The sequence below is a fragment of the Girardinichthys multiradiatus genome, chromosome 4 (genome assembly GCF_021462225.1).
Source record: "Girardinichthys multiradiatus isolate DD_20200921_A chromosome 4, DD_fGirMul_XY1, whole genome shotgun sequence".
Classification (NCBI taxonomy): Eukaryota; Metazoa; Chordata; class Actinopteri; order Cyprinodontiformes; family Goodeidae; genus Girardinichthys; species Girardinichthys multiradiatus.
The window spans coordinates 26,304,949-26,557,751 of record NC_061797.1 but is presented as its reverse complement, the minus strand read 5'-3'; the positions used below and the strand labels follow the sequence as shown (position 1 = coordinate 26,557,751).

Sequence of the window (252,803 nt, the reverse complement as noted above, 5' to 3'; positions counted from 1 at the left end):
AACAAAATATTAAGTTAAGGGTATCTTTGTCCAGGCCTGTTTCATGAGTTTATTTTTTTAAATAATTCTGTTGAAGCATGTTTGAAAAGCAATGTCAGATTCAAGTTATTTCTGTGACCATTGTGGGTTTTTCTTTCATTAACCAAGGGCTGCCAACAATTTTGTCCACGTGTGTATGCTGTTCTACCCACAAAAACAATCAGGGATTTTCTTAACCGGAAACCATGGGTAGACAGCACAGCGTTGATCCTGCTAAGAGCTGGGGATGCAGCTTACAGATCAGGTGACTACCTGAGAAGTGAGAAGGGGCATCCACAGACTAAGCACAGGTGCAAGCAGGACATCGAGGAGCACTTCAACAATGACAACCCACGCAGTATGTGGAGCGGCATGAGATCTATCACAGATTGTAACCATAACGGCCAGCACATCAAGCAGCAGAAGGACTGAACACCTACCTCAGCTGGAGGTGCGGCATTGGCTTCTCGTCCTGCAGTTGCACCAAGTGACCTTCATTATTAGGAAGATCAACATCAACAAGGGTGCAGGTCCAGACATGGTGTCAGGTCGGATGCTAAAATCATGTGCTGACCAACTTGCAGGTTTTCTTTGGACATCTTTAAACTCTCCAAGTTCTTCACTATTGTGCCTGTGCCCAAAAAAATCAACCATCACCAGCCTTAATGATTACCGTCCTGTTGCTCTGACCCCAGTCATCATGAAGTGCTTTGAAAGGATCCTCCTGAAGTACATCAAGGATGCTATCCCTGCTGGCCTGGACAGCCTGCAGTTCGCTTACAGGGAGAATCACTCCACAGAGGATGATGTCTCGTTAGCACTTCACACGGCTCTGACTCATCTGCAGCATCCTAATACCTATGTTAGGATGCTATTTGTGGACTTCAGCTCAGCCGTCAACACTGTCAGTCCTGACATGCTGGCCCTGAAGCTCCACAACCATGGTTTATCTGTCCCACTTTGCTCCTCGATCAGTGACTTCCTCACCAACAGGCCCCAGGTGGTGAGGATAGGGAAACACATCTGCCCCACTGATGCTCAACACTGGCATGCCGCGGGGTTGCGTTCTCAGCCATGCCCTCTTCACCCTATTCACACACAACTGCTACAGACCACACCCATCCGACCATGTACTGTTTGTCTCACTTCTATCAGGAAAACGATTCAGGAACATTATATCAAAAACAAATAGACTCAGGAACAGTTTCTTTTCCAAAGCAGTGAAGGCATTTGTCCCCCTGCAGGCAGACACTGAACATTCCTGCTGAAAATCGAACAAACCTCCAGCCCATCTCATAGACTGTTTCAGCACAAGCTGCACTATATGTAAATACCAAATACTACATGCCACATTCCATGTAGATATGTTCTCTTTTTCTGTAAGTGTTTTTAATCTGTCACCAAGACTTGCTGTCTTGGTGACAGATGCGCCAGCAAGACGTGCACCAACAATTTGTCCTCTTTTGAACTCTGGCATGTCACCCATAATGTTGTGTGCATTTCAATATTTTGAGCAAAACTGTGCTCTTACCCTGCTAATTGAACCTTCACACTCTGCTCTTACTGGTGTAATGTGCAATCAATGAAGACTGGCTACCAGGCTGGTCCAATTTAGCCATGAAACCTCCCACACTAAAATGACAGGTGTTTCAGTTTCATTGTCCAACCCCTGTATATTGTAGTGCTGAGACAGATTCATTTTAATGCATAAAAAACTATCATCAGGCACCAATGTTTCATTATATATTTATTTCAATTGGAATTTATTTAAATTACACTTTTAAGGCACAATTGCAACCCAATGTGCTTAACGAAGGGCTAAGCTAAGGCAAAAATGAAAAAAAAAAAAAATACCGGAAGAAAAATTTACAAACAGGGTTGGGCCAAAGATGTATAGGGCCTTAAGCAAAAAATAATTTGGAGCTCTTCTTCCAGTGAAGATCATCTTCACCAACAGCGTTCCAATACAGATTTGGTGGAACCTGGGAGAGTGGGCAAAGTTTAATTGGCTGAGTTTAAAACAGTCACGGATAATTGGCTATTTTTTGATGGGCTGTTTTTATGTGCAAATTGTGCTCAAACCCAAAGAAAAGGTTAAATTCGTAGCCTCAAATTGTTATTATGTTAACACAACCATCTAACAATGAAAATTACATTTTTTTACAGAGTAAATTTACCAGTTCTTTTAAATAGTAAATGTACATTTTTAACAACTTGAAATCCTTTAATTTATCTATGCTGAAACTGTCAAATAATATTTAACAGTATTCACATTCTCAATGGTCAGTTTTAAAAAATCAAGCATTTATGGGCTTAGTTCACCTTTGCCTAGGGCCTGCTCTATTTACAAACACATAAAACAGATGTATATAAGTTCAAGACAACATAAAATAGTTAGTAGCTAACAGTTGGTAAGACAGATCTTGTGTAAAATGCTAGATGTAAACCCTCTTCAAACAGGTTTTTAACTTAAGGGCATAGAGATAATTAGCTTCCTGTACCTGGGCAGGTAGCTGGTTCAACAGCATATAGGGAATCTACTCGTGCTCGTAGTTGTCGTCTTCCGCTTCATCCGGGACCGGGTCGCGGCGGTAGCAGACTCAATAGAGACACCCAGACGTCCCTCTCCCCAGACACCTCCTCCAGCTCCTCCGGACCCCAAGGCGAGACAAAGTCCCTCCAGCGTGTCCTGGGCTGTCTACTGGGCATCCTCACGGGGGGATTGCCTGGAACACCTCCAGAGAAAGGCGTCTCGGAGGCATCTGGTATGGATGTCTGAGCCACCTCAATGGCTCCTCTCGATGTGGAGGAGCAGCGGCTCTACTCCAAGCACCTCCCGGATGGCCGAGCTCCTCACCCTATCTCTAAGGGAGTGCCCGGCCACCCTACGGAGGAAGCTCATTTCTGCCGCTTGTATCCGGGATCTCGTTCTTTCGGTCATGACCCAAAGTTCATGGCCATAGGTGAGGGTAGGAACGTAGACCGACCGGTAAATTGAGAGCTTTGCTTTTCAGCTCAGCTCTCTCTTCACCACAACGGACCGGCACAGCGCCCCCATTACTGTGGCAGCCGCACCGATCCGTCTGTCGATCTCCCGCTCCATTCTTCCCTCACTCGTGAACAAGACCCCGAGATACTTAAACTCCTCCACTTGAGGCAGGAACTCCCCTCCAACCTGAAGAGGACAAGCCACCCTTTTCCGGTCGAGTACCATGGCCTCGGACTTGGAGGAGCTGATCCTCATCCCAGCCGCTTCACACTCGGCTGCGAACCGCCACAGCGCATGCTGTAGGTCTTGGCTAGAGGGGACCAGCAGGACCACGTCATCCGCAAAAAGAAGAGACGAAATCCACTGGTCCTCAAACCCGACCCCCTCCGGCCCTTGGCTGCGTCTAGAAATCCTGTCCATAAAAGTTATGAACAGGACCGGCAACAAAGGGCAGCCCTGCCGGAGTCCAACATGCACCGGGAACAGGTCCAACTTAGTGCCGGCAATGTTGACCAAACTCCTGCTCTGCTTGTACAGAGACCGGATGGCCCCTAGTAAAGGGCCCCCGATTCCATACTCCTGGAGCACCCCCCACAGGGCATCACGAGGGACACAGTCGAATGCTTTCTCCAGGTCCACAAAACACATGTGAACCGGTTGGGCAAACTCCCATGAACCCTCGAGTACCCTGTAGAGGGTATAGAGCTGGTACAGTGTTCCACGGCCGGGACGAAAACCACACTGCTCCTCCTGAAGCCGAGGTTTGACTATTGGTCGGACTCTCCTCTCCAATACCCTGGCGTAGGCCTTACCAGGGAGACTGAGGAGTGTGATCCCCCTGTAGTTGGAACACACCCTCCGGTCCCCCTTCTTATGAAGGGGGACCACCACCCCAGTCTGCCAGTCCAGAGGCACTGTCCCCGACCACCACGCAATGTTGAAGAGGCGTGTCAACCATGACAGCCCTACAACATCCAGAGACTTGAGGTACTCAGGGCGGATCTCATCCACCCCCGAAGCCTTGCCACCGTGGAGCTTTTTAACCACCTCGGTGACTTCAGCCTGAGTGATGAAAGAGTCCAACCCCGAGTCCCCAGCCTCTGTTTCCACCACGGAATGCGTGATGGCAGGATTGAGGAGATCCTCGAAGTACTCCTTCCACCGCCCGATAATGTCCTCAGTCGAGGTCAGCAGTCTCCCGCCCCCACTATAAACAGTGTTGGCGAAGCACTGCTTCCCCCTCCTGAGGCGACGGACGGTTTGCCAGAATCGCTTCGAGGCCAACCGGTAGTCCTTCTCCATGGCCTCACCGAACTCCTCCCAGGCCCGAGTTTTTGCCTCTGCCACAGCCCGGGCTGCAGCACGCTTGGCCTCACGGTACCCGTCAGCCGCCTCAGGAGTCCCGCAAGCCAACCACAGCCAATAGGACTCCTTCTTCAGCTTAACAGCATCCCTTACTACCGGTGTCCACCACCGGGTTCTGGGATTGCCGCCACGACAGGCACCGCAGACCTTACGGTCACAGCTACGGGCAGCAGCATCGACAATAGATGCAGAGAACATGGTCCACTCGGACTCTATGTCTCCAACCTCCCCCGGAATCTGGTCAAAGCTCTCCCGGAGGTGGGAGTTGAATACCTCCCTGGCCAAGGGCCCCGCCAGACGTTCCCAGTAGACCCTCACAATGCGCTTTGGCCTGCCGAGTCTGTCCGGCTTTCTCCTCTTCCAGTGGATCCAACTCACTACCAGGTGGTGATCAGTGGACAACCGAAGGATCACCAATGTTTTCTGATGCAGAATGTCCTATTGGTCAGATAAGCTTAGAACCAATCCTCAGAACCAATCTTCTTAGAACCAATCTTCAGTCAGAAGCTTCTTCAGATGTGCTGTAAGACGGAGTGCTACAGGAGATCCTTCCTGCCCACAGCCATCATAATGAGCTACAACAACATTTAATTTCTCTTTGGGATTAATAAAGTATTTTTCAATTGAATTGAATGTAGAACTAGACTGTAACACTGGCTGCAGCAATGAGAAGCAATGTGTTGATCTGAAGGACCTTTTAATGTGTTTAGCTACGTTAGGCTTAAATGCTTTTATTTTGACTGAAGTAAAAGACCAGATATTTTCACATTATGATGCAAATCCGGCTAGAAATTCACAGAGAAGGTATCTACTGTTTTCTATCACAGACAGATTATTTACCTTCACCTGTAGCTCAGGTGAAAGTCCCTCATCATGACCCTGAAGATGCTCATTAGAGTGAACCTCCACCTCATGTCTTGCTGAGTGAATCAGTGATTAGCTGTAACTTACAATTAGCCCATTTCAAGTCAGCATTCAAGTTTTACCGCTATCTTCTCCTGGGTTATACCGCTCTGCTTCCACCTGTTCCTGAACACACACACACACCAGGCTCTCTCTCTTCGGTTGGCTCCGCGGCTGCTCTGAAATGAGGCGTTCAGTGTAACTTTCAGGTATTGAAGGAGGCAGGTCCACCTGGAGTAAACTGGTGTTCTGGACTTCTCCAGAATGGAGTCCGTCTCTGGCTGTGCGCGTAGTTGCGCATTCGTGCTGCTGCGAGTGCGCAAATAGCAATTTTTTGTCTTCTCCTTTTAACTCATTGTCAGGTTAGGTGGAGCGGGACGTGATTATATGTCACACAATTGAAATCTTATTGTTTTTAAATAAAAATGTGAAGTCCAATACCATTTTGTGGCTGCATCTTTTTAATACTTCTAAATTTCTTCTATTAAGAAGTCCGGGGCTATACAGAAAACATCCGGGGCTTCCGCTCCTGCTTTGACCCCTCATCGAAAACTGCATAAAAGTTTCAAAGTTATAAAAAAACATTAAAAGAGATAACCTTATGGTCACTTAAAACATCTTTTATGTCCAAATTATTGAGAGTGAGACCATAAATGAAGACAAGATCCAAAGCGTGGCCTGCAGTATGACCAGGTTCAGACACAAGCTGGGAGAAGTTAAAAGAGTCTATATTATTAGAGAAGTCCTTAGTGGAATGGTCTGTAGGATCATCAATATGAGTATTAAAGTCCCCAGTAATGATTTTGACTGTTGATGATAAAAAATCCTGTAAGTCAGAGAGAACGATAAAGGAGACCCAGGTGGTTGATAAATCAAAATGTCATATATAGGCTCAACTCTGCTGATTTTTTATCAGCTTTAAGTACTTGAAGAGATAATTTAGCATGAAAAAGACTTTTTATAAATAACAGCTGTACTGCCTCCTTGTCCTGTCATTTGTGGCACAGCAATAAAAGAAAACCATTCAGGACAAAGTTCCAGAAGATATAAAATCTAATTTTTTCCATACTCACCCCATTTTCAGGATCTTTGGGTCCTACGTGGGTGATATTTTCAGCAGGACTCTAGTCTTCCTCTGATTATGAGCTACTGTATGAGGCAGTGCTGTTGGTCCACTTGCTCAAACAGTAAGTCCTACTGCTGCTGGAGTACAGTCAGGACCATCTAAGTTCAGCCTACTCACCCTCAAACTGTTGGCACCTGTGACACAGCCATTTTGTTCAATTTTTCATTGAATATATAAGTAAAATATGTAAAAATCAGATTTTTGTTCATATTTATTAAATTCATCAAAGCTAAGATCTCTCTCAGTATTCTGTACATTGATGCAAAAAATGCAATCTCTCTGATTCAAAACTATAACCTCTGTTAAAGAACATGTATCATATTTGTTTCTGTTTTGTGCCATAAAATCAGTCATTTTCTACCGCTTATTCCATAGTGGGTTGCAGGGAAGCTGGTGCCTATCTCCAGCAGTCTATGGGCAAGAGGCAGAGTACACCCTGGATAGGTCACCTGTCCATCACAGGGCAACACACAAACAACCATGCACACACTCATTCATACACCTAAGGGCAATTTAGAGAGACCAATTAACCTAACAGGCATGTCTTTGGACATGGGGGAGGAAGTTGGAGTACCTGGTGAGAACCCACACACAAGGAGAACATGCAAACTCCATGCAGAAAGAGCCCTGGCCAGGAATCGAACCCAGGACCTTCTTGCTGCAAGGCAACAGTGCTACATACTGCACCACCGTGCAGCCTGCCATGAAGTCCTTAGAATACATTTTACATTTTTTATTTTTTATTCTCTGCCATGAAGTCCTTAGAATAAAACAAAGAACAAGACGAAAAAACAGGAATTTGCAGGTCAGAGCTCAGAGAAGAATCTGGTATCAGCCAGAAAAGGCCTGATCAGTGCAGCTTTAACCATACTAGCTCATTGGTAAAAGTGAATCACAGACTTAGAGATGTTCTGCTTTTTGTTTTCCTGCTGTCATGACGTCCCTCATCTTGAGCTGCTTAGTTTCTGCTCCACAGCAGAGAGCGTTGAATACACTCACTCTCTTAAAGAAACCATCTCCTCTTCCATTTTCTTTGTACTGGTTTGTAGCTGCTGCTTCTCTTCAGACACATGGTTAATCTCTGACTGCAATTTGATGTTTTCCTGAGACTTGGCCATAGTTAGACTCCAGCTGAAGCTTCTCTTTTTCCACCTGTTCTACATTGTTGATCAAGTCCCCTCTCTCAGAGATTAATGGCTAAAAGCTTCTCCTGAAGTTTAAGTTTTTGCTCCTCGATTAAACTCAGAGTAACATCTAGCTAGGCTTTCTCTTCAGTGTCCCAAATAAGCGAAGACTCAGTATCCCGTATTTCTGCAGTCATACGATCAATCTCTGTCTCCTGTTTTTGCTCAAAAACCTCTTTAACATTAGTGTGGAGTTGTCGGATCTTCTCTGACAGGTTGTTCATTCTCTCTTCCAGCTCCTCCTTCTATGATTTGACTTGAAGGATTTCAGTGTCAGCTTGCTTCCTGGTCATCCAGCTTATCTCCTCATTTAGCTGATTCAGACAGTTGTCTTTTTCCTGAATGATCTACCTGAGAGTTGTCTCTACCTTTGACTTATAATCTGTCTCAGTTTGGACTGTAAGGTAGAGATGTTCTTCTCTAGCTGCTGCCGTTTGACAGCATCCTTCTCCAGATGGGTTATCTCACAGCTACTCTCCAGCAGCTCCTCCTTGGATGTCTCCAGCAGAGAGTTTTGGGATTGGACCTCATCCAGATGGGTTTCCAAGATGGAAACCTGTAAATACAGCAAGTATGGATAGGAAAGCAATCGGGAAATGTACTGGTGAATCTAAAAAAAGAGATCATTATCAAAAAGTTATTTGATTCTGTATTGTTAAAGTGAAACTCATTTTATATGAATCCATTACAAACAGGGAGATATATTTCAAGTGTTCATGTGGAAAGTAATCTTGTGTTTGTTTATGTGTAAGTAGTTTTGTCTGTAATCCAATTAACCAATTATCTGTATGAGTAAAACAAAGCAAACAGCCTTGTGTTTCTATGGTGAAGGTAGACATGTTGCCTTAAGGATACAGCACTTCCTCATTGAAGTCTACTTGTGATCTTTAACGTCCTTATCACCTTCCTAAGCTTGAGGAAGCTAAATATTCTCCAGGGAGTTTTTTATATGTGGCAGTCTTTTTACAAGCACTTATAGTTTCACAAATGTCTTAAGCTTTTAGGATTCCTCTGCACATTTAGAACATGAGATATCCACCTAAATCTCGACAGGCAACTTGTAAAGCTATATAAATATGTGGCATTTGGTGGAAAGATGTCAAACATTTACAGATTTGCATGCAGCTTATTCTCTACATGCTGCCTGCAAATGTAAAAGTAATATATTACAATATCATATCTCGTGAGTCAAATAAAACGTTACAGGGACACCTTGTGGTCAGATTGTAGAATTGCATTTCCATCCTTGGCTGTTTGTGAAGTTATTTCAGCTCAGCTTTTGTGTAATGTTGGTGGAAAAACGATGAGGCAAGGCAAGTTTATTTTTAGAACACATTTTAGCAACAAGACAATTCAAAGTGCTTGTCATACTGGGAAGTGATTTTTTTCTCCGTGGTTCAACCTTATCTCCACAGGCTGCAGTTGTCCTTCTGATCTATCACCTGTTTTGTATTTGCTTGCCTGTGGTTTGTGGCCGAGGTAGCTGGTGTCTGTTTCACAGAATAAGAAATGTTGAAGGTGAAGAGTTGTACTCCAGACCTATCAAGACTAAACCCACCTTTCTTGAAAAGATGCCTTGTTTTCATGAAAATATGATTCAAAGCCATTTATTAAGCATCAGCAGCCTACTGAATCTCTCATCTAAAACCTGAGCTGTCGGTAGAGGTCCGCTGGAAAATACATTAAGACCTTGAACTTAATCAATTAAACAAAATCCTCTTTCAAGATTTCCGAATTTTGCTTCACAACATCAAGTGCTCCTGTGTGTATGATGTGGTTTTTCACTGTAGGTGCTCTTCCATATTCATCAGTATTTTCTCTGAGATATCAGACACTATGCTATTGACAAAACTAAGTACTTGGTGTTTTTCTTGCTGCAAAAGTGTTTAATCTTATTCAAAGCTCCATAACCCACTATTTGGGAATGGTGGCTGGCTCTTTCTAAAGCCGTTTAGGAGGAAACCGTTTAGAGGGCAATCAGCTCTCATAACTAGCCGGTGAAAGAGCTTTGTTTGGGGAGTCTGAGTCTTGCAGAAGTGGAGCAAACCTGTTTTCTTGTGTCATTCCTGTGTTTTCAGTTGGTTTACTAATATAATTTGTTTTGAGAACAGATTCTCCTTTTTGCTGGGGCTGAAGAGACATTTCTCTGTAATGGCAGCCAAGCTGTTTCACCTAGGTGCAGGGTTCTTCCAGTTAGCTGTCTTCCCAGATCCCAGATTCTTCCCAGATTCTTGGATGACCAGACCTGGACATGTTTTATATGTCTTCCCCTTATAGATGGTTTCCCATACACTGCAATGACTGGTTTTAAAATTCTTTTGAGACCTTTTTAACCCGCTTACCAAACTTGAAAGCTGCTACAGTCTTTTTTCTGAAGGTCAATGACAGCTCTTTCTTTCTCACCATGGTTTTCACTGTCCCTTCAACATTCAGGAGCACACTAAACTGAATATCTGAGGTTTAAACAAGGCAAACCTTCATAATCCCTAGTAATGATTTTGACAGGCCTGCAAGTGATTGTAGCCATTTTAAGTGGGAATAAATTTAGTGGTTTCTTAATTTATCCTGCACCATAATCAGAAATTTTATAATATTCAATAAAAACTTAAAAAAGGTCTCTTTAGTTTTGTTTTTATGTATATATATTTTAACTACTAATTTTAAATATACACGTTTTCGATATGATAAAAAAAACACACATGTCCTGTATTTATGTGTTGTTGAATGTTACTGCCCTCTTGTGCACAGATCTATCAATATAAATATGTCATAAATCACGTCTTCTTTGATTTGTAACCGAATTTCCAACAATAAAGGCGAATTAAAAGAAAACCTTGATGACACTAACTGATATGAAATAAAAGGATTTATTTAAGATCGGCTAGATAACCTTAACAGTGAATAAATGTTTCAGCATCAAAGCTCAGGTTTGGATAATGCAGAAGAACCTTCTGTGAACTAAAAACATTTCCGGTCGGAGCTTTCAAAAATAAAAGCCTCCTCTGAGCGCAGAGTGCTGGTGAGGTTTATTCATGGGCTGCCTCTGGACGCTTCAACGCGCACCCCCTCCTCCTCACAATTTCACTCTGGCGTGCACGCACACGCACGCCCTCATTCTCTCTCTCTCCCCCCTACTTTCAGACAGTCACTCTCTCCTTTTTCTTTTCTAAAGCCCGTTGTGAAGCCGATTGACAGGCAAGAATGAAAATGAGGCGGACGCTCCGTCACGACTTCAGTGCGCCCGCGTCCTTTTGAGAAGATCTTGAAAACTTGGACCCTATCACCATGGGAGCTGTTTGGGCTGCGAGAGACATTTGTTTGTTTTTGCTCTTGTTAAATAGTCGCCAAAGCATAGCGCTTCCAGAGACTCGAGGTGGGACTGTAATGAGTGTTTGCATGTGTTATGGGTTTTTGTTTTTCCAGCCGCGGGTATTGCTGCGTTTTACGCACGCCCTAAAACCCCGTTGTAATAATAGAGATAAAAAAAAACAAAAAACGTTTTGTATAGTTTGTGACTTGAACGCAGTTATATGTCTGCAAAAAAAATTTAGATTTCTAGTTTTTCCCTTCAGATTTCCGGTAATAATGTAAACATAAATGAGCCTTTAGGCTGTTAACGACATACTGACATTTTTTCCACGTGTTTTGGTAAACCTGGACAGATCCCTGCGCAGAGGGAAGTGATGGCTGTCATATTGATGCTATTTGTCAGACTACCCAAGGCTCATACAAGTGCACATGTAAAGGAGGCTTTAAAGGAGATGGAAAACACTGCGAAGGTAAGTATTTAATTTGTTTTTGAGATTTGTATTAATGTACTCCTTTCTTTTTATTGCAGTTTATGGATGCCTCATTGCTGTTGTTCACTGATTCAAATCTTCTGCATCTTACCTCTGTTAACCAGAACATAAACATGTATTCATGTGGTGTTTACTCCTCAGATATTGATGAATGTGACCTGGAGTACAATGGCGGTTGTGTACATGAGTGCAACAACATACCGGGCAACTATCGCTGCACTTGTTATGATGGATTCAACCTGGCCAACGATGGACACAACTGTCTGGGTAAGATCCTTTCTAGCTTTAGGGGGATTTCTGTGACAGAGAGTGCTGACTCATCTAATCTGATCTTTAAGGAATGCATGTTTGTGTGGGTCTTGTTTGAAGTTTCTCACAGTCATTTAAAAAACATTAGCCTCATCTGCAGTGTTTATAACACAAAAACGTGATTTATATAAAGGGGGGAAATATGTGTTTGTATTGAAGACAAATATTCTCCAGGAAGACTGTAAAGTGTTTTTGACCCTGTCCCGTAGATGTGGATGAATGCATGTTCAACAATGGTGGATGCCAACATACTTGTGTCAACACGGTGGGCAGCTACGAGTGCCGGTGCAAAGAGGGATTCTTCCTGAGCGACAACCAGCACATGTGCATCCACCGTTCCATTGGTGAGTTTACATATCGAACAATGTCTCACATCCTACCTCATTTACAGATTTTCAGTTTGAAAGTAGGTTTGAGGACCCTTTTAGGTTTTACCAGGTAAAACAATAACTAATCAGCTTCTTTAATAGTAGGATGATATAAGGAAGAGGTACAGTCAACATGCCTCTTCATAGCTAAACATTTTATGTGCAGCAGCAACATGCTCTGGGAAAATATTCTCTGTGTGTCCCAGAGGACAAAATAAGTAAATAACTGCAACACTCTGGCCTATGTGGTGTGTGTCACAGATTAGTCTGAAGTGCCTTTGTTTTGTCTTCTTGACTGGAGTCAACTTAAATGCACGTACTTTCCACTCCATTGGGTCTTGACAGGCTTTGTAAATCCTGCAGACCTGACCACTCAGCTGTGACCCATCTATATAAATGGTGCCGCACCTCCTCTCAGCTTCAGGCTCAAAGCAGCGTCAAGTGTGTTGTATGCAGAAGAACAGCCTGCTGTGTTGCCTTTTATGCTAAAGGATTTGCAGAATATTTCTTCTTCCTTCATAAAGGCGATAAAAATATCCCACAGTTGGATGTTTTTGGATTGTGCAAGGCGTGTGAACAATCAGTGTCTTTGAGAATGCTGGATTAATGTCTCAATATGTATTTCTTTGAGTTTAACTGGTTGGTCACTGCAGGAGAGTTTCATTGTGTACCTCTCTCTCCAATTTTCTATCCCAGAGGGCCTCAACTGTATGAATAAGGAGCATGGCTGCGCCCACATCTGCAAGGAGAGTTACCGAGGAGGCGTGGCCTGCGAGTGTCGTCCAGGCTTTGAGCTGGCCAGGAACCAGAGAGACTGCATTTGTGAGTGCAACTACAGTGGCACTACTCACAAACTAATAAATGCAGACACCCTGATGATTTGCCTTGCCTCCAACTGTCATTTACGCTGCAGTAACATGTAACCACGGCAATGGAGGCTGCCAGCACACCTGTGAGGACACGGAGGATGGTCCCACCTGCAGGTGCCACGTCAGGTACACCTTACAGCCTGACAAGAAGACCTGTGTGGGTAAGCAGCCTTTTAAAACAGGAAATGTTAACTTAATGGATATAAACTGCTCCATTAAACGAACTGAAAGATAAATATTTATACACATTTGATATTGTATCACTTTTTAAAACTTACATTTACATTCCATTACATTACATTTACATTACGAACTTTAAAAGTAAAGCAGGCCAAATATTTTCAACTAATATGAAATAAATAACATTTAAAGGTGTGTTTTGATTGACAGCATACCATCAGATGCACAGTAAGCAGGTCTGCAAAAAATATTGCCAAAAAATTATCTCAATATTATTTTGTGAAGTAGTGTTGTTGACTGAAATATCTCACTGTAGTAGATGCCCACACCTGACACAGATAATAGTGCCCAATATGTTTAAGGGCATGGAGAGAGTTGGAAACATGGAATATACAGATAAGAAAGAAACAAGTCAGGAAAAACATTTGGATTTTTCACACAATAATATGCCAGTCGTATGATTTATTAATAATGTGCAGCCCTGACAGAAAGCACTGAATGGGACAAAAATATTGAAATCGGACCAAGGTAGGATCAGTCTTAATATGTTTTATGTCAGTTACATTCTACAGCAAAGTAAACTCACGCCAAACTTTGTAAAAATGTGTAACTGAGAGATGGTAAAAGAATTAATCAAGTTTTGCATCTAACCCCATGTGTGGCTGTGAAAAGATAAAAGGAAGCTTCTGACTTTTGATTCTTTCACAGTGCTTACGCTCTAAAACGTAAGTAAAATCAGTTCAAATTTTGTGGAAATCTGTTACTAATATAAACTGAAACACCAACGTCCGCATTCATTTGTGTCTTTGGCCATGGAGAGAGAAAGGAAAGCATCTCACTTCTGATTAGTTCACACCTGTTGTGCTCTAAAACATTTGTAAATCCATTCCAAACTTTGTGGAAATGTATGAATGGAAGCTCCCCCTTCCAGATGTATTTGTTTTATGGCTGTGGAGAGAGGAAAGGTGAGCATCTTACTTTGGATTATTGGTTACACTCTTATAAACATAAGTAAAATCACTCCAAAAGAAATGTATAGGATATTTCTAACTAAACAAATCACCCCACGGTTTAAGTTTAAAGGAGAATATGGGTTTTAACTAATAAAGTTAAAACATAAATGTAAAACCATTTAAAAACAGAACATCCTAAATGTTTTTACCAGTAGCATTCCAGCAAGTTTCACAATCAGAAAAATATTTTCTGTTATGAATATAACAAAATTGTTTGTTTTGTTTCTTTTTCTACATTGAGTCTATCTTAAAGGATTTTTTGAAAACCTTGTGAGTTTTGCTCTTTTTCTTTCTTCTGCACAATTGTTCTGATGGATAAGAATCATCTGTGAGATAGAGGGTTATCTCTTCCAGCAGTAGTTTGTGTGAGGTCCAGGCGTGTAAAAATCGTCTTTTCTGCAGATCCTAATCTGCTGCAATATTTGACACACACCAAGCCACTACAAGCAGAGTATGTCAAACTGTTTCTGGTTTCTCAGAGGCAACAGAGACTCCCAGAATTGAAGTTACCGGTCAGGTTGCAGTGCTGTGTGAAAATATAAATCTAAGGGATTTTTTTCAAACATACCTGCTCTACTAATAATTGGTTTTGTGTGTGTCATAGAGCGAGATGAAGCCACCACTGAGTCCTCAGACCACAACGCCACGTCCTCTACCGAGGCCGACAAACGTGTCAAGAGAAGATTGTCAATGGGTAACAGTTACACCCCTCACAGGCTGACAGCTTGAACTGGCATGGGCGCGAAGACGAGTAATGTCTATTACACCGATACATTCTTCAGTCTTTTGAGCAAACTGTGAAATGACTGCATGCTCGCTGTCCCACGTCAATTCTCCCTCCTGTAATATATGCGCCTGTGACAGTGTGGTAAATTTCACGTTTTCACGTTGGAATATTTTCTGGCTGAGCACATTATCATAAAAAAACGTTGAGCGGAGGAGGTCTGAGAGCTGCACTCTGTGTTGCAACTAAACTTTTTTGTCAGTTTGTTAAAAGGCACAAAACTGCTTTGCACTAACCAGGTTTTAAAAACTAATTTATTTAGACAAAAGTTCAAAATAGGTAATAAATGTAAAAGTTCCATTTGTTTTATGGTCACACTAGTCAGAAAATCAAGCTTCTGTGCTGCTATTGACGTGTTGTCTGTCAATGAGAAACAAGGCAGCACCTTCTGAAACAGCTGACAGTCACACATTTGGGTTGTAATTTTTAGAAACCTGCGCACTGAACAACGGGGGCTGCGACTCCACTTGTAAGGACACATCCACTGGCGTGCGCTGCAGCTGTCCCGATGGCTTCACACTTCAGCCGGATGGAAAATCGTGTAAAGGTCAGACTGACCATAACTGTCCACAACAACACCTTTCACAAAGTGTAGCAGCACACTGATTTGGTATGATTGTGAAAGATTTCCTTTGGTTTTTTTTTGGCTGAAATTTGATCAGAAACTCATTCCTCACAGATATCGATGAGTGTGAGATTCACAATGGTGGCTGCGAACACTTCTGCAAGAACACTGTTGGCAGCTTCCAATGCAACTGCAGGAAAGGATTTAAATTGCTGTCAGATGAACGCTCTTGTCAGGGTAAAAACTATTTTAAACTTAGGTAATAAGTAGGGCAAAAACAATGATGCGGACATGATATAATTGTATATTCCTATGAAGCTCCTTTTGAAATCCATTATTTCACCTGATGCAGCATTTTGCAATTGTCACATTTTACTGCTATGGATAATGGGGAAAAACCTTGTGGGCTGATTGCCTGGCTATTATGTGATCTGTGTGATTTTGATTACAGATATAGATGAGTGTTATTTTGAGCGCACATGCGATCACACATGTGTGAACTCCCCCGGTGGTTTTCAGTGTCTGTGCAACAAAGGCTACACCTTGTATGGGCTGGCCCACTGTGGAGGTGAGACAAACGTTGCTGAAGAAGCATTGAAATATGCTTGGCAGAGTGATCATGTTTTGACCATTTCGTCGCAGATGTAAATGAATGCAGTGTAAACAACGGTGGCTGTGAGCATGGATGTGAGAACACTGTGGGTGGATTTGAGTGTTTTTGTCGTCCCGGCTATAAGCTACACTGGAACAAAAAGGACTGCATCAGTAAGTTAACACCTCTTTATTTTTTTGCTACTTCGCTGTGTCTGTGTTGTCAAACAGTTTGGAAGGAAATGTGGGGACAAAAACAGGAGATACTTTGAAATGTTTCCCTTTTTTTCTCTTTAGTTTTCTGTCACTTGTTTTTTTCTCCTGTCTGAGTAAAAAAAATATCAGAATTGCAAACATGCTCGCAAAAGTTTGTATTGTTTTTTTTTTTTTTTGTTTTGCAATGAAACACGTTCTTTTTTACCTTTGAGTTTTGTTGTGGTCTTTATTCAGAGGCTGAGGGTTTAACACCTGCAAACCTCCCCTCTAAGCCTACCTTGAACTGTAGTAAGCAGCATGGAGGGGATCTCTGCTTCCTGAACTGCAAGTCTCAAGTTCACATCAGCAGTGGTGAGTCGAGCCCAGATCTCTTTTTACGTATCTGCTGTTATTATCACTTACTTCCACTTGCAGACCTATATTCTCACTGTTCTCATTTAATTAAATACGAAATTACAGTACGTGCATCATTTTTAGGTTTGCTCCACATCTGCTGAGATGCATGGTCCCACTGCATTCATTCTATCAGAGCCACACTAGACATTTTGGATAAACTAAATTCCTGAGATACGCCCAGAGGTTTTAAGTTTATAATTTTATAAAAGAAAGCATTTGGTTTATTATTTTCGCTCTGTTTTCTTTAAAAAAATATATAATGGAGATCAAAAGATTTAACCGGGTTAATATGAACTTGTTATTATTTGTTTGTGGATATTGAAATGTCAAAGTTCATTCAGTCACTAATTAAAACAGGCAGTGGAAAATCTGCTGGCTTCCGACTCCCCAGTAAACAAGCTGTCTCCTGAGATTCTGGAAGCTATTCTGGTGGGGAACGTCATGCTGTGGGTTGGCCCTCTCCCACGTGGGGCTGAGTGCGACTTAAATGCGCAAAATACCACCAAATCATAGGATCCTAATGTCACATTTACTCACTAGGTGCAATATTTCAGAACATTATTATTATTTTAAAAAATTAGACGCATTAGATTTAATTATCTCTAGTAAGTTTGTCCTATATTACTTGTATGGCTTCAATATAAAATGTGTCTTCTTATTTTCCCAATGTCATTGTATTTCTAAATTCTGGGAATTTTGTCCTTTTCCTCTTGTCTATTTAATCTCCATAAACTTATTTTGCTCTGTTCATTGTTCATTGTATTTGTTAAAAAAAAAACTTAAAACCGTAGTTTTGATATCAAACAAAGATTACTTGGGTAAATGAAAAAAAAAAACTATCCTAACCAACTTGACTCTATGTGAAATAGTAATTTACAAACAACACCCAGGTTTTATTACTGCTAGAATAAAGACATCACTTTAATAGGACCTGTCTGACAACATGTAGTAGGCAAAGATATCTCAAAAAGCAACACATCATGGCTTGATCTAAAGACATTCAAGAACATATGAGAGATAAAGTCACTGACTGTCAGAGCCATTATCCACAAATGGAGAAAACAGAAAACAATAGAGAAACTTCCCAGGACTGGCCCACCTACATGAAATTAAGAGTGCATTGACACCTTATCCAGGAGGTCACAAAAGAACCCACAAAAACATCTAAAGCCCCTTGCCTCTGTTAAGGTCAGCATTCTTGATTCAATTATTCTGAAGAGACTGGGAAAAACTGGCATCCCTGGGAGAGTTCCAAGGTGAAAACCAAAAAAATAACAAAAGGCTGTCTGACAATTTCTTAAAAACATCTTGATAGTCTCCAAGATTTCTAGGAAAGAAACAAACTTTTTGGACAGTGTGTGTCCCATTACATCTGGTGTAAAATACAGCATTTTAGAAAAGAACCATAAGTCAAAAATGCTGATGGCAGTGTGATGGTCTGGCGCTAATTTGAGTTAGATTTCTGTTAATAAAATTGTTGTTTGAAACTACATTTTGTAACTGCTTAGGCTGAATTTATCTAATAATACAATTAGTTTGATGGTCTGAAACATTTATGTGATTAAAAGAAGCAAAAATCGAAGAATACTGTAAGAGACAAATACTGTTTCACAGCACTGTACCGGACGCTGTGTTTTGGAATAGTCGGATATACATAATTTACACATTGTTTATATATTTATAGAAACCTTAAATTTAACTTCTTATTTACAGTATTTACAGATATAAACTGGATTTCTGTGGAACCACATTCTCACATGAAGTCCTTTTGAATCCTTTATTAAACCAGGTGTTCAGTAGACTTAAATTTGTAGGAAAAAAAAAAAAAACTCATTCTCATCCGCTGCCATCCACCATCAGGATGTTTGACAAACCTCCACCGCTTGGTAGGATCATATGAACTGTTATGGCAACATAAAATTCTGTTGTATGCAAACTCTGTCTTTGTCAGACTTTTGGCAAATGCTTTGCGACCAAAATCACGTCCGTACTGCTGCTCTCTCCATCACTGTCGTAAATAAGCTCCAATGAAGCCATAGGAAACATTAACATAAAAGTGATTGAATGCTGTAGCTTTAACTGATTGATGAAGCTATCAGTTTTGGGAATCTCTTGTCTGAAAAGGGGCTTAAGTCGAGCTGTTTTAGATCTAGCTGTGTGAACAGTTGTCAGCTTTAGTCTACGGAGCGGACTCGTCGTGTTCCTACATGCTTTCTCTTTGCTCTCCGGCTTGGCTTTTGTGGCCCTGACTTTTGTCAGCATCGGCCTGTGTGTCATGCTCTCTTGTGTGTTTTCAGGGACGGAGGATTCCTACACGGTGACCTGTGGAATGCCGCTGCCCTGCTTGGCTGGCGCACAAAAGAGCAACAGCGACTCTCATTGCTTAGGCAAGTACAAAACCTCCCAGATCTCTCTGGTCCGTCAAACAAAACAATAACCTGAGAACATCTTGGACTTACATCTGTTGTTTTTGTTGCTGTATAAATACATCAGAATGAAAACGTTTCTTGTTGCCTTGTCCTTCAGGTACAGAAAAGGCCGGTGTGCAGCGAATTAAAACCACAGCCACTTTCAAGTCTGGCACTGCCAAATGCAACCTTAAACGAAGTCAGGCGAAACTCTGGGAAAGCTTCAACTCAGCACACTCAGGTACAGAGGTTGGCCCAGCAACCTCTCCAAACACAAGATGACAGATAGACATGACTGGAATTACAGCTCATTTATATGCTGCTGCTTAAAAGCATTTAGAGTTTACTGTGAGTTGCCAGCATCTAAAGAAGATAAAGCAGACCTGAAAACTGCTTCAAAGAAACCAGAAACCGAGGGCAAATGTGAAGACGTTTGTGGTGAAAGTGATGTGGTTTGAGGTGTTTTCGAATGTCTCGGAGCCGCACTTTGTCTGGCAGTGACAGGGGAGGATGTAATTAGCCATTGCATGCCTTTTAGTTGGGTTTGACCCAGACATCAATCAAATACCTCCTTGATTGTAGGATTATTTTTGTCTCTCCGGCGGAGGGTTTGGTCTTTTACGTTGTTCGTCTTTACTAAAAGGAAGCTCTGTTGTTTCAGATGCATATTTCTGTGACATCTCAGTTTTTGCTTAAGATTTAACCATCTACTACCCCGTTAATTTTTACGTGTTGCCCTGTTCACAGATTGCAGCTTTCTCTTCACCGAAAACGTGCAGTTCAGCTATGTGAGCCTTCATTGCACCTCGTTGGGCCTGCGAACGCGCAGCCGCCACAGCAGGAAAGCCGGCGAGGACGATGGCTTCGCCATTACAGCTGAGTTTGAGCTGGATGTTAACCTTGAGGAGGTAACAGGTTGGTCTCTCTGTGCTTCCCGCCTGCTTGCCTGTTTGCCTGCCTGCGTGCAACCTTTGCTTCTTATTCTGTATCTCACTCCCTTCCGCTGCTGTCTGTCACTAGTCAGACCCAAAGCTCTTAAAGTATCTCCTGTTTTGGCTTGGCTCTGGGCGCAAGGGATGTAAGTTAGGGGCATTCTGTTTGGTTTCCTTCAATACTTTTTAATATGTAAGGATGTTGTTTTTTTTTTTTTTTTTTGGTGAGGGAAGCATGACGTAAAAATCCAGGTACTGTAGGTGTTCAGGATGACCTTTTTTTCTGCAAACAGTTGTGGTATCGAATACTTCTCTCAGCAGAGAGCTGCGACCTGAACTGCGTGCGTCGACGCTCTGAGAAGAGACTCAGGAAGACCATCAGGACCCTGAGGAAATCCATCAACCGGGAACAGTTCCACCTTCACTTTGAAGGGACCGACTATGACCTGTCCAAGACTCTGGGCCAACCGGCAGGACTGCCAGGACACTGTCTGGCCGGTCAAGTGTTGGTGGGCAGAAAATGTGGTGAGCTGGATTTTTTATTCATAACAGAAACGATTTAAAACATCAGATTGACAGTACTGACTCGAAAGTACCCACTATGCATGCACACAGTAGAGCTGCAGTGGCTCATACTGGAGGCGATATATTTAGAAAGTCGGTTTAATGATTGGATTTGGTACAGGTGTTTGCCAGATGAACGCAATATTTGGTTTGCAGACGTGTTGTAATGAGCAAGCTGGAGTGGTGCAAGCGGGTTTGTGTGGAAGAACAGAGAAGTAGTTGTAGTTGGGGCTCCAAAGCCTGTGACATCTTCCAGCATCTCTCCCTGGGATAAAAAGTGCAAAGTGATGGCTCTCCTGGTAGCTGTTGAGCTTCCCGTTTGGGTATTATATACAACCAGCAATGCAGAAAAAGTTGGTCAAACGCCACCGCAAGCTGTCAGGAGGACAGCCAGGAGCTGGATTGTGTTTTTCCTGGCTGGCCCCTGTTTTCAGGCCTCACAGTGAGTTAATTTTCTGCTGAAACATCTTCTGGGGAAACTAGTGCCTCTCTTCTAAATATTTATTCAGACAGATCTTGCTTTGTGAGGTCTGCCCATGATGTAGTCCGAGATCTTGATGTATCTAAACCTTTTAAAAAAAGTCTATAAAGGTGTTTGCTTTATTACGACCTTCTTGTACTTTTAGATTCATTAGTGACACTTGATCTGAGTCTAAACTGCTCCTGTTCAATATGCATTAAACATTTTGATGTCTAAAGCACCCCTGCCAACCCTTACAGGTCGACATTAAACAGTCCATTGGTCATGGCAGGGGAGTAGACATGTAATTTGGGAGAGGGAAAAAGGAGGGGTTCAGAGGCATTCTTCTTAACCTCCAGCTCTTTAAAGGAGCTATATTTTTCCCTCCTTCCCCCACCTCCCACACTGGCTTAGCGCAGAGTGCAGTTTCAACTCTTTTCAGTTTGGCTGCTCCATTGAGGAGAAAAAAAAAAAAACATTTGGGGCTCCTTTAGAGAAAAAGCAACACTGGCTTCTGTGAACTTGGTCAGAAAATTGTGTTGATCCTTTTGGTTTCACTTTGGCCTATATACCAGAAGACTGTGTCTTTAAAAGAGCTACAAGCATTTAGCGAGTTATGTCCCGTAAGTGTGCATTATTAATGAATTTCAGTAAATTACGACAGGTTTTTTTCTACAATCTTAACATGACAGGATCATTAGATAAGACGACTGTTTGAGATGTTTAGGAGGTGCTGGTGATCCAAACTGGCAGTTTGAGTCTTGGGCAGCCCCTCACCAACAACCACCACCTCCCTCCTTCCCTCCATCCCTCCCAGCTGGGGCCACTTTGCATGACCCCCAGCCAGTAAACTGCTAAAAAGAACTGACTTCAGCCGCACCATGGGAATCAATTAGCATCAGCTGTTTGGGCCTCCGCTCGATGGGCGCGAGCAGCGATTGGGCCGAGTCGAATGGGGAGGATTCAGAAAACCTGACCCCTTTTATTGGGTTCAACTCTTCACTGCTGTGATACCGCGTGGTTTTCCTATGTCATCAAATGGGCAAGAAGCGGAGCCTTGAATAGAGGTGAAAGGTCTTTTAAACCTCTTTGAGGGCCATCAATTCGAGGACTCTATAGAGGTGTTTTTTGCATTTGAAAGGCTTCAAGGTTTTTTTTTCTCTCTCTCTCTTTCACCCCAACTCTCTCCGCTTCCCTCACTGTTTCCCTCTGTCAAATAAAAGCTGTTAGAGGACAATGCAGTGATGGGCTCCTCATGGTCTTTCAGAGTAAACAATGGCCCTCAAAAATGAACTGCTCTTGATAGAATTACATTTTCCCCTTTTAGAGGAAAATCTAACACTTTGTTGAGTATAATGGAGCTCCACTCAAGCTGCTGTGTGCTGACCCTTCCTGCAGCTTTGAAGGCTGCATCCTTAGGACACGTTTATCACCTCAGAGTGGGGGATTTAGTTGATTTATTCTTGTTTGAGATCACCTCCTGCTTTTTTTTAAGTCAAGTTCTTTAAACTATCAGACAGAGACAGTAATTCCCAGATTAATTAAAGGCATTGCTCTGAGGGGGAGGAACTGGAGCAAAAAAGGTGTTTTGGTCCCTGTAATCAAGCCTTTGCACTTTGGTGAAGAAAGAGGGAAATACCCCCTCCCTTTGATTTTCCGCTGGGTTGGCTTTTAAAAGAGGTGAGGGTGCTTATGCTGGCATTAAACGTTTCTCCTTAATGCACAGCAAAATCTTCATTGTATCAAGCATTAGGAAGGTGGTGTTCCCCTTTCATGGCTGCTTTAAACTGGTCTTTTTAAAGGCCTGTGTGCAAATAAAGTTAGACTCTTTGTACACAGTCTGTGTTCAATGTCTGTATTAAATTTCAAATAAACCCATTAAAAAAAGGAAAAACCTTTATTTCTGGCCAACCTTTTGGTTTGAATTGCAAAAAAATACATTATGTGTTTTTCTACTTTATTTATAAGCTTATTATGCATAAATTATTTAGTAAATGAACACAAAAGTCTTTTTATAGAACATATCTTAGCAAAAAATATTTAGTTGTCTCTCTCTGAATGCATTAGCAACTTTTTAATTTCAATGTGAGACTAAAACATGAGTCTGTGGTTCAGTAAAGTAGTTAAAGACCTAATCTTGTCAGTATGCAGAGTTAGGTTGTATATGCAAAAGATATGTTCCCAAACTCCCACAAAAGCTAAAATTTTTGGGTATTTTCACCTTGTGCTCCAGTTCAAAACAGAAACCAGCTAACTAAAACAAAAAGCAAACGGATCTAATACAGTAAATGATAGTATAAAAAGGGAAGCTGCTAACAGATTGGAGGAATTAAAACGCTGTTGAGAGGTCGGACATCGAGCGTCTGCCGGCCGAGTTTGCCATTGCTAAATGCTTTTTGGTAGGGAAAAGCCATGCTGATTCGAGCTATGCAGGCTAATCTTAACCAGCTAATAGGCAGAGGTTGATGCCTGAAGACAGCCCTTCTTCATTTGCATAATGAGGCAGAAATGCATACGGAAATGTAAAAACCACAGGCATTAATAAATAGCATTGAACAAATAAATAGAGTAAAAAAATCCAAAGGAAGAATACAACAGACAGAAAATATTAAAACATACACATAAATAAATAAAAATAATTCATTAATAAATAAAGTTGAAAACTGTAATGGATAATAAATAAATAAGGTAATTAAATTAGATATATACATTTATGTCTCGTTGAATAATTTAATTACTGCCTACATTTATTTATTTACTGTATTTTTTGTGTATTTAATCGTATGCTTATTTATTTATTGATTGAGCATTTTATTTTTTTTTAAGAGATATGTACATTTATGTTTTATTGAATAATTTCATTACTGCCTACATTTATGTAATTACTGCATTTTTTATGCATTTAACCGATGCTTGTTTATTAAGCATTTATTTATTTCTGTATATATTCATAATTATGGCAGGATTGGTCCTCCATACCCACCTGGCACTCTTTTCTTCAACCTCAGAGATGGTTGAGGTCGGGGGCATTTTATTAGTCTTTTTATTCAGCTTTATAGTTGTATTTGTTGTCTTTATGTTGTGTTAAAAACTGTTTTACAATGTGGAGCCGGGGGGCAAAGTGTGATATGTGTTGATTCACGCCTGCACATCACATTGTATTTCTGTCTTTTTTTCCTTGTGCGAGTTTGCTAATTTACGTGAAGTACAAGTTCAGACACAACAGTCTATTTTGCGTGTCTTATCTTAAGTGTTTTCAGTTGTTTTATTCATCTTGTTTATAGAGATTTGCTTCAGCTTTTGTTTTACTTTCTTTTTGTGTGAAACAAAATCTACCTATTAAAGAACTGATGTGTTTCTGATCTATTGTGTCAGTGAGTTGCAGTGTTGGGACATACTATGATGGTGAACAGGGGCACTGTGTGACCTGCCCTGCTGGGACATATCAGGACGAGGAGGGACAGATGTCCTGTGAAGCCTGTCCTACGCCTGAAGGGAGAGAGGTTGCCAAGGTGGTCGGAGCTCGAAACATGTCAGAGTGTGGAGGTGAGATGCATTTCTCGAACAAACAACAGCAACGAACACATGAAGACATAAACATTACAGTGATCATTTTTGTCTATATTATCTTTTTTTAAAACATGTTGATTTTTAAGTGAAAAAAGGTCAAAAAACTTTCTGCAGCAAGCACACAATAAAATAAACTCCTCAAAATACTGGTCTTTTTCATTGATTTATGTTCATGAAGTTGATATTATTGATATTAGCCAGGACTGAGTCTGTACGTCAGACGACTTAGCAGGAAAGAATAGTTTTAGTTAGTTGAATGGGTCGGTTAACATTTCAAGGTATATTGAGGTTTTAAAAAGTTTTCAAAACCACAAAATTGTTTTGACATACTACCCCTATGACTCAAGGTCTTTTTAATAAGATGCCAAAAGAAGTGCAGCCCACTATGCAGATGCTGTTTGTGCTGATGAAAATTCACTCACCTCATCATGCGGAATGCTTAAAACTGAAAGTGAAACTGACGGCATTACCTAATTTCCTGATAATCTGGCTCATAATTTAACCACTTGAAGGCACTCATAATGCTTTGAAATTTAATTTGCAGAGGGTAAGTTAAACTTCAAATATTAAAAATCAATATATAAAATAGGAGGTTGACATCAAAGCAAGAGTAATGGTCCCCATCCAAACACAGCTAAACACTGGGAACATCCTTGATTTCAGTACTCATACTGCATTCAAAGCAGAAGTTCATCGAAAGTGGTGCCCAAACTCGACATGACTTGATCCACAAAAAATATTTAATTTCTTAAGATTCAGACCCCCACTATACACTTTTTTTTTCCATAGGCCAGCATGCATGGCAAGACGGTGTGAGAGCAGCTTATAGGAGTACCATCCATCACCCTTATAAAAGGAACAAATAAGAGCTACAATTATATAACTGCAAAGGGCCTGTCTGTTGAGCAGTTGAATGTGGGCTCTACCAGAGCTGATAGCCTGATTAATTCACCAGCAAATATAGGCCCGATATACTTGTGTTACTCTGTAATGAGCAGAAGGGCAGAAAGATATAATATTCTGCACCGTACCTGAAAACTGCCACTACATTACATGGTTTATTCTTTATTTCTGCTTAACAATAAATAATAAATAACATTGTTATACCTGTAATAACCAGTATGCCATATTTTGGTATAGCAGTAGTTGGATTAGAAACGTAATCAGATCATGTTATGAATGTAACAAAGTTGTGGTATTTTTTCTGAAGGTTTTCATACTGTGTGAATCCAACACAAAAATACAAAAGATAACACTGTTTGGTATATACAGTGTTATTTTACACACTACCGAAGTGAGAACTTTGCGATGCTGTTCAGCTGCTGTGGATTGCATTCTAGACCTGGCTTGTCTGCTTTTGACCTCCATTTTTCTTCTTCTCAGTTTTTTTATCTAAACAACAGAGCGGGGTGTCATGTTCAGGTAAAAGAACTTGAAATTAGCAAAAAGGCACCCAAGAAAGTCCAAACAAAACCGTTACAAAGTCTGGGGAACCACTGATTAAGACCAATTTAAAAAGATTGCAAGATGATCTGGCTCCAACATACGAAATAAATAGGACTTTGCACTGTGTGAGATGTTCAAGAGTTATTGGTATTAAGTGATTAAATAAACTGATACATTTTGTTAGAGAAAGAAACAGTTTCGATTTATCTGTATGCCCTGCATGAATCGTGAGTTGACAAATAAAGACTGATTAATTGATTGATTAATTGATTATGTTTTGTATTGTAGGTCGAGATATTAAAACAGCAATACACCGCCGTTTGGGTTGTACAATATGTGCACAATTCTTCTGTATGAAAAAATAAATATTTTTGTGACATTGGCAAACGCAAATTTATCACATTCGAGGCAAATGATCACTAATTTGTGAAGTTTTTATTCAGTTATGCCAGGCTAATTTCCTGTTGCCCTTACTTTTATTTTTACTGATCAGTTATGGCCCCTTTAGCAGATCTAAACTACAGTAGCACACAGTAACAGTGCATTTAAATAGAATAAAAAAGGAACTGCTTAAGGTAAATGGAAACTATTAGATAAGTCTGAAAAGTTCCAGTGTGTTGGTATTTACATTCATTAGAAGAGTGATTTATTACCTTGACATTTAACAAATAAACAAATTGCAGAAAAGGCTGATAAAGACCCAGATAGTCACTAAGGGATTAAAATAAGTGTTTTGTGCATCAGAGGAACTCACAGGAAGCATAGGTGCCTTGATAAAGATCTGGGTCCTCTGCAGATGTTCTTCTTTGTGTAAACCCAAAGAAGCTTGAACTCAGTTGATGAAGATGTGTTTGAATTTCAACATCTTTGAGTCCAGAACAAAAGCTGAAGGAGCCACTATGATCGTTCTTATCAACAGTGACTTTGTGGCTGAATCCCAGATCGCATCTCCTCGGACAGACTAAACAAGGGGAGCAATCAGGGGATTACTGCTGACGCCCACTTTGTATTAGTCATTTAGGATTTACAGTAAAGGAGAGGTGCAGAGAGGTGTCATTCTCCTAAACTGTACCATTCAGGCGTATCTTATCCAAAAGATTATTATCTAAGACTACACTAGAAGAGCTTAAACTCTTGGGGGAACACTGACCATATTGCATCTTCCACAATAGTTTTTTTTGTTTTAGCAGTCTAAAGTCTGATGTAACCAGATATTTCTTTGTATGTGCGCCCAGGTCAGTGTCCACCCGGTCAGTACTCTCATGACGGTTTTGTCCCCTGCATCCCCTGTCCGCTGGGAACCTACCAACCAGAAGTGGGACGAACCACCTGCTTCCTGTGCGGAGGGAACCTGGTGACTAAACACAACAGCGCTGTCTCATTTCAGGATTGCGAGACCAAAGGTGCAACAGTTCTCGGTGTCATTCTTGCCTATTAACTCATGTTTGGTGTAGTTTAGTTCTAACGTAAATTCATGGCTTAAAGGGTTTAGTTTGAGCAGAAAAGTTTATAAAAACCTGTCAAACCTATTAAATAAAGTAAAACATCTGTGGTTCTTGGGATTTGAAACTTTTTTCTTCTATAACTCAATCTTGGAGATACAGTCTACAGAGCTTCCTTTTTGTCGATAAGAGCTCTGCTGCCCTCTACAGCTGCTGGGTGGGCATCACCACATTAAACTCATTTTATGTTGAATCATTTGCTTTTTATTCCTACTGTAAATATGTTAAAGTGCATGATTTATCCATCTGCTTCATTTCACTTAAATAGTTAAAAACACTCATATAAAGATGCCGAGTATCAGATCCTCTGAATATTTATAGGAAGTTACAACCTTGTGTTTTTTTCCTTGGCTCCTGCAGTCCAATGCTCTCCAGGCCATTACTATAACACCAGCACACACCGCTGCATCCGCTGTCCGACGGGGACTTACCAGGGCGAGTTTGGCCAGAACTACTGTGTCGCCTGTCCTGGTAACACCTCCACCGACTTTGATGGCTCCACCACCATCATGCAGTGCAAAAGTATGTCTGTTTAGGCATAGCTGTACACACTGCAACACCACCCCAGTCAACCTAAGGTTATATGAGCAGAATATCCTTTGGGGCCCCATTCATTTATGCTATCATGTTCATTTCTGCCCTCTGCATTTCTGACAACTTGTTTTATAGTGAATTAGTGACCCAATGATGAATTGAATCAACTGTGACCAAGAATGTGTTTTTTTTCACAATCATAGTCCCTTCACAATTTTCATTAAGTAGATAGAACCTGGGATATATAAAATTTTTTATCTATATTTATTTCTGTATTACTTCTATAAAGCTTTTCAGAGTAAATATACTTGTAAGTGTACTTGTTCCACCCTAACTTGATCTTTAAGTCAATTATTAACTCAAGGAATCTGGGGGTTTGGTAATGTGTTTATTAGTTTTTGACATAGCTTTGAGCTGTTTGTTATTCTTCTTTCTGGTTCAGTTAAAGAGAAAACAGCAAAGAAGTGAAAAGAGGCAACATTGGATACTATTCCAAGAATGTGATGCATAATCAGCAACATCATATTAACCTGAAAAAAATGCAATAAAGATAGAAAAATATAAAAGATATTTTCATTTTTAAAGTCAATTTATATATGACAATGGCATGCCTTTAGGGTGATAACCAGAGGTTAAAATGGGTCTTTTTCTTATGGAAGGAATCACAGATTTAAAAGGCTGGATTTCTTTCTGCGCACAGACAATAAAACCTTACAACATTACAAATATTATGTTATTTTCTATAGATCTATTTATTAAGTCACTGTGTGGATGACATGTTTTCCCAGCTCACACACTGGGAACAGAAATTATTAAATTAACTTGTAACTAGATAACGTCTCTTAACATAAATGTTAAACTTTGAAGGTTTTACATTGGTTATGCACAACTGCTACATTTGTAAATCTGTCCTGTGTGAATCTAAGTCCCTAAGCAGTTGCAAAATCCACTTAGAACAACAGTCCGGCTCTGTCAGCAGTCAAATCTCTATGAATATTTAACATGTTTGCGTGCGTTACTTAACAGACCGGCAGTGCGGTGGAGAGCTGGGGGAGTTCTCCGGCTACATCGAGTCTCCAAACTACCCGGGGAACTATCCCGCCAACATTGAGTGCACCTGGACCATCAACCCACCGCCCAAACGCCGGGTCCTCATTGTGGTGCCGGAAATCTACCTGCCCATTGAGGACGAATGTGGAGACTACTTGGTGATGAGAAAAAGCTGTAAGCCAAAATTGTAGATTTGTTCTAGTTAACTTTAGGCATCTTTAAGACTAAGCAAAACCAAGGGTGTGTTGACAGTTTGCATAAAATAACATTTATTCATTTGACATAAAAGTGGCCAGAACTGCACACAAATAGTTTTGCTGGTTGAGAGGTAAAGCTAGCAAATACACTTTTTGATTTCAGGACGTTTTGCAGTATTAATGTCGTGCGTTACTTGTGTATCATCGCCTTTAATTCACAGCTCTGCCCAATTCTGTGACAACTTACGAGACGTGTCAAACATACGAGCGGCCCATCGCGTTCACATCCCGCTCCAAAAGACTGTGGATACAGTTCAGGTCTAACGAGGGAAACAGCGCAAAGGGCTTCCAGGTGTTATATGTCACATATGATGGTAAGACCCAACTGTTTATGTTGTCCTTTAAAGTGATCAATGTTGGAAAGGTTAGTTTAAATCAGGGGCGTCCAAAGTGCCATTGGCAGCCCTCAGACATTTTGTGCGGCCAATGACTACAATACTACAATGCCTTTTTCTCTTGCTCTCGGTGGAAGACACACGCGTTTTCTCTCCCTCCCTCCCTGCTGATCCCTGCGTCTGCTTTTTGTCTGTATTTTTCTCAGATCCTCGCTTTACATATCCTCCAAACTTTTAAATTATGGATTTGGTCAGCTGGACTCTCAACGTAATTGATCAAATTTTTTTCTTTTCAATGGGAAGACAGGGTAAAGGAGACCCTCTTGTCCAGACGGGACGTTCTTCTCTGGATACACAATGGATTCTTGGCAGCAGTGGAAGATTGTGCGCCTGACTACAATGTTGGTCGAGGACATAGAAAATGTGTACATATTTGGACTTTTGATAACAGGATTTCTGCTTTTTGGAGTTGGTGGTTACCTGGCTTATCGAGTGATTCGCAAAACGTGGGCAGCTGTTCAAAGCATCCCAAAGCTTCCTGCGATGTTAGATGGAGTCTGTAGAGCGATCAACACTTAGACTGAAATGTTAAGAGAGCAGAATCGCAAGCTGGACACGATTCTTGAACAGAATCGCAGCCTGGCAGCGGTTGGACTCAGAGGTTAAAGGATATAATCTTGGAGAAGTTGTATGCCCGAGATCTGCGGAAAGTACCAGAAATTTGGCAATTTGGATTCGCAATTGAGATATACCAGTAAATCTCTTAAGGTAGTTGGAAATTCACAACTGCCTGAACCGCAACATTTATTGTTTTTCTAAATCCCCAATGTGGCCTTGGCGACTTCTGCTAACTGGTTATCGACAAAATATCTCCTGGATGTTATATAAACACGACGCTCTTCCCCAGCACTCCCCTACCAGCTGTGTGCCGATAGGACTATGCAGCCAATTGATAAAACTTCCACCTCTCTTCTCAAGGACAATGCCCCTTCTATCAGTGTTGACCATCTAATTCTTTCAAACAGACTCAGACTTATATATATTCGCACCCTCAAGATTGCACCGTACCCTTGATAAATCTTTACTTATGTGTGTTGCTTACCCCTGCTGAGGTTTTTTGTACTATTTCAGACTATTCTGCTTAGAATAGAGTCTGAAATATGATTTTTTTTCCTCCTATTTTACTTTACCTAAATGTGGGATTTCATTACTTTTCATAGATTTTCAGATTTCTCAGAAGGATTACCAGCAAAAGCCAATTATTATTAGTATTTCATTACTTTTTCATTGATTGTTAGTTTTATCAGAAGGATTACCAGTGAAAACCAAATATTATTAGTAATTTGGACTTTAGCTGCTCTTACACCAATGACCCAGCTTTCTCAATTAGACTACAATGGACTGTTATTACTTAGTTCAACTTCAGTACCAGTAAAAACAATATATCATTAGAACCTGAAAATGTGGATTAAAGCTGTTTTGTACCAGTGACTCAGCTTCCCTAGTTAGAATTCAGTGGAATGATGAGACTATTAGATTTCTCAGAAGGATTAATAGATTTTTAGATTTCTTAGAAGGATTGTAGTATCATTTGATTGGTTTTTCTGTGTCTGTGTTTATTTTCTTTGTGATTGTATTGTAATTGTATGTACAGCGCTTTGAGTGTCTCGTTACTGAAAAGCGCTATATAAATAAACTTACCTTACCTTACATTACATTACAATTCAGGAATGCAACAAATTTTGCCTGCCAGCACAGGAGGCTGATGCAGATAGAAAGTTTATTTTTATTTTTATTTGTACACCAAGATTTTCACTGACAAGTTAAAAGTAAAAAAAAAAAAAGAAAAAAGAAAATGTCCTGTCAAGTGTTGATCTTTTATTAACCATATTTCTTCCTTTTTATAATTTCACAATAAAGGCCACAAACAACCAACTTTTTTACTCAGAAGCACCTTTTTATTAACCTTGGCAAGCATTTTTGAAGGTAGAAGGGCCTATATCCTGTTCTTGTTGCTGAAGACAGAGAAAAAAATTCTCTGGGCCAACAAAACAGAAAATAAATCATTTTGGGAAATTTATTAAGACAACCCTGTGAGACCCTTTTTTATGTTTTGCATCAATAATGTTTTACAAATCCCTTTTATGTAAAAGTCCGGCTGGTTTGGTTTAACACGATATTCTGCTTAGTTTATTGTTGAGCAGTAAAAATACAAATATTTCCCCTGGCTTCTTAATTTGGTGCTTTATTGTTTTGTCAGTGAGCGAGTTTCCACCTAAATAAAACTAATTAGCAACAACTATCATTTCTTATTTTGAATTGTTTTTTTTAGAGGATTACCAGGAACTGATTGAAGACATAGTGAGAGATGGAAGATTATATGCATCAGTGAATCACCAGGAAATCCTTAAGGTATCTGTGGTTTCCACTTGTCCTGATTATATTTATATGTCTGTACAAGTTAGCAGCATATTGATTTAAAATTAACATCAAATTGTCCATATTATTTTTTTAAGCATAGGATTATTTGACTAGTTGAAATTCTTCTAAATGGTATCCAGTAAGGATGTGGCGCTGTCTACTGGACACATACAAAACACAGACTGTGTCTCACATTTAGTTGTTATAACATTGTCTCCTTGTATTTTCCCATCAGGACAAGAAGCTCATGAAAGCATTGTTTGACGTACTGGCTCATCCGCAGAACTACTTCAACTACACGTCACAGGAATCAAAAGAAATGTTTCCCAAATCCTTCATCCGCTTCGTGAGGTCCAAAGTCATGAGATTCTTTCGCCCTTAAAAAGCATTCAAACAGAGGATCTGGATTTTTCACAACAAACTGAAGTCAGACACTTGTGACAGTATTCGCGGCCCCTTTGAGAGCCTTCTGTCATTTCTTTTATTCACTCGGAGCCAAAAAAGAGCGGACTGATGGGAATGCGAACAACTGAAGCAACGGGATATTAGACATAAGTTTCTAACTGAGTTGTGAAGATGTATGGATTATTCATCTGCTATGACATCACTGAAAATGATCTGAATACCTTCCATTGGTTTGGGAATGTGTTTGTAAGGACTTTATGACTTCCTATAGACTTTAAAACCAGGACTGATATCCAAAGTGCAGATCTTTGCACTGGAATTATTTTTATAAAAGTGACATGGTGACTTTATGGGGCTTCTCCTGATCTGGTCATAAAGGAGTAGAAGAATAGTAACTGAACAGATAAATACTGCATGTCAGTGAGACTGTATATAGAGTGTGTAACTAGTTTTAACATAGGTTGCTTTCACAGGCAAAGAGTACAAAAAAATATCCAGAACGATAAAAAAGAACAAACAACTTTTTGGGACCACTAGCACTAGTACAGAGGTAGTCCCACCACAGAAGCAATTACTCTGATTGATATTTTGTATATGGTGTAAAAAGTTTTTGGTGAAATGCTAAAGTATAACAGTATAGCTGCAAAGGCTGGTGGTATTTGTTTTGTTTTTCAGGGTGTCTGAATAACTATTGCGTTTTTATGCATCCGTAATATATGAACCTCAACACAACACCCAAACATGATGCATTGTGATCTAACAGCTGAAGATACACCAAGAGAGACTGAAAAATATGATTCTGATAGGAGAAACTAAACATTTTGTAATATACAGCTGAGCAGTTCACCTGTCCTGGATGATACATGTTTGTATATTCTTATGGTTTTGTACATCTAACTTGCTGTAAATAAAGACTGATAATTTCATGGTTCACTGTCTAGGTCGACTTTTATTTATTTATTTATTAATAAACTTTGAAAACACTTCTTGGCACACTTATCGAAGCAACTTGACAAAATACGGTTTTTGATTCTGGAGCAGCCCTTATTTCTTTAGACATAACCCAATTCATTAGTCTTTAGACTAGGTGACAATTCAGAGTCCAGATCAAGAAACAGAGTTGCAGTTTAACACACCTCTGCATCTTCCATCTTTATCTCATTGTGACAGTGATAAAATTGTGAAAAAATGCTTTAGATAAACAAAATAATATGCGTTTTAGTGAATATAAGATTTTTCTCTGACTTGTTTTTAAAGAACTTGACTTTTATGATATTTCAACCTTAAAATACCTCTTCCTAGTTCTGCTCACTGCCACGTCACGTGACTGGATGCGGAAGTGGAGTCAGCTGACTGAGAAGCTGTTTAATCCTCGGTTTAGCTCCATGGCTAACGTCGTCGCTTTTTAGGTTGTATTCCTCGTTGCTGGACGGACTCTGGAAACAGATTTTTGGCTGATAGTTTCAGAAGACGGCTCCTGTGACTGAACCGAAAAGATGAAGCTCCTGTTCTGTGTCGAGGCTCTCTGTTTGGTGTGTTTTGTGCTGCTCAGTCGCGTTTCAGCGAAGGTAAGGCTGCTGTTAGCCTGGTTAGCTAACTGTAAACAGAAAATGCCGATGGTTGCTCATTGAAACTAAAATCTGCTTCCTGAAACTTTCCTCTCCTCTGTTTTTAAAATAGTAATCACGGATTGGATTATTGTGGCTTTAATAGGTAGTTACGCTTTTATATTTTTCAATGCAGGTCTGTTGAACAGAATTGAGTGGAAATTGCGACAGAAACAAAAATCACAACAGTAATTTAATTAAAGCTTCCCAACTAATTTAATTAAAAATATGTTAAACGTTTTAATCATCGAAGAAACAACAGCAACGCAAATACCACAATAGGTTTCTTAAGCTTTTCTGCTTTTAAGTTTCACATTTCTATTTTTTTAATCAAATTTACTTCGTTTTTATTTTTTGCTACTTTTGGCTACTGTAAATTTGACTTTACTGAATCAGGGAATTGATATTTAATTAATTTAATGATCTAGTTTGTATTGTTAACAATTTTATGAACATACTGATTCACTTAAATAATGTGAAGCAAATGATGTTTTTTTTATTTTTATACAAGAGAAAAGTTGGCAGGAAAGGAGGTGGAAAAAGTAAAAACCCCAACTTATGAGAAATCACAAAGGTGGACCAAAACCTTTCTTGTGTTACAGAATTCAGAAGACATCCGCTGTAAATGCATCTGTCCGCCATACAGAGAAGTGGAAGGACATATCTACAAACAAAATGTTTCGCTCAAAGACTGGTGTGTTTAGAAACCTCTCTACATCTTTTTAATACTATTTTAATGTTAATAACAGTCTAATAATGCTGTCCTCACATCAGTAACTGTCTTCATGTGGTGGAACCGATGCCAGTGGCAGGCAAAGATGTCGAGGCCTACTGTTTACGCTGTGAGTGTAAATTTGAAGAAAGAAGCTCGGAGATTATTAAGGTAAGTTCATGTTCAAAAACATGGATAGAAAATAATATTTGTATGTTTATGTTCATGCAACATCTGTGTCCTGCTTTTCTTTGGGACTTTATCTGCTCCGATTATACATCCAATGTATAGGTTTGCTGATTTGCATAAATCATTTAACACAGTGGCTTTCAGTACAGCCACCCCCCACCTCTCCCTTCAGTGGAAGTACATTTCTCGAGCTTGTCTGCATCAACATGACTGGATAAATTGTTTCTATGATTTTTGTAAAAAAAAAAAAAAAAGTCTACATTTTCAAATTTGTTAAATTTATTTTCATATTGCTGCTTGTGCTGTTGCTTTGCTGCAAGAAGGGCTTAGGTTCAATTCCCAGCGGTGGAATTTCTATGTGAAGTTTGCCTGTTCTCTTCGTGCATGTGTGGATTTTCTCCAGGTACTTCGACTGTTTCACACAGCCAAAAAAAAACTATTTTAGGTTAATTGGTCACTCTAAATTGCCCTTAGGTTTGAGTGTGTGTTTGCATGCCTATTATGTCCTGTGTGTTTTTGTTGGGCCTGTGATGGACTGGCAACCTGTCCCCATCTCTCTCCCATTGATGCCTGGAGATAGGCACTGGCTCCCTCATGACCTTGCAAATACCAAACAGATGTAAAAAATAAAAATAAAAAACTTATTCATGAATATAAAAAATATCAGACAAAAAATAACACAATAGACTCTAAAGAACAAAGTTCAAACTTGCTCTTTCACAGAACCGTTCAAGTTATTAGTTATCCTGACTTTCTTTTATCAGAGTTTGGGTGCTGTTGCTGTTCTTCACTGAGATTTGTTTATAAAGTAATTTTTTAGTTATCATTTTGCAGCAACAGGAGGCCAATGGGTCTCTGTTTATATTATACTCTTCTTCACCAGCTTGGTATTCATCATTATATGCACCCTCTGTGATTGCTCTCTTTCTTCAGGTTACCATCATAATGTACCTCTCCATTTTGGGCCTGCTGCTGCTCTACATGGTCTACCTGACTCTTCTGGAGCCCATGCTGAAGAGGCGGCTGTTTGGTCACTCCCAGCTTATCCAAAGTGAAGATGATGTTGTCGGGGTATGTGTTGCTCTTAAAGTTTACTGATTTTCAGCTGAGACAGATTGCCTGCTTTATATTGCTCAGACTCTGAGCTCTATCTGTCATCAGACTTTTTATGTGTTAGTGAAGGGTCATTCATTGCAAATAACATCACGTTGTAGCCCTCCATTGTGGGTAAATATTAACAATGCGTCTAGTCTGCTGTAGTTCTTCCGGTGCATGTGTTTTTTGTTGTCTTTCATGGTATAGCTGACTCCTTCAGCGTAACATCCGTTAGTTGGGGGAAAAAAAACTCACTGAAATATGACACTGGGTACTCAGCGAATCCAAAACAATCTCAACAGATGCTTCAAGCTGCAACTTAACAATACATTAGCAACCACAATCACAAGCAGAAACAGTGCAAAAAGGAAGCTCTCAAAAATGGATTAGCTGTATTCTGTTCACTACAAACCAAGTGTATTTGGCTTTAATATTCTACAATAGGGAATATTAAACAGAAATCAGCTTAAATTTACAAAATGTTCCTGTGATGCCAACGATCTAGGATCTGGAACAGTATAGTTGTGGTGCTGTTGGATTCAATAATTTAACTAAACCTTCACAGACCCCTGTGTCAGCCCACAAAGTATTATGCGGTCTGTGGTGGGTTTTTTTCCCCCTAATACAGCTAATTTTCTATTCATTATATAAAACTCATACTTTTCAAGTAATTAAACACCATCATCAATTTTTTTTAGTCATCCTAGATTTCTTTATATGTTGCTTTCAAGGATGCAGGCCTTTGTATAATCATTTATATATTTTGTAATCAATGGTTTTCAGGCTTTTCTGAAATTTCTCTTTGGACTTTTGCTGCTTTTTCTACCCATTTTGTATCAAGTACCAAATCATTTCTAGAGGATTTTATTCTGCTCTTGAAGCTATTTAACTCTGTTCCTGTTTTGTTGGCAGAATCTATAAAAAATGTTGAAAACAACACTTTTACACACAGCAACTAGTATTTTAGGACATTCCTTACTGTTCATCTACTCTAGATGTTTTTAGTCCTGATACTTCTTTAGTTTGTCACTTGACCACTGATGGTAAAGTAGAAGGACTGGATTGCAGGAGTGCTGCAAGATCTCACTGATATACAAGTCCTTCTAAACAAATTAGCATATTGTGATAAAGTTAATTATTTTCCATAATGTCATGATGAAAATTTAACATTCATATATTTTAGATTCATTGCACACTAACTGAAATATTTCAGGTCTTTTATTGTCTTAATACGGATGATTTTGGCATACAGCTCATGAAAACCCAAAATTCCTATCTCACAAAATTAGCATATCATTAAAAGGGTCTCTAAACGAGCTATGAACCTAATCATCTGAATCAACGAGTTAACTCTAAACACCTGCAAAAGATTCCTGGGGCCTTTAAAACTCCCAGCCTGGTTCATCACTCAAAACCCCAATCATGGGTAAGACTGCCGACCTGACTGCTGTCCAGAAGGCCACTATTGACACCCTCAAGCAAGAGGGTAAGACACAGAAAGAAATTTCTGAACGAATAGGCTGTTCCCAGAGTGCTGTATCAAGGCACCTCAGTGGGAAGTCTGTGGGAAGGAAAAAGTGTGGCAGAAAACGCTGCACAACGAGAAGAGGTGACCGGACCCTGAGGAAGATTGTGGAGAAGGGCCGATTCCAGACCTTGGGGGACCTGCGGAAGCAGTGGACTGAGTCTGGAGTAGAAACATCCAGAGCCACCGTGCACAGGCGTGTGCAGGAAATGGGCTACAGGTGCCGCATTCCCCAGGTCAAGCCACTTTTGAACCAGAAACAGCGGCAGAAGCGCCTGACCTGGGCTACAGAGAAGCAGCACTGGACTGTTGCTCAGTGGTCCAAAGTACTTTTTTCGGATGAAAGCAAATTCTGCATGTCATTCGGAAATCAAGGTGCCAGAGTCTGGAGGAAGACTGGGGAGAAGGAAATGCCAAAATGCCAGAAGTCCAGTGTCAAGTACCCACAGTCAGTGATGGTCTGGGGTGCCGTGTCAGCTGCTAGTGTTGGTCCACTGTGTTTTATCAAGGGCAGGGTCAATGCAGCTAGCTATCAGGAGATTTTGGAGCACTTCATGCTTCCATCTGCTGAAAAGCTTTATGGAGATGAAGATTTAATTTTTCAGCACGACCTGGCACCTGCTCACAGTGCCAAAACCACTGGTAAATGGTTTACTGACCATGGTATCACTGTGCTCAATTGGCCTGCCAACTCTCCTGACCTGAACCCCATAGAGAATCTGTGGGATATTGTGAAGAGAACGTTGAGAGACTCAAGACCCAACACTCTGGATGAGCTAAAGGCCGCTATCGAAGCATCCTGGGCCTCCATAAGACCTCAGCAGTGCCACAGGCTGATTGCCTCCATGCCACGCCGCATTGAAGCAGTCATTTCTGCAAAAGGATTCCCGACCAAGTATTGAGTGCATAATTGTACATGATTATTTGAAGGTTGACGTTTTTTGTATTAAAAACACTTTTCTTTTATTGGTCGGATGAAATATGCTAATTTTGTGAGATAGGAATTTTGGGTTTTCATGAGCTGTATGCCAAAATCATCCGTATTAAGACAATAAAAGACCTGAAATATTTCAGTTAGTGTGCAATGAATCTAAAATATATGAATGTTAAATTTTCATCATGACATTATGGAAAATAATGAACTTTATCACAATATGCTAATATTTTGAGAAGGTCCTGTATTAGAGGTATGGTTTCTGCATTTTAGCTGCAAAGATGGTGAAGGCACTCCTCCAAATGGATCCCCTATACCTTCCAAAGAAAGTCAGGCGAGCTGATTGTGTATCCTAACGCAACATGACTAATGCTTCAAGAGACAGAAATTAAATTAAAATTGATTCTGTTTTTTATTGTAGCATTCTAGCTTGCTTTTGTGTAACTGGATCATGACTACGGGAAAAAGGAGGAACAATACATGGTTTGATCAGCCTCCAGGAAAGCTGGCTTTTACAGCATCTTAAAAAGAACCCAGCGAACATAAAACAAACAGTAATGTTGTTTTATGACATTCCTACTACTCCATGTGAAAAAGCCCAATTTAGGTGCTCAAACGGAGCATAAAACTAATCAGTTTGGCTTCCTTTGGCGTGGCTGAATGTTTAGGTTTTAACAGGTAAAATGTTGCTGCTTTTCCCTAAAGGGTGGAGGTGGAGCTACAGCTGCTTTTTGATGACGCTGTGATTGGAGTTCACACAAGAAGCATTTATATGTCAGATGGCCAACAACAAAATGTTAATATTTACATGAAACATGGGTCTGTAACAAAACTTTGTCACTTCAAAGTGCTGAGCAAACTAAAGTCTTGTTAACCTGTTTATCTAGATGTAACATTTGTTGCACAGCACGCTTTTCACTGCAACAAGCAAGAAGTAAAAAAACAACTAAGTAACTGTAATAAACTGGGCTAAAGTAGGACTGTTGCGACATTCACCATACAGGAAAGTAGGAGACTTGTGATGTTTACTAAACCTTTGGTACAAAGATGCTGCCAGACTCCTATCCACTCTCCCTGACAGTAATCTTCTTAAATTGCTTTTCTCCTGTGATTATTGTAATTTTGACAAATTAACAGCTTATTTTGAGTCACTTTTAGTCCATGCAAGTTTAAACACAAAACATGGAGGACAGCTCCAGGTCAGCATAAGGACTAAGGCTCAGTACACCTTGGAGAATGTGTGTCTGCCACAGGCAGCTGTTGTACATGAGCTCATTTGGGTTAATACGTATTTTTCTCACCTTGTAAGAATTTTTGTTTTTTTAAAGAACATTCTTGTGTTTTCTTCTTATCTGACCCCCAATTGCCCTTTTGGATTTTCAGGACCAGCAGCCTTTTGCCAATGCTCACAATGTCCTGTCCCGTTCACACTCCCGACCCAACATGCTAAACAAAGTGGAGCACGCCCAGCAGCGCTGGAGGAGGCAAGTCCAGGAACAGAGGAAGTCTGTGTTCGACCGCCATGTTGTTCTTAGTTGAACAGCTATCCGAGCTGTTGGTGGAGGGGAAACAAGAAAACGATATTTAAGAAAATAATTAAACACTGTGAAAGAGACCCCAGTTTAATTTGGTTGTACTCTTATTTCTGGTTTTGGTTTTGAGGTGATCATGGTACAGAAATGTGGATCTGTGAAGCAGAAGTTACTGGAAACTGTTGTTTAGTCCACAGAAATGATTATAATAGCTTTAATTTTGCACATACTCACGTGAACGAGAACAAATAAATTGCTCAGCAACGTAAAAATTTCAAGTTGGATTTTCATCCATCTAAAACACTCCAATTGTTCTGGTTTACAAGCTTAATGTCAATAACTGGATCAATCAGTGGTAAGTATTTTGCACTGTAAAACATGAACATGGCATAAAAACAGCTCATCTCATTGCAGAGGAAGCTACTGAGTGTGAAATATTTGAGTTTTCAGTCTTCTTTGGAAAAGCATGTTTTGTAGTAGCTACTTTATAGAAATTTTTGTCTATCCATTTGTCCTACCACTTGTTAAATGTCTTACAAATGGTCAGAGGTTTCTTACATACATAACATTTGATATTTGGACATAGTTTAATTGAACTCTACAGGAATCATTAGTGATGTTATTGTTAACGTAGCTGTGTTACTGATTCTCACCCTCATGATCTCAGTGCCCTCTTTGAATGTGTAACAAATTTCCTGGATAATCTTTGATATATTTTGTGATTGGTTTAGCATCCGTTCCTTAATGAAGTCCTTGTTGTCTAATGGACAGTGTGGATGTGGCAGAGTGCACTTACTCTCAGCTCAATGAGGTTTATTTTGTATGACATGTACATTCCCAAAAGTGGATAAAAGACCACTGAAGGGAGACCCATGAAAGTGTTCTTAACTATTCTTCATTGGTAACCTTTGACTTTAAAATACATTTGTCAAAAATCTGACTCGTCTTCTGTTTTTTCCCAGTCTACTGTGCTAATTTTGTTTTCAAGACTGAGCAGCGTGCTGCAGGAGCATTTCACACAGTTTTTGATGTCTTATTAATGCTGTTGCTGCCAAAGGACTTAACGTGCAGATATTCCATGGATACCTGGAAATCCCAGGACAACAATGATCTCTAATGCCTTTAAGCTGATACAAACCATTATTTTCATCCCTAAGATTACTGTAGTCTATGTATAATCACATTATCGTCACCATTTGGTTATACAAAGTGAATACAATGGATTAATTAGGAGCAAGATTCTTAGTTTAATATAGCTTAGTTCAATAGGCTCCCTTTGGGGTCTCAACAAGTTTATGTTCTGCTTCTATTCAACATTTTAACATTAGTTAAGGAATATAGATGTGAAGTAGCTCAAATAAACTAAACACCTATTTAAAGAAAATATTTTTTCTCATGGAGATCTCAGATACTTGTGATTTAGCTGGTGAGGTTAAATAAATTACAGCTGATGTTATATTTGGTTTTCTAAATATATTTTATTTACACTTCAGAAAATTTGCAAACTACAAATTTTATTTTAAATAATTTAAAAGGTTAAATTATAGTAAACAAACATTTAAAAAAATAACTTTGGTATAATGTAAATACAATTAATCACTCAGTCTGACCTCTGATTCAAAGGGAATCGGAACTGAGAAAGGGCTTGCTGTAATTAACTCCCATCAGTTCTTTTCCTCCTCTAAACATCATTTCAAAGTGTTATCTACATAAGTCAATTTCAGTGTATTTAAAATTTCAAGTAAGTTTTTCTTTACCACTATAAATATATGTAAATATATATAATATATATGTGTGGGAAGGTTCAGTTATGTTTCCCAGCATTTAAAAATAGAGGTTTTCCAGCTGTAACAAATCAAGGTGAGGTAAGGTAAGGTTTCAGGAAAACATTTATTATGTAGGTCAATCAAAACTGGGTTTTAGCAAGTCTAGATTTAACTCTATATGAACTACAGGATTTTGCCACATCTCAGCAATATCGGGGCCAAATTTCTTTTTCTGTTCACATCTTTAACAAAACTGGAGAGTGGGTTTCAACAGCAATTTGTGGGGACAATTATTCATAATTTATAAGAGATTAGAAAACATTGGTGATCCTTCGGTTGTCCACTGATCACCACCTGGTAGTGAGTTGGATCCACTGGAAGAGGAGAAAGCCGGACAGACTCGGCAGGCCAAAGCGCATTGTGAGGGTCTGCTGGGAACGTCTGGCGGGGCCCTTGGCCAGGGAGGTATTCAACTCCCACCTCCGGGAGAGCTTTGACCAGATTCCGGGGGAGGTTGGAGACATAGAGTCCGAGTGGACCGTGTTCTCCACATCTATTGTCGATGCTGCTGCCCGTAGCTGTGGCCGTGAGGTCTGCGGTGCCTTTCGCAGTGGCAATCCCTGAACCCGGTGGTGGACTCCGGCAGTAAGGGATACTGTCAAGCTGAAGTAGAAGTCCTATCTGCTCTGGTTGGCTTGTGGGACTCCTGAGGCGGCTGACGGATACTGTGAGGCCAAGCGTGCCGTGGCCCGTGCCGTGGTAGAGACAAAAACCATGCTGAGGCCATGGAAAAGGATCGGTTGGCCTCGAAGCGATTCTGGCAAACCGTCTGGCGCCTCAGGAGAGAGAAGCAGTGCTTCGCCAACACTGTTTACAGTGGAGGTGGGGGGCTGCTGATCTCAACTGGGGACATTATCGGGCGGTGGAAGGAGTACTTCGAGGATATCCTCAATCCTGCTGTCACGCATTCCCTGGTGGAAGCAGAGGCTGGGGACTCGAAGTTGGACTCCATCATCACCCAGGCTGAACTCACCGAGGTGGTTAAAAAGCTCCATGGTGGCAGGGCTTCGGGGGTGGATGAGATCCGCCCTGAGCACCTCAAGTCTCTGGATGTTGCGGGGCTGCCACGCCTCTTCAACTTTGCGTGGCGGTTGGGGGCAATGCCTCTGGACTGACAGACTGGGGTGGTGGTCCCCCTTAAAAGAAGGGTGACCCAGAGGGTGTGTTCCAACTACAGGGGGATCACACTCCTCAGCCACCCTGGTGAGGCCTATGCCAGGGTATTGGAGAGGAGACTCCGGCCGATAGTCGAACCTTGGCTTCAGGAGGAGCAGTGTGGTTTTCATCCTGGCCGTGGAACACTGGACCAGCTCTACACTCTCTACAGGGTACTCGAGGGTTCATGGGAGTTTGCCCAAACAGTCCACATGTGTTTTGTGGACCTGGAGAAGGCATTTATCTGTGTCCCTTGTGGTGCCCTGTGGGGGGTGCTCCAGGAGTACGGAGTTGGGGGCCCTTTATTAGGGGCCAGCCAGTCTCTGTACAAGCAGAGCAGGAGTTTGGTCAACATTGCCGGCACTAAGTTGGACCTGTTCCCGGTGCATGTTGGACTCCAGCAGGGCTGTCCTTTGTTGCCGGTCCTGTTCATAATTTCTATGGACAGGATTTCTAGACGCAGCCAAGGGTCGGAGGGGGTCTGGTTTGGAGCCCAGTGGATTTCATCTCTTCTTTTTGCAGATGAAGTGGTCCTGGTGGCCCCTCTGGCCAAGATCTACAGCATGCACTGGGGCTGTTCCCAGCCGAGTGTGAAGCGGCTGGGATGAAGATCAGCTGCTCCAAGTCCGAGGCCATGGTTCTCAACCGGAAAAGGGTGGCTTGTCCTCTTCAGGTTGGAGGGGAGTTCCTGCCTCAAGTGGAGGAATTCAAGTATCTTGGGGTCTTGTTCACAAGTGAGGGGAGAATGGACGGTTGACAGACGGATCGGTGCGGCTGCCGCAGTAATGGGGACGCTGTCCTCTCGATTTACCGTTGGGTCTACGTTCCTACCCTCACCTATGGCTATGAACTTTGGGTCATGACTGAAAGAACGAGATCCCGGATACAAGCGGCTGAAATGAGCTGCCTCCATAGGGTGGCTGGGCACTCCCTTAGAGATAGGGTGAGGAGCTCGGCCATCCGGGAGGTGCTTGGAGTAGAGCCGCTGCTCCTCCACATCGAGAGGAGCCATTGAGGTGGCTCAGACATCCATACCAGATGCCTCCGAGACGCCTTTCTCTGGAGGTGTTCCAGGCAATCCCCCCGTGAGGATGCCCAGTAGACAGCCCAGGACACGATGGAGGGACTTTGTCTCGCCTTGGGGTCCGGAGGAGCTGGAGGAGGTGTCTGGGGAGAGGGACGTCTGGGTGTCTCTATTGAGTCTGCTACCCCCGCGACCCGGTCCCGGATGAAGCGGAAGACGACAACTACGAGCACGAGTAGATTCCCTATATGCTGTTGAACCAGCCACCTGCCCAGGTACAGGAAGCTAATTATCTCTATGCCCTTAAGTTAAAAACCTGTTTGAAGAGGGTTTACATCTAGCATTTTACACAAGATCTGTCTTACCAACTGTTAGCTACTAACTATTTTATGTTGTCTTTAACTTATATACATCTGTTTTATGTGTTTGTAAATAGAGCAGGCCCTAGGCAAAGGTGAACAAAGCCCATAAATGCTTGATTTTTTAAAACTGACCATTGAGAATGTGAATACTGTTAAATATTATTTGACAGTTTCAGCATAGATAAATTAAAGGATTTCAAGTTGTTAAAAATGTACATTTACTATTTAAAAGAACTGGTAAATTTACTCTGTAAAAAAATGTAATTTTCATTGTTAGATGGTTGTGTTAACATAATAACAATTTGAGGCTACGAATTTAACCTTTTCTTTGGGTTTGAGCACAATTTGCACATAAAAACAGCCCATCAAAAAATAGCCAATTATCCGTGACTGTTTTAAACTCAGCCAATTAAACTTTGCCCACTCTCCCAGGTTCCACCAAATCTGTATTGGAACGCTGTTGGTGAAGATGATCTTCACTGGAAGAAGAGCTCCAAATTATTTTTTGCTTAAGGCCCTATACATCTTTGGCCCAACCCTGTTTGTAAATTTTCCTTCCGGTATATATATATTTTTTTTCATTTTTGCCTTAGCTTAGCCCTTCGTTAAGCACATTGGGTTGCAATTGTGCCTTAAAAGTGTAATTTAAATAAATTCCAATTGAAATAAATATATAATGAAACATTGGTGCCTGATGATAGTTTTTTATGCATTAAAATGAATCTGTCTCAGCACTACAATATACAGGGGTTGGACAATGAAACTGAAACACCTGTCATTTTAGTGTGGGAGGTTTCATGGCTAAATTGGACCAGCCTGGTAGCCAGTCTTCATTGATTGCACATTACACCAGTAAGAGCAGAGTGTGAAGGTTCAATTAGCAGGGTAAGAGCACAGTTTTGCTCAAAATATTGAAATGCACACAACATTATGGGTGACATACCAGAGTTCAAAAGAGGACAAATTGTTGGTGCACGTCTTGCTGGCGCATCTGTGACCAAGACAGCAAGTCTTTGTGATGTATCAAGAGCCACGGTATCCAGGGTAATGTCAGCATACCACCAAGAAGGACGAACCACATCCAACAGGATTCACTGTGGACGCAAGAGGAAGCTGTGTGAAAGGGATGTTTGGGTTCTAACCCGGATTGTATCCAAAAAATATAAAACCACGGCTGCCCAAATCACGGCAGAATTAAATGTGCACCTCAACTCTCCTGTTTCCACCAGAACTGTCCGTTGGGAGCTCCACAGGGTCAATATACACGGCCGGGCTGCTATAGCCAAACCTTTGGTCACTCATGCCAATGCCAAACGTTGGTTTCAATGGTGCAAGGAGCGCAAATCTTGGGCTGTGGACAATATGAAACATGTATTGTTCTCTGATGAGTCCACCTTTAATGTTTTCCCCACATCCAGGAGAGATACGGTGTGGAGAAGCCCCAAAGAAGCGTCCCACCCAGACTGTTGCATGCCCAGAGTGAAGCATGGGGGTGGATCAGTGATGGTTTGGGCTGCCATATCATGGCATTCCCTTGGCCCAATACTTGTGCTAGATGGGCGCATCACTGCCAAGGACTACTGAACCATTCTTGAGGACCATGTGCATCCAATGGTTCAAACATTGTATCCTGAAGGCGGTGCCGTGTATCAGGATGACAATGCACCAATACACACAGCAAGACTGGTGAAAGATTGGTTTGATGAACATGAAAGTGAAGTTGAACATCTCCCATGGCCTGCACAGTCACCAGATCTAAATATTATTGAGCCACTTTGGGGTGTTTTGGAGGAGCGAGTCAGGAAACGTTTTCCTCCACCAGTGTCACGTAGTGACCTGGCCACTATCCTGCAAGAAGAATGGCTTAAAATCCCTCTGACCACTGTGCAGGACTTGTATATGTCATTCCCAAGACGAATTGACGCTGTATTGGCCGCAAAAGGAGGCCCTACACCATACTAATAAATTATTGTGGTCTAAAACCAGGTGTTTCAGTTTCATTGTCCAACCCCTGTAGTTTAGACTTGCTTGGTCGACACTGTTACCAATGATAAATATAAAAATGAGTGTCTAGGATTCAGTTGCTCCAGATGGTTATTAGCATGTAAGGTTCTGGCATATGTAAACCAAAAATCTTTTTATGGACTCAAACTCTTCCAGAAACGTCTGCAAAACTGCAATGTGAAGACTTTAGATCTCTGAAAAAAACTACAGCCATCTTCTTTTCATTTTAAAAAGTGATTTCCATCAAGCTGCGTCATCGTTTCCTGTGCAGTCCGCTTTCCCCTTTTTTCCTCCCCTCACTCACTGGATGCAGTTATAAACGGAGAAGGTCGTTTTCCCGCAGACAAATAACGTAAATTAGTTTTCAGGCTGCACACAGGCAGGAGGCCAAGCATCTTTATAGAATAATGGATTATTAAGCAACACAGGGTAAGTAGCTTTTTTTGCTTCATAAAGGCTGTTCAGAGAAATCTAACGGAATCATCTTTTTTTTTTTTAGAAAGTTTCAACAAGTTTGTACTTATTTCTTTTATGTGTAAAAAACAGAAACAAAAGTATCCTTGCATTTGTTGAAAGGCATTATTATCATTAACACAAGTGATTTTAATGTCGCCCACGGTTACTGACTTTGGTCAATGTTGGCTGTCCTCTCGTCTCTTGATTGTTTGTTGGAAAATAGTTCGTTCTTTATTAGTTTTAGTGCTGCATTTGCATTGTTCTTCCTGCAGGGGGCACCCGAGGGCTTTGAGTGCGAACCACGCCGTAATCAATGGCCTCTGCTCTCATTTGTGTTTAGTTTGACTTCATGCCACAACAAACCTCAGATCGATTTTTTTTCCTTTCTGAGTCAGTTTGGAAACTGTAACTAATACAGACCCACAGACACAACATAGATTTTCATCACAGTCCATTTTCCTCACAGTAAGTTCAAACCATGTGTTCACTTAAATATTTTAAAAACACATTTTGTACCTCAAAGCAGGGCATGTCTAAAAAAAAAAAATGATTTATTCATGATCTGCATTCATCTTTAAGGTTTTTTAATAATTTCTGGATTAGTGTCGTGGCTCCTGGGAGATGCTGCGATAAAAAGATGCCCTTGTGTTAAATTCAGCTAATTCTATTTTGCAAGAGGAGCTCCAGCTGTTCAGATATTTTTTTTCTGAAACAGTAAGACATTATGATTTGTTACACAGACTAATGCATGCCTCATTAATCAAAGACCAAGTTCTTCATGTTCTATTACCAAGATCTTAGTACATTATTTACTTGAAAGTGTTTGTGTCAAACTCTGATTTAATGACTAGTGCTGAAGCTGAACATTTTGCAACAAAATAAATAAATACAAATCCAGCATCTAACGCAGAAATTTATTCCTGTCTGTGCTTGCACCAGGATAAATGTATGGGTAAGTTTTATTTTAAATTATTCCCTGTGCCAACTGGTGACAGATATATAGATGGATACCCTGATGGCAGTTTCCACAGTGGGCCATTGCGTGCCAAGTAGGGTCTGTTAATAATCAAAACAGGCCACATTATTGTCTCAGAACAAACACACTGCAGCTATAGCATCACTTTTTCTGTGACGCATTCAGTCAGAATGTAATAAGAAAACAGGTGGCAGTCTTCTTATTGACCCAGTTGCTCTGTACAAGATACTTCCAGCTGTAGTTTAAAGAGGAGGAGATGTCTTCACTCCAAAAGTTGTGTCTTCGCCCTCTCAGCATTGACAAAACATGTCAACTTAATCTTGAAGTCAAAGAGCTGCCTTGGGTCTGTTTCTGAGTTGTGGTATTAAGTTTATGATGGAAAAAATGCTTTCTCTAATACGTGGGCGAGATAATTTGGCAATAAAACTGACTTTGGCTTCTTTGATCTTACCAGCAGGTAAACGATTATAGATGAATTTTATAGTGTAAGTGGAAAAAGACTCAAGGATACATGAATAAATTCTGAAGATATTTTCTTTACCTTTTTTTCTTTTATTTGATGCATCACTTTGCGTGTCACCTTCGGTTTAACATGTGCATCATAGAGTAAGCAAGATAAAATAAAGTAACAATAATTTAAAAAAGCTATAAGAAAAATCATATAAAAAACAAATTTGGGGAGTCACTTGTTACCTAAACACATGAGCCTTCTGCCACTTCTTGAACAAGTCTGTAAAGTCCACAAAACACAGGTCTACATAGGGCTATAGCTGCAAGTCTCGGCCACCTTTAATTTTTAGATTGGATTTGGGGACAGGTACCTTGTACAGTTGACCAGGATCCCAGTGGTGACATATGTCAGCAGAAGATCGGAAATTCATGAAAATGTGCTTTCAAGTTTCAAACTAGTTCCCTAAATCTTATTTTGCATTAACCGGGAAGCCAGTGCAGAGTGATCAGTGAAGGTGTGACATGAGAGCCCTTAAAGGATCTAGTCAGAAACCTAGTAGCTGCAATTTGGAAAGGCAATCCAGGCAATTAAAAATAGAATAACAACAATCTAAGTGAGAGAAAAACATAGCACAGTAACAAAATCCCTAACTAATAAAATTAGGAACATAAATCACTTTGGCCATATGGTTCAAATGATAAATTAACATTAAACGTCTACTCAGTTCTTTAGCACCGACACATTAACATCAACACTCTGGAGTTAAACAAATAATGAGAAGCTGAATGTCATCAGCATAGCAGTAATAGGAGATATCACAGAACAATCCTCAAAGATGATGTAAGGGAAAAAATGAAGTAAACAAAAAAGACCAGGACCAGAAACTTGTGGGACTTCATGTTAAAGTGTAACCATAGAAAATTTAAAGTTTGATTTCGCAACAGAATACTACTAAATGATAAACATGAAGCAAACCAATCCAGAGTTGTTCGAGATATGTCTGGGTAATAAACAATGAATACCATAACAACTTTAAGAGCACCGTGAGGAATCCAGTAAGGTAAAAAAAAACAAAAAAAACATCCATGTGACATTTTTTGATGCTGGGTGAAAGAATTTCTCTTATGAGTGTAAGTTCAGACTTTGATGCTCCAATATAATGGAAGCCAAGGATGTGGGTTTTAATGAGAAGTCCAGATGGCTTAGCGATCAATGTAACAATGAAGCTGAATCCTGGTAAAACATACCCACAAATAGAAACCAGTTGCTCAGCCTTTTGTGCTCAGATGGTGAGGTTTGGAGTGTTTTCAGGAAAGGAGGTCTTTACGAGACCCTGAAAGGTTTTGATGGGGTCTCTGAGAAAAGCTTCCTGCTGACTCGATGTTACAAATCGTCATGACGGATGTCTGTGTTTTTGTGACTTCCTCCATCTTTGCAGGTCTGTGGGACGATAAGACAACTCCTGCTTTTACCCAAGAGACTGAATGAGGCTGGGTTTATGGGTGAGTTACATTTGTTTTACAACGCCTCACATGCTTTGCTTTTTGATAATATAAAGTTGACATGCTCCCTCAGCATTTCCCTGTGGTGGAAACAAAAGTGAAAAGGCCTCAACTAAATAACAAATCTGATTCAAAATGAGAACGGAATCTCACTAATTAAAAGGATCTGAGTGCATGTTTGTCCTTGCAGACACATTATGTTTCTGTGTAAATATTTTAAGAGATTCTGACCATTTAATCACTGAGTAGCATACTAGGGATGTTTGAAATTCATGCGGCTCTTTTATGTGGTCGCCTTATATGATTTGATTTAAAGATTTGAGGAAATATATGAGCTTTTCATTATTTGATTTAAATGGTTTTGCTTAGTGGGTAGAATCACACCACAGAGAGGGTTCGATGGATTACAGTTACATTCCTTGTATAAATGTATATTATTCAAGTTGATACATATATACAGACCTCAAAGCCAGTGCAAATTCGCAGCAAATAATAGTCCAAATAGCAGCTAACTGCACTGATTTATTTAAGAAATTAAATGTTGACTTTAAAAGGAAATGTTTCACTGCTGCATCTGACTATAAGTATTAAAACTCAATGTTCATTCTTGCACGATGACTGGTAGGTTTGAGCCATTGTTCCCACATGTGCACACACTCTGGGGGTCCTACAGGGGTCCCACAGTGCAGCTGCACATCGCTGCGGTAAATGTAAACCGCAAGTGCTCAGTCACACCTGTTTCTATCATTGATAATCTGTGTATGAGACAGAGAAAAGTCCTACTCCATGGATTTTTTTTTGAAAGGATGTAAACCAGAAAAACTGTATTTCTTATTTTGTTTTCACATTTCACATTTGTGTTTTTTACACAAATATTTCTATTAAAATTTTGCCTTTACTTAAGGTTTAAAACAGAGCTATACATTACTAAAAATCAGACAGGTACAGATGAAAAACTGTTATCGTGTATTATTTTGTACGTGTGACATTTTGCCATATTTTAGGAAATAATAATAGGATTTGTCCTTATCTATAAACAATATTTAGATTGGTAATACTCTATGGTAAATCTGGTGGACTGAAAATAAAAAAGCTGTAAACTAAGATGAAATACGTCCCGTAATATGTAGGATATAAAGTCAATACCAAAGGTAATTATCAAAGATGACCGAAAGCCCTTTGCAATTTATTTAAAGAAGTCAATAGATGCAACAATAAAAGGCCAAAATGATAGGTTGACCAGAGTCATCTTACTGGAGTGTGCAGGCTCTGTAAATAAGATGGGCATAGACCAATTTAAACTTTAAGACAGCAATAAAATGTTTAATGTGAACCTCTTAAATGTACAGGAAGCCAGTGAAGAGAAGTCACGACTAGAATTATATGTTTAGGTTTTGTTTCATATCAGTTTAAAGACAAGACAGTTTGTAAATGATGCAGAGAGAGCTGTTGTAGAGCAACTCACAAAGTGTGACAGAAACAAGGTGATTAAAGAATGAATAACTTTTCCAAGGTTTCACAGGGAGATAACTTTATCTTGTAAGGAACACTTTAATGTTATGGTTAAACATGCAATTGTCTATATTTCATACAACAATAATATTTATAGTGTTTATTTTATTTGTCTGGGAGCTCAGACCGATTGACTGTGTTTGTGACATTTGTCTCAGATTCAGCCTATTGTGCAGAAAGCATCATGGTCTGTGATTATCAATAACACACAATCACGAACACTGGACTTAAGTCTGTTTTTTGATTGCATTGATGCATAAACAGAATCTGATTGTTGTTGCAGATAAGGTGGATACTTCAACAATTTTGTTGCACACTGATCAGATGTTCTGTTCCTCCCCATTTTAAGTGTCAAATCTTATCAACGCATTCTTAAATATTTGATATGGGAGTCATTCACTGCACTCGACTCATCATCTTTGTTCATGGCCTACTGTGTTTGGTTTTACGTCAGTCACACCATAATGCAAGCACTAATGTGATTTGACAGCATATCTCTGTCACTAAACAACAAAAATGGAAAATGGGAACACTTCAGTAGACACTTCCAACATTTCTAGTCCAGGCATTTCTTGATGCTGTTGTGAATAAATCATGCTCAGTGCCACAAATTTATTTGATGATTTAATTTCAAATTAAGCCTGCACAATATATCGTCAACATATCGCCATCGCAATATGAGTGTGTGCAATAGTCATATTGCAAAGGACAATTTGGAGTGTAATTATTGTTGTGTAGTATATTCCAAGTTTATTGAACATGAATTTTACATGCCAATGTAATATTTTGACATTCTGACAACGTCTCACAGCAGCACATGCTCAAACCATACACCACTGACATTGCCTAAAATGTTAAAGGTCACAGAGTTATGGAAGCATAGATGAAGAAGAGAGGAAAGCAGAAAAAGCAACCTTGAGTTTTAAATCCCATTTGGCTGATGCGCATATTACATATTTAAAGGAGCTCTCATAAACTGTTGGTTTGTTTCTCAATGAATTAGTGACAGACATCATAATGCATAACCTTTGTTATTGCCAATATGGCTAGTTCACTGTTGTGTATCTTCCCCTAAATTTCTATGGCATAGTAGGCCATGCTGCTTTTAGTGAAGAACAGCTATGTCTTTCTACACATCTGATATTGTAGCAAACACAATTCCTTATTCATGTAAGCCATACTGCCACCGATTCCCTGGGCAAGTCAGAAAATTCTATACCTTGAGCCTGGCAACTTAGAGACAGCATTTATATTGCAGACAGGCATCACTGCTTCAGAATTTACACGGATTTTATCTCATGCCAGGCTATGCAGATGCTCTGTCTGTACCAATTCAGATTTACTCACCTCAACATGCTGAATGCTTGAAGTGGCTCCAACAGTGGAGAAGTCCAACCCATTTTCAGATTATTTTAACTAATTCTCGTTTGAACATTTGGGGCAGGTAGAGACACTATAGAGCAACTTTCAAGGTAATCCTTGTATATGCAATTAAAAGGTGAAATAATAGTGAATGTAACTTACTCTGTCCTGATGCATGCATTTTACTACCAGTACAACCCAAAACAGGGGTACATCAAGGCAATACCAGTGGCAGTTCTTGCACGAAGGATACAACTTAACACACAAGTGCAACAACTCCCCCATTTACTCCACCCTTCAAAAAAAAAAAAAAAATAGTTTGGGGTTCAACTGAACTATAAGTTACATCTTAATCTGGTGCTTGTGCTTGCCCCTTTCTAATGCTACCCTGGGCAACTGCCCATACTGCGTTTATACTGTTTAATTTGTATTGTATTGCACCGACTACGCCAAAACAAAATCCTTGTATGTCCAAAAATGTACTTGGCAATAAAGCTTTTCTGATTCTGATTCTGATATGATATTCTGCCACTGAACAACGCAATTACTAAATAGGTTTGACAAAATATGCTAAATGTTTTGTAGTTTTTTTTGGGGTAGTTGTGAAGTTCGGCTGGTACTAACATTGACTAAGTAAAACAATGAACAAATTCAACTGGTTTTCAGACCTCTAACTGGAACACAGGTGTAATGTCATTCTGAGACATGAGGGAAATGGAACCCAGCCCATGTCATTTCATAGACTGGAAAGACATCTCAGGGACATTAATAAAGCTCATTCTTGCATGTGAATTTTAAGTGATTAGCTTTTCATTTTGGTCAGGTTTGCATTTATATACAGTTAACTTTATTTATATTATGCCATAGCTCAACAAATGTCCTATCAAAGCACTTTACATGCAAATTCAAATTCAGGACAGTCGGTATAAATTGTATTTGCAGCAGTTTCTCATCCCAGGCATGCACAGGGCGACAGTGGACAGAAATCTTTGTGCGCTGATGACTGCGGAATGTCACCCCGGTTTCATCCCATCGTCAGCCCTGAATATTCATCCCCGCAGCACAGCAGGACAATAAACAAGGCGCAGAGGGACTGAATGCCTGTCTGAAGGAGGAGGGCAGGGAAGGGCCGAGGGGACAGAGGGGGGAAGGAGGGTTTGGAGGGGGTAAATCCCAGGAAAACTCGGGGGCAAACAACCCGTTCCCGTAGCAACAAGTCCTGCCTCTCCTTTCTGCAGCAGGCTGTAGGAGCAGAGAGGGGAGGCTGGAATGTTTTTTTTTTCTTCCTTTTCTCCCTTTTCTTTTTTTTTTTTTGCGTTTTTCGGTTTGTGTTGGAAAGCCATGAGACGGAGTTTACTGAGGAGGCAGGTATCCGGAGCAGCCAGCCAAACGTTTCTAGTAGACGAACGGGATTTAAGCGTCGCAACGGGATTATAATCTGAAAATGTCACCAGCAGTCATGGATGCAAGGAGAAACACGGAGGTAAAAATAATAAAAAATAAGGTTTTTGAACCGTTACTGACGAGCTTCAGCGGGAAGTTTAACACAGCGGATAAGAATGTAAAACAAGAGCGTTTTAACTAACTTCAGAGTTACAGAAAAGATGTTTCAAAGAGCATTGTAAGGGCCGTTAAAGTTGTTCCCTTGTGACCATATTTGGTCATCGAGGTGTAAACTATCTGAGCAGAAAGCTTCTTTCTACTTTCAGCTGACCCTTTGAATGAAGAAAAACGTCCCAGCGGATACAAGCTGCTACTTTGTGGGCTGTAATTAGACCGAGCTATTATCGCATAAACACCCCAAACGTCAAAGCAGCAGATAAGGAGAAAAAGGAGCAGAACTCAAACTTTGGAGGAAACAAACAGAAAGTGGACAAAAGATTGAAATCTTGTCCTTTCAATTTGCTTTGTGTGATATAATTATTTAGTTTTAAATGATATTTTCTGTGAGATTTCAAGGTAGGCATGGGGCTGATGAAAGATTCCCACGGTTTTACGGTATCGCCGTATATCACAAAACAAATGTAATAAAAATGTATTTAACATGATCTGACTTCATTATTTTAAAGAAAGGAGAAACAATCGTTTCTTCTACTGCATTATTAACATGTTCAGTTTTACACCTATAATGTTAGTAAAATATAAACTAAACATGTTGACCTTTGTTGACCACTTTTAAAACAATTGATGGAGCCCTTCTATAGTTTCCATACCAAATGTATCTGTTTTAACTAAAACATTTCCAAACAGCCAATTTAGTCTTTCTTGTATTCAAAGGAATAGTGTCATAACGTTCTTTAGGTCAGCTGACCAGCAGTGTGCAGCAACACTTGGGGGAGGGGCTACACTAAAACTCTGGTATACCTTGGTACTTGTAACTAGCCCCAGCCTAGTTTAATGCAGTATTCAAGTTACTCCAGTTTCACTTAAAATCTGTTTGTTTCTATAGCACCAAAATGCAACATAAGTCATTTCAAGGCTCTTAATGAGACAATCAGATCTTTTTTTTTTTTTTTTCAGAAACATAACAAGTTGAAGTAGCTAAAATGTGTATATGGTGGATGGATATTTGTGTATTTACAGTATTTGTTAGAAATTCACTTATATGACAATAGGCTAAGTTAGCTTTGTGTTACATAAGCAGATACAACAAGTATACCAATTATATTTACTCAAAATCGAAGAAATTTGCGGCTGTGGTTAAGAGGGAAGAGATGTCGTCTTGCAATTGGAAAGTTGTGGGTTTGATTTTAACTTCCGATGTGCTTCTGGGCAAAGCACCTAACCCAATTTGCCTACCGATCTTTGCATCAGTGCATGAATACTTGCATGTTTGTGAGTGAAACTGGGTGACTATGACTAATGTACAGTCACGAGTATTTACTATGATGCTGCTTGTTATTTTCTTTAACAAATATTTTTGTTCTCATGTTATGTTTATCTTTAAATTTCCAAAATATCTACCATTAAGCTTATTTAAATTATTTATACCCATGGCAGGTTTAGATTAAAATTGTTTTCACTAAATCAGGAAGTTTTTCTTTCATTGACAATGAGACAAGCATCTGTCAAAAGTCAATAAAACAATGTTTAAATTTTGATTATTTGATTATATATATATATATATATATATATACTTCGGCTGGGCCAGTCCAAAGCCTTAATATTTTTTTCTAATAATAAGAAACATGTCGGTAAAATTTAAAGCATTCGCTAAACTTAAATCTGCTGATTATATGAATACTTTTTCATTTAACTGTATTTGTATGTCATAATGCATTAATATTTGCAGAATAAAACTAGATAGGGCATGATTTTTCTGAAATCTTTGTGTCTTTCCTGTATAGACATGGGTTGGTCATTGGTATCAAGGTATGTCAAGGTTTTAATAAGTTACTGTTTCAAAACTGCTAAAACTTTCCATCATACCGTTCCTTTGGTGTTGGGTTAATTTAACGAAAGGCCAGAGAAAGTCCTGGAGTGGCCCAAGGTTTCTCTGATTATCTGGCACATAGAGTGATGCAGCACACTACCTCCCCCACATATTGTTGCACACTGCTAGTCAGCTGGATGAAAGAAGGCCCCTTCACTTTTTCCTCTTTTTCCTTACGAGGAAGACAAATTCGGCTGTCTGGAATGTAGACAGTGATGGTGTAGAAACAATAAGCACAATAAGAGAACTGACACTAAACTTAGGGGATGTCTATTCTTTTGTTTTGTCTATTAAAAATAAAAATACCAATACATAAATGTGATGAATAAGATATTTATCAACTTCTTATATTATTTTAGCAGCAGTCGCTCAGCTGTTTTAAATAAAATCAATTATATCGTGTTACACCGTTTCATTTTAAACTTTTCTCTAAATATTTGTGATATCGTAGTATTTTACTGAAAGTTATATTGGCCCATGTCTACATATGACACTTTGTTAAAGTTCTAGTTAATGAATTAGGATTTTATTTGTTTATTTTCCCTACATATCTACATATATATCATAGTGTGTTAACATTTAAAGGAGAACAACGTTTCCTTCTGAGATCCTTGTGTCTGTCTGAGCATCCTGTCTCTTGAGCTTGAGTCTTCCTAGCAGATAACAGCCTTAACCCTTATGATCTTATCTTCTAATGCAAACCGTATGGCTGGGACTGCTTGTCCTCCTCCTAAAACCCCCTCTCCATTGTGCAGGTCAAACAATGACCTTTCCCTGTCACAGGACTGTCAATACAAAACTATTGAGGAACTTCCTTTCCATACCCTCATTCAGTCTGGGAGGAGTAAGTCTGCATCATCAACAGATATTTTAATGTAAAAGCTTTCTTCACCACTGCTAGGTAGTGTTGATATCATTCACAAAAGCTCTGAGCTAACACCATTATTGCTTGAAGGCTCTTCAGCCACATAACCATTTAGAAGGATGGATGCTTCTAGTACAAAAGTGGTCCTGTAAGATTTTGCTGCGCCTTTTTTGCAAATCACAAGACTTTCTCTTTAAACTTTAACCACAGAGAGAAAGCTTCCTCTCCAAGTAAGAAAGAAATGTATTTTCACATTAGATAAGTGCTCATGGAAGCACTCACATGGCTTAAAGTCACACAGCCAGTTTCTGATCTGGAATTCTGTCTCTCAGCATTTCTTCTCACGCAGACATAAATGACAGAACGGTGCAGTCCGATTATCTGTGTACTGCTGTAGGTCAGTTTTAAGTGCTGGAATGGATGGAGCAGAGTTTGGGTCAAGCAGGTCAGCCAGTGTGGGTTACAACTCTGAAATGACAAGAGACTAAATGTCAACTCCCACTGTTCTCTTGTCATTTCAGTCCTTTTTGCTTCTGAATATGTGGATGTTAACAGCATCTGAATAATGTTTCTGCTTCTACATTTCAGAAACTGTAGGTTTGCTGTGAGAAGAACAAAGCAGTGCCGCTACAGCAACATAATCTGCCCTTTCTCTGTATATTGTTCGGATTATTGCTGTAATATGAAATTTTTGACTGTGTCTTAAAATATAACACCACACCATTAATAGTAACATTACTTTACAAGAGGCTATCTCCCTTAAATATTTAATACAAGCAGTCAGCTGTGGGTTTGTTGTCTCTTGTCAGAACCTGTTGATGCTCAGAAGAAATGGTGCAGGCCCTGCATTGACACAAGCGTCATCAATCATTCACCTATGCTGCTGCTCAGGGTTTATGACTATAAGATGGAAATAAGGATGGCCGATATTGGCTTAAAATCTCGTCACAATATGGGGCTTTATTTTATTTAATGATGAAAGTGATGTTAAAAAGTATTTAAAAATTCATCAGTCGTCTTTTTCTCCACACAGTTAGAGCCTCACAAACACAATAGGATTGTAGTAAAGATACAGTTTACTCATGATCGGTTAAGGTGCACAGTTGTTCAGCTAAAGAGCACACAACATTTGCATTAAATAATATATGTATTTAATACATTGATTTATATTAACGCTGTAATGGGAGTGGAAAAATAGTTTAAGCAGCAAAAGTAACAATCCCAACCATGCTGTTAGTTTTGGGGGTTTGCAAACTGCATACTTAGAGTTGATCAATTTCACTGTAAATCACAGTTCTTATCATTGCTGATAATGATAAACGATACAATAGTTGCCCATCCCTAGTTGGAAATAACTCCACCCCTGTTTTTTCTTTTGCATGTTCTGAATATTCCCGTACTAGCGATCATGTCCAGATTAATATATTTTTTACATTAATGTTCATGCAACACAGCATCTGCTTGTTAGTCACATTTCAAAGATTGAATGTGCTCACGGAGAATTTGTCATTATTATAACTTATTTCTTTCAAATTTTTACTTGGTATTTTCTCACTTCCTCAATAAAACCTATATAGTGTAAGCATATTGTGCAACCCTAATAATTGTCCTGCTGAATTATGAAGGTCACTAAGCGGTGTGCCGACACATGAATAAATGTTTTTGGAGTCATTTAGGAAATATTTTCGGGTTTGCTGAAAACGCTTTTCCAGGCAGTGGTGGATCTAGGACTTTTACAATCAGGGCCTACATTTAAACAAGAGGAAATGTTCAGTGAAACGGAGCAAGCTGGTTGATGGATAGTTACCCCATCTTTGCTCTGCCACACATTTCAAGCGGTTTGTTGATACTAAGTCTTTGCTTATGAATACGCTCTAATATGCACGATGGTAAAGGTTTTCCCTTCAGATATAAACGCATCATTAGTATGTTTGTTTAGTAAAGAAGTCTTCAGAGGGCCAGAGTTTGTAACTTTTAGATATCGGTAAAGTCAAGCCATGAGCGACAGAGGGACACTTAAAAGGGAGGCTGTTCTGTTTTTAGCAGGGACAGGCGCTTTTTGGCCCAGTGTATGTATCAGCTCATGGGCTTTGGAGAAGAGAAAACCTCTTTGGTGGTCCACACTTTGCTGTAGTTTACCATTTTTAAACTCCTACTTTAGGGTAGTGGTAAACAAAAGCACAAAGTCCAGACTCCTGTGTCAGAGGTCGGCTCTGTGACAGATTTTTTTAGCCCTCCTGCTGCAGCTCAGAGGGACATAACTGTGTTTTCCGCATGCCTGCCTCTGCAGCTGTGCATGCTCATATCTGGGTTACAATGAAAGCCTACGTCTCCTTTCCATAGAGAAAATATGCAGTAATTAACCTGAAAAAAGGGAGATGAATTGAGCTACTTTGTGGGACCATGACAGACCATGAGGTGGTGTAAATATGGGTGCAACAGCTGTTGGTAGCAGTGACCTTGGCTGTTTTCTTTCACGCAGAGACCTAGGGATGAGTTCAGAGCTTGAAACTGCTCTCTGTCAGGACAGTTCTCCAATCTTTTCTGTTTGGTTGAACACCAAAAGCTAAAGCTTGTGTAACCCACTAGAAGGGTTACTTTATTTAAACCTGATAATAGTAGATGGCAGGTAAATCAATTTACTTTGATGACTAATACCAACACTACACAAGCATAGAGAAAACTGGGCCTGATCAGAAGATTTCTAAATTCACGGGAGCCTAGGCGTGAGTAACAACAAAGGAGAACACACAATGTCTATGAAAAAGAGTAGAGTTTAATATAGTGAACATTTGTGGATCCACATTTTCAAATAAACAAAAATTGCGCACTTTGTTTAAAAAAAAACCCAACAAAATAAAATAACATAAATAACCCAGTCTTTTCGATACATCTGTCAAATATTCATTCAATGTCTCACAGCCAGTGACCAGTCGGGTCACAATCTACCAGTTCACTCGGTCCTCTGGGCTGGGGCTCGCCATCCAAGTTCAGGAGAGGATGATCTGGTGGTTTCGAGGCACCACAGGCCAAAAGTGCACTATAACCAAAAAACCTGACCTGGAACAAGGCCAAAGTAAAGCATCTTAAGTTATCAGAGTTCAATATTACCAACATATCAGTAAACTAAAGAAATTAGCTTATATGTGGTAAAATATATATATATATATTTCAATCTAAAAGTGCCAATGAGGTACATCTATAACACTATATTTAACTTCAGAATGTGAATTTGAAGCTCATATTAGCTCTGACTTACTCAGAACAGAAAGTTCCCAAGCAATGCCAACAGAAAAGCACATTACAGCACCATGAACCATAAATTAGCACCATTGAAATATTAGAACATGTGATAATAGAAAAATAAGTGTAACTGCATAGAAAAAATACAACATACACAATAATAATAATAATACAAAAACTTACAATACAATTATATTTTTTACTAAATTTGATCAGTTACTAGGTATTTTAGCCAATTTTCAGCAATTTTACCGAGCCAACTGCCGAGCCCGTGCGATCACTCACCGATGCTTTGATGCTACACGACTACACGGGGATTTTTCCGGGCTTCAGCCGTTCACAAGGGAAGCTTTCTGAGATTTAATAAAACGGATTTACTATTTTGAATTATATATTTTGCGAAACTATTTTAACATTGTTTTTCTTACCTATTTCCAAGATTCTTCATCGAATTTGACAAGATTTCCAGGCTATTAGCGGAAACAACCGTCAGCTCTGAGCTCTCAAGCGTGTCTAACACGATCTGAGCAAAATCTCAGCACAGCCGTAAAAGGGGCGGGACAATCAACCTTATTGGCTGATGTGAAATCAGACTGTGCCAGCTATTGCTTGTTTAATCTGTCACTAAAAGCAATCACTAAAGGCATATTTCACAGTTTTTAAAGATTTTTAGCATTTCTTATCTATACTTATGAACATATTTATTAACTTATTTTTAACTTTATTACTTTTCAACTCTTATTGTAGAATAAGACATGAAATCCATTTATACTTTTTAATCTTGTAGAAGAAAACATTAAATCAACATCATTCATTTTTTCTTGTGTTTTTAACACTGGGTTACACTGTCCCCCCTTGGAACATGCAAGTCCCTTTGCATGGGATGGGTTGTTTTGAAATGACAGGAAAGCTGGAACCCTTAAAAGGGTGTTCAAGTTCAGGCTCCATCAAGGCACTGGTAAACGCAAGGCTCAAGCCATGGAATAGGGACTGGGCAATGGATACGAGTGGGTTCCCTAACTGGCTATACTGGAGCCGGTTTGGTTGAGTGGTTTGTCTCTCTGAACGTCTCACAGGATTGTGGTTTCATGACTTGGGTAGAAGAAGGTCACGGTGGCCTGTGCCCAGAGACCTTAAACAACTCCGTTCATTCTTAGGTTTCTCGGGGTACTATAGGCGCTTTATCAAGAACTATTCGAGCCTTGTTAAGCCTCTCACTGACCTAACGTCAGGCTATCCACCGTTGCGTAAGAGCACAAAACCCAAAACAGCCTGCTGAGTACCATGATCCGAGAAAACCATTTGGTGAGCGGTGGACTCCCTTTTGTGAGCGAGCTTTCAAAGACATCATTGAGAAGCTCGCTTCCGCTCCTATCTTGGCATTTGCAGACCCTAAGCTGCCATACCCACTTCACACCGACGCCAGCACCACAGGGCTTGGCGCCGCCCTTTATCAGGAACAGGACGGCCAAACAAGGGTCATTGCTTATGCGAGCAGGGGGCTGTCCAGGAGCGAAGCTCGGTACCCCGCCCACAAATTAGAGTTTTTGGCCCTAAAATGGGCCGTAACAAAAAAGTTTGCAGACTACCTTTATGGGAATCAGTTTACTGTCATGACTGACAGTAACCCCCTGACCTATATTCTGACAACGGCTAAGATGGATGCAATGAACTACCATTGGTTAGCTTCTCTGTCTACCTTTAACTTCAAGCTCCAATATAGAGCAGGCAGACTCAATTCTGATGCAGATGGTCTTTCAAGGTGACCGCATGGTGAGTTATTAAATGATGTTGTGTCACAAAAAGAGCTTGACAGGATACAGCAGTTCACCCAAACTCATTTGGCACCTCAAGATACCACTTTAAGCCAAGAGGTGGTGTCATCCATCTGTGAGAGACCCTTGTGTTGTAGTTTCTCCAATGAACCTACCCTGCTGGTGCACTCATTAGCCATCTCGGTAAACACCTTACCAGATAACTTTGTCAATGAAGATGATTGTGGTGGTCTTCCAGCCGTGCCCCATTTGTCAGCTGAACAACTCAAACAAGAACAAAGAGCTGACCCCTGCTTGCGCAAGGTCATTGTTCAAATTGAGACTGGTGAAAAGGTTCCACCTACTGTCAGAACCGAACTTCGTGATATAAGTCTGTTGCTTCGAGAACTCAATCGTCTCAAGCTGCACAACCAAATATTGTACCGAACACGCCAAGATGATGGCAATGTCACATATCAACTCGTCTTACCTGAACAGCTCCGTGAGGCAGTTTTTAACAGTCTCCATAATGATATGGGCCATTTAGGTACTGAGCGTACCCTTGATCTCGCCAGAGCAAGGTTTTATTGGCCTCGTATGGCAGTTGACATTGAGAACAGAATCAAAACATGCAACTGTTGTGTGCCGCGAAAGATCCCTCCGGAAAAAGCTGCAGCGCTTGTGAACATACGGTCTACCAGACCGCTTGAACTGGTCTGTATGGATTTCTTATCCATTGAGCCAGATCAAAGCAACACAAAGGATGTGCTTGTACTAACTGATCACTTTACTAAGTACGCCATAGCCATTCCAACTCCTAACCAAAAAGCCCAATCTGTGGCAAAATGTCTTTGGGATCACTTTATAGTTCATTATGGTATCCCTGAACAATTACATAGTGATCAAGGGCCAGATTTTGAGTCACACATAATAAAAGAACTTTGCAAGATCATGGGCATTCACAAGATTCGAATCACTCCTTATCATCCTAGGGGAAATCTTGTGGAACGCTTTAACCGCACCTTGTTAAGTATGCTTGGGACCCTGGAACAAAAAGACAAAACACAGTGGCGCAACTTTGTAAAGCCATTGGTTCATGCGTACAATTGTACGAAAAATGACACAACCGGATTTGCACCTTATGAATTAATGTTTGGTCGTCAACCTAGATTACCTGTTGACCTTGCATTCAACCTACCGCTCCAAAACAAAAGTTTTAAGTCCCACTCAAAATATGTGGAAAAACTGAGAAAAACTCTCCAAGAAAGCTATAAACTAGCGACCCAAAATGCTAACAAAATGGCCGACAGAAATAAAGCCAGATTTGACATGCGTGTAAAACCATCCAAACTAGAACCCGGAGACCGAGTTTTGGTGCGAGCCGTTCATCTCAGGGGTAAGCATAAACTAGCTGATAGGTGGGAAACAGGCATTTATGTAGTGGTGGGGAAAAAAAACAACAAAATAAAATAACATAAATAACCCAGTCTTTTCGATACATCTGTCAAATATTAATTCAATGTCTCACAGCCAGTGACCAGTCGGGTCATATTAACTTATTTTTAACTTTATTACTTTTCAACTCTTATTGTAGAATAAGACATGAAATCCATTTATACTTTTTAATCTTGTTGTAGAAGAAAACATTAAATCAACATCATTAATTTGTTCTTGTATTTTTAACACTGGGTTACACTTGGTTAAAAAAAAAAACAATAAAATGAAATAAGGCAATATGCCATAACTCTGCTAATGACATTCAATTCAGTCAGTGAATGTTTTAATAACTGGGCACAAACCGGGTCTTTCTACAGTTACAGAAGCAATCGTGTGGATCATCGTGGTGGCCTGTGTGCTGTTCTCTGCCAGTGACTTCTGACATCTGGAGAGAGTTGAGAATTTGCAGAGATTCTCACTTTTCCTTTCCTCCGTTGCCTTTTTGGCTGCCTGTGAGCTCTGCGGTGGTTTTAAAAAGCCTTGAAGCCAGGTTGCTAAACAGCAGAAATAGACGAGCAGGTCAACCAGAAAAGCTGAATATAGGGGAAGAAAAATGAATTCAATATAAGGAAGTTATTGTGTCTAATTCTGCTCCATGTTTTGGGTTAAAAACATTCCAGACTGTAGAGCTCAGATGAGTGAGGTTAATGAGACTTTGCAAAATGTAAAGATGACTTTAATTTGTTAAATAGGCTCAACAGTTATTATGGAGCCAGATACTAGTTATGTGCATAACTGTGCATTGTCTGAATGAAAGCTCTTGGCATCAACTCCAGGTGTCTCTGCCCCTCTCCCGCCTTCTGAAAACATTCTTTAATATTACAGTGCAGCAGGGCTCTGATGGATGGGGCAAATATTAGCACATTCCTGAGTGAGGTGGGCGAAGAGGACTGTGTATCGGATGATCTGTCAAATGTGACAGGGCCAAGGACATGTGGACTGTCTTTAGAAGATATTTAACCAAAGTCTCTCTCTGACACACATGCTGATAAAAAAAAAAAAACTTTTTAACCGTCACTGCCTCTCAAGGACGATCCAACACAAAGAATTTATTGATTTCAGGCAGCAGTCTTATAAAGCTACTGTCAGTTCCATGTTTCATCGATTTGTTTCTTTTTTAGTACAAAATGACTCAGTTTAGCAGTAGGTGTTTTTTTTTTTTTGCTAACTATTATGAAGGAAATTAAGGAAAGGTGGGTGGCTCTCAAAGTTTACAGCAAATTTATTTCTGGACCTAAAAATAAAATTTTTAGAAAAGTCAATGACAAGTTAAGACTACATTTTCAGAGGCACTAGTGGCCTGTAGTTGACATCATGAGGAGTTAGAGAGAGAAAAAAGTGAGATATGGAGTAAATGGACAGTCTCAGGAGATGAACGTCGACCAGCTACTTTGTGGACTGACTGCTTCCGTAAATGGTATGACCAACCTACCCACTATGTGAGGGGACACTGCTGATTGGTGTGCTTTTAAAGGTACAAATGAGGAGATGTACTATTGGTATTTTACTGGCCGATAGAGATTTTCTCTTCTAAGGACCAAACTATGGGGAAGTGAATCTGTGGAAACTTAATGCTATAATTAAACGTACAAAACGCTGTCTTTGATCAGCAGCTTAAACAGACACATTTTTTTCCTATACATTAAATACATCAAAATTAAAAGCCTCCACTATTTTCATGTTAATCAACTGTGTGTTCTTTGTTACTTCGTTTAATTTAAGTCAGATAAAAGTTAGGGACAGATGCTTTTATGCATAGGTGATGAAAATATTGTAATTTTTTCATTTTTGTAGGATTCAAATCTTCTAAGTGTATCAAGGAACATGCATCACATGTTTATGCCTTTATGTGTCGTACTTGATAGAATCAAAGAAATCGCAGTGGGTCAAAATCAGAGCTAGGATTTCAGACCTCAAAGAAGACAGAAAATCAGTATTGGGCAAAAAAAGCCTGATTGCTGCATCTCTGTTTTTACTAAAGGCACAGCATTGTTCTTTCATAGCTGCAGAGTATGAAGTGTACCAGTTCATAGTAAATCAGCCCTGCCACATACAGCTGCACCTTCCCATTTATGAGTTTTGGTTTGTCATTTGGTAAATGAAGAAGGGAATAAAGACTTATCTAAAGCAAATTATCAAATGATCCTGATAAAATCACAGAAATCACTTCTTTTAAACTTTTTATCTGCTTTATGGTTAGGATTTTGTTGCCAGTTGCATTTCTGTTATCAGAGCAGTAAAAAACACTCTGTCAGTCTTGATGTTAGCTGCTTGGCAGATTATCAGTGACAGTTTTGGCTGCCTATAAGCCTGTTTTTTTCACTACCCCATAGCAAATTAGTGAGAAAATGTCTGACCAAACCGGTTTTCCCACTGAAACTTTGTACATGTTGCTTTATGATGTATTTGATTGCTCAAATGTCAGCGTTTCCAGAAAAAGCAAATAGTAACCTGGCATTGCATCATGATGTGCGACTCAGCCAGTGAGGGAGTAGATCAAGTTATTGGAAAATGAAAAACTCCCAGATCATTTGAGGGTAGGATGCTGGTATCAGCAACAAACTAACCTTTGCCATGTAGCTGCTGAATAGCTCAGATGTCTCAGGAGAAACTTTCTCTTAAATCTGGTTGAATGCATTTTAAAGGTACTCTGAAGGTTTCTCAGAAGTGCTTGTTTACAGCCGGTGATTTTGTATAGGAAGATGGTATCGGCCCTCAGGAAGTCACTTGGTTAACGCCTTGGTGTTTATACTGCAGGGTCCATCTTGGGCCTGTGTGACCCAATTCTCTTCTTACCCCTTTTTCAGTTAAAGTAAACCAAACTGGGAATTTACACAAATAAAGGTTACTTTCAAATCAGTCCATATGATTAAATGAGTAAATGTTGGCTCTGATTACCAGCTTAATGTTTCATCAAGCTGTTGTTCAATGTTTCAAATGTTTATTTCAAATGCATTATTTTTGTATACTAATGTTTTTAAGACAGAAGTTAGATTTCTATTTAAAGTTCGGACACGGCATTTGCATTAAAAGTATGATTTATAGGATCATACCTAATACAACCCATAATCCTCTGCTTACAGGTATGACGAAACTATGATTGTGTTAACTGGTGATGACATCTGCACATTTTCTAAAGACAAGAATATTTTACACAAATTATTTTCAAGCTTTTAGTGTTAAATTCTATAATACCAACTACATGTTTATCCATACTGTTTCTGCCCTATCCTGGTTTTGTATATTTTATTTATATTCGCTCAGTTCAAATTTTCTGTGGTTCCTGGAGAAGACGAAGAGCTGGAGGTTTGTGTGCCACACAGAACAACACCAGTCTTTGTGTTCTAATGAAAAAATGATGCATGTTGTGCCCTTCCGGCTCAGTCCACAGTCACAGGAAATAGGAGACAGCAGGAATGCTCATTCTGTCTCCTCATCTGTCTCTTTAGGAATCAGCTTCAGCCCTGGTTGACTTGCTCCTTCATACAACAACTTCCTGTAAACAAGTCCTGCTGCCAAGCAGCCTCCTATCCTCCACCTCTGAACTCTGGGGCTCTCCGTTTGACCCCCTTTTGCATCAGAACAATTGCTTTGAGCCCACTTATAAAAGGGTCTGAGTTGTGTTTTCAGGAGCAATGGCCTTCAGTTTGAGGGGAGGCTTTAAGTAACTTTTGGTCTGATGTGAGATAAGGTCCAGGAAATGGTTCTTGTAAGAAACACGTCTTTGCATTGTTTGTGGTTTATTTTTTCTAAGGACCTCAGTTGGTATGAAAAAGAGGATGCTGGGTTGCAGGGAAACAATTGCTTCACCGTTGACAAGAAAAGACACAACATTAGCAAAGTCCTTCTCTTCTGTGATTTACTTGCTAGAGTGCCACTCCTAAACAAACATTGTACTGATGATGTATTAATAGTTATCTTATTGCAGATAATGTATGTCTGTGTTGTAAAGGTCTTTTTAAATCCAACAAGTTGTTAAGCTGAAGAACAAATGTGTCAGTTTTAGTTCTTTCAGTGAGAACTGATTACAAGTCTAACATGAATGAGGCTTTATATGACCAACTGTACATGACCTATCACCAATGTTGGCTGACACACTTTTAAGCTTCTGACCCAAAAAAACAACATTAGCGGCAACCTCTGACCCTGACTGGAACCGGCTGAAGAATAAAATCTAATCGAATAATGCCATAATGGCAACACCAACAGCTTCAACAATCACATAAGTCTGTTTTAGAGAAATCTTTTTGTTTCTTGCCATTTGTGGTGCCTGAGATTTTGCTATTTTTTATATAAATGTAAGTTGATCATAAACTAGTCTGAATTCCCTGATTAATTTTTACTTCCAAATATATTTTTTCAAGTGGTAGGTTTATTAATTTATGAATTAATTTATTGATTCATTTTGCCCCGATAATCAGTGTATTCCTGATTCATCTTCACAAGCTATTTGTCTTCTCAACATGTAAAATGTTTAACTTGTTTTCTCTATCTGTTTGGCTGAGGAGATCCCTTCACTCATTTCCTTTAGATCAGTTTGTTTTGCCTAATCTGTTGCTTAGCTTTTCTTTTATAGTGTGGAAGGAGGCATTGTCCTGCTGGGTCGCAGCCAGTGCCATGCATACCCAATTTTTAACATTGTTTATCTGAGTATAGATGTCAAACGGACATTTACATGAATGCCAGGACAGAGGGTTCAAAACTGAACTTGTATACAGTTAAGATGACCTTAGTCATGTTGTGTCTGATACCTAAACTGAAAAATAGAGTCACATTAAATAAATAATTATGGTAACATGTTGTCCTATGTTTTTGCAATACTGACACTTTAGTATTTCTACCAACTACAGTATGTGCAGATGTTGATTCAAAGTTTTATTAAAAGACTGGTTGATGAGCTTTTGATTGTAAAGAAAATATTTTGTTACCTTTTCGGTATGTTTATGGTTGTCTGCAGGTGTTGTCGTCTGTATGTATTACATCAGATGTTGGGCAATGGCATAGGACTTTTTCCCAACTGATTCATTTCTGAAATCCAACAGCCTATGCTGGATCTCAACATTAACATTAATCTGTGATTTATAGATGTAAACTTTGATTTGGAGCACTATTTTCAAGTAAAGCTAAAATTAGCTTCCATAAATTGTTTAGTCATCTCCCACTGTCACAGAAACCTGAAGTTTTTAGTGTTCAGTGGAGGGATGATGAGTGTACCTGTTCAGACACCTGAAACTCTGTGTTTTGTCCTGAGTCCTGGCTGTGGTTCAGAGGAATCTCGATCACCTGGTTTTCTATGGGAACATGGATTAAAGCCTGTGTTTATCAAACTATCAGGTCTTGTTCTTTTCCTTTTAGCTATACCTCTATGTTAAATTTACTCTTTAACAAATATGATAAAAAACCAAAAGAGTTTCTACAAGTCTGATTTCGCTGACATGCCCTGAAAAATGTCTCACCTTCTTGTGTTTGCATGGCAGGTGAGCGGACGGTTTGCAGACAAACATGACTGCCAACAAGAGCTCGAAGGCTGTGGCCCGTGCAGGAGGGGGTAGAGCTGCGCAGGACGTCCCCGACAGGTCAGTGACATCTGGTACAGTTAGGCCTAATCAACCTGCACTTCCAGTCACCTCGGTCTGCCTGCCAACTCATTCATTTTCAAACATGTCTTTCTACCAGGGATCAGTTTGGGGTGGATTTTCTTTGTTTTATTTTTTTAACTCCTGGGAAAAATAACCAAAGATTGTCAATCAAACCACCTGCATGTGTGATCCTGTTTTGTGGGCCCATCTATCTCTAAACTGTGAGTGCTGAGCTTGTGTTAGCATGTTGATAGCTGACAATGTCCTGCTGTAAAGGCAATTATTTTTTACGTGCTATTCATTTAAACCAACCCAGAACATCTGCAGTGGGTTTGTGAGAAAGCTTTTTTGTGGCCTGTGGGGTAGTTTTGATCAAGAAGATTGCTGGTAATGGTGCTGTTGTTGGTGAACTTACATAAGAAGAGGATTGCAGCTTACTTTCATCCAGTTTGGTAAAACGTTGGATCTAAAACGGTGGTTTTGATCAGTATTTCTTCTGCTCTGAAAGTTTTTTGGGACTTTTGCTGCTTGTGAGATTATTTTCTTTTCAGTCATTGTGGCTATCCTCCTGACCATGGCAATCTTGTGCATAAAAGTGTGTGCGTAACAATGAGAAAAGTGGACCAGTAATGGACGAGAGCGTGGATCTTCAAAAACTTTACACAGGTGGTTGAACAGTATTTGAAAGTCATGAAAAAACAGGAAAAAAAGCAGCAAAGACCTCACATAGGATCTCAGACATGCATCATCCTCCAGTGGATCGAGGATTGTTTACCAACTTTTCAGGGTCTCCTAGTCCAGTGTTTCTCAACCCCTGGTCCGGAAGTCCCACTGTCCTGCATGTTTTAGACAGGACAGTGGGACTAATGGGTGTTTAACATGGTTCTGGAGCACTTCAGAGCATGCTAAGGAGGTAATGTTATCATTTGAACCAGGTGTGCTGGAACAGAGACACATTTAATCAGGGTCAGTGTTTCTTACATGTAAGCAAACCATTTTATAACCATATTCTTAATCTTTCCCTGTCAATTTATTTCTCCTGGCAGTTAAGTATTTTTGATAAATTGTGGGAAAGAATAAATGATCAAATCTCACCTATAGTTTGATTTAATGCATACTACACCATATTTTATATTGATTGTGGTTCTGATCCCTGTTTGGGCAAGTTGATTCTCATGAAAAATAGGAGTATGATCTATTATAAAACCAAAATAACTCCGAGCAACATCCTGGTGGTATATGTTGTTTACTGGAGTCACAAAACCACATTTCCTTACAGCAGACTGTGACCATATTGTAGGAGATTACTTTAAATCAAAGGAAGTAAGGAGTCTCCGTAAGCAGGTACGAATTAAAGAACAGTGGGTAACATCCTGCGGCAGGGTAAAAGGGCAAAGATCACCTTGTTAGTGCTGAAATATAATTTTATGTGTATAAAACTGATATCTTTAAACTTTTTTAAATAATAAAAAGGTTTGCTGTAATAAACATCTAATTTACATTCCTTTGCTATGGCTTCTTTTATTTATAGACTTAAAACGCGTTCATCCATTCAGTTTAGGAACTCTTTTATGCCTGACTGATTTATAGGACAGAAAAGGTTTACTTAACAGCCCCCCAAAAATCTTTCCTATTACAATGATCATGAAGTGCACAGAAATGAATTCTGAATGAATGAAAAAGCAGCAAATGAACAAAGAACATTTGAGAACTTTAGAAAACTCAAAAAACTTATATTAAGACTTTTAAAAAATATTATGATAAAGTCTGGCTTAATAGAAGCGAGCTTTAAATAACTGAAGGATCTCTCAGTGCTATTTTTGCACAACTCAACAGTGCTTTAAAATGCATATGTTCAACATTAAATATATAGCATCTTCTTATGAGTATTCTTGATGTCCACAATGTCACAGTGGCTCTAAGCTCACCCTCTAACACCATCAAAATGTGTTCAAACTGTGTCCTATTATAATAAATGGTCATATTAGCAGAGCCTTACAGGTCCTTATGGGATCATGTTACACACATAATTATAAGATTTAATGTGAACGAGACATAACAGCGACCTTCCTTGCAGCTGAATGTTTTAACAGATGGAGAACACATGCTTGTCTTGGAGGATGCTGCATAATATGTTTCTCTGGAATATGAAATTAACTCAGGATAATTTTTAGACACAAATTACACAGATGCTGCTGCAGCTTTTTGTGGACTCATGCATCCCGTGCAGGTTCTTCTAATTGTGTGGTTTAAAGTAAAGGGTTTCAGTTAACCTTAAAAAGTAATTGGGAAAATTGTTTTTGACACCAATCAACATGCTAAAAACATGTTAAAGCACTTGTCATAAGGTGTAAGAGACACACATTCCCCTTTCTGATTGAACCTTGCAAAGCCCTCAGACAGGAGCTGGATCCCAGATGTAAACAAATGAAGAAGTGACAAGCAGCTGGTGGATTCTGAACTCCAGCAGTAGCATTGCTGGCTCTGTGAGCAGGCCGCTCTCTGCCTTCTGGTTAGCAACGGGATGTGGCTTGTGGTTTAGCATGCCCTGGAAGCCTGAGTTAAAGCCAGAGGCCGGGCTGTGACTGACGTTCAGCTCTTTGTACATTATTGCACGTGTGGCCGCCCTAGCTGAAACTGACAAAACTGGGATTATTATTTCTACAAAGGCTGATCCACATCACTAGGAACCCCTAGGAAAATATGAAAAAGGGAAAGAAATCAGCACATTTTTTATAAATGTGTCTAATTGTGAGGTCTTCATGTGGCAACCCACATTTTGTTTTACAGCACTAGACTAAATCTTACTAAACGAAGCTATGTTACGACTGAATAAATAAAGGTTTGAAAAGAAATCAAGTGGAAATGTATCAGTAGGTTTTTGTCAAATCAGCATTTTAGACTGAGGGCACTCCAGTAGAGACTAGTGTATGTAGAATACTGCCCAAAACGGTATAACTCATCAGTAATTTTGACAAAGTAGACAAACATTACTGTTTTAAAGTGGCTTTAATTATTATTTCTTTAGGGTTATTGAATTTCTTTCTCCTTTTTACATATTTTTAGTAGAGATGCACTAATCAGACTTTACCTGGCAGATATCAATTTTTCTATTTTGAAGTCAGATTTTCATTTCATTTCAGTCATTTTAGTTGCTTAAAATGTAAAAATGCGCTGGAGTTTCTTTGATAAAATTTATAATTTGAATACATCAGAAAATTATGGAATTCCAAGGGTATCCTCAAATATCCCTAACCTTAAAACACAAAGCAAAGCACATCAAATAACAAGCTGCTGGTTCTGATTGGCCGATTTCAATTTCTGACTGATTAATTAGTAGATGTGTAATTTTTAGCCCAGTTATTTTCAGTCCAGTACCACACCTTTTTTAGATATTGTTCTTTGTTTTGACAGACACCATTAGTTCCCATTTCTTTAATTGAATTTATAAAAAAATACCAAAACAGTTTTAAACAGTGACATAAAGATACTTGGTATAGTTTGGATTATTAAATGAAGGACGATGTGTCTTTTAGGTCTCGAGACAGGTTGCTGCTGGATTAATTTATATTTCTTAAAGACATACTTTTCAGATAGTGTTCATCTGCTGCAGATAGATTTGTAGGCCACTGGGTACAAAGATGGGACCAGAAGTCAGTTACAAAGCAGACAAAGTCTAAAAAAAAAAACTTCAGAAAGCCTACAGAACAGACCACTTTGACCATTTTAGAGGACCAGAACAAAGTCTGGTTTCTTGGAAGAAAAGTATTTAAATATAGTGAGACAGTTGAAGTTATTGGTGTTCCCCAATGCTGCAACATTAAAACTACCGCCATATCTGTGTACATTTCTAATATCTTGTTTAATAAAGTATTTATGCATTGTGGGACTTGCAAACTGGGTTTTTCAGATGAATATGAATGTGAAGCAGAAATTACAAACAAAAAAGTTAACTTGTTTCATTGCTATAGTGGATTACATAGAATCCACAAAGTTATTGCAAAAATGGTATTGTAGGTATTAAATATTAGGGACTGGGAGTTCAGTTCATATACCAGCTTAATTACAACATCACCTAGGCATTGTGTGATGATATCTATTGTCAGTTTACTTTTGCAAGGTGGAAACTAACTCAGGCCTCCCGGAAGGGATGTAAGATAAGTTTCATCCATCATGCTTGAAGCTTGCAGGCACAGAGCTGCTGTAAGCTTCTCTCCACCCTAAAGCAGAGAAAGTGAAATCGGGGAAGGGCATATAGGTGTGAAGCCAGATCTGTTCCAACCTGCACTGTTGAATCACAGTCTGCAGCCTTTAGCTTCCTCCTCACAAGAGTCGTTATTCTAACTGAGACAGTGACATCAGATCTGCTGCTTCACTTTCACAACGATTAGTCAGCTTCCTGATAATCAATGTTTCTGGGAGACTATGAGTGTTAAGGTGTCCTATAACTATATGGATATAGTTGGGTAGCGTGAGAAAACGTTTGTGAGACATTGGTAGAGTCCACAATCACTTGCTGCAGGGATCAGAAAAGGCTGTGAGAACCTGAGAGGAGCAGTCAGGCTTTGCAGGTAAGAGCGCTTTCATAAATCTTCCTCGTGCATAATGCCTTCTCTGTGAGGTCTGCTCTGAATCTCTTCGAGTAATTTTTCAAGTAAAAATCCACAGTGCCATTTAAATGAAGTGTGTATTTCCCTTGGCTTTTATTTCAATCTTATGTTGCCAAGGACAAAATACTTTCCTGTGGTTTTTATCAATACATGGCTTCAGGTTTTCATTCCGGCTTTGATCCTGGAAAGGTTTTCCCATCTGTTCCACAGTCAGTTTCTGACTAAGGGATTCAATAGACAAGTTCTCAGTTCTTACAGGTTGCTACTATAGGTTTACTAAAAAACTCTCATTTAATGAAATAGTTAACTGTAATAAACACTGACTTTCAAAGAAAAATCTTTGCCATGTTCCTCATTTGAGAAAAGTGAAGGGTTTACAAGATCACTGGGGATGGGAAAACATTTTCCCATCCCTTAGAGAAAAGACACAGGAATTTCACATGTGCAAAATCATGTAAGAAAACAAGTGATCAGATCTGAATGTGATTAGGCACATGTAAAATTTCATATCTTCAAAACACATGTGAGATATGTGAAATAGATATAAAACACGTTTTGCACATGGAAAGGATGGTTTTGGAACACATTGGTGGTATAATGTGTAAAACACATGTAGATTCCCATGTGAAGCCTAAGGGCTGACATGTGAAACTTTAGCTTACCATGTGTTTCAACATGGGAAAATCTTATTGTGTAGTAACATGTGAAACACAAGTGTTTCACATGTAAAAGTTATATTGTATAGTAACGTTTGGAATACATGAGAAAACCATCCAAATGTAAAATGTTTTTCTACATGTATTTTCAGTTTTGATGCCTTTAAGGATAGGAAACAAAATAGGGAAAAAATAAACATATTTTTCTGTGTTTGACCCAGCAATCACTGGTCAGAGGATATCATGAGAAAAAAAAATTGCGTTTACTTTCTATGAATGCTTACAGTTTTCTCTGTCGTGTTTCAGGAGCCAGTCCACATCCCCAATTCCAGCACTTTCTGCCAGCCAGGGGCAGAACCAGCAGCCCGTCCTTAGTGACGGTGAGAGCAAACAGGCTAAGTACGTTAGGACTGACGGCAGGTTCCTGCTGCGAGCAGGATGGAGCAGCAAGACAGCTAGCCTGTACAGCGGCGCCTCTCTCACAGGCGACACCGATCCCCAGGGCCGGCTCTCCAAATCTAAAAGCATCAGCTGCTTGGACAACAGGCTCTCAATCTACAAGCCCCCGTCACAAACCACGTCCTGTCAGGAGAATCAGGGGGTTCAGGAGCAGAAGGAGAATCAAGGGGAAGTCCCAGCAGGAGAAGGACTCAATGGTAGGCCTCTGAGTTGGAGCACTTTCTCTCTGGGACCTTTCTCAAATCAAGGCCACAAACGCGCCCTTTCTCTCACCCACTCGGGAGCTGGTGTCCCCCCTACCACAATCCGTAAAAAGATCTCAGAATGGGAGTGCCGGAGGGTGTCTTTGCCTAGGATGAGCCTGTGTCTGGATAAACGAGGAGGGGACCTTGTTGGTGGTAGCGAGGGCTGCCCAAGTCTGCTCTCTTCTCCTTGTAGCGAGAAGACCTTTGATTTTAAAGGAGTCCGCAGGATGAGCACAGCTTTCTCTGAATGCTCCTACATGGGGACAGAGGACGATGAAGGAGTTTCAGACAAAGATGGCCTGGGTCGTTTCCAAAAAAGGAAAGGCAAGACAGAGTCCTCTGGGGGGTTTGTGCGTACCCTGTCGGCTCGTAAAGAGACGTCAGCAGTCCTCAACAGGATACAAAAGATAGAGCAAGCCCTGAAGGAGAATCCCAGTCCTCCTCCTCCACGTTATCTCAGTAACAGCTATGCTTCAGACAAGACAAGACAAAGGTCTTTTATGATAGGTGATGACTTGGACAGTACCTGTGCTAGTAAGCGCAGCAGCATTTGCTCTGTGGCCACAGAACCAGATACAGTTTTACTGCCTGATAAGCTCTCTAAAGTCAGACAAAGATTTAGTGTGAGCTCAGCCAGGTCTGAGAGCCCAGACCCGACGAGTCAACAGACCTCTGTTGGCACACAAGTGAACCCTTTACCCAAACCTAAACGCACTTTTGAATACGATGCCAAACGGGAACAGAAGGATGTTTTGTCAGCCAATGGATTACCTCTAGACAGACCCTTGGAGTCTCCCCCACCTCTGCCCTCCACTCCTGCACCCAGCACCACACGGACCACAAAGCGTGAAGGGAGCAAGCCAGTGAGAATCCAGGACAGGTGAGGCCATCTTGTGTGCCTACTTATGTTTCTCTAATCGCCCAGTTTTGTTCCCCACTGTCTCAATGGTAAATGTTTATGGCTCTTGAGCGTATCTAATGGAAACTGCTCATGCTGGAGACATCTGATTTGTTTTGGTTTACAGATCATTTAAAATGTCAGACCCATTCCAGAACATTTTGATGGCATATAAAATAAATTTGGAAATTTCTCAAAACTATGTTCTCTCCTAAAGCAGTGAATAGTTTCTCACACCTACCAGATGCAGTCAAATCCTGCAGCTGACCTTTGTCTCTTTTTTTTTTTAAATTCACTCTTTCGCTCATGTCTCAGCCATTTTTTTGAGCGAGGGTGTTGCCTCACCAGCTCGTTCCGATGTGATATCCTCAAATGTTCATCCCATGGACTCTGTTTAACATTCCTGTGGTTGCAGCAGTTTCAGAGCGGGCCTTAAAACCACATGCTGTCGATGGTCTGTTGTGAGGATACCGTAGATTATCTCAGAAATGTAGCGCAGCTATCATTCTCTACAGCGACTTGACATGTGATGTGTGCTTTACTGGGTACAGAGAGCCCTCAGAGATAGTAAGATATCTGCATGTTTACTTTTCTGGAACCTTCCTTGTGATTGTAGCACATGTTGATCGTAAGATTTCTTGTTTTGTAATTAGTTTTAAGGTTCTTGGGGAATGAAACCACCTGTTGATGGGATTAAACAACCCAACATGGACTGTTTTATAGTCCAGATGTGTGGGTTTCTTCTTCTTATACTTTTCATTTGCTTAAATCATTTTAGAACACTGTGACTCATTCTTACTTGTACATTAGCTTATGGGTCTCATTGTTTTTATTTATCTAACTCCTGCTAGAGAGTCGTGTGAGTCGGAGGATGCTGCCAGCCTGCTGTCTTCGTATCCTTCCTCCCCCACAGAGAACGGAGCGCTGACCGCAGACCCCAAGAGCCAAACCAGTTCCAAAAGCACTTCAGAGGAGAATGCCTATGAGGACATAGTAGGTAAGTGCAGGCCACCTTCTGATGGTATGAGATGAAGGACAATGATTTCTATGCAACTGGATTCATGGAAGACTTATAGGAAAATGAAAGATGATAAGTTGCTGCTTTTATGTAAATAGGTGTAGTTTAAAGAAAATCATATATTTTTGCAGTCCTTGGTTTTATCTAATAATTCTGGGAATCTAATGAACTAATTTAAGCTGGTTAACTAGTTGGGTTTCTACCCACTTGTGAGGAGCCTACAGTAAGCGGACAAGCCGCTCTTAGCTTGTCAACTGTTCTTTTAAACAGTATTTTTTTGGAAGTGTGTAGCAACATGTTGGGAGGGGCAGCGCAGCAGTACTCCAGGCTCTGTACAGCTGGCTGTCATGATCTGTTGGTGTTTGTACTTTTGGTTCTTCTCCCTCCATGTTCATTCTGTTTTATTGTCACCTTTCCTCAGCTCTCTGCTTCGTACTCTCTCTCAGCTGTTTAGCATTCTCCTGACTTTGCTCACCTGGTTTCCAGGTCTATTCACACCTCCTCAGTGTTTAAGCTTCTTGCTTCTCTTTGTTCTTTGGTGGTTTCTTCCATTGTGCTCAACCCAGTTTCATGTCCATGTAACAATATGATGAAGATTTAACTGGTTTATTTCTGGTATGTTACTAGTTTCAAGCAATTTTTTATATGTTTATACATATCAAATGCTAGCCTCTCTTTGTGGGTTTAGTTTGTCAACACTCTTTAGAGTAAGATTAATGGGTAATACACAGAGTTATAGTCTAATAATTACATTCCTAACAATTAGCTTTCCAATAACAACATGATCATTTTGTATCACACATGCTAACTGCTTTGTTGATTACGGTGCAGTAATCATTAACAGAGACACTAGATTAAAGTCATTGGGGTGGCTTTAGAGCTTTAAAGAATGCAGTAGTTTGTTCTCAGAGATGATGTGCATATGAAATACCGGACATGTTGAAAAGCCAAATTCCTTTCCACTAGCAAATGACCCCAGGCCTTCTACCTAGTTCAGCTGCCGACTCCCCCGGTGCATTTTCAATGCGGTCAGAAGGTGTGTCAGTGCGAGCACACAGGCTCATGATGTAGCTTGGATTTCACATGCAGAAAAAAAGTTTTCTTTCTCGGAAATATTGTTAATGTTATAAGGTTTAATGGTTACCAAATAAGGGATGGATTTGTGTATCATTACTTCATGGTCCATGACTTGCTCATGAGTGTCTGTTTTTTTTTTTTTTCCTCCCTGGCCGAGGATGTGCAGCGCTAGAGTGAGTGTCGGGGCATGACAGATTTTCTTGTGAATCTTAACAAAGCTCCCATTGTTCATCCAAAGCTGTGAGGGTTAGACTTTGCAGTTTGGAGACGTTTCTTGGCACTCTTTGTGCTTGACCAAAACGGTGTCCCAGAGACTGAATCTAGTAGTGGCTTTGAACTACACAATACAATGAGACAAGACAAAAATGCAAAAAACAAAACAACAAAGAACGTATGGAATGGGATTCTGGGAAATTCTTGGGATTCTTGGAAACCATGAATACTTGATTTGAAGGGTATCTCAGTTTGTGCAGCTTTGATGTAAATATTTTTGTCGCTATATATGACAGTAACAAAAAAAAAAGTGTGGTTTAAGCTAAGAAACGTTTGAGGAACCAAACATGTAAACCCAACATTATAGAGGTCAGTGTGGCATTTGGGAAAATTACAACATTGCAGGCAACCCAACAATAATACTGAAAGCACAACGAAGCTGGAGACCAATATGAGAAAGCAAGAAACAGAATACAGAATAACATAATTTACTGCGTGATGGCTCCAGTAGTTAGTACTGTTGTGTCACAGTTTAAAGATCTCTGGTTAAAGTCTAAGCTGGGTTCTTTCTACGTGGATTTTGCATGTTAGGGGTTTCTTCTGTTTGGTTCTGAGCTTTCCTCCTGGAGTCCAAGGAACATTACTTCTGCTAAATTTGATTTTATTTGCATTTGGGTGTTAGTCTTGGTGTGTGGTTTTGTATCTCTGTTCTGGTCTTGTGAAGCACTGGCGACCTGCCCGGTTTTTACCCGACCTCTTGCCACTTGACTGCTGGGAAAAACCCATACCTTCCAAGGCAGGTTTAAGTGGGTACAGAAAATGTGTTTGAGTCCATATGTGGTGTTTTTGAGTTGAACTGTTTTTGTCAATCCACCACCATAGGTACTGTTCAGACCATGGAAACCTTTCCATGCCCCTTTGTGTGTCTATTCTAAAATCTCACGGTTGACCCAAATATGCTCTGAACTCCACCAGGACAGCTCAGCTTGCTTTCATCATTTCCAGTCAATCCTGGTTCTTGCACCTGTGTTTGATGCTAGATGTTTACCTATGGAGTGTCAGCCTTTTGTGTTAATACAAGCAGATGCCAGATTGTTATCTTAAAGGACTTTTTAAGCACCTTTAACCGGTGTGGTTGATGAATAGTGTGCCGGTGAATGATGTGTGCTTAGGCGGGTCATGAATCATGATTCTGTGCTGCAGTGACTCGATACAAATGTCTGGTCTTATGCTTGTAAACAAATGTGAGAGACTGCGTCAGGGATAATTTAACCGCAACACCTTAACATGCATTGACAACCCTATAATTATGCAACTCTTCGATGCGAGATATACAGTACATTGTGAAAGTTCATACCCTTAGAACTAACCGTGTCAACTTTTGTAGCATTACACCCACCAGTTTCAATATGTTTTCATGTATTTTGTTGGGAATGTATGTGACAGACCAACACAAAGTTTGTTACACTTGAAAAGTATTTTTATTTGTATTCAGCCGCCTTTACTCCGATACCCCTAAAATAAAACTTGTGCAACCAACTGCGTTTAGAAGTAATCTAATTAGGTAACAGCCCATCTGTCTTTTCCATTCCACTTCACAATACTTTGTCTAGCACCTAATACCCCGATAAAACACAGTGAAGTTTTTGGTTGTAGCATGATAAAATGCAGACACTTCCAGGGGTTTGAGTGCTTTTGCATGGCACTACCTAACTGAAATGCTCATTCTCTGAAACTTTTTCACATGTTTTTCTAAATGTTTTCATGTGTTCCTCCAACCCCATAATTTTGTCTTTACAACAGAGCAACTGTAACATAGCTCTTCTCTTTTTGTCCCTCATGCCGTCTGCTGATACTGACATTTTTGGTATAGTTTGTTCTGTGCCTCACCCTGCCCACAGTGTCCATTGTGTACACAGAAATGTACAGTCACAGCATGCAGCAGCACTGCCTATGTAATACTGTGTGTCTGGGAGTGTATCAGAGACATGTTTGTAATCAGAGGAGTAGATTAGTACCCTACTGCACATAAGTAGCTATACAGACATGTCATTTTCCCAGCAGGCTCTCATTACAGTATTTCTCTAGTTTAATGGAGCTGCAGCCCAATGTGGGGCCAAACTAAGCCCTCTTTTTCTCCTCCTCAGTGTTAACGATGCACAGAAAATTACTCCACTCATCTAATTTACTGTGAGACCTGACATGACGCTTGCAGGAGCCTTTGGCACTCATACACACTGTCTGTGTATGAGTGCCAAAAGCTCAATTATTCACCTAAGAATAGACAAGTGAACGAAACTCTGGCTATCTTTTCAATCCCAAATGTTGTACAACACTCCCTCGTTGTAGGAGTTCATGGAGTTTTCCACTAATATGCTCAGGAAGTTGGGCCACAGCTACCACACAGATACTTGTTTTTTCAAGCTCCACTGACGGATAGCGCTGATTGTCTTTCCTGTAAAACCTCCCTTTATGCGTTTTTTACTCCATCTGGCTCTGTTTGTGTTCTTCGCTGGGGTTTCATCTCATTCTTACAACTTTTTTTTCAGGCCCTGCCAAAAAAACTATTCTCAGAGCACATCTGAATAGAAACGGACTGCAGCTTTACGCAACCTCTCTCTTTACTAATGTTGGTCCTCTGCCACTTGACATCAGTGAGAGCTGCTTGGCACTATGTAATGCTTTTTTATTTCCTTCTTCCAACATAATTTATTGTCTGAGGAACAGTAGCCACATCTGTGCTAGTTCCATCATTAAAATCAGTGTGACAAAACAGCCTTACTGGTCAACCCTAGTACCTATTTTGAAATGAGTATTAGAAATAACCAAATACACTTCTGTTCATATTTAAATAGAAATGAGACATTTCTAATTACATTTATTTGATCCTTTCTCAAATTATACTGCAGTGTATAGTAAAAACCTTCAAAAGTTTCAGACAAAACTTCACCGACTCCCAAGGGCAGGATCTGGTGAGACGAAGAGTCCAGCAGCACTTGAAATACTAGAAAGAACGTCATTATAAAACCCTAATAACCCTGATGAAGGTCACAAGCAGAAGCACGTTGGTCTGCTAATAAATCTGTGTCCTGCTAAGAAAAGTTTGCATTGTTGTCTTACTAGCCCATGGAATTTAAACATGGGTTTTTTAGTACATGGTTTTATTTTTTAAACTTTTTTTTCTTATTGTATTTATACCCGACAATAGTATGACAGACAAGTTCCCTGTGCTGTCTGGAAAAGTATTGGATTTTTTTGTATAAATTTCAAAGTCTGGATAAAGAGTGAAAATAGTATGGAAAAGCTGAGTTTCCAGATTTTATACCTTAGTCCATTATCTAAAAGATCAAAATCTTAGTTTCAGTCCTGTTGTTTCATGATTTGTGCAAAAAAAAAAAAAACTGACAATAAACCTAAACTAGGCAAATGTTTTGTACTCAAATGTCAATAAAAACAACAAATGGAAAAATGAACAAAAATGGAGTCTGTAAAAGTATGAAATTTAGAAATAGAAATATCAGGAACTCTGTATATAATATTTCCTAAATGTATGTGCTGTTGGACTGGGAAGAAAGTGAAATTTATTGAATTAAAATGGACAAAGTACTTCAAAGAGAACATAAGCAGGAACGGAACAAACATGGTTACATTTCACATTTAGAGTAAAACTGTTCAGTAATCTGCCGTCTATGAGTCCTTTGGTGTGTTATCTGTCATATCATAAATTGTCTAGTTTTTCATTTGCTTATAAAAGCCTTGTGAATACATTTTTTGTTCTGTTAGTTGTCTTTTTTACATTATCTATCCCACCATTGCTATGCAGTAGGAGTCTCACTTTTGTCCCATTTTGTGCCATCATGAAACAAGCAATTTAACATTACAATAACATGTGATGTCTTAACATGTTTGGTTGTTTGTTTGTTTTATTAGAACTAGTTCTACCAGCATAACAACATTACCAACCTTCTGAGCTGGGGAACCAACATGCTGCAAACCTTCCAAAGGTTAACCCATTTCAAAGTGGTGTTCTCAGAAGCTCAGGACCGGACCATTTCTGTCTGCTGGCCTGCCCTTGTCCCCTTGTATTTGGCCCTCTGGGGCCATGTGAGAGTGGCCATCTGCACTGAGCCCTGCTTGCTTAGATGGAGCTACTGTTGGTCCCATCAGGCAGCATCCAGGAAAGAAGCTTTTTCTTGATTATTGGACAACTAAGGATGAAATTAAATGGAGCCGATGTAATTTCTCTACCTAGGTTAAAAACTGCAACCTCATAGTACAATTTTGTGGAAATAATTAATTCACATTTTTACAGACAGAAAAGAGGAAGAAACATGCAGCACATGTCCTGAGGACAGGAGTCAAACCCTGTTCGGGTTTGTTGAGGACAAATTGCCCCCCTGTATACGGGGTGGTCGCTCTAATACTACTTCACAATCCACCGCTTCACCTTACACTCACAAACACATACACACACACACACACACACCAATAGTGTCATAAAATGCTGAGGTTGTGCTGGACTAATGTGCATAATGGAGCGAGGGAGGCGCATGGTGAGTAGCATAGTTTAGATTAAGAAGCAGGAACTTACAGGAATGACTGGTTATGGAACACAGACAGGTAACAAAAACTCCGGCAGGTAGACATCAGGGTAGCTAACAGGTAGCAAACAGGAGGAACCAGTGGAGAACATTAGAAATTAGAGTATAAATGCTGATGTAGGGTGGAGAATGGGCCAATGAACCCTGGGAGCTAATCAGGGAGAAATCAGGAGCAGCTGGTGCGAGAAAGAAAGCAAACAACTGTAGGAGGGAGGCTAATTAACACAGATGATGATGAATATTAACTAAAAATAACAGCAACAGAAGAACTTAAACAGGGAAGTGCAACAAGAAATTTAAACTCAACACCTAAAACAGACAGATAATGATAAATAGAGCAGTAAGAAGCCAGAATCGAACGCTAAACTTTTTGATTGCAAACTCAATCCACTGAGGCATAGTCGCTGTACCATTATGAAAGGTTTTATTAGGCTTTTAATTGAACAAATTTAATTCAAGTCTTTTAATGTTGATTATGGTGGGATTGAATAAAGATAGCTTTGGTAGTTCAGAGTTGCTGTTTACACATGTCCTGGAAATGCACTGAATTTGCTGTAGTGCCCTTTCTAAACAGAAGAAAAAGCTGCACCAATTTCATGTCACTTCCTTCTCCTCCAAACGGTCGTGCCTCCTTTTCCGTGGAAAATACGGTTTCAGTGGGAGTCAATGCAACTTCGTGGGGCAACTGTGGCGTTGGTGTAGGGGTTCGTCCTGTAAACGGTGGGATGCCGGTTCGAACCTCCGCGCCGTCCGTCTCAGTCGCTGTGACCTTGAGCAATACACCTGGTCCACCTTCCCTGCTGATGCTGGTCAGAGGGCTTGGTGGCCCAAATTGTATGGCATTCGGAGGTTATAGACAGAATTATTTAGTCACTTAGTTGTAATATGTTGATTCAAAATATGTAAGTAAGAAGTGCTTTATAAAAATCTGATAAGCAGTAATATGATACTAAAAAATAGATGGATAAGCTACTGGCCAATGCTTAGTTTGTGTTTTTTTGAGTGTTTCTTAAGTATGTATTGAACAGGTTATAAAATACATATACTTGTGCTTTAAAATATCTCCCAACCGGCACTTTTACTCCTCAAATCTGTATGGAGAAGACCTTCCTCTTCCTCTGCAGACATGTTGCATGCCTGGACTGTGACTCACAAGCAGCAATACGTCCTCAAGTTTCAACGCCGTCATAGGGGTTCACTGCTGCCAACAGTAACTGTTTTAAAAAAGGGAGTTCATGTGAACCAGTTTGGAATGACCTTTGACTTACCTTCCATGACTCATGTCTTTTTCAAAATATCCAAAGGGAGGGCCCTATTACGCTGTGGACATCTTTACTGTCCACTCTGACCCCTCTGTCTAATCTGTTCTTCGTTGAATATTACCTTCTTCTCACAATGAGTTACTACCTTTTGGTACTGACACAGAATTTGTTCTTTGTCTCCTCAGAAAAGGAGAATCCATACGAGGATGTTGACCTAAAGCGGAGGAGTTTGAGTAGGAAGTCTGGTCTGTCTGACAGCAGTCGATCCTGGGCTGCAATGGACAGGAAGTTTAACTCCCCACCTCAGGTTAGTTCTAAGGTTGTCAGGATCAGCTCCTGTAAATACTAGTACTAGTAATTGACATTAAACTTCAGTTTTAAAAGTCAGTGGAGAGTAGTGGAAAGGACCTTTTAAAGAATGCCATAATCCATTAGTAATGTTACATATCTGATGGCATTAGATGCGGTTTAATATAGTACATCAAAAACAGAAGAGCTGAGTCTCATGAACTTTTTTATTCGTTATACAATAACAGAACACAGTCTGATCAAGTGCTGTGCAGAACATAAATAAATGTTTTAATATCCTCATTTACAGGTTCATTGTTTTGCATTTTCTGTGGAAACATACAGGTCCTTCTCAAAATATTAGCATAATGTGATAAAGTTCATTATTTTCCATAATGTCATGATGAAAATTTAACATTCATATATTTTAGATTCATTGAACACTAACTGAAATATTTCAGGTCTTTTATTGTCTTAATACGGATGATTTTGGCATACAGCTCATGAAAACCCAAAATTCCTATCTCACAAAATTAGCATATTTCATCCGACCAATAAAAGAAAAGTGTTTTTAATACAAAAAACGTCGACCTTCAAATAATCATGTACAGTTATGCACTCAATACTTGGTCGGGAATCCTTTGGCAGAAATGACTGCTTCAATGCGGCGTGGCATGGAGGCAATCAGCCTGTGGCACTGCTGAGGTCTTATGGAGGCCCAGGATGCTTCGATAGCGGCCTTTAGCTCATCCAGAGTGTTGGGTCTTGAGTCTCTCAACGTTCTCTTCACAATATCCCACAGATTCTCTATGGGGTTCAGGTCAGGAGAGTTGGCAGGCCAATTGAGCACAATGATACCATGGTCAGTAAACCATTTACCAGTGGTTTTGGCACTGTGAGCAGGCGCCAGGCCGTGCTGAAAAATGAAATCTTCATCTCCATAAAGCTTTTCAGCAGATGGAAGCATGAAGTGCTCCAAAATCTCCTGATAGCTAGCTGCATTGACCCTGCCCTTGATAAAACACAGTGGACCAACACCAGCAGCTGACACGGCACCCCAGACCATCACTGACTGTGGGTACTTGACACTGGACTTCTGGCATTTTGGCATTTCCTTCTCCCCAGTCTTCCTCCAGACTCTGGCACCTTGATTTCTGAACGACATGCAGAATTTGCTTTCATCCGAAAAAAGTACTTTGGACCACTGAGCAACAGTCCAGTGCTGCTTCTCTGTAGCCCAGGTCAGGCGCTTCTGCCGCTGTTTCTGGTTCAAAAGTGGCTTGACCTGGGGAATGCGGCACGTGTAGCCCATTTCCTGCACACGCCTGTGCACGGTGGCTCTGGATGTTTCTACTCCAGACTCAGTCCACTGCTTCCGCAGGTCCCCCAAGGTCTGGAATCGGCCCTTCTCCACAATCTTCCTCAGGGTCCGGTCACCTCTTCTCGTTGTGCAGCGTTTTCTGCCTCACTTTTTCCTTCCCACAGACTTCCCACTGAGGTGCCTTGATACAGCACTCTGGGAACAGCCTATTCATTCAGAAATGTCTTTCTGTGTCTTACCCTCTTGCTTGAGGGTGTCAATAGTGGCCTTCTGGACAGCAGTCAGGTCGGCAGTCTTACCCATGATTGGGGTTTTGAGTGATGAACCAGGCTGGGAGTTTTAAAGGCCTCAGGAATCTTTTGCAGGTGTTTAGAGTTAACTTGTTGATTCAGATGATTAGGTTCATAGCTCGTTTAGAGACCCTTTTAATGATATGCTAATTTTGTGAGATAGGAATTTTGGGTTTTCATGAGCTGTAGGCCAAAATCTTCCGTATTAAGACAATAAAAGACCTGAAATATTTCAGTTAGTGTGCAATGAATGTAAAATATATGAATGTTAAATTTTCATCATGACATTATGGAAAATAATGAACTTTATCACAATATGCTAATATTTTGAGAAGGACCTGTATTTCTGCAGAACCTCTTTATTTTAGCTGACGTCTTTTTAACTCTCGGGTCCTTAAAGGTCCAGTCAGGATGACTCTTTGTGGTGAGGACTTGGCAACTGTAACTTTGCAAAATTTTTGCATATGAAACTACACCTGAATTCCTTTTTGAGGGTAATGAAAAGGGACAAAAAAAAAAATCATTTTGGATAAATTTGTTCATATAAATTTACATTTTTTCTTTCTGTATTCTAACACCTGGAACTTTATAGTAGGTTTAATCTAATACTAAACCTGGTTCTGCCGTAGGTTTCTTCCTGTTAAAGGGAGTTGTTTCTCTCGCTTGGTAATGATGAGGGATCGCTGTAAAGTCAATACCCCAATTCAAACAGCTGGGTTTTTACCAGTCTGCCTTTTACAATTGGACAAAATTATTTTAGAATTAAAATTTAATCCTGCCATTCACCTGAAATAAAAGTGGCACTGACAAGCATAGACTGGTTTGTGACCAAAGATAAACAGAGAAACTCATCAAATCTCAACAAGATCCACCACAGATCCTACAGATCCACAGACTTTGGTACGTGTGCGAAGATGTTACAGAGTTTGTGAAAAATCTCTGCTTGTTTTTGTAAGGATGGACTATTATGTGGGAGCCACATGTTATAAATTGCTATAGTGTGATCTCTTTATTCCAACTGGAGTTCAAATATATGTAGTTTAATCAGTTCAAAGAGAACAATACAGATGTTGGAGGCAAAGAGAAACGCTGCTGCCTGAGGAGAAGTCCTTTTGTATCAAAGAGGTAAACGATGGTTATCTACTACATGCTTATATAATGTGGTAAACATTTTGTAAGTTAATAATGGATATTAAGCTTATGATATGAAGTAATATATAACTAATGTTTCATAAAAATAAATTTAATGTGTCTTGAAGGAAGGTAAAATCTAAAACTTTAATTTGTTATAGAATATTAAATTCATTGTCTTGTTTGCAATGCATAGAACAAAGTCCAAGCACTGATTCACATCTAAAATATGTCTTTTTATGCTTTTGCATTGTTTTTATTAATCCAGTTTGAATCAAAAGGCAAAACTGTACTCATGCTGCTCTGTCACCCTGAACAGGCTACAGTATTTTAATTTTATCTTCCAAACTTGAACCTTTGATGCATTTATTTTGCACTGGAAATTAAATCTGTCAAATCCTATCAACAGTCCTATTACTAATAAACAACAGCTATGTAGTTGATTATCTGCCTGCTTGGGGAAAGATGTGAAAATACAAGTTGACAAATGTTGTCCTAGTTTCCAGGAAATCCAGTCGCATTTTTCCTCAGTTGTATGTCAGAAATTCCTAGTTAGCTGTGGTAAGTTTATTGCCAAAACTCTATGATTGGTGGTGAGATTGAGGTGTAAATACATTCAGTTTAGCCAAGTTAGAGTTTTTAGAAAGTGTTCTTTAGGTGCTTTAATTTAAACAAATGGAAATGGTGTTCCATCTCCTCAGAAGTAAGTGGAATGAAGAAAACACCATAACCATCTCACCTCACCTTTATGAAAAAGCACAAAAAGAGAAACATGTTGGGAATTTAGTCCATCAGGATGTAACCTGGGAAGTGACTTATAGTAGAAAACACCCATGTTTAGGTGACTCATTTATATGATTCCCCTGTATAACATCCAAGTCTGAGCAGGTTAGTAGAACAAAAAGCTCATTTATCTTTACATCGTTGCATCTCTTGTCTTATCTTACATCGCTACATAACATACTTCCAGCTGTTTACAAGGTTTCTGCAAAGTCTGGAAAAGTGAAAAAAGTTTTTAAAAATACCATGAAATTTGTTTGAAGTGTTTTTTAAGGTCTGGACAAATTTGGAGAAACACAATAGACTACGGAACAATATTAGTTTTTCCACAATTTATCCCGACAAGGATTAACTGGGTATTGACAGTGGAAGGGGGTAGGTTCTGAAGGAACCCCGTGATTAACTGCTGTTGGCTATTATGACCTTGTACCTACTATATCATTTTAAAATATTTTTAAGTCCAATATTAATTCACAAACCAAATGATGTGAAAAGGACACTGGTTTTATTTTAGTAGCTCTTTCTGATTTGATTTGATTTTTTCCAGTGTCTGAGAAAAGAGAGAAAGATGGAAGCCGATGTTGGTTTATTTGTTGAAATCCTTTTATAGAAACAGAATCCGGCAGCCATTAGATCAGCGGTAAATCTTCATCTGTTTGAATTGTTTCAGACTTTATCTGTTCTCTCCTCTGTGCCCAGTTGCCTTCCAAACCCAGCAGCCAATCTCTCCATCTCCCTGGTCCAAGCGACAGGAAGAGCCACCGCATTTCCCAGTTGTCCAAACGCTACAGCCACGATGAAATGCTGCTCATCCCCCAGATCGGCATGTCATCGTCCCCCTGCGGCCTGCTGGACGATAGCCTCTGTGGCACCAGTGATTCCCTGCCTTCAAACAGGCACTGGAGAATCCCGAAGGTAAACACTGCTAGATCCCACAGAGCTCCAGCGGAGCTCTCACAGACCGGATCAGGTTTCTGTCAGGACCAAGTCAGAGTCTGAACAGTTCTGGATCATTTATAATTCCTCAGCTTGGAACGGAGGTTTAATGACACCAGGCTTTGATCCATTTAGTTCTTTTGCATGGAAATCAGCCCTTAAGGTACATTTTAAAGAGCTCTCCCTGAGGCATTTCCTATTAATAATCTGCAATGTCTGAAATACATGCAGTGCACTTTAGACTGTTACTTTTGGCCTGGAACATGCCTGCTTCCTCTATACTTAGGATCAAAAGACAAACAGACTGAACTACAAGTTCCTCACAAAGAATTTCCTCTCGTCTCTGTTTACAGCTGGTCCAGAGGATCAACTCCATTTACTGCACTAAACGAGGGAAGAAGAGGCTAAAGAAACTGTCCATGTCCAATCTTGAGACAGCATCTCTCAGAGGTAAGGCTGCTCCTTATTCCCTTTTATCCCAAGGCCAGATAAGTAAGTAAATATTTATGTCTCCTCCACCCACACAGAGCCCCATCTCTCTCCCTCCTCTCTCTCTGTGTCTTTCTCATGACATAAACACATATCAGAAAATACCCCTCTGACCCGTAGAAAACATTGCATTTTGTCTCTAATGTTTGTTTTCAGATGACAACAGTGAGAGTGAGAGTGACTCGGATGACCGGTTCAAAGGTGAGCACTGCTTTTACCTGCAGAGGTGAGGTGTAACACTTCTGTTCGCTCTCAGTTTACCCCAGAGCTTTAAAGATATATTTTGAATATAAGATTGGTAAGAGGCTTCAAAAATGTGGTTTTGTTACACAATTAGGCCGAGTATTGTTTAATTTCCTGACAAACTTCAGGTGCTGTTTAAGGTCTGATTTTTACGTAAAATATCTTCCCTGCTCAGCTCACACCCAGAGGTTATTAAAGCTGCAGTCCATCCTCCGACGAGCCCCGAGCTACCGTACACTGGAGCTGCAGCTCATCGAGTGGCAAGAGAGAGAGCTCTTTGAGTACTTTGTTGTTGTTTCTCTGAAAAAGAAACCCGGCAAAAACTCCTACACCCCGGAGGTCACCTATCAGTTCCCCAAGGTAAAAGCATGTGCTTTATCTAAAACCTGCAGCTGGTCCTTTGAGGCAAACTACACCTGGCATAACAAGCTTGACTTGCTTATTTTGTGTCATTTACAATGTCAGCTTTTGTCTGTAAGATGAGCATTTAAATAGCTGGCATTGTTTAAGAAGTATTAGAGTCAGTGATTATGTTTTTTAAGTCTTAAGTATTTTTGGTTCCTAAATGTCAGCCAACAGTAAAAAATGTGAAATTTATTTTCCAGTGAAAGTACTTGACCTCAGGTTTCTTATTTGAAAGTCTTATCATGTTGTCTCTTGTCCCAAAAAGATGCAGATACAAAGCACTAATTTGTTCTTTGATATTTGACTGTAAAGGAATAGCCACTTAATTCAAAATGTTTCTAGCCAGGAAATGTTTGTGATTGTGTTTTGATCACGGAATCAATATTTGGCAAATTAACCAAAAACCTGAAGAGTCGTTTCATTCATGTCTAGTATAGTAGTTTTAAACACAGCCCACACATTTCCAACAAGGTTGAGGTAGGAACCATTCCAGAGACTTATTGTTTATCCATTACAAAACCATCTGTGATGTGTGTTTGAGATCCTTGTCCTCTTAGAACTCCTAATTGTGTCCAATGTCTGGGACATTTCAGGTGTCACCCTGAAAGGAAAAAAAAAAGACTTATTAGGATGTTTCAGGACCAGTCCAAAGAAAGAGGCTCCTGCTCCAAGGTTGACACTGTCAAGCATGACTGAAATGTGCGACTGCAGTGCCTTGCAAAAGTATTCACCCCCCCCTTGGCCTTTTTTGTTGCCTCACAGCTTAGAATTAAAATGGATTGTTTGAGAGTCTGCACCATTTGATTTACAGAATGTGGTTACAACTTGACGAACTATATATTTTTTTTATTGTGAAGCAAACAACAAATAGGAAAAAATAAAAGAAAACTGCAGCATGCATAACTGTTGACCCTCTACAGTCAACATTTTGTAGAGGCACCGTTTGTTGCAATAACAGTTGCAGGTCGCTGTGGATCAGTCTCTATGAGCTCGCCACATCTTGCCACTGGGATTTTTGCCCATTCCTGAAGACAAAATTGCTCCAGCTCCTTCATGTTGGATGTTTTTCACTTGTGAACAGCAATCTTCAAGTCTAACCACACGTTCTCAACTGGATTAAGGTCTGGTCTTTGACCAGGCCATTCCAACAAATGTTAATGTTAAGTGTTGCTTTAGCAGTACGCTTCGGGTCATTGTACTGCTGGAAGGTGAACCTCCGCCCCAGTTTCAAATCACACGCAGACTGACACGGGTTTTGGTTAAGAAAATCTCTGTATTTAGCACCATCCATCTTTCCCTTGACTCTAATCAGTTTCCCAGTCCCTGCTGCTTAAAAACGTCCCCACAGCATAATGCTGCCACCACCATGTTTCACTGTGGGGATCGTGTTCCTAGGGTAATGGGATTTGTTGGGTTTGTACCAGACATAGCGTTTACCTTGGTGGCAGAAAAGTTCAGTTTTAGTCTCATCTGACCAGAGCATCTTCCTCCATACATTCAGGCAGTCGCCAACCTGCCTTTTTATTATTTACATTAAATAATGTTTTTTTTCTGGCCACTCTTCCATAAAGCCCAGCTCTATGGAGTGTACGGCTTATTGTGGTCCTATGGAGAGATACTCCGTCTCCGCTGTAGAACTCTGCAACTCCTTCAGGGTTACCTTTGGTCTCTGTACTGCCTCCAGGGGAACATCAAAGATTTGAATATTTATTTATAACCCCACCCCGAAAGTTGTTTGGAGAGCTTCTTGGTCTTTATGGTGTGATGTCTCTTGCTTAGTGGTGTTGCAGCCTCTGGGGCCTTTCAGAAAAGTTGTGTTTATACTGACAGATCATGTTACACTTATATTGCGGACAGGTGGACTTATTCCACTAATTATGTGACTTTTGGGAGTAATTGGTTGCAGCAAAACGTTTTAGGGGCTTCATAGGAAAGGGGTGTATACATATGCACATGCCAATTTTCAGCGTTTTCCTTTTTTAATTTCTTTTTAATTTACTTTTTTTTTTATTGCACTTCAGCAACTTAGACTGTTTTGTGTTGATACATCACATAAAATACAATTAAAAAGCATTTAAATTACAGGTTGGAATGTAACAAAATAGTTAAAAAGCCAAAAAGGGTGAATACTTCTGCAAGGCACTGTAGTTTCATGGACAAGCAGAAATATTTTAGCTTAGGTGAAAGAAAAATGTGAATTTATTAGGCAAGATTTACTTATGCCGTGATAGATTCATAGTCGAAAAAGGCCTTGATTCCTTTTTAAATACTTTTCGTTGTCATTATCACAATAAACACTACAAGTTCACTATGCCTATCCATACGTTTTGCAGCCTAGACACCGGTTTGAGACATGCATATTAAGTACAGTGATATTATGAGAACAATACATTTGAAATATATTATGCAGCACTTGTCTGTGTTGAATAGTGGTCATATGTCCATTCAAAAAATATGCCAGAAACTTGTTACTGGGAACAAAAGGGTTTTGGTTTATCTGCGTCATAAGATACATTTAAACCAACATTAGTGGGGATGTATTTATTTATTTAAGCCTGGATGTTTAATTTTTGATCCTGTGTGGATATGTGAAAATCCAAAATGAATTAAAATATGTTCACCCGATTCTTGTCTTTCAAATGTAGTGAAGTTGTTTGTTGTATAATTATTTTACTCTGGAAAAGCTATGGTTCCAACACATCATTAGCAGCCCAAAATAATATGAGATTCATGCTGATAACGAATGGATATAAACTTCTAACTAGAACTGTATATCTTCTAGTGTTATCATTGTTATAATCACTACTAGCTCTGGGCGTATATAAAGGTTTTCTAGTTTCTCTGCCTTTCATCGGCATATTAATAGCTGTAAACAGAAATGTTCTGTTGGTTTTTCACGTGACGGTCCTGTTTGTTGGTCATTTAAATCTCTGTTGGTAACTGCAGTTTATAAGTCCCAGACTACTTCGAGCTAAAATGAACTAGAATTAATTCATGCGACAGACAAATGTTTTTAGTTGTTAGAAAATAAACTTTAAAGTTGTTTGGTTCAGCAGAAATGTCCCCGGGGGGACATAGACTTTGTGGTGGAGAGACCGAGGCCTTGAGGGTCCAGAGGTTTAAACTTCTACAAGACATTTTATTCTGGTCTTTTGTAGAAATTGACTGGTAATTTCAACAGTAACGTATAGTCCACTTGTCGTGTCTTCTTGCAGTTGGAGAGACCGACCAAGCAGATGAGGGAGGCAGAGCACAGACTCAAAGCTATTCCTCAGTTCTGTTTCCCGGATGCAAAAGACTGGAGTCCTGTCTCTGAGTTCACCAGGTATCCTCCACACATCTTTAGGATTTCCACTACTCTTTTGGGTTATCACAAAAGCCTCTATTTAGATAACTATTGTGTATAAAAACTGAGATGTTTTGTTGTTCAAACATGTAATAATATTAATGATAATAAGTTATAATTTAAAGGAAATTATGTTATAACAAAGAAAGAAAAAGTGTCCTGAAAGTGAGAAATTATTTCTACACAATTAATATTATTACTAATAATAATTCCTTCTTTATTACTTATGTATCTTTATCTATGTATTTACATCTATCTTTCTGTCAACATATTCTTATATTTATCTATCTGTTTCTCTCTGTTTTCTCATCTTTCTATCTTTATAATGAGATTCCGAATTTTCATATTCTTGTATGTGTTGTCAGTCTGTATAAGGGTGATTCAAAACTTGCTAGCACAGAGCAGGTGGTGCAGGAGAGTTGAGGCAGAAATGACACGATGTTGTAAAAATAAATATGATATACTTATTAACTTGAACATCTAGGTGAGGCGGAGGTGAGGTGTCCCTCCAATATAATGACAGGAGATGTTATACTGAATAGTTTGTTTTTTTGGTCAGGCTGAAAGTTTGTCACCCCATAAACCCTTCTCTCAAACCAGACATTAACTAGATTGAAACTGATGAGCAATGTCTGCAGAGAAACATTCAGAAATTCTGACAAAATGTTTTGTAAGACAGTTTTAAAATATTGCAAGCAAGCCTGGCTCTTTATAACGAGATTAACGACTCTCCGTTTTGATGTCAATGTCTTTGTGCTTATTCTCTTTGGCTTTGTGCTGCAGTGAGACGTTCTCCTTTATGCTGACCGGGGAGGACGGCAGCAGGCGGTTCGGGTACTGCAGACGCCTCCTGGTAAGAAGTTCCTGTCCGGTTCCCCATCGCCCTGTTTACCACCCAGCCCACACCTCGTTGAGCCATGTTTGTTGTGACAGGCCTCTCTCTTTGAACATGTGATGATGTTTTCCTGCAGGGATGTTCATGTGCTGCCTGATTGTCCACTATGGCAACAGGAAGTAAATCATGAAAACATTCAAAGCTGAACAGATTAAAAATACTGAGTTCAGTGGGAAACAAATTTATTTATGAAGAGACTATCTGTTGTAGTGGCTAATCAGGATTTGTTTTGGCGCATAAAATGGCTCTACAGAGTTACCAGGAGAAAGACAAACATCTGGACCACATTTTTAAAAGAACAGCTATTTCAGCTCATCACAAACGGTGATAAAAAACACAATTACAGCCATAAATTCTTATCCATACATGTATTTTGACAAAAAAATTACATATCATTTGAAAGGCTCATGGTAAAAACTGCATGAAATATGTAATAAAATCATAATAACCAAAGATGAAAACCCAAGTTAGGACTGACCCACTTATTTTAACAAGACTTTCTCAGGAGAGGGCAAGACAAAGAGAAACCAGGAAAAATCCAAACTTTGTCATTCTGGAGCATTTCCTCCCCGTAATGAGGCTGCTGAGCACTTTGAAGTGTTTTGTTGATCCTTCCATTTGGCTTGCGGACAGAGAGCAGGACTGTGTGGGATTGCTGTGACTGTGCAGATAATTTTGTTTGCCATTTCTTGTTTTTTTTGTGTCTCTTTACATCTCCAACATGTTTGTTTGTGAGTTTTTACCCTTGATATGCGACATTTTAATATTTCTTTGTGAAAATAACACTAACAGTTGCGCTCGATGCACTCAGTTGGTCTAAGACTCACCCACACAGAAGCAGATTTAATGAAGGCAGCGAGCGAGGAACTGGTCTCCTTTAGTAATTTTGCTTCCTCCCCGCCATTCGTCCAGCAGTTGGCAGAAACCAAGCATTCCTAAGGTCTTGAATCAAGCCCCACACAGTTGAGTTAATCATCCGTTTGGAAAAGTGCAGCAGAAACAAGAGAGGCAAATTGTATACCTAATATGGACAAGTGGATTGGCGCTTGTTGAGTGCCTGTATTCATTTGTCTCTTTCTGACTGAGAGTCTCTGTTGTTTTGAGCCACATAATGGTTTGGGAGAATACAGGGGACAGCAGATATGATCAGCAGGAGATGATAAACCTGTGTTTAGGAGGGAGGTTACCACATAAAAGAGTCTCGCATCACAGGGAAGATGAAATTAAAGACGTCCCTGTGTTATGTTATCACTGTTCACTGTCTTGGCTGTTCCGATGACCCGCTAAAAAATGCTTTTCTGTTTTATATAAGCAGATTACGCTCATAAAGTTTAATTTGCTCATTGTGGTTGTTTCGGCCTGTGAACAGAGAGGTTTACTGTGGCTCTGAAGGAGCCTGAAGAATCATGTTAATGATCTCATTATCTCAGTTAAGAGACAACAAATCTTCAGCAGAGAGGCCATGGTGTTTTAAGGCATACTGGTCACCACCAGATAAGGAGACGCTAAATGAAGGCAGCGGCAGTATCTGGAATCCACTCTATAAAGAATTCATTTAAAGTCAGCTGAATCGTTGCCATATTTTTCTGACAATTTCCTGCCCGAAATATATCATTCCTCTTGGAGGATGTTTAGCCACTAGTTCATTTTGTAGCAGTGAAGGACAAATCACAGAGGAGAGGTCAAACATTCTGGCTTTCAAAAACATGACAGTGTTAAAATTAACAGCTCCTCTTTGTTTTTCTTTAGATCAGGTGAAGCTACAAACACTTCAGGTGCATTTCAGCAAATTAAAATCTAATTGAAAAGTTTATTTATTTGAGTAACTCAGTTTAATTGGTGAAATTCCTTTGGTATATGAAATCATACACAAACTGATATATAAATGTATTTCCTGTTCATTATGATGATTATGGCTAATGAAAACCCTATAATCAGTTTCTCAGAAAATTCTAATGTTACAAAAGAAGCTGTCTGAGTGCTGTTTCCAAGCATACTAAAGAAAAGTTAAGTGAAGGGAAAAAGTGTGGTAGGAAAGGTGCACAAGGAATAGAGAAATTGCAGCCTTGAGGAGGATATTCTAAAGCCTATCCAATAGTTTGGTGGAAATTCACAAGATGGTAACGAGAGCTGGAGTGAGTGCTTTAAGAGCCATCACACACAGATGTATCCATGGGTTACAGCTGTGGCATTCATTGTGTTAAGCCACTCATGAACCAGAGACAACATGAGAAGAGTCTTACGTGGGCTAAAAGTAAAAAGAACTGGACTGTTGCTCAGCGGTTCAAAGTCTTCTTTTCAGATTAGACTAAAGTTTGCCTATAATTTGGAAATCAAGGTCCCTGAGTCTGGAGGAAGAGCGTTGAGACATACAGTAGAATCCGTGTTGCTTTAAGTCCAGGGTTAAGTTTTCAGTCAGTGATGATTTGAAGTCACTTGCTGTTGCTAGTCCACTGTGTTTTATCAACTTCAAAATGAATGCAGCCATCTATCAGGAGATTTTAGAGCACCTTAAGCTTCCCTCTGCTGACAAACTTTATGGAGGCTGATTTCATTTTCCAGCAAGAAATTTTTTTTTTTTTGATACATTGATGTTACAACCACAACACTGAAAACTGAAACAAGGGTTCAAACAGTTCTTAGACATTCAGACCATTCAAGTCTCCTCCTCAGTCAATGTTTAGGTAGTAATTGGTGATTTTTTGGCACTTTTTAAAAATAACTGCTATACTTGACTTTAGTGTATTAAAAATGTTAAATTGTTTCTGTATTATATGCAAGTTAATAAGAGTGCCTGAAGTAAAACATTTAGTTTGTACTGTAAATAAAATAATATTATTTTTACAGTACAAATAAAACTCAGTACCAATGCTACAAATTTATTGTTTTAACTGTAGAGATAGCTCAAGCCGCTGCTTGTACAATACTGTGAATTTGCGAAATTCTTACTGTGTACGATCCAGTTATTTCCTGATATTTTTGACGTCAGCTGTTTTTTATTACAATGAATCTCTTATAAATCCTCCACTTTGATGAATGTATAATGTTATACTGCTAGACGGCCTCGGTGAGTGTATTTATAGCCGATTTTAGGAACATCTGCAGATGTATCTCCTTACATCTGATCCATGTTCTCTCGTTATTCCAGCCAACTGGGAAAGGACCTCGTCTTCCAGAGGTGTACTGTGTCATCAGCCGGCTGGGCTGTTTTGACTTGTTCTCCACAGTGAGTTCAGTCTTGCATGTACACACCCCCACACACAATTAGATCCACATCCGCCTGGTCAGTGTGGTGCTGCAACTAATGGAAATGACTGTCAGTCGTATCTCTGCAGACTTCTGTTCAGTTTTCTAATTTCCCACAATCATTTCCCTCACTCATGTCCCACAGCAGTCATTCTTTGCTTTTCCAGCCTTCCTGATTACTTTTATAATTCAAAGTGAGCAATTGCTGACTGTTAAATAAATATATATATATATATATATATATATATATATATATATGTTGTCATTATGAATTTTAAAGTTTAAAAAAGGCTTGGGTAACTTGGTTTCCGATGCTGTTTAAGGAAACATGTTGCCAAACAGAAAGCTGTTTTTTAGTTTTGGCATTCAGCTTTCGAGGGAGTTTTTGTAACAGATGAGAGCAGTGAATGATTTTTCCAATCAACTTTCCAGAAAGGAGACACCTCTGATCCAAACGGCTCTATGTGTGGAAATGTCCTTTACAGTAGGCATGGAAACATATTTAATTGTTTTACAAAAGACAAAATGATTACAATGTTCCAAGCAGTTTAAATTGATGGAAACCTGTTTTTTTTTTCTTTCTATTAATGACCTCCCTTGGCCATAACATTAATGCCTGTAAATGGTCCAGTTTTGTGAAGGAAGCTCTCCTCTTTTCTGCTACTTTCAGATCCTGGATGAGGTGGAAAGACGCAGAGGAGTCTCAGCAGCACTGGTTTATCCCTTCATGAGGAGTCTGATGGAGTCTCCCTTTCCTGCACCAGGGAAGATTATCAAAGTAAAGACCTTTCTGCCCGGTGCGGGAAATGAGGTGAGTACTGCTGACAAAGCAGGAAATCACAGCTTTATTTAAATTGAATTTAGTTTATTTATATAGCGCCACTTATCATATCCAGAAATACTGTATATAATCAGATCAGATGCTTAACATCATAAATGGTTCAGACAGCATAAGAGGAAAAATGTTTAGAAAAATTCGGCTTTAATGTGTGTGTTTCTTCTTGTGATTCAGGTCATAGAGCTGAGGCGACCCAATGACTCTAGATTGGAGCATGTTGACTTTGACAGCCTGTTCAGATGCCTCAGTGTACGCCAGGTGTTACGCGTCTTTGCCTCACTGCTCCTGGAGCGCAGAGTCATCTTTGTGGCTGATAAACTTAGGTGAGTTTCTTTCATAACTGCACTGCAAGCCACATGTCTCTCACTGATGTGAAATCTAGTGCTGAGAGAAGAATACACAGGATTATGCAATATCAAAGTTTTCAGCAGTGACTGCTGTAATAAGGGATTTGCTCTCCTTATATTTGTTCACCCTTTTGTTCTTAAGTCAAAGTTGGTTAACATTCTGGAATCATTTTAAAACCAGGGGTTGGAAACTTTAGCAGCAACATTTTTTTTCTCTATTTGTTACAAAAGAATTTACATGTAAACAGTTTGGTGCCTTCTTTGTCATATTTTCAGCTGGTGATAGATCATGTCTGCAGGGGGGATCTTTTAATGTTTTATTTAAAACAGAGCTAAGATGCTCTAAGAGTAGAGGCCCGAAAGTAACTAACATGCTCATCTGGGATCTTCTGTATGTGGTTTTGGTTCATTTTCTACCCACGTCATGCCATTTTGTCCCTCTCAACTTCTATTTCGTACATGTAAACAAACCATTTTATAACAGTTTGCAATCCGTTTATTACTCTTGTATTTTTAAGTATTTTAGATGAATTGTGAAGATGATTAATTAGAAAGTGCCTAGTTATTACAGAGAAAAGAAATGCAATTGTATATTATTCTCTGAAAACTTTGTATAACACCTATTTTGTATTCTTTTTGGTTCTGATCCCAGTTCAGGCCAGGTGTCTTACAAATTATAAGAGATTGTACACCCTGAATAAACTGAAATAGGTTTGAGAGATCTGCTAATAAATTTCATTTATACGAGTCACATAACTACATTATTGTGAGTAAATTATAAAACCATTGCCTTAAATAATCAGCTGGTTTGTATAAATTGACGGATGCTATAAAATGTTGTGTGGCAGGTGCTGCTATGTTGTAGCAGAAAATGTTGGACATGAAAAATATCAAAAACTAGAAAAGAATGAAATTGTGAAAGGATAGAAATGACCACCACCCACTCTGTTTCTTTTGTTCAATGGTTCCCAAGTTAGGTTCTTGAGATCCTGTTTAGATATCACACTAAATCACAGACAAATATAAAAATGAAAGAATATTTATGCTGTGATGTTACAACAGAAAAAAACAACAACATATAAATAGATAAAACAATATATTAGTTATTTTTTTCCTCCATTTTAGACCTGTGTTGCATGTATTTTTCAATACCCGAGGACAGGAAGCATTTTGAGAGCAGCTTTAACAAACCATTGTCTTCTGGTCTTATGCTGACCTGTCCAAATATTTTGATAAATGTTGCTGGCATCAAATTTAGAACCGACACATTTCTGGCCATTAACCAGCATTTGCAACATTTAAGTTGTTATTTTTTATTTAATCTGACTTAAATATTTTCTTTGAATTACAGTGTCAAGGCCTGATTCAAACAATGTATTATTACATAATGTACCGATAGCTGATAGCTACCGATATGACAAAAATATACATAATATAATCTTGATTTGTCTGTCACAGTTACATAATCAGGGTTCAAGTGACACAAATAAATGTAATTTCTTGACTAAGAATGAAACCGAAAAAAATGCCTTATCAACTTTGGATTAGATGCACAGATTTGATTGTGATGTCTGATACTGTGTCCGGTTTTTCAGTTAGCTCTGATACCAGCAGGAAAGTGGGACACCATCACCGGAGTACATCCAGGGTGGGGTCTGATAAGATGTGAAGAGTCCCCAAGGACTCTGTGTCCCACTCTGTCTTGTTGTTACAGAAAAGAACGGGATACTTTTAGAGCAATGGAGGCGAGGGTGGAGATTTTAGCGAAGAAATAATCTCTCCACATATCAGAACCCAGTTTAAACAAACATCAGTGGGGGCAGTGACTGTGAGGGGAAGGAATGCACTTCCTGTGTGCACGACTCTGCCCTCTGTGATCTGTGGCTCAGCTGTCGCCATTTGACTTATAATGCCCCGTTCACTCCCAGCGTACAAGCGACCTCTCTGTCTGTGTCCCTGGAGAAAATTCATCTTTGTTGCTCATTACCAGAGGTGATAGGATCTAAGAGTCACTGGGAGGGAATCATGAATTTCACTCATGAAACATTATCATGATTCGTGGTTCAGAGTCAACCCTTTCTATAGTGTTGTGAGATCTTTGGTGACCTTCATTTATGACCTTTTGTAAGTCTTTATGAATTTGACCTCAAACGTTCTAAGCCTATATTGTAAGTAAGTAATAATATAGCTCATTTTATTTTGGACTTAGGTTTTCGTACTGGTGTTATATTGTAGAAAATATCTGTTTCATCTTAAGAAATAAACACATTTCTCAAGCTTTGAAGACCATATCTACAGGTCACTACATACTTTTGTAGGAAAAAGATAGCACACACTCTTTCAGTTTAAGTGTTTCATGTATTATGTATGGATGTAATAAAAATTATCCCATCGGTATCTTGGCTATCAAATTATTCATTATTCATTTAATGATTATAAAACCAAAAGAGAAAAATATAGAAAAAATAAGTACACCCTTGCTGCTTCTATAGGATTTTATTTTTATTTTACTAAAGTGTTTGTCAGTAAGTGTGACCATCGCTGGAAAGCAGGAGTGTGGGCATTTTTTGCTAGTTTGGAGCATAAATGCCAAGAGGAAAAAACATCAGCAATAACCTTCACAATGCATTTGCTGCTGCCCACTAATGTGGCAAGGGTTATTAGGCTATTTAAAATAGTCCATCTTTCTACAGTGATAAAGATTACTCACAAAGTTAAAGGGCTTTTTTGGACTCTAAGCTAAATTTGATAATCTCTTGTTCAGAATATAAAAAGCAGGTCAAACTGAACCTGAATAATGTACATAAAACAGAGATTCTTTAGAACACAGTTTGAGATATATGAAAGACCCTAATTGCCGTTTTACCCTGCACTTAGGGTAAAATGGCACCAACGGAGATTGAGAGAATAATAGAAATTGAGAAAAGCGTTTGCCCAGAGCACTGTTCATGCAAGGACTTCCACTTTCTGGGCACCTTGCAATCATCAAGTCAACCATGAACTCCTCTGAATGCCAAAATAATCTAGAAACCAATTTAAAGTTTGAAGCGAATCTTTTCCAGCAAGGCTGAAAAAGAAAACACTAAAGGTGTCATAATTGCTCCTGACAAAAACTAGACCTCGGCCTGATTTAAATGTTGTGGTCGGACTTTAAGAGAACTGTGCATAAGCAAATTCCCCAATGAGTTGAAGCAATGTTGGATAAAGAAGAGTGGCAGAAAATGTCTCAACAAAGATCTGAGAGACTAATAGAGACTGATATTTGGTGTCACAGAAAACAGCCACTTCAACAAATAAGTGCCAAGAGTGGTTTTACATGCTACTTAATCATAAGGTGTACATAGTTTTCACACACACCGATTGTTGAATTTTGTGTTCATTATTTAACAAAAAATAACAGTGTGATGTGTTTTTGGAAACCTGAGGTTAGATTATGTAAAACCCTAGAATTGAAAAAAAGAGTACCTTATTCCCTAATACTGTAACACTGTAAAATAAATCTGCTATTATCTATTATAAACCAATTTTCAAAATGTATAAATTAATACTTAAAATGTCATGCAACAGAACTGTCTTTTTGCTCATCCTTTATGATGACCTACAGACATCTTGGTCTCATTTCCATCTTGTAATGCGATGTTTCTACAGCACAGTAAATTAAATCAGGTAATATTTCACTTTAATCTACCACTAAAAACTAAATATATGAATAGAGATAAGTAAAATAGACAATCAACACCTATAATCAACACCTGGGTCAAAATGAGATTTATCTTTGTGTTTTGGTATATTATTATTTGTGCAGGATGTCTCTGTGTATATAAGGGCAGGGTAAAGATACATGCATACATGCATACTGCTGTGTTTGGAGATCATTTGAGAACTGCCACAGGGCCTCATTGCACTATTAATGACATTGGTGACAACAGAGCTTCTCCCTCTGGAGCTCTGGTACCTTATATATCCTCGAATTACCTCAGCTGCAGAGTTGGATGCATGCTGCTTTCCAGCTGAAATGTAGGTACATCTATATGCATGCACAAACAGGATAAGCTATTTTAGGCAATAGCTGCATTCAGTCAACTCTTGTATTATTACTCTGTCAGAAAGGTTTTGCTGCTTCCACATGAAGGCCTGTGAATACAATTTCTCTTAAAGTGTAGATTCACTATTAGTTGCCTGTAATAACAAGTTTGAAGCCTAATCAGATAAACACATCATCAACTCTGTCACTCTGTAATTGCTCAACTTGACTGACCCCAAGGTGCCTGGTGTGTTTTTATCCTCTGTCTGTGGCAAACAGCCTTATCTGTCCTCAGGCTGTAGCTGCGAACAGTTAGCAGCTTGTATGTGTGTGTCCGCATTGATCTCAGGGCTTGAAGCAGGAAACTGCTCTGACGTGTAGCAGTGGATTCGTCTTTGTTGTATTATCTTGTTACAGTAAGTCATGGAAGCCCTCTGCTAAGATAGGAACAGAGAGAAGAATTAGATGAAATCTGAGAGGTTAAGGAAAGTAGTGAAAAGGGAGCACAAATAGGTGCTTGGGTCTCTACAGGAAAACAATCTTGTCTCCTTTTGTGGCGGTGGTATGTTAAAAATGACAAACTAAATGTGTACTGCAGATGTGGTGTCAGCATATATTTTTGTTATAAACTTTTTTTTTTTTAAACTGTTGCATTTTTGTGATGGAGGATTAAACATGCTGTTAGATTTGTCTGTGCAGATTCATGTTTTTGTCTTTCTCCCCCTCTGTTACTGACAAACACCGTTCCAAGCGTGCTTTACAGAGCCGGTACAAAACCAAAACCATGTTGAACAACTTAACCAGATTCCCAGTGAAGTTGAGTGGTTCTGACACACTGTAAACATTAGACATGTTTATGCTTTTCAAAGAGTTGAGAAAGACATGATATCACCAGAGGGTGGAGGCTCATTCAGTACAGAGAGCATTAGAGGATTACTTAATTTTATTTTAAAAGTTTCAGTTGTTAATTGATTGATTTAATGAATGTGTCAGAAAAAAAAGTATTTAAATACTTTATGAACAAGATGTTCCCTAATGAAATATCACTCCAGTCAATGTATAAAAATGTAATTCTATAAAATAAATTTGAATCATCCACATTGTTATGCTGTACCACACAATATCAGTGCGATTGCTGTCCATGAGCTGCATTTGTTCAAACCAGCTTGGTTGAGAGTTTTTTGTTTTACTCCTGTTTGGTTTTGTTTTTCTGCAACCTAGTTTGTTTCAGTTTGACTTGTCTCCTTCTTCCTATACGCAACAGGTCCAAGTTGATCATCACACCCGGTCAGTGTCAGTAATCGATTCTGCTGAGTAAATCTATTCTTTCAGGTTTTCTGCTGTCAGATCATTGTTATCATTTTAGTTCATGGTTTATGGAGTTCATGGAGTTATCGCCCATTTTATAACAGAGTGTCATGGACTGCACATACCAGACAAAGAGCCACAAGATGTTTTCAAAAATGAATTCTTAATTTATTTACAAAAAATGGCAGAACATTTTCAAAATGATCAGCTGGGCCCAAAATAGTCAACATAACAGACTTCAACTCAGGTGTTAAGACAAACTGACCTCCCAAACAAGAGATGAGAGAAACTTAAATAATGGCTGATGAGACTACTGTTGACACAAAAGGGGGAATACCAACTAACAAAGACACACACACTGGCCAGAATAATACAAATCAATAACCTTTGAACAATAAACAATATTAGGTCCAGATGTTCTACCCAAAACAGAAGAAAACTAAACAAATAATACACACCAAATTTCCCCTCCCCTTATAATCTAAAGTAGTATGACCCACTTAAGTGGTTATGCTATTTAAGAAGAGCTGATGCAGCCGGGACTCTGTTCTTTGATGTGGCACTTCTACAGCAACTCCAAGGCAACTGGAAACTAAAACAAAAGACATGTTACATTTTAGATAAAAAGTTTTATTGTAAGTGCAAAGCCATTCTTTTTAGTTATTTTGACCAAAGTATGAAGTTGTTTTAAGAATGAAAAATAGGCAGTAAATAAAACATAAGCATTACCATTACCACTTGTCTGATGTGTGGCAGCAGGGACGACTGCCACACAGAGGACAAGCTGTTACAGGGCTGCAAGATATTAGGAAAACACATAACTGGGATGTTAGTGTTGAATTATTGTTGAAAATTGTTACAATTAACCCAAGCTTTCCTCTCTCTTCTCTTATTTTCACATCATCACAACATCTTTCCAACTCTCTCACTACAGATTTTATTCTGTATTTGCTTTTTTCTCACATCTAAATGTTTCAGATAATCAAACTAGTTATATTATCTTACAACAATAACCTGAGTTATGGAGTTTTCAAATGATAAAATCATCTATTTTGGGTGGAAAGTTTCAAACCAGTCTGGCCCTACGTGTGAAAAGTAATTACTCCCTTCACATAATAACTTGTGCACCCTAGACAGCAACAGCTGGCATAAAGTGTTTGTGTTAACGGGCCAGTCTTTTACATTGCTGTGGAGGAACTTAAGGCCGCTTGTCTTTGCAGGAATATTATTATGGTTAACCTTTATTTCACCAGGAAAATCCCATTGAGATTATGAATCTTTTTTACAGGAGAATCCTGGCCAAGGCTGGCACCAAAACAGAATAAAAGCAAATAAGAAATTTAACACCATAAAACAGAATAATAAAACATCTCTCAAAACATTTACAGACAAATGATTCCCTATCAAAATCATTAGGACCAACCATAAAAACATTTATTGACCACAACACTTTTAAATTAAGGTTTTTCTGTAACTGGTTCCATGCAGATTAAGCAGAAAAGGAAGATTTCATTCCGAGTTCAGTTCAGACTATAAGTACAGAAAGTAGAGGATTGTTTTCATTTAACCATCACCTAAGTTCATGCAACAGCTTCCCAGTCAGATTTAATGCAACACTCCCAGTTTCTTCAGCTTTTTGGGTTTTTTCATAGCCTTTCAGACATGCACTTTCAAATAAAAGTCTTTCAGAATGTTTTACTCCTGTCTTGTCAGTCCACAAGATGCTTTCCCAATCACAATTGATGTAAGAGGAGCACAATGTTTAATTTAACTTATTTTACTTTAATTGTTAATTCCCTGGACTTACATTTTCTCTTTTTATAACACCCTAACTTGTTTAAAAACACATCACTTAAAGCCAGACTGTTACTCCATCAGTCAGCCTCATGGCATGCAGCTGCAGCTGACAGATAGTTTAACCTACATCTGCTATTCATTTCAGCCAAAAAGCAGCTTCATATTGTAGGCCCTCTGTTCAGATCGGGTCCCAGAGCCTTCTCACCCTCTTCACCCGCAGGTGCGCTACTTTACCAGCTGATATTCACATCAGTCTGATTCGCTGTGCGTGTTAAAACATAGCACAAACAGACGCTGAGATACACCTGCACACTCTCCAGACACGCTTGACTGAATCCCGCTATTACTGGGGTCTTTACCGGAAGAGGTATATTAATGGGAAAATTTGCAGTTTTCCTTCGGGAGGGAATTTCTTTTTGCTGAAAGGCTTCTGCTGTCAGAATGAGAGAGCTGGTGGATGTAGGTCCTCACAGACAGGAAGTAAGGGAAAACTATTCATGAGACGCAGGGAGCAAAGAGAGAACATATGCTAAAGGATAAAAATACATCATGTGCAGCTCTATCTGCATGAACTTCACCAGATGTTATTTTGAGCTTGGAAAGAGGTGAAACACAGATAAATGATTTTTGTGGAACTTTTTGGTGCAGCTGTCGTCTGACAGAAGTTCAGTCCTCTACCCTACACCCTGCATGATCAGTTCACTGTCGGGTAACAATAGATTCTGGCTGCACTGCAAGATGGGATCATTCAGGCCACATTCAGTGGTGATCTAGGAAACATCTCTCACATTTTTGTGAACTCAAATATGACTAGAAGTCATATTGAAGCATCACATAGCCTAAAGAAGCAGGGCTGAAGGTGTGTTGCTCATAGAAGATCTCTTACTTTGTTTTACTGGTTATTTTTGCATCAAAGCTAAGTGAAGTTGTTGCGCTGGCCGCTCTAGAGCCATGATCTGCTCTTTTCATTCTGATTGTTAAACCCATCTTGGCCTGAATGTTTAACAAGCTTTGTGTATTTCTTCTTCTCAGAGCTTGTGTTTTAATGCAACATATAACTAACTGTGTCAGAGTGTCAGAGTGTCAGAGGCAGCAGGCCACATTTTGCTGCACATAACAAAGCAGATAGAACACATAGCTCTATTATAGACAGTAAACCTGTCATTTATTATCATGATACATGTGGTTGGAAAATGGGGAGAAAAAGCTGAGCGTTAAAAAGTACTCTCTTTTTAAACATCACAAATCAGTTCTTTACTGCACGTTTTAAGTCTCATGTCACGTTTGTTACATAGCAAATGTTAAACTCACTTAATGTTATTATGTTCATGTCCTGTAAACCCTCCATATGTTTCCACTGATGATCAGATCACTTAAGACAGATGTTAATCCAAGCTCTGAAGAGCCAATTTATTCCTTACTCTGGACTAAGAGAGGCTGGTCTGCGCAGTGCGAACACAATGCATTAATCCAAGTCCCTCTTCCTAAAACACTGAAATGTTCTTTCCTCCTTCTTTGGGATTCACTAATTAACTTTCCTGGAGTACAGCCTCACAAACATTAAGCCTGTCCTGACACAACTATGACAGATAGTAAGTCAGGATTCTTTAATACAAAACAGACCTGCACTGATGTCAAACTACACTTCTTTTTTGTCCTTCAACTGGTCTCATCTATGTGCTTTCTTCATTTGATGATAACCAGTTAAATTTCAGAATCTGCTTTAAATTTAGTGACAACATGCTGCAAAAACTTATTTAGTGATTTCTTGGTAGCATTTCTTAAACAACCAGCACAATATATGAATAGCCTATGGAAGTATGGAGGGTTTTAGTAAAGTGGGGGGACCAGAGGTTTTAGATGATTTTTTAAAATTTGGAACAAGTTTGAATTTGGAAACACATTTCTAGTATGAATGGAAAGCACCACAAGTCTCAAAGGCTGTAAAACATTTTAGCAAATTATTAACCTAACAGTAATAAAGCCTTCAAACTCATTCATGTTTATACATATATTTATAAACAACAAATTGTAAATCATCTACAATCAAAGAAAATCTGCTCTTGCTGACACTGCTGAAACAAACTGTATCTCAGGATGTTTGCAGTTATTTATATGGCTATTACCGTACCTGGTTGCAGACGTGGAGCTCAGTTAATAATTCTTTTTTACGACCTTTGTTAGTCTGATGTTTTTCCCTGGGTATAACCCTCTTTCTTTCCAAAGTTGAGTGGCAACCTCTGGTGGAGCAGAGTGTTTTCATTGTAAGTTCATTTTCTCCCAGGAGTTCGCGGTCGGGGGATGAGTGTAATAGATCCTTTTGGTATTGGTGAAGCGTTGGGCCATGCGTAGCCTGTGGCGAAGGGTTTTCTCAGATCTCTGCCCCATCGCTCCCTGTTGGAACTTGTCAAACCCTGGAGAGGGGATCTGTTTGGAATTATCAAGCCCTCCTTGGGCAAAAGGAAATCAGGCTGGCCAAAGCAGGGCTGCAAGTGGCCCATGCGTTGAGTGAACTGAGAGACCAGAAAAGTCCCTGATCTCTGTGGTTATTGTAGACTTTGGAGTTTGCTTTGTAACTCTTTTTTTAGCCTATCAAGAAAACACGTTTTTATCCTGGCAATTTGACTCATGGGAAGCGGAGACGAAAAGCCACCATGGCAAACATTTAGTCTGAGTAAACACAGTGCGAAAGGCTAAGGGAGGTATTTTTCTCATCTTGGGAATCATGCTGCTGCTCCTAGTTTTCTGCATGTTCTCTAAGGACAGCTGCTTCTCTGGAATTAAACGTTAATGAGCTTAAATAAAAACAGTAACCACTGTGAATGTAAGTGTTCTCTGTGCTGCTATGAGGTGCTAACTGTGGAAAATATTCCTCATAAATAATCCCTCAAATAGGGTGCAATCACATACCATGTTTGATCCTTGGTCTTGTTCTTGATCCATACAGATTTAGTGCTTGTGTGTCTGTGTGTGTGTGTGTGTCTGATTGGACCCACAGTTTATTTTCACAGTTTTAGTACACATGGTATGAACAATGTGTGGAAGACAGCGAGGAGGAGGAGGGGTCAGCTACTGTCAACAAGCGACGGATCGTGAGAAAGATGAGCTGCTATTTGCGCTCTTCGTGTTGTACCGCAGCTGTCGACGTTAAAACCAAACTTTCTTAATGCATCAACGAGCCTTTGGCTTAACTATAACATGCCGGGACCATGCCACCCTTCAGACGGAGCTCAATAAGATCACAAAGATCCATTTTACTGGAGCCGGCTTTCGTCATTGTGGTTTGAAGTGTAAACTAAACTACTAGTGGGAGAACACAATAACAGAAGGACTTATTTTCCAGAAGCTTCTGCAGCTTTAAGTCTTGTAAAAAATCCTTCAAGCTGCAGCAGCTTGAAGTCTTATAAAAAATCCTTCTTCTATGTTGGACTCCAAAGATGAGCTGCCGGAAGAAGAAACAATCTGTCTACCTGAACTGAAAGCCTTATATTACATAAATTACTTTGTGTTTTTGAGGGAAACAATGAACAAAATAAGCATTTAAACAAAGCGATGATCAGTGATGAAAATACTTGTAGTTCCATCCATTTTTAGACAGTCAGCTTCCAAGGAAGCTGTAATTATTAAACTATTCTGAGAAAATGTATTGTTTTCTACCTTTTGCTAAAGGTACCACATACTTTAGCTTGTATTGTTTAGAAAAATCAAACCAATAAATTGCATAAAGTACCTCATTCCTAGATGTAAAGAGAAATAAAATATTGTGTTTTCTGTTAGAACCATGCAAATTCAGCATAACTTTGAAATTTATTTGACTTTTTCTAAAACATTTTATAAACATAAGGAATTGTAGTAAGTGGTTGTCAACCAATTTCTGTAAAAAAGTTTAATGTTATATATTTTAAGTAATGAAAAACTATTTAATTAAAAAAAATAACAAGAAAACATAATTGTTTATATCTCCCATGCCTAGATGTGTAAATAAACTTGTTTAAGACCAGTTAACCTAATTTTACCTGCAACTCTGCTGACTGTAAAAGTTGTAACACAACACTTTGCCTTTGTGTTTGTCTCCTATCATTAGTACCTTGTCCAGCTGCATGCATGCAGTGGTGGCGCTGCTCTACCCTTTCTCCTGGCAACACACCTTCATCCCTGTGCTGCCGGCGTCCATGTTGGACATCGTGTGCTGTCCCACCCCTTTCCTGGTGGGTCTGCTGTCCACCTCATTGCCTAAACTTAAAGAGCTGCCTGTCGAAGAAGTGAGTACAACATCTTAACTTTTCCTCTGTCTGTGGTTATTTTATGAAAAGGTTATATTTTAGACTGAGGAGTGCAACATTCTTCATCTACATGTCTATTCTTTTTCTGGTCCAGTGTCTTTGCTCTGGCTGTTTTGTTTTCTGGAACATTGGACCTGTATGTCTTGACTGATAAATTAACCCAGATTCTAGGTAATCCTGTTATCAGATAGAGATACAGGGACTGTCTGTGCCTGTTTGACCTCCTTTACCTTTAATCTTTTTATTTTATTAACTTATGGAACTGATTGGGCGATGTGTGGACAAAGAAATACATTGTTCAAACACTAATGTCTTCTGACTTTTTTGAGATAGAGTGATATTTTGATGTAGTTTCATATTTTCTTCTTTTGAAAGGGTTAGGGTTAACTTTCAAAACTATAAACTATTCATATTTTGGCATTGAGGTTTTGAATTAGACAATTCGGCCAAAGTCTGCATGTCGGCAATAATATCAAGGACATTTTTAGTAATTTGATGACATCTCACAAACCAACAGGACGGACCCACTAATTGAGAAAATTACTGATTAAATGGTGCATAAGGGGAACATCAGCTTAGAGCATTTAGATGAAATTCCTCATACAAACACCCGTCTCTTCTGTGAACCTTACAATTACTAACCCAGAAGTTCCTATTTGGTACAAAACTAGTATGCACAGCCACAGATATGCAGTAGGAGTTGCTAACTTGTGTTGGGAACTAGAGCCAGTAAAGCGCTGGTGTCTAGATTGGGAAGCCCTCCTTCAGTTTCTGGTTTTAGCTCCAATAAATATTTTGAAGAAAAGCAGAAGCCCAGTTTGAGATAAGCATGAAATTTGCATCAGTTTTGTTTTCAAAAAGAGAACTTATTCTCAGCTCCTTTTGTTTACTGACTCATGAAAAGATATATGAGGATGTGTTATGCCTTGTCTGATGGCTCCTTTTATGGAAATTGTTCTTAAGGAGAATGCAGTCAATTCTGGTTATTTAATCTGAAGAATAATATGCTCTTCTTTCCTTCACCCAGGCTTTAATGGTTGACCTGGGAACTGATCGCTTCATCCGACAGGTTTGTACACATAAACCTGAACTTCAACCAGTAGTGCCTTGCAAAAGTAGTAAATCCCATGGAATTGAAATATTTTTTCACAATATAACCACAGATTCTACTGTATTTTATTGGAATTTTATGTGATAGACCAAAACAAAGCAGTGTCTAACATAATTAGACAAATTAGACAGGGTTTTCAACATGTTTTACAAATTAAAATTGCAATATTGCTGCCCTTTCCTCTGACACCCCTAAATTAAATGCAATGCAACCAATTCCATCAGAGGTCACCTAATTTATAAAAAAGAATAAACCTTTGTGCAACAAAATCTTAGGATAGATACAGATGTTCTGTGAAGGCCTCTAAGGTTTGATAGAGAACATTAGAGAACAAACAGCCTCAGGAAGACCAAGGAAAAGCTGGGTTAGGTTATAAAGTTATCCCAGGCTTTTAGTGTCCGACGGGGCACTTTTTAGCAGCCAAGACACTCATGATAACTCTGGGGTAGCTACAGACATCCACTAATCAGGTGGGATAATCTATGGAAATGGCAACTGTGGACTCTAAAAATAATTTTTATAGCAGAGTGGCAAAAAGAAAGTCATTGTTCAAAGAAAGCAGTTCCTTTTGTTGCTTGTCACAAGCCATGTACGAGATACAGCAAAGATGTGGAGAAAGGTGCTCGACCCAAAGCTGACCTTTTTGGCCTGCATGCCAAATTCTATGTTTTGTGGAAAACTAACATTGGCACAACACCCTTAAATACTCTGTACCCTCGGCATCATGCTATGGGAATGGTTTTCTTACGCAGGGATAGGAAGCTGATTAATAATAATAATAATAGTACATTTTATTTAATAGGCGTCTTTCTGGCACTCAAAGTCACCTTACAATGTACACAAATCAACATTAAAACAAGAACAAATAAATTAAAATAAAAACACAGCAATCAAGCAGTTAAAATGTAACAGTGCGAAATAATCAAGTGCAGAAGGCAGTCCTAAACAAGTGAGTCTTTAGTAAAGATTTGAATTATGAAAGTGAATTTATGTTCCTTAAATCAGGCGGTAGAGAGTTCCAGAGCCGAGGAGCAGAGCGGCTGAAAGCTCTACCCCCCATGGTGGTGAGAGGGAACAATCAGGTGAATAGACGAGGACGATCTGAGAGTGCAAGAGGGAGTAGCAACGTTGAGAAGATGGGATAGATGAGGTGGAGCGAGATTATGGACAACCTTGAAAGTGAGAAGAATGATTTTAAAGTCTATACAGAACTTGATGGGCAGCCAGTGGAGTTCTGGCAGAACAGGAGTGATATGATGGAAGGAAGGGGTTCTAGAGATGATACGGGCAGCTGAGTTTTGAACTAGTTGAAGCTTATGAAGAGATTGGTGTGGAATACCGAAAAGGAGGGAATTGCAGTAATCAAGATGAGAAGTGACGAGGCTATGAACGAGGATGGCAGTAGTATGTGAAGTGAGGGAGGGGCGAAGACCACTGACATTTCGCAGATGAAAATAGGCGGACTGGGTCATGCTATTGATGTGAGATTGGAAAGAGAGAGTACTGTCGAGGATGACACCCAAACTCTACCTGAGGCGAAGGGGAAACAGAGCAGTTGTCAATATCAATGGCGAAACTGTTTGTTTTGGATAATGTGGTTTTTGTGCCAATTAGGAGAACCTCAGTTTTTTCACTGTTTAATTTGAGTAGATTAGTGGAAAACCAACTTGAGATGAGTGGAGATTAACGTTATGACAGGATTATGACCCTAAACAATAGCCAGAGCAACAATGAAGTGGTTTAAATAAGAGCATATTCATTTGTTAGAACGGTCCAGTCAAAGTCCAAACCTAAATCAAATTTTTATTCTGTGGCAAGGCTTGAGAATTTACAGACATTCTCAAGCCATTCTGAGTTAACATGAGCTATTTTGCAAAGACGAATGGGAAAAAAACGTCTGTAGATCTTAAACGCTGGTAGAGACACACCCTAAAAGATGTGCAGCTGTAATGACAGTGAAAGTTGCTCTTATATATATATATCTATATATATATAGATATATATATATATATCTATATATATATTTAAAAAAAAAAAATATATATATATATATATATGTATTTATGCTGGGGGGGCTCAATAAACTTACATTCCACACTTTTCAGATTTTGAGCAGTGAAAATGTTGAAAACCATGTCTAATTTTCCTTCCACCTTACAATTATGCACTACTTTGTGTTGGTTTATAACATTAAAACTGAAATGCAATACAGGTTGTGGTTTGTAACAAGATAAAATGTGAAAAAATCCAATGGGTGTGAATGGAAGGCACTGCTCCAGGGAATAACAGTGCAGTTAAATCACAGCCATTTCTTCTGTCACATTTTTTATATTTCGGAATAACTTTGTTGGTTTTTGGCGTTAATTGTTTTAAGTAGTGTTTGTTACACAAAAATATCCAAATGAAACTAGAAAAATTTTAGTCATACATTACAGGTCATACGGAACTGAGTAAAGAAGAAACAACAGGCCTAGAGCTGAAGATTGTGTTATTTATTTTGTCTTTTTGAAACACGCAGTTCGCAGTGAGACCGTGCCTTTTAAACTTATTTTCCAATCGTTTCTGTTTATCACTGCTGACTTCAACTGTTTATAGATGGATGACGAGGCTTCGCTGCTGCCACGAAAACTTCAAACAGCTCTGGAGCAGGCGCTTGAGCAACGGAATGAGATCATCAACCAGGACTCTGACAGCGAGTCAGATGATGGTGAGAAAGTGACAGATCATCCTCCTGCTAACACAAGTAGATGTTCTCCTGGTTAACTGGAGCAACAGGCTGTGCAGCACTCTGTTTGAGTGTCTGGGAATCTCGCTGGGAGATGACATGTTTTGTACAGACTTCTCATACCGTGTGTCACAGAAACTCGACGAGGAGATGAGATCATGAAGTTAGTGGTGGTGAAGTGTAAAGTATGAGCTGCCAAGTTGGGATTATGTCACACATTGATGGTGAAACTTATGTTGAGTTCTCCGGCCTTGGCAAAATCTCAAACTACGTACATTTATTTTGTCATGAAATGTGCAAATTTTAAAGCCTGAGATCCACCAGTACTTTACATAGAGGTATAAAGTCCTCCTCAGAAATCAACTATGTCTGCATTAAAAGCCCAATTCAACCAGTTAAGAATCTAAAGTGAAGCTTCTCAATAAATAGGAACAACTGTATCAAGTTAATCTCTCAAGAATCTAACTGTCCCGGAAGATTGTACTGGTGGTACACAGTTGCTGCTGAACATTTTACAGTAACTGTTTCTTATGAATATCACTGATTATGCATTATTGGCTTTTGCAGACGAATCTTCACTGCACATATTGAGGCAATGCAGCTCTATTATATCCAGAAACTCTTGGTGATGTTGCAAAAACTATCCACCATAGATTCAAAATATAGCTTTGGAGCTCAAACACTCTGTTTCTAAGATGTTTTAATTGCATATTTTCTCAAGAAGGAATATTTTAAATTCTCTGAAAGGTCAGCCAATATTTTATAACATTTTCAGCCAAGATGCAGTATGCATTTCCCTACTTGCACATGTAGGGAGCCTGAGGAATATGTAATATTAGGATTGAAAATAGGAAGAAAACAGAGAAGGACAGATGAATTACAAATATTAAGTTAAGTTATATAAAACATTACTATACCTATAAAATACTGGCTCCACTTGTACAATCACAAGAATTACTTATAGTGGATCTTTAAGTTGAACTGAAGATAAGATGATGAATAGAGTCCAATATCTAATAGTGTTATATTTCAGGAGTCTCAAAGGATTTGTGATATGAAAGACTTTTCTTTGGTAATATTAGAAAAATGTTTTTCTTTTTTTTTTATAAAACAGAACTGATTTCTCTTATTTTGTGAATGCTGAATTAGTACAGCGTATTTCTTGGTTCATATCTTAAATTTAGAGGTGAGTAATATAGCCAAAGCATCGTATCAAAAAGATTATTGAACCCCTATGGACAATGTGTCTCACTTCTGTCAAGTGAAATTGGCACTTGAAGTACACTCTGTCTTAAACCCAACATAAATAAAGCATTTAACGGGAAATGTAAAAAACACTACCACTCTGGTAAAGTGACATTTTGCTACATAAAGTTAGTTTATGATGCTAAAGGAAAAGGAGGGAAAAAAATGCTACATCTGTGGACAAGCATAGAACAGCAATGGACATAATGTGCCTTATAGATAATACTACATTCTCTCTGCTGTGGCAGAGCATCACATTCCCCTCCCCTATGTTAGTATTTTAATATTCTGCAGAAAAGCTAAGAGCTATCAGTGTGAAGGTGTGATACATGTTTCACAACTTTACAAGCTTCGGATTGTCTTTCTGTGCGGTTATGTAACATCTGCTCTATGTCAGTCACAGACTGTTGGCTTTTCTGTTCAACCCAAAGACACCTACTTGCTTATTTTACTCATTAGGGTTAAAGGGAAAGATCAAACTTTAACCCTTATAGTCAGATTTAAGAGGCTCTGTCAAATAATAATTGGTTTCATATGAAAATGTAATGGGTGTAACAGTTTAGGGTTACTAGGGTTTGGGGACTTTAGTTTCTTCCTAATTAAACTCTAGTTGTTTTAGAGTCCACTGACCTCCAATTTTAGTTGCCACTTTTACATTTGTTGTCTTTCTTCCAGCTTAGACACTCTATTCAGATTCTTTAGTTGCTTTATATCTTCACTTTTCCCTTGCCTCGTGGAGTCAAGCAGAATATTTACCAGGTTTCTTTGTGCTTTCTTGATCTGTAGAGTATAACTCATTGAACAGCCTAGTGTCAGAGGCCTTCATCCGCTTCTTCCTGGAGACAATGGGACATTACTCCCTGTTCATCACTCAAAACGAGCGTGGCGAGCGTGTTTTACAAAGAGAGGCTTTTCGCAAGTCAGTGGCATCCAAGAGCATCCGTCGCTTCCTGGGAGTCTTCATGGAGTCTCAGATGTTTGCAGGGTTCATTCAGGACAGGGAGCTAAGGAAAACAAGGGCTAAAGGTGGGTTGCTGTTCAGTTATTGGAGCTAAGCACTTTTCTCTGTGGATTTCCCCTCCAGAACTTGTAGCAGTTATTGGGCTGTAGAAAGTATTGTACTAATACTGCCCTCTTGTGGAGGAATGGTTTTATTATGATGTCTCACCACATCACAAAATTCTTCCTGGCAAACAAAGAGCTTGTAACTTCCTGGAACGTAGAGATTTGCCCGTAACTCTCTGTTGTCCCAATAACAGGTCTGTTTGAGCAGAGAGTGGATCAGTATCTGGAGGAGCTGCCAGACACGGAGCAGAGCGGAGTAAACAAGTTCCTGAAAGGCCTTGGTGAGTTTCGCTTCAGACAGTCTGGAAGAGGCGAGTCTCAGATTTCAGGAGCCTGAAAGAGTTTCAGAACTGAGCTTCATAAAGAGACGTGTTACATATTTTCTTCTGTAACTTTGATAAACACTCAATCTTATGACAATTACAGTTGTGTTCAGAATATTAGCAGTCCAACTTCCTAACCACATCAATCACTTTTTTTGTAGAAATTGTATTTTTATGTGGAAAATAATTTGGTATAAGCTGTAGTAGAGTAATAGAAAACCAACAGAGCCAACAGTAATGACATGCATAATGCTGATTGTGTGTAATTAAATCAGTAATATAAACAGGTGTCTTCAAAATAATATTATTGTGGAGTTTAATCAGTGAGGTGACCCTTATTTAAAGATGTAGGCAGCAAATGTCTGAATCTGGGTCTTTCTGGACATTGTTCAGAAGAACAATCTTGATTATAGAGTGGATTGCATGCAAATGTGCAAAAAAAAAAAGAATGAAACAACATGTCCTGATGATGTTACAATTTACCAAAGAACACACTGACTGGCCTAAAGAGAAATGACACAACATTTTATAGACTAATAAAATCAAGATCGTTCTTTTTGGGTCAAGGGGCTGTTGACAGTTTATCTTACGACCCGCAAATGGTACATTTAAGCCACAGTACATCGCGAAACATGGTGACTGAGCCATCATGATGTAGGAATATTTCTCACAGAGTGGTATCAGGCCTACATGCCATACTTGGGATCATTTCATTTCACTTCAATTCAGTTTTATTTATATAGCGCCAATTCACAACACATGTCATCTCAAGGCCCTTCACAACAGTCAGGTACATACATTCCAATTAATCCTAACCATTGAACAGTGCAGTCGGATTCAGTTATTTATTCAAATTGGATAAAAAGTTTTTTCTGTCATATGTTTAACAGGAAATTCCCTTAAAATGGGTGTTTCAACAAGAAGGTAAGATGCAAGTTGAAAGAATGTCCATTGATAAGAGGGAATTTTCTCAACAGCTGCGCATGCTGCATTTAGGTACAGCTTGGACACTAGGCTGTCAAAATATTGAAACAACTCCAAAGTGATTTAAACATGTTTTATTCTCAAATATAGGTACAGTCATATTTAAAACATTTCTAAACTTTAACATTGACCATTTTCAAATGGTCAAATATATATGTCTAATTTATCCATCTATCCAGGCATTGGCTATGCCTGCTTATACTACTTTATTCATTGAAAAAAAATTGAAAAACGAAATCTCCAGTTATTTCTATACTTTGCACTTTTTTAAGGTTTTAGAACAAAATAACTAATTCATTTCAGAATGAAAGATTCTTTGTTGAGAGCTGACCAAAGGAAAAAAAAAACTGTATTTGTTATTTATTTTTCTTGATTGAAGCACACCAAAAATGTACCAAACGGTGACTTTGAAACCAAATGCGTACAGGACCGTGATTCTGTGTACCGTTGCACCCATAATTTGCATGTGTGGAAATGGAAGATGTTAAAATGATTTTAAGCTTTACTCATGTTTTTAAACATGCTGCTAACATTTTGAACACAGCTGATTGTTTTTCTTAGCGTCGGATCTACATCACATTTTTCAAAGTTACATACTGCTAGTCGTTTCTTCTGTTTTAACTTTTACCTCTGTCGTTCTGGTTTGCTTGTAAGCATTTAGTGCAGCTCTGAGCTTCCTAAATCTGTGTTATACATGAAGGGCTTTTGCTTAGACCTACGATAGCCATGTTAATATTAAATATACAAGGTTATTCTTTTTCAGATGTGGTGTATTAAAATGCATTTTAAGTTGTTTGTTTTACTTTTTTCCCCCCAGGAAATAAAATGAAGTTTCTCCATAAAAGGAACTGAAGACCTGCATGTCTCTGCTTCAAGATGATTCTCAGACTTTTTGTGCCTTTTTTTTAATAAAAAAGTAAAAATATGTACATAATATTTCACTGTAAGCTGTGATACTCTTTGGTGTATATTTATAGCTCCTATATGACAGCGATAGCAGGATGGTAGACAACGACTGAGTCGTAGAGTAACCACTGAGATCCGGGTGTGCATGTGAGGAGCGTTGTCAGAGTGAGTGTATGTTACTTGATGTAGATGTACAGTTTCTGTGTTTTAATGCATCATTATTTTTGCATCATTTGTCCTCTGTTTAAGGAGTGTATTCGAAAAATGTACATGCATCAAGATAATGAAGACATTATTTTAACAGTCTTGTGCATCTGTTATTAAATATAGTCATCTAAGTGCTTTAAATATATGACTGCATCTGAGTATTTCTTTGCTTTACCATCTCATAAATTTTCTTAATAAGATAAGGGACATCTCAATGACAGCGTTGTTCAAAGGTTTGCATTAGGAGAAGCTTGCAGGATCCCAAAAGGCACAATAGTCTAGCACCAACCACCACATGCAGCCGCTAACCTAATTACGTCTCTGCACATCACTCCGGCTGCTGTCAGTGCCGCGTTGTTATTAGCTCTCCTCACTGAGAGGCTCTCTGTGGGTGCCAGGTGCCATGTTACTGCCCCTCTGTCTGTGTCCTTTACCGGTAAGAAGCGATCTGATGTTTTGTATGAAGCTCCAGAACCACAAAAGCCACATAAAAGTACAGAGAAGTTTTTGTTTGAAAAAAAAAGGTACAAATACTGAATTCTAAGGATTGCTTTGTGATTTTTTTAATGCAGGAATTTATGGGAAATGCAAGTTTAGGCATTTAAGGGCTGCTGTTGAAATATCTTTCCCTTGTGTTGGTCAGGACACTGGCAGCAGCAGTTTGGGTGAGCTGCAGCTGCGGGGTTGATGATTTTTTTCACTGACACCAGTAAATATACTATTTTAAATACCTAACGCACTTATTTCCTCTGACTTAAAACATGATTTATTTAAATAAATTAAACTAATTTTGTTTCCCTTTCAATTGTGCACTTAAAGGCCACCCCTTCATAAATATCAAAACACTAATCTCTTGGAAAATTAGGACACAAAAGACTTTATGACATGAAAAACTAATTACCCAACCTTGCCCACTTTATGATGGATTTTGTTTAATCAAACCGATTCTAACTGCAGCAGCTAACATGTTCAGTGCTGAAATATCCATGCATGTTAAATTAACATCTTTCTGCAAGTTATTGCATTAAAAATTTAACAATGGGAAAGTATCTCTATAGAGAACCTTTAAACTATATTCATCTATCATCTCCTAATTATTAAACATGCTGAAAGTCTCTTGGTTTTTATTTTGAAAAGGTACGTCTCTTAAAGTGGTTGACTTAATTTAATCATTTCCTTTTTTCACGCTGTTATAACAGAAGCGATCATAGAGAGACATGTAAAGTTTACACAGTGAAACAAAGTCTTGTTGCCAGGTGCCACTGCACACTTTCAGCTTTGAGAAACGTCAGAAGTATTGCAACGAGAAAATCTCACGATTAACTGCGAGACTTTGAATCTCCAAAATTTTGTCCGGACCAAAGAGCGACATCCGATGTGGGGGGATCGCCACCCGGAGATGCTCGGGTCAAGGTAAACACCATACCCCTGATTTGCGCTGACTTTTAGGCTGCTGCAGAATGAATAAGGCGATCGGCAGGCTGACGGGAGGCTGAGTGTTTTTTCGGCGGCCAGTCTCGTTTCTTCTGGACCGAAAACAACACTCTGACAGCCTCAGACACACAGATTCACTCATGTTTTGGCTGGGAGGATGTTTTGCAGGCGCACAAGTGCAAATAAGCATTGACGGAGACATGTACACGGCACTGTCCATGCGCGGAGTTTTTGTTTGCGGACTGAGCCGCTGTGTTGTGGATGACTCCTCGATTCCATGATAGGGGCGTAATCTCCTGCGCACTTTCTAAAAAATAATATCAGGCTCAGTGATGCGCTGGAGGTAAGGCTGCTGATGCAGAGGCAGGCTGAGGATGCGGTGGTAGACACACTCTCTGCGATCTTCATGCCTGTCAGGCTTCTTGTTTTTAATCGAAGGCGCTCTAATAAAGTGCTGTCAGGGTGACACATCCATGAGGAGACGAAACAGGTTGCCAAACGTGTATTATGACAGGAGGAACATGATTGGAAATCCCAAATTCCCTCTGCTTTGCAGAGTGAATAAGATCTAAAATAACTATAGCGGTTTATTCATTGCAGATTTTCCGTTTGCTCTTGTCTGGGTATAAAGTATGGCTAAAATTGGATGGATTATGTAAAATGTTTCTTCTCTCTCCTTAGATGATGTTGCATGAAAAGTCGTTTTATCGTCGTTTTCTTTGCCTCTAAAATAAAACTAGATGCATTATTTTACTGAAACCTTAATTCTCAAATAAGTTGGGGATAAAAAACAAAACAAAAACGAGTCTATTTTAGATATACACGACAAAACCTGTGGAGTTTCGTTATTTCTAATCATTTTTATAAGCATTGAAGGTTTAATAGTGAAATTCTGATCAGTGTTTTTGTGAATCCTTTTGTAGTTCCCAATAGTCATGAAGATCATTCTCAGATTTTCTTTAGTGCATCAACACAAATTTTCCAATTATTAATGTAGGTTTTGTATTTGCTGTGAATCCCCAAAGGTCACTTAAGCCGCACCAGTAATTTTTCCATACCATAGTGAAGGTGTGAATATGGACCTAAGAGCACCTTTGCAGTTTATACACAGCTGACTGACTGCTGGCAGCAACAGGTGGGGCTAGGGGAGCTTGATACAAGAGAAAACTGAACTATCTCCAGTATCTCAATTAAATAAATTTATACTCTGTGGAAAGCTTGTTAGACCAACGTTTAGTCACAACAATGAGTTTTTGATACGCTGCTTGGTGCAGTCTGAAGGTACTGAGGTTAGACAAAAAAAATCTTCTCACCCAAAAAAGAACAATAAACCCAATAGATTAGAAAATGGTATGCCTGTCTGTTAATAACACGGTTGTGACGAACCCTTTGTGTGATTTACAGATTCCTATTCTACAAAAGGCTATTTTGTTCGTTTCAATAAAGTTTTGCATGCTTAGTTAATTATTGAGCAGATAAAATATATTTATTTTAAATCTTAAATACAATGTGGCCCCCAAGTGCTTTCAACTTGTTTTTGGCACAAAGTTTTGACACCACTGCCTTAGACGGTTTCTTGCCTGTAGCAAAGCATTTGCACTGAGTTATAACAAAAGCGACAGTCACAAGATTTCATCCAACCTCTACACAAAACACATTTTAAACTTTCATAATTCATAATGATATAACTCAATATAATGCTTTTTCTGCCCTGGTGAAAATTAAAATTAAGGACTTGTTTCTACTTTTTGTAAGAAATTGGTGTTTCCTCTTTCCCTGTAAATTTATTTGCCTAAAACACATTGGTGGAAGAAAAAAGTATTAAAACTGCACTGAAAGTAACCCTAGGTTCTGCATGACCTCATCACCTATGTGTTAATAGATGTTACAAAGACGTAGTTTGCAAGGGACAGATTGCTGCTCAGGTTTCTATTAGTGTGCCCTCTCTTGAGGTTGCGTATATCTGGTGCCTGCTTAGCAGATCAAGCGGGAGAGAGATTTTGGTGTGAAAGATAAAAGCTGTGAACGTACAGAGAAGGTGCGTGCACGGGTTAAACATGCTACGGGGCGGAGCAGGGTGAGCTGCAACCGACTAATTGTGCTTAAAAGTGGGTCTTTTGGTGCACAATGGGAAATGGGATTTCTCTGAGCTCCCCGCTGAAGAATCCGAGGCAGAAAAAGTTGTCAGATTTGTAGGTCAGGCTGTTGTGGGTTGTTGTTAGGCAGACCTACTAAGTCTATGTGGCTATATTTGATGTTGGCTGTTTTAATTGTTCTCACCCCCATTGCCTGCTTCCTTTTTTTTAACTGTCACATAATCATAAAACATTTTCTTAGTTTTATAAATATCCCTTTTCTGAGTCTCCATTTCACTCTGAGTCAATGTGAATTTTTTTTTCCTCTGGCAGCATGTTCTGTTTATTTAATCTGCAGGGTGGTGTTAAATCTTAATTGATTTTACAGTGTTAGAGGGAGTTGCACGTGTGTATCCTAGTCCCGTCTGGAGCTTATCCAAGCCTGACCCGGTTTCAGTGCTCTGCATTGAAGTGTAGTACCTCTGGGACATGCCTCCTCCTCATCATGATGAAGGGGGAGAAGGCCACAGCTCACCCACTCTCACCCGGCACAACTCAGGGCTAACATCACCTCCTAAAAGAACTGCAATATGTTACAAATTCACCCTCCTTCCTGATTGTAGGTCACTTGGTCTTTTTCCTTCCTCCATTTTGGAAGTGGCTTCCGGGGATATAATGTCCTACAAAAAAATAATTATGTTATCTCCCTAATTCCCAATTATTATGCACAAGCTTATTTAAGAAAAAGGATTAGGTTTTTCCTGTCTTTTTTGGCGTCAGCAGCAGCAGAGAGCAGAGGAATGAATCTGAACGTGACACTCGTCTTCTCCTCTGCAGAGAGGGGTCCTACACTTGGATGAACCGGGGGAGGAGAGAGCGCCGCGAGGCTGTCATGTAAGCTGTCTCCTCTGGGGGCCACCTCTCGGTTCGTGCTGCTTCCTGCCTCAGGTAGAAGCCTGTGTTTCTCCTGCCGTGGTTTCAGGGCTGCTCTCTCTCTCTTCTCTGCTCCCTCCAGCTGAGCAGGCAAAACATCCTCTGCTGCAAGCACAAAAATGGAGAAGGTAAGAGAGGTCTCTCTGGCACTGTTTCCTTTAAATATTGAACTTTTTGTTCTTTTCTGAGGCAGCAGAAGATTGTTTCAGTTTGTGCAGCAGTTTCTGAATTTGCACTAGGGGGCTTTTCTGTGTAAAGTTGACAGGGTTTGCTATTTTCTCATCTCAGAAGTCAAATGTTAGATGTTAGGAAAACCCCAGTTATCCTGGTCAAGATTAGTTGCTGTCTAAATTGATGTTTTCAGTGCTGCAGTTTTTTAATGTTTTCACAGGGAAAGATTTTAGGTTAGAATATTTTAATGGTGAAGCACATCTATTCATCTTTTGAGAGTCAAACATGTGGAAATATCATGTTAAGGGGCCTTAAGTTGAAAATTAATCAGTGGTATTCTGATGATCTTGCACAGGTTTAGTTTTGTAATGCATATTCACATATAACGACTTGTTAAAGTTTAATTTAGCCATAAGTGAGATAGCAACACAAATATATTTTCTGATACTTGCAGCTGTATGTTCTTATCATCCGGACTTGTGTTTGTGAATGTGTTTATTTTAAACACCGTAGTTTTTTTTTTCTTGCTTTCAGGTCTGCTCAGAGTGCACAGAGCCAACACTTGCACAGAGTCTCTGTACGCTGTGCAACAAGTGGCTCTGCTACCAGTGCACTGACATGCACCAGCACCAGAGAGCCTCCTCCCAGTATGCAGATTCTTTCCAGCAGCGCCAGCAGCAGAGAGCCAGTGCCGCCCAGTGTCCTGATCTGCACCAGAGAAGCTCCAGCTCACTGCCTCCTACTGGACAAGGTGGATACTTGGCTGATTTGCCATATGTGTTGTTGTGCTCTGTTTGGTGTATTTAATGTTTTAGCAGGAACCTTTTCCCCTGAATAATGTATGATGATGCCAACGGTTGCAGATCGTTCCTGAAGATCTGTGCGCCTCGTTGTACCTATCTTTAACGCATGGCCCAGATTCTGGAGGACTGGGAGGATTTCATCTTTGCTAATTTTAGTGTCTCGCTATTTAAAGCCCGTCAAGTGTGCCCTAGTGTGCCGCTTTGGTTCCAGCTTCATTTGCAGGTCGATAACTAATTGTAATGAGCACGTCCTCTGCTTCTTAATTGCGCCAAGTGAGTGTTTCTGTTTGGTTTGAGAAAACTGTGTGAATATGCTAACAGACAGGATGTGGTCAGTGAGATCAGGCTGATGCACCCAAGGTGATGCTCAGCTCTCTGCCACAAAGCTCTGTGATAATCTGCAGGCTCAGATGGGAGCGGGGTGGGGGGGTAAATGAGGTAAGCTGGCCAGCAGAGAACAGCAGGGTTTTGTTTTTTCTGCCTTTGAGTTATTGTTAGACACAGGGCCAAATGTTTCTTCACTAGCCTATTTACACGTGTGTTAGATGTATTTTGGCATATTTCATGTTTGATGGAACTTCAAAGGCCCTGCACTGACACATCGTTTATTTGCCTCCTTTGTCGCTCAACACAAGTCCCGGTTCAACCTCAACTTCCTTTAGCTTCAACCTATTTACCACACGTGTATTATTGTTTCTGTATCATAGTGCAGATGCAGACCAACTTGAACATAACATGCAATTTTGACTTGATGTAATAACTTGATAACCACCTAAGGGTCCAGCTTTAGCAGTTTATCATATTATTCATGTAAAAATAGAAGAAAACTTGGATTTTGATCATTGTTGTCATTCTTAGACAAATACAAAGTGCAACACATGAGAAAATCCAAATGTCATTGTAGCTCAAAGGAAATCGCCTCAGTCTATATCTGCAGGAGTGTTACCTGAGATAACTGATCTTCATCATATTTGACCACATTGGTTTATTTGATGTATTTCTCGAATATGTTATTATCATTCTCCTATTTGTTTTGAAATTAGAATTGTATTAATTAAAGAAATCATGAAATCTGTTAAATCATGAATTAACTAATTAACCAATTTTAGTTTAGCTAGCCTCACCTAAATAGAACCTGTTAGACAGCATAAACTATGCAAGTAGACTAAAAGATCTCAAAAAGTAACACATTAGTCTGAATTCAAAAGAAACTCAAGAACATATGAGAAACAACCACTGACATCTATCAACCATGCAGGATTCAAAAGCCATTTCTAAAGGTTTTAGAAGTCCACGGAACCAGTAAGAAGCATTTTTCTCAAACAACGAAACAAGGAACAGTTAGAAACATTCTCAGGAGTGAGATGGAAGACTTACTCTAATAAGTGAACACAGGAATTCTGCTCTCTAGCAGGAAACCCTGAAGGAGCTTATCTGACCATCAGTATCTGACTTAAAATCAAGCATGCTTGGGTTACACAGCAGGAAAAATGATGCAAAGCACATCAGCAAATCCACATCTGAATGGCTGAAAAAAAGAGAGGCCTAGTCAAAGACAGCAAGATTTTGTTTTATTTCTTTAGTTGCACATTGGGTTGCAGATTTCAAATGGGATGCTGTTTTCTCTGTACCTGTCGCAATCAAAGATTGCAACCCACATTGTCTTGTTTTTGACAGTCTTAACAAACAAGGAATCTAAAAGAAAGCAAATGTATAAATTCTTGTTTCCTAAAATTATTTTAAATCTGTATACCGTAAAATAAAAAATAAAGATTCAGGTGAATTCTCTGCAGGATGCTCGGAGGAAGCATATTAATTCAGCTCTTGTTAACTATCAGCCAGGACTGGGATGATGAATGGCGGTGTGGTGTTGACATCTTTATCAATCAGTGAATTTCTGTCTTTATTCTGAGGAGCTTTCAGCTGTCAGGGCTTCTGGCAGCGGGAGTGCATCACACAACTTAATTCATCAGGCTACTTCCCATTCTGTTGGACATTTTGCTATGAGCCTGATGTGATTTTTCTGCATGCATTTATTTCAGTATTTTTCCAATTTTGCTGGCTTTAAATGAAACTTTCTGGATCTTTAAATAGATTAAGATTAATTTTGTATTAACATTTGCGCTTTAAAGTTCTTTTTAAGTCAAGAGCACTTTGGCACAACAAATATTTGTCTCATTTTAAAGAATTTTTAAGCAGCTTTAACAACAATTCAGCATGCTGTGCTACTTCTTCTCTGGCTGTTTTGTGCTTGTTGACTGTTTCTGATGCCCCATTGTCCCTGTCCCCTCCCTCTGTGTGTATTTCAGGCCCCGGGTTGTATCCTTGCTCCTTCCTCATGTGCCACGCTCACCGACAGGAGCCCTTGGAACTTTTTTGTGAGTCATGTGACCTTTTGTGCTGCAGCAGCTGTCACCTGTCCTCCCACAAAAACCACAGGTCAGTCCTCAGTCATGTAGCACAAGGGCACAGTAGAGAAAGGGGGGCTAACCTCAGGTTAAACACTTTTTCTGAACTGAAATGCTACTTAACTGCCCTGTCATTTTTATCTCATACATCTGCATACAATACCCTTGGCCAGTTGGACGCTCATTAGCTATTCATACCTGTTTGTTTTCTGTGACGTTCGGGTGCATTTGCTATCTCCAAGGTCACATGCATAATGTGCCATCCTCAGGGAAAACACATTAAATTCTGGTTTTATTGTTGCCCTTGTGGGGAATAAATTAGTAAACTTTCTGTGTGCTTGTGATCAGGGTGGTGCAGACTGGCAAGGCCCTGCAGGATCAGCAGTGGCTGTTTGAAAACCTGATGATGCAAGTGGAAGAGAGGCGGTCTTCAGTGGAAAACAGTGCAAAACAAATAGAGGACAGGTAAATTTCAAAACACAGAGTCTTAATTAGCAAAAAATCAAAGGGGAATGTAATATGGTGTTATAATGAATTAATTATTGCCTGAAATATGGCTTTTTTGTGCATTTTAAAGGTAATGAAACCCTTATTTCCCTTTCTGTCTGTGCAGACTGCATGGAGTAAAGATTGCACACAGGAAGGCAGAGAACCAGATTAAAATGGCTAAGATGATTATGATGAATGAACTTAACAAACGAGCCAACCTATTAATAGAGCAACTGGAGGTAATTACTTTCTCGTTCTTTCCTTCTTATCATTTAGATAGCCGTGAGTGTTCATGCAGAGAATCCATAACAGTCGTGATTTAATCAGGACCAAAACAGAGCAAACAGTAGCCCATAATAATCTGCCGGTGTTTCCAAAAACGATATCTCGGGCTGCTAGATGTAATAGGAAAAGTATCTGTTGGTTATAGACCACACTGCAGCCACAACTGAGCTGGGTCTGCCAGTAAATACTCTTAACTTTCTGCGTGTTTCCTCTTATTATTTTTGCAGAAGATTTCAGAGGAGTTTCAGCAGCGTCTGGAGGACCAGCTGCAGGGGGCAATAGAGATCTGTGGCCAGCTGGAGCACATTCAGAAGTTCAACACCTGGGCCACGACCCATCACTGCAGAGGCCCGGTGCTCTTCAGCAGGGCTTCGGTGAGACAGTCAGCAGACATTCAGTGTCTTATTGTCACATACACATTCAATATGGAGTAATTTTGTAAGCAAAACAAAAATAAAGAATGAAGAAACTCCTCTGTCAAATTTTCATTCAAAGTAAAACAGTAATACTTGCAAGGGTCAGTGTGCTTGTCATAGTAACAGCAGCTCATCTGTGGGATCAGTTGCGTGTGGTGTCCTTTGGGTGCATGAAGAATCTGTGTGACCGTAAGCTGAAGAAAACTGCTGACCTTGCATTAGTGGTTTGAATTTAGCTTGGGTGCAGGAACTACAAATAGCATGTGTTAGTTGGAGCAACAAATCTGAAACATGGAGGCATTATTCTGGCACGTCTCAATAATAAAAAGGTTGGCCTCTTTTGAGATCTGCAGTTGAATGTATTAAGACTTTAAGCAAAATGTAACTAAGTTTGAAACACATCAAATCCATGTTTTTTTAACCTGAAGTTATATTCTTAATGCCAAAAAAGTAAAGTGGACAACCCTGCAATAAAGAAACAATAGGAATAACATCATCAACACAAAAATCACCTAACAAACATCCTCATAGCAAGCCATTCCTTGTCATTGGTGTTAATTTTACTTGGTGATAAACTTAATGCTTTGCATTTTTACGTTTGACTTCCATAATAACAATTTTGTGTTTGATTCATACTTGTTTGCACTGTTGATGTTCTCAACCTCATGAAATTAACGGTGCACATAGCACAACCTCTGATTATGAGCAGGTTCCTTTTTTATTTAAACGCATGGAATGGAAATCAGTAAATACATTTGCTTGGATTGCTAACAGTGGTTAGCACCACAATAATTAGTGACTTTAGGAGTGTGACACTACCAACCTTAATGCCTTTAACTTAGGTGTGAATATTATTCGAATGTTAATTTATTTTATAATTAAATTCAAAAAGTGAAACTAATCTATTATATAGATTCATACACATCTATGTACATTCATACAAATAGGGTAATATTAATCAGTTGTTGTAATTATGGTGATGATTAATTGCTTTTTAACGCAGAAATGTCAACCTACTCATAAGTATGTTCATGTACTGTGCAGTATATATACACTCAGTACTTGGTTGGGGACCCTTTTTCTTGAACTGCCTTTGGCTCTGCTGGGATGTTAAGGAAGCCCAGAATGCTTGAATTGTTGTCTTCAGCTCGTCTGCATTATTTAATCTGGTGTCTCTCGTCACAGTCGTCACAAACAATGGAAACTTCACCCTGGACCTTTGGATTCTTTGCACTTCCACTCCTCTGGACTCTGGAACATTGATTTCTAAATGATATATAAGAAGACTGGACTTCAGCAACCAGTGGAGTTTTTTCTCTTAGCGCATGAAAGATGTTTTCTTTGGTTCAGGAGTGGCTTAACTCAAGGAATGCTACAGTTGAAGCACTGAGTTCAGCTGCAGGTTATCCATGTTACTTGAGGACCTTTCCCTACCACAGTTTTTTCTTCCATTCAACTTTTCCATGCAGCACTCTGTAAACACCCAACTTCTTCTCTTCCCCTTTCTCATGTTGGGCATTTCATGGATGTAAAATAACTTTACATTTATGTTATAAATATCCTTTTTCGTTTCTCTTTGGTAAAATTCAAATGTTCTGTGAAACTGAAGGTTTTTTATAGATGTCGGATAAATCTATAAAATAGATTTATATAATATATAAAATCTGAAATAAATTACTAAAATAAATTAACTTTTAATCATATTCTCATTTACTGAAATGCATGTGCATGTTTAGATGTTTGCAAGTGTTATAAACATGTTTGTGTTGGTGTTTTAGATTTCTCTTCAGATGCAGCAGCTGCTGGAGGCGTCTCTCCAGACAGACTCTAATCCTGTCAAGATCAAGTTTAACTGGGATGCCAGTTACTGGACAAAGCAGATTTCCTCTTTTGGTAAACTCTATACTATAAAAGTAAATAGGCTGTATTAAAATGTTTTAAGGGTTTTTAAAAATGGGAAAATTTAACAACATAATATAAATACCCTCTCTGTAAAAACGTCACCTCCAGTGTTTATGTTTTGTTATTCAGTGGTATGGATGATAGACAGTATAATGTGTTTCTTTTCTGGCTTTTTCAGGTCAGCTAACTGTTGAGGGGGGAAATTGCACTTACCCTTCAGGATTGCCCTGTTCCAGTATTTTAAGGCCCCAGCCCATCGCCTGTTTGACTCTGCCCGCCATGTTTCACCGAGGCCAAGAGCCAGGCTGCGGCTATCAGGCCTGCTGCGAGCCTCAGATGTGTTGCCTCCATAGCATTCCCAGTCAGCTGGAGCTGACCAGTCTGGACAAAAGCCAGATGGATAGCACTCTGTATAACTCCAGCTGTGTTCAGCCTGCTAATTTCTCTGCTTCATTGAGCCAGAGTCAGCAGCTCCAGAGGTTTTGGGAGACAGAGAGCTCCCTGCCTTGCCCTCCTCCTACATCTCCTCTCCCAGGACCCATCCAGCTCAGCTGTAGCCAAGGATCTGCATCGCAAGAACCTCAGTCTTTAACCTATGTCTCCTGTCACAAACTTCAGAGAGAAATTGCTCCAGACAGTCACACTCACCGTAAGAGTCTGGGTCAGCGAGACAGTCACACTCACCGTAGGAGTCTGGGTCAGCGTAAGGGGAAGTTGTCTACGAGTCCAGCTCTGCAGCAAGAGGTCAGTCACAATGTGAGGGACAAAGATGTGATAAGTGAGGAGAGCTGGGAGGAGAGGTGTAGAGGGGCGAAGACCTGTACACAGACAGCGGAAGATGAAAGCAGAGAGCTTCTGGATGAGGAGCTGGAGGCAGACAGAAGGGGTCAGAGTCCGGTCCAGCAGCATCAGTTGCAGCTTCAGACTTGTTTAGCAGCACACCAGCAGAGGACCAAACCTGCTCTCACGCTCAGAGTCCATAGAGATGGCAAGGTGAGAGACCCTCTAATACTAGAGCATACAGGAAAGAATTTTATGTAATTACAAAAATCATACAATTGGTTTACACCTTATGCACTACACAGCTGTTTTAAAAAAGTCCCAATAAAAGTCAAATTAAAGTGATTATAAGCACTAAGTGTAAAATCAGTAGTATAAATATAACTATTCGGAGTTCAAATAAATTCCCCTGAATGTCACATTATAACCACAAACTTCATTGTATTTTATCAAAAAGCACCAGATAATTTAAAATTGGAAGAAAAGGGATACATGGTTTTCACACGTAATATTAAAGTAATATTTGAAATGTGTTCATTTGTATGCAGCCCCTTTTAATCTGATACCCCTAAATAAAATCTAATGCAACAGATTGCCTTCATAATACACCTAATGTATAAATAAGAGTCCACCTGCATGTAATATAATTTCAGTAGAAACACAGCTGCTCCGTAAAGGCCTCTGAAGTTTGACACAGAAAGTTAGAGAACAAACGTCATCATGAAGACCAGGGGGCATAGGAAGTCAGGGATTGCGTCATTGGTAGGCTGAAAGGCAGTATCCCAATCTTGGAATATTTCAAGAAGCACTGTTCAATCTGTCGCCCAGCAACAGAAAAAAAATGGCAAAATTGCAAACCTACCCAGACATTGTCATCCACCTAAACTAACAGGCCAGGCAAGGAGAGTATTAATCAGAAAAGCTAAGAGGCACTACTAACTGTAGGGAAGCACTGGTGATTCACAGCTCAGGTTGGAGAACTTGTTGACCATTGTTCATTAGAAATCTGTTGTTCATGGAAGAATTGCAACAAAGGAAGAAAAATGAAAAGCATAAGAAGTCTGTTAGCAGTTTGCCACAAGTTGTATATATGAGACACAGCAAATATCTGAATGAAGGTGCTGGGGTCACATAAGTTAAAATGTTACTCTTTGGCGTCCAACATTGCCACCAAACGAGCATCCCCACTGGAGGTACCCAAGGTTTGGGTATTGTTAACTTCAGCAGGACCAGTGAAACTAGTCGAGTTGATGGGACGTGGATATGGCTAAAAACAACGAAATCCTAGAAGAAAACCTGTTAAAGGGTGCACAGATTTGAGACTTGAGTGAACGTTCAGCTTCCAGCAAGACAACCCAAAACATACAGCCAGAGCCATGGGCCAGTTTTCCAGATCAAATCATTTTCATGTGTTAGAAAGGCATAGTTAAAGCCCAAACCTAAATAGGATTGTGAATCTAAAGCAAGACATGGAAAATTGATTTTCACAGATGCTGTCTATCCAATCTAAATGAGCTTGAGCAATTTTGAAAAATGAAATCAACAACAATTTCATGACATAAAATCCCAATAAAATAAAGTAAAAAGTTTGAAGATTTTTGCAAAGCACCGTGACAACAAGCAAGTTAGCCTAATAAATATGTATGGTGAAGAGAAACACGTTTTATATTATATTATATTATATTATATTATATTATATTACCTAATTCTGGTTGGAAAAAACTTCATAACATGAGGCAAAGCTGCAGATTTATGATTGTCATCGAAGACATCAAAGTACAGTGTGTTGTGGGATTTTTTTTCATTTTGTGCGTTTTTGCGCCTCTGTCTTCTCGTTTTTGTTTCACACGTGGTTCTGGCTAGGAGTTAAAAGCTCAGAAAAACATTTAGGCTCAGTCTCAGATGGTAAACCACAGAAAACCGTTTATACGCATCTCTCAAAAACCACCACTGATTGGTCAAGCCCATTTCCTCTAAAAGCACAGATGTTCAGAGGCCATGCAGACAACCAAAGAAAGAAATCACTGGGGCAACAAAGCTCAATAAAGAAAGCATTACTGGCAAAATTTTAAGGCTGCAAGAAAATTTGAGAAATATGGTTAAAAACGTAAATGAGGTAGCTGTTAATATGAGGCAGCTTTCAGCCGAAGCTCACAGTTTATTTTAAAGAACTGAGTTCTGAAAGTTGACAGCTTGCCTATTAACAGATGGCACAACAGAAAGCTGCTCTTGCTTTTTAAGAAGAAATGATGCGACAACAAAGAGCTGCACTGACAATTAAAATAATGCATCTTAAAATTGCAGGATTGCACTCATCATCATCATAGTCACGTTTAATGCCAGAGGTGCTAGCAGCCGCATAATCACCTCTCTCTCTAAGATACATGGTTATGAGCACAAAGACACGTGTTATTTTTACGTTTTTCGACTCGCTGCATCTGAAAATGATATAAAACCACTTGGGCTCGCTCATTTATGTACTTAACCTATCAGTAATGAGCCACTGTGGGAATAGTGGGAGCTGCCAGTTTGGTTTTAGCCCCGGTTCGTACCAAGATGAATTCCTGCTCCCCAGCTTCCAAAGAGAAGGATTAGAGTATTTTTTCCTCCACAGTTTGAATCCTGCATCCTGCTCCCAGGGGTGTAGATCAGGTAAGTGTTTTAATCGCATGATACTTGGAAGCGTGTGCTCAGTTTAACTCCGGCCTAAATATGTATGATGGTGCACTAAAAAAAAAAAAAGGAAAAAAGCTGCTGCTAAAGCATTTGCCAGATTTCCTCCTCACATTATCTGAGACAGAGCTGAGGGGTTTAAAGAAAATCTGTGCATTAGTTAAACTGTAATGCTAGACAGAGTGGTAATAAGTGCTCTGCAGGTCTGGTCTGATCAAAGAGCAGCATTAAACCTGCTGCTAAATTTGCATTTTATAATTAGTGTGGTAACCAAATCTTTCATTGCCAGTATAAAAACACTAATTCATGCAGGGTGTTTGTAAAGACTGAGTTGTTTTTTCCCAAATAGGTTCTCAGCGGTGTTTTATCCATTTGTGCACAACACACATCCCACCCTTTTTCCTTTCAGCTGCTAATGGCTTGAACAGGTGCATCTCTGTATCTGATTTAACTTGAAATTCTATTCTCTGTTTCCAACAGAGGTCCACGTCCCTGGAGCTGTCTGCCAGAGCCTACGAGCGTGCCTCGGATGTGCAGAGCAGCAGGCTCAGCCCCAATTCAGTGTGCACAACGAGGAAGAGGCGCTCACGGAGCATCCCAACCGAGCTGGTGGCACCATCCTCCAGCCCCTACACCGAAAGGCCTGCTGCTGGATGCATGAACAGCCGGGAGGCAGTAGTTGCGAAGAAGGTGACCCCTGCATGAAAAACACTCAGTTACTGCTTTAGCTTAGCAGAGAAACAGTCAGACAGTACATCAACAACGCAAAAATCACTAACATAGAACAAGTTTAGTTTCAATTGTATTACATTTATACACCAGCATACATGTTCTGTTGTCATGAAGTCTCACTCTATCCCTTTGTAACATTTTTTAACATAATAGAAAGTGAATAAATATGATGCAGGAGAGGTAGAATGGAGGGAGTGACTGCATGACTGATGTGCACGGAGAGCCTGCCTGTCTTCCTGTTTTAGGCTAATTCAGTCTCAAATGACACAACTCAATTCTGCGGCATGGTGGGTAATACAGGTTCCAGATCTGACTGACCTGAAGCCAGTCAGAAGGAGAAGTGAATTGTTAATTTAAGAAAAGGGAGGTTGAATTCCTGCTTTTTGAAGTAGAAACAAAAAAAATTCAATCTTACTTGACTTTTGTTCAGTCAAAAGCACACACACAAACCACATAAGGTCTGAAGTTCAAATGAATTCTGTTTAGATGTTTTTTCTTTAGCTACAAATGGCAATTTCTGGAGAGAAGGATGAGCTGGACAAAGAAATGTGAAACCATATTGGTTTCCCATTGAGGCTTCATAGATATTATTAAAAAATACAATTCATTGATCAGGTGGAAATTTGGTCTTTATTAATTAATAATGAGTGGCTTTATATATTGACATGTGAGAAGATGACAGTTGACGTGTGTGAGGTGAACTCCAGCATTGTTAGGGACACATTGTTGTCTGTTTTTGTTACTTCTAAAATAAGTAACTGCAGGAAATATGTCGATGCATCTGTTAATACAACTATCAAGGTTCTCATATGTATTTATTTGTTGCAAAGAGGATAATCGCTTGACTTTGTTTTATCCTTTTTAGTAATTTTCTAAAGTTGTGGCTGGATTTCTCGTGCATTGTTTTGTTTGTGGTAGGACATGGCCAGATTTACCAGTCATTTAATTTAATTTTGATCCAGGTCAAGTATGGAACCCTTCCCCTTGGTGAAACAATACCACTGCACAAGGTTTATTCAAGCTTTGAATCAGAACAGTATCCATCAAGAAGAAACAGTTGACTTTGATATCACCTGTGAGATTCACTGAGATCAACTTGTCTCATGGTTACAGATTGTTGTTCATTGTTGTTTTGGTGGTATTGCTTCAACATTATTTAGCTGGCATACATGCTGAAAACATGGCCTATTGTGACTCTAAGCAAACAAGGTGTAAAAAGTGCACTAAAATGGTGCGAGCACTGTAAACAATTCAGTTTAGACTGTAGAGCAAGTCCTCTGTAAGAGGCAGCAATGTATTGTTGGGAACTCCTGGCTGACAGCCATGGTATCTGCTTCGCATTTCAATCATTTTATATGGACAATGTAAGTTAACCGCATTTATGGTTAGAAATCAAAACTTAACTAGACTTCACTGAGCTGAGCACCACAGAGCAAGCAACAGAACTTGGTGTTATCACAGGCTAGGGACTGAACTTTCAATAAGTAAGCCTACTACTACCTAAAAAACATTGTCAGAAGAAAGGGTTTCTTAGTAGGGTACAAAAAAACAGGCAGGTGCAGCTCATCCAAAATTCTGCTGCCAGAGTCCTGACCAACACCAGGAAAAAGGTGTCATATCACCCCAGTCCTTAAAGTTGTCAGATGATTTTGATGCAGCACATACTGTTTTTAAACTCTCTTCCTTTGTTTTCATGTAGGCACTTTAAATTATGCTGTGTATGAATGGTGCTATACAAGTAACTTACCTTGCCTTTTCAAAAACATTAAAAGTAACATACAAGCTGACTTAATATCTATTCCGATGTTATTTGCATTTAAAAAGCAACAGAAAAGCTGACTTTCTATCAGAGAACCTTGTAACTTGGCTTAAGAAGCTCTTTGTATTGTTTTCAGTATGATATCATGGATCTAAAACAAAGGAGAGCTTCAGATGGAGGACTTTGTATCGTCAATGAAACTGTCTCAACCCAAACCAAAGGACTCTCTCCTTTGCTTCCCTATAAGACCGAACCAGGTGCTGAATTGTATCTTTATGCATTGGTACTTTCATGAAGTTTATAAAAACATTTTAAACTGTAAAAACTGAGTGCATGCCTATCTTTGACTCTCTACAGATCACCCAACTGCTTTTGTATATGAAGAGATTGATTTTGAAGCCAAGGAGAAGCACAGACAGCCAAGAAACAGCTTTAGCAGGTGCGTAATGTCTCTCTTTGGATATCCAGTACATAGCACAACAACAAAGTTTTGTTTTTCATTATCCATACTCTGCTTCCCTGTGAAGTGATGGGGAGTCTCAGAAGGACTCTGGGAGGTCCAGGGTCCCAGTGGTTTGCTTAGAGCGTCTCAAAATACTCGTGTCGCAGCTTCCCCCAAATGGACGAAGACAAAGCGACCCTTTGCCTGCCAGCGAGACAGACAAGAGTGAAGGCCTTCCCCATCACAGTACATGGCACACAGTAATGCAACACGTACGTCTCACTTGTTTAATGCCAGAAGGCAGGTAATAACACATTATATATATATATATATATATATATATATATATATATATATATATATATATGTCAGAATGCATCAAAATAAAATTTTTGATCGTAAGTGGCAGTTTTTTTATATTTTTGTTGTGTTCTTTGACCCAACTCTCTCTGTATTTGGAGGCTGTTGTATGAAAAGTGAGGTCTCATGTTGAATGTTAGAGAAACAGTTTCTTTTTTTCTCCTCTAGGGAGCGATCTCAATCTTATCTATAACAATAACGAATTAAGTCTGAGGAACAATGTACAATGTTTGTGACACCTTTCAGAAGTAAAATACCTTGGTGTCATTTTAGATTCTCATTTAAGATCTGACAAGAATGTCAGAAGAAGTGTGTTTTTTCAACGCGTTTCAATTACAGTGTTACCGCTTGAAAACAAGCAACACTCACACTAGCCAACCACTGAGGATGATAAATAACCGGGCAATTACGATCTTAGACATAAAACCAATCAGATCAAGTCACTGTCTCTAAGAAAGTGGATAGGATGATCTTTAAATATGGGGCTAATTTTCTCAAACTTCAAACTTATTTTTAAATGCTTCAATGGGCAGACCTCTTAAATTCCTATTGAACTGATGGTTTCACTTAGAGCTGCTGGTTCTGTAACTTGTGGAGGATCCAGTGAGAACTGTAAGGCGGCTTACATAAAGCTTCTCTTGGACAAACAGCCTTCTCTGCATGAGGGGTCAACATGTTGAATTTCTCACTTTCAGAGCTAAAACCAGACTCTGACTTCTTTTTAGATTAGAATTGAAAAAACCTCTTAAACAATGTATAAAACTCAGACACTCATGTTGCTGTTAGCTTGTGTATCACTTAGTAAATACTACTGGTTTCCAAGACTGGAACTGGTGCTCAGTTATGTTTTGATTACTGTCGTTCTCAGATGAAAGCTACAGATACAGATTAAACGTTTTTTGTGCTAATTTTGAGCTTTATACGCAGAAATTTTCAGCTTTGAACCAGCTGAAGTTTACTGTTTCTTTTTGTTTTCAATCTGCCTTTGCAGTGAAGCTGAGCAGCTTCTGGTAACTTTGTTTCCCATTACAGTTGTGTAATATCGTTGCAGTAATTATCTAAGCTAAGTCTCCACCACAAAATAAATACAGATAAATAAAATTAAACTATTTGCTATACTTATATTTTTATATTTCAGGTGTTATGCAAACTGAACACATTCAAACAAGTAAAAAATGGCAGATTCATAAATGCTGATATCTTAAATATCTGGAATAAGGTATGTCTGTGTTGGTAATAATGCAAATATGTGCTAACCTGTTTTGAAAAATCGTAATAAAGCTTATTTTGTGACCATAGGGAAAAGCTGGGGGGTCTGACACCAGAAGGACCACCTGCTCACTCACAGAGCGACCCACTCGCAGCCCGTCTGCCACCTATACTGACACCTGTGACTTTAGCAACAACAACAGCGGGACGCCCAGCTCCCACACAGCAACCGTACTTCATACTGACTCCACGTATGTGCCAGAAAGTCACTCTGCGCTCGATCTGGACTCTGACTCAGATCCCAGGTCCTCAAGTTTGGACGTCATCTGTTATCCGACTGATCCAGACCCCCTGCTAAACTTAGATGGGTCACTGGATTCTGATCCAAATGCAGCATCTTCCTCCGAGGTTGCCTCCGAGTTTGAGCTTGTTGCTGGAAGGGAATCGGCAGGGTCAGGTGAGATTAGACAATATGGGGATTCAGAACCAAGCCTTGAGTATGAGGCGGAGCCAGACACGGGTGCAGGAGCAGGGTCAGACAACGGTCAGGGGTTGGATGCTGACGCAGAATCAGGGGATGCTGAAACACAGTCTGACACCCAGCCTGAAAATGATCCCAGTTTTCAGGCTGAAACTGACTCTGACGCTATACCCAGTCAGCCTCCAGATTCTCAGGGCTCCGTGGAGTCCGATCTTGACTTGGAGTCTGAACCTGAACCGACAACTGATGACCCACAGCCGCTTCGTTCTGACCTGGAGGAGGAACCGCAGATGAGTCCAGGTCCGAGGCAACTTTTGATTGCAAACCCTGCAGCTCAAAGGGACACAGAGGACAGTCAGACAGAGCAGGACGTGGATGGAATGGAGAGTGAGGACTTCTGTGCGGTCTGTCTGATTGGAGGGGAGCTGCTGTGCTGTGATCGATGTCCAAAGGTCTTCCACCTGTCTTGTCATGTCCCGCCTCTGCTGAGCTTCCCCACGTAAGCTTCTTATGTATACACTCAACATCTCTGAAGTCCTCTTGACCGTTTTTTGTAGCGGGTATAACAATCTTAACCTGTGTTTTACCTTGTTCAGAGGGGACTGGGTGTGCAGCATTTGCAGAGATGTTTTGCAGCCTGAAGTTGAATATGACTGTGAGAATGAGAGATCATCTGGAGCAAACACTGCACATGGACTGTCTGCCTGCGATCAAAGAGTATGATTTTCTCTCAGCTGCAGGATTCAGATCAATAGCTCACAGTCTCTGTCTTGCTTAAAGATTTTTCTCTTTTAATTCCTAATATTTTTAATGTTTTGTTTGACTGCAGACATGCGAGCGACTGGCTCTTTTGATTCTCAGCAACATCTTGAGTGCTCCTTTCCAAGAACCCGTCAGCCCACTTGTAAGTAATCATCATGTTCATACAACCAAGTTACAATCAAGGACATATTCATCTTTCATCATGGTTGTAGGCACACAGACATGCCCTCATGAGGTTTTATCAGGGCTCTGGATACACAAGCACACTTTAATTGCTGCTGTTTATGGAGCTCGGAGGTTCCCCCCCGTGGATTTTTTCTTTGTTATTGTAAACAAAGCTTTTTTCATTTCCGGCTTTCCTCATCAAATTGCAGTGAATACATCCTTAGGGCCTAACATCGCACATGGACTGTCTGCCTGCGATGAGCAGTACTCTTTTATGGCCAAAGTTTTTGCATAAATTATGGAGTAATTAATGTGAGTTAATACAAAATATTTCTTTCAAATTATGATTTGATCTGTTAAGGGAAAAAAGCTAACTAACATGGTCCTATGTCAAAAAGTAACTGCCCCCTAAACTCAGTAACAGGTTGTGCAACCTGTGACTGGTAAATTGAATGGCTTTTGTTTACCTTTCCAGCTTCCTGCAACAGGTAGCTGTGCTGCAGCAATTAGAATAGCTTGAACAAAAACCAGAACATTAAATTGAACTTGATATAAGCTGTTAGTTTTTTTTTTTATTTACAGTATGACAAAATTCAGTTCCTTACTTCCACTTCTGCAAATTTAACTGTGTTGCTGGCAACCACCAAAGTGTTAGCTACATACATACCCCAACTTCCTGTGCTAAATTTTCAGATGTCTGATTTGCATTACGTTTTTGGCAAGTATGTTTTAAACAACCTGAAGCAGATTTCTAACAGAATATAACAGAACACAATGCAAATCAAGGAGGAAATGCAATGAAAGATTTAAAGTTGTTACTTTTTGGTGGTTTCACGAGTTTAGTGGACAATGCAAAGGTCCTAAACCTGACTGCTTTTCCTCCAGGCACGTCATTACTACCAGATCATCAAGAGGCCAATGGATCTGTCTGTGATCAGAGCTAAACTCAGTAAGGGGAGTCCCAGACATTACAGCTCCCCGGACCAGTTTGTTGCAGATGTCTATCTCATGTTCCGCAACTGTGCTAAGTTCAATTATGTGAGTTAAAACATTTTTCACCCACATGGATCTATTTTGAGTCTCATATATCTGTGCTAACCAAAGCTGACATGACTGAAAGGGCCTTTTTTTAACTCCAATTACAGCCCGACTCGGAGGTGGCACAAGCAGGCCGCAGCCTCGAGGCATTCTTCACGTCAAAGCTGAAAGAAGTTTTCCCAGGTAGAGATTTCCCGATGGCTGAGGTAGACTCTGACAGCGATGAGTACGACGAGGCCTGCAGGGCCACCGATGGCAGCTTCCTCTGGCCAGAAAGGAGGGAGCAGTGTTACAGGAAGAGGAAGAGAAGGCAGTCGCTCAAGTCGAGGAGGCATCACTTCTAACTGGATGGTGATCGGAAATAAAATGTGCTTACAAAAAGGTTTTATTATAATTCGACAATTTTTAGGTGACAGGCTATGGGGTGACAAGAGAGATTTTATTCTCTGATTCATCTTTAGTTGACCAATGTTGTGGCTTGTTGTAAAATGTCAGTGCTGCCATCTGATGGCAGCTGAATATATTCTCTTTAGTTATTTTCCCTGCTGGCAGCTAATCAAAGGAGATGAACATGTAAAAAAGTAGTTTTGGTGGCAGAGTGTACGCAACAAAGTTTATGAAGTTCCTCTTGTAGCCATAACCATGTTCAGTTTATCACTGTAAGAGCTTCTTTATCATATCACATATTAACCCTCTGATGCACTGTATTGCTTACTGCTTTATCTATTTACATATAGACTTGTAATCATGCACGCTTTCTGCTTTATGCTGTATTGTGCAGACAGGATGGTGTAGCTGGATGTTTTTGGAACTTTATAATACATGGACTTACATTTTTTTTTAAAGTGACATGGTTCTCAGTATAAACAGAAATGTTAAAATGTTAATGCTGGTAAATTCTGTAATGTTTTTACACATATATGTTTGGCATATTATACATGTTTTCCTGCATAGAAACAAATCTGCTGTTGTTTCCAGTTACAAAAAGAAATATCTTTGGTTTCTTCTTGACATAATTTGGGTTTTGGAGTGTCATTTAAATGGCAGCTGAAAATCATCTCTTATTTTGTATTTTTAAACAGAGAGAAATGGAGGGTGTGACTGTGAGCACTGTACCTTCTGGTAAAGCTATAGGATAAGAAATATATTGACATAGGATTTTATGTGTTAAACAATAAAAAATGAGTTTTACATTGAATCATAAATATGTAGAACAAGATTCATCCATGCTCTACAAAGACTTTCCAATTTCAATAACTCAGACTGAGTAAGAAAGTATGCTACAGATATTATTCATGGCTCTAAAAATGTCAGTGTTCTTTGTACAACCAATGCTGTTTGAAAGGAAATATGTAAATTCATAACACCTCAAATCATTTCCTGTTTACAAATACTTTATGCTACTGCAGCTCAAACTCAACATCGCCTAACTTTTATCCGCTCCATAGACGAATGTACAATATATGTCATTAAATGTAGTATTTCCTTTTGTTTTGAGGATGACTGACCAACTTTACGAACTGTCTCTGTTTGAGTTTGTTACTTTCCTTATTTTTTCACTGTAAAGGCTTAAAATAAACACATGCACAATATACTAACTTGTTGAAATAATGTTGACCCATTAAAAGTGTCATAATTTCAATTCAATTCAGTTTTATTTATATAGCACCAATTCATAACACATGTCGTCTCAAGGCAAAGTCACTTACAAAGTCAATTCAGTCAAATCATACAGATAATAATTTAACTTAAATGTCAGCCCATGGGACAATGGGATATTTGAAAACTGTTACTTTAATACTCTCAGCAGTCTTAAGTAACTTTAAATAAAAACATTTTTTTCTCTTTGTAGGGCAGTATTTCCTAAAAAGGGAACTACAGAGACAACACAAAAACTTTTGTAGCCTAAATATTTTGTATATGGTTGCATTTTATATCCTCCCGTTTTTCCAAAGATACTTTAAACCTTTCTAAGGGATTAGGCTTTATGGTTTAATGCTCCCATGGGAGTGTCATCAAGACTAACTTATAACAGCTATTAACAGTACAAGGTTGTCAGAGATTAATTTTGAGCAGCTACAGGATCGGCACCTGTTTGAATACCCAAGTGCAGATCTATTGGTCAAAGTACTTTAATAATAATTAAAACTGAAAAACTTACAGTTGTGAGGCACACGGAGAACAGGACGTACAGCATGGGCAGGACAACATGAGACTGATGAAGTAATGGAGTATGAGGAAGTAACTGAAGAATCGGGCAGGGAACAATGAGAAATCAGGAGCTGAAATACTGAGGAAGGGTGGAGGATGACAATAGGCTACAGGAGAGTCAATCAGGTGACAATGAAGAACAGCTGAGGCAGATTGAAAGCAGGGACCTGATGAAGGCAGACTAATTAACCAGAAAGGAAATAAATAGAGATAAAAATAAATCCAGGAGAATATCTAGGATCTCTCTGTATATAAACTGGATGTTGCTTTTTTTTTTGCATAGTGCTTTGAGATGACATTTGTTGTCAATCAGCTCTACATAAATCAACAGAATTAAATGGAACTCAATTAAATTACTAAATCAAGAAGATTAGAGCGTCTAGAAACATAATTTGACAAATACAAATTGCTAATTCCCCGCGTGTAAACATGCCATGACCCAAACACCCATTTCTCTTAGTTGCTATTCAAAATGGGAAAGATATGAAAACATGATGCCATTTTCCAGCGGTCAGTGGGTGAGCAGCAGTGTACACCCTGGACAAGTTGCCAGTCCATCACAGAGACCCAGATGACAGACAACCATAGACACACACATACTCTTTCTTCAGGTTAATTTAAAAATATTTTTTTTGGACTATGTCAGGAATCTGGAGTACCTGGAGAGAACCCATAGAGGCACAGGAAGAATGTGCAGCTCCATACAGAAAGATCCCAGGCAGGGATTTACCCAGAACATTCTTTTAATTTAAGAAAGGAAGAGGTAAGAAATTATGTTTTGTTTTGTTTCAGAAAAGAGTAATGTAATGTGTAATATGAGAAAAATGCCATTATTTTGGGAAACTATAGCTTAATGTTTTGAGAAAAAGGTTTTATTTTTGCTGAAGGGTTTATTGTTTTCCGCATAACGAAATCTTGAAGTTTGCAGGAGAGCAGACAGCCTAGATGAAAGTTCAAGAGTAGGTTTCCAGTACATGTGCAATCATCATGTGTATTGTTCTTTTAAAGTATTTCTAAGCTGCTTCCATATGATACAGTGATGAAAATCCTTCTGTAAACCGTTTGGCTTAGATGCATTTGAAATAGATTATTTCCTTTAAATCGGTTTTAGTTTGTCTGGAATTAAGCTACAAGATCTTTTGTTTCCTAAAGAGACAAGTGTTTTTGGTGACACAGAGCATCCTACATTAATCAGGTGCTGGAATATCTTGTATCAAAAAAGCTCTCATGTACAAAGGATTTTCTGGCAGAAATGTCTGAATGGTAAATTTACTGCTGGCACTTTTCTAGTCATACTGACCACTCAAAGTGCTTTAAACTAGAGCCACATTCACTCTTCCTACTCAGATGTACACTCATCCAGATAAACAGATTACTAGGCAAGTTAGGGTTTAGGGCTTTGCCCAGGGGCACGTTGACATGTGACAGGAGAAAGCTGGAGCCGAACCTTCAACTTTCTGATTGCAAAACGACTACTCTAGCCACTGAGTCTATATTGAGAACTTTAGAGTACATTTATTACAGAATAATTTTTCTCCAAATTGCATCACTTGTGGGAATAAATGGAAATTGAAACATTTAACAAGAATTCTGTTTTAATTTGGTGAGTGATATTAATGAGAAGTTTCCAATAAAATGAAGCATAGGAAATCACATGATACATATCAACAAAGTGAGAATCATTTCCACACTTCATCAACACAGGAATACTCAGTAGGACTCTGGATTCCTTTTATAAATCAATACTGTACTTCAGTTAATCTTCAGCATCATCTAAATTCGCCAAGTGAGGGTTGTATCTTCTGGTGGAACTTACTCATAACATGATATCGACTGATGCAGCTGTGCTTTTTGGCATGGAGCATATGGGCAGATGCCCAGGGTGGTGTTTGAAAACAGAGAACACAAGCAGCAGATAAGAGATTATAACATATCTGTCAGTTGCACCTTGAACAGGTTTTTTATTGCTTTTATGCATGTGTGGTTAATAAGGAGTTGGCACCCTCTGTTTGTTGCAGAGAATAGGGAGACATTTTATGTCTTATGTTTTTTTGTGCAGGACTGCACTGCATGTTATTCCACCTCAGAATTTAGATGATTTACTCCATTTTGATTGGATGGGGGGTAAGCTTTCCCAGGGTGTCATTTATGCAAGAATCAACACTGAACTGATGTCTTCTCTATGCCCATTAGTATGCTGCAGAAAGATGCATACTTTGTTGACAATTTCAAATTTGAGCTGAGAGAATAAAGCATCTTTTCTACGTATTTTTTATTGTTCCAGGTTTCTCCTGTGATCCCTGACAATAACGTCAGTGGGAGAGTATGCTCCCAGTCCCAGTTAATAGCAATGTCATTGCAGAGGTAACATTGTTATCTCATTTGTTAGATATTACTCTTCTGGGATACGTAGTTTTTTTCCTGAAAGTAATTACATTCCATCAGTTTAGTGTGAGTCCAGAAAAACCTCTTTTCAGTCTGTTGCATTAAGGTGTAAAATCAATAGTGTGCACGTTTTACTATCTCACAGTAAGTCTGGCTGCAGTAGACTTACACTTTCTATCGCTTAAAGCAAGCTTGTTTGCTTTCTTTAAGCAATTATATATCATAATTATTATGATAGTCATTGTTTTGCATTGATTTTAATAAAACTTTACTTTACAACATGTCATTTAGCATGTAGAAGGTTTTCCATTTACTTTCTCCTGAGGAAACATGCAATATATCTTTCACAATTTTATTGCAGATTCTTTACAAAAAGATAAAGTTGTGATTATTGTTTTCAGTGCAAGCTAAAATCTTCAAAATGTTTACGTGTGCATTTTTGTTGACTCACAGCTTTACATGAAATCTACTGATTACAACAGTATTTTTTAATGTCTGCGTTAAAACAGTTGTAAATTTATTTCTTTATATAACTAAACCTGTTTCTCAGTGGTTGATACAGTAAATCCTGCCCTGCTTTATGCTGTAGCGGATCTCAGTAGATCTGAAGCTAATCTATGAATTACGCAGGGTTTAAGATTTTTCATGGCTTCTTTAATTAGACAGTTTGATAGACAGTGCCTTCATTCGCCACATCGACCTTTGATGTAACAGAGTGGAAGCAGCAGCTGCTGCATCCTGGAGGAGCATGAGACATATGTGACTTCAGTGACCGAATGTGCCGCCTCCATGCCAACGCCAAACTGCAGCAGATCGAAGGGGCTTTGAAGAAAAACAATAATCCAATGTAACGGTAGCTAACTCAAGATAAAACTGAGTAGGACTTGCTCTTAAGAACGAATGAGCATTATCCCTGAGATATATGTGTGCAGGACAATCACGGTGAAGTGTAGTGCAGTTAATGGTTTACATTTTAAAATCAAACAGACTGGTATGACGCTTAGTTATGTTCTGTAAAACAGAATATAACTAAACAGCATTTATGAACCAAAGCCAGCTGGAATGCGCTTTTTACGTTTTACCAATGATTATTTATTATTAATTTGTAAATTTGCTGCCCACAACCTCAATGGGACTGAGATTAGGACTTTATGATGACCACTCCAGAAAATTGACTTTGATGTCCTTAAACCATTTTGGCATAATGCTGCCTCCCTTGTGCTTCCCAGCTGGCATGGTGTTCCCAGGTTTGCAAGCTTTCCCCTTTTTCCTCTAAATTTAATGATGGTCATTATGGCAAAAATTTTCAATTTTAGCTCCATTGGACCACAGAACACGTCTCCAGAAATAAGGTCTTTGTACATACTGTAATTTGAGGGCTGCAACATCGTGAATGTGATAAATGCATGTTGTATTTTCAGAGCATAGACAGAAGAAATGATCAATGACTGAAATGAGGAAATGAAGGAAAAGCAAAAGGATCTCCCCCTAGTAGCTTGGTCCAATTTAGACATCAGGCCCCACTCCATCATAACAAAAAAGAACCTATGCCTTTGTACAGTCCCTGTTTGCATCCTTTTGTGTGGTTAAATGTTTGTTTTTCCGAATAGTGTTGATTCCCTTCTGTGTCAGACTGTTACTATCTTGCCAGAACAACTTTCTGAAGAATTTGTTTTAGGCAGGTTACACATTTAACAGCTATCATGAATCTGTACTGCCAAATAATGCAGCAGTTCCTGTACCACTCAGCTACCCAATTTTATGACAGACAGGGGGAAGTAAACAATCCTCTTACTGGTAAAAGACAAACATGTGAGCTGCTCTGTTCTGCTTCTTTTCCTGGAGTCGTCTGTTGTAGACAAGTACCTTACAACTTCCAGCCTCCTGACAAACCTCATTTTTCATGTGATGGACTGCCTGAAGTGCTCCACTTGTGGGAAACAAAACAGTGGCGCCATGTCCATGGCCAAACTCATCAATAATGGTTTTGGTAAAAGGCAGAATCCTGTCTGATGGGAGAAATCAGTGGTTTCATTTTCTGCAAATCACTGTAGAAGTCATACAACAAGGGATACTGTTTATCTCCCTGAACAGCTTTGGATTTGTGTGCATCTTAAATGCATTTTTATTGGGTTGCGGGGTTGTTCACCTTTGCTATAACTGATCATTATCTTTTGTCTCTTTACTGCATAATGATAGGCACTTAAATCCAAAACTTGCTTTTACAATCTGATGTTGAATGTAACATATAAAAAAACAATTTGCTATTTCACTATGAAATGCAACAATTTTATTCTGAATAAGAACAACAGAGGTTAGCAAAGTTTTCTGCACTTCTTGTTTCTTAACCATTTCTTGGTTACTTAACTGTAAATAACTTACTAAATTCTGTAGACAGACTAAGAGGTGTTTATTTCTAAGATCCACAATGAGCAATTTTATTTTATATATAATGCAGCTGAAACACAAGAAAAATAAATAGATAAATAAATAAAATAATAATAACAGCATAATAATATTAGCATTTGTCCTAGGTGTTCTTTAATATGTAAATAAAAATGGTGTAACATATTCCATCATAAAACTAATTTAAAGATTCATATGGTATAGCTAGTTAAACTATAAAAACAAGTTGTTTGGAATGCATCATGTAAAAAAGTAAAATTTGCATAATCTAAAAGAGATACCAGTAGCGATTTGGGGTGGATTTATGTGGATGATGGTCTTAACTGGAAGTGGGCCCCTGAATCACATTTAGGCACCTTGTAACCTTGGGGCCGATCTGCTTGCAACGTCTCAATCTTTCTTCTATTAAGTCTTCTTTCCAATTAGAGCACTCACAATGAGTATTTTATTTGTAATTACTAAAACAAAATCTAATACTGAAAAGAACAGAATAGTTTCTGACAAAACAGGCAGAAGATCCAAGGCGCTATTGCAATATTTGTCCACCAAGTGGCGACAGACATCAAGATAAATCCAGGATGCCACAGAGAATAACCGGTTTCCTGTTTAGGTGTTAAAGGTAGTTGTTAAATGCATTGAAACCGAGTACATTTCTTCACGTCTGTCTTTGAGCATAAAGTCAACAGGGATTGTAGCGTTGACCACTTCTAGGACTTTTGTCCCTTTTCGCTTGCCTTAGTCACGCACCGGCGGAAAAGTTTTTGGATGATGAGCAACCTGCGGAGGGAAAATTATCACTTTTAAGTGGTAAGAACATTCTGTTGAACTTTGGAAAGAAGCAGCTGTCACATTTAATTTTGTATGTGCGTCACGTTAGTCCCTTTTAGTCTTTCGTCTTATTTAAAAACCTAAAATCATCTAGGAGAGTACACATTCCGTTGCCATGGTGACGCGTTCCACAGGGAATCACTTCCTTATATAAAACTAAAGCTTTCTGCGCTGTTTTATGTTAAAATAACAGTAGCTATTACCCAGATAGTTTATTCTAACGACACAAGAAACTGATCAATAATATCTTTTTGCTTCTCATTTTAATAAACTAACAATATAACGTGAACAGCTAGCTAGCTCAATCTGTTTTTGCTGCTATGAACAAATAACATCCATAAATTACAAAAAAATATACTTAAACAGCCCTAAAATATTTCCACAAGGCGTGTTAAAGTTACCTGTCATCTAAATGTGTCCTTTGAATAGTTTTGAATAATGATTACTATTTTTGCCAATTTTCTTTATATATGGAAAAACTGTTTGCGTTTGTAGGACAATGTCTATAGAGTACTGCAATGTTATTTATGGACTGTGTTTTCCTTCAAGTTACCTTTGGAAATGAATTTGATTTGCTCTTGTTTCTGCAGAGGCCTAAATTTTTTTGTACATGTCTCTCCTCCTCGCTTCCCAAGGCTGAGCCCAGCAAGGGCAGAGATTAGCTTTAACCAGGATTAAACCAATGAAGAAAATTTGAATTTGTTGGCCCTTATCTTCTAGCAACATGTGGAGTGCCCTAAGCGAATGGCAGAATTTGATCTTTTGGTTCCCTATAGCAAAGCGTGTATTTTTTCCCCGTAGACACTTATCATACTTGACCGTTGAAGACAGGGGGAGCTTTTAAGTGGTTTGTTAATAGGGAAACAACATGCACTTGTTTGCTGCATCAGAATAACAGCTTAACCCCTTGACATCCACTATCCTTTTAATAAAAGCCTAAAAGCATTGCAGTGTTAGGATTCTTCTGGGAAGTTAGCTCGATCCCACAACTGAAAAGGTAAGAAATGACCTACAGATTTATTTTATTTGTTTAGTCTTTATATAGATACTGCTACTAATTTAGTACACAGTTGGAGACTTTTCACAGCTTGTCACAGTACAATCACAAACTTTTATGTATTTTATAAGTTTTAAAGTAATAGACCAAAACAATGCAGTACGTGGTTGTAAAGCAGAGGGAACAGGATGCATGATTTTCATATTTTCTGACAAATAGAAATCTTAAAGGTGTGCATCGTATTCAGTGCCTTTTAGTATAAGAGTATAACACAACCCCATGCTGTCCATCTGAACTAGAAGGCTGGGCAAGGAAAACATTAATCGGAGATGCAGCCGAGAGACCCGTGGTAAATCTGGAAGAGTTGCGTAGATCTACAGCTTAGGTAGTAACATCTAATGATAGGTTAACTACTAATTTTGCACTCCACAAATCTGGTCCTTATGAAAGGGTGACAAAAAGAGACCAGTATTTTTTTTTGGCATAAATTCAAAGCTTTACATGGGGAGGAAAATTAACACTGCACATAACACCCTTAAAGCTTCCTCAGTGCTAAAAGATAGTATTGGCAGCATTATACTGTGACCAAAAGGGACTGCAGAGGCTGATTACTGTAGATTGTAGAAGAAAACATGTTAGAGACTAGAAAACAGATGAGAGGGGTTGGGAGGCTAACCTTCCAGCAGGACAACGACCCTAAAGGAACATTAATGCAAGTCCTTCCTCCCAGCAGCTGTAAGACTTTTTGACCCTCACTGCTCCCAACAAACACAATAAGTGTTAACATCCCTGCTGTAATTTGCACAATTTCTTCATGTTTTTTTAAATAGTCTATTATTGTTTTTTATGCACAAATATACATGAACATTTTGAACTTTTTTTAAATTACCCTACTCAGTTGCTAATTTCTTTTAATCTGAGTATGTAATTTTTAATAACCGTACAGTTTTGTTTTCTTATTTTATAAATTTGCCCTTACTATAGTCTGTAATTCTCATTTTTTGTTTTTATATTTTAACGCTTGTGTGAATCTACATGCATGTGACGAGACTTGATAACTGATGTTCACAGGCACTATCCACTCAGTCTGGCTGAGCTTGGGCTATTTTTTAAAGAAGGCTGGGCATACAATTCTGTCAGTCAATGCACAATACTAGTAGAAACATACTACAAAAGATTGTAATTGAAGCAAAAGGTGCTTTTGCAAAAATATTGACCAAGGGAGGCTGAATGCATAAGCATGCCACACTTTTCCAGTTTTCATTTTTGTAAACCATGCCTCCCTTTCCTGCGGTATACCGATGATTCTTTATGTAGGCCTGAATGCTATGTATTACTGTATCTGACAGTATTCTTCTGAATTCTCCTAAAGATTCACCTCTATTGTTCCTCAGCTGTCAATTATAATATATTTTTACAGCTCTTTAGTAAGTCTGTTGTCAGCTTTAATGCCGTAATCCTGATCTGTTATTGGTATATCATAGTTAGCTCACAAGCTCTGATAATCATGCTTTATAATATTAGGTTTCCCTCCAGAACTTATTGAAGTAGATGGGACATTTGCATTCTAAACATGCAATTTCTTGCCTCATCAGGTAACGTAATTCCACGCTTCATTAGGACTGTGAAGTTTATCATTAGTCATCAAAGCCAAGCTGTCAATAAATGATTAAGTTTCACATGAGTCAAATATAATATTAGGGCTTGAGTAAAACAGATAATAGTGAATATTTTGATTACTGTTGCAGCAATTTAGTTTTTGTTTGCTTTTTCAAGCCACATTTTAACAGCTTTTTGTTACAGCAGGAAAATCTTACACAGCTATAATTCTTATCGTCTCCGCATTCAAAGAAAGCAAACATCCAAAGGTCCTGAACAATAGCGTGTGTTATGCAAAGAGTAACTGCTTCATAACTGCGTATTTAATGTACAGTATCTCACAAAGTTGAGTACACTCCTCACATTTTTGTAAATATTTTATTATATATTTTGATTGGACAACACTGAAGAACATGATACGTTGATATAGTGTAAAGTAGTCTGTGTGCAGCTTGGATAACAGTGAAATTTGCTGTCCCCTCAAAACAAAAGTGAGTACACCCCTTAGTCAAAATGTCTAAATTGTGCCCAATTAGCATTTTCCCTTCCTGGTGTTATGTGACTCTTGAGTGCTGTAAGGTGTGAATGGGGATCAGGTGTGTCAATATTGGTGTTATTGCTCTCACACTCTCTCATACTGGTCACTGGAAGTTCAACGTGTTATCTCATGGCAAAGAACTCTCTGAAGACCTGAAAAAAGGATGGATGCTCTACATAGAGATGGCCTAAGCTATAAGAGGATTGCCAACACCCTAAAACTGAGCTGCAGCATGGTGGCCAAGACCAACCAGCGGTTTAACAGGACAGGTTCCACTCAGAACAGACCTCACCATGGTTGACCAAAGAAGTTGAGTCAACATGCTCAGCATCATATCCTGAGGTTGTCTTATGAAAATAGAGACGAGTGCTGCCAGCATTGCTGCAGAGGTTGAAGGGGTGGGGGTCAACCTGTCAGTGCCCAGACCATACTCCGCACACTGCATCAGATTGGTCGGCATGGCTGTTGTTTCAGAAGGAAGACTGTTCTATAGATGATGCACAAGAAAGCCCACAAACAGTTCACTGAAGGCTTACTGGAGCCATGTGCTGTGGTCTGAGGAGACCAAAATAAACTTATTTGGTTGAGATGCTGGGATGATCATGTGTGAAGCAATCAGACGAGGAATGCAGAGAGGAGTGTCTTGCCTACAGTCATGCGTTTTGGTGGGAGTGTCATGGTTGAGCCTGCAGGAGCGCTGGTGGCTATGGGGAGCTACAGTTCATTAAAGACTAATGGTGGCCGCAAAAAAATTAGACACTTTGGCACAATTTGAACATTTTCAATGAGGGAGCTACTCACTTTTGTTTCCAGCGGTTTAGACATTAATGGCTTTGTGTTGAGGTATTTTTAGGGGACTGCAAGTTTACACTGTTATACAAGCTGTACATTGATTTCTTTAGACTGTATGAAAGTATCATATCTTCATTGTTTTCTCTTATAATAAAATATCTACAAAAATGTGAGAGGTGTACTCACTTTTGCGCGATACTGTGTATCCTACCTGTGGTGCAGACATTTGCAGATATATTTACGGCAATGGTACACTGACCCTGTGGTACAAAACAACACAAGACAGCAGAAAACACATTTAATTTAGGAAAATGATTTCAAAAAAACATATTTTTAAAAAAGAAAAATAAACAAATACTCAGACAAACAAAAATCTTGATAACACCATAGTTGGGGGATTTTGTAGTTCATAAGCACCACACATTAGGGCCACAAACATCCATTTAGGATGTGAATAAAAGACTAAAACTGCCCACAGATATTTTAACAGAAATGTTCCTCCTTTTGCTGGAACGTTTGTCTGTATTTAAAGAAGATAGATGCTTTCAAGCTATATTTATTAAGCCATATAAATAGAATCCCCAGCACATCGATCAAATTCCACATACTTACTTGTGGGGAAAAAAATATTGATTTAAAATATGTTTTCTTAGTTTTAAGATGTTGAGCCCCATATTGGAGGGCACAATACGCAAAGGTATGCCCTCCTTAAGTATTTTGCATTGTACAACAATCCAGTGACAATGAGAAATGTGTGGTTTGACTTAAACAAGCAGATTTGGGTGGAGAAATTATACAAAGGATGAGAATGATCTATTCCTTGCGGTCCTTGGAAATGTCTTTTACTTTGTCTGCAGATTATTAAAGAAACTACCTAAAAACATTTGCTGTCATTGTACACTGTATATTCATTTTGTACTAATGAACAAAGGCTAAAATTTCCCCCTCAAATGATAGAGGGGTAAGGCAAGCATGGACTTGACCTGTGATGGTCTGCCGGCTCTAATTACTTCCTGTGGAAACTGGAGATGAGGCGAACACAGTGTAAAAGGTGGACGGCAGTCTGCGTCTCCTGGGCTTAAGGTGTGTACTCATCATTAGTGTGTGCGTGAGAGAAGGAAGACTATTGTGGTTTACATTTTTTACTAGAATTTGTGCCATCTATTTGTGCTTGTCAATATATGACCTAGTTGTGTAGTTTAAAAAAAAAACAAAAAAGGGTCATCTTCTCTTTATGTAAATGAAGGAAAAAAGGGGCACACAAAGAATTTTGCAGTGTTGACTTAATGAAGCCGAGAAAGGTCCTTGGATTTTGTCCTTCAGGGATTGTTTTAAATTTCAAAATTTGAGTAAAAAAGTGCACCCTTAAGGGGAAACATTTAGGTCCACATGTGGCACTGGAGCGTAGTTTTTAACCATGACAGCTGAGTAGTTTAAATCCCAGTTGTATGTTTTGCAATCTGGTCATCCAACCTGCACATTTGCTGAAGCCGTGCACCTCACTGATCATGTCTTTGTCACTCCATTAACAATTCTGGAGTGTTTCTTTTAACAACTCCACTTCTATAGTGTGTAGAGTTGGAGGATGCTAAAGGTCTTTGATGACAACTGTGACTTGGAATTTCTTTTTTAATAGTGGTAGAAAAAATAGCTGTTTTGGTCAATGACCTTTATTTAATGAGTTTTAGATTGTGGTTGGGTGTAAGCTTACTTGCAAAGATTTTAATTTATGGATATAATGTAGAACACAGCAACAAAAAAAGTTAATTAAGTCATCAGTTTCGTGTTTTAACCTGTACTTTGAGCTGTGGCTTTTGGAAGACAGGTCTGAAGATTGCAGCCAAGCACTCGAGACTTAAAGCAATTTGTGACCCCTTTTAAGGTCCAACTTCTCACCCTAACTTGACCCTGGTTTCCCATTTCCTTTGCATCAGAGATTAAGGGGGAAGGATCAGGCACCTCTGTTTCACAAGATACCTGAGACACACAGGACCCTGCTCCAGTCGCTTTGGTTTCTCAGTGATACTCTCATCACATGCCTCTGTCTTCCACAAATGAGCTCTGATTGAGGTGATTGGAATTTCCAGAGGCTGTCACAATCATTTTGATTGGAAAATAGACATAAAATAATGGGAGAGACAGGCCTGTTATGAGAGCCCTGTGAGGGCTAAAATAATGCGTCGGAGTGAGGAGGTTAAAGACACTGCTTCCTTGTTAATAATTAATTGCTGTGCGTGCGGTGGATCCACTTCATTGCTCCTAGTCGTCACTTGATAATTGCTTTACATTTAATTTGGCTTCAGAGACTGTTTTTCAACTGGCTAAATTGTGTTTAAAGTGAATATAGGCCCATACAGAGACAACAGTCGGGCTTTCAGATAAATAAAGGCCTAATGTTTTAATTATTTAATGTTAATTATTTAATGACAGCATTGCTTGAATGCTGTCCTCGTAGAGATGCAGCATTCGTGCTGCTCCTGGCCTGTGGTAATTGTTAAAATCACATTTATTTAAACAATTAATCATTTAGTTTAAAAAAAACATTGCTTTTGTAACACTTGGAGAACAATTACTTCCGTCCCAGAAACATGACATCGTCGCTTATACCTCCTTGAATTTATTGAAATGTAGAATGTAAAATAAAATAATCCATCTAGTGCTTTTAACAATATATGGTAAAAAATATAGACTGGAAATAAATAAATAAATCTTTTGTCCACATTTAAGTTTACCAAGCTTTTTTTTTTATGTCTTGAGTTTTTTATTTTGTATGTAATGCTAAAACTAGGGATGCACGGTATATCGGCATTTACATCAGTATCTGCCGATGTTAGTAATTTTTCAGCGTATCGGTATCGGCCCCATAAGTAATACTGGGCCAATACTAGTACCTGATGTTTATTTCCGTCTTGTTGCTGTTTGTATATATGTTTCAGGAAGGGGAGGAGAGGGGTTGGCCATGTGGTGTTTTTTTTTTTTGGCATGTGACAGTGATGCGGCGCAGAACTGTGGGCTTTTTAACTGAAGCAGAGAAGCAATGTCAGCAGTGTGGTCGTTTTTTCATGTGTCGGAAGGGCAGTGAAATATTTATAATATTGGCGAATATCGATGAATATTTTTGCATTATTCAGCTCAGGAAATAATAATAATGGGTATAACACAAATATTTCCCCTCAGTATTTATTATTTGTCTACTCTTGGGGCTTGTTTTTATTTATCTAGTAAAGTAGAGAAGTTATATGTAGAAATATTTTTCCGAAAATACTTCGCTTCCCAAAGTATAGTTACATATTTATGTTCCAACATTCTAGCTGACTTAAGGAATATTTATCATCTTTCATCTCTAAGTAGCACAAGCAGATGTCAGTGGGGAAGACATGAAGCATCAATCAGCAGGGACCATCGCTGCTACATCTCACAGGGATATTCCTGTTATACGCCTCCAAACGGATGCAGAACTCAGGGTAAGGAGAGTAATTAGAGCTGCACGATGTCTGGAACACATGCGATATGTGAAGCTGTAGGTGCACGATGCAATGCCGATATGATTTGTGATCATTAAACAAATATGTAGTATACACTATTAAAGCCTTTCTGATGTGAGTCGATTACTAACCTACACCTCTGATAGCCAGTAGTCTAACCAGATGCTGGTTTCCATTCCAGCAAACATCGTTTTATTGGAAAATTTACTGGAAAACTCTATATTCTGTTTCTGGCAATTGGATAACTTTGTTGCATGACCATGCAGTTTCATATCAACATTACAAGAATATGTTGTTATCGCCCTGTAAAAGGTGTTTCTGCAGCATTAAACAACAAGCATCACCAAACATATTACTGGTTATTTAGTTTTAGCAAATATTTACTGCAGTCTAAGCAATTCTTTGCGATACTGATATTTCATACACTAATACCGCGATGATGATACATTTGTGACCTATTGTGCAGTTCTAATGGTTGTGTGTGCTTGTGTCACTAAAACAATTGACCACTAATACAAAATACTGCTACAGAAGAGGTTCAGTCTCTACTTTCCGTCTGCCTAGGCCACTTTCTTTGGGGAATTTGACCGCTCTGTTTGCCACATGCAAAGCAGCCAGTGCTCAGTCTTGCATGCACACAGATAATAATCAAGTTAATTAGACCTGAGATTGAACGAACTGCAGCAGCAACTTAATCATTTGTGAGTTGATTAGAAATACTATATTTTGCAGCTCCAGAGACTAGAAATCTTGCTTGTATTTTTAGAACACTTCAAATTAGGTTGTATATCAGAGTCGGGGTGTAAGCGTTCGGTTTGGGGAAAGCTATTGGCAGTGAGCAGTTTGCTACAAATGCTTGATTGTTTTCTTTCTTTTTATTCCATTCAGGAAATGTATGAATTTGGGAAGACATTGGGTCAAGGAAGTTTTGGAACCGTTTATGAAGCGACTCATGTCAAGACACAAACAAAATGGGCCATAAAGGAGGTTCGCAAACCAGCGGTGAGAGAATCTGAGAATGTTTTCAGGTTAAAATGTTGAACCAGTTAGAAACGAGCTTGTAACAAGAGCAGTCAAATCATCTGTACTTTAATATTCTGTCATATCAGGCAGGAAGTTCAAAGTTTAGGATGCTGGATAATGAAATAAACATCCTCAAGCAAGTAAACCATCCTCACATAATACATCTTGAGGCGACCTACAACACACCTACAGTAAGGATTGCTTTTAGATCTCAATCTCAACTTAAATTCTCATCAAAAGTGTGATTTATAATGATAATCGTTTACTACTTTCTTGCAGGCTAAATAGTGCTGAACAAATAAATGATCTTGTTTCTCATCTTGTTCTTAGAAGATTTGTCTGGTCACTGAGCTCTGCAGAGGAGGCAACCTGAAGCAGCTGCTTCAGCAAAAGAAGTTCTTTACAGAGGATGAGACGAGACAAATCATATGTTGTTTAGCTGATGCAGTTGTCTACCTTCATAAAAGAGGTAATGTGTTTTTAGTAACAATGGTGTATTAAGTTATTTTATGTACACAACTTACACAATAAATTGTAAATGTAAAGTATATTTTGATCATACCAAGGTTACACAGCTATTTAGCTGGTTTCTTTTTACATACAAACCACCAGAACTATGAGATACTAGTCCTATAGGAAATGATAAAGCTGTATAATTAGTTAATTATTACATACAGAAGTTGAGGAGGCTATCTAATTATCTCATTAATAAAATACAATTATTTCATTTATCAGTCTCTAGTTTTATAATAATCAATCTAAAGAGCTAATTCTTTTACTCAGTCAGTGAGTTTTAATGACATACTTTATAGAAAAGGATGAGATTAATGTATTATAATAACTGAATTCCATCCATCTATTTTCTATACCCGCTTCTTCCATTGTGGGTCGCGGGGGAGCTGGTGCCTATCTCCAGCAGTCTACGGGCGAAAGTCGGGGTGCACCCTGGACAGGTTGCCAGTCCATTGCAGGGCAACACACAGGACAGGCACACACCCATTCACACCTAAGGGCAATTTAGAGACCAATTAACCTAACAGTCATGTGCATTGGACTGTGGTAGGAAGCCAGAGTACCCAGAGAGAAACCACGCATTTTGCCTTCAGAACTGCCTTAATCCTTTGTGGCATAGATTCAACAAGGTACCGAAAACATTCCTCAGAGAGTTTGGTCCATATTGACATGATATCATCACACAAATGCTGCAGATTTGTCGACTGCACATCCATGATGTGAATCTTCCGTTCCACCACATCCCAAAGGTGCTCTATTGGATTGAGATCTGGTGACTGTGGAGGCCATTTGAGTACAGTGAACTCATTGTCATGTTCAAGAAACCAGTCTGAGATGATTCGTGCTTTATGACATGGCGCGTTATCCTGCTGGAAGTAACCATCAGAAGATGGGTACACTGTGGTCATAAAGGGATGGATATGGTCAGCAACAATACTGTGGCATTGACACGATGCTCAATTGGTACTAAGGGGCCCAAAGTGTGCCAAGAAAATATTCCCCACACCATTACACCACCACCACCAGCCTGAACCGTTGATACAAGGCAGGATGGATTCATGCTTTCATGTTGTTGATGCCAAATTCTGACCCTACCATCCGAATGTCGCAGCAGAAATCGAGACTCAATAGACCAGGCAACGTTTTTCCAATCTTCTTTTGTCCAATTTTGGTGAGGCTGAGAATTGTAGCCTCAGTTTCCTGTTTTTAGCTGACAGGAGTGGCGCCCGGTGTGGTCTTCTGCTGCTTAGCCCATCCGCCTCAAGGTTCGACATGTTGTGCGTTCAGAGATGCTCTTCTGCATGCCTTGGTTGTAACGAGTGGTTATTTGACTTACTGTTGCCTTTCTATCAGCTCGAACCAGTCTGGCCATTCTCCTCTGACCTCTGACATCAACAAGGCATTTGCGCCCACAGAACTGCCGCTAACTGGATATTTTCTCTTTTTCTGACCATTCTCTGTAAACCCTAGAGATCGAGGTGCTTGAAAATCCCAGTAGATCAGCAGTTTCTGAAATACTCAGATCAGCCCGTCTGGCACCAATAACCATGCCACGTTCAAAGTCACTTCGAAATAACCTTTCTTCCTCATTCTGATGCTCGGTTTGAACTGCAGCAGATCATCTTGACCATGTCTACATGCCTAAATGCATTGAGTTGCTGCCATGTGATTGGCTGATTATAAATCTGTGTTAATGAGCAGTTGAACAGGTGTACCTAATAAAGTGGCCAGTGAGTGTGTATATACACTGCTCAAAAAAATAAAGGGAACACTACAACAACACAATATAAGTCTAAGTAAATCAAACTTCTGTGAAATCAAACTGTCCACTTAGGAAGCAACACTGATTAACAATTAATTTCACATGATGTTGTGTAAATGGAAAATTCAACAGGGGGAAATCTTTGGTGATTAGCAAGACACACTCAATAAAGGAGTGGTTCTGCAGGTGGGGACCACAGACCACTTCTCAGTACCTATGCTTTCTGGCTGATGTTTTGGTCACTTATGAATGTTGGTGGTGCTTTCACACTCGTGGTAGCATGAGACGGACTCTACAACCCACACAAGTGGCTCAGGTAGAGCAGCTCATCCAGGATGGCACATCAATGTGAGCTGTGGCAAGAAGGTTTGCTGTGTCTGTCAGTGTCGAGCCTGGAGGCACTACCAGGAGACAGGCCAGTACACCAGGAGACGTGGAGGAGGCCGTAGGAGGGCAACAACACAGCAGCAGGACCGCTACCTCCGCCTTTGTGCAAGAAGGAACAGGAGGAGCTCTGCCAGGTCTAGGAGGAGATCCCTCAGGAGACCATCCACTGTCTCATCAGGAGCATGCCCAGGCGTTGTAGGGAGGTCATACAGGCACTTGGAGGCCACACACAATACTGAGCCTCATTTTGACTTGTTTTAAGGACATTACATCAAAGTTGGATCAGCCTGTAGTGTGTTTTTCCACTTTAATTTTGTGTGTGACTCCAAATCCAGGCCTCCATTGGTTAATAAATTTGATTTCCATTGATGATTTTTGACAGGAGCAGAAGAGTCCTTCTCCATCAAAAACTCCAGTGTTTCTGCTGTGGAAAACTACCTTTTTTGTCTTACAACATAAAATACTATTGCTTACATACAGATCTAATTTGTGTACTACAGTGTTCTCATTTACAGACTGTATAAGTAATACATTTTCACCCATGCAAATGAGAGTTTAGCTGCCTGGAAGCAATTTAGAAAATGATCAAAAATATTGATCATGTAACACCTATATGTAATCCTGTTAAATTTCTTTTCCAATATTTATATTTATTATTCACAACAGGTTTTCGTATTGTAGTGTTAAAAATAATTAAAAATGGTTAAAGTCTAAATAAAATCGACTTTTATTCACCTTCAGCTTTCCCCTTCACAGATATAGTGCACCGGGACCTGAAACTTGAAAACATTCTTGTGAAGAATTCTCTTAATGAGGACGATGGCAGGTTTGACATTAAGGTAAAGTTAATGTCAAACCAATTAAATCAATTACAACGTTTTATTATTGCATCTTTTTTACTCCCAGACTAAATAAAAGCCCCATTTGAGCCTATTTTATTCACCTATTTTTCAGTATTTTTTAAGGCTTAAATGACTGTCTCTTTTTATACTCACAGTTTTACAAAGATTCATTTGTTTTTAAGCTAAATAATCATCAAATAACATAATTTTGTGTGCAATGGTAAAAGGCATCTTACAGTTGATACCTGAGGACAAAGGAAGGTGTGTTCTTTGTTAATTGTTTTGATGCTCTCATACATAAATACATTAGGTGTTGAAAGTTTATCTAATGTTAGGATTTCATTGCAAAAGTCCTGCATGCTGTAGGGCCAGGACTAGAACAGGAGACCTGAGACATTTATTGAAATACATTTTTCTGAAGTGCTGTTGTGCACCCAGGTTGCAGACTTCGGACTGTCAGTGAAGGAAGACGGTGTTGGGATTAGGAACATATTGACGGAGGCCTGTGGGACTCTCCTCTATATGGGTATCTTTCCTTTTATTTACCATATTATGCTTAAGTAATGGTTTTTTTTCTACAAAATCTATATCTGAATGCCTACTACAGGCTGCACAAACCATATACTTTTCTTACAAACCTGTTTTTATGATACTGAAACAGTCAGCAATTTTATTTACTTTTCTGAAAATGTTGGGTACGATATTAACAGTGTTACTTTTAGAACTAAATGAAAAATTGTTTGATTGTTATCACATGAACCTGTTTGTCTATTTATGTATTTAGACATATATTAATTGTATCATTTTTGTTCACATTTGTAAATGCATTGCTAAATTTGATAGCTCATTCCTCCCACTAGTTGTTAATCAGACTTTCACAGCATGTTTTGCTTGACTCTTCCACATAAAAGGACCTATGAAATCTGTTTTTTAATTTTTTTTGTCCAAATTCCATTTGTTCTATTTTCATGATTCTGAAATCCATTGATTTCAATGATCTTAAAGGTTTCGATGGTTTGCAGCTCAAAACATTTTAAAAGCACCTGAAAAGAATCTGATCATAATTTTAACATAGAAAATTTCAATGGTTAAATAGAAATACGACCCAAACGTATCTGGATTAAATTACATTTACAGTTATCATGTTCATAAAGCTCTTTAAACACTAACTTTTTTGTGCAAACAAAAGAATTATACACATTTTACGTGAGAATAAAACATTTATGTTTGTGAAATAACTGCTCAAATATTTATTAAATGTAAAACTCATGCTGTGTTTATCAGTAATTCATGACTAAGAGTTTATGGTGACTGTGTCCCACTTATCTCACCAGTTAATGGTGATGTTTAGCATACTGCTTTTTGATGGAGAGGGCATGCAGGAGAGCCCTCTCTGCTCCGACATGGGGTTAACTGGGTTTTAGAAAGCTGTATTAATGTTATAACAACTTAACCTAAAACATGTGGAACTTTAAAATGTATTTTATTATCATACATTTCAAAAGCACTGTCTGATTCAGCTACAAAGTCTGCTGTGACAAGCTTTACATATTGGAGAAGTGTTGCAGTGCGAGACTAACAGTAGCTCGGTTCCTCTCTGTTTAATATGACTTGATAAATTGGCTTGTAATGTTTTTTCTTTTCACTTATTCGTGTCCAAACAAAACTTACATAAATAGTTGTTCTCCTGCTTCAGAACTAAACTCTAGGCTTTGAATGTTGTAATTATTTATGTCTAGTGTTATAGCAGCGTGCTGCACTGCGTTAAGGTCTCTTCGACGCTGACTGTTCGTCTGAAGCAGAGATGAGCCTCGACTGAGTAGTTCACAGCACACAGACAGACAGGGACCTACTCCAGACTGTGAATGTCAGTTTAAAGGATACATACACTCAAATGTCTCAGGAAAACAAAGAGACATTGGACTACATCTGAATTTTTGCCAAATTCCGCACCTCTGTTGCAGTTTTCCACATCACGGGGCCCCGAGTGCTCAAATGTCTAGAACTACATCATGATATACGTTTTCTTGAAGGAGCTTAGAAGCACCATTTCTACTCAAACCTGTTTTAATGTTTAATGTTGGTTTTGGCCTCTGTAGCTCAAAATAAGCCATACGTGTGTGATTTTCAGCACCTGAAATGATGAGTGGTCGTGGTTATAGCCATTGGTGTGATGTTTGGAGCATTGGAGTCATTATGTTTATGCTGTAAGTAATCACACTTAAACCATTGATTAATCATTCTTTTATTCAGAAATAGACATGCTTGAAATATACCTCCATGCAGGCTTTGTGGAGAGCCTCCATTTGTTTCCGAGACAAAGGAGAAACTGCTCAAGACAATCATGTGCAAGGAAGTCAGATTTACTCAACCCATTTGGGCCACAGTTAGTGATGGAGGTGAAACTTTATCTACAGTCTCACTGTTAAAAAGGTAAAACAATACTAATTTTTCATTTTGATAGTAACTTACTGATTGTCTTAAGCCTGTCTCAACAGGAAAATATCTTCTGTCTTGCCTTCTGAAGGCTGACCCTGCCTACCGCATGTCTGCTCATCAACTGTTAGAGAATCCCTGGATGACAGTAAGGCACTGACTCCTCTTCTGCATTTATAAACTGTTTGTGACTGACCCAAATAGCTCTTATGGGAGACTTTGTCCAACAGGGTGATACAACTGTCCCTCTGGGCCCGAGCAATGTGCTGGAGATGATGCGTCATTATATGGTGATTAAAGAAGGTAATAATAAATATGAATCCAAATGTTGTTCTTTTCATGTTATGATTAAAATGTTCCATTTGCTCACGTTAGGTAAATGTTGTTGAATGGAAGAGAATGGACCAAACATTTATATTAGTGTATTTGGTTGAGTGAAAGATGAAATTATGTCTGTAGCAAAATTCCTTTTTAAAGCTTTTAACATTACTCTGTCGATCACCCAGCATTAAGCACACGCAAGCTTTTTGAAGCAGTTTCTGAAAATTAAGATACATTAAAAACATTTCAGGAATTTTAGAGTAAAAGACCATAATAAAGTGTTTGTAGATAGTTATTTCTTGTATTTGTAAAGAAGACTATAAAGGAAGTGTTATGATTTGTGGGTGTTTTTGGGTTTTGTTGGTCTGTTTCACAGTTAAGATTTTGAATCATGTTTCTGTTTATTATTTTCCTAGTCATGCTTTAGTTTTTGTCTTCTAGTTCATGTGTTGTTAAGTTTTTGGATCTGGTTATGCTTTCGTCTCATGTTTTTCTAGTTATGTTTCTATTAGTTTGTATTCTTGAATTCCTGTTTTGCTCCAGTCTTGTTTTCTCCTGTCAATTAAGTTTATTCGGTTCACCTACACCTAGTTAATCTGTCTTCTTGCTTCACCTGGTTCACACTCCATATATACACACCTGTCCTGTTTATTCCTCGCGGAAACATTTTTCAGATCTTGCTCATGTCTTGTTTTTCGGGTCATGCCATGCCTGTCTTGCCAGCCCATTTATTGTTTTGTTCCTACCTCTTCTGTGAGTGATTTTTTGTTTTTTAGTCATTAAATCCTTTTTCACTTACCATCATGCTGCCTGCTCGTCTGCATTCTGGGATCCTCCATTGCTCAAGTCCTAACAGGAAGTAAACAGAGGTAATGCTGGACCTCCGCTGAAGCAAAAGCAAACATTTGCTTTGAACGTTTAGGGGATTTTGGAGCATCTGAAACATTTTTCTAATGCTGGAGTGGTTCTTCTCTGCAGCCACATCTGCACACATATGACCCTTGTTCAGCAATCCACGGAAAATAAACTTTCTTAAATTTGTCACCACAAATTTCAGTCATGATCCTAAAGCATGTTGATGAAGCCACATTAGTTTGTCTAAGTTACTCTTCAGCCATTTTTCCATGCTGATAAATGACTGAACATGTTATTAACATGAACAGTTTTCTTACTGTTAGACACAGAGAGTAAACTTACGAATTTATAAAAATGCTTAAGAACTTGAAAAATGTCAAAGCAAAAGTTGCAACCTTTTTTGCTTGATTATTTAGTAACAGAAGAACTGACCTGGCACCTTGATCAAATAATGAAATATTAATATAAACTAACATTAATATATAGGAAACTGTTGGGTTATCAAGTAGCTCAGAAGAATTACAGTCAAATGAAAATTAGGTGTCCTGATAACAAAATGTTTTTCAGCAGGAACAGAGACTGAGAATGCCTCTCCGTACACATCTTCAAAGGACATGCTGGAGCCACGCCTGGCTTTTATTGACCTGTCTTCAGAGAGAGATGGCAGTTGTGAGAAAAATGCTGAGATCCGCCCTGAACACAGCCCCTGTAGACCTTCCACATCTACCAAACTGGTACCGTTTGTCTGTTTAACACAGTTCTGACCAAGACTGACCTCGCAGTGTGCTGCATCGAAACTTTTTCATTTAAGAATCTTCTAATGTGTTCACATGCTGTTTGTGATCGCTAAAGCTGTTTCTGCTGCAATACAGTGTTTTGCAAAGTATTCATACCACTTTATACTTCTTTACATTTTGTCACACACTTCAGTGTGACAAAATGTAAGGGATTTTATGTGATGGGCCAACACAAAGTAGTGAAATTTGTAATGTGATAGAAAAATTATACCTGGTTTTCATTTTTTTACAGGTACATCTGAATATTGTTGGTAGAGAACATTAGTGAACACAAATATTTTTGAGATATCTCTCTAACCAGCTTTGCACTGATCCTTACCTGCATTGTGGAACTATGTTTTTAGCAGTGTGAATACACAAGCACTGTAGTCCTGGTGTGTTCAGAGTGATGTGTTTTTTGCATGTAGGCTATAGATTTCAGTTTCGTTCAAATCTGACCAGGGCACCGTCTTCCACCTTCGTTGTGTTCCTTACATAGTTTGTAGCAAACTCACACATGAGACTCATTATGGCTTTCTTTTAACAATAGTTTTTCTTCAAGCTATTCTTCTGTTGAGGCCGGAATTTTTGATTACACAGCTAATACGTTTCCTTTTGACAGATTCTCCCACCAGAGCTGTGGATCTGTGCAGCTCTTCCAAGGTTGCCATGAGCCTCTGGGATGCTTCTCTGATTAATGCTTTTCAGTTTAGGTGAACAGTAATCTCTTTGTGGCCATACTCTTTCCATTTTCAGATGATGGAAATGATTAACAGTGGTCCATGTTCAAAGCTTGAGATATTATGTTAAAACCTAACCCTGCTTTAAACTTCTCTGCAGCGTTATCCCAGACCATTGTGCTGTAACCCTCGGTCTTCATGACCCTGTTTGTTTATTAACTTTCTCTACCAAACCTTAACAAAACTGCTTTATTTATGCTAAGATACAATTTTGCTCTGGTGTACTATTTAGGTGACTTAGGTAGTTGGTTGCCCCAGATTTTGTTTAGGGGTATAATTGTGAATTTCTGAAACTGAATTTCTAGATATTTATTGGGAAATAAGTTTGAAAGCCAAGTATCATTTTGTTACCAAGTCACAATTTTGAGTTAGTTTACCACATAAAACCCAAATAAAATACATAGAATGTTATGGTTGTGTCTTTTCAAAATGTGAAAGAATACTTTTGCAAGGCAATACAACCTAACATTTCTGACACAACAGCACTGGTGCCCACTGCAAGAGTTTGTCGAACCCCCAGATCTTTTCAGTTTAGTCTCTTTTTAAATCTTAATTTTATATATTAAATTATAATAAGTCACATGTTCGATTCTTAGTTTGAAAGCACCAGTATCTCCTGATATATAGCTTTTCTCATTTGCTTTGTTCTTTTATGTTGTATGTGATCCTGAATCACCACTAGATGGTGCCAGATTTTCCTCTTAAAGGGATGTTGATAAAAGTGCAGGCAGTTAGGTGTTTTATGTTAATTTTATGCTTATTTCAGATAAATAAGATGAGTATGTATCTGATTTCTACAGTCTTTTAGTGGTGAAAAATGGTCCACGCAGCTGAGTGCAACTCCACACCAATCTGAGGACAAGAAGGATTTCAGCACAGGTCAGAACCCTACCTGTGACTCAACGAAGGCAGACGAGAAGGGACATTCGTCCAGCAGTAAAGCAGAAATGCCTCTGCAACCCAGCAGAGTGAAAAAGAACAAAAAAACAACAAAAAAACAAACCAACAAGAAAAAAAGAGTCAACTCACATGAAAAAATGTAAGAGGGAATAGTAGTAGTTTGGTATTTTTACTATTTATGCAGCTCTATTTTTTATTTTTGTTTTTAGCAGATATGAATGTAAGCACTATCAGTGGTGCAACCTTTATTATGCTGTCTAGAGATAAAGCAGTAGCTGCAGTGTCAAAAGAATGGGCCTCATATGCAATGTGAAAATAGTTCAATATGTCCAAACCCACTGCACTTAGGGGTTCAGCCTGAGCAGTGCTGCCTTATGCCAAATAAGAAGGCCTTACTCTGAACTGTTTATCCAGCTAGACAAAAGCAAGATTTTGCACAGCTAGGGGTGTAAGATCCCCTATCAGCTAAAATGTATTTTATAGAGGTTAAACTGGGAAAAGGAATATCAGTGTCTTCTGATACCATTAACTTACAGAAACAAAACAGATTCAATGAAAAAAGTCATCTGGGAAACGTTTTTACATTTATTCTTATCTAGTTTCACTACTACATGCACACAAAGGAACATAAAAGATGAAATGTGCCAAACCTGAAACAGATGTGACACTAGGCTAAATGTACTGTGTGGTAAAGTGATTTTACATATGTGCACACAAACACAGCCAGAGCGTGATTTGTGTTTTAATAATTACATATTTAACTGTGCAGAGGCTAAAACAGATTACAAATGATTGATTTGGTTATAATTTCAGAACACACAGGGATTTTTCTCCCTTTGTGCTCTGACCTCTCAATCCCAAAGCGTTGCATATGCAGTGACTGCACCCACTCAGTGTCAAAACAGAGAAACTGTCACACAGGCTGGTTACGCTCCATCTAAATGCAGAGGATTGGGACTGAGGGCAGCCATGGGTCTAATCTCGTTTGGAGGCCACTGAAAGCAGCAGCAGCTACTTTGAGGGCACTGCCATTCAAGCACAGTTTTTTCCCCCCCGCTGTAGGGAGAATAATCCCATGCACAGATACAACATTAACGTATCCAAGCATAACACACAGAGGGTGAATTTCAAATCCACCCATTTGCATCTTGAAGTGAATGAGTGCCAACAATGGGGCCCCATGTTCCTCCACAGGCTTGTGGGAATGTAACCTGCTCATTTTTACATTTATGTTTTTAGGACACAAGCGATTGTTGATAAAAGCTGCTTGCCAAAAAAAAGACTGCTCTGCTACTGCAGCATTACTGACACACTGAATGTCTCTGGTTTTCTCAGATTGTTAAAAAAACAGCAGATGGAGCTGTAGTTAGCTGCTGAATTCATTAATTTGAGCTGTACCTAAAGCTACCTAATTTTCAGCATGAGGATGTGTAATTAGAATTGAGTGCTTGAGCCACTGCCCATTAAAAAATGTTATTTCCATGTAATCTGTCTCTAATTAATATGTTGTATGCTTACAACTCGACGGTCGAAGGCGTTGAAATAAAATTGTTGAGACATGGCTCCTGTTGGGTGCCGTCTTGTAATTTTGTTTTTAAATAATTTGAGAAATTAACAAAAAGCACACACATAATGATGTGTGTGCTTGGGTAAATGTATGGCACATTTGAATAAAATCTATTTAAATAGCTGCCTGATGGGCCAGTTTTGTTCCTGGGAAGATAGAATTTCTGCGCATGATAATCATTTTCTTGTCCTAATTTAATACATTATTTTTGAATGCAAAATGTCCAAACAGTAAATCAGAAGCAATGCTTGTGTGTTTTAAAGTTAGGGACATTCAATGAGAATATGGAAACAAAGCTACTTATTTTTACCATAACTTTAAGATGTAAAGATGCACAAATCTATCTGCGCGTTTTAAGGGAGGTAAACATTAGGCTCTAGTTATTTAGTTTCTTAACGTGCCAAAACAACACCGAACAGAGGTGGGAGATGAGGACAGGAGGGGGGCACATGAGAAGCTGTATGGTGGATAGGTTAGGGGCGTGAATTTAGGACAAAGCACAGAGGCAAAGGAAATTAGAAAATTCGTCGGGATGGAACGAGGGATGCGATAACCCCCCTTCAACTTCGGCACCACCCTTTTGCCCACACCCCCAGAAGTCCCCCTCTTTTCCTCCAGCAGTGCTGCTGCCAGATGGAGGTATGGGTGGGTGGGTTGATGGGTTGAAGGGATTAAAACTCTGCAGCCCCGTTCTGGAGACCAAAGAGAGTGTCACTCCTTGCAAAGGTGGGGTACAGAGGGGCACTTGTGGCTAGAGTCACACGGTGGTGGAAATGAATGTGCTCAAGCTAATGTCAAAAGAGGCAAGGATGCTTCCCCTCCCTTTGTTGCACACCCCTCTTGGCTTCCTCTACCTTTATACACTGAGTACTGAACTGCTTGAAGACAGCGAGGAGGAGGAGGAGGAGGGGGATTGCATCTCCATAACCTAATAGAGCTCTCTTCAATTAATCAGCTCATCTGCAGAAGCCCAATACCTGCAGCTGACCACCCCCCCTCCTTCCTTCTCCCAACCGACCACCCTCACCCCCCAACACAACATCCTCACACTGCTGCTGTGACATTGTGGTAATGAGCTAACATGGCTACAATGTCATGGAAACATTGCGGAGACGTTATCTATCAAACACCCTGATGTTACTGATCCCCTTCTGTGCAAAAAAGCCTTGCTATTTGGGAACCCCCCACCCCCGTCCTCTCAAAAGCAAAACAACTAAATATAAACATGGCTACGATCCATGATCCCTATATTTCCAAAAAATGAAAAAGGAGGGGCTGCATTCATGTCAAGCAAACATTTGAAACAGATGGCGATTTCAAAGTAAGCCTCATCAATCTTTGTTGACACTACCCCCTTTTTAGAACTACTCTTATTTAGGATATTTGCAATTACAATGCATACTGTAGGTTCATTTGAATATCAAATTAATTACTGAACACACTGGAGTAAATACCTCTTTTATAAGTCCTTGTTAAAAGTGAAAAGTTCTCGACTACGGTTGGGTGGCGTGTTAATTTACAGTGATATCTAATCCCAAGTTACTTCACATAAAAGGCATTACTATACATATTTTAATGGGGAGGCGGTTGTTTTCCAAGCAATTTTCTGCTAGAGTACATTTTTAATTTATTCATATTTAATTTATTGGTTTCTGCATACGAGCTCAGTGAAACTAATCAACAGCATGTATGGCCCTCTTAAAGCCACATCCCTCCTTGGCAGGCAGACAGGCAAGCTTCTGCCGTCAGATAAGCTCCTGTTTCTTGTGCCGCGGAAAACTGGGTGAAATGCCCCACATTCAGTCAAGCAGGAGGATGCCACCTCCATGGAGACTCTTCAGTTTTCTACAAGCAACCTTTTAATCAGATGTGGGGGGGGAGTGAAAAATGTGCCCAGCCTTGAATGATCCAAAACAGCGCAATTTCTGAGGATAGTGACTGTCGTTACTGCTGTCAGAATGCAGCTCACTGGGGACAATGCCTTTTTCCCCCTCATCTCTTTCCGCTTCTCCTTGCCCTCATACTCATCTGCCCTTGAATTGGTTTTATGGAGCTTTGGCAGTCATTTAGCATAGTATGACCGGAGTTCTTATCACCTGACTCCACTATACACTCCAAACATCTTTTGACCTCTATGACACACCTAAGGTGGGATCTGCCTCACCCTTACACATGGAAATGATTTCAATTAGTTAGAATTTTTCTTTGACAAGTATTTACAACAGGACTGTTTCTCTGGGGTAATGTGCACCACGTGTTACGAGAAGTGGAAAGGTCATTTGATACATTTCTGCCCCAAAAAGAATTCACTTATTGCAAGCACTTAATTCTGCAGGCACCTCACTGGTGCGTTGGCTGGGCTCTGAGAGGGGGCATTACCACAAGTGGAGGCTTAGCTTCCGCCCCAAATGAAAGTTGGTGACCATAGGTCTGTGGAAATGCCTGAAGAGCAAAGGAAGGAGAAGAGACAGTGAAATGGAGTGTGTGAGATCCAATCACTTCCTCTATTATAGGAAAATCGCCTTCATCACCTTCAGCGTAATTGGAACATTCATTACAGTCCAGTAAAAAAAAAATGCTGGTCGCCATTAGATGAGCAATTTCAAAGTAGGATCTTGGAGAATGGGAGACTTGAGGGGTCATGATACGGGGTCATAGTCAAGTAAATAATGGAAATTGTTCCCGTGAGGCTGGGAAAATCACAAAGGTTGTGGCTATGCCACAAAAAAACAACTCAGTCAGGAGTCAAGAATTCAATCATCAGACAGAAAATAAAATGCCCCTGTGCCCTTTCAGTCATACAGTAATTACAATTAGAAAGGCAGAATGTAATTTGCAGAAGTAAACATTTTTTCTGATGAATGTAAAAGCTGCTGTGATGCCTGATGTGATAACTTTTTCTTATGTTAATCACAAAGCTTTCATTAATGATGTGGAGCTGCATGAAAATTTAATTATATTTGCCCTAAAGCAAATGTAAACTATATATCTACTGTATGTGCAAACTATATTAAAATACTTACAAACATATGCAACAACTCCTTTTTACTAATAAGCTCATGTTGGGAGTTTAAGGGAATGACATTGCACTCAGCTGCCAGTAGAGGCCTCACTCTGGCTTAAAGTTACACCAGTTTGTTTTTTTACATTTACACTGTTTTTCTCCTGCTCTTGTTTTCAGTGTTTAAACATCTCTCTGCAGGGAAACCATAAATACCAGGCTGATCAAAGGAAGCATATTTAATATGTTTAGGTTGGAAAATCGAGTTGTTACTGTTAAGATATTTTAAAAACTTTGTTCTAAGCAAAGAAACCATAACAATAGTTCATGGGTTTGTGTGCAGCAGTGCTTTAACTAACTGCAAACATGCCTGAAGTCAGTCATGATTTGAGATTCTCTTTGAGAGATTCAACAGCAGCCTTAGTTATTTATTTCTTCTTGATGCTCCCACTAATGACTGTTTTTTGCAGGAGAAAATGCCTCTACATTAAATATGAATAAACACATCATGATGAAACAATTAGGCAATGGTCCTCGGTGTGTAGCTGGTTTACATTTCTGGATGCCAAGAAAATGGTAATAACAAAAACAAAGCTGCAGAGTAGTTTTCATCAATTAGGCGTACCTCTCTGTGGAAAAGGAAGCCATTTCCAGAGAAAGACCACAAAGGCCACCCTCTTTACTGAAGACTGACCCTTTATGATTGATGAAAATAGATGGTAGTATGATCAGCCAGGGGAAGGGGGGCCCAGCAGTTCATGATAGGATGACACGCAGCCTCACAGTCAGAACTGGTCCGCAGCATCCGGCCTGTACTTTCCTCTCAGCACTTTTACCACTCAGGAGGCAGAGTGGAGTTCTCACTCTCAGCTCCTCCACATTATTGTCCGTTATCACACTGTGGTCCATGTGTTAGGTGACAGTGGTGCTCTGATGGAGAGGCGACAGGGGGGACCTAGTGTGCAATAACATATTATTAGCTTTTTTCCCCCAGCTTCACTAGGCTGGATTTACACTGGATATCCAGAGACCTCTGAGGGCAGCCCACTGTCATAGTGGTGTCCAGCAGCAGAGCAATTGCTAGGGATATGCAGGTGTGTGTGGCCCGAATGACTGTGCACACATGCGAGTTGCAGACAAGACACACACACACAGAGCACAAGTTTGTCTGTAATCAGTGACAGGCTCTTTCCAATTAGCCTGTATGTGCTGTCATTCTTGTTGCTTTATGGGTTTCCTTTAGTTCTGAGGAGACATCTAGTGTTGCCAGTGTGATAGGATGAACTGGTAGAGTACTGTACAAAAGAAAATTGCCCCCTAATTAAATTATACTTTGTTTCCAAGCAGCCAGACTCTCTCCAGTACTTGTACCAGAACAGTATCATGTATTGTACAGTTGAGAATAGTGGACAAGCCAAACAAAGTCATGATCTACAGCAGGTCAAAGACCTGACACTGGACCTGAGAGATGCATCTTATTTTCAACTGATAGCTCATTTGAAACACTTTGCTGGTGCTAAAATACTATTTTCTGTCTCTTAAACAGTTTTAATTCTTAAATATTCAACTAAAACTGAAGAAATGGCAGCAAACTGGGCCTTTGCGACAGGCTGGTAGCAACTAAGTGCCTAAAGATCCCGTATAAGACAGGTTCTTTGTTACACTGACTGTTTTATGTTAAGCGGTTCATTTTTTGACTGATGTCAGATTGATTTCTAGGTCCGAGCCAAGTGGTTTAATAATAATAATAATAAAAAAAACATTCTTCTGAAAATGCTGGGGTTCTTGGCTGAAAATTAGTTAAGAACACTATTAAACAGAAAATGAATAAATGATGACACAAGACTTTTGCACAGATGAGTATAGTGCTGTGAAAATAACTAAGAAAATAACTAAAGTTTAATCTGATAACCTGAGTAAATACCAAAAGCAATTTTCAACTGAGTTTTTTATCTATTAAAGGAAAAACTTTCCATAATAACCCAGCCCTGTGTGAAAAAAACATTTGCTCCCCTTCTGAAATCATGAATCACCTGTGGTCCACAAATATTTTTGATTCAATTTCATTAGCCTTAACCAGGCCTGATTATTTCCATACCTTTAAAATAAATAAATCACTTAAATAGAACCTGTCTGACAAGATGAAGTAGGCTAAAAGATTTAAAAAAGCAACACATTCACAGGTTTCAGTGAACCACAGGGACAGCCATTATTCACATGGTGAACCTTCCTAGGCCTATAAACATTAGCCCTAACCCCATCGACGATACATTCTGGAGGTCACAAAATTACAAAAACCAACATCCAAAGGCCTGCAGGCATAACTTGCTCCAGTTAAGGTCAGTGTTCATGATTCAACAGGTTGAAAGAGACTAGACAAAAGCAGTACTGATGGGAAATTTCCAGTGCTGAAACCACAGCAGGCCACAAAGAACACAAAAGGGGTGTCCGATTTTTGCCAAAATACCTCTTGATGCTTCAAGACTTTTGGGAAGACATTCTGTTGGCAGGCAATACACACATTTTTGAAGCTGTGCACCAAGTTAGATCTGGTGAAAATATTAACACAACATTTTAGAAAAAGACCATCATACCAACCATTAAAGATGGTGGTGTCACGAACCATTGGTCTTTATATTTTGATTGTTACATGGGTTTTGTATTTGGATTATTTTGGGCTATGATTTGTTTTGGCTTTTGTTGTTCTATGTTCAGCCTGTTGTTTTAAGTCCTTTGGTCCTTACATCGGTTTGATACTTTGTGTATTGGGTTAGATTCATATTTTAGTGTCAGTCTTTTGAATCCCTGTGTAATCATTTCTGTGTTTGTCAGTCATTTTCTCATAGCTCAGTTTATGTCCCACCTATGTTGCAGTGCATTCTATTGATTAGACTCACCTTGTTCCCATGTCACTGTCACCTCACCAGCAGGTATAAGTCAGTCAGTTTCCTTACCTCCTCATCACATCCTTTTAATACTCTCCATGCCTGTTTTAACGTCCTTCTCTAGTCTTGCCTGCTCAGTTTTTTGTCATCTCCATTTCATCTTGGGTCTTTTCCATTAACAGTTCTTTCTGGATAATTCTTCATCTTCAAGAACTATTCTTCTGTGCATGGATCCAGCTCTACCACAACACATGACAGGTGGTGGTAGTGTGATGGTCTGGGACTGCTTTGCTGCTTCAGAACATACTACAGTAGATGACTGGCCATTATTGATGAAAACAAACACTCTGCTCCCTACGAGAAAATCTTGACGGATAATGTCCAGACATCAATTTTGTGACAATGAGCTGAAGTGCACTTTGGTTATGAAGAAAGACAATGATCCAAAACACACCAGCAGGTCCAGATCTAAAAAAAAAAAGGAGATAGTGTGGCTAAAGATGGGCCAATCGACAGCTTCTTTTTCACATAAGATGAGGTTGATTTGAACAGCTTTTTTTCTTTCAGTAAACTAAAGAATGTTTCTTTTTCTCTATTTTCTCAGATCATCTTTGATATTAAAATGTATAGACCCAGGCAGACACTCAGACAGAAAGAATATCAGCTGGTCCTTTAAATGAGAGCTGCTCGTGTCCTTGGTAATGTTACCAGTCTCCCTTGTGACTGATATGTCTTGTCCCAGCCCTGTTTATAAAACAGTCAGAACTTCGTTAAAGGACAATAAAATCAGCCAAGCTCAATTATGGTGACATTTTGCTGACATGCAGATTGCCTCCCCTCAATCTCTTTTATGTAAAATACTGGTGTGCCAGTCACATATGGATGGATGAACTTTGGGAGGATCAATGGTATTGATGAATCATAGATCATACAAGTCAACAAGAGTGACACCAGGAGGGTGACTTCGTCGTGCATAGAAAGTCAATATTAAACTGTAATCATAATCAGACAAAGTGAGTTATGTATAATCAATAGCCCAATTATGATTGTTCGTAGGGCTCTCTTCTGTGCAATACAGACAGTAAGGTATTTTGAACAGACCACATTTTTTATTACAGTAGCAGCTTTTGTAAATAGAGTTATTAATTCTGATTTACATTATCTGAAACAGAATGTTCATTATAAAACTGAAAGTGTGTTGACATCAGTCTTAATAAATGTAACTGGGTGCATTCAGTAACTGGTGTCTTTGAGTGAAAAAAATAAACGTGATGAATTAAGAGGTAGTTGTTCTGTTTTAAATTGAATTGCAAGAAAGATTTAGGGAAAGTAATTTGTTTCTGAACTTCAAAGTTCCCCATTGCCTGACATGACATTGTAGTTTTTAGCACATCTTACTGTTGAACTTGCTCTGACCTTTGTAATAGGCTTTTAATTTACCTGTCAAGGAAATATGTATCTTTTCAAGATGATAGGACTCTCCTCTGAGGACACCCATCTTTTATAATACAAAATCACTAAAAACGCAGAAGCTATCATAAAAATCTTGAAACATTCTCAGATGACCAGTACTTTGTTTGATATAAGCTAGATTTTTGTCATACCTCTAGAGCAAAGATTCTATTATTATTTATTATTTTTCAAATGATTTGAACAACAGATTACAGTTTTCATAGGCAAGTTGTAATAAAGAAGTGGACACAATTTTACTGCATCAGTCAAAAGAGATTCAGAGGTAAACGTGTTAGCTTAAATAACAGACTTAAAAAAAAATAGAGTGATGTACTTCCAGACAGGTACTGTAATAAGTAACAGCAGAAAAAATTTTCATGTTTATTCAAGGCATATATCCTTAAAATCTGAGTTCCCTAGGCCAATCAGGTGACTTTTAAAGGTCAGATTTAAACATCTGTTAATAAACCTCTTTGACCAAGTATTGCCATATTCAGCATGTTGCCATTGGCTGTTACCCGGAGTTTATGCAAAAGGTTTTATGCAAGTTCATTCTGCTATTTATGCTAACTGAAACTGTCCACAACGTTGTGCACCCAAGTAATGGATGGTTGCTAAAGTGGGCATGTTAATTTAGGATTATCTTTCTGGTTGTGGACTTGAATTTATTCTTCTACTAAAGTGGGCCCCAACAATTAATCTCTGATGCAATTCTACTAATTCATTTTAACAGGATTAAAATAATAACAAAACCAGCATCAATAGTTAATGTATTCCCTTTTGTTATTTAGTTTAATTGTTTTAGAGGATTCCAAGATTCCACACTTTTTCATCTTTAACCCCAACTGGGGTCACGACCCCAACTTTAGGAATCACTATTCTACTATGTCTGTGATTTGCCCAACTAACTTCTTTGCTAAACACCAAATTTTCCTGGCTTGTAGATTTGTCATTTTACAAAATGTAAAAATCTACTATCTTTACTGTATTAAAAATATATTAAGATTTTGGATTTTTTGCATCATTTTTGGGGTAGAAATGGACAGCATCACCGTGGCTACAGCAGTAACGTGCAGTCCAGCCGGCTCGGCAGAACGAGCCTCCCCATCCCACAGCTACGGAGGTTAGCGGCAAGTTAACCCTTTGTTCACTGTGGATGCTTTCCCCAACTTCTTCGCCCCGGACAACTTCTCGTCAGCACGGTTCACATAAGAGGTAGTGTTTGGGCAGAGAAGAGTAGCTTAGAATGAAATAATCTTAACATTTTTCGTTTTATGACGTTTGGTTTGTTTGTGTTGAGAACTCAGCTATCTTAATGCTAGCAGATTAGCTGCTCAGCGCATGTACTCAGTTTATTTGTTCTGTGTTGTGTTTTTAAAGCTAAGACAAACTTTATTTAATGGGTGATTTTAAACAAAGATCGGCCATAACGCGCTGTCCACGCTTATGCATTTTAACCCTTTTATTAGTAGTATTTTAAAGGTATGTGTTTGATTCTGAAGATAACTTACAAGTTTATTTTGTAAGCCCCAACCGCTAACAGCTAAGAGCATGTACTTGCCTACTATGAGTCAGCTAAAGTTCATTTACCCAAAAAGGTTGTTAGTTTCAATCTAGGAAATAATATTTCCCTAAATATTATTTTACTAAACTTGATAACCAAGTAAATACCATTAAGACCCATTTATCCAAAAAGATTTGGTTCTTAGTCAAAATTTCCTTAAATATTATTTTAATATTTGCTTAATGTTTCCATCAATATTATTTCAATAAATAAAGGCAACTAATTAAACATGGTTGAGAATTGGTCATCCAGAAGGTTGATTTTACACAGCAAATAATAATAATAAAAAAAATGTTTTCTCAAAATGTTTCATCTGATCTTGCATTGTGAATGGTTGTTTAAAGGTATACCAATTATTGAGTAAGTTGGTTCCAAGACTAACTTAACTTAATTTCCAGATTCTTCAAGATAATCCTTGCTTGTCAAACATAAATATTGCATGATAATATTGCATCACTCTTTTGGTCATGGTTTTCAACTATCTTTGATTCACTTGTTTATATTGTACATAGCCAATTACTCTTCCTTATTCTTTCATTCTACTTGGTAGTTTAGTCAGGTTGTTTTAGCATAGTAAAGAGTTTGTTGATTGAAATATGTTTGACTTTGAGTTAACATATTTTTGTTAATAAAGTCTTGTATTTTAAGAAATTGTGTGAATTCATTGTGTGTGTACAAAGTTTTGCTGTTCAATAACGCCAGAGCTTGGCTCATACCTTTCAATTTTTTCCTAATACCAACGCCTTATTGGGCTGATATTCACAGGACAACCCTTAACAGACAGAAATATAATTTAATAAAATATTAAAGTATTAATATTAAATAATATATTCATATTCATAATCACAACAACGCCTACAGACAAACAGTGCCAGATTTTCGAAAGCATTTGTGTGACTAGTGTCCAATGTTCCTTCCTTGCCTGATCTGATCTTGTTTTTGCCTCACGGATTTCTCTGCTCTGCCTTGCCCTTGTTGGATACCTCACTGGCCTCTGTTTTCTGGAATACGACCTTGCTTCTACCTCCTGACCAACCCTCCCTGCCTAACCCCTGGATCTGTCAGCCTGTATCTTCCTTCCCGTGCATTATTTCGTTTCTGTACCCCGGACTAAGATACAAGCTTCACCCTCAGATCCTGCTGCCGCTATCTGCTCTCACGGCTCTGAGCCAGTTTCTGTCCCCTGACCACCGCATCCTGCCCAGTCATCGGGTTTATAACTCTGAGAACCTGTGGGAGCTTTCCAGCTCTTACCCCATCTACACTCTGAGGAACCGGAACTTAGCTTTCTGATTCCATTACGGATTCGGACAAGGTTAGTGACTTTTTCCTTGAGGTTCACTCTTAGTTCTCTGCTCAACCACTAACCAACCTCTCTGCCTTGAGAGGTTCCTGAGTCTGCCGTTGGTGGTTTCCTGGCAAACAACTTCCAGAGCTTTTAATAAACTTTTTGAATCTTATCTGTTGTGTCCGACTGAAATTTCGGGTCCTCAGAGTAATCCGTTACAGTAAAATCTGTCCAAAATGGACCCTTCGCCGGCACAACAGTAGCGACTTGGTGTTGAGAATTCAATCACCAGACTTGATGCAGGCATGAATGAAATTCGGGGCGTGTTACGTAACCTGTTTTCTTCCAGTGCCCTCCAGACTCCTCCACCCTTAGAGCCTCCCTCTCGGCCTGCAGTACCAGTTACACCCACTAGAGAGCCCTGTCTGACTCCTCCTGAACTGTTCAGAGGCGATCATTATCAGTGCAGAGCTTTCCTGACCCAGTGTGAGATTCATTTTGAGCTTCAGCTATCATTATTTCCATCAAAGGTGGCATTTGTGATCTCACTGTTAGCAGGCAGAGCATAGCAATGGGGCACTGCTGAATTGCAGAATGCCTCATGCAACTCTTATGCAGCATTTGCTAAAGAACTCATTAGGGTTTTTGGCCCTGTTATGCCCGAACAAGAAGCAGCTAGGGGACTGCTATCTCTCAAGCAAGGAAACCATAGTGTCGCCCAATATATCATTGATTTTTATTTGTTGGCTACAGATAGTCAGTGGAATCAGGAGGCCCTTATGGACGTATTCATGCAAGGTCTCAAGGAAGAAATCAAGGACAAACTCGCCACCCGCGACTATCCCAAGTCCTTAAAGGAGCTAGAGGATCTAGCCACCCACATTGACCTTCAGCTCACTGAAAGGAGAAGGGAGAGAGGTCATTGGGGGGGGGGGGGGGGGGGGGGGGGGGGGGGGGGGGGTTCAGGCAGGACCTTCCAGATGGTCTGCTCCCCATGTACCTGAGAGAGGTGTTTCAGCACCCCATGAGAATTCTTCTGCTCCTGAACCCATGCAGATGGGCCACACCAGACTATCAGAACCAGAACGCATTCAGAGAAGACAGTTCAACCTGTGTTTTTATTGTGGAGAGAAGGGACACAGGGTCACAGAATGTTCTAAGAAAGGTTTGAGAGGTTCTCTGCTGAGCAAGAGTAGTGTTTCCACTCATACCTCCCTGAACTCTTTTCCGGCTAACCTTGTGGTTTCTTCCATTTCTCATCAGGTGTCATTGATTATGGAGCTGACACATAATTTATGGACAAGTCGTTTGCCAAGAAGCTCGGTATCAAGTTCTGTCCTGCCTCATCCTCGCACAATGACTTTGCTTTGGACGGACACCACTTATCCCACACCAGCCAAGTCACTGAAAGCATCATTTTATCTATTGGGGGAAATCATTGTGAGAGGATTACTTTAAATATCATCCAATCCCCTCAATTACCCATTGAATCAGAGTGGGGGACAAGTGGAAAACTGCTTTCAACACTCCTACTGGACATTATGAATATTTGGTCATGCCTTTCGGGCTGACCAATGCCCCAGCTGAATTTCAGGCACTGGCTAATGATGTCCTTAGAGACATGGTGGGACATTTTGTATATGTTTACCTCGATGACATTCTAATCTTTTCACCAACCCTCAAGTCCCACAAACTCCATGTCCGTTGTGTCCTTCTTCACCTGCTCCAAAATCTCCTGTTTGTTAAGGCAGATAAGTGTGAATTTTACACCTCTTCAACCTCCTTAGTCCAAGATCTACTGATGGCTGTGTTCACCCTTGTGCTTTTTTTCTCTAAGACCCTCTCCACAGTTGAACAAAACTATGATGTTGGAGATTGAGAACTTCATGCTGTTAAGCTCACCTTGGAGGAGTGGAGACACTGGCTAGAGGGAGCTAAGGAACATTCATTGTTTGGACCGATCATAAAAACTTGGAGTATCTCAGGTCTGCTAAGACACTCAACCCCCGACAAGCCAGGTGGTCACTATGTTTTGGACGTTTTAACTTCTCCTTGTGCTACAGACCTGGGACCAAGAACGTTAAACCTGATGCTCTCTCCAAAATCTGTAAAAAGTCTGATGCCAAGACCAATGGTGTGGAGGATTTTGTCCTTCCGGAGGCTGTAAGACTTTTGGTCAACATGCTAGATCTTGAGAAAGAAATCAGGGACGCCCCCCAGGATCTTCCACCCCCGGATGCATGCCCTGGAGATCACTTGTCCGTTCAGGACCACCTTGTCCAGCAGGTACTCATGTTCTGCCATAAATCATGCCTTTTTTGTCATCCTGGAATCAATCAGACCCTACAGATGACCCAGTCTCAATTTTGGTGGCATTCCCTGACCAAAGATGTCAAAGAGTTAATCTCGTCCTGTCATCAGTGCAATAAAGTAAAGTCCTCAAGACGCCCACCCTGGGGTTGCTGCGGCCTCTACCCATCCCATCATGCCCTTGGTCTCACCTCGCCGTGGACTTCATCACAGGCTTGCCTCCATCTAATGGTTATACTGTCATTCTCACTATCGTTGACAGGTTATCAAAGATGGTCCACCTGGTTCCGCTGGAGAAGCTCCCCCCAGCCAAAGAGATTGGGAAAATTTTGGCACGTGAGGTTTTCCGCCTCCATGGTCTACCCACTGACATTGTCTTTGACAGAGGTCCTCAGTTCATTTCTTGTTATTGAAATAGTTCTGCTCTATGTTGGTTGTCTCCGTCAGTCTGTTTTCTGGTTTTCACCCTCAGTCTGATGGACAATCTGAGAGGGTTAACCAAGAGGGTGAGACCTAGCTACGTATCCTATGTGAAGCTGATCCCGCCAAATGGTCGCACAACATACCGTGGGTGGAGCATGCCATCAACTCCCTTCCATCCAGCACCACTGGTCTGTCTCCCTTCTACGTCGCTTATGGATTCCAGCCACCGGTGTTCACCCACCAAGAAAGGGAGGCTAAGGTCCCATCTACTCATGCTGCCGCCATGAGATGCCAGCGCATTTAGAGAAAAGCCAGAAGAACCATGACTGCGATGTCAGAAATGCAAGCCAGAGCTGCCAATCGCCAGCATATTCCTGCTACAGCGTACCAAGTAGGACAAAAGGTTTGGCTCTCCACCAAGGATCTCCCCCTACGAGTGGAGAGCAATTAGTTAGCACCTGGTTTTGTGGGACCTTTCCCCATAACCAAGGTGGTGAACCCGGTGGCAGTTCGACTGCAGGTGCCCTGTTCCATGAGAATCCACCCTACGTTCCATGTGTCCCAGGTCAAGCCCTAAGTCACGTCCCAGCTGGAACCCTCCTCTAGGCCCTCTCCACTCACTCATTAATGGCGAGCATGTCTACACAGTGCGCCGTATCCTTCAGTCCCCAAAAGAGAGGCCCGGGTTTCCAATACCTGGTGGACTGGGAAGGCTATGGTCCCGAGGAACGCTTCCAGATTCTTGCTCATTTTATCATCGACAAAAGTCTCATCAGGACCTTTCATAGGTCTCATCCTGACCAGCCTGGTGGTCCGTCAGGAGCCGGACCTTGAGGAGGGGTTACTGTCATGATTCTGGGCTGTTTGTCTGTGTCATCTCTGTCTGCTGCTCTAACCACAGTGATTACATTCACCTGCTCCTTTTCAGCCCTGACCTGCTATACCAGCGCATCTGGCTTTGTAAGCAGCACGCCTGTCTTACAGACAAACAGCGCCAGATTTTTGAAAGCATTTGTGTGAGTAGTGTCCGGCGTTCCTTACTTGCCTGTCTGGCTGCTCTGATCTCGTTTTTGCCTCACGGATTTCTCTGATCTGCCTTTTCCCTGAGTTTTACATCACTCTCAGTTCTCTGCTCAGCCACTAACATACCTCTCTGCCTTCAGATGTTCCTGAGTCTGCTGCTGTTGGTTTTGTGCCTGACGACTTCCGGAGCTTTCAATAAACTTTTTGAATCTTACCTGTTGTGTCCGGCTGAAATTTCGGGTCCTCAGAGTAATCTGTTACAGTGAGCAGACAGGAAATGGTCTGAAAAAAGTGGGGTAAGGGAGTGCAGAAAGCATCAGGAGGTTGTGATTCGATTTCGTGACAGCATTTGTCGAGGACTGAGGCCTCCATACATTGGTCGCTTAACCCCCTACACCAAAATATGATTGTATTATCGAACTGTATTACCAGGCTTATGCTCTTATTTGGTTTTTATAGTCTGGATTTTCTATCAAGGTGGGATGAAATTCTGCTCAGACAGCCTACAGAACTATTTTATTGGTTAACTGTTTTACAGAATAAAACTCTTCAGATTATGTGCCCAGACGGATCAGAAACACAGTACTGTATACTATACAGAAGCATCCTACTGATTATTTATATTTATCATATAGTAAATGGTTAAAATTAAAAAAAAGAAAGAAAAAAAATTACCTTTTTTCTTTCTTGGCTGCACTCAAGGCTTGTTTCTGAATCTTGCATCCATCCTCATCTGCTAGTTGAATTATTTTTGTAACGATGAAGCAAATCAGCCAGAACCCAAAATGCAGCCAGACAAGAGAACGGTTAACCAAATGATTTATTATAAAAATAATAATTGGGTAGATGGGGTTCCACAGTAAGTGGTCAGACTGGAAGGACAGGAATGGAGGTTTCACAGGGAACTAAAATCCAGCCGGGGAGGAAGGGGAAGTGGACAACAGGAGGTCTTGGGGGTTCCGGGAACAAGCAGGGGACAGAGAATATTTCCACCAACCAGATGCAGAGGCGTGAGACAATCCAAGGTAAAGCACTGGAGGGTTTCAAGCAGGGGTAGGCCAGTAATCCAGAAACAGAGTCAGAGACAGGCAGGTTTAAGCAACGGGAGGTCAGGACTTTTCCGAACAGCAGAAGGACTAGGCAGAAATCTGTGGTCAAAAAACAGGCAGGATCAGATAACCTGGATGACCTTACAGGTTTGACCTTGGAGACATGGAAGGTGGGATGCACACGCAATGAAGAAGGTAGACTGAGACGCACAGCTAGTGGGTTAATAACCTTGGCAATAGGAAAAGGACCCACAAAACGTGTGCCACCTTGTGATTCTCTACCTTGATGGGTAAATCCTTAGTGGATAACCACACCTTCTGACCCACCAGGTATCTTGGAGCTTGGGATCTGTGACGATTGGCATTACGGGCATAGACAGCCGAGGTCTTGCAGAGAGATGCTCTGGCCTTTCTCCAGACTCTGAGACAACAACGTGCTGTTAAATGGGAAGCAGGAACCTGGGTAACCCCTTCCTGAACAGAGAGAATAGGCAGTTGATAGCCATAAACAACATGAAATGGTGACAGACCTGTGGCACTTGACGGTAACCCATTGATGGCGTACTCCACCCATGGTAAGTTCTGGGACCAGCGACTGGGAGCATCCATGCATAGGATGCGTAATTTGGTCTCAACCTCCTGATTCATCCTTTCTGTCTGGCTGTCTGTCTGAGGGTGGAAACCTGAAGAGAGGCTGACGTCAATGCCAAGAAGGGTGCAAAACTCACCCCAGAAACGGGAAATGAATTGAAGTCCTCTATCTGAAACGATGTTACGGGGAATGCCATGAAGTCTAAACACCTCTCGGGCTATTACATCAGCGAGAACAGGAGCTGAGGGCAACTTGCGGAGAGGAATGAGGTGGGTCATCTTGGAAAATCTATCAACCACAGTGAGGAGTACAGTGTTACCATGAGAAGGAGGTGGGCCGGTGACAAAATCCATTGAGATGTGGGACCATGGTCGATGTGGAATAGGAAGAGGCCTTAGTACACCGCCAGGAGGGCGTCTAGAGGGCTTAACTCTGGAGCAGGTGGCACATGCTGACACAAACTCTCGCGTGTCCTTTCTGAGTGTGGGCCACCAGAATCCTGACTGGACCACTGCCAGAGTCCTTGTAATACCTGGGTGACAGAAACGTTTAGAGCCATGACAGAACTGAAGGACTTTAGACACCATCTCCTCAGAAACATACAGAAGTCCCTTAGGACACTGAACAGGAGGTGGTTGTTTCTGACGACTCCTCTTGAGCAAGCTTTCGATACTGGTAAGAGCTAGCCTGGTCTTGGGGGAAAGGATGTAGTCATGATCAACAGAATCAGAAGGACAGACAGAAAGCTGATGAAGTCTAGAAAGGGCATCTGGCTTGATGTTCTTGCTGCCAGGTCGATAGGCTAGGGTGAAGTTAAATCTACTAAATAATAGTGACCATCTAGCCTGGCGTGGGTTAAGTCTCTTGGCAGATTTGAGATATTCCAGGTTCTTATGGTCTGTCCACACAGTAAAAGGATGTGTGGACCCCTCAAGCCAGTGCCTCCATTCCTCCAACGCTAGTTTTATAGCCAACAGTTCTCTGTTCCCAACATCATAGTTTCTCTCGGAGGTCGAAAGCTGGCAAGAAAAAAAAGCACAAGGATGTAACCTAGCATCATCTGAAAACCTTTGCGACAGGACTGCGCCGACCCCAGTGTCCGAGGCATCAACCTCCACAACAAAAGGGTTCGACGAATCTGGAAAACGCAGAATGGGAGCGGAGGTAAAGAGAGGTTTTAGCTTGTCAAAGGCCTGTTTGGCTTCTGAGGACCATTTGAACTGAGTCTTTATAGAAGTGAGTTGATGAAGAGGGGCGGCCACAGAACTATAACCCTTGATAAAACGGCAGTAAAAATTGGCAAACCCAAGAAACCGTTGAAGTTCCTTCAAACTGGATGGGTCAGGCCACTCCAAGACTGCGGCCACTTTAGAGGGATCCATGTGAATTCTGCCAGGAGCTATGACAAAGCCCAGAAAGGATACAGATGATTGATGGAATGAACATTTCTCAGCCTTACCAAATAGTTTATTTTGGAGAAGCCTGAGAAGAACCTCACGAACATGCTTGACATGGGTAGATAGATCCTTTGAAAAAATTAAGATGTCATCAAGGTATACAAAAACAAATCTGTTTAGCATGCCCCTTAAAACATCATTAATCAATGCCTGGAAGACGGCTGGGGCATTGGTGAGCCCTAAAGGCATGACGAAGTATTCATAATGACCTGAAGGGGTGTTAAAAGCTGTGTTCCATTCGTCTCCTTCCCTTATGCGGACCAGATGGTAGGCATTACGCAGATCCAGTTTAGTGAAGACAGTACTACCTTGAAGGAGCTCAAAAGCAGAAGTCATGAGAGGCAGAGGGTATCTGTTCTTAACTGTAATTTTGTTTAGACCTCGATAATCGATGCATGGTCTAAGAGAACCATCCTTCTTGCCCACAAAGACGAATCCTGCACCTGCAGGAGAAGAAGACTTTCTGATAAGTCCTGCCTTGAGGGCGTCAGAAATGTATTCCTCCATAGCCCCTCTCTCAGGACCAGAAATGGAATACAATCTGCTTCGAGGTGGGGTAGTACCAGGGCGAAGGTCAATGGCACAGTCGCACTCTCTATGGGGTGGTAGAGAAGTGGACTTAGATTTGTTAAATACCTCACACAAATCATGATAAATCTTAGGGACCTTAGACAAGTCTGGATAATCAAGGTTGATCTCACGGGAGATGTCATGATAGGGGCTTCCCTCAAACAAATAGTGGAGCATGATGGCCCCCAAGACTGAACTTCACCAGTGAGCCAGTTGATGACTGGACTGTGTTTGATGAGCCAGGGGCGTCCCAGAACCACTGGAATCTCTGGAGACCTGGTTAGCAGAAACATGATCCTGTTGTGGTGTTTTCCTGAAATGAGTACAGAAACAGGCTTAGTGCAGCGAGTTACTTGATCAATGAGATGGCCATCAATAGCAAAAATCTCACATTGTCTCTCTAGAAGTTCCAACTCCAGTGTGAGTTTATGAGCTAGGCTGACATCAATAAAGTTACCATCAGCCCCAGAGTCAATGAAAACAGGTACCTCCTTATTTTCAAGAGAGTCGGGAAATCTGATGGTGCACCGATTATGGGGAGGGTTCTGAGACCTGAGGGATTGGGCTCAGCAAAGACCTCCCGAACTTTACTGAGCCTGTCCTTTTGACGGATAGTTAAAGGCCCGATGATTCCTCTCTCCACAATAGAAACATAGTTGATTCCTGAATCTCCTCTCCCTCTCTTCAGCGGAGAGTCTGGTCCTGCCCAGTTGCATGGGCTCCTCAGTATTAACAGGAGGAGGAGTGAAGACTTGGGGCATAGTGCTTGGACTGACATGGACGGTTGAGACTCGTCTTTGATAATTAGATGATGACCTCTCCCTCTTACGTTCACGAAGGTGTTGGTCAATCCGCGTGGCCAGCCTTTCTAAGGCCTCGAGGGTCTTGGGAGGGTCACGAGTAGCAATTTCATCCTTGATATCATCTGACAGACCCTGGTAAAAAACGTCAAACAGGGCTTCATTATTCCAAAAACAACTAGACTTCAAGGCATGGAAATTGATAATATAGTCAGTAACAGGTCGAGAGCCCTGTCTGAGAGAGTCTCCAGGCAGCCTCTCTCTCAGGTCAAATAGGATCAAAAACCCTCTTCATCTCATCAGAAAACTCTATAAATAAGTCACAGCTGTCAGCATCATTCTCCCACTCAGAAGTTCCCCAAAGCTTAGCCTTGTATAGATTGTATAGGCCACCTTGGCCCGTTCCGAAGGAAGGGCAGAGGGCTGGAGTTCAAATAGCAGGGAACACTGGGTTAAAAAAGGTCTGCATTGTTCAGGATCCCCATCAAAACGCTCTGGGGGGGGGGGGGGGAATCTTAGGCTTGTTGTTAGCGTTAGCCGTCGGAGTGACAGTAGAGGGGAGTGGTTGAGTAACTGAGGATCTAGCTTGGACCTGGGTGACCTTAAGAGAAGAAAGTCCCTGTAAAAGCTCCTGGACATTTCTTTCTAGGCCAGTAATAGCCACCTCTACCTTAGCACACCAGTCGGGATTCGGCTGTGGGTTCATACTGGCGAGATCGTACTGTAACGATGAAGCAAATCAGCCAGAACCCAAAATGCAGCCAGACAAGAGAACGGTTAACTAAATGATTTATTATAAAAACAATAATTGGGTAGATGGGGTTCCACAGTAAGTGGTCAGACTGGAAGGAAAGGAATGGAGGTTTCACAGGGAACTGAAATCCAGCCAGGGAGGAAGGGGAAGTGGACAACAGGAGGTCTTGGGGGTTCCGGGAACAAACAGGGGACAGAGAATATTTCCACCAACCAGATGCAGAGGCGTGAGACAATCCAAGGTAAAGCACTGGAGGGTTTCAAGCAGGGGTAGTCCAGTAATCCAGAAACAGAGTCAGAGACAGGCAGGTTTCAGCAACGGGAGGTCAGGACTTTTCCGAACAGCAGAAGGACTAGGCAGAAATCTGTGGTCAAAAAACAGGCAGGATCAGATAACCAGAAAAACTCTCTTGAAACATGAATCAAGGCTTGAAAGCTGTGACAGAGGCAACAGACGATCTCGCACTGAGCTGGTGACGAGCAGCTGTTTAAATAGGAGCAGCCCAGTGCAGGTGAATGCAATGAGTAATCAGCACAGTCAAGGTAGAGCTGAAGGGCTGGAATCATGACAATTTTCTAGTTTTTTAATACAGTCATAGAGCAGATAATAGTGTTTTATGCTTGGGTGTCATCCATCGCATCCATGTTACCTTGCAGCATACAAATGGTGTTTGAGCCCTTGAGGAAGCAATTTCAATTTAATAGACAAACAATATGGCAAGTGAAACTTTTTGCCAGAGGGAATAGATTTTTTTTTAGAAAATTGCTCAGCAGAAATAACTCTAGGGCTGCACAGTGGTGCATTTGTTAGCACTGTTGCCAAGCAGCAAAAAGGTCCTAGGTATGAATGCCAGTTGTAGCCATTTTCTGTGGAGTTAGATGTTCTCCTTGTGCACAAGTGGTTCTTTCTGGCTTTTACCCTCCATCCAAAAATTTCCTTATATATGTATCTTTGCAGGCATACTAGCTAACCTTTTTACACCCGCAACATTTTACAATACTGGGTCCCTGCCTGTAGCAGATATAACACTGCCATCGCACCTAAAGTCAATACCGCCTGACAAAGCTTCAGGCCTTAGGTCCGCATTGAGTTTGGTTATATACAAATGCAATTTATCAATAAATTTCTTACCTATTCTATCCGACTATGCTAATTGTCTGCATCCATCTGTGTCTTGACATATAATCCAATATGTAAATGAACCAATGCAATAAGGGAAAAAGGCAGTGTGGCACTGTGATGCATAAACCTGCTGAGCTAAGTGTCAGTAATGAATACGATAAGCCCCCCCACCCCTCCAAAAAAAAAAAGAAAATCAAAAAATACTTTGATACACCTTTGCACTGGGAAAATCTAAGTGAATAACAACTAACCTGATTTCTTTGCAAAAATAAAAAATAAATAAATGACAAGCAAATATGTTGGTTGTTATTCTGCTCTTTTCCTGACACATTTATATACATTTATTTGCTTCCACATTCTTAAGAAGCTCATTGCTAAGTTTTTTATTTTTAGCAGACACCCAATTTGTAATGAAGAGTGCTCATTGTAAGGGAAGTTTACTCTACAAAATTACATTCATTCTTAAGACTACACATATAGCAGCTTCATTGCAACAGCAAAAGCTTTTTCACTTATTTTCAAAACATTTTTTAAAACATTTTTCCAATGAAAAACTTGTATACCTTTTATATTTTTGCCTATTTTGGAAGAACTGGCCCCAAAAAGTCTCTATAGAAAGGTTAGGTCATAAGGTCACTGAGTCAAATGATACTGTTTGTGTGTTTGTTTAGGAGACTGACGGGATATTTATTCAGAAGTAAAACCCGCTACAATTTCATCAAAATGTTTGGACTAGATAATATATTTTGTTTAAAATGTCATGATATAAAATATTTCATAAATTATTGCTTTAACCAGGAAAATGCTGCACACTACTAGACCCGCAACTCTAAAGCATGATAGTTTCACCCCTGTATTCAACAGTAGGAGGGCTGGCTTCACTTAAGCTCTATTGCCTTTTGTTTTTTTAAATGATGGGGAAACGTTTTGAATGTTTTTCAATATTTTCTCAGCATCTATGTTTTTAACGGGGCAACATAAAATTTACACCAGTTGTCAGTAACGACCCTAGCAATACCCACAATAAAAACATCAAGTCCATAACTCACGTTATGTGTAATAAAGTGGAATTAAACAGGATATAAGTACTAAACACATTAAATATGTTACAAAATGATAGGGAAAGCCAGGAAAATAGCTGAAATTTGAAGAAGTATAGAGGTAAAAAAGTCATGCTGTGGGACTGTCTTTTAGAATATAGTACTTCAAATAATTGGAGGTAGAATGATGGGAGACATTCTTGATAACAATCTGAAGATGAAATATAGGTTGATCTTCCAGCAAAACACACAACCTTGAAAGCTCTTAACTGGTTTCAGTGAAGGCAAATAAGCCTGCTAATATGGCCCAGCCAATGTCCAGACTAGAATCTAACTGACGTTTTTCTACTGTTGTTAAGAAAAAAAAGTATGTATACTCCTGGTTTATTTAGATTTAAAATGATTTCAATTTAACTAAATGGTTTGTTTCTCCCTGGAAATAAGCATGGTGTCTCTCAGAAGATAATAATACAATGTAAAAGGCGCATTAATGTTGAACAAAATTATGTATCTTTTTTTATGGAAAATCTGTAATATTTTTTTTTTTTATTATGCCCTTCTTAATAATTATACTAATGAAATCTTATACTACCTTCTTTATCTTTCCACTGGTTTTTGAAGGATTTGTTTTTTGGTGATGAGCTCCAGATCTTTGAGTTCGGAAGGCCCCTTGCCATGACCCTAATCTTTAGCTCCCTCTACAGATTCTCTATGTGATTTAAGTTAGGACTGTTAAGTTAGGACTACTGTCAGAAGAGACATGTTCAAATTAAAAGATTAGTTTCACAAATCTGGGGTGAATAATTTTGGGCTGAGCTGTAAGTAATTACAGTAAGCATGTTCCATATTTATTTTCTGTCATTCCACTTTATTACACACTAATTTCTTAAATGTCTTTGTTTGTCTGAATTACTTGGGTTGTTAGCAACAGCTAGTGTGAATTTCATGTCAATAGTCCCAAAAGAAATATATTTACTCAATAATTACATAAAATTAACATTTTTATGTATTCAGTGCTTACTTTTCCTTAGTGTATGTGCTTGGTGGAGCTAAGGGCTACATTTCAAATTCCTTAGTCTAAGGAATGTGTTTCTGAAAAAAATCTAGCTTCTTCAGGACTTTGGTTTCCAATGTCTGTGACTTCAGTTTTTTCTTTACTTAAAAATTCTTCATAAAAGTTTAATTTCTGTTAATACATAACTCTTCAAAACTCTGCTAAACCCATTCCAGGATTTCCTTTCCAGAAACGCTGTTACCTCTGTTAGAAAGTATAGCAAACTTGAACTTGCCCTTCCCCATTTCTGTTAACTAGCATTGCTTTGCTATGTAACCAATTAAGAAGACAACTTCATGAAAAACAAAAAATAAATTCAAATAAGTATAGCTTTTTCCAGCTTTGATCACAAATGCATGGACAAGTAAACATGCAACTCAAAGAGATATTAATATACTTCCAAGAGTGAATATAATCATCAAAACAAGTACTCTCTCCTTCTCGCTCGCCTGTGAGTGCAGCAATAAAAAGCATTACATATGACTCACATGATGTGAGGCCCATTTTTTCTAATACATTCTCTGGAGGATGTGACAGCCTCTGTCATCTTCATTAGAAGATGACAACTTTTCTCCATCAAAAAACTCATCATAAGGATGTGTGAGCGCTTTGAATCACAGAGGCTATAATTGCTGACCAATGAAAATATTCAAGGCTTTGCGAAGTCCTCACCGAGGCCCCATTTTAATTGTGTTGACTGGATTTGACTACAAGGCCCAGTAACTCCAGAAACCTGACAGGTGCAAACCCTGAAATTCATCTTACTTTCTTTTATCAACTTTTCCCCTCATTATTTCCACTTAACTGCTGAAAGCACAGAGGCCACAGATTTTCCTTTTCCCTCGATTGTTCAGTGTGCAACAGACTATTAGAGGGATAACACAAGAGCTCTGCCACATGAAATGAATGTAATATCCACCAGATAAAAGGTGTTTGAGGTTGGAGACTTTCACCTTTGCTTCTTTATATTAGACATTCCTTTGCCCTTCACTTTGTTGTCTTACTTTAACTGGCTTTTGTTGATTAACCATAATGAGGTGACCTACTATAGTCACTCAGTTTATCCCCTTTCTCCCCTCTTTTCTCGCTGAGGTACTGCTGATAAAAAAGTCCATCCATGCAGTCATCGTGGGGGCGTGGGAGGTTCAGCACAAATCAGATGGAGGTGCTTTTTTGTGTCTGCCAGCCGACACTTTCAAATGTTAATGGATGGGGGCGAACAAAGTTGAAGTGGGTCTGAAAATGCTAATTGTCCCTAATTCATGTAAATTGGTTCCTTAATGGAGGAATTAAGCATTTTAAATATGCAATTGGAGGCAATCAGTCCTTTCATTTGCTAGGGTGGCACAGGTGTAGTGGATTGAAATTCATCTTCCACACAGGGAGGCTCATTTTTCATTTGGCTGTGTTCAGGCCAAATGGTGGGGATGCAATGGAAGGAAAGATCCTTTCGCACTAGTGAGTGCAGATATGAGTGAAACATGTCACAAAACCTGGAACCAGTGAATATTTGTGTATTGCTACCACACACACACACACCACACACACACACACACACACACACACACACACACACACACACACAAATGTATTTATGTCTTTCCGTTTACCCAAACATATCTTCTTCATGCTCTTCCTGACGTACATCAACGACCTTCCTCACATGCGTAATCACTCAAACTCTCTGTATACTGATGATTCTGTACTTTTTCTGTCTGTTTCAGACACTGACACAATTAACAGCAAACTAAATACAGATCTTCAGCATTTACATCAGTGACTGCAAGACAATCATTTAACTATTAATGTCATGAAATCAGAATGCATGTACATTTCTGCACCTAGGAGACATTTATCTATATCTAATCCCATTACCTTCTCAAATCAACAACTCTCCACTGTAATCACTTACAAATATCTGGGAGTCACTTTGCAATATCACCTTATATACAGTGAGCATTAAAAGCTCAAACAAAAGCTATATGTCTATACTCTTTGAAAGGATTTCAGCGATTTCTCAGAGAAATACGTTCTTTTGTCTGTTTTGTTTTAATAAATAGCTTTCATAAATACAAACTGTGTTTCAAACTATTTGTAATTAATGAAGAATAACAGACTTTATGTCAGTCAGTCATTTTCTATACCGCTTCCTAAATAGTGGGTCACGGAGAAGCTGGTGCCTATATAGGCAAGGTACACCCTGGACAGGTCGCCAGTCCATCGCAGGGAAACACACAAACACACACTCATTCACACCTAAGGGCAACATAGAGAGACCAATTACCTAGCAGGCATGTCTTTGGACTGTGGGAGGAAGCTGGAGTATCCAGTGAGAACCCATGCATGCACGTAAAAAACATTCAAACTCAGAAAGACGTGCAGAAAGACCCCCGGCCGGGAGTTGAACCCAGGTCCTACTTGCTGCAAGGCAACAGTGCTAATAACTGTGCCACCTTGCAGCCCATTATTCTGTGTTATCAGTTAATATTGCCTTTTTCACACTCAAAATGGTACGGTAGTTTTAAGGGAGCTCAAAAATGGAAAATGCTCTCTTTGTATAATGACTGAAGTATAATGACTGTTTCTATATTTTCAAACTCCTTTGAAGAATCTCTGTTTAATGTAGAATAATACAATTTAGGTCTGATCGGTCTAGGTAATTTAGATTTTTAAAAAGAGAGAATTAAATAAGCCATTAAATTGGCATAAAACAGGAATCTTGAATTTGATTAGATCAACTTTAACACCATGGGCGAGCTAAGTTGGATGCCCATGCTTTCTTACAAAACCTAAACTGTGCACAAAAACCTGGGGGTGCCAACTCTATAATGAAAAGACTTTGGTTCAACTGACAAAATATCTTCTTAGAGTGCTCTTGTGCCCCTTGAACATTGTGCCCAGGAAGAAGAGCCATATAGCCCATATCACAAACTGCTTCTAACCTCATTGTTATTGACTGTATTGAGGTAACAGGAATATCAATACCACATTGTCCATACACTTGTTGAAATTATTGTCTATTTGTGCAAGACATTTGTGGAACATCAGCACACAACAAAGGATATATCACAGCAACAAGAGCAGTAAATAGACAGCTCTGACTTATTATTCTGATCATCTCAAACAAACAATAAACCAAGAGGTCATGCTTCAGCGTGCAATAACACGTTGTAGCAGCAGGAGCAGAGACACAGGAAAACACACACAGCACATATAGGCCATGAATCAAACAGGCAAGGCATTGTCTCTGAAAATGACTTATTAGTCAATAAGAAAGGGGGATACTGTGTCTTTGAGTTTAAATAGCCATGGCCCTGCGGAGATGAGGAGGCAGCCCTAGTTAATGAACGAGACAAGAAAAACCTTGTTTAAAAGGACAAATCAGATCACAAGATTTCAAACCCATTAGCTGCTACTCACACAGAATGATAATAATGATAAAGGATGGTGAGGCCTTTTGATGGTGTGAGTAGCGAACTGTGTTGTCTTGGGAAAAAATCTTTTCCTGGAGGAGAATCAAAGAGCAGTTCATTTTCACACTGACCTTCAGGGCTCAAGGCGGCCAGACAAGGGCACAAACAGATTGAGAATTAATTGGTGCAATTAACATTTTGTGATTATAAGGACTTCAGATCGATACCTTATGCAAATAGCAGTATTGATGTGCAGCAGAAACCCTGTTAATTGTGTTTGGCGAACAAACAGGCTCCTGTGTTACTATTCCATAATGGAACAGGAGGCACAGGCAGGTTCAAACTGCTGACAACTTTAGATGCACGAGGGCATGTGGAAGTTTCTCCCTCCTCCATCCTGCTACTTCAACCTTTCCTCTGCTTAACACTCTTCTAGAAAGTTAGAGTTTGACACGGTTGCCTTAAATTTGGGCTTCTAGTTGCTCTTTGAAGAAGCTCTTAAAAAACGAGATGGAGTTTCTTCACCATTTTTCTGATCACCATTTTCATGTCAGGCTGCAGCAGATTACATACAAATGGCTGTCTTCTTTCTTTTAAAGTTTCAAGCCATGTGGGAAAGAATTGAGCCCCTCCCTACCATACCACGCCAACAGCCATTGGAATGAATTAGTTTCAGCTTTATTGCTGTGGACTGGATTTTCCACTCTCGTTATTAAACTGCGTTAAAAATGCACTTTCATTTTAGATAAGTACCCGTAATCCTGTTTGCGGAGCACAGCAGATGAAGTTAAATATAATTTAAGCAGAAACGGAAACGGGTGGAACAATGTAATCACTGAAAGTGAGATTGAAGTGATGCTATTCTCACTATTATTATTTTCATTACTGTCAGGGTGGAAAGATCCTTCTGATGGTAGTAACAACAACAAGCAGAAGGTGGGAAAGCATGAGGGAAAATTCTTCATCCAATAACTATCAGAGCCAATAAATCCCAATTCACTACTAGCTGTCTGTCTGTGACAGTTGGCTTGCAGATTGTTGCATTGCTTATATCATGTGGATTTGAAAAAAAAAACACAAGGAGAGAAAAATGCAAAAAGCAGAAGGGCACAAATTATCTGAGTGCACTTGCTGAGCAAAATTCCCTTAGAAACACAAAAAAAATTGCTTTCTGTTGTTGTATAAAATATTTAAACGTTTTTGGAAAGTGCGTAGCTGTTCACATAAAGAAGTCAACTAAACATTAATAGGACTGATCAAATGGGCTGACCAAGCCTGACTCTAACTAGGTATCCTTAGACTGAATTTGGGGAGGACATAAATCAGTCAAATATTTTACCAGGCTTTTTTCAGGAATGTAAAATAGTCTAATACGATATAGGCATTAAATTATGTCCATGGGGATACTGATTTTAGAAGTTAGATTGAGGAAACCATTTTATATTTACAACTCATTGAAAAGTTCAGTACTTAAATTTAAAAGTAAAAACTTATACTGTATATTAATTAATGTATCAAAACATTCCATCGGTAAGTCAAGTGGAAGGAAAAAGTTTAATTCAAAAAAGATGCACAAGCAACGGGATAACCGGAAAACAGTTTGCGGTGGATTCACCTGACGTGGACTGTAACTGGAGTCAGTGCTTCAACAGCCATCACACAAAGACGTGTCCAGGTGCCAAAGGCATCTTACCTGGGTTAAGGAGAAGAGAGCTGGACTGTTGCACAAGTGGTTCAAAATCCTCCTTTCAGATGAAAGTAAATTTTGCCTTTCCTTTGGAAATCAATGCCCCATATTAAAGACACACAAAACCAAAGTTGCTTGACGTCCAGTATGACATTCTCAGTCAGTGATGTTTTGGGGACCTAAATCATGTGCTGGTGCTGGGTCACTGTTTTATTTATTCTAAAAATCAACACAGCCATCTACCTGGAAATATTAGAGCACTTCATGCTTCCTTCTGCTGACAAGCTTCATGGAGATGATCATGTCATTTTCCAGCAGGACTTGGCACTTGCCAAAAATACCAATATATGTTTTAATGACCATGATATCACTGTGCTTGATTGGCCAGTAAACCCGTCCGACCTAAAGCCCCTAGAAAATCTATGAAGTATTATCAAGAGGAAGGTGAGAGACACCAGAACCAACAACACAGTCATGGTATCAAAGCACAAATATAGATTTCAGTGGGCCAACATTTCTGCTTTAAAAATATGCATTTTATCTGTTTAATTATCTAAAATACATGAACTTTTCATCGGTATTCTAATTCGCTGAGATGCACTTCTGTGTTTTGTACTGTTGGTTATAAAAGTGTCTGTTTTCTCTGCATTGATTTAATATTTTGATTTCTCAACCCAATATCACCATTATTAATAAAGGCTCTCAAGAGTAATATTACAGATTTTCCAACAAATATATATAACAATTGCCTTCGTATTAACATTTATTTATATGCTAATTACGGTTAATTCTTTTCAATTTTGAGCTTTGCTCCTTAAGGCATTGGTTCTAATCTCCCTGGTGATGAAGTTAGTGTATTAAATTGAAAGCACACAAGGGAGGGCAACGTGGACATGGAATTAAACCATTTAACCATTCCCAGTGTTTTACAAATACAGATTAATGAGCTATTTGGTCATGCCTTGAAACTAAAAACATTTGTGTCTAAAGGACGACAACATTGATACAAACCTTATTCTAGTTCTGACTGACCTGCGGTAGACTGATGACTACCACAGGTCAGTCAAAACAGGTCAGTTTCCCCAATGACGTCTGGAGGTGGGCACAGCCCCCACCCTCTGCATGGAGGGGGTGGGTAAAGTATAGAAAATGGATGGATGGTTGTAACTGAAAACACATTACATATAGGTAATACAAAGTAGATTGCCTTGCAAAAGCATATATTGACAACTATGAGCCAGGAGGAGTGAATGCTGCAAGTCACTGACTTGATGCAATCTGCTGGGTTTTCTTAAATAGAAAAACTTTTTAACCAATTTGACTAATGTACTACAACAAAAAGAAAAAAAAACAACACAAAAGCTGTAAATGCAGCGAATAAGAGCAGAATACTCATCACTTCTCATAGTTATATTGTAAAACATTTCGAAAACAATTTATCCTTTTCCTAACAGTTTACATTTATAGTGTAATTGCAAAACACTACTTTATTCTATCTCAGCCCAATAAAATGCATTGATTTTGCAGCTATAAAGTGAGTATTTGTGAAAGCTTCAGGGGGTATGAAAACTTAAGGGTCCTAATTCTGCAGAAAATCTGCTGTGATCAGTTAAAGTTTAATAATTTGAAAACCTTCAGCATCTCCAACAAACAGGTTTCTTATGAGGTGATTGTTTAGGTATTTTTTTACCTCATCTGCTTTCAGTTGTTTGTGTTAAGTTTTTTCTTTATTTGATTGAGATAAAGGGATTAAATTTGGCTACTTTAGACCCATTTAAGTTCCTGGGTTGCCCTGGGCTGTATTGGGTCAGTTTGGATCATCGACCATCAGTTCTTTGAAGTACCATCTATTTACCTTTGTTGGATTGGCTTAATATGAGCTGAGAGTAAAACTGCAAAGAATTTATCTGCTTTTGTTGTCTTTCACATCACCAATAAACACAGGTGACGCGATGTTACACACGAACCAGGTTTTCTATGACAAGTGTATTACAGAAGATGTTGTTTGCTTAACAACCAGATAAGTTTCAAACCATCTCCTTATAAGTTTTCTCTGACAAATTATCTGTAGTTCTGGCAAATTCCTCACTGGCCTTTCTTTTCTTGATACTAAGTGATTTGCACCTTTTGAGAAACTCTGGGTCTTAGCTTTTGTCAAATCTTTTATTTATGCCTAACTTGGAAAACCAATCTTTTTACTTCCTGGGGAGTATTCCTCACATGGCCAGATGTTGTGAAGTGCCTCTACTTCAACATGTAAATGATCCTACTATCAGTCAGCACTCTTTTATTCTAGGCTTTTACCCGTACAATCTCTTTTCTTCCGAATGTGCCAAACTACTGATTTGACCACTCACCATGTCCCCACTCCTTTGCTGATGGATGTGCTGCTGAAGCCAAAATGGCCTGTTTCACTTTTGCTGAAAACTCCTTTGACTGCATGTTGTGAGTTCACAGCAACAGCTTAAAAATGCAAATGCAGGTAAAAGCACCTCAAATCAATTCCAGACCTTTTACCTGCTTATCTCGATGAGAAAATGACAAATAGCCGGCACAAGTCCACAAATGAGGTGTCCAGTTACATTTGAGGCTCACAAACAGACCATTTGGCATGTTAAAAAGCATTACATCCTAAACTGGAAAGTTTGCATCAAAGATCTCTGTGGTGTCCAATGTGCAGCTGTGGGGAAATTTGAGGCCCTAGGAAGTGTTTAGTTAATTGTTGATGAGGTAAAAAGAAAAATCAAAAAATGAAAAGAAGATAATTTTTGCTCTATTAATTGGAAAAGGAAAAAAATACAAATTACATACATGTATTTTCAACTTGACATTATAGGCCTTTATGACAAAAAGATTGGAGACTATTGCTCTTGATCATCTAGTGTCCTCAGTCCTCTGTTTGCTTCTCTTCTATTCACCTCAACACACAGGTTTTCTATAGGATTTGGATTTAGCGACGTAAATGGTCATGGAACAAGGTTGATTTTGTGTTTAACAAAAGATTTCTGTGTTGATTTTACCATTTGTTCTGGATGATTTTCGTTAAAAACCAAGTGAGGTCACATTTTCAAACTTTTACCCACTCAGTTGGTCCAAGGCAATAGAGCAGGTAATCGGCAAGTAGCTATTTTCTTTTAGGCTTTTCCGCACTTTTAAAGATTGACATCTGTTTTACTTTAATGGCATGCTTTCCTCTTTTTCCCATTTTGAAGAGTATCTAATAGATATGAACCACTGTGTCACATATTTATTTTTACCCCAGAGAGACATGAAGTCATAAGTTACTAAATTAAGGTTTGCTGACACTCTTATCAGCTTAGCATAAATCAGAAAAATTATTTAGTTGCACTTATTTTACATTTCATATAGGTGATGAGAAAATTTCCAACAGAGATTTTGTAACAATTATTTCCTAAATAAATGTGCTTTGGTTAAAGGCTGGGGTAGGTTTGTTTTTCATATTTTTCACAAGTTTTTACCATGGGTGACAATACATGTGGAGGCTGCTGTGCATAACTGATGAGCTGGAAATATTTTCAGAACTCACTTAATTCTGTTTAATAAAATGAATTTTGGTTATATGATTGTGTCCAGACCTAACAGTGATGACTGAATGCTCTAACAGCAACAACAAACCACTTTAATGGATTTATGGAAAGGCTGTTCAGAATCTAATATGTAAAGTTTAATTTAACATTGAGTTCTAAGTGCTTCTGGTATAATAAAAGACTGGAAAGTTATTTGTACTGGAAATTTCAGCATAATTAATATGGATCTTAGATTGTTACAATGTGACCTTTTGATCATTGTGGTTTTAAATAATCTGTCTACACACTGAATTCCTCTGCCTCTAGATCAATTACCCTCCACAGCAGCAAATGTGATTAAAATTGTGAGGTTTGGGTTCAATACTCAACTAAACAATAGACTTAGATATTGGAGGTAAAAGATAAACTTTGTGGTGACATAAAAATTGTCATTTTTAACATTGATTGTTGCTGCTTTTAGTTTTTGAAAAAAAAAGATATTTTGCCAGAACAGTTCACATTTAGAAGATACATAATGATGAGATGTAAACAATTTTCCAAGCACGGCTACAGAGACAAAACAAATAAATAATGCAGATAATAAATCATAAAGCCTGCAGCTTAAATGCCCATCTATGGTCAGCCTGGGGAGAGCAGGTGAAAAATACACAGTGTTGCAATTTCAGAGGCAGTTCAAAAAGTCCTTGTCAAGATTGATGTCCCTCATGTAGCTATGGTTAATAGTAAGGAAACTCTTCTGAAATTAGAATCCACTTCTCTCTGAACGCACCACCTGTGATTCGAGGACATCTGAGGGTGGAAAAAAAATGGAAGGTTACATGTCATTTCTTTAGGTTTCCAAGACACAGGGAAAAGTGAACAGCCAATCTATGAGGTGTAATGGATATGTCAAGAACTGCTAAATCATAGGTGTTTGAAGCAGAAAGACAACCAACCCAAACATAATGTCATACTGAAGGCAAAGAAGAAAGCAACTGCAAGAAGGAAGAGGAAACAGGATTGTAGAAAGGATTTGGTTTGAATTTTTTTTGGGTCGAAAAGGGAGAAAAAATATATTAACTGTTTATTTGCCTGCATGCTTTTCTTTCTTTATTATTACCTATTTGGCATCTCTGTCTGTGTGCATTATGGAAATAAAGTAATATCGCTTTGCTTAACAATAACACACTGACTTTGAATCCTCTTACTTAAGGTCTGATTGCTTCTTGACGGTGGTTTTAAAAGAATTGTGTTGAGGAGTGATAAAGAGCTTATTGCCAGGAATAAAAGCCCGGAGCATTGAAGAAAAGCTACACATGGAGTGGCTAGGCGATACAGGCTATTACGGTGAGGGAATGGTGTCCTTGACTGCCAGGACGGCTTAGAATTTTATTTCATCTTGTTTTGCTGGCTGCTGACAATGATGCGTGACTCTGGCACTGGAGGAAGAGGGCACACATGAGCATCATTTTGGATTGCATTTACATAGACTTTGTCTATAATTACATGAAAATAGGTGGGATCGCATGTGTGTGGACGTGAAGATGCAATGTTCATACTTCACGTATGTGCAGAAATAACATTTGTTGTATAGTCAGGTGTTACATTAAAGCATTTTACCAAAACTTTGATATTCTAGCTTTTATTGTAAATAAACCTGCGTTGTGTGTACATCTAAATACAACCCCGCTCTGACCTCTGACAGTCACATGTTTTGGAGCTCCTAACCCCTCATGTAAATTTGAGAGAGACACTCTGGGAATTATTGTTTATCAGTGCAGAGAAAAGAAGCTGCTAAGGCTCTCTTGTGGGCTCAGTGTGCAAACTTCACAGGGCAGCAAGTCTGTGGCCTCCCTTCTGAGCTACACACCCCTGTGTTATTTCAGTTGGCTGCTTGATTAGTTTGGGGCCAGTTCATTTAGAGGTTATCACAGCTCTGTCAAGGTGAATTAGTATGTTTCTGCCGCCCACCGGCTCTAATGAAGTTTAAGATGAAACTTTTCTTATTCTTTTTCTTGTTTTTTTTTGTACAAGACAGCTGTACAAAATTGAGGAAAAACTGTTAAATCAGTACTTTGAAATTAAACAAAAACATATCTATAGAGCAGAGGTTTTGGCATTTTGCTTGTCTGGTGCACTCGTGTAGCTATAAACATTATGGTGATAAGAAAAGGCATTAGCAATTATCTTAGAAAAGTAGTTGCTGCGGCCCATAAATCTAGGTAGGGTTGTAAGGCAATAATAAGACAATTTAGAGCCCATCATTCAACTCTGAAGATAATTTACATGTGGAAAAAGATTTAAGGCAGTTACCACCACAGTCATAAGCAAAGGTGAATTTTCCCTTGATTGACCAAAAAAGGCTTAGAGAAATTCATAAAACCATAAAACTATGTACAGCCCTGCTCAAAACAAGACTGCAAGATTGTAAGTAGAGCTTGAAAATGCAAATAAAAGAAACAAGAGTAACAGCCCAAAAGGCAAAATATTACAGACTGGTTTTTGTGTGACTTTCTGTCAGGCATTCACACTCTAATGACCCCTGATTGCAAAGGTAAAAAGGCTTTCTGTCTTTGAACGTAGCTGAGCTGCACAAGCAAGGCCTCTGCAGACTAATAAGCATAAGATGGGAGCTGTGAGAAAAAGGCTTAATAAACAAAAAAACGGATTCAAAAGCCACACCTCCTACCACATTAAAACCTTATCCATTCGGACTGTGCTAGGGAGCTTCAAATATGGGACACTAAAAGGTGAAAGAAAGTTTTACTCTGTTATGAGAAGATTCTGTGTGGTCCTGATGTTGCAAAATTACTGACATGACAGGATGATCCCACTGTAGATGTTTCTACATGGCGCAGTGGAGGAGGCTCCTTCGTGATCTGGTCCGAATGTTTTGAGAAACAGCTCATCAAAACTTATATTCTGCATGTTTTCTATAAAGTCACAGTATTTGAGGGTTAGCTTATTTTTTACAAGTTGATTTAGTATTTTAGTATGACTTTGCCAAAAAAATGGAGAGATTAACTCGTTAAGGCAGTATATTTTTTACTGACTTGCTGATTCTGATTATTTGTCATTAAAACATAGGGTAAAGAAGCGGGAAACACAGGCAGGCAGCAGACAGGGTACAGAACTGCAGCTGGGTACTCCCAGATTGACCAACAAAAAAGGCATGATGAGGATCTGACAAAAGCAAGTGTAAAGCATGGGCCGAAAGACATTAAGCATGGTAGAGACAATAAGCTTCAGGTGGGGTTATTACAAACAGAAATCTAGTGTGACACTGCAGTGGAAAGTAAGCTCCGTTCACACTCAAAGCACAAGGGGAAAACCATGGAAGTAGTGAATATTGCTGTAAAGCAGTTTGTTTTGAAAGCTATTCAGATGTAGCAAGATTTATTATTCAGGTAACTGTTTTGCTAAATCTGTTTATCTTAATCTATTTATTTTGTCTGTTTAGATGATCACCCATTTACTTTTCTCCCTACAGACGTGCTAACTGTTGTGCAGTTCGCGTAGGCCCGATAAAGTTTAACTGGCGGCTTCAACAGGAGTGTGCTGAACATAAAGTAAAACAGCACACAAAGTAAAACAGGACAGTTCCTCCAAGTGGTTGTTCATCATCCATTGGTTACCAGCAGATGAGAAACCAAACGTGAATGAAAAATGTAAACTTGAAGCAACCACCAGAAACCCTGTACGTTTGGTGGGGGCTATGAGCAGAAAATAAATATCAGCTTCTGAAGAGGATTAACAGCACTGCTGAGACCAAATCAGGTCTGATTGATGAGCAACGTAGTTATGCCCTTTCCATCCATTCTCAAACTACAACACACATTTTCCCATTAAAAATAATCAAAACAAAATTAATTTACTGTAAGCCATATTAAAATATATAAAGAACAGTCCATATCAAATGAGTCTGTAAAAAAGGTAGCTGAGTAATCAGGTGTACTATATGCAAGTATCTGTAATCAGAGGCTGTTTTTTACAAAAATCCTCCATATTTTTAAAAGATGGAGCTGTTGGGAGGCTGAGAAAAAATGTATTACTGCTGCCGCCTTTAGTATTACCTGACAACAAATGCTTTACTCTTCTGACAGTACATTAGCCCACATTTTTTTATTTACATAAACAGACATATCATTTATCATTTGTGACTGAAAGAGTTAATCCTACATCTTGTTATACAGGAAGCAGCATTTGGACAATTTCCTTGTTGTAATTGTTGCTGTGGCTGTGCAGCCTGTTAATAGCTATGTATATTCTGCATCAGCCTTGGACCGAGATGTTGCCATCTCCCATCAGTAATCAGATGCTATGTTACCTAGTAGTGTAAGAAATGTACTTAACATATAATGTTTGTGTAATTAAAAGAAACATATGAACTGTTTTCGTGCACTGGAGAAGTTCTAATGACATGTTTTAGGAATAGAAAATTGGTTTCTCCAATTTCATTCCTCCAGGTCTGCTGGTTAGTGCTGTTTCCTCACAGCAGAACATATTTTGAGTTTGCAAACCCACTGTAGAGATATTTTCCTGTTAAACTAAATGTTCTAGCTGTCAGGTTCATAGTATATTTACAAAAAAACCTGTCTATTTTGTTATGGTATGTAAGACATAGTTTGACAGGGTATTGTGCATACTATGAGGAATACAGATTTTAGTGTATTTCCATCCTTATTCTGTGTCATGCTCCTGTGGTTTTGTGTTTTGCTCTACATCATTTTGTATTTACGGTTTTGAGTTTGGCTTTGTTCGGATCATCTTGTTTTTACTGTTTCCCTTTGATTTCTTTGATGCTCTGTGTTTTTACTCACATAGTTTGTTCCCTTTGTTTTTCAGGTTGGTTTTGGTTTTGCTGCTCTACACGTCTGGTTTTAGTTTAGTGGTTACTCTACCTGTGCCGTTCCAGTCATTATTCGTCCTCAGAATAAACACCCTTGGATTCATTTGATCTCTGTCAGCCCCTAGCCCTTTTTCTCATGACCATCTTCGTGCCATGTTTTGGAAAATCTCAGTTGTGTTTGCACACATACAGATCTATCCCTTCTTGACTTGGTGGGTTGGAGGGCAAAATCTGTTATTCTTATAAGTAAAAAGTAAATTAAAAGTAATTGGCTTATATAACACAGATGAAAGAAGCAATGCAGTCCGCTGATTTTTGCAACTAATTTACATGCGCTATTTGCTTTATTTCTGTGCTAGATTTACAAAACTGACTGTAGTAAATACATATAGATGCAAACATGCCCTTTCCACCTCAGTGCAATTTGCCTCTTTTTTCAGTCATCTTGAGGTTGTCCACAAATGAAGTAGATGATGATGTGAACAAAGAGAAAAAAATGTTTTACTGTTCTGTTACTATTTAAATTAATAGAACTGTAGGCCTTTATCTAATTATCTAATTATCTAATTTCCCATTCCTCAAAACTTTAAAAACATCTGACAGGAGATATCAGGTCAGATATGTGTTTTCAAATCAATAATAAGTGATGTTGCAGATTGTAAAACACAAAGTAATTATGTATTCCTGATTGATCTGAATATAAGGAAGCGATATCTTGGGGTGCCTCACCTAAGTTATTCAGTATAAACAGTTCTTTACAGATTTCATTTGTTTGAGTTCTGTTTTTAAGTCTGCTTGTGAGGCATCTGTTGGGTTAATTTTCACTCCTTGTGAAAGGTTTGTACTCGGCATCTTAAAAAAATATCAACATAACTGTGACGGAGCAGTTCTATCCCTTCCATTGAGAGAATGCACACACCTGTTCACACCCACACATCGCAATGCATGTGTCTACACACCCATTCAATTACATGTCCCTCGCAGTATATGACAGCTACCGCCAGATCGCTTTACACGTTCATCTTTCCTTCTTGTAGTCCGTGGCGACCAAGGGTGCACACTTGGAGGCGCACGTATAAATCGGTACTCATACATTCACATTTAAACATAATGATATAAGTTTGTACTCACTCATGTAGCGTTGTCCGGGTACCTGTGGCAGCTTGAGCAAAAGTGGGCGTAATGCTTCGTCCTGTTTATAAAGGAAGTCGGTACTCTTCCGCCAGAAAACTTAATGGTAGATTATTTTTAACTAAAGAAAACCAAGAGCGTCAGAATGAAAGGAAGAAGTTAATATTGATTGTTTTTGGGGTTATTAATGTGTTGGTTTTTCTGCGTAGTAAAATAAATGATTAATTGTTGGCTGATCTGATTGTGGGGTGGGGCTTAGGGTTTATAAGAAGAGCTTCTGCCTCTGCTGGTGTCAGTCTGGCCTGGTTACAGAGGAGGTAATGTTGATGGGCAGCACTAAGATAAAGATAAGATAAGGAGTTGTAAATATCATGTATATATCAAGTTTTTCCTCTCATCTTTTCTGCTACTCTGCACTTGGAGGTGTGTAAATAAAAACCTCAACCTTCAGATGCTGACATGCCCTCCGTGGTTTTTTTCCACTTTTTGGAGTCAAGTTGATGGTGTCCAGGCCCACCACATGGGCAACTAGAAGGAACCCACGACAATAACGTCATACATAATTTAAACAATTTAATTTCTTTGATTAAATTGTTTTGCTAAAATATCAGGTCCACCTCACTATAACAGAGGATGAATTGAATCTTCTCTGACATCCCAGCATTAAAACAGGCAACTGTTTTCTCTTTCTGGTCCTGCACAAAAATTACCACCAATCTTCAGCTGCGTGAAGCTGACACCCCACCCACTTGAAAAATTCCAGCAAATAGACAGAATGGTTAGTGCTTCGTTTGTGCAGGTTTGTGCCGTTAAAATTTTCGTTTGTGCTGTTTTGGTTTCTGAGATATTAAAGATTATTTTTTAGGTCATCCAGAGGTCACCATCCCCCCATTTTACTCCGAATTGAACCGGAGAGGGCTCATTTGTTAGTGCTTCGTTTGTGCAGGTTTGTGCCGTTAAAATTTTCGTTTGTGCTGTTTTAATTTCTGAGATATTATAAGGTTTAATTTCGGCCGATGACGTCACCATCCCCCCATTTTACTCCGAATTGAACCGGAGTGGGCTCATTTTTTAGTGCTTCGTTTGTGCAGGTTTGTGCCGTTAAAATTTTCGTTTGTGCTGTTTTGGTTTATGAGATATTAAAGAATATTTTTTTTAGGTCATCCAGAGGTCACCATCCCCCCATTTTGCTCCAAATTGAACCGGAGTGGTCTACCTTTTAATGCTGTTTGTGCCGCTTTTATGTACAAGCTATATAATTTTCTTTCAGGCGATCACTGACGACTTAAATCGATGACGTCTATGGCCTGCGCTGAACATCATCACCACCAAGCAAGCAGTTATTAATTTCGTGTTTTTCTTTCATCATGCAAGTTAAATTGTGTTTTTATCCGATGTTGTAAAATGTATGCCTTGTTATAGTGTTTTGCACTTTATTCCTTAATAAAGATTATGAAACTTTTTTGGTCTCAAAGAAATTTGCTTTAAATATGTCTACTAAGTCACCAATACATTTATCTTTCTACACAGTAATTCAATATTATCCTCTCACAAATGGGGAAAAATCCACCAGCTGCAGCTTACACATTCCTTGCCCAAAACCTGACATGGTCTGCGACCACTATGATGTAATGTTTATAATTTCAATAACTGTTCTGTGTTACTGTTGTGGTTTTAATAATCTAATTCAGCTCGTGTACGCTGGACAAAAGCGGAAGTGCGAGTAGGTCATTGGCTCAAAGTTCATAACCAAGTAATTTACTTTTTGTTTAAATAAAATTAAAAAATGCGTCAAGCATTAATTTCTAATTTCTGACATTAAATGTAAGAATTTTTAAAAGCGCTTGGCAACTTTGATATACTAAGTTCTCATGCAATGTCATAGGGATTGGCTCCACCCACGTACTGACCCCCACCACTGACCTTGTTTTGGTGGTAATTTAAACGTTTTACTACACTTGTACAAGGTAAGTAAGCTAATAATGTTTAGGTTTTAGATAAAACACTGCTGCCACTGCAATCCAGTCCCTGATTAGAAGAGAGGGATTCATGGTTGCATGCCTTGCATATATATATTTCTGTAAACCTGCAATTCAATTACATTTTAAGTCCAGACTTTAAAAAAATTTTGAAACAAAGATTCTGCAAGGCTTCATTTTGCAGCTATTCCATTAATTTTTAGTCATCGATGTTTAGGCACATCAGTAGACTCCACAGAACTAAGACACATTTTTAAAGTTGAACAGATACTTCAATTGAAAATTCACAAGACAAGTAATAGTAAAAAATTCAACATTTAAAATAAAATAAAACATACTATAATTACAACACAGCATAAATGGCTTACAGATTTGAGAGAACAATTTAAACTTAGTTTTTGAGTTGTGATAGAATGCTGAAATATCAATGTTTTGTGGCTTTGGAAGATTATATAGGCCAGAATAATGTTTTGATTAATGCTAATCAAAGCCTTTTCGTTCTTTAACTAGATGCCTCGACAGCCATCAATAGACAGGGATTCCCTTATTGCAGTTCTTTGCACTTCCAAAGAGGCTATCCTTCTTAATGGCAAAATAGCCACTCCAGCTGCCACTATCTGGACAGTATTAAGTCAGCAGCTGGAAAACAAGATGTCTCCAAAAGCCCTGTACACTTTTGTAAAATCTAACAGACACAACATCTGGTCATGTTTGGAGATCAGTGAGCAGGAAAGTGATCATGAGAGCAGTGTGGACACAGAGTTTGACTCTGGCTCCATTTCTCCTGGACAAGACGACTGCTCAGGTTTTCAGCTTGAAGTTCCTTTTGAGGAATGGATCAAATTTGTACCTGAGAAAGTGGAATATAATGACAAGTTTTCATCATCTGGCAAAAGGGAATACATGATTTTGAAGCCTGGCACTTGGAGTCATGTAATTAACCATCTGATTTGGAAAAAGATCAAAAGCACATGTACATTTGTGTTCCAGAGAGCAAAGGTTTATCCAACTGTCACAAGCAACTACATAGATATCAAAGGCTTATGTAAAGAGTGTCAAGGCCATATTAAAATGACTTGTGCTAGAGAGCCAACAGTAAACAGCCCAATGCTGCTTCAGTGTTCCATCGAAGACTATCTCCCTGCACACTGGGCAATCCAAGAGGTTCATGTCTGGAAACCTTCGTGCACAGATTTCAAAAGAGCTGTGTGAGGGCAGGATGGAGCCGACTGTATGGAGGTCAGTGAAGGCATCAGATTTGATGGATATTGGAGATGCTGAGCCAAGTCACCTTCCAAATTTGGCCACCCTACGAAAAGCTAAGCAGGAGAGAAGAGATTTGGAATTAGGTGACAAAGATCCCATTTTGTCTTTGCAGTTATTAAAATAGAGCACACCTCACAGTGGTAGTATAAGAGACATTGGTCTAGACAAGTTCTTCTGCCACTATTGGAGTCAAACACAGCTACATGTGTATAAGGCATTGTCCAAAAAATGCCCCTCAGTAGTTTGCTTTGACGCAACTGGCTCAGTTGTGAGAAGACTGGTGAGACCAAATGGTACATCTGGCCACAACTTCTTATATCAAGGCGTTCTGACAGGGGACAACTGCTCAGTCCCAGTTGTGCAAATGCTGTCAGAGAGACACGACATTAATGCAATTGCAACATGGCTGACAGAATGGCTTCGTACAGGTGCTGCTATACCAAAGGAAGCCGTGAGTGACTTTTCTCTGGCTATTCTTGGTGCTCTGGTGAAGGCCTTCACTCCTTACCCCGATTTGAAGACATACATTAACGAATGCTTCTGTTTGCTACTTGGGAACCAGTCTGCAAAACTTCCTCCTTGTTTTATCAGGGTTGATGTGGCACACTGCATAAAGATGATCTGTCAGTGGGACTGCCTGAAAAACAAGTCACACCGTGTCAAAGATTTCTTTGTCAGGGCAATAACAAAGCTTCTTCAATCACAGTGCTTGGACCATGCAAAACAGCTAATACATGCCATCACTGTTGTGGCCCTCAGTGAGGCAGAGGGTGATGATAGTTCTGGAGTCCCTCTCGAATCAGAGATGTGCAGAAAATATCTAAAAACCCAGATCACAGAAGACTCCATCATCATTCCAGCTGAAGATCCAAATGAAATGCATCAAGTGGATTCTTTTGACGAGATCCAGACTGACCTACGCAGCTGGGTATCAAACATATGCGAGGAGAGCAGATCACTCGCTGCAGCCAATGGGGATAGGGATAACATCCATTTCCTCCCTGATATTGTTCCACACATAATAAGACTAGCAAGTTACTTACCACTTTGGACAGGAGTAATGGTCCCCCTCTTCAAAAGCACCAACCTCACAGCAAGCTCAGCCACTGTTGAAGCAGAATTCAAAAATGTAAAGCATGGTCTTTTTAAACACGAGAACTTACCCATTCGAGTTGATCGCTTTATTTCTCGTCATCTTTCCTTTATTGAAGGAAATATGCGGATTTGTTCTGCAAAAGCGAAAAATGATGAGGAAACATCTGGATTAGCAAAAGTTTCCGAAACAAACTCTGTATCCATGACTACCCACAGTGCTGAAGCCAAGGCAAGAATGGATTCTCACCATTCTGTAGAATCCGATGAAACCACAAACATTCCTCCAACAGATGAAGACGTGGTTGAAAACTGGAGGGGACTAATTCTTCCACCCAAAAAAAGGAAGAGAACTTCTTATCTCACTTCCTGCACTGAATGGCTCCATGAAGATCCATCTTTTGGGGCAAAAAGAGTGAAAGTGGGACTATTAAAAAATGGAAACCTGCATCAACCGATTAGAGTTGGGAAATCAACAATCTCTGTTCTGAACACATGTGCATTTGATGCGTTTTGTCAGTGCTTATGCTGTGCTTTCTGTGACAGCTCAGCATTTGGACTCCTGCTTTACTTGCACTGCTTTACTTGCACAATGATCACCTGCACTGTTGTATTGCTCTTGCATCTTATACTGCTCTATATTTACTCTCACTCACTTAAAACTGTGCACATATATTTATATTATATTGTAGATATGTTTATACTGTTTAATTTGTATTGTATTGCACTGACTACGCCAAAACAAATTCCTTGTATGTCCAAAAACGTACTTGGCAATAAAGCTTTTCTGATTCTGATTCTGATTCTGATTTGAAAATGTTGTCAGGAACAACAGTGACAACCCCATCTTGCTGCTGGTAAAAGCCATTGCTACAGATGGTGTGACCCCAAAGATCTATTCACAGAGGGCAGAGCTGCTTAGTGCAATGTTTGAAAAATTCCAGTTGAGGTCTGGTGCCCATCAAATCGATGCCCAGTGCAATATCTCGACGGTCATTGGAAAAACAATGAGAAATATATTCAGCGTTTACATCTCAAAACACTGCTCTTCACAGTTATGCCAGCTAAACAAAGGAACAACAAGGGAAGTACCATTTGTTTCTCCTGACATTTCTGTGCTGATGGACTCTGGCATGGCTCAGCTTGACATTTCAGTGGAAAATGGACTCTTCCTTCCGGAGTCTCCCTGCCTTCGCCCACTACCGAAGGAATCAGAATGTCCACTTGAATTCAAAACAGGAAAAATGCTCTGTGCTGGAACTGTTACTCAGAGCTACAGCATTGGAGAAATAACATGGATTGACACTGACCTTGCAAACACAACTCAGTTTCCTTTGAGTGAATTTCCCCCCGCTGTTGCTCTCCAAGGAAAGACATTCTCTTTGAGAGGAGTCATCACTTTCAAGGGAAGCTTGACTAAAGATGGTCTGGGACATTACATTGCATACTGCCGAAGAGCTCCATGTGTGTGGGAGCTTTATGATGACCTGGCAAATATAGTGAAGACTGTGTCTGAAAAGAAGACAATACAACCACATGCAGAGTTATACACAGCAGACTGAATGCTGTGAATCAACACATTTTGGGGGAAAATTTCTGAGATTAGCCCAGATCAAAAGGCAAATACATTTTGCCATGGTTTGATATTCCTGACCAGAAATAGGTTCTATTTTAATGTTTTTTGTTACAAGTTCTTAGATGGTTAAGTATGCCATATTTTGCCTGTGGTGATTTATAACATAAAGTTAATTTTCCAAATCAGAAGTGTTTATTCTTCTTTGAAAGTATAATGTAGATTACATTTTCAAACAGTAACTTGGTTATGCGTAATCTCAGAAGTCATGGTTATCTCTCTCAATTAATTAGAATAGAAAACCTTTATTGTTCCACAATAGGAACATTTGAGTGTATCAGCACCAAACCATAAGGCAATGAAAGTACACAGGTTCATATTTATCTAAAAAAGTAGAAAACTTACCCAAACTAAAAGCTATAAGAAACAAAGTGCAAATAACAATCACAAAAAGGCTGAAAGGGATTTACAATAAAAGAGAGGAACAATACAATACTGTGCAGTTATCAGTAAGGTATAGGTTATATATATTAAATTAGGCGTGCAGCACAATCAGGTGACAGTGGTGACAGCATTTATGTAAACACTTGATCAGATAAAAACCTGATCAGATAAAAACTTCAATATTGGCATGAAAGTAGAAAACCTATTGTTTGTTGGAAGCAGTGATGGTTAGCCTATAAAGTCTAACAGCAGCTCTGATCTGCAAAAAAGTACTTTTGTCCACTTAAGGTAAAGCTTCACTTAGGCTAAAGTACCTCTCCATGTCTTTACTAGCTTCATGCATGGGATGGGAAATACTGTCCAACTATGAATATATTGGTCATGTGCCCACCTCATGCCCTGAATAAAGTGCAAAACAATATAACAAGGCATACATTTTACAACATCGGATAAAAACACAATTTAACTTGCATGATGAAAGAAAAACACGAAATTAATAACTGCTTGCTTGGTGGTGATGATGTTCAGCGCAGGCCATAGACGTCATCGATTTAAGTCGTCAGTGATCGCCTGAAAGAAAATTATATAGCTTGTACATAAAAGCGGCACAAACAGCATTAAAAGGTAGACCACTCCGGTTCAATTTGGAGCAAAATGGGGGGATGGTGACCTCTGGATGACCTAAAAAAAAATATTCTTTAATATCTCATAAACCAAAACAGCACAAACGAAAATTTTAACGGCACATACCTGCACAAACGAAGCACTAAAAAATGAGCCCACTCCGGTTCAATTCGGAGTAAAATGGGGGGATGGTGACGTCATCGGCCGAAATTAAACCTTATAATATCTCAGAAATTAAAACAGCACAAATGAAAATTTTAACGGCACAAACCTGCACAAATGAAGCACTAACAAATGAGCCCTCTCCGGTTCAATTCGGAGTAAAATGGGGGGATGGTGACCTCTGGATGACCTAAAAAATAATCTTTAATATCTCAGAAACCAAAACAGCACAAACAAAAATTTCAACGGCACAAACCTGCACAAACGAAGCACTAACCATTCTGTCTATTTGCTGGAATTTGTCAAGTGGGTGGGTTGTCAGCTTCACGCAGCTCTAATCTTCAGCTGATGCTACTCCTCCTGCACAATTTACTTAACACAAACAGCTCTCATCTTTGAGAATGCAATTCTTTTCAGTCTGGCTCTAATTTACATAAATGTTTTATGATTATGGGTGAACCTTTCTCTAAATGCATGCATGACAGCTTATTTAAATGTTAACAAACTTTGTCAGTGCTATTTGCTTGATAAAACTATTTTAAGAGCAGATCTGCATTTGCTTCTAGAATTAGAATGAGAAGATCAATAACACAGGATTGCCCACATTTATTACCCACAAATACCTTGTAACTCTCCCCCCTCAGTGTTTTCAGACATGAAGAAAATGATTATTGTGAGGCCAAAAGTGCTTGAGAAACCATAGAACGTCACCCTTTCAGATATGTTCAAGCATTTCAGACACTGTCTTCCAAAGAGACTTGGTCATATCTTTTCCTGGACTTAAAACGCATAAATACTGTGGATCAATTTGTGGGATTAGTGAACACTGTTGAGATGAAGTTGGTACTAAAGCAGCCCACATGATTATTGTCCTCTCTCCCCAGTGTCCCACTAAAGTCCTGTCCCAGCTCCATTTGTGGACACAGACTAAGCCCACCCAAACCTCAAATGCATTCACACACCAAGCTCAGTGCAATAATCATCTCTTACAACACAAGCCTAAATTACAGTTCTGTCCCTGATCTAAGGCCCTCCCTGACTTGTCTACCCCCTTCCCAACCCACAGAAAATTATTTAATGAGCAAAGTTTTATGGTGGGAGTTCTGGGGGTCTCACACCAGGCCTGGAGTGACAGATGAGGTGCTTTCATAAACCACCAACGGACAAATGGGATTTAACACACAAGAGGCTCTGATGGCCTATTAATTTTGCTTTGGCTGAAATCCAGAATGGGTCCAGCCTTTCTCCTAATTCATGGCTAATTTCTATCTGAGGTATCAGGGGACTTTTTTCCCTCCTCCCTCAGCAGGATGCATCCACATAACTTTAATGGATTCATTCAAGGGCTACAGCACGCAGACATTGATTAGATTGCCTCTGAGGCTCCGCTGCTGGTCGCTTGACATAGGCAGCAAATGAAATGTGACCTCTGGTAAAAGGCCTGAACCAGCCAGCCCCAGTCTAATCCATTACCTTGCAACCTTTCTCAATCCCATTTAATTAATGAAGTGATTTGAAAAAAGGCAAACATTTACCAATTCCTGGAATAAGAAAATAGTGGGACATGTAAAGAGCGCTAAACAACACAGCTGCAGTCTTAAGGAAAAACAGAAGAGTTCCATTGCTGACATTTTTTTTGCAACGGGAAGGAAAATATTCATACTCTGGAACAAGATGACCTGACTTTTAAGAACATAAAAATTAGAGATAATGATTTGTCTTGAGGAAAACATCCTCCTTTTCTTATTTGTCAACAAGAGAAAATGTCAGAGGGTGAGGGATAATCAGTTAAATGTGTAAACTGTGCACAGACCTTGTTCTGAAAGCTGCAAAGATCAGCTATGATGTACTGTTTATCCAAGCCAAATCTCAATGTCAAAAACAAAGGCAAACACAGGATCTCAGTCGACGCATATGTTACATTACTTATTTTTCTAATTGAATTCATTTATTTATCTCCCATTAATAATTTATGATACAACACATAGTGGTATGCAAATGAACAGTTTAAATTTAATGAGTTTTTAATGACCAAACAAATAATTAGCAGAGTCTGCTGCAGTGTGCATGCAATTTGAGAAGAAATGAGCTCAAGAGCTTTGTTCAGACTACAGAAAAGCTAATTTACTTATAGTGGCGCTTATGGAGGAAAATGACTTGTGAGGTTAATACAAAACAATGTAAAGTCATAACTTAAGGTCATTAGGTAGTCTCCAAAAGGCCAGTTTTGAACATACAATGTTAAAAAAATAATGCAACCATTATGTTCTACACAATCACACCAACATAGAGGTGCATGCTCTGAATATAAGTCACATGCTGACAACTGAAAAATCCACTTTGGATTTTCTAAATATTCCAACTATTCCCATTGGTGTGATGGGGGAAGAGGCAGAAGGCTGCATGCCACTGGAGCCAAATGGCATTTGATAATGGCTTTTTCCCCCAGCAAACCCAAAAGACATTGTTAAGATTTACATTTTCAAATATATGCTGACCTTTTTTTCCCTCCTCTCCCCTGTTCGCTTGTCATCAGCACTGTAATTGAATCAATATATTTCCTGATCAGCCCAGAGATTGAATAAGGTCACAGGAAGCCATGTGTGGACATTAAAAATCATTATTCTACTCAAACTGAGCAGAGATGGCATAGACCATTCAGGGTTCAAAATGAAATTATATTAGAGTCTATTACACTTTTACAATTATAGAGACGTTCCAATATTACAAGGGGAAATGAAGTCATAATAAAAAGCCCAGGGGTGTATTACAAAGAAATGACCCAACTATTTTTTTCACTTTCACACTGTTATTGAATTGATGAAGAGAACTTGGTGACATTACATTCACTCATAAGTGACCTTATTCATGAAAAATAGAAGGGCCTGTTTTGCTTGCTCCATTTCCTTACTTCAGGTTAGCTGTGGAACCATTTTCCACCTACACGAGACTAAAAGTCAGTGCTGCACCATGCACATTTCCTCTCTTCACAGATACAAGTGGTGCTAATGTAGCTGCTGAAGTGGTTACCGGTTTAATTGCCTTTAAGCATACATTTATTTTAATTATTCATTTATTTTTTCGGGTTATGGTTGGGATTTTGCTTTATGCACATGTCTAAGCAGCAAAATGGCTAATTAAATAGGCCAATAGAGTTGTGCAAGTGGTAGACAAAATTTCAATCCTTTAATCCAATACTCCAGAAAGAACGTGTAAAATTGAATTATACCATACTATTAGCTGGGAGTTTTCATTCTAAACTCTTTGCAAATTACGTCCAACTATAAAATTAGATAAAACTGCTTTTTTAATTGGCTTACTCATTGTAATGAATAACACTTATCGTTGATCAACTTATCAGCACTGCAAGAAATAGAAAGAAGCAGCAGTACCAGAAAAAAAAAAAAAATTTAAAAAGACTCCTTCTGGGTTTGGAGTCTATCTTGTGGTCCAATTTCCTGTGGTTTTCACATTTAAAAATCAATCTCAAATAAAAAAAATTATATGGTGTCACACTTATCAAGGAGCAACCTGTGATCTGTCTACTCTGTCACGTCCATCTGCAGAGAAGGAGATTCCTTTTCTCCTCACTTTTTTGTGTTTGTGTTTCACTTAAGGCACAACCCCACTGCTTAATTAGGTGTGATGGTCACAGAGACTGCATGGCTCCTGCAGCTTCCCCCCTTAAAGCCTTTTCAAATGATGGTGAGCTGCAGTGGTCTGGAAATGATGCCAGCTCCCACAGTCATTGTCATCATCATCTCTGGATGTAAATAGCCTTTTATCTCAGGTGGAACAAAGCCATTGAACCAACACGTTTATGTTGCCCTGTTTAAACTCTGCATACAGAGTGATGAACATTAATGAAGGGGCAATTTATGCCGCCTATTTCATCTCCACCTTTCCAGATTTTTGTAATATAACACCTCAGAGTGGAATGGTTATGAAACACATAATGACAGACTAAATCAGTGGGCGGCTTCACTCTACATGGATTAGTGGGTTTGATGTAGTTCAACATGTGAAGGTATACTTGTTAATGTAAGAGCTTCTGAAGTCCTCCCCAAAGGAGTGAGTGAGGGGGAACTCAAGTATGTCACAGATGTCTTGCAGCCAATTAGAAACAATGTTCTCTATTAAAAATGGGAAAAAGAGGCTGTAGATACGTGTTTTGTCCTATGTATCAATTGAAATTGGGGAAAAACGATATGCAAAGTTTTTAAATTCCTTAAAGGCCAAAAAAATGGCTGCAGCCTGTAAACGGGTTGGACACCCTGGCCATGTACAGTGCATTTTTGGCAGGAAAAGGACAAGAAAGAGCAAAGAATACATATTTTATTACCTGTAAATGTCATGATGTAGGGTTGTTTGGTTTTTGGTTTCTGGTTTTTTCTTATGTTTTTCACAGTTAAGGTTTCGACTCGTTCTTTTGTTATTATTCTTCTTAGATTTTGAATCTTGCGTCTGTTATTTTCCTGGTCATGCTTTTGTTTTGTCGTCTTGTCCATGTTTTGTCAAGTTTGGTTTCGGATCTGGTTATGCTTTTGCTTCATGTTTTTCTAGTTTGTGTTCAAGAGTCTGTTTTGCTCCAGTCACGTTTTGTTCTGTTAATTAAGTTTATTCAGTTCACCTGCTTCAAGTTAATCTGTCTCCTTGCTCCACCTGGTTTTCACACCATATAGTCACACCTGTTCTGTTTAGTCTTCGCGGAAACATCTTTCACTCTCATGCTCATGTCAAGTTTGATGTTCAAGTCTTATTTTTTGATCATGCCATGCCTGTCTTGTCTGCTCGTTTGTTTTGTTCCTGCCTCCTGTAGTGAGTGAGTTTTCGTTATTAAATCTTTTTCACTTACCATCACGCTGCCTGCTCGTCTGCATTATGGGGTCCAATTATCAAGTAAACCGTGACAGTATGTTTCCGCCAAACATGGACCTCGCGGAGGAACATCGGGCTGGCTCCATTTACCTCCTAACTTTCCTGTCTCGGGAGGCGGAGAAGTCGTTGCGCCATTCTGTGGGGCTGTCAGTGCCGCAGTCGGCTTATGAAGGATCCAGGTTGGCGATTCCAGTTCCGGGGACAGGTCCCCTTCGTCGCCGTTCTCCGCCTCCTCCCCTGGTTGTGCATTCTGGTCCGGCAGTGAGGCCCACGTCCTCCTCCCGCCACAAGAAATCTCTGACGTGCAGCGGTTCCGGAGGTGGTTTCCCAGCCAGCCTACGTGAGGGCTGCAGCAAGTGAGCCCGCATCTTCGTCTGCCACAGCAATGTCTCCCAGGCTCGCTGCACCTCCGCCCATGCCCCCGTGTTCTGGGGCAACACCTGCCGAGCTGGAGCAGCGCTTGAGGTTCACAGCGCGCCAAATAAAGATCCTCAGGACGACAGGTCTCCTTTATTCCTCTCCTGAGCTGATGGAGAGGATAAAGCAGATCGAGATGGAGTGTGAAGTGGCAGTAAGGCTGTTTTACTGCCATCCTCCATCATCCTCGTCAAGTCTCCAGGAAGCTGCTGCAGAGCAGTCCATGTCAAGTCTCCAGGGAACTGCTGCAGAGCAGCCCATGTCAGGACTCCAGGGAGCAGCTGCTGCTGCTGCTGCAGAGCAGCCCACGTCAGGACTCCAGGGAGCTGCTGCTGCTACAGAGCAGTCCATGTCAGGTCCACAGCCTGACACACCACAGCTTGACACACCACAGCCTGACACACCACAGCCTGACACACCACAGCCTGACAGACCACAGCCAGACACACCACAGCCTCAACCTGACCCTAAGTCAGCCTCAACCCCCTCCACATGGCGCAGAAGACGTCGTAAGAGGGATGCCCCGGCTCAAGTCATCGGGGGAACCGGCGATGCCCCTGCTCACGCCACGGAGGGTCCGGCCGACGCCCCTGCTCACGCCACGGAGGGTCCGGCCGACGCCCCTGCTCACGCTCACGCCACGGAGGGTCGCGTCGACGCCTCACCTCCTGTTCCTAGTCTGCAGGAGTTTAAGGAACGTTTTGTCCGCATCCTGGCTTTTGAACCCAGAGCTGAGGGTTCGCCAGGCTCTGCTTCAGCCTCTGAGGGTTCGCCAGGCTCCAGGCTCTGCTTCAGCCTCTGAGGGTTCGCCAGGCTCTGCTTCAGCCTCTGGGGGTTTCTGTCATGAGGTAGGGTTGTTTGGTGTTTGGTTTCGGGTTTCTTCTTATGTTTTTCACAGTTAAGGGTTTGACTCAAGCTTTTTGTTTTGTCATCTTGTTTATGTTTTGTCAAGTTTGGTTTCGGATCTGGTTATGCTTTTGCTTCATGTTTTTCTAGTTTGTGTTCAAGAGTCTGTTTTGCTCCAGTCACGTTTTGTTCTGTTAATAAAGTTTATTCAGTTCACCTGCTTCAAGTTAATCTGTCTCCTTGCTCCACCTGGTTTTCACGCCATATATTCACACCTGTTCTGTTTAGTCTTCGTGGAAACATCTTTCACTCTCATGCTCATGTCAAGTTTGATGTTCAAGTCTTATTTTTTGATCATGCCATGCCGGTCTTGTCTGCTCGTTTGTTTTGTTCCTGCCTCCTGTAGTAAGTTAGTTTTCGTTATTAAATCTTTTTCACTTACCATCTGCTCATCTGCATTGTGGGGTCCAATATCAAGACAGAACCGTGACAGTAAAGATGAAAACAAAAATTGTCAGCTGTCATTGTTATGAAGACGGACTTAAAATAGAATCAAAATCAAAGTCAGCATCAGCATAAACTTTAATAAAGTTTGTGAGCACAAACAAAGGAATTTTACTTCAATCTCCATTGCTGATTTCCTTTGTATATCAAACGTCAGTCCAAAACAACAACCACAATATGTATGTGTGTGTGTGTGTGTGTGTGTGTGTATATATGTATGTATATATATATATATATATACTACTCCAAAAAAAATAAAGGGAACACTCAAATAACACATCCTAGATCTGAATAAATGAAATAAAGTTGAATGTGCTGACAACAAAATCACACAAAAATCATCAATGGAAATCAAATTTATTAACCAATGGAGGCCTGGATTTGGAGTCACACACAAAATTAAAGTGGAAAAACACACTACAGGTTGATCCAACTTTGATGTAATGTCCTCAAAACAAGTCAAAATGAGGCTCAGTATTGTGTGTGGCCTCCACGTGCCTGTATGACCTCCCTACAACACCTGGGCATGCTCTTGATGAGACGGCGGATGGTCTCCTGAGGGTTCTCCTCCCAGACCTGGACCAAAGCATCCGCCAACTCCTTGACAGACTGTGGTGCAACGTGACGTTTCGTGGTCGGAGCGAGACATGATGTCCCAGATGTGCTCAATCGGATTCAGGTCTGGGGAACGGGCGGGCCAGTCCATATACACATTTTTATATTTTAGATTTTTACAAAATAGCCACCCTTTGCTGTGATGACTGCTTTGATCTCTTAGCATTCCTCCATGAGGTGGTCACCTGAAATGGTTTTCCAAAGAGTCTTGAAAGAACTTCCCAGACATTCATTGAGAGAGAGTTGTTACAGAAAATGGCCGGCTACTTTAAGGATTCTAAAATATAACATATTTAAAGTTATTTTACAATTTTTGGTTTGCTACATAATTGCATATAAGTTAATGCACTGTTTAGACACCTTCATTGAGAATCTACGTATATTGTAAATAGTCAAACATAAAGAAAAGCATTAAATGAAAAAGGCATTCTAAATATCTTGACCAGTAGCGTTTATATATGTTTATATACTCGTACTCGTCGTCTTCCGCTTATCCGGGACCGGGTTGCGGGGGCAGCACACTCAGCAGAGACACCCAGACATCCCTCTCCCCAGACACCTCCTCCAGCTACTCCGGGGGGAGCCCAAGGCGTTCCCAGGCCAGCCGAGAGACATAGTCCCTCCAGCGTGTCCTGGGCCGTCCCCTGGGCCTCCTCCCGGTGGGACGTGCCTTGACCACCTCCCGAGGAAGGCGTCCAGGAGGCATCCGGTATAGATGCCCGAGCCACCTCAACTGGCTCCTCTCGATGTGGAGGAGCAGTGGCTCTACTCCGAGCTCCTCATGGATGGCCAAGCTCCTCACCCTATCTCTAAGGGAGTGTCCGGCCACCTTACGGAGGAAGCTCATTTCAGCCGCTTGTATCCGGGATCTCGTTCTTTCGGTCATGACCCAAAGTTCATGGCCATAGGTGAGGGTAGAAACGTAGACCGACCGGTAAATCGAGAGCTTCGCTTTTCGGCTCAGCTCTCCCTTCACCACAACGGACCAGCACAGTGCCCCAATTACTGCGGCAGCCGCACTGATCCATCTATCGATCTCCCGCTCCATTCTTCCCTCACTCGTGAACAAGTATCCAAGATACTGTTGGACCACTTGTTTGCTGAATATTGGACCATGTGCATGTTGTCGGACGTCACTATGCCTTTCCAACGGCATCGGCCATTTTGTATCCAGGACAGTCCGAACCTACATACCCGGTCGAACACTACGATTGATATGACGTGGTGTCCCAAGTCTGACGTCACAACACGCTATATAACAGGGCTTCCATTTTGAACCGTCGCCTTCAGCTGGAGATCGTGACCTGATCACCAACATCTGAAGCATCACCTGGAGAAGAGTCCCGAGTGGATTTCATTTATCCTCTCTCGTTGGTCAACGAACAATTCATAACTGAGGTTTCTGGACTAAGAAGGCCAGAAATTTCACTTTGCCGGAGTTCGAGGAGACGAACCGCCACCGTGTTTCATCCTAAGTCGACTTTGATGGTCAGATCACGTTTTTCCCCTTTTCGCCAAGGAGGCCAAAGGACGAAGACTGACTGCTTTCTTGGAGTTTAACTGCGGACGGGCAACAACGCTTCACCCCCCCTTTTTCCCTTCCTCGCTCGACCCCGCTCAGAAGAAAGCTGACAACAAGTAATACCCATCCTTTATTTTATTTCTTTCTTAGAAAGCCTAGGCAGAGTAGGAGGTCTTAGTGCGATGAGATTCACTAGTTAGAATCTAATGTGTTCTGAAGGATATGTGCATGTAACCTTGTTATTGAAACTTTGATGTGCCGTGTTGATGTCTAATCATAACTCCCAACATACTTGAACTCCTCCACTTGAGGCAGGAACTCCCCTCCAACCTGAAGAGGACAAGCCACCTTTTTCCGGTCGAGTACCATGGCCTCTGACTTGGAGTAGCTGATCTTCATCCCAGCCGCTTCACACTCGGCTGCGAACCGCCCCAGCGCATGCTGTAGTTCTTGGCTTGAGGGGGCCAGCATGACCACGTCATCTGCAAAAAAGAAGAGACAAAATCCACTGGTCCCCAAAACAGATCGCCTCCGGCCCTTGACTGCGTCTAGAAATCCTGTCCATAAAAGTTATGAACAGGACTGGTGACAAAGGGCAGCCCTGCCGGAGTCCAACATGCACCGGGAACAGGTCCAACTTAGTGACGGCAAAGCGGACCAAACTCCTGCTCCGCTTGTACAGGGACCGGATGGACCCTAATAAAGGGCACCTGATTCCATACTCCTGGAGCATCCCCCAGAGGACATCAAGAGGGACACAGTTGAATGCTTTCTCCAGGTCCACAAAACACATGTGGACCAGTTGGGGAAACTCCTATGAACCCTCAAGTACCCTGTAGAGGGTATAGAGCTAGTCCAGTGTTCCACGGCCGGGACAAAAACCACACTGCTCCTCCTGAAGGGAAGAGTCGAGGAGTCGAGGTTCGACTATCGGCCGGACTTTCCTCTCCAATACATTGGCGTAGGCCTTACCAGGGAGTGTGATCCCCCTGTAGTTGGAACACACCTTCCGGTCACCACCCCAGTGTGCCAGTCCAGCGCACTGTCCCCGACCGCCACGCAATGTTGAAAAGGCGTGTCATCCATGACAGCCCCACAACATCCAGAGATTTGAGGTGCTCAGGGCGGGTCTCAGGGATGAGACCCGCCCTGAGCACCCTGCCACCGCAGAGCTTTTTAAGCACATTGGTGACTTCAGCCTGGGTAATGAAAGTGTCCAACCCCGAGTCTCCAGCCTCTGCTTCCATCAGGGAATGCGTGATGCCAGGATTGAGGAGATCCTCAAAGTACTCCTTCCACCGCCCGATAATGTCCCCAGTCGAGGTCAGCAGCCTCCTACCCCCACTGTAAACAGTGTTGGCGAAGCACTCCTTCTCAGCCGTACCGGGGTGATGTCACGTGCCTCGATGTACCAGTCCTAATGAAGGGTTCTTGAACCGCTCTTTGTCTGACCCGTCACCTAGAGCCTGTTTGCCATGGGAGACCCTACCAGGTGCATTTAAGTCCCAGACAACATAGCCTCTAGGATCATTCGAGCACTCAAACACCTCCAACCACGTTAAGGTGGTGGTTCAAGGAGGGGTATGTTTATATATATATATAGTACTGTGCAAAAGTTTTAGGCAGATGTGAAAAAATGTTGCAAACAAAGGATGCTTCCAAAAATGGAAGTGTTAATCATTTATTTTCATCAATCAGCAAAATGCAGTGAATGAACAAAAGAGAAATCTAAATCAAATCAACATTTGGTTTGACCACCCTTTGCCTTCCTAACAGCATTAACTCTTCTAGGTATACTTCCACACTTTTTTTGAAAGAACTTTTAGGCAGGTGTAAAAAAACGCTGTAAAAAAATTATGTTTTCAGAAATATATATGATAATTGTTTATTTTTATCAATTTACGAAATGCTAAATGAGTGAACCCAAACATACATCCAAAGTAATTAAGAACTATCTTCAGCGTAAAGAAGAACAAGAATTACTGGAAGTGATGGTATGGCCACCACAGAGCCCTGATCCCAATATCCTCGACTGTGTCTGAGATTACATGAAAAACAGAAGGATGTGAGAAAGCCTACATCACGCCTGACCACTGCAGATGTGCTGGTATGTCACTTTATATGCCCATCACACAATTGCATATCTGTCTTGTGTTTTAATTCCAATGAAAATAATGCTGCTTCATGTAAATATAGCTCCAGCGTAGCATTTCTATGCATGTAGATTTGCAGCAAACACAATATAATCACTTGCTAAGCTAGGGTGGCATGGGTACTTGAGACACGTATGGAATTCTGTGGCTTGAAATCGCTACAGAACTGATGCAAGTGCTGCTCAGATGTTGCAGCAATAAACTGATAATGCTATTACTTAATCATATGCTACTCTATGCATATGCTCTGTCTGCACCGATGAAGATCCACTCACCTCAGCATTCAGGGAATGTCTTGAAAGGGACATATCATGCTTTTAAATCCTTTCTTTTCACACTTAAATCATTCTGTTGTGGTCTGTATAAAGTGGAACTACAATGCTTTGGTCTGACCTCCCTGTTATTGTAGCTCCACGGGATCTTTTTTTACCCCTGTTCTGAGGTGCATCTGAGAGCAACTCAGTTTGGTGCTGTCTCTTTAATTGCTACTCAGGCACTTAACACCCATCACCCCTCCAGGTTGAAGAACGTTCTACTTTAACTCTTTCAGCCATTTTTGTAGTTGGATAACAGAAATACAATTACCTAGCGCCGCAGAAACAAGACAAAAACCGCAAAAACAATGCAAAACTGTTAATGTAATAATATTATTCAAAACATGCAGAACAGTTATATGTTCAAGGAGCTAAAAGCTGCACACAGCATTAACATAGGCAGAAGGCACAATGCTACTGCTATCCAAACAATGGCGAGGACGTCATATCAACACACAATAAATTCATGTCTACAATAAAGTTTGTTATAATTTTAGCGTTATTTGCAGGTTACCACTTTGCTGCGTCCATCGTTTCCATAGACAGAAGGAACTGACCCCTTAATCAGATTAAGTCTTTCAGCAAATCCTTCTTGATACTGGTGGAGATTGCTAAAGGCACACATCTTTGAAGTGGGAAATGGGAATTTCCCCATTGATGTGGGAACATTTCCCATATAATATATAATATTTGACAAATAAAATGTAATCAGACACTTTGAAGAGGTTCTGATGCTGGGGGACGGTGTAAGTCCAGAGGTCCATGACCTTATTCAGCAGTTCTGCAGCAAATACAGTGACGTAACAGTTCAAAAAATGTAATAGAGGATAGAGAAAACTGAACGGACTGAAAAACATGATCCTAACATAATATAAAGATATCTACGCAGCACCTGAAGAGAATAAAGTCAGCTTTTCTGCACCCCTACAGACTACAAGAACACTACAAAATGTATTAATGGCCAAAAAAGTGGATTTTTTATGATATGTGCCCTTTAAATTGACGTCAGTCCAACCAACTTTCTGATCTATTCAGCCTGAACCACTTGGGGGCAGTTTTAGACTGTGTATGGAGCGCTAAGCTTTCATCCCAAGTTGGTCAGGCTGCCATAAAATATCAAAAAATAAAAGCAAATGCATAAAACAAACCAGTAACATCAAGAAAGAAGCAACATACCCCGTCCTGACAGTAAGACTCTTATTGAAACTCTTAATTACAATACATCCACATTATACAAAACCAAGTCAGTCAGTCAGTCAGTCATTTTCTTTACCGCTTCTTCTATAGTGGGTCGTGAGGAAGCTGGTGCCTATCTCCAGCAGTCTATGGGCGGGAGGCGGGGTACAACCTGGACAGGTTGGCATCAAAACATACTTTAAAAAACATGGAGGATGGTTTACGAAATGCATTTCACTTATTTACATTTAGAAACCATGTAAAACACATTTTTAGATGCAGCAACATCTTGTATTTCCCATCATTTTGACGTTTGTCAACCATGCTAACGAAGAACCCAAAACTCCCCTGCAAGACTGGTTTATATCGGCCATATAAATTAAGTGGAGAAATACAAAGTAGGGCTGGTATTCACAGGACTATGCCTGACAGACCGAAATTTGTTTGGCTAGTATTTCCTTTCAGGTGGTGCCCTGACTAAAAATGTTATATTCTTTATTAATAATTTTATTAATAATTGTTAATTATTAATAGCAATTATTAACAGCAAAACCAAACCTACTGTTGCACAACATAAAAAAAAACAGGTAGATTTGGAAAACTCTTATTAAACCTTTATTGATTACCCTAATGTCAGACTGCCTTGAAGTTTCCCAAGATCCTCTGTTGGTTAAAGTCCTCTACTCTTTGCGGCAGATTTCTGGAATTTTCTAAAAGGCGTCTGGGATCTGCCCCTGAGGGGGAGGGGTAATGTCAGAATCTGCCTGTGTCAGGTTTTGGGTTTGAGTCCTGTTTACCTTTTTTGCACTACCATATTTTTCACTTGCTTTATTTTCAGTTTACTCAGGCTTATTAGATTCATTCTGTTTAGATTTCTGTTACTTCCCTGTTCTCCATGCTCATCTGTGTTAATTTGTCATTCTCCCTCAGTTCCCCAGTATTCCCTCTTAACACCAGGCGCACCCGATTCCCTCCTGGATTACGTCTCAGTTCATTGGTCCATTTCTCCGCTCACCTCAGTTTTATTCTCTTTGGTTTTCACTGTTTGCTACCTGCTCCATGTTCGTTTGCACCGTTTGGTTTCCCCTGTAAGTTTGTTCCTGTTTCTTATTATTAATATTAAATAGATGCTTTCGTTGTCTGATGAGCCAACTCCTCCCTCCTACTTCCCCATGTCTAAAGGGATTGCTCAATCCAGCTCTCCATTTAACGGGTCCGGACTTCCCTAAACCTTAAAGATCTTATTAAGCAGGTTTACTGAAAGTTCTGTTTAAGCTGGTGTCAGGAAATGACTCGCCTAGCCTCTGACAGCCTTCATCCAAAAGTCTCGCCCTTCTTCAACTGGAGGTCCGGGCGACCAAGTAGCCTATCGCAGTCATCCACACCCTCGACAGTCACTTTTGTTCACGGCCGCTCATTCCCTAATTTACAACTGGCTCTTGGTATATGGACTAGGTTAATTTTAGTAGCTCGGCACGAGCCCCAAGGGCGCTGTTTTAACAAACTTGGCTAAGGCAACCTATAAAAACCTCCTAAAATATCTTAGAACCAGGCAACAAGACGTTTTACCACCAATGAAAAACCAAAAAATACGGTGACTCAAATAATTGAATGTCCACGATTTAACTAGAATTGTATATGCTTTCTTTAATCAGTAACGTTTTTGCAGGGGTCAGTAACAGCTTAAATTCGGCAACACAAAATAATTTCAATAATAGAAATGAATCAATCAACTAGTGGGTTTGGAGAGGCTTTGAAGACGGAGGCTCATCCATGCACCTGATGAAGAAGATTCTTCTGGTAACAACGAGGGGTTTCTTGAAGGGAATACGACTTAATCTTCAGTTTTCTTCCTTTAAGTGGCAGGCACTGATGCTCCAGGCTTTGATGGTTAAACAGGATCTTTGTTGTTATATGTCTCCGAAGACAGTAGCTTCCAGCGGCTGAAGAGTTGAAGGAAACCCAGAGACATAAATGAAGTTGATTCAGGACTTCCAGAAGCCTGAATCTTAGAGCAATCAGCTGTCCACTGATCAAGTTCACTTCTGTTGTCTGGATAAAAAGGCTTTAGATGAAATCAGATTCTTAATTTTGAGGCACAGTCCTTTCTGGGCTCACGGGTTGATCCTCTTTTAATGCAGTCGATCAGTGGGGCTGTGTCTCTGTTCCTTTTCCATCCAAGCTTATTTTCTCCGTCCGATCTTGTTCGCTGCTCTTCTGCGAGGAAACAACCCAGTTTCTGCTCTCATCATTGTTTTTATAGCGCTTGATGCTTTCACCGGTCAGGCCCTTATTAGGCTTCTTACTTATTGCACAACCTATTCAGCTCAGCTTCTTGATTATTGCTCAATACTTTAGTCATGGTCACTGTGACCTACTGATTCTGTTTCTCAGCCTTAGAGATGCCAATAATAGCAACGCTGGTCTGTAGTCGCATCCTCCCGTTGCTGTCAGCATGCAGCCGGCTGTCGTCACTCCTAGTCATCCTCCAGTTCTTTCTCTAATCTGCTCAGTTTTAAACTTTACACAGTATTACACATTTCATTCTTCAGCTTTCAGCATTTACTTCAAAACACAGTTACAAAACCATCACTTCATTCTTTTTATTCATGCTTTACAAATGATTAATGTTATATTTCTTTCATATATAGCTGATTGAGAATGTCAAACCTTAATGTTTTTCCTCTAATTCTCAGTTCTTAACCACATTTCAATCCTACATCTTTTAACTTGTTAATCAAAGATTACTAATTTTATTCAATACGTGTGAAAGAATGTAAAATCATCATACATCATTTCTTTGGATATACTTTTTTATATTTTTGCAAAAGATAAGACAGATAACATGTGGCAGATAATATGTGGCTCCACACAGGCCTCTCCAGTCTCTCAGCTCCAGAATATGAGAACATGCTTGTTTCACTCCCCACTGCTTCAACTGTATTTTAATAATTATTGCATGGATTACACATAAGGATATAAAGATATTTTTTGTAACTTTTATGGAGTTAACTGTGAGCAGTTACTAAATGTTGCATGGATTAGATAGAAAGATGTCACCTTATTTTGACAATGCTCATCAACTCACCATGCTGCTCCCGAGCCTTCATCTGCATGTTGGTCCTACAAACACTCAGTATTATATGACAGAAGGAGCTGCCAAAGACCAAGTAGACAGAGCCCAGTAACTTTTTCTTCAGATACAACAGCAGGAAGAGGAAGCAAGGGCCATGTATCAGAAGAATCAGAATCAGAATTCTTTATTTGTCATTGCTCCACATGGGTGCAACGAAATTTTCAAAACAAAATAAAACAGAACGAAACAGTGCAGGCAAGTAGTGCAAATTAAAGAAAATAAATATTAAAAAGTTTGAAAGTTATAAAGTTATAAAAAGTTATAAAAACGTTATAAAAGAAGGACTGTGCAGGTGGAAAAAATATGTATACAAGAATATTTACAGGTTGTTCCAGTATTGATATATTGTTCCAGTATTCCTCCAGTATGGGGAAGACATCAAGATTATGCTTTCTCCCCTGTTGCTGGAGGAAATGGAGAATGCCTTTTTGGGCTCCAGGCTTGTGCTGGTGCCGCTAGAGTATGGGCCGGGTCAGCTGGCTCCTCACCTCCACCACAGTCCTCGCTTCCAGCTGCCTACCAAGCCCCACGCCTCAGCTCTCTACCCAGGATTTCCAGCCATGCTTCTCCGCTCCTTCCATACCCTCTAGTTGTCAACAGCGGAAGTCGTCGGTGCAACCTAGTTTAACTGAACACACTGCTACCCGTCTCCAAAGCACTTTGGCCACTCCTTCATGGGTTCAGTCCTGTATAACTGCTGCTCAGGCCGCATGTCTCGCAGCCCTGTCAAAATCATCGCAGTCATTCTACTCACCGATGTCTACATATTCTGATTCGTCATTATTTACATGTCTCCAGAGCACTGCAGCCCAGCCAGCTTCCACTGAGAGTCAACCAGATGCCTCAGTTCCTGCTTCCACCGAGGGTTAGCCGGCTGACTCAACTCCTGCTTCTGCTGAGGCTGACCCTCAGCAGAAGCAGCCAGACTCCACTCCACCCTCAGCCAGACTCCACAGCCACTGCAGACCAGCCATTCGTCATGTCGTTCCAGACTCCTTTTCCTGCATACCTTTTTGGGTTTCTCTGTGGCTTCCTCTCAGAGCTTCTCAGTGTTTCTGTTCATGCTACTATGGATCCTGCCTTTGCTTCAGCTTGTGCCCCCGCGTCCGTGTGTCAACCATCACCCTCACCCTCTGCTGACCTGCCATCATCGCTGCTGTCATCTCCAGGCCAGCCATCATCATTACTGTTGTCTTGCCAGAGTTCCAGCACCACTCTCCCAAGCTCCTCCGTGGGCAGTTTTTCTGGACTTTTCTGAAGGACATCTGGGATCTGCCCTTGAGGGGGAGGGGTAATGTCAGAATCTTCCCGTGTTAGGTTTTGGGTTTGAGTTCTGTTTACCATTTTTGCACCATCATGTTTTTCACTTGCTTTATTTTCAGTTTAGTCAGGCTTATTAGATTCATTCTGTTTAGTTTTCTGTTACTTCCCTGTTCTCCATGCTCATTTGTGTTAGTCATTTTACCTCAGTTCTCCAGCGTTCCCTCTTCCACCAGCTGCAGCCGATATCCTCCTTGATTACCTCCTCAGTTCATTGGTCTATTTCTCCACTTCTCTTAGTATTTATTGTCTCTGGTTTTCATTATTTGTCACCTGCTCCTACCGTTTGCTCCCTGCTCCATGTCCATTTGCACCGGCTCGTTTCCCCTGTAACTTCTTATTATTATTATTAAAGAGAAGCTCTTGAAGTCACCATGCTGCTCTCAAGTGTTCATCTGCACATTGGTCCTACAAAGACTCAGCATTATATGACACTTAATGGCACTAAATGTAATTAAATCATGCAATCTTCAGTTTATGTGAGGGGCTGTTTACTTCATGCTCAGCAGTCTGATCACCCTTTTTCTCAGCCAAACACTCAGGGTCTCTGTCATCCCAGTTTGGTGGAGGCCCGATGGTGATAAATGCCTTTCCCCTTTTTTTGTGAAGTCCTCTTCACTGCTGCAGCATGCCAGGCAGAATGAAAAACAGATTAAAGAGGCAGGAAACCGACACAGAGAGGATGTTTGGCTGTTGGCTATTGAGTTATCAGCCCTTTTCACACCTAATGAAACAACTTTCAGCACTGCAGCTTATTAAATATCCCCCAGTCACTGGGCAGAGCTGCAGAGCTGCCAGGCCCTGAGAAAGCTGCATTAGATTTTAATTAAAAACAAACAAATTACCCAGAGCTTTATGCATCCAGGAAATTTAACTCCATCCAAATAGAACCCAACTTTTAACAGCAGAATGGTTCCTGTGAGAGGTCTGCAGATACACAAAATATTTATTAATGCTGAGAGGGGGTTTAATACATGAAAGGAGTTTATGGTTCAAAACATATGCAAATAACCTCCGATAAGATGTCCATTATATGATTAGAGGACTGGCTCTAAACATCAACAAATATATTTTATAAGCCCAGCAAACTGATTAGCTGATTTATTATTTGATAATCAGTCTAATCACTTTAACCTTCCTAGTGGGCACCTTAATATTCCCACAATAAACAATATCAAATAAAGGTTATTAATGTTGTCAGTGGCCTTAATTAGAATTTTAGATTTAACGATGAATTTTTCTTCCTCTGGAAAAAAATAACACTTGACTTTATAAGGTAATATATATATATATATATATCAGTTTTGGTATATATATCAGTTATATATATATATTGGTATAAATACCAGTTTTGGTGAGGTTCTAGCCTCACCAAAACAACAGATCAAATGCATTTTATAAAAATAATTAATCTTAACCTGAAACATTTCTCACAGTCTGCCCCTGGCTGATTCTTAAGAGATTATGTGCTTACACATAAGTAAAAAAAATCCCTTTTGAAGTTTATGGACCTGCAGATTATCAAACTAAAATTTGTTTAAATTGACAGAGCCAGTGAATTCCTCTCATTTAATTAATGTAGTCGGCAGTGAAAATGTTGCCATTTTAGATCACCACGAGGAAAATATAACTCAGTCTAAAGCATTATGTTTAGAGATGTTTTTCTGCTTGAGTCACTCTTGAGGTCTGTTAATTTTAATATTGCAGAAAACACAAAGCAGAATAAGCTCAGTCTTGAAACATACTGTAAATGTACTGAATGAACAGTTTTTGTTTGCTGTTACTTTATCACAAGACAAAAGACAGCATAGTGAAAGCAGGGCTTTTGCTGCGAGGCTAAAAGGTTAAAACCCGTGTGGACTGCTTCCTCTTCTTTACCCCATTTCCTCTCTGCATTACTGCTTTTCTCCCTTTGGATTTCTGCGCATTCGTTTCATTCGGGTTTGACCCCTAAGTACCTTCCTTCCGAGTGGGCTTCATTAAATGTCTTTCTGTTTCTTTTTCAGGGCCTTCTCTTACTCCATCTCTCTTTCTCTCACTGAGACACTAAGTGGAAGAACTGGAACAAAGGGAAAGCCTCCAATGTACAATTCTCAGTGGAGAGGGTGACCCCAACTTTGGGGAGGAAAAGAACCTGAGGATAATAGCAAATGAAGCCAAAGGCTGCTTTAATGGGCACACACAGTCGCTCCTAGCACTGCCTTAACTGACAGACATGTATATTAATACTCAGCACTTTTTTTTATTGAAGTGGAATAAATATGAATATTCATCCTCATTTATATTTCAAGGCATTTCCATTCCTGCAGGGGCCTTGGTGGGTTTTGACCAATTTCCATCCCTATTACGAAATGACAGCTCTCACTCTCGGGCCCTGACAGAGGTCTGCCTGACGCGCAGGAGGTCCAACGAGGAGGGAGCCGGGGCCCGTTCCCAGCTGTCCACAAACACTCATTAACAGAGGAAAATATCCAACGGAATCTCTATGAGAATTTTTAATCACACAAAGGCCCTGCTAATTAGGCAGCTGATGGGGCATGGAGAGCACAAGGACGAATTCTTTAAACAAAGGACTGGAAACTTTAGGAGCCTTAATTACTCGGGCAAAGAGTTCACTCTGGAATGGCAGAGCACATCATTCCACTAATGAGACCAAGTGGCAGCACATATTAGTGAGAAATAATGTGGAAAGTTCAATTATATTGTGCTTTTGGAGCTTTCTCCCACTTTCCCCTCCCTGCTACTTATGCACACGCATAAGACAAAGTCCAGGACCAGCACAGGAAGGAGGCAGGGCGGAGGACACGTAATCGCTGGCACTAACACTCCGTTCCTCACGTGTATCTTGGCAGGCTTGATCATCTTAATTGCCCATTATAATGTTCTCCTGTTTGAAAATGAATATCATTATGGCACTCAGTTCTGGCCTCTTCTGGAGAAAGACTTGACGAAGTTTTGCCAGCATGTGTCTTGAATTCCAAACACTCGCTTGACTACGAGTTTGCAGCAATGAAACTCTTAAAAATGTCATGACTTTAAAGGACATCATTGAAGTTAATTACTGTTACCATCTGAATTAACGCTTTCTTTTTCTTGTAGCTTGTGCAAATTCTAACTCTGCTAATATTTGAACCAATAAAATTGCTTCAAGAAATATTTCACATCAAAGTTTGTGGAGTTTTCAGGTATTTCTCACCAATGCCCGCATGTATTTAGCAAATAACATCAACCACAATCTTTGACTTTTTGTATGCACAGTGTGGGTAAATAATTGTGAATGGCAATCAAATAATGTGCTCCAAAAAGGGTAATATATGCACACTCTCACCTGTGTGTAAGATTGTTTAAAAAAATCCTAATGCCCACATCAGCAGGTGCCTACATAGCAATTACAGCAAGCAGGAAGCAAATTTCCCGTGAAATAAAACAGCTAATGGGAAACGGAGGGCGACAGACAGCATTCCTTATTGCACACAAAGCTGGAACACACACAACAAAGGATGGCAGGCAGAACCAAATGTCCACAACCAACCTGGTTTACTCCACACAGGAGCCAATTGAATTATATCAGCAAAATGGAAAAGATCATATGAGTTCTAATTTCTATAAAGACTGAATTTACTGCTTGGTTTTTAAAATATTTCATCATGCTATGTATTTATACATTATTTAAAATAATTTGCACATGTGTTATACAGAAAAAGAGCTACAATCAAAAGAGCACATTAAACGTCTTGGTTTCAAAGGAATTAAGAGAAGTATGAGCCTGCTTTTGTTAATCAAATGCATTTGATTAACTTAAAATAAGCAAGCGTAAGCACCTTTTTAAGAGCTGATGTTTTTTGCTGCAGGCCAGTCAAGTGTGTATTAATACAACGAGAAAAGAGAGCAGTGATCTTAGAAACGCAAGTGGTGCAGCCCATCAACATACAGGTCCTTCTCAAAAAATTAGCATATTGTGATAAAGTTCATTATTTTCTATAATGTAATGATGAAAATTTAACATTCATATATTTTAGATTCATTGCACACTAACTGAAATATTTCAGGTCTTTTATTGTCTTAATATGGATGATTTTGGCATACAGCTCATGAAAACCCAAAATTCCTATCTCACAAAATTACCATATTTCATCCGACCAATAAAAGAAAAGTGTTTTTAATACAAAAAAACGTCAACCTTCAAATAATCATGTACAGTTATGCACTCAATACTTGGTCGGGAATCCTTTTGCAGAAATGACTGCTTCAATGCGGCGTGGCATGGAGGCAATCAGCCTGTGGCACTGCTGAGGTCTTATGGAGGCCCAGGATGCTTCGATAGCGGCCTTTAGCTCATCCAGAGTCTTGGGTCTTGAGTCTCTCAACGTTCTCTTCACAATATCCCACAGATTCTCTATGGGGTTCAGGTCAGGAGAGTTGGCAGGCCAATTGAGCACAGTGATACCATGGTCAGTAAACCATTTACCAGTGGTTTTGGCACTGTGAGCAGGTGCCAGGTCGTGCTGAAAAATGAAATCTTCATCTCCATAAAGCTTTTCAGCAGATGGAAGCATGAAGTGCTCCAAAATCTCCTGATAGCTAGCTGCATTGACCCTGCCCTTGATAAAACACAGTGGACCCACACTAGCAGCTGACACGGCACCCCAGACCATCACTGACTGTGGGTACTTGACACTGGACTTCTGGCATTTTGGCATTTCCTTCTCCCCAGTCTTCCTCCAGACTCTGGCACCTTGATTTCCGAATGACATGCAGAATTTGCTTTCATCTGAAAAAAGTACTTTGGACCACTGAGCAACAGTCCAGTGCTGCTTCTCTGTAGCCCAGGACTGGGGAATGCGGCACCTGTAGCCCATTTCCTGCACACGCCTGTGCACGGTGGCTCTGGATGTTTCTACTCCAGACTCAGTCCACTGGTTCCGCAGGTCCCCCAAGGTCTGGAATCGGCCCTTCTCCACAATCTTCCTCAGGGTCCGGTCACCTCTTCTCATTGTGCAGCGTTTTCTGCCACACTTTTTCCTTCCCACAGACTTCCCACTGAGGTGCCTTGATACAGCACTCTGGGAACAGCCTATTCGTTCAGAAATTTCTTTCTGTGTCTTACCCTCTTGCTTGAAGGTGTCAATAGTGGCCTTCTGGACAGCAGTCAGGTCGGCAGTCTTACCCATGATTGGGGTTTTGAGTGATGAACCAGGCTGGGAGTTTTAAAGGCCTCAGGAATCTTTTGCAGGTGTTTAGAGTTAACTCGTTGATTCAGATGATTAGGTTCATAGCTCGTTTAGAGACCCTTTTAATGATATGCTAATTTTGTGAGATAGGAATTTTGGGTTTTCATGAGCTGTATGCCAAAATCATCCGTATTAAGACAATGAAAGACCTGAAATATTTCAGTTAGTGTGCAATGAATCTAAAATATATGAATGTTAAATTTTCATCATGACATTATGGAAAATAATGAACTTCATCACAATATGTTAATTTTTTGAGAAGGACCTGTAGAAAAGGATGATTAAACAATCTGAAAACAATTTGCACTCCCAACCAAATTTTCAGCAAAGAGAAATTTATCCACAAGTGGAAAACATTCAGTACTGCATCTCACAATCTAAGAAGTATCATTTAGCACTTTATATGTTTTACATTTTTGACAGGGAAATTAGAAAAAGGCAAAATAAGTATGGCTTGTTTTAAGGGTTTGGCATGAGGAAGCTTGAAAAGATTGTAAAAAAAGAAAGCACAGTATATAGGTAAGCACAAATATCCTTTAAGCAGCTGTCATACACAGTGAGGGAAGTGTGACAATTTGGGCATCAACAGGGCCTTAGCACTTTTTAGTTGCTGATTTAACCATCAACTTCTTCATATCCAGTGTGGTGCCGCAGGAATAGATGGCCCCCACTGTGCGCCCCACTTGCCGATGGGTAAAGGGACATATCAACAAACGTTTCGCACATCCAGAAGCGAAGAAATCCACATTGCAAAGATCCAGAAAATCACATTGTGTGATTTTTAAGTAATAAATTTGCATTTTATTGCATGACATAAGTATTTGATTACCTAACAACTAATAAGAATCCCAGCTTTCACAGGCCTGTTAGTTCTTTTTTAAGAAGCCCTCCTGTTCTCCACTCATTATCTGTATTAAATGTGCCTGTTTGTTACTTCCCTGGACTCGTTTTCTGTATAAAGGACACCTGTCCACACGCTCAACCAACCTCCAACCTCTCCACAATTGCCAAGATCAGAGAGCTTTGTAAGGACATCAGGGATAAAATAGCAGAATTGTAACAAGGCTGGGATGGGCTATAGGAAAATAGCCAAACAGTTTGGTGCAACTGTTGGTGCAATTATAGGAAAATAGAAGAAGTTCAAGATGATAGTCAGTCTCCCTCAGTCTGGGGCTCCATGCAAGATCTCACCTCATGGGGCATTCATGAACATGAGGAAGATGAGGGATCAGCCCAGAACTACATGGCAGGAACTAGTTAATGACCTTAAGAGAGTTGGGACCACTGACTCAAAGAACACCATTAGTAACACACTACACCACCATGGATTAAAATCCTACAGCACACACAAGGTCCCCGTGCTCAAGCCAGCGCATGTCCAGGGCCATCTGAATTTTGCCAATGACCATCTGAATGATCCAGAGGAAGAAATGGAGAATGTCATGTGGTCTGATAAGACAAAAATAGAGCTTTTTGGTCTAAACTGCACCTGCCGTGTTTGGAGGAAGAAGGATGAGTAAAACACCAAGAACAACATCGCTACCATGAAGCATGGAGGTGGAAACATCATTCTTTGGGAATGATTTTCTGCAAAGGGGACAGGACGACTGCACCATGTTGAGGGGAGGATGGATGGGGCCATGTATCGGGAGATCTTAGCCAACAACCTCCTTCTCTCAGTAGGGGCATTTAAGATGGGTGTAAGGATTATGATTATTGATTAATTCATATTTATCAAAAATTATAATTAAAAATTATAATTCAGGAAAATAATTTCTTAAACAAAAATCATTACTTACGAATAGAAATCAGCGATGTCCTCTGGTGTTGTGATTTTGGGCTCAAAGCTCTTAATAATTACAATTAGCTATTCATCATTAATAATTGTTAACTTATAAACCAGAACCACAAAATGTCACTGTTTATTCAACCGCTTCACCGAAGTTGAGGGAACTTCGACCTTATTTTGACGGATAAATCAGTCTTGCATGAAATAAACACGAACGCTTCTCTCAATTATATATATGAAGATTTATTGAAGCCATATACAGGGGTTGGACAATGAAACTGAAACACCTGGTTTTAGACCACAATAATTTATTAGTATGGTGTAGGGCCTCCTTTTGCGGCCAATACAGTGTCAATTTGTCTTGGGAATGACATATACAAGTCCTGCACAGTGGTCAGAGGGATTTTAAGCCATTCTTCTTGCAGAATAGTGGCCAAGTCACTACGTGATACTGGTAGAGGAAAACGTTTCCTGACTCGCTCCTCCAAAACACCCCAAAGTGGCTCAATAATATTTAGATCTGGTGACTGTGCAGGCCACGGGAGATGTTCAACTTAACTTTCATGTTCATCAAACCAATCTTTCACCAGTCTTGCTGTGTGTATTGGTGCATTGTCATCCTGATACACGGCACCGCCTTCAGGATACAATGTTTGAACCATTGGATGCACATGGTCCTAAAGAATGGTTCGGTAGTCCTTGGCAGTGACGCGCCCATCTAGCACAAGTATTGGGCCAAGGGAATGCCATGATATGGCAGCCCAAACCATCACTGATCCACCCCCATGCTTCACTCTTGGCATGCAACAGTTTGGGTGGTACACTTCTTTGGGGCTTCTCCACACCGTAACTCTCCTGGATGTGGGGAAAACAGTAAAGGTGGATTCATCAAAGAACAGTACATGTTTCACATTGTCCATAGCCCAAGATTTGCGCTCCTTGCACCATTGAAACCGACGTTTGGCATTGGCATGAGTGACCAAAGGTTTGGCTATAGCAGCCCGGCCGTGTATATTGACCCTGTGGAGCTCCTGACGGACAGTTCTGGTGGAAACAGGAGAGTTGAGGTGCACATTTAATTCTGCCGTGATTTGGGCAGCCGTGGTTTTATATTTTTTGGATACAATCCGGGTTAGAACCCAAACATCCCTTTCAGACCGCTTCCTCTTGCGTCCACAGTGAATCCTGTTGGATGTGGTTCGTCCTTCTTGGTGGTATGCTGACATTACCCTGGATACCATGGCTCTTGATACATCACAAAGACTTGCTGTCTTGGTGACAGATGCGCCAGCAAGATGTGCACCAACAATTTGTCCTCTTTTGAACTCTGGTATGTCACCCATAATGTTGTGTGCATTTCAATATTTTGAACAAAACTGTCCTCTTACCCTGCTAATTGAACCTTCACACTCTGCTCTTACTGGTGCAATGCGCAATCAATGAAGACTGGCTACAAGGCTGGTCCAATTTAGCCATGAAACCTCCCACACTAAAATGACAGGTGTTTCAGTTTCATTGTCCAACCCCTGTAATTCTGATATACCATTATTCTGGTCCAAAAACCTTCTCCTAACTAACAAGCACTATTCTACACAAAGGGGATAAAAATTACTACCTAAAAATAATAATAAAAAAAAAAATACATGTGCATTGAGTGTCTATCAAGATCAAATCAGCAGTTTTATGCACAAAATGTGCAATTTGGGTTAACTTTGAAAGAGAAACCCTCCTGGTGTGCTGATGTCTCGATTGCGGCCATCAGCTGGTAAAACGCTGGGCTGCGCCCTTAGCCACTAGCAGCTGATTGCCCCAAATTTCGAACAAAGAGTCATAAAACTCTGAGGCGGGATGACACCAATATGGGTTGTTGAATGGGGCCATGTATCGGAAGCTCTTAGCCAACAACCTCCTTCTCTCAGTAAGGGCATTGAAGATGGGTCATGGCTGGGTCTTCTAGCATGACAACGACCCGAAGCACACACCCAAGGCAACTAAGGAGTGGCTCTGTAAGAAGTATCTCAAGGTCCTGGAGTAGCCTAGCCAGTCTCCAGACCTGAACCCAATTGAAAATCTTTGGAGGGAGCTGAAAGTCCATATTGCCCAGCGACAGCCCTGAAACCTGAAAGATCTGGAGAAGATATGTATGGAGGAGTGGTCCAAAATCAGACGGATCGGTGTGGCTGCCGCAGTAATGGGGATGCTGTGCCGGTCCATCGTGGTGAAGAGAGAGCTGAGCCGAAAAGCGAAGCTCTCGATGTACCGGTTGGTCTATGTTCCTACCCTCACCTATGGCCATGAACTTTGGGTCATGACCGAAAAAACGAGATCTCAGATACAAGCGGCTGAAATGAGCTTCCTCCGTAGGGTGGCCGGGCACTCCCTTAGAGATAGGGTGAGGAGCTCGGCCATCCGAGAGAGGCTTGGAGTAGAGCCACTGCTCCTCCACATCGAGAGGAGCCAGTTGAGGTGAGGTGGATCGAGCATCCATACCGGATGCCTCCTCGACGCCTCCTCAGGAGATGTTCCAGGCACAGGGTACGGCCCAGGACACGCTGGAGGGACTATGTCTGTCGGCTGGCCTGGGAACGCCTTGGGCTCCCCCCAGAGGAGCTAGAGAAGGTGTCTGGGGAGAGGGATGTCTGGGTGTCTCTACTGAGTCTGCTGCCCCCGCGACCCGGCCCTGGATGAAGCGGAAGACGACGAGTACAAGTAAGAGTACGAGTTTTTCTGATGTATCAAATAATTATGCAATAAAATGCAAATTTAGTATTTAAATGTCACACAATATGATTTACTGGATTTTTGTTTTAGATTCCATCACACACATTTGAAGAGTACCAATGATAAAAATGAAAGCCTTCTACATGCTTGAAAGAGGGAAAACCTGCAAAATATTCAGTGTATCAAATACTTGTTCTCCCCACTGTATATTTCCTCAGTATTTTAATCTGCATGATCTGGTCAAACATTTTGGGTATACTTCCTCAAGATTCTCTCCAGTGTGTGCTGGAATTTGGGCCAATTCCTTCTCACAGAACTGCTGTAACTGAGTCAGAGATTTTCACCTCTGCCTACAGAATTTGTATAGGGTTGAGAGGTTTAAGTTTTGTAATGGACACTCTAGAACACTGAGGGCCTGATCTTCAAAGATCCCAAACAGCAGGAGCTAATTTGCATGTACTATAAATAAATTGCACATGCAATAAGTGGCCGTGTTGCGTGCGATTTTAAGAAATTGCGGGTGCTACTGGCTGTAACAAGAGGAAAAGTAAACAGATCTTCTGCTGTGTTGCTAGAAATATGCAGGGATTATTATGCTCCATCATTATAAATAATCCAGTTGCTGATTTTTTCCTTCTGTTCATTTCGGCCCTTGCTTTTCTGGAATGTTGTAGTTGGTTAACTTTTGTTGTGCTACTCACAGCAGTTATGTCATCTGCCCTGATGAGATTATTTTTCTTTTCTTGCTTGACGTAACTCACAACCACTTGGCCAATCAATATTAACAATATAAAAGACAATTATGCCTGTTATTTAATTTGTCTCCTTTGATCTTTTAATTGATTTTGGAGACTCACCAGGTTCTGTTGTTTTTTTGAGAGTTGTTTATATGTTTGAAAAGTTCGGAGTTGATCATAAGCAGCCACAATATTTCAGCCTGAACGTAATATTAGCAACTTAAAAATAGATTGTTGTAGGAGTTGGCAATCTGTATGTTATAGCTTTGCTAATTTTAAAACATAGCTTCACATAACTGTCCTACAAATAAGTTAAATCGAACATTTAAATAAATTATTTTCCAATAATTTTATTAAATTCGTTTTGTTTGTTTTACCAATATTTTGACGATATACAACGTGTTTGATTGTTTAAATTGTTTTTTGGTGACACAAAATAATTTTTAACTGCATTAACAAAACCCTCCCCTGGCATATGTTCACATTTGAGCAACATAATCAAACTGATCCACCACCGATTGCCCTGCAATAACATAACGTTACTGTCAATAATGCTGCCTTAAAATGGTGATTTTTCACTTGCTAAGAAGTGATTTTAGCATCCAGTTTGCAAATGAAGGATTTCATCTGCCTTTTAATGTCTTTAGTTCTTTCCTATAAATTATATTATTAACATCAAAGCACAGTGGGTATTTTGCATGATGTGCGATTACAGGCTGTGCGTGCTTGATCAGTTATGTGTGCATTTTGCCATCATCAGGTTTGTTAGCGTCCAGCAGATGATTACTGACAGCGATGCTACGCTGGAATGACATTGAATGAAGTATTGCAAGGAGTTTTACCATGGGAGAAATATAGTGGCTTTTGTTTGTGATTGGCTCCAAATCAGAGCTTAGATAATCATACATAGAATCCTCTATTGTCATCTATTTTTAATATTTTTATTTTTGACTACCCAAATCTGTTGGCACATGTACAAACAATTCCTGTCACCGGTCATTCTATCTATGCATCCTTCTGGCCAAAGTGACAGCAGACATTTTTGCATCCTAGTTAGAACCTGCATTCCAAACATGCTAAATCCACATCCAAAAACTGCGCCAGCAAACTGTTTCATGCTTTGAAAATCGCATTGAGGGTGGTAAGAGATGACATTTGCATATCCTCCTCTCATCCTCCTCAATTTGCGCATTTGTTTCATTGTCATATATTTTGCATATTTATGAAGGCAGACAGGTTTGCGTGTGGATTTGTACTCACAAATCTTTTGAAGATCAGGCCCTGGATGTGTTGTCTTTTAGTCACTTTGTGACTAATTTAGCAGTATTTCCATCATGATGCCATCTATTTTGTGAATAGTACCAGACTGTCCTGCAGCAAAACATCCCACAACATGATGCTGCCACCCTTGTACTTCACAGTTGGGGTGGTGTTCTGAGGCTTGCAAGCATTGGCCTTTGTCCTTCAACTTTAATGATATTCATAATGGCCTAACAGTTCAACTTTAGTTTCATCAGACCAGAGGGTGCAACCTCAGAAATTAAGGTCCTTGTCTCTGAGTGCATTTGCAATCTCTAACAAGATTTTTTTATGTTACTGTTTAGAAGAACGACTTCTTTCTTCTTCATTGTCCTTACAACCCATGTCAGTACAGAACTAGTTTTACTGTAGATAGTGACACTCTCTTACTAGCTTCAGCCAGCATCTTAATGTCTTTTGTTTTTGTTCAGGGTACACACATGTTCGCACAACAGGACACAGAATCATTTATTCTTCCAGAATGATATGATGAATAGACTCTGCCACAATGGTTTGAAGAGATGAACATGGTACTTTCTGGCATCTGGAAATTATTCCCAAGACTTAGGCATAACTATGGATGTCTGCTTCTTTGTTCCTGGTATTTCCCTGATTTGTTTTTTGATTTTCAATTATTTTACATGTTGTGATTATGAATATCAATATATTATTTAATATGTAATATTAATACTGTCATCAGTCATTTCAGTCATTTTCTACCGCTTATTCCATAGTGGGTCACGGGGAGCTGGTGCCTATCTCCAGCAGTCTACGGGCGAGAGGCAGGGTACACCCTGGACAGGTCGCCAGTCCATCGCAGGGCAACACACATACAACCATACACACACTCATTCATACACCTAAGGGCAATTTTAGAGTTACCAATTAACCTTACAGGCATGTTTTTGGACTGTGGGAGGAAGCCGGAGTACCCGGTGAGAACCCACGCATGCACGGGGAGAACATGCAAACTCCATGCAGAAAGACCCCAGGCCGGGAATTGAACCCAGGACCTTCTTGCTGCAAGGCAACAGTGCTACCAACTGTGCCACCGTGCAGCCCCATATTAATACTTTCATATTTTATAAAATAATATTTCGGTCTGTTAAGGGTTATCCTGTGAATACCAGCCCAATAAGGCGGTGGTATTAGAACAGAATTGAAAGGGATGAGCCAAGCTCTGACATTACTGAACAGCAAAACTCTGTACACACAGAATTAATTCACACAATTTTTGAAAATATAAGAATTCTTTTACAAAAATAAGTCAACTCAAAGTCAAACATATTTCAGTCAAGAAACTCTTTACTATACTAAAACAACCCGACTAAACTACCAAGCAGAATGAAAGAATAAGGAAGACAAATGGGCTATGTACAATATAAACAAGTGAATCAAAGATGGTTGAAACCATGGCCAAAAGAGTGATGCAATATTACATGCAAAGTTACTTTTGGAACTAACTTAGGCAATAATTGGTACACCTTTAGACAACCATTCACAATGGTAGATCAGATAAAACATTATTTTAATAAAATACAATTTTAAAGAATGCTTTGCTGAATAAAACCAAACTTCTAGATGACTAATTCTCAACAATGTTTAATTAGCTGCCTTTATTTATTAAAATAATATTTATGGAGATATTATTTTGAAAAAGAAATAACCTTTGGGATAGATGGGTCTTAATGGTATTTAATTAGTTATCACGTTTAGCTGCCACACATAGTTTCTGTATATTGTCTTACTGATTATTAAATAAATGATAACAATGCACATTATGACCTCTGCTTGTTTGGTTATTAAACTTCCAAATTGTCAAATATTAGGGAAAACCTGTCTACCAGCCTAAAATACTTCCTTTTAGTGTCATGTGGGGTTTTTTCAGATCAATGTCAAGACAAGCACGTAGGAGCCACATGGTGAGTAGAAATGTTTCAATAATGAGAACTTACAAGTAACGCAGGTAAACAAAGAAAATATGGCAACTGGCATGGACCAGGTACTAAACAGGATAATCCAGTGGGGAGCAATGAAAACCAGAGAGTATAAATATAGAGGTTGTGTGGTAAACAACCAATGAATTAGAAGGGCTAATTAGAAGAAATGTGGATCAGCTGGTGACAGGGAGAATGCAGAACAACCTAAGGAGGAAGGATAATAGACACAGATGAGTGGGAAAACAGAGAAGTCCAGGGAAGTAACATAAATATTTAAACACAAGAATGAACCATGAACAGAAACAGGCAAGAAACTAATGACATTTATGTGTTTAAAGTGGAGAAATGTTACAAGGTCAATTCATGCTTTATCTTTTATTATGTAAAACTTAGATAGAAGGTGCTGATCAAAAACAGACTGGCATGCAAATTGCTCAAGAGCCCAAACTAAACAAAGCAACATGAGACCATCTGCATTGCATAGCTTAATATATTTACTCAATTCTGTGTTTTTTTAAATTAATATCTTCAATTTAATCGAACATAAGCAGTTTTTCTGTTCAAGTTTCATTAAAACAGACATTTGGACATCAGGATGATGCTGACTGAGTGCCTCCCTGCAGCCCCCCCGTCTCCCTCCCTGTCTGCACAAAGCCAAACCCACAGAGAATAGTCTGACCAGAGAAGACCCACCGCTGAGGGTACCTATTGATTTTTTACCCCCATGTTCTCTCTGCCAGAGCAGTTTGTTTCTTTTTTGCCCACCACCTCTGTTTTATTTACAGGCAGAAGGATCAATAGAGACACTTCCTCACTCCCGTTCCAGCTTCATGAAAACACATCTTTTAGTTTCTTAAGCGCACAGGCAGATCTACATCATTTTTACATCATCTACCTCATTTCGCTGAAGTACATATAATCAGAGCTGGAATGAAGAACATGTGAAATTGTGCAAAAAGGTGGCTTCAAGAGCAAGATGAAAAGTTGCAGCAGTAAAGTGAAAACTGTATATTTGTTGAGTTCTCCTCTGAGCTGTCATGAAGTTGAAAACGATCTCCTTAATATTGACCTTTGCAGCTGTCAGTTCCTAAAAGAAAGTTGTAAAATGTGCTTCGAAGACCTTTATGTCTGAGACAGTCTCAGTTATTATTAGCTGAACTTAGTTGGGGCCATCAAACATCATGACTACTGTTTTCTCCTCAGCATTGTATCTTACCTATTGTAAAATGTAATGTTTTCTGTCCTTTGTTCAAAAATACAGCACTGCGAACATTAGGATGGTACATATGAGACAAAATAGCTTATGTGTCTTGTTTACAGACTTTATTAGCAATTCTGAATTTCACGTTGAAATAAGTTGCATCCTTTTTATGGTTGATGCATAAAAAGCATTGAAATTCTAAAACAAGGCGGAACTGTTTTTCCGAGTGGCATTTTTAATCATTTTGGGTAAATTCCCAGCTCACAGTTTCCTCTTGCGGCAAGAGAGATTTTCCTAGAATTACTGAGAAGACAATTTAGCCCTCAGCGACCAAACAAATGAATATATTTCTTCACGACTTAACGTGTTAACAAGCTCTGAAATTTGGCTGATTCAAAAAGCTTTAGTTGGCTTTACCAATGTTATATAGAGAATATAAAGCTCACCAATTCTGAGGATGTTTTTTTAAACTGAAATAAATATAAAATAATTACAAGGCTTCAGAGGTTTCATCTTTGAATATCGACAGGACAGTGATTTAGTGCCACAAGTCTGCAAAGGTGTGTAGATAAAGTGAATGTCTTGGCTAAAATATATAGTTTTAAAACGTTTGTTCTCTTTTTAAACAAATAACATTATAATAACTTGGTAGTTTTAGGAAGCATCAAGGAAGTTAAACATCAACGAAACAACAGTTCTTTAAAAATAGTTTTTGAATATCTTAAACATAACTGCTGTGTGTTTGACAAAAAAAAAAAAAGCAGCTATAGTGTTTTAAAAGTTGCTGCCTCTTCAAGCTAGACAGACTATTGATTTCTGCCAGGTATTAAGCAATGTGCAAAAGTTTCAAACCACTCCTTATTTCTTTCTACTTTGTTTCCAAGCATCCAGACTTTCTCAGGGTTCTAAAAGGTTCTGCTCAATATATCTTCAGGTTGTCTGAAGGTTTTCTCATGTTATTCTTTGAATTTTGGTGGCTTTTTTTCCAAACATTTCTATCCAGTCCTTGCAAGTGAACATGACATTGTAATGCATGCTGTTTATATAAATATGTCTTGTGACTTAACAAACAGACACATAAGAGAAACAATCACATAAAAGCCTTCATAATGTGTTTTTACACCAATGTTCATTGACAAAAGACATAAATAGCAGACAATGTTTTCAAATAATAATTTGAACAAGCATTCGTACCCCTGGAACTTCTTTACAATTTGTCACATCAACTGAAACTTCAACGTATTTTGTTGGGATTTTATGTGACAAACCAACACAAAGTTGAGCACATACATCTCTTTTTTTAAAACAGATATCTGAAAAGTGCAGTTGTATTGAACCCCATTTACTTTAGTACCCCTACATAAAATCCATCAGAAATCAACTAAATATTGTCCACTTGTGTTCAATTCAATCTCAGTTGTTCTGTGAGAGCTTTTTATCAAGAGGATGATAGTAAATATGGTGAAGCTGCAGAGATCCACAGCTCTAGTGGGAGAAACTGTTAAAAAGGCAACTGTTGGAGGTCTCCACCAGTCATTGTTGTTAGAAAGCCAGAAGAATTGCTGTTGTTTGCTCTGTCCATGTAGTGAACTCTGTTCAGATGAGACAAAATTTAAACATTTTGGCCTCAATGCAAAATGCTGTGTGGCTAAATACTAACACAAAACATCACTTTAAACACAGAATCATGCTGTGTGGATGCTTTTCTTCAGCACGTACAAGGAGGCAGGTTAGAGTTGATGGAAAGAAAAATGGACCAAAATACCTTAGCTACAATGGAATGGGGATGCCTTGATGCCTTAGAATGGCCCAGTCAAAGTCCAGACCTAAATCCAATTTATTATCTGTGGTGAGATTTAAAAATAATGGTCACAAATGCTCTCCATTCAACCTGACTTGGTTTGAGCTACATATTTTGCTCAGAAGAATTAACAAAAACATCGGTACATGGATGTGCATAGCTGGTAGAGACATAACCCCAAAACCTGCAGCTTTAATTGTTGCAAGGGTAGTATGTTATACATTTATGTAAACAAATCTTCAGCTGTATATGAACATATAGGTGAGTTCAACAATTTTAATATCTTAAAATGTTTAGTCTTCACAGAAATGGTATCTTCTCTTGTTGACTGGCAACTGCTTCTGCTCTGATACACATTGCTTACACACCCACATTTCGCTGCAGAGCATGCTACACATCGAATTAAAAGAGTTCTGATTGATAAGGTAGTTGAAGGCAAATCTGCTCCCACTAATTGTCTTTCAAATGCCCTCATTAATCAAAGCGGAGCCGACCAACTGTCGGGCGGCCCTGTCAGCCGCTCTGCTACAAGCTATCCTTCGGCCGCTCACCTCCCAGCAGGGCGCCCGCTGCTCCCCTGTCAGGCGCCACTGTCCGAGGACTAAAGGAGCACAGGCCATCCGTCTGTCCGCCGCACACCTGCCTTCTGCCAGACAGGATCTGACTGCCCCCTGCCACTAGGATAGCCCCAGAGACCAATTTAGCAGCCACTTAATGATTCATGACTTCAAGTGGTGGAAATGAGGGCAGCATATGATAACAGGAATAAACACATTTAATTAGCTCCTCATATACATTATTTATTTATTTACCTGCACTCTGATTAATTTATATATTTTGTGTCACGGGGATTTTTGGTATTCACAGCATCTGGCAGTCAGCCTTTGTTGTGCACCTTCCTGCACATGCATCTTTTTTTATTCTGTGAGTGTGTGTGTTTGTGTGTGTGTGTGTAAGGGAGGCTGGGGGTAACTTCCTTATCTGGTACCTCCTCCTAATCTGAGGACCTTTTGCAAGGTGTATTGGGGTGGGGTATCAGTAGGGATTTGGCAAACTACCCCTGCACCAATGAAATGAAAAGAAGCAGACTTTAAAATATACAGTCCGTCTTGCTCTAAGTAGCCTTGTTTGAGAATTTCCTGACAGGTAGTTACTCCCCCAGTTTTCTTTGAGTATAGGGCATACATTTTCATGGAGGTACTAATCAAAGCTGTGCTGCACCAAACAGCGCAGCCACAGAAGGCCCAATCAAAGCCGTGTAGCTGGCACTCTTCCACAAGCCTCTGGAGCGCTGATGACAACTCTTAGCCCAGCATCTGCCATCGCATCCATCACAGGTTGACTCCCTTCACTCTCACTCTCTCTCACAGACACTTGACTGCTCTGTGAGCTCTCCTTCAACAGCCTTAACCTGTTTGTGAACATGTTCCCAAACCTGAGTTACATTTAGCAGCTTTACGTCCTAAATGAGTCTGTCAAAGGAAATCATAAATAGGAAAATTATATTTAAGTGTCAGCTTTATGTGCCGAATGTAAAGTAATTGACATTTTCCAAGAATTTCTCAGTGTTCTGCCTCCTCCTTGTGCTGAGTACTGAGGCTGTAAGGGGGAGGAGGCAACAAAACAGAGAAAATGCCTCAGAAACTGTCAATGACATTCTCTTAATTAGCTGTTATTAAAGAAATATACCATAATTGTGTGCATGGCAGGAAATTAAAAAGGCTTTTGTAAAACAAGCTCAAAAGCACAATGTGGGAGTTACCTCTAAGTGGTATTATCTCCTGAAAGAGAGTGGTCTTCATTGTTTTTTTTAAAGTGAAATCACATGGAGTTTACAGAGACGGCGGGGAGCTGAGGAAATGAGAAGGACCTATGTCCAAAGAAGCGAACAGGGCTGTCAAATGCAACTGCTGTTACTCAGACCCAAGGAGGTGCAATCAGCCTCTGAGAGTCTGATTGCTCTTCCAGAGTCAAGTGGTCGTGTCTTCACTGTCTTTCTCATGGCCATCACCACTGCTACACTTCCTGCTCTGAGCTGCTGAAACAAGAGCCCTCACACTGACTGACCCACTCAGTGAATCATGTTGAGATTATATGTACATGCCATAAAACAAGGGGCCTTGAAGGAAAAACTAGGACTCTGATTGTATGACAAGCTGGGATAATAGTTTTTTTTTTAGAAATACACATAGGAGTAACAATCACCAATGTAAACAGCCTTGAAGGTTTGACATTCTAAATATTGCAAATTGTGTGGCCAAGACCATATAAAATAGGTTGTGTCATTCTTATTCACAGAAATATAACACAAAAGTAAAATATTAAGTTGAAAAAAAGGTTCAAGGTACAATTAATAATCTAAGCAGTGTGTCTTGCATTTGTAATTAATCCTGTTTTTTATTCTTATACCACTAAGTAAACTCCCAGGCCATAGTTCTTGACCAGAAAAGGGTGTCTTGCCCTCTCCAGGTTGGAGAGGGCAAGATAAATGAGGTGGTAATCGGATTGGATGTGCAAAATCAGTGGAACTGTGGGCACAAACTTTTTAGCATGTCTGCCTTCATGAATATGCAAAACATATGATAATGACCCAACGCGCAAGTTCATGGGAGGAGGAAATGCAAATGTCATCCCTTACCATCCCCGCAATGCGATTTTCAAAGCTTGAAATGATTTGCAAGCGTAATTTTTGCGTGTGGATTTAGCATGTTTGAAATGCAGGCGCTAACTGGTACGCAAAAATGTCTGCTGTCACTTTGGCCAGAAGGAGGCATAGATAGAATGACAGATGACTGAGAGAGAGACTCTTCTGTACATGTGCCAACAGATTTGGATTGTCAAAAATAAAAATATTAAAAATAGATGATTATAGAGGATTCTATGTAGGATCATCTAAGCTCCGATTTGGAGCCAATCACAAACAAAAGCTATGATATTTCTCCTATGGTAAAACTCCTTGCAACATTTCATTCAACATCCTTCCAGCGTAAGTTTCTGATTCTGATTAAAATGTAAATATGTTCTCTTTATTACTTAGGCAATTGACCATTTCAAGTAGCCTGCTTATGCCAAGTTTGTACAGACAAATAAGGAATTTGACTCCAGTACACTTTGCTCTCAATAATAAAGAATATCTTTTTTAAGTGTATATTTATGCACAATTGACTTTACAATGTAATATAACCTGAAATCAGTCCAAGTATGCATGGTGTTGTTCTGGAAATCTGACTGTCAAATGTTCATCAGAGAAACTGTCTCTGTGGCGGCTGTTTTAGGAGACAGCGACACCGACTTGAAGGCTAGGTTGCCTAGGGTGTGTGGGGTCTACAGAGATTTCAGCTGCCCTTTTCCTCACCCTAGATCTGTATAAGTCCTGGATAGAAGGAAGGTCAGCACTGATGATGCTCTTTGCAGACCTGATTGTTTGTTGCAGTCTGGACCTGTCCTGTTTTGTGGACCAGCCAAATCACACTGAGATAGAGGAAGACAGGACAGACTGAATTATGGCAGTGTAGAAGATGACCAGCAGCTCTTGTGGAAGGTTGTACTGAGTTGCCTCAGGAAGTACAGTCTCTGCTGGGCCTTCTTCTGAACATAGTATATGAGTGAGGACCATCTCAGGTCTCGAGAAATGGTGGTTCCTAGGAACCTGAAGTGGTCCATAACAGACAGTGAAGATGGGTGCCAGTTGGTTGGCGCAGGCTTTCAGGCATGATGAGACATTATCAGGTCCTGAGGCCTTCTTTGTTTTCTGGCACTGAAAGAGCCTATTAACATCTTCCTCTGAGATCCTAAGTGCAGGCAAGGGGTCTGAAGGTAGTGGGGTGGTTGGTGTTTGGCAAAACATTGTGTCTGAATGGGATGTGGAGGAGTTCGGTTGATGTGTGAACTGCTGCTTTTCATATCTGCATTAGAAGCCATTCAACTGATTTGCCAGGCGAGTATTCTGCTCAGGGTTGGGGGAAGGGGAGTTTGGAGGTAGGACCAATGTGCAAGAAGGATTTCCAGGAAGCAGGTTGATAAGGTAAGTCAAGTTTTAATACTCCCAACTCAAAACCAGGCAAGCTGGTGTGGCGATCGAAGGTTCAACATACACGAAAAGATTGGATTTTGTGCCAGCAAAGCCACCTGGGACTTTCACCCAGGAAATCAGTTAGCACACAAGTTTGTTTTGCAATCAGCAAGAGACAGGATTTTGAGTTTATAATAACAATTTATTAAAACCCAAATAAAAGTAGATTAAATACCTGTATATAGATAAAAGGTTACAAAAAAATAAAAACCCAGTTGGCAAGCCCTACCCAGGTCCTGGATGGAAGGCTCCCAAACACAAATTACTTCAAACACCCGTGAACTCACGCACACTCGTTGAATCCCTCCACCTATCTGTGCTAATCACTGCAATCACACCAAAAGTGGACGCCACCACCCAGGCCACACACACCTCCCCCGCCAATCTGTAGAACTATATAAAAAAAACGAACAACGAAATAAAAAAATACAATTACTAATAAGATACAGACAAGAAAATACAATAAAATAGTTAAAAGTCCGGAATACAGGCAGCACTGCACAGCTCAGCGTACGAGCCGGTGTTGAACAAGTTCCTTTGAACCCCTCGTCCCTCTCGTGGGGTCGTGGGTGTGTCTTGGACGCCGCTTTCAATAAACTGCCGGATATTATAGACTGCGTCTCTGAAGTATTCCTAAACTTCGTCAAAACAGCAGCGGTAATTGGAAGCATGTCTACCAGCCCTATGATCAGGCCGAACTCCTTCTTTGCTCCCACCCAAACAGGAACGCTCACAGAAGGGCACGCTGGCAGCAGGAATCACTTCACCCACAATCAGCCATGGAGATGAATACTGACACTTATCTGTACTCAGCACACAGCAAGCACAACACGGAAGCTCAGCGTCTCTGAAGCACAAACTGACGCGTCAGTCAACCAGTGCCAGCCTACCGTTTACCTAAGCTTTGATAGTGAGCAACCCCTAAGGTTATTGGCTGACTGGGCAAGTAATCTGGCAGCAGGTGCAGTCTCCACCTGCTTCCTGCCAAACTGGGAAAACAAATGGCTGACACCAGGCGTCTATGGAGCCAGAACCAGACATCATGGTACATCACAATAGGAACCAGAAAATAACAATAGTAACTGAAGGGCTTAAATACAAATTGAAATACAGGGTGAACCAATGAACAGAGAGACTAGATAATCAAGAAAAATGGGTAACAGGTGTGAGCCAGACTGCAGGGTGAAAGAGGGAGTGAAAACAAGAAACAAAAAAGGAACCCAAAACAGGGCCAGAAACAAAAACATTACTTGAACAAGGCCTGAGCTAAAAACGACCCGACCCAAGCGGGCGAACAACTTCACAGGTAACCAAGAACAGCAAAAATAAAGATTTAAGGCGGGCCACCCGGGGTCATCCTGTGCAAGCACAGAGTTCAGCAAGGAGTTCCAGGAGGCCCCTGGGGACTCCGATGATTGCGAGACCCGTGAAGAAGGTTCTGGTGGCCGGCGGTGACGGTAGAGGCGAGGTCCACAAACCGCTCTGTCATATAACGGAGTATGGAGGTAGGACCAACATGCAAGAAGGATTTCCAGGAAGCAGGTTGATAAGATAAGTTGAGTTTTAATACTCCTAACTCAAAACCAGGCAAGCTGGGATAACAAATGGCAGACAGGACACCAGGCGTCTATAAAGCCTGAACCCGACATCATGGTACATCACAATAGGAACCAGCAAACAACAATAGTAGCTGAAGGGCTTAAATACAAACTGAAATACAGGGTGATCCAATGAACAGAGAGACTAGATAATCAAGGAAACTGGGGAACAGGTGTGACCCAGACTGCAGGGAGACAGAGGGAGTGAAAACAATTAACAAGTTGAACAAAGACCAGAGTGTAACCTAAGAACCACACTAGGAGAAATAAACAAAAACATAACACAGACACAGGCTAGGCATGACATTGAATCTGTGCAGTCAAAGCAGGCCTGTAACATCTGCTTTGACTCATCATTCCACTTTTTAACAGTCCGAGCCGCATGTTTGGAAGCTTGTAATTTCTGCCTGTAGGTTGGGATGAGGTGCACCAGAGAGTGGTCAGAAAGTCCCAAAGCAGCCCTAGTGACGGCATAATATGCATCCTTTAAAGTTGTGTAGCAGTGGTCCAGATTGTGTTTATCCCTGGTGGGACACTTAATGTGCTGTCTGTGTTTGGGACGTTCATTGAAAAGGTTTGCACTGTTAAAATCCCCACAAACAATGATGAAAGAAATGGGATGTTTTTTTTCTCCATGACTGTTATTAGCTTAGCCTGTTGTTTTTCAGCAGAAGCATCTCCATGTGGAAATCCTTCTTGCACATTGGTTGTACCTCCAAACTCTGTTATATGAAGTGGAGCCTTGAGGTGGTATGTAAGTGCCAACCAGTACAAACAAGAACTCCCTCAGTGAATAAAACAGTTTACAGTTTATGAGAAATTACTCCAGGTCAGGACTACATGTCTTCATCAACACTTTGATGTCTCTGTAACAAACTTCGTTTATATAAAAGCGTTTTCCACCTCCTCTCCCTTTCCCAGATAAGTCCACGTTGCAGTCTGCTCTGAACAGCTGAAAGCCTGGTATCAGATGTGTCAGTCTGGGGTGTTCTCGCTCAGCCAGGTTTTGGTAAAGCAGAAGGTAGCAGATCCACGGAGGTCCGAGTTTTTACAGGTGGGGAGAAGCAGTTCATCCATCTTGTAGGCCAGGGAACAAACATTTGCCAGGTGGATTGAACGCAGGGGTGCGCATAGTCCCCGCTGTCAGAGCTTCATGAGCATGCCGAGTCTCTTCCCTCTCCAACGTCTCTGGCGGTATAGCCTAGCGAGAGCCGCTGTTCTGCTGGCCTGGATCTCTGTAAAGCTTTCGTCAATGAATGATGGTGAAAGAATGCAGAGAAGACTGTCTGATGTTTAGAAGTTGTTTGAAGATATACCAATTGTCTAAGTTAGTTCCAAGATTTACTTAACCTCATTTCCACATTCCTCAAGACAATCCTGGGTTCTCAAACATGGTAATGTTACATCATTTTATTGGTCATGGTTTTTAATCATCTCTGATTCACTTGTTCATATTGCATATAGTCCTTAGTCTTCCTTAATCTTTCATTTTGCTTGGTAGTTTTAGTTGGATTGTAGTAGTATAGTAAAGAGTTTGTTGATTGAAATATGTTTGACTTTGAGTTGACTTAGGTTTTTTAAATAAATTATTGTATTTCAAGAAATTGTGTGAATGTATTCCATGTGGGCTGGTATTCACAGGACAACCCTTAACAGATTGAATTATTATTTAATGAAATATTAAAATATCAATATTAAATAATATAATCATAATCACAACATCATAATGTGGGACACTTTTCCAGGAGTGACACAGAGTTCCCTGATGAACTGGGATTCAAAAGTCCATCCTTGATCACTAAGTAGGCCTTCAGGAAACCCATAATACACAAAGAACTGCTCCCATAGAAACTTAGCTACTGTTGAAGCTGTGACTGCATATATCGTAAAGTGATCTGTTATCACCAAGATGTCCTTTGTATTGTGTCTGTCGGGCTCCAAGGATAAATAGTCGATGCACACTATCTCCATCGGGTTTGGATGTTCACGACAGGG

At 39.8% G+C, this 252,803-nt stretch overlaps 5 protein-coding genes and 1 long non-coding RNA gene across 13 annotated transcripts; 5 read left to right on the top strand and 1 right to left on the bottom strand.

Moving 5' to 3' along the window:
• The first annotated feature begins 10,711 nt into the window (after positions 1-10,711).
• Positions 10,712-33,491, top strand: scube2 (signal peptide, CUB domain, EGF-like 2). The gene is made up of 23 exons (XM_047362396.1): positions 10,712-10,958; positions 11,248-11,364; positions 11,527-11,652; positions 11,904-12,038; positions 12,759-12,884; positions 12,976-13,092; positions 14,729-14,818; positions 15,339-15,455; positions 15,588-15,710; positions 15,925-16,041; positions 16,116-16,238; positions 16,515-16,631; positions 18,974-19,063; positions 19,203-19,325; positions 19,832-19,999; positions 20,335-20,541; positions 24,416-24,586; positions 27,292-27,459; positions 27,919-28,080; positions 29,119-29,316; positions 29,561-29,713; positions 32,067-32,146; positions 32,391-33,491. The coding sequence occupies exons 1-23, from the start codon at positions 10,871-10,873 to the stop codon at positions 32,535-32,537; spliced, it is 3,063 nt and encodes a 1,020-aa protein (XP_047218352.1). The 5' UTR covers positions 10,712-10,870; the 3' UTR covers positions 32,538-33,491.
• A 404-nt stretch (positions 33,492-33,895) lies between these two features.
• On the top strand, positions 33,896-41,094 carry tmem9b (TMEM9 domain family, member B). The gene is made up of 5 exons (XM_047362539.1): positions 33,896-34,128; positions 34,770-34,861; positions 34,942-35,050; positions 36,002-36,139; positions 40,006-41,094. Exons 1-5 carry the CDS (start codon positions 34,057-34,059, stop codon positions 40,159-40,161), a joined length of 567 nt encoding a protein of 188 aa, XP_047218495.1. The 5' UTR covers positions 33,896-34,056; the 3' UTR covers positions 40,162-41,094.
• Positions 41,095-46,847: 5,753 nt separating this feature from the next.
• Positions 46,848-118,872, top strand: dennd2b (DENN domain containing 2B). Of its 2 annotated transcripts, XM_047363349.1 has the most exons (21): positions 46,848-46,954; positions 49,847-49,910; positions 69,054-69,152; positions 74,728-76,005; positions 76,875-77,020; positions 84,380-84,501; positions 88,704-88,919; positions 89,294-89,390; positions 89,586-89,630; positions 89,848-90,032; positions 93,293-93,402; positions 94,207-94,276; positions 97,467-97,544; positions 98,235-98,375; positions 98,577-98,725; positions 109,963-110,140; positions 111,189-111,230; positions 113,868-113,979; positions 116,029-116,268; positions 116,502-116,588; positions 118,432-118,872. In XM_047363349.1, exons 3-21 carry the CDS (start codon positions 69,079-69,081, stop codon positions 118,464-118,466), a joined length of 3,405 nt encoding a protein of 1,134 aa, XP_047219305.1. In that variant the 5' UTR covers positions 46,848-46,954; positions 49,847-49,910; positions 69,054-69,078; the 3' UTR covers positions 118,467-118,872. The 2 variants fall into 2 exon arrangements, with proteins under 2 accessions (XP_047219305.1, XP_047219304.1); XM_047363348.1 differs by lacking the exons at positions 46,848-46,954; positions 49,847-49,910 and adding an exon at positions 53,986-54,267.
• Positions 118,873-120,035: 1,163 nt separating this feature from the next.
• On the top strand, positions 120,036-141,642 carry trim66 (tripartite motif containing 66). Of its 3 annotated transcripts, XM_047364012.1 has the most exons (20): positions 120,104-120,140; positions 123,074-123,130; positions 123,252-123,297; positions 123,875-124,091; positions 126,453-126,582; positions 126,900-127,016; positions 127,165-127,279; positions 127,553-127,699; positions 129,520-129,634; positions 129,822-130,636; positions 133,577-133,786; positions 135,724-135,844; positions 135,945-136,026; positions 136,115-136,301; positions 137,528-137,608; positions 137,689-138,578; positions 138,676-138,796; positions 138,909-138,983; positions 139,892-140,044; positions 140,152-141,642. In XM_047364012.1, exons 3-20 carry the CDS (start codon positions 123,289-123,291, stop codon positions 140,386-140,388), a joined length of 3,822 nt encoding a protein of 1,273 aa, XP_047219968.1. In that variant the 5' UTR covers positions 120,104-120,140; positions 123,074-123,130; positions 123,252-123,288; the 3' UTR covers positions 140,389-141,642. The 3 variants fall into 3 exon arrangements, with proteins under 3 accessions (XP_047219967.1, XP_047219969.1, XP_047219968.1); XM_047364011.1 differs by having other exon boundaries at positions 120,036-120,140; positions 123,074-123,297; XM_047364013.1 differs by lacking the exon at positions 137,528-137,608 and having other exon boundaries at positions 120,036-120,140; positions 123,074-123,297.
• A 5,949-nt stretch (positions 141,643-147,591) lies between these two features.
• Positions 147,592-167,402, top strand: stk33 (serine/threonine kinase 33). 5 transcript variants are annotated; one of them, XM_047362641.1, is made up of 14 exons: positions 147,674-147,853; positions 152,758-152,883; positions 155,152-155,264; positions 156,174-156,287; positions 156,395-156,499; positions 156,639-156,777; positions 159,727-159,809; positions 160,251-160,338; positions 161,944-162,019; positions 162,099-162,211; positions 162,311-162,396; positions 162,479-162,551; positions 163,992-164,158; positions 165,741-167,402. In XM_047362641.1, exons 3-14 carry the CDS (start codon positions 155,178-155,180, stop codon positions 165,981-165,983), a joined length of 1,374 nt encoding a protein of 457 aa, XP_047218597.1. In that variant the 5' UTR covers positions 147,674-147,853; positions 152,758-152,883; positions 155,152-155,177; the 3' UTR covers positions 165,984-167,402. The 5 variants fall into 5 exon arrangements, with proteins under 5 accessions (XP_047218598.1, XP_047218597.1, XP_047218596.1 ...); XM_047362642.1 differs by lacking the exons at positions 147,674-147,853; positions 152,758-152,883 and adding an exon at positions 147,592-147,665; XM_047362640.1 differs by lacking the exon at positions 152,758-152,883.
• Positions 167,403-208,185: 40,783 nt separating this feature from the next.
• Positions 208,186-209,123, bottom strand: LOC124867430. Its single transcript, XR_007038054.1, has 3 exons — positions 208,986-209,123; positions 208,687-208,872; positions 208,186-208,280 (listed from the first exon to the last, which is right to left on the bottom strand). It is a non-coding gene; the product is annotated as an uncharacterized LOC124867430 (long non-coding RNA).
• Positions 209,124-252,803: the final 43,680 nt, after the last annotated feature.

Coding starts and splice junctions, on each gene's coding strand:
- dennd2b (XM_047363349.1), top strand. CDS start 69,079: ATGACTGCCAACAAGAGCTCGAAGGCTGTGGCCCGTGCAGGAGGGGGT. Junction 89,631..89,847: donor CTCGGATGACCGGTTCAAAG/GTGAGCACTGCT, acceptor TTCCCTGCTCAG/CTCACACCCAGAGGTTATTA. Junction 113,980..116,028: donor TGACAGCGAGTCAGATGATG/GTGAGAAAGTGA, acceptor CTTGATCTGTAG/AGTATAACTCATTGAACAGC.
- stk33 (XM_047362642.1), top strand. CDS start 155,178: ATGAAGCATCAATCAGCAGGGACCATCGCTGCTACATCTCACAGGGAT. Junction 160,339..161,943: donor TGGGACTCTCCTCTATATGG/GTATCTTTCCTT, acceptor TGTGATTTTCAG/CACCTGAAATGATGAGTGGT. Junction 162,020..162,098: donor GGAGTCATTATGTTTATGCT/GTAAGTAATCAC, acceptor ACCTCCATGCAG/GCTTTGTGGAGAGCCTCCAT.
- trim66 (XM_047364011.1), top strand. Junction 137,609..137,688: donor TCTTAAATATCTGGAATAAG/GTATGTCTGTGT, acceptor TTGTGACCATAG/GGAAAAGCTGGGGGGTCTGA. Junction 138,579..138,675: donor CCTCTGCTGAGCTTCCCCAC/GTAAGCTTCTTA, acceptor TACCTTGTTCAG/AGGGGACTGGGTGTGCAGCA.
- scube2 (XM_047362396.1), top strand. CDS start 10,871: ATGGGAGCTGTTTGGGCTGCGAGAGACATTTGTTTGTTTTTGCTCTTG. Junction 14,819..15,338: donor CAAGAGAAGATTGTCAATGG/GTAACAGTTACA, acceptor TGTAATTTTTAG/AAACCTGCGCACTGAACAAC. Junction 16,042..16,115: donor TGGGCTGGCCCACTGTGGAG/GTGAGACAAACG, acceptor ATTTCGTCGCAG/ATGTAAATGAATGCAGTGTA.
- tmem9b (XM_047362539.1), top strand. CDS start 34,057: ATGAAGCTCCTGTTCTGTGTCGAGGCTCTCTGTTTGGTGTGTTTTGTG. Junction 35,051..36,001: donor GAAGCTCGGAGATTATTAAG/GTAAGTTCATGT, acceptor CTCTTTCTTCAG/GTTACCATCATAATGTACCT. Junction 36,140..40,005: donor GTGAAGATGATGTTGTCGGG/GTATGTGTTGCT, acceptor TTGGATTTTCAG/GACCAGCAGCCTTTTGCCAA.